At 45.5% G+C, this 274,477-nt stretch overlaps 6 protein-coding genes, 1 long non-coding RNA gene and 2 pseudogenes across 9 annotated transcripts; 5 read left to right on the top strand and 4 right to left on the bottom strand.

The window, feature by feature from the left end:
• Positions 1–29,441: 29,441 nt before the first annotated feature.
• On the top strand, positions 29,442–46,068 carry Themis2 (thymocyte selection associated family member 2). The gene is given in 7 exon segments (XM_052717729.1): positions 29,442–29,616; positions 33,391–33,531; positions 35,869–36,279; positions 38,643–39,730; positions 41,587–41,737; positions 42,120–42,225; positions 42,227–46,068. Coding segments are annotated over 7 exon segments (2,016 nt in total). The 5' UTR covers positions 29,442–29,522; the 3' UTR covers positions 42,252–46,068.
• Positions 46,069–47,703: 1,635 nt separating this feature from the next.
• On the bottom strand, positions 47,704–63,119 carry Rpa2 (replication protein A2). Its single transcript, XM_052717730.1, has 9 exons — positions 62,985–63,119; positions 62,675–62,781; positions 60,092–60,193; positions 57,055–57,168; positions 55,362–55,436; positions 53,043–53,159; positions 50,100–50,207; positions 49,677–49,771; positions 47,704–48,400 (listed from the first exon to the last, which is right to left on the bottom strand). Exons 1-9 carry the CDS (start codon positions 62,992–62,994, stop codon positions 48,316–48,318), a joined length of 813 nt encoding a protein of 270 aa, XP_052573690.1. The 5' UTR covers positions 62,995–63,119; the 3' UTR covers positions 47,704–48,315.
• An 8,825-nt stretch (positions 63,120–71,944) lies between these two features.
• Positions 71,945–95,802, top strand: Smpdl3b (sphingomyelin phosphodiesterase acid like 3B). Its single transcript, XM_052715619.1, has 8 exons — positions 71,945–72,165; positions 83,749–83,962; positions 84,724–84,821; positions 88,521–88,664; positions 89,581–89,753; positions 91,407–91,587; positions 91,667–91,800; positions 95,178–95,802. The coding sequence occupies exons 1-8, from the start codon at positions 72,105–72,107 to the stop codon at positions 95,541–95,543; spliced, it is 1,371 nt and encodes a 456-aa protein (XP_052571579.1). The 5' UTR covers positions 71,945–72,104; the 3' UTR covers positions 95,544–95,802.
• LOC128098013 (uncharacterized) lies at positions 94,090–94,182 on the bottom strand (annotated as a pseudogene).
• Positions 95,803–95,918: 116 nt separating the features above from the next.
• Xkr8 (XK related 8) lies at positions 95,919–105,708 on the top strand. Its single transcript, XM_052715620.1, has 3 exons — positions 95,919–96,514; positions 98,094–98,290; positions 100,636–105,708. The coding sequence occupies exons 1-3, from the start codon at positions 96,222–96,224 to the stop codon at positions 101,340–101,342; spliced, it is 1,197 nt and encodes a 398-aa protein (XP_052571580.1). The 5' UTR covers positions 95,919–96,221; the 3' UTR covers positions 101,343–105,708.
• A 134-nt stretch (positions 105,709–105,842) lies between these two features.
• Positions 105,843–197,637, bottom strand: Eya3 (EYA transcriptional coactivator and phosphatase 3). Of its 2 annotated transcripts, XM_052715616.1 has the most exons (18): positions 197,507–197,637; positions 174,316–174,411; positions 169,300–169,343; positions 163,580–163,659; positions 160,442–160,508; positions 157,337–157,473; positions 147,787–147,924; positions 138,458–138,543; positions 136,932–137,115; positions 134,581–134,717; positions 129,082–129,165; positions 127,538–127,627; positions 123,168–123,226; positions 119,879–120,039; positions 116,000–116,114; positions 113,422–113,543; positions 112,285–112,385; positions 105,843–109,447 (listed from the first exon to the last, which is right to left on the bottom strand). In XM_052715616.1, exons 2-18 carry the CDS (start codon positions 174,346–174,348, stop codon positions 109,367–109,369), a joined length of 1,719 nt encoding a protein of 572 aa, XP_052571576.1. In that variant the 5' UTR covers positions 174,349–174,411; positions 197,507–197,637; the 3' UTR covers positions 105,843–109,366. The 2 variants fall into 2 exon arrangements, with proteins under 2 accessions (XP_052571576.1, XP_052571577.1); XM_052715617.1 differs by lacking the exon at positions 147,787–147,924.
• A 25,845-nt stretch (positions 197,638–223,482) lies between these two features.
• Positions 223,483–224,449, top strand: LOC128097367 (uncharacterized). The gene is made up of 2 exons (XR_008213848.1): positions 223,483–223,996; positions 224,272–224,449. It is a non-coding gene; the product is annotated as an uncharacterized LOC128097367 (long non-coding RNA).
• Positions 224,450–236,478: 12,029 nt separating this feature from the next.
• LOC128096254 (glycosaminoglycan xylosylkinase-like) lies at positions 236,479–237,520 on the top strand (annotated as a pseudogene).
• Positions 237,521–245,085: 7,565 nt separating this feature from the next.
• On the bottom strand, positions 245,086–269,777 carry Ptafr (platelet activating factor receptor). 2 transcript variants are annotated; one of them, XM_052717839.1, is made up of 2 exons: positions 269,554–269,777; positions 245,086–248,767 (listed from the first exon to the last, which is right to left on the bottom strand). In XM_052717839.1, exon 2 carries the CDS (start codon positions 248,719–248,721, stop codon positions 247,696–247,698), a length of 1,026 nt encoding a protein of 341 aa, XP_052573799.1. In that variant the 5' UTR covers positions 248,722–248,767; positions 269,554–269,777; the 3' UTR covers positions 245,086–247,695. The 2 variants fall into 2 exon arrangements, with proteins under 2 accessions (XP_052573799.1, XP_052573800.1); XM_052717840.1 differs by lacking the exon at positions 269,554–269,777 and adding an exon at positions 260,857–260,948.
• Positions 269,778–274,477: the final 4,700 nt, after the last annotated feature.

Here is a 274,477-nt window from a genome sequence, read left to right on the forward strand (position 1 = left end):
TCGAGCAGTGAGATGCCGCAAGAGGCAGGCTTGAGCTACTCTATGGCGGGGTGGTAGCATGCGGGCTTGACTGGCAGCATGGTGGGAATGAGGTGTCTCCAAGCCACACATTATGCTGAGTGGTGGATTTAGCCTTCGCTAATACAGACAAAACAAACAAACAAACAAACAAACAAACAAACAAACAAACAAACAAAGGTTTCTGGGCTATATGCTGCTTTGATAGAAGCATAGACCCACTGCCTCCCAGAGTCACCAGATAGCATGTCGGTGAATTATCATCTCCACCTTGTTAAAAAAGCTGAGGTGGGCGGAGCCAGCAGCCAAAGCTGCCATTTCAGTCCTAGTCATGCTGCAGTTTAAAGCGATAGATTCACAGTAAGACAGATTCAGATGGAGTAAGACTTTAAATGGTTTACAGTGTGTGTGGAAATGTACATAGGCTTGGAAGAGAGAAGAAAATGAATATAGACAGTTATATAAAGAAATAGTTTTTAGAAAGAAAGTCTTAGCCGGGCGGTGGTGGCGCACGCCTTTAATCCCAGCACTCGGGAGGCAGAGCCAGGCGGATCTCTGTGAGTTCGAGGCCAGCCTGGGCTACCAAGTGAGTTCCAGGAAAGGCGCAAAGCTACACAGAGAAACCCTGTCTCGAAAAAGCAAAAAAAAAAAAAAAAAGAAAGAAATACAGATTAAGGGCTGGAGAGATGGCTCAAAGGTTAAGAGCACTGGCTGTTCTTCCAGAGGACCTGAGTTCAATTTCCAGCAACCACATGGTGGCTCATAGCCATCTATACTGAGATCTGGTGCCCTCTTCTATCATGCAGGTATACATGCAGGCAGAACATTGTGTACATAATAAATAAATAAATCTTTAAAAAAAAGAAATACAGATTAATAATTAGTCTTCTATGATAGTCAAACTTATAGTCATGTTAAGTTTTCTAGGTATACATAGATATAATTCAGCTAGGTAGGTAATCTTCAAACACTTCAAAGACTTATAGAATATAGCATTTAAAATGTTTTAAAAATTTAGACTGTCTCGACAGTGAGACACATCTGCTTCTGGCAGCACCAATTTACTTCAGAGAGAAAGATGGGCGTCGAAGACAGTCCATATGGAGTTTATCTTCTTCTTGGCAAAAATAGCCATTTGGGCAAGAAACTGTTCTTGCTTGGACTGATTGACAAAATGTTGTATAGAGTGGACATTTAGAACCCATAGGAAGATGACCACTGAACTTTGCAAGGTGAGATGGTCCTTTAGGTTGCTGCTTCACAGAGGAGACTGCCAGACATTCTACAGGGCACAGGAAGAAGCGACTGAGAGACTCTAGGCCTGTAGGATGCCAAACAGGAAGATGGATGCCCCAACGTTACAGAGAAACTTTGGGTGACTGTCTAGGCAACCAACTGTCTCTGTCATTCTAGATTTTTGGAAGTTGCTTACAATGCTCTTCCTGTTTACTTAGATAATATATCCTTCTGGGGTCTTTGATGTAGCTGAAGACTAGTTATAATTTTCCTTGGTTATGATAAGAGATAAGATAGATATGAAACCTTAGACTCACAAATATAGGATACATAGAATATTTTCTTTAATTTTGCCAAATATAAATAGACCAGATATTGTAACGGTAATTCTTGCTTGATAACTGTTTTGTTATATATAATTTTACTATGCTGAAGTTTAAAACCTTCATTTTAAATAGAAAGAAAATGGGAAATGATGCGAATATCGTTCTGTATGTTGAGAATGTATGTTGCGCTGATTTGGTTGATAAATAAAATGCTGATTGGCCAGTAGCCAGGCAAGAAGTATAGGCGGGATAAACAGAGAGGAGAATTCTGGGAAGAGGACAGCTGAGACACACCAGTCCACTGTCCAGGGAGCAGCATGTAATGGCACACAGGTAAAGCCACGGAACACGTGGCAACATATAGATGAACAGAAATGGGCTGAGTTTAAGTGTAAGAGCTAGTCAGTGGTAGGCCTGAGCTAATGGCTGAGCAGTTTTAATTAATATAAGCTTTTGGGTGATTATTTTATAAGCAGCTGCAGGGTCTGTGGGGCTGGGCAGGATCGGAGAAAACTTCAGCTACATCCCACAGCACAGGGCAGTTCCTGGCTGCTGCTACTGCCCTCCCTATTCCCCGGGACAGGAGACAGACTCAGAATTTTGTTCCCCTCCGGATTTTTAAAAAAGATTAGAGTTTTAATTACGAGTATAGTGAAGTGTTATGTGTACATGAGTGCAGTGCTTGCAGAGTCCAGAAGAGGGCAGCTGATTCCTTTGTGAGCTGACCTATGTGGACAGTGGGAACCACACATGTCCTTCAGAAGAGCAGGAGTGCTCTTAACTGCTGAACCATGTCTCTAGCCCCCTTTATAATTTTTTCTCTTACCCATTGCCTGCCCCTCTGTCTTCTTCTCTGGGCCTGTTGGTGGCAGGTGAAGCTTCAAGTGCTGAATCCACACTTAGACCAGGCACAGGTTTAGGATGTCCTCCACTGGGGAGAAGGTGACTGTCAGGAGGGCAGCTGAGGGGTGAGAAATGACCATCAGAAGAGGCTCTCCTGCTTCCTTTGCCACAAGCCCCCCTGCTGCAGCTCTGTGGAGCCTGTCTGCCCTTATCTGCTGTTGACATCTCACAGAGCTGATGTCATCCATGCTAGATCATTCACAGCAGCATTATTGTCCTTGGGAGCCTGGGAATGTAGTTGCCAAAGATATTGCTTAGTATGTATGAGGATCCATTCTCCAACACCACATAAACAGTGTGGTAGCATACACATTTAATGCTAGCATTTGGGGGCGGGCAGTGAGGGTAGGCGACTCAGGAATTCAAAGCCATCCTGGGCTATAAAGCATGTTCAAAGCCAGCCTAGGTTACTTGAAACCCTGTCTCAAAAAAAAAAAAAAAAAAAAAAAAAAATCGGGGCTGGGCGGTGGTAGCACATGCCTTAAATCCCAGCACTTGGGAGGCAGATCCCATGAGTTTGAGGCCAGCCTGATCTACATAGTGAGTTCCAGGACAGCCAGGACTACACAAAAACCCTGTCTCAAAAAAAAAAAAAAAAAATCAGGGGACATTGTTATTCTCACAATGTAAGAAACAAAAGCAAAAATGTCTTGACTATGACCTTAGCAGCTGCCTCAATTCTTGCCCATTCCTCTGTCCATTGTGCCCTCCAGGTCTTTCTCCATTCCCTGGGGAATCTGCTCTAGGTCCATTATGACCTCAGTTGGTCATGGTTGGGTCTCTGTTGAGAGTACTCTGAGGTCCTCTCATCTACCTCAGTGACAGCCAACCCGGTGGTCTCCAAGTCTCACGTGTCTCTTAGACCCTCTGTCACCTCCATACCCCCACTTTTGTTCACCCTCCTGTGGTGACCTGGATTCAGCTAGCCCTCCAGCGCTCAAAGCCAGGCTCCTTCCCGTGCCCTGTGGATAGAACTCTCTTCAATATGTCAAGGTGGCCTCCTGTCTCCAAGGGAAAAAGAGAGAAGCAGCCCCCATTTCCAGGAAGCAGCATGAGGTGTCTCCAGCTGAACAGAAACCATTTGACAGTGTAACAGGCCTCAGACCTTAGTAGGTCCCAGACCTTAACACAACCGACTCCATGATGGAAGTGCCATTCAGGCTGTAAAACAGCACGTAGACAGCACCATCATCTGCCAAAATGACAACAAAGCCCTAATCTATCAAAGTCCATCGTTCTGGGAAAGTCTCTAAATGTACTAACCTTGCTTTTTTGCTTCTCTAGTTCTGCTTCTAGCTAACTGTTTTTGTTAACTGACGTATGTCAACCCAGGACATGTTTTTTGTGCTTTAAAGCTTACCCTGAGAAAGGCTCAGAGTTATACTAGGATCCTGAATACCCAGCATAGTGGTGGCCAGATAATAAAGACTTTTTTTTTGAGACAAGGTTTCTGTGTAGCCCTGGCTGTCCTGGAACTCACTATGTACATCAGACTGGCCTCGAACTCATGGGGACCTGCCTGCCTCTGCCTCCCGAGGGCTGGGATTAAAAGCCTGCACCCTATACCCAGCCTAAAAGACACTTTTCTATTGGTTAAAGCCATTTCCGAGCATTCTTCATGTGAATACTCCACAACTAACCTGGGTGTGAAGACAGCTTCCTTGGAGAAAGACTGCCATTCATGGCTTGGGGGGTTTGTTGTCTTTTTGTTTGTACAGTTTTATATTTCCTAAGCTGGCTTCAAACCCTGGTTTCAAATGATCCTCTCTCCCCAGTCTCCTGAGTAAATGCCACTCCAGGCATGTCGCTGTGTCCAGCGAAGGCTGGGACTAGAAGGACAATTAGAGATTGTCCAGGCACGTGCCTTGAGCTGAAGGGACGGATTAGTGGAGTGCAAGCGTGAGTACCTGAGTTCAAATCCCCAGTGCCCATGCCCAAATCCAGAGGTGGTAATACACAGTCATGGTCCCAGCGCCTCGTGGTGTAGACAGGTAGATCCCTGTGCTCATTGGTTAGCTAGTCTACCTTAAACAGCCAGCCCTAGATCAGTGAGAAACTCTGTCTCAAAACTGAGGTAAAGAGGGTGGAGAGATGGTTCAGTGAAGAGCATGGACTGCTCAATCAGAAGACTGAATTTGATTTTCAGGATCCATATCAGGCAGCTCACAACTGCCTATAACTACAGCTTAAGGGGATCTGACGCTTCTGGCCTCTGCAGCCATACACACACACACACACACACACACACACACACACACACACACACACACACACCCTGAAAAGAAAAGCATGGAAGCCCTTCCAAGAGGCAAAAGAGGATGTTCTGGAAGAAAGCAAATGAGACTTTAGTCCTGCCATGGACCAGGCCCAGCTTCCATGAAGCCGTATTATCCAGGGGCCCAGAATTGAGCCCCAGGGCCATCGAGAGCCATAAGCAATTTGACAAATCCAGAACTGTATTTTAAGAAGTCATAATGGGTGGGAAACTGGAGGGGAGCGGATGGGCAGCGTGCTCCAATGCAAGTGGAAGGTGGCTCCTCCCAAGTACAGGGAGGAGGAGGATCCAGGATACCGGGTCCCGACACTGGCTACTCAGAGGTGTCCTTCACTCAAAGGAGAGTGCCTGGAGAGCAGGCTGTAGAGAAGATGCTGACTTTGAGGTGCTCTGTGCCGTAGGATGTAGGGGCAGAGGTGCACATACCTGGAGCCCGTAGTCAGGCTAGAGACACAGACTTGAAGATGGGCACAGAGAAGCTAAAACTGAGGGAGAGATGGATGCTGACTGGTATAAAGTGAAGCCACAGCCAGGGGGCTCAGGGTTCAGGGACAAGCAGAGTCATTGGCCCGCTCCCAATCACGTGCCTCACCACTGCACACAATTGCGTTGCTGATCTCCGGCTGTGTGGGTCGATGCTTGTCTCCTATAGCTCCCAGTCAAGTCAGTCCTGGGCCCAAGCTCGCTTGTCTCCAGGCATATCTCTGTCCCAGGCTTCTTTGGAGAGCCAAAAGTGGGTGGAGACCCAGAGCAGAAGGTGACCACTCTGGAAACCCAGGTCCTCTGGAGGATTCAGGCCCCATTACTCTGGAATAGCACAGAAATGGGATGCAATGAGCAGGCATCACAGGGAGTCCAAGGCACTGGTCACCATCACATGCCCACATCAGGGCTGTGGAGACCAAGGCACTGTGGATAGATAAAGCAGGCAGAGGTGCCTGTCACAACGGCCCCAAGCCTCCTGCCCTCAGACTGACCATGGCAAGCAGGAGCCTGGACAGGACAGTGGGCACCTAACTCAGACCCAAGGGCTTCCTCCCTGCTCTGCCTTCTGCCTCCCGAATGCCTCTCCCACCTGCCCCACACCCCAGGTTGGTCCTCTATGATGCCTCCTCCCCAGCCTCCACCCTGCCTCTATCTGCCTACCACAAGGACCAAAGCCTGTTTAAAATTCTATGTGCTTCCCACGGCTTCTCACTCAAGTCAAAATGAGGCTGTCCCCTCAAACTCTCTAAGCTAGAGACCAAATCTGCCGCCCCCTTGAAAGCAAGTTCTTTTGTCTCCTCACTGTTCTCTTGCCTTGCCTCTTGTTGGGCGCCCCTCACCCTCTGCTGCCCGGCACTTCCTCTGACCAGCTGTAGCAAAAAGGCCTTCAGTAACCTTTACACACTAAAACTGTCTTGTCTATTGTGACAACTGTTTCCCTGGGAACTACACTTTGGGAACTAAATAGGACCTGCCTTGGTGAGGGGGGAAATCCTTCTCCTTCCTCTTCTGTTGGACCCTGGGTCCTACGTCATCAGTGGGCAGCTGTGAGCTACCCTCCCTCCCAGTCAGAAAGAGCAGCCTAGAGTTCAGCTTGGTAGTGTGTCTAACAGTTTATACACCGACAACATGACCGCTCCATGAGGTATGAGGTATGCAGATATGAGAGAGAACAGTCAGAGCATCTGGAAGATTCCAGAGCAGAGAGAGAAAGAAACAGACTGAACAGGGCCAGCAGACTGGACATGGCCAGGGCTATCTGTGAGAGAGGGGAGAATAGCAGGGCATAGAGAGTAGAGAAAGCCTGGTGAGAGGAACTGGATCATAGAGACAGTGAACGTAGCGAGAATAGCAGGGTTATAAGGAGAATGAATAGCTGGGGGGAGGGAAGCCTGTGAGCTGGAAGACATTTAGGGTAGAGTGTTAATCCCAATGATGGAAGAAGAAAGACCACTGGCCAAATTAATTACAGCAAGCAATTAATTAAAGCAAGCTTTTTTATTCATGTACACAGGCTGCCTCCCCCTAAGTCAGGATTCAAGAAGTCAGCTTTCAACATGAAGAAGACCAGATTTTTATAGCTCAGGGGTATGGGGTTTCCAAATGGGAGGATTGGCCGGGAAAACAGGCAGGGTTATAAAGGGCAGAACATAAGCATAACATGTTAGCCATAACTGCTGGTTTTAAATAAAAAGCAGCGCTGGTTACCACGTGAAGAAAGGCCAGAGGCACGACAAAACCCAGTATCAGGGCTTTATTAGGAGGAAAGGGGGACAGAAGAGAGCGTGGCCAGGCCTGGAGCAGAGACATGTGCAGGAGAGAGAGAGGGGGAGGGGGAGGGAAGAGCAGAGGAGAGGGGAGGAGTCTGTGTCTGGCTTTTTAAGGATTCCCCTGCACATGTGCAGGTGGGCTTCTGGAGCTACACCATGCAGGCACTGATTGTGTGGCCGCATTGCATGCATTTGCACAATCGTACAGCGCACTGATGACATAAGATGTAAGACCCCTTGCTTAGCTACTGAACTGTGCATGTGTGGTCCTGCAGCTGGAGTGGGGGCAGACTCCTAACATTCCACACTTTTTACTCATTATAAAAAAGCAGGTGAACAGGAATAGGGGCATCATTTCTCCCAGAAAATCTGCTTCCAGCTGACTTGGTGGGCATTGGTTGATTTGGGGGGTTAGGGGGGGCGGGGGGGTTAGGGAATGGGGCTTCTGAGGTAGATAGGTGTCCTGGGGTGGTGGGCTGTTGTCTGCTGCCTTGGACCTGTCCATCATCCTTCTCGGCCTGAGACTCTGGCTGCTTGTGTCTGGGAGACTGAAGTAGATCCAACCTGTCCAGATGGATTGAAGCTGGTTTCTGGAACTTTGAAAAAGTTTTGATCCTATTGAGAAGCAGCCATGAGAAAATTAAAGTCTTGGGCTGGTGACCATTGTAGTGTTGAGTTCTCTGCTTATATTGGTTAGTAGAAGAGAAAGAGAGAGAGAGAGAGAGAGAGAGAGAGATTTAGAATATGTTTTTAATTTTTACCTGAGATAAGCTTTATCAGAGACAGATTATTTTCCTTTTTTTTTTTTTTTGGTTTTTCGAGACAGGGTTTCTCTGTGTAGCTTTGCGCCTTTCCTGGAACTTGCTTTGGAGACCAGGCTGGCCTCGAACTCACAGAGATCCGCCTGGCTCTGCCTCCCGAGTGCTGGGATTAAAGGCGTGCGCCACCACCGCCCGGCAACCAGAGACAGATTATTTTAAGGCACCTGTTTCCTTTATTAGTTTAGCATCCAGAAGACACAGGTGGTCAATTGTTCAGAGCATTTAACAGTAACAGATTGTTATATTAAAGTCTGTTTTTGCAAAGCCCAGACACTTTTGGGTCTGGGGGTGTTTCCTGACCACCTGGGTATATCTGATGGTCCTTGGACTCTGGCTCTATGGTGATCCTGTAACAATTAGCTGAGTAGTTAAATAGAAGAGAGAACCATGAAGAGAAAAGCTCGTGGGGTGAGTCCTCATTCTTCTGGAATTGGTGACAAGGCAGTGGATCCTGATGTCCTCTGGAACTTGAGAGAGAGCAGGGCCCTGTCTGTGTCACTGTGCATGAGGAGGAGAAGCACTGCTGACCCGTCTGGAGTGAGGCACATGGAGGGAGCAAATGAAACAAAAGCTCCTACCTTAGCTGGAAAATCTCTTCCCATTGGGCATCCCTGAAAGGACAATTAAGTGGTGGGGTCTGGTGAGGTGGGTAAGCCTGTCCCCCTACCCCAACAATAGGGAAGTGAGGAGAGGTGAGACTCCAAAACTCCCTCAGGACTGAGTAAGTGGCTCGATGTCCAACAGGAAGGAAATGGATCGCCCCATGCTGTATCCTGGGTTCCCTGTGAGCCGTGGCCAAGCCTAGGAGGTCTGCTAGAGGTCTTTGTCTGATGTCCCCATGCCACAAGGTTCACGGGGCAGTCAGCTGGCCAGTTATCTCTCTAGGTCACACTTTGAACAAGGCTCAGTTGATGGCCCAGCAGGGCACACACTAGCCTGAGTGGCCTTCTAACACAGGGATCTGGAAGCCCTTACACAGCAGTTGCTCTGATGCCATGTGCCTGCATTTGGCAGTTCTGTTCATGGGCTTTCTCATCTCTCCCATGGTACAACTTAAATGCCACAGCTGAAACTTCTGCCTGTGGGGTCAGGAGCCTTTGTTGTGGGATGTTCTGTATGTTAAATGTGTTGCTCTGATTGGTTAATAAATAAAACACTGATTGGCCAGTAGCCAGGCAGGAAGCATAGGCGGGACAAGGAAAGAAGAGAATTCTGGGAAGTGAAAGGCTGAGGCAGAGAGACACTGCCAGCCGCCACCATGACAAGTGAGATGTAAGGTACTGGTAAGCCATGAGCCACGTGGCAAAGTATAGACTAATAGGAATGGGTTAATTTAAGATAAAAGAACTAGATAACAAGAAGCCTGCCATGGCCATACAGTTTGTAAGCAATATAAGTCTCTGTGTGTTTACTTGGTTAGGTCTGAGCCGCTGTGGGACTGGCGGGTGAGAGAGATTTGTCCTGACCATGGGCCAGGCAGAACCAAAAAACTCTAGCTACAAGCCTTGCTCTCCAGATGCTTAAGTTTAGCCCTAATGTCAGGGAGCTCTGGGAGACAGACAGATTTTATTCCGTGTCTTGAATTTTTTTTTTTTTTTTTTTGATAATTTGTTGGTTTGAGGACAGCTTTAGGAAGACCCACCAGGAGGCAGGCTGTAAACTGATCTCTGGCTAGAGAGCCATCCAGATTATTTTGATCCCAATGTGGGTCCTGATCATAAACTTATTAACATGCATCCTAGCCTGCTTCCAGACCTGTTCGTGCTTAGCAGCCTGCCCGGTACCAGGGAACAGAGCGGAGGTCAGTAGGTGAAGGTTCTTCAGAGTCAGAGATTCCTCACTCGGGGATGCAAGTGGGCAGGAGAGAAAGACTCAGAAAGGGAGGGTTCAGAGCCTAGGTAGAAGCGTGGGGATAAGGTAACTCTTTTCATTTGCCTGTTCGCTGGCAGAAGTTAGATGATTCCCGTGAAATACCAGGGTCCAAGCAGCCGTATTGCGGCCAGATTTACTGGTATCTGGGGATATTTAAGGCATTTGTCAGAGAGGAGAGGGACCAAGGGGGTAAAGTCTTTATGTCCCATGACTGCAGCTGAGAGAAAAGTAAGTAAAAAATTAAAATAACAAATGGGATCTCAGACTCCCATCTTGAGCATCCCCGAGAGCAGGCAATCAGCGGGCCGGCACAAATTAACAGCACAAGTTACCCCACCCATCATCACGAGAGGGGCAAGGCCTGGGGGGTCGTACATACTGGAGGACCCCCCAGGAGTCCAGACACCACTGCCTGGCCTCTATGGCTAACTAATGGCTGGTGTAGCCCTCTGATCTTCAGGCAAGCTTTATTTGTTAGCATACACAAAGTATCACATGTCCCATTTTTGTCTACAATAAAAAAAGGTTATAACTAATAATAGAAAAACTATATACAAGGGAGTTGGAGAAATGGCTCAATGGTTAAGAGCACTGGCTGCTCCTCCAGAGGACCTGGATTTAATTCCCAGCACCCACAAGGCAGCTCACAGGCATCAGTAACTCCAGATCCAGGGGATTCATGGCACCAAGCATGCATGTGGATACCCATACACATAAATAAATAAATAAATAAATAAATAAATAAATAAATAAATAAAAAACACCCAAAAAACTGTATACAATAAGTACAATAACTATATTCAATATATACAGGCAATAATTGCATCAATAATGTCTAGTCCATTAACGTTGACAAATTCAGAGAAAATATTCCATTAGTCCTGTTTTGGTGAGTCCAAAGTGTTGTACCTAATTTACTTTCAGTACCAACTGAAAACTATCTTTTGATGTCTCTCAAACATATACTTTACACCTCTTTAGTGAGTTTCTGTTCTGAATTTTTAAAATTTATTTCATGTGCATTGGTGTGAAGGTGTCAGATCTCCTGGAACTAGAGTTACAGATAGTTGTGAGCTGCCATGTGGGTGCTGGGAATTGAACTCGGGTCCTCTGGAAGAGCAGCCAGTACTCTTAACCACTGAGCCATCTCTCTAGCCCCTCTTTTCTGAATTTGTAAACAAGGAAAACTGTAACAATCTAGTCTTCAACTCTATCAGAGACCTGAGAAAGAAATAATATTAACTGAGTAAGCAGCAAGTGCAAACAAGCGACTTCCAAAAAATGTGAGAAAAGACAGAAACAGCTGGACAGTCACCCAAGGTTCCTCTTCAACATTGGGGCGTCCATCTTCAGCCTACTTGCCTAGCATATCTGACAGACTTATCTGTGAAGCAGTATTTTCAGAAGGGCTGTCCTACATTGTCTTGGCAAAGTTTGGCAGTCCTTTCTTTTGTGTCCTACTTGTACATTTAGACAGCATACTGTCAGCAGTTGAGACAGGACATTTTTTTTGCCCAGTTGCTAACTTTTGCCACAAAGAAAGTAAACTCCATACGAAGTTTCTTTGATGCCCATCAGCTTCTCTGAAGTAGATTGGTGCTGCCAGGAGCAGACATGTTTCTTTGTCATTAAAAAAAAAAAAGAACTGTTATTAAAACACCTTAAATACTATGTTCTGTAGGTCTCTGAAGTGTTTGAAGATGACCTGTCTATCTAAAATATATGTTTGAACTGAAAAACATACCTAATATGACTACAAGTTTGATTGTAATAGGTGACTAATTACTAATTTGCATTTCTTTATATCCTAATTAGTTGGTAATAATAACTTTCAAGGACTAGAAATTTGCATTACATTGTTAAATGAGCTGTATAGGTACAATACCTTGAGCAAGAGTAGAAACATATGTACAGTATGTTCCAACAAAATAATCTCAAATTTGTATCAATATACAAAATTTGCATACAATACACAACAATCCAATGCAATCTGAAATATTTAAAACTAGTAGTTGCTTTTTAAAAGTAGATTTAATTATCTACCTTTTAAATTATCATATCCATATTCCCCTTTTTTTCTTTTCAGAGTAGATTCAATAATCTACCCTTTTTTTTTTTTTTTTTTTTTGAAACAGGGTTTCTCTATGTAGCTTTGTGCCTTTCCTGGAACTCACTTGGTAGCCCAGGCTGGCCTCGAACTCACAGAGATCCGCCTGGCTCTGCCTCCCGAGTGCTGGGATTAAAGGCGTGTACCACCACCGCCTGGCAATAATCTACCCTTTTATCCTATCATTTCTGATTTAATAATCTACCCTTTTTCCCTATCATATCTGTGTCCCCTTATTTTTTTTTCAAACAAGAACTCTGAATCTAATCTTCTTTGTTCAGCATTTTCCTGACCACTACCAATAACAACTTGTAACCAACCACCCTAAACAATGACAAATATCCATAACCCATTGAATGACCAAAAACCATCCACCCCACCTCTTGGGAATGTGGGCCTCATGTTCTTAAATTTATTTCCTGCTGTCTGGGGATGATGGCATCTTTAGGGGATCCTGAAAAGAAAAAATTGGGTTAACTATCAAGTCCTGGAAGAGGTAACTATACCATTTGTTGTCCAGTCTCTACATAACAGGAGAGTGTAGAGCTTGTCTTAAACCCTGGCTAGAGCAGTCTGTGAGGCTGGATCATCTCAGCTAACCACCTTGAAATTGTCCTGAGCAGTTTGTAGTTCAAATCCAATCTTGGGGTGGTATTTGTCAGCTTAGTGGCAGTATCATAGTCCTGGTGGAATCATCGTTGTGGGGCCCCAGCATTCTTTTAAAGAGTTCAAAGGTCACTGTTCTTTAATTGCTGTGGGAAAGTTTCCTCCACAATGACAGGAAATGACTGAACCGAATTTGATATGGGGGAGCCTGCAAGAGACCCCTCAGGGCGTTTCCAGATGGCAAGGGTTACCTTGTCTGTCCCTTGTTGATCTACATTCATTAGTCCAAACAAGCCTGCCTTTACCACACCTTCTGTATAATCCAGAAGGGAGGGGCATTCTGTTGGGATTATTCTTAACAAAAACATTGTTTCTAGGAATACCGTTTACAATCCCTTTTTAGGTGACCTTACTTACTGCAATTGAAACATTTGACATTTTGATTTTTCTTCAAACCTCTGGAAATCACCTCTCCTATCCAAGCATCATCACAGTCATGAGATTCAATATTGATTGTATCTAAGATCCATTCCTCCAAGAGTGCTGATCTTGCTTTTAATGGCCTAATTACCCTTTTGCAGTGCACTAGCATTTTCAAGAGCCAGAGATTCAATTATTATTTGTCTAATTTCTGAATTTGGTATCATTCTATTTACTGCTGAAGTCAATCTTTGTAAGAAATCAGTGAAGATTTCTTTTGGACCCTGTATAACTTTTGTAAATGACTCAGTTTTCTTTCCTGCTTCTTCAATTCTGTCCCAAGCATTCAAGGCTGCTGCTCAGCATAAAGCCAGGGTGTGGTCATCTTACAAAGACTGCCTTTCTATATTAGTATAATCTCCCTCTCCAAGAAGTTGGTTTTGGGAGATTTCCATACCTCTAGCCCTACTTTGCTGTTCAATGGTCTTAGTCTCAGTTTTCTACCAGGTCCTCTATTGTAATTAAGGACCAGGCTCCAAGACTGCTGTAACCAAATCTCTTCAGTCTTGAAAGATAATTCTGTTACAAGTTGACCATGAGTTTAACATCTGCTTCACAAAAGGTGAACGCATGCCATATGAGACTATCGCTTCCTTGAATCTCTTCAAATCTAACATTTGCACAGGAATCCATTCAGCTCTTACACAACCCTGAGGATATCTATCATTTGGCAGTTCCTGTAAAGTTACTGGATAAATTAAGGTTGGCTGTTTGAAAATCTTAGGCTGTTCCTTTCCAGCCTTATAATGCAATGCTGAGATTGGTTCTCCTTTAAATTCCTCTGACTGGGTCTGAATATCTCTATGATCTGTTTTAACAAGTTTTACTAAAACTTTTATCTTGGCACTCATATTAACCAACTTTTTTAATGACAAAACAAAAATGATCAAACAAATAATATTTATAATTGACATTATGTAAATCGCATCTAAATTAATTATCCTCTCATTTAATTTTGCTCCTTTTTCAAACCATCTAGCATATTATCAGAGACCTAACTCCCTCCATTGTAATAATGTTTCCCATTTTTTAATATGGGGAAAAACTCTCTCTGTCTTTTTTTTTTTCTAAATCCCCCTTTTAAGAAATCCCAAATTGACTCACCAAATCTGCTGACAATGACAGTTCAGATGACAGTGAAGTGAGGCAGCTACCTAGTGTGGCAGCAGCCCAAGGAGGGCTCCAGTGAAAGCCACACCCACCAGGGGAGGGAAGAAGCCAAAGAGCCAGCTGTCTGCGTGGGGGAATGTGCAAAAGCAGCTAACTCCTGTGGCTCTGGGGCTCCAAAAGCCTGTGGAGTCTGCTGCAGAGAGGCTACAACAGAAAAGAATCCCAGACTCCCTCAGAGGGCTTGGGGAAGAAAAGGAAAATCTAGCCAGCAGGGTAGTGACTCTGGCTATGTGTAGTTCTGGCCTGAGCCGCAGCCATAGGCAAACGGCTTTTTAATGAATTTGTGCCCCAAAAGTTGGACGCCAGATGTAGCATGAATCCTAATTGATATTAATAAAAACCTGGAGCCAGATATTGAGGTAAATGCTGAAAGATCAGAGAGACAAAAAACAAGCCACATCCACCTCTCACCTCACCAACTCCTCAGCCAAAAGGACTGAACTCCTGTTTCCTCCCACTTTATATTCCTTTTTCTGCCCAGCCTTATCACTTCTTGTCTCAACCTCCCTAGTGCTGGGATTAAAGGCATGTGTGCCTCCCAAGTACTGGGAGCAAAGGCATGAGATTCCAAGTGTTGGGATTAAAGATGTGTGCCACCATTGCCTGACCTCTATGGCTAACTAGTGTCTGGCTTTGACTTCTGATCTTCAGGCAAGCTTTATTTGTTAGAGCATACACAAAATATCAAGACACTCTGCCTTGCTCTTTTTTCCCTCACAAAGTCAGGTGGATCTCCTGACATAGGACAGAAACTTTCCAACTCCAGAGCCAGCCTTTCAACACAGCAGAACACCACAAAAAAATGTTTCAACAATACCCATACTCAAAAGGCACATGAATCCCTGCTAAGCTGAATTCTGTGACTAGAAAGAAATTTTGAGCCTTCGATATAGAAGTAGCCATAGCAAGCATCGGGGGCAGATTCGGGCCTGGGTAGGGGAGTATACAAAGCCTCCCAGTGTGGCATGCTGAGGAGGGGGGTGTCCACATTGCCCCAGCCTGGCAGAGTGGGAGTAGTGGCAGCTAGAGCTTGGTCAGGCTCGCAAGTCCACCCGTAACTAAAGAAGATTAATTGGGGTGCAGGAACACTTAAAAGGAATAAAGACAGAACCCGAAAGACAGAACATGGCACATAGCACATACAAGAGACTGAGACATTGAAAAGGAAACAATAAAACAACAAGGACAGTGACAACAACAATCGAGGGCATTCACAGGTTCACCAGTTTGACCAAAGAAGTTTGTTTAACAAATAGGAGCCTTTTCTCAGCTGCCTCCTTGCACAGCCCAGGTCCTCAGAGCCCACCAGAGCCTTCCTAAGTGTTGAGTGTCCCCAGTTCAGTTAGACTGGGCCTCTTGGATTTCAGCTCCAGGCAATGCCTAATGTTCTGTGCTGGGTCTATCCCTTGGCCCCCCCCATCACAAACCACCCCCATCCAGTCCTCATGGTTTTGTGGCCCTGTTGTACAGCCTAAGCATTGAAACTCTGCCAATGCATGCTCAGGGGCAGGGCTTCTCTGATTTCCCAGCCCCCAGTCTCACCAGGGCATCCCCAGGGTCAAAGGGTGGGTCAGAAAAGTACCAGTAGCTCTGACTGAATTCCCAAATATCAGAAATAACCTGATTGACCTCAAGACATCTTGTTTGTTACCCTGGATAGGGGAATGTTGGACCACCATCACCACATTCCCAAAATGGAATCCCACAGAATCAGACATCACAGCAAGAGTTTAAAAGTTTCTATGACTTACCAGAGGAACCCTCTATAAAAAGAGGAAAAAAGGCCGGGCAGTAGTGGCGCACGCCTTTAATCCCAGCATTCGGGAGGCAGAGGCAGGCGGATCTCTGTGAGTTCAAGGCCAGCCTGGTCTCCAAAGCGAGTTCCAGGAAAGGCACAAAGCTACACAAAGAAACCCTGTCTTGAAAAACCACAAAAAAAAAAAAAAAAAGAGGAAAAAAGATGCTTACTGTTCCCCTTCCACTAAACCAAAGGCATGCCTTAGGGTCTTAGAATGTCTCCAAAGTGTACACATAGCTCTTTAGTCCTGGAGGGCCCAGAGAGAAGGGTCCAGCTTCTGAATGTCTAAATTTGGGTTCTGGCCTTGATCTCGCTGGGGCCTCCAAATGGAAGGAGGTGAGAAGGGCTAGGATGCTAGCGTGGACTTTGAAATATGTAACAGGTACTTTTGCTACTGATACTGAGGGAGTCTGGAAGGCAGCATAGGCTTTGATATGCTAATAGGCTCCACAGGTAGCCATATGTCCTTTCTGCCATAGGTAAGGGAAATGACTCCTTTTGGTAGATGGGAACCAGTTTTACAAGTTTCTGATGAATGCTGGCTTTTATCTAACTGCCATAAATTATATAGTCCAGGTTGAGCTCACTGGACTGCCTTTTGGAGTTCAGGGAATTGGAATTTCCTTTGGAGATAACAGGAGGCTTTTCACCTGTGCCATCCACACAGTCTCAGTCATGATCCCAGTGACCCAGGATATGCTAGAGGGCATACAGACAAACTAAGGTTGGTTTTGACAAAACTCAAGCTGTTGGGGGAAGTAAGAGTAATCAGGAAATAGAGAAAGAGTTGTGGCAGGTATCCCCAGCCTGGAAAAGGGAACTTGACCAGGGGCTTTTGTACTCCAAGGCGCATCCAGAACCTGTGAATCCTGTGTGGCCTCTCCCAGGTTATGGGACTCTGGACTAATCCTATCCTGTCCAGGCAGGATTTCTAAGGAGCAAAATGAGCCACCAAGGGAAGAGTCAAATGTGTGTGACACTCAGGCCTAAGCTAATTGGGACAGACCCAGCTGTGGGGAACAGAAGACATCTGAGCTGATGTGCTACCCATGGAATGGAACCTGGTAGTGGGTGTTAGGTCTAAAATGCCCTCCCCAAACCCTCAAAATGGCAGTGCCACTGATAATGTCCTACGTGACAGTCTGGATATGCTCAGGATGGACTCTGGCAGGGTAAAGAGATGAACTACTGTGGATAGACAAATCGTACACTCAGTCGTTCTTGGAAGTCTGGCTATCAGAACCACCACTTCCCCCCTCTTCCCCTAACTTGGGCAAATGGGGAACATACCTATTAGTACTTACCTGTAATCCATCAAAGTTCCCACGCTAGCCTCCTGGTTCTTGTGGCCTGCGAGTCGCCCCCATTGCTACTCTAACCTTCAGGCTGTTCCTGTTTACAGGCTCCCTCTCATCTCAGCCTGTTTCCTTTCTCATTGGCAAGGTTTTCCCCACCTTTTTCGCTATTCTCTCTGCCCCTGAGAGGTGGCCCTGGCAGCTCCACACTTCCCCACACAAACCTTCCCACCTAAGGAGTGGCCTGCTTTGTGGTTTTGCTGTGCCTTCGCTTACCCTGGGAATTCCTAAAGGACAGAGGGAAAGAGACCTTTGATTTCCAGCTTCAGTCCTTTCTGTTTGCTGCTGGGGAAACTGAGGCTGAGAGGGAACAGTGGTCATTCCCGAACCTAAGCATTACATGGAGCCCGGTTTGGTCCCCTGGGAAGGGGTTGGGTGGGAGGCAGGACAGGTGTGTGGGATGGAGGAGTGAGGGAGACCTCACATACCAAAATCTGCTCTCCGCTGTTCAGAAAACACCCGACTCTGCAGGACTAAGAGTGAAGGAAAGAGTCCGGGCCTCAGGAGTGGCAGTGGGAAGAGAAGCCACAGATGTGCAGGCCGACTGAGGACCCTGGGAGAGGGCTGAAATAGGGACTGTGCTCTGTTTGGGGGCCCAGGGAGGTCAGGGTGTGATGCTTAAAATGAAACGGAAAGAATAAAAAAGGTGACCAGTCAGGGCTGCTGTGACCTCCAGCAGAGATAATGCATAAGCAAATGTCCTGTGGTGGGAAACAGGACACCTGGACCTCCCCAAGTTTGCCTTTTCAAGAGGGAGCTCAGAGAGCATTTCCATTTCCTTTTTTTTTTCTCCAAAATCACCCCCACCCCCTCCCACCCCACTCCACCCCCACCACCAAGTGAGAACAAGAAATAGGAACTTCATATTTTATCTTAGGAGACTTTCTGTCTTGTTATGTGGGTTTTTTTTTTTTTTTTCAGACATCTCACTGTGTTGCTCAGGCTGGCCTCAAGCTTCTAGGCTTGGGGCTGGGGCCATGACTCAATGTTAAGAGCCTATACTGTTTTTGCAGGGGACCTAAGTTTGGTTCCCAGCATCTAAATCAAGCAGCTTGCAATTACAGATGGGAAAAAAAAACCCAAAAAACAAAACAAAAAAAACCCCTTTTGGCTTCTGTGGGCACCTGCACTTACATGCACATATCCAAATACACACACACTAAAAATAAACAATTTTTGTTGTTGCTTTGGTTGGTTGTTCTGTTTTATTTTGAGATGGGGTCTCTCTACATAGCCCTGGCTGTCCTGGAACTTACTAGACCAGCCTGACTTTGAACTGGTGAAGAGATCCACATACTTCTGCCTCCTGAGTGCTGGGACTAAAGGTGTTTGCCACAATACTATGCTGATAAAATAAACTGAATAAAAAAATGGGTTCAAGGAATCTTTGCTTGGACCATAGGTACATACCTGGCAAGGAAGATATTTCTTTAAAAAGTTTTTTTTTTTTTTTCAAGGACTGGAGAGATGGTTCAATGGCTAAGAGCATTGGCTACTCTATCAGAGATCCTGGATTTGATTCAAAGCATCTGCAGGGTGGCTTACAACCCTCTGTAACTCCAATCCCATGGAATTTTCAGGACTCCTTGGGCACCAGGCATGCATGTGATACACAAATTACATGCAGGGAAAACACCCTTATACACAAACTTTTTGACATTTATTTATGGTGTGCACATGTGCACATGGGTGGTATAACCTCCATGTGGATAACATGCGGGACTCAGCTCTCTCTTTTTACTGGGTAGGACTCAGGGATCAAACTCAGGTTGTCAAACTTGACCCACTAAGCCGTCTTCACAGCCCAAGGAAGATATTTCTTTATACCTGATTTATTGCAGGGTGGGGCACATGCCACAGCACATATGTGGAAGTTAGGGGACAGCTTGCAAGAGTCAGTCTCATCTACCATGTGGATTCTGGGAATCCAACTCAGGTGATCTTGTTTTTTAAAATACTACTGGGTTCATTTTGTATTGACCATCTACTGCTGGCCATGGTTAATATACCCAGTGAGACTCCATTGGAGGAAACTAAGTTTTCCTTTGCAACCAGATGTCAATTGGAGATTGCTTCTTGGTTAGAGATAGGACCCCTTCTGGCATGAACCTGTGAGGCCCTTGTTAATAGCACAGATGGGAGAAGAAAGACCACCAATCCAAACCATCATGGCCAAATTAAAATTTTTAAAATTTGTGTACATGGGCTGTCTCTCCCTAAAGGTGGGGTTCAAGAAATCAGCATTGAACATGGATAAGATAAGGATTTCTATAGCTCAGGAGCAGGGGTGTTCCAAATGGGAGACGTGGCAGGGAAATAGGCAAGTGCTGCAGAAGCAGAACATAAGCATAGTAAGTTGGTCATGATAACCTCCTGAAACAAAGGCATGGTTGCAAGGTGGTCTTAACAAGGTGGTCTTAACAAGGTGGTCATAACCAGGTGGTCATAACAAGGTGGTCACAACAAGGTGGTCATAGAGCTGGGTGTGGTGGCGCATGCCTTTAATCCCAGCACTCAGGAGGCAGAGGCAGGTGGATCTCTGTGAGTTCGAGGCCAGCCTGGTCTACAAAGCGAGTTCCAGGACAGGCTCCAAAGCTACACAGAGAAACCCTGTCTCTCAAAAAAAAAAAAAAAAAAAAAAAAAAAAAAAAAAAAAAAAAAAAAGAGGAAAGAGTGATCCAGGGAGAGCCAGAGGGGAGGAACCAGAAGCCCAGTCATAGGAGGAGGCTTGTGGTTGAAATTTTTGTGGTCCCTGTCCCTAGGCTCCATCTCAAACCAGTTGGGGTTTGTTGGTGTGGAAGCAGAGTTGTTTGTGGAGAAGGACGCAGATCCCATACTGTAGCTGCCCAGGGGCTGATACTGATCTGAGAGTCCTGTGAGGTTCTTTGGAGAGCTGTTGAGACACAGAGGTTGTGTTGCCTAAAGGCCTCAGTAGTTTCAGTTCTAGTCCCCAAACAATGTCCAGAGTGGCAAGAAGCGTCGTGAGTGGGAGAGTCCAGTGGCCCGTTAGTCCCCCTTTGGCGGTCACCCGAACTGCTTTCAGGTGTTTAGTGGTGCTGGTCACTCAGTAACTGTTTCAAGGCTGACGGGAGGGAGGGGAGCATCAGTCACAGTGCCTCAGAAGACGGTCCCTCCAAGGGGCCATGAGAAAACTTAACAGTTGGCAAAGATCCAGAACGTAAGTCAGGAAGTAATAACCGTACAACTTGGTGGGGAATGTTAAGTGACAAAGTTACATGAAGAAATCTTTACATCAAGATTAACATTAGTCAATATAACACAAAGTTAAATATCAAGTTAACATAAGGTTAAATGTAATTGTGAGTCACCATATGCTAGGAACCAAACCTGGGGCCTCTGCAAAAAAACAAAAGTATTTATTTAACTGAAGGATCGTCTCTCCAATGCCCACCCCCATCTCCGCCCATTAAAAAAAATTAACACTGGGCAGGGTGGTGCACTTTAATCCCAGCACTCAGGAGGCAGAGGCAGGTGGATCTCTCTGAGTTCGAGAACAGCTTGTTCTATAGAGCGAGTTCCAGGAGAGCCAGAGCTATACAGAGAAACCCTGCCTCAAAAAGCAAGCAAACAAACAACTACATGTAACTCCTCTCCCAGGATCCAACGCCCTCTTCTGGCCTCCAAAGGCACTGCATGCACGTGAGGCACAAACAGCACACTGGTGAAAGACCCACACACAAAAAATAAAAACAAAGGTGGAAAAAAAAGTGTGTGTGTATGCACACGTGTTGGGTACCTACAGGGGCCTAAAGAGGGCATCAGATCCCCTGGAGCTGGAGTTCTGGTCAGTTGTGAACCACCCATTGTGAAAGCTGGGAACTGAACCTGAGTCCTCAGCAAGAGCAGCAAGTGCCTAACCACTGAGCCCCACAGGTCACTCTCTCTCTCTGAGGTTGTTTCACTATGTCACCCTAGCTGGCTGACCTGGAACCGGCTGTGTAGACAGGGTTGGCTTCCATTCTGTCTCCTGAGTGCTGAGACTAAAGATGTCATCACCACGTAAGGCTTTCCCCAGACTTTTATATAGTTTTATTAAAAGCTTTCAGGTTGCAAAAAATAAAAACATAAAGAAGTATGTTAAAATACACACGACAGCCGGGCGGTGGTGGCGCACGCCTTTAATCCCAGCACTCGGGAGGCAGAGCCAGGCGGATCTCTGTGAGTTCGAGGCCAGCCTGGTCTACAGCGCGAGATCCAGGACAGGCGCAAAGCTACACAGAGAAACCCTGTCTCGAAAAACCAAAAAAAAAAAAAAAAAAAAAAAAAAAAAAAAAAATACACACGACAACAAAAAAAGTTTTTTTTTTTCATGCTGAAGATTAAATCCAAGGCTTCAAAACATCCCAGCTAAGCTATTCCCTACAACAGGGAAGTGCAAAAAGTATTCACAGTGTTCTGCAACACGTCCAGAACTTTCGGGTCTTGCGCAACTGAAATTCTTCCCCACTGAGCAGCGCTCCACCCCATTCTCGCCTCAGCCTCTGCTTATCTTCACCCTGCCTTCTGTTTCTGTGGTTTTGACCAGTATAGCTTCTGCATGTGAGTGAAAACCGTGATAGTTATCTGTGGGCCCCAAGACTCATCCATGCTACAGCCTGTGTCTCCCTTTCAACAGATCTGATTTTTTTTCACACTATCTGTAAAGTCTACACTTTGTTATTGGCTCATCCACCATCATGTGACTGCTTCTCCTTTTGGCTACTGTGAACATGGTGTGCAAATGTCTCTTTCAGTTCTTTTGTTTTAGATTTATTTATTCTATTCTTTATGTGCATGACAGTTCTGCCTGTATGCTTGTATTGTACTGTATACATGTATTTACCATACATGTGCCTGGTCCAGAAGAGGGCATCAGATCTCCTAGAACAGGAGTTACAGATGGTTGGGAAACACCATGTGGGTGCTGGGATCTGAACCCAGGTCCTCTGTGAGAGGTCTAAACTTCCTCCATTTTACAAGCTGGGTCTAAGTTTCAGTTTCTTTTTTTTTCCCCGAGACAGGGTTTCTCTGTGTAGCTTTGCGCCTTTCCTGGAACTCACTTGGTAGCCCAGGCTGGCCTCGAACTCACAGAGATCCGCCTGGCTCTGCCTCCCGAGTGCTGGGATTAAAGGCTTGTGCCACCACCGCCCGGCGTAAGTTTCAGTTTCTTAAACAAGGACTATTAATCAACAGCACCCCAACACGGGTGTTGAGAGTGAGCGTATACAAGCCTGAGTCAACTCCACAGTATCTCAGAGCAATGACCAAAAAATGACAATTTCTGTAACCCCTGAAACGGGCCTGGACTCACCCAAGTCTGCCTAATGTGGAAAAACAAAAATAAAATGTGTTCATGTAATTGCTGCTTGTTTGATACAGCTGCCCCTGTTTCCCTGGCTATGATTAAGAGGGCCTGTGGGCCTTGGTCTCAGGCCGCCGTTTTGTATAAGTGGTGACCCCCCCATGCTGGAATAAACAGTCTTTGTCTTGGCCTACTATTTGAATCTGGGGTCTTCCTACAGCGATTCTCGGACCCTTCCACTCTGCAAGAGCAGCAAATGCTCTTAACCACTGAGCCACCTCGCCAGGCCTCTACTTTCAATTCTTTTGGGCGTCTACTCAGATGGAATTGTTGAGTCGTACCTTTGTTGTTGCTTTGGTGCTTCTTCTGAGACACGTTTCTCTCTGTAGCCCTAGTTGTCCCAGAACTCACTTTGTAGGCCAGGCTGGCCTCGAACTCAGAGATCTACCTGCCTGTGCCTCCTGAGTGCTGGGATTAAAGATGTGCGCCACTGCCGCCTCCCAGCTGTTGTTTTAAGGTAGGCTTTTACTATGCAGCCCAGACTGACCTTGAACATACACTGCTTCCCCAGCCTTCAGGATGCTGAGATAAAAGGAGTGTTGCCCCTGGCTCAAGAGGTATCCTTATACACAAACAGCAATGTCCAGTTATGATGACAGCATTGTGTAGGGCGTGGGCAAGGAAGGCACTGACTAGTACCGTGGAGGCATGGCTAGTACCGTGGAGGCTTGACCAGTACTGTGGAGGCTTGACCAGTACCGTGGAGGCTTGACCAGTACCGTGGAGGCTTGACCAGTACCGTGGAGGCTTGACCAGTACCGTGGAGGCTTGACCAGTACCGTGGAGGCTTGACTAGTACCGTGGAGGCTTGACTAGTACCGTGGAGGCTTGACTAGTACCGTGGTGTCGTGTGGAGGTCAGAGGACAACTTTGCAGAGGTCATTCTTGCCGCCCCCCTAATGTGGGTTCCAGGGGTGGACCCAGGCCGACAGGCTTGCCTAGCCCGTGCCTCTCTCACGTAGCCATCTCTTCACCACAAAAATTACTATTATTTTTATTTAATCTCTGCTAAGGGGACAAGAGCCACAGCTGCCCCCCTGACCTCAGAAATGACAGGAAGGTTTGGGGTGGTAGGGAAATGAAATCTGACCCCTTTCCCAGAATGAAGCTGGTACTGGCAGTCTGCAGGGGTGCAATCCCTTCCTGAGAGATGATGCATCTGGCATAGTGAGTAGGGGTATGGCTTTATCCTGTTCCAGTTAGGGGGTGACAGGTGCAAGGAGTCCCCTGGTCAGGGTGAGGGTGCCGTGCTCTGGATTCCATCTAGGCACCACCAAAACAGGGAAGGAAAAAAAAAAAAAACCCTCTGCACTCTTCCCCACTTTCTCAGGTCCAGAGTTGTGGGTTTCGCTTTGAGTTCCTGTTCTGCCCTTCCCCAAGGTCCCTGGTCCAGGCCCTGCCCCCAGTCCTGAGAAACAGCTGCTGGGCCCTCGCCATTCAAATACCTGGTGGGTATTTTACCATCATTACATTACGCTGGATTCACAAAAGCATATTTTGCAAAACAGCAGTTTATTAAGGTGTGAAGACAGAGAGAGTCACCTGGATCATGGTGGGAAAGGCGGTTGGTGGATCAGTATAAGTATATGTGCTCATGATTCATTATCTGTTCTCAAGGTCCCCTGAGACAAGCGCTCTTTATGCTTCTGAACTTGGTAGTTTCAAGACTGATTTATTTTTAAATTATACATATGTGTATGAGTCTCTGTGTGTGTGTGTGTGTGTGTGTGTGTGTGTGTGTGTGTGTGTGTGTGTGTGTATACATGCACTCACACATAAGTGCAGGTACCCTCATTGGCTAGAAGAGGGTGTCAGGTCCCCTGGAGCTAGAGTCATAGTATGGGTGCTGGAAACAGAAATCAGGTCCTCTGTCCAAGAACAGTATACACACTTAGCTGCTGAGCCATCTCTCCAGTCCCCAAACACGGTGGTTTTTAAAAATCAACTAAAAGCAAGTAGACTGGCTGGTGCGTTACCCGTGGTTTTTGTTGTTTCTTTTTGGAGTACTGGAGGGCAGACCCAAGATCTCATTCGTGCTAAGCGAGCATTCCACCCCTGAACCACATGCCACCTTTGCTTGCCACACATGAGGCTCTGGGTTTAATTCCAAGAACCTCAAAAAGAACTTGTTGGGGTTTCTTTTAGGAGACAGTGTCTCAGCCTGACAGTGGTGGCACATGACTTTAACCCCAGCACTCAGGAGGCAGATTTCTGAGTTTGAGGCCAGCCTGGTCTACAAAGTGAGTTCCAGGACAGGCTCCAAAGCTACACAGAGAAACCCTATCTCAAAAAAACCAAAACAAAACAATAAAGAAAAAAAGAAGAAAGGAAAAAAAGAAAAGAAAGAAAGAAAAGTGAGAGACAGTGTCTCACTGTGTAGCCCAGGCTGGCCTTGAATTCACTTTGTAGGCTTTCTGCACCTTGAACTCACTGTGAGGCTGAGAAGGACACTGGAATCCTTATCTCCTGCCTCCCTGCTTGCTGTCTACCGTGCTGGGGGTCGAACCCAGGGCTTCCTGCAAGCTGGGAAGGAAAGAATTCCACTAACTGAGCTACAGCCCCAGCCACAAGAAGTATTATTTAGTTATTTATTATTTTTGTTTTGTTTTGTTGAGGCAGGGTTTCTTTGTGTAGCCCTGGATGTCCTGGGACTCACTCAGTAGCCCAGGCTGGCCTGGAACTCACAGAGATCCACCTGCCTATGTCTCCCGAGTGCTGAGAGTAAATGTGTGCACCACCACTGCCCGGCAAGAAGTATTTTTAAAGTTTTGTTTGTTTTGAGACAGGGTCTCATTATGTAGCCTTGGCTGTCTTGGAACTCCATGAAGACCAGGGTGGCCTTGAACTCACAGAGATCTCTGCCTTCCTCTGTTCCCAAGTGCTGGAATTAAAGATTAAAGGTGTGGACCACCATGCCTGGCTTTTTAAAAATTTAAGATTTAAGTGGTGTTGTGTACGTACGTGTGTGTGTGTGCGTGTGCGTGTGTGCCCAGAGGCCAGAAGAGTGTCTTCTGGAGCTGGAGTTACAGAGAGTCACGAGCTGACCGACTTGGGTGCTGCAATCAAGCCCTCTGAAGAGCAGCCAGTGTTCCACTGGATCATCCCTCCAGCCCTAAGAATATTTTTTTTTTAAGTAGAATGGTTAAGACATGTCAGTGCCTTTTAAACTTTACTTATTTTTATTTTATGTGCATTGCTGTTTTGCCTGCATGTATGTGAAAGGGTGCTAGATCCCCTAGAACTGGAGTTACAGACAGTTGTGAACTGTGGGTGCTAGGAATTGAACCCCGGTCCTCTGGAAGAACAGTCAGTGCTCTTAACCCCTTGAGCCATCTCTCCAGCCCACTAAGAATAATTCTTTAACTTTGAAAATTTCTCGTTCTTTGGAGTTTCTCTCACTTCTTTTTTTTTTTTTTTCGAGACAGGGTTTCTCTGCATAGCTTTGCGCCTTTCCTGGAACTCACTTTGGAGACCAGGCTGGCCTCGAACTCACGGAGATCCGCCTGGCTCTGCCTCCCGAGTGCTGGGATTAAAGGCGTGCGCCGCCACCGCCCGGCTTCTCTCACTTCTTAATTTCCCCCTTTTCTGTGGTGATTACTACCAAAGACGGCTTCTGCTTTGCATAAACAGTGAGAGGGAGGGCTGGAGGGGTGGCTCAGAGGTTAAGAGCACTGGCTGTTCTTGCAGAGGACCCACGCTGGGTTCTTAGCGTCTCTATGGTGGCTCACAATTGCCTAGAACTCCAGTTCCAGGGGCTCTGACACCCTCTTCTGACCTCTGTGGGCACCAGACATGCACAGGGCACAAGGCTCACGTGCTGGTGAGACACATGAAACAAAATAAGTAAATCTAAAAAGAAGTTATTATTAATTTATCTTTTAACTACACTCATGATATTAATTACATTTGTGGTATTCACTGAAAAGAATTTATTTTTATTTCATGTGCGTTAGTGCATGTATGTCTGATTCCCTGGGACTGGAGTTACAGACAGTTGTGAACTGCCATGTGGGTGCTGGGAATTGAACCTGGGTCCTCTGGACCTCTGGGGCAGCTCTCTAGTCCCTGAATTTGTTTTTTAAGTAAAGCTGGAAGCTGAATGTGGTAGTCACATGACTGTAATCCTAGCACTTGGAAGACTAGGGCCAGAGAATCAAGAGTTTCAGACCAGCTTGAGCTACAAAATCCATCTCAAAAATAATAAAATAAAATACAAAATGATGAAAACAAGAAATAAAAAATAAAAGAATCTAAAATCAGGAGAGGCAGGATAAGCCTCCGGGAGTCCTGAGGTTCCCAGTTTCATGTCCATCAGCATCCCTGAGTCTGCAGGAGCATCCTTCCTCCCCGCTTTCTGTCTTTCCTTCCTCTCCGTCTCCTCTCCTCCCTCCTTCCCTCCTCTCCTCCTTCCTCTCCTCCCCTCCTCCCTCTCCTTCTCCCCTCCCTCTTCTCCTCTTCTCTCTTCTTCTCCCCTCCTCTCCTCCTCCCTCCTCTCCTCCCTCCCTTCCTCTTTTCCTGTCCTCTCCTCTCCTCCTGGACCCTTACATCCTCCATCCTGCACTAATGCTGTGAAGATGGAGTTTGTTTCTGAACACCCCCCACACCTCTGTGTCCCATGATCCTCATTGAGTGACTGTTCACAGAATCTGTTAATATGAAAATATTCAAGCCATTATGGAAAACTCCAGAAAACAGTTAAGAGACAGTAGCGAGCCTCTCTCCACCACAGTTGCCGGAAGCTGCGAGCACTTGTTTCTCCTTTTTCACATTTTTCAACCACAAGGAAGTCAGTTCCCGTCTCAACTTATTTCCTAAAACAGGAGGGTGTTAGGAGAAAGTCTGTCCTGTTTTGTTTTTGACATAGGGTCTCACGTGGTCTGTGCTGACTCTGAGCTTTGTAACCCAGGGATGACCTGAAGTCCTGATCCTCCCAAGGGCTGGGGTCACAGCCTGTGGCACCTGAGGAGGCGTTTTTACCTGCCTTGCTCAGAGGCTGTGGGTGTCATAGAGAGGTAGTCAGCTCTGTATCACTAGAGGAGTCCAGGCAGAGGTCCACGTGAATCTGGGGTGGGCAGGGCAATATATGCTTCTCAGACCCAGAGGGTGTGTATCTCCTAGGGGACCCCAAACTACACAAGGTGGCTGTGGCACCTGTCTGGACTTGGAGTTCTGGGGGGGGGGCAATCTGGGCACATCACAACTGGGGAGTGGAACAGTTTTTATCCATTCACCATCTCCCTGGCCTGAAGTAGTGTTACATGCCAGTTACCCCAGAAGCTGGGAGGAGGCAGCAAGAGGGTCAGGTGCTCAAGGAGCCATCCTTAGCTCCTCGGTGAGCACCAGGTCAGTCTGGACTACATGAAATCCTGCCTGAAAACCAAAACAGGGCAGAGGATGCAGCGCACTCGGTAGATCACTTGCCTCAAATGCATGAAGCCTGGGATTCCATCCTCAGTACCTAATAAAGTGAGTGTGGTGGCCACACATGGATGTGGAGGCAGGAAGATCAGAAGTTCAAGGTCATCCTCAGCTACATAGTAAGTTTGAGTACAATTTGTGCTACAGGAGACACTATCACACACACACACACACACACACACACACACACACACACACACACCATACACACACCACACCACACATATACCACACACGTATACACATACCACACACATACACATGTATACACCCTACCACACACACACCCCACACACACCCACATACCACACCATACTCACACCCACATACCACACCCCATACACACACCCCACACACTCACACCACACCAGACACACATTGCACAAACACACACCACACACACACACCAGAACACATCACACACACACATGCACACACCACACATATGCACATACCACACACACACCACACCATACCACATACATACACACACACCACATCACACACACCTATACCCACACCACACACACGTACCCCACACACTACATACATACACACACACTACACCACACACCTACATCTCCCACACACTACACACACACACGCACACACACACACACACATACACACACAGAGTCAATCTTCTGGGTATCAAATTATCAAGTCTTGAACTTAGATCTGCACCATGGGGCCAAAGTCAAGGAAGGTGTAGGAATTGTCCTGGGTGGTTTTTGTCACTTGACCCACGCTAGAGTTACCTAGAAACCTCCGTTGAGGAAAAGCCTCCATCGGATTGACCGTAGACAAGTTTGCCGTGCAGAATTTTGACTTATGGTTGACGTGGATGGGGCCAGGCCATGGGGTGGGGTAAGTGCGGACCCCCCATGGGGCACTGGGCAGGTGGTCCTGAGCTCTGTAAGAAAGCAAGCTAAGTCGGTGGTGGCGCACGCCTTTAATCCCAGCACTGGGGGTGGGGGGGGCAGAGGCAGGCGTATGTCTGTGAGTTCGAGGCCAGCCTGGTCTACAGAGTGAGATCCAAGACAGGCACCAAACCACACAGCAAAAGCCTGTCTCAAATTAAAAAAAAAAAAAAGAAAGAGAGAAAAAAAAAAAGCTGAGCGAGCCTTTAGGAGCAAGCCAGTAATCTGCGTTCCTTTATGGTTTGTATCAGTGCCAGCCTCCAGGTTCAGGTCTTGAGTTCCTGCTCTCACTTCCCTTGTGATGGATTGTGATCCCAGAGCTGTAGGTGAAATCAACCCTTTCCTCCCAAGTTGCATTTGGTCATGGCGTTTTATCACAACAGTAGAAACTTTAACTAAGAAAGGATTCAATTTTAGAGATGAGGAGACAGGTCAAGGGGATAAAGTCCTCACCCAAGAGTTGGGGAGTGTTAGCGAACCAACTGGGCTTCTACCAACAAGGCTCGAGGGGCGTGGTCACGGGGCGTGGCCTCTCGGGTGGGCGTGGCCCCGGGCTCTCCACTGCCAGCTGCAGACTCGTCTGAGCGCTCGCCTAGGACCATGGAGCCCGTGCCGCTGCAGGACTTCGTGAGCCTCCTGGACCCCGCCTCCCTTCCGCGCGTGCTGCGGGTCTGCTCCGGAGTCTACTTCGAGGGTAAGCGGGCCCTGGGGGAAGCAGCCAGGCATGGCGGATCATGCCTGTAATCCCAACACTGAGGTGCCCAGGCAGGAGGATTGGCACAAGTTCGAGGCTAGTCAGTCTAGTACAGAGTGAGACTCTGAGGGCGTTGGGGTTTGAATTCGGACGCTGCCTCTTGCCCGAGCTTTATGAGTTCGCACCAAACCCACCTCCCCGCACCTCGGCTTTCGTCCCGTGGGTGATGAGAAGTCAGTGAGGTAGCACCGGGTGGCAGCGAGGCAAGGACAACCTGAACAACCTAGGAAGTCCTGTCTCAAGTAACAAGAACGATTGTAACAGTAAGTGGATAAATAAGTAAACGGAGATCACTGGTCCTCTGTGTTAGGCGGGCATTAGGGTGCTTGCTACAGTTATTGTTGCCTTTTTTTTTTTTCCCTTACGTGAGAGGGGATCTTGTTTTGTAGCCCAGGCTGGCCTCAGACTTGCAGTGATCCTTTTGCCTCTGCCTGAAATTCCCATGCCTGGCTTGCTGTTGCTCCTTTTTCTGTCTCTCTCCTCCCTCCTGCCCCCCTTTTCTCAGCTCTCCCTTTCTGGAGGGATGCAACCCAGGGCCCTGAGCTCCAACCACTGAGATACACCCCAGTTTATTATTATTATTATTATTATTATTATTATTATTATTATTATTATTATTATTTGGCTTTTCGAGACAGGGTTTCTCTGTGTAGCTTTGCGCCTCTCCTGAATCTCGCTCTGTAGCCCAGGCTGGCCTCAAACTCACAGAGATCCGCCTGGCTCTGCCTCCTGAGTGCTGGGATTAAAGGCGTGTGCCACCCAGTTCATTATTTAAGCATCAGATCATCCCTCCGACTGGGCTCTATGCTTCTTGCCTTCTGTCTCCCTGGCCCTCTTGCTACGTGGTCAGATCATTTCTTCATTTCTCAGCCTGAATGGTCCTTCCTGCAGGAAGCCTTCCCGCTCTTTGCCTTGCACACCTGCTTCTTGCCCACAGCTTTTCTGGTTCATAGCAGAGAAGAGATGGGTATATCAGGGACACAGTCACCAGTTATGACTCAAAACAGCAAGTGTCCGGGGACTGACCACTTGGGTAGGGGGAGGAGGAGAAGGGGATGTAGTGGATGAGAGACCCACTTGGCTGCTCTGTGGAGGGAGGAACCACAGCCCTCACTGAAAAGAGGGAGGCAGAGGAGAGAGTGGAGGGAGATGCTGGGATGCAGGCTCCTTCCTCAGAGAAGAAGCCTGTCTGCGGTGGGTGCCTGCTTCATCCTGCTCTCCAGAGGGAGGGAGCCTGGCTCTGCCATCGCAGCTGCCGGCAAAGTGTCCCGATGGCCAAGTGGACGCTAGACTGAGGAGGGTCTCCACTTCCCAGGGGGTGTCTCGGGTCTACTGGAATCTGACGGCTCCCTGAAGCAGTCGTCTGAGGTCTGTCTGTCTGTCTTCAGCCCAGAACATCCTCCCAGCATCCCTTGCTCACCTCTGTCACAATACTTGAGTTTCCTCATTTGGTCTGACCTGGGGTGGTGGGAAGTGGCAGAAGTTGGGGTGTGGGTGCGCACAAAGGTTACATGGAAGGTAGATGAGCATGGGGCAGGGTTGGGCAGAGGGTGGTGGAGCAGCTGGCCATGTGGTTAGGAATTCCAGTTTGGGAGGTAAATACTTGACACACACACACACACACACACACACACACCCGTTCAGCCTCCCACTACCCTCTCCCCCTCCCCCTCCCACCTCCACATTCCTGCCATGCTGGAGATGGAACCCCGGGGCTTCGTAAATCCTAGACCAGCACTCTAGTACTGAGCTAGCATCCTTCATCCTTTTTTTGGTTTAAGACAAGTTCTTCCTGCGTAACGCAGAGTTCTTCCTCCTGCCTAAGTTTCCTGAAGGTGTGGTTACAGATGTGTTTCACCACAGCTGGCCTAATGAACATTTGTTCACATTTATTTGTCGGGGGAGTATGCGTGTACCACAGTGTGCATGTGGAGGTCAGAGGACAACATTTGGGAATCAATTTTCTTCCACCGTGTGGGACTTGGGGGATGAAAGAATCTTTACCTTGCTGACCCCTTTTTGGTATTTTTGAGACAGGGTTTCATGTAGCCCAGGCTGGCCTAGAACTCCCTATTTAGCCAAGGATGACCCTGAGTTCCTGGTCTTCCTTTGTACTGGTCATTTGGAGGCGCTGACAGCACTTCTCTGAGCTGTCATTTATAGGAAAGAGAAACTGCTGTCACTAATTATTTAGAAAGGGAAATTGTGGGCCCCTGTTCCCCAAAGGGCAGTCATGCATCTTCAGGGCAGTGAAGCATCAGCGGCAGTTAGCAATGCAGGGCCAGGTATATATAACTCTGTGGCTAACCCAGGCCCAGGAATACATAATCTCCTTTGCCGGAAGGTCCACACCCTGATGTTGTAGCAACTGTGTGCACTTTTCGGAGGGCTTAGAGTGAGGTTTACACCAGTTTCTCATGGCCATGTGCGCAGCCCTACTAGGGCTGTCCTGGGGGAGGGGCTCTCAGGTGGCCTCAAGGCACTGTCACCTGCAGTTTCCCATCCTCTGCCCGCTGGATGGGGACCCCGCGCACCCCGCGCACACTGCGCCGTGAGATCTTTACTGTGTGTCTTCCAATGTTCTCCATGGCTTTTAGTACTTTGTGTCAGGGCAAGTGAGCTGCAGAACTTGGTGGTGGGGCTGAGAACCTCAACCTCCTCTATTTCCTCTAAGAGGAGCTCACGGGGCTGGTGAGCTGGCTGGTGGACAGGGTGGTGGGGGTGGTCGCTGCCAACCCTGCCAACCTAAATTCAATCTGTGGGTCTCACACAGAGAGAACTGGCTCCCAAGAGTTGTCCTGACTTCTACACCCATACTGTGGAATGTACTCAAGATAAACATGATTAAACAACAACAGAAATTTAAAAGCAACTCATCCGTCTGGGGATGTGGGTCAATTGGTAGTGTGCTCACCTATCATGCGTGAGACCCTGGATTTGATTCCCAGTACTGCAGAGAACTTGGCATGGAGGCACACTTCCTGTCTGTCATTCTAGCACTCGGGAGATAGAGGCAGGAGGATCAGAAGTTCAAGGTCATCCTCGATATAGAGAGTTCCAGGCCAAACTGAACTACAGGAGAGCCTGTTTCAATGATAGATATATAGATAGATAGATAGATAGATAGATAGATAGATAGATAGATAGATAGATAGATAGATAGACAGACAAATAAATAAATAAATAAATAAATAAATAAATAAATAAATAAAGCAAGCAAGCGTACTAACCCTCTCATCTGAAGTAGAAAGCAGAGTATTAGAAGAACTAGGTACCCAGCTGACCCTCTGTATCTACATGGAGCCTACGTATTCCAAGCCTGTAAAGGGGAGTTGGGGTCCACTGGGCTATTTACTGCTTCATGGGTGGAACACACCCTCAGAGGCTGCAGTGATGTGGAAAATGGACCGGTACAGTCACTCTAGGAGGCACAAACTGGGAGAAAGGCAAGAATGGGCCCCACCAGGGCTGCCTCCCATGGTCTGAGGATGGCCGACTGAGCCAGCTCCCCTTTAGCAGGAAAAGACAAGGAGGAAAGCTGAGGCTGAGGCTTGGGACAGAGTACTTATGTGTACGCTTGGAACCCCGGGTTCAGTCCTCAGCATTTTGAAAGAGAGAAAGACACTCAAGGCAGCAGAGTTTGTAAGGAACAGGGCACAGGCCCCCAGGGCCCGGCCTTTGCCAAAAACAGAAACTGAGTCTGTGTTTCCACAGGTTCCATCTATGAGCTTTTTGGGAATGAGTGTTGCCTCTCCACAGGGGACCTGATCAAGGTCACCCATGTTCACCTCGAGAAGGTGGTCTGTGAAAACCCAGAGACGGGTCAGACCTTGGAGCTCAACCCCAACTTCTCAGGTAAGGTGTGCACCTCTGCCTCCCACCTGCCCTGGCATCCCGCAGGCATATCTTCAGCCACTCGTGGGTGGGGCTGCCACTGCCCGCATCACTCCCGTCCCTCTGGTTTTGCATATAAAGATGACATATCTACTGTTATGTAGCCAAAAGGCCAAGGACACACTTAGAGTGCATTCTTGAGGCTGCCCTGAGCCTGGCATGCCCCTAACCTCTTCTAATCGCATCTGCCTCCAGGTCTTGAGGTTTTGGTCTCTGTTTGCTCACACATTCATTCATCAAACATCTACTGATGCCCACGTGTGCCAGACCCTATGGGGAGCTGGGTGTGTGGACTCAGGATGAACTTCTGGAGTGGCAGTGAGAGACGGCCAGGGTCCATGAAGCAGGCACCAGCTCAGGGTGGGGTGGCCTGTCCTCTAGGGTCTTCAGATCCAGGAGCAAGAGGTGGTCCCCAGATAAGGGAGTGTGGCATGTGCCCATTCCGTGCCTAAGAAATCCCAAGGGAAAGAGGTGCGGTGGCACATGCCTGGATTCTAGCATGGGGAGGTAGAGGCTAGAGATCAGGACTTCAAGGCCAACCTTAGCTCCATATCTAGTCGGTCAAGGATGCATGAGACACCGTCTCAAAAAAGGTCAGGATCTGAAGATGAGGCTCAGTTGGCAGGATGCTTCCCTGTGTACACAAAGTCCTGCGTCCTATCCCAGCACCGCATAAACCAGCTGTGGCGTAGTGGCGCATGCCTGTAATCCCCGAATTTAGGCGGTAGGAGCAGGAAAAGCAGAAGTAGGTCTCATGCCTGGGAGACGATCAGCAGCAGATGCTTGCTGCCAAGCCTGATGATTCGAGTTCAATTCCTGGAACCTACGTGGTAGAAGGAGAGAGTGACTCCTACGAGTAGTCCTCATCTGACCTCCACACATGTGCTGTGGCGTGCACGCACATACATACATACATCCGACCTCCACACATGTGCTGTGGCGTGCACGCGCATACATACATCCGACCTCCACACATGTGCTGTGGCGTGCACACGCATACATACATCTGACCTCCACACATGTGCTGTGGCGTGCACGCGCATACATACATCTGACCTCCACACATGTGCTGTGGCGTGCACACGCATACATACATCTGACCTCCACACGTGCTGTGGCGTGCACGCGCATACATACATCCGACCTCCACACAATGCTGTAGCATAAGCATACAAACGTGTGAGCGGATGTACGTGTCTGTGTGTTCAGGATGCATCTGCTCTGTGCCAACCTCTCCTCCCCTCTCCATATACACACACTACTTCTTCAAATCTAACACCAAGTCCAGGGCCTCATAATAGAGGAGGAAGCTGAGGCCAGTGCATCATGTTTTCCACCCAGGCTGCCCCCAGCACAGACAACACACCTCCTGTTCTGTAGTAATGAACCCCTTGGGGGTTACTTTTTCTGCTTGCTTGGCTGACTTGCTTGTTTTTGAAACAGGGTCTCACAGATTTCAGGCTGGCCTTGAAGTCCAAAGAGATCTGGCTGCCTCTGCCTCCTGAGTACTGGGATTTAAGGCGTGCGCCACCACACTAGGCCATATGGACATTTTTTAAGAATCCAGATTAATAAATTTCTTTCGCACTGGAGGTCTAGCTCAGGGCCTCTCACATGCTAAGTGAGCACTCTATCACTGTACTATATCTAGTTCCGGACCAATATTTCTGTAAGATGTCCTTAAGTCTAGGCTTTGTGATATTTCCTTGATTAGATTTGGGTTGTGGGTTTGGGACAGAAAACCACTGTTTCCAGAAGTTGGGTGATGGACCAGCCTGGTGGTGGAACGTCTAGGGACCACAGATGTGGTAGGAGAGCAGTTGGGTTGTCCTGGCAGACCAGCTGAGGGGTGGGTGTCAAGGGCACCTGGGCCAGGAGCTCCTGGGGCTCTAATTTAGGAGGAAGAGACAATGGCGCTGTCTCAGAATAGAGAGGCAGACTTGGGATGTGGGGCTTGGAGCTGTAGGGGAGGTGTCTGGAGGAAAATGTGATGGGTTAGCCGAGTTGGAGACAGAGGTCAGCAAAGTGGGAAAGCACGGGAGGTGTGTGTGTGTGTGTGTGTGTGTGTGTGTGTGTGTGTGTGTGTGTGCCCTTACTCTGTGTCTCTGGCGACATCCCTGTGTCACCGTTCCTGTTCTTCACTATCCGTTCATACACTGTCACCCAGCCGCCACCACAGACCTTTGGTCTAGATGTCCAGATGCAGGCCCTAGCAGGGACTCTGGCTGGTGGTCTGCAGAGCTTGCCCCAGCAAAGGCCTGCCCTTCCCCTTCTTCCTCCCTCTGCTGACTCCCACAGGCCTCTTCAGCACACTCACCAGCCTGCAAAGCTACAGAACCCTGGACGAGCTCATCTCTGCCATGCCTCAGAACGCCACACAGTGGCCCATTTACTTCAAGTCAACTCAAAGAATTGTCACAGAGGCCAGGGTGGTGCCTGTGGACCAGCCTCTCAGGCTTGAGGCTGTGGAGATGCATCATGGGACCCGCTATGCACGCTGTGTCCAGGTCTCAAAGACCCAGGAGGTCATCCTCCATCTGCCCCTTTCCCAGAATGGACCCTTCTGGAGATGCAAGCCTGGTCCCCCACAAACCCTGCTCCAAATCCTGCAGGACCCAGCCATGACAGGCCTTATGCTCACCTGCCCCAGCCTACCCTGGCGCACCATGATCCTGAAGCCGCAGTATATGCTCCAAGCCGTGATGCACAGTGAGTTACCTTGGCAGGAGAGGAGTGGCTGGGAGTTGCACAGTTCAAAGATACCCTGTGCATGGTCTGGGGGCTCCAGCTTGCTTACCCAGTGTCGGCCACATAACAGGATACAGATGTCAATGTGATGGGAAATGTGGTATAAAAAGAGATAGGAAAATAGGATAAACACATTCAAAGTCCCACATGCTTTACAGAGTTGGCCAAGGTTAGGTTCCACATTAGCCAGGGCTACACAGATGCTGTCTCAAAACTGAAAAACAAAACAATTTGTTAATTAAAAGAGGGCACAGCAAGGCAGCTCAGTGCATAAAAGCATTTGCTGTGAAAATTGTCCTCTGACCTCCATGTTCACTTTGGCGTTTTTACACACACACACACACACACACACACACACACACACACACACACACACACACCAATAATAAAATTATATATACATGTGTTTTTAAAGCAGGAGTAGGAGAGTGAGACGGCTCAGACAGAAAGTAAAGGTGCTGCCACCATCAAGTGCGAGTTCCATCCCTGGGGCTCACATGTGGAAGGAGAGAACTGACTTCTGCACATTGTCCTTGGACCTCCACATTCATACCATGGCATGAACACATGCGTATACAGCTGGACAGACAGATAGACACACACACACAAATAAATGAATAAAAAACAAAAAGTTTTTTAAAATAGTAAAATCAATAAAGGGGAAAGGGGCCAGGCAGTGGCACACGCCTTTAATCCCAGCACTCAGGAGACAGAGGCAGAAGGATCTCTGAGTTTGAGGCCAGCCTGGTCTACAGAACAAGTTCCAGGACAGCCAGGGCTACCCAGAGAAATGCTGTCTCGGAAAACAAAACTAAGCAAGCAAACACACACAGAGGCGTTTGGGGTCTGGTCACTAGTGGGGTATTTCCTAGCACTTCATCTCTAGCACTGCCAAAAATAAATGAAACAAAAAGAAATTTTTTAAACGCATTTTTTTTTGAGACAGTCTCATGTAGCCCAGGCTAGTCTCTAATCCTCCTGCCTCTACCTCTCAAGTGCTTGAGTATATGAATGTGACCACACCTGGTCAAAAAAAAAAAAAAACCCAAGCTTTTCAAATTAGTTATCCCTGGGCTGGAGAGTTGGCTCAGTGGTTAAGAGCACTGGCTGCTCTTCCTGAGGTCCTGAGTTCATTTCCCAGCAACCACATGGTGGTTCACAACCATCTATAGTGGGATCTGATGCCCTCTTTGGCACAAAGTCATACATGTACATAGAACATGCATACACATGTAAATAAATCTTTTTTTTTTTTTTTTTTTTTTTTTTTTGGTTTTTCGAGACAGGGTTTCTCTGTGTAGCTTTGCGCCTTTCCTGGGACTCACTTGTTAGCCCAGGCTGGCCTCGAACTCACAGAGATCCGCCTGGCTCTGCCTCCCGAGTGCTGGGATTAAAGGCATGCGCCACCACCGCCCGGCTGTAAATAAATCTTTTAAAAAATGTGGTTATCCCTTTTTAGAGATGCATACCCATAGCATGGTAAAGTAGATTTGATTTTGTGTATGGAGAAGAAAAGGAGATGGAAATGCCCTCTGAGCTCCCTCTTGAAAAGGCAAACTTGGGGAGTCCAGGTGTGCTGTTTCCCTCCACAGGACATTTGCTTGTGCGTTGTCTCTGTAGGATTCACAGCAGCCCTGACTGGTCACCCTTTTCATCCTCACAGTTTCTATTTAAGCATCACACACTGACTTCCCTGACCCTCCAAACACAGCACACCCCTTGTGTTATCCTTGTGCAATGTCATGACCTCCTTAGTTGGCATTTTCTTTTGAGACAGCATATCATGCAGCCTGGCTAGTCTTGAACCCCTGGCCATCCTGTTTCCATCTCCCAAACTCTGGGACTGTAATGGTGCAGCGCCACACCTGGCTCATGTGCTTTATTTTTATTTTAATAAGGAGGTTTTTTTTTTTAATTATTTATGTGTATGAGAGTTTCGGCTGCATGCATGTCTGAGCAGCATTTGCATGCCTGGTGCCTGTGGAGGTCAGAAAAGTGCATCAGATCCACCTGGAACTGGAGTTACCCTGTCAGGCAGTTCCCAACCTCCTGTAACTACAGCCCCTGCAGGATCCTGCACTCACATGCACACACCTACACACAGTTAAAAGTAAAAAAAAAAAAAAAAAAAAAAAAAATGAAATTTTAAATTAAAAAATTAAAATTAAGAAATAAAAAGATGTTGAAAAGAGATTGGGCTAAAAAAACCTTGTATAGTAGGAAAATGATTGCGGGAAAGAAAAGATGAAACAGGAGTCGGAGCTGGGATGGGGGGGTACCACTGGGTGTTACACCGCACCCCTGAACTGCCCCTCTCCCCACAGTGCGCCGCACCATAGTCAAGATCCCATCCACCCTGGAGGTGGAGGTAGAAGATGTCACCGCCTCCTCCCAACATATCCACTTCATCAAACCGCTGCTGCTGAGTGAGGTCCTGGCCCAGGGAGGCCCCTTCCCAATGTCCACGGAGATCCTGGAGGTTCCTGAGGGCCCACCCATCTTCCTCAACCCGTGGGTGGCCTCCCTACGCAAAGGCCAAAGGCTCTGCATCTTCGGGCCAGCCTCACCACCCTGGCGGGTTGTGGCCTCAAGCAAGAGCCGAAGAGTTCCCAGATACTTTTTTCTGTCTGGGGCCTACCAGGGCAAGCTGAGGCGGAGGCCAAGGGAGTTCCCCACGGCCTATGACCTTTTGGGTGCTCTCCAGCCAGGCCGACCCCTCCGGGTGGTGGCCACAAAAGACTGTGATGGGAATGAAGAGGAGAATCCTGGATTTTCTTTCCTGGCTGTGGGTGATCGGCTGGAGGTGCTGAGGCAAGGCCAGGTCTGCGGGAGCCAGGGCCAGGACATAGATGTCTTGATATGTCAGCGTCTGATTGAGCAGGCTGGGAAGGAAGAGGAGGAGTTGGAGGAGGAAGAGGAGGAAGTGGAGAGCAAAGAACAGATTCTGCTACCCCTCTACCTCTCTGGTAGCTTTGTGGAGGAGGTGACTGATGGCCGGCGCTATAGCCTAACAGATCTCACTGCCCAGTTCTCCCTGCCCTGTGAGGTCAAGGTGGTGGCCAAGGATGCCCGGCACCCCACTGACCCTCTGGTCTCCTTCCCGGGCCTGCGGCTGGAGGAGAAGCTCACAGAACCCTTTTTGGTGGTAGGCCTGGACTCCCAACCAGAAATGTGCTTTGAAATCCCTCCCCGGTGGATGGACCTGACTGTAGCAGAGGTTGAGGGGCAGCCAGGTCAGGTGGCTGGGCCACTCTCTGTCACTAGGGTAGAGGAACTGTCAGAAGCCTTCTACTACAGTCTCCGGAAGCTGCCAGCCTCGGAGAGCCAAGCACCCCCACCCAGGCCCCCAAAGAGCAAGGGTGTCAGTGTGCAGAAGCAGATCATACAGAGCTGCAAAGAGGACAGTGTGAAGGTATGCATGGGATGGGACCTCACGGGCAGGGAGGGCGGTGTGAAGGTATGCACATGATCCCACGGGCAGGGAGGGGGTCACCTGGGCCCTTTCCTTGCTTTTTGCCTGCCGTGATTCTCTCTTCTAATTGTGTTGAACTTGCAGCTCATTAAGTTCTGTTCTTTGTACCAGTTGTTCCCACTCAGGCCTCATGATCCTGAAGTTGGTACAATTATCAGTATTTTATGATTGAGAAAATGAGGATTGAGACTCTGGCATGCCCCCGAAGTCGGAATTACTAAATGGAAGGCCTGGACTTGAGTGTGGACATCCTGACTCTAAGTTCCTGGTGCTTTTCCTGTCACCTGGCTGCCACTCCCAAGTGGAGCATCATCTGTTCTTCCAGTGGCTCTTAGGATGGCCTCCTGTCCAGTTTGTTTTCTGTGGCGGTGATAAAATGCCCTGAACCACAAGCAACTTAGAGGAGGAAGGTTTATTTTAGTTCACAATTCCAGGTTCCAGCCTGTCACTGCAGGGAAGTCACAGAGATGGGCTTGATACAGCTGGCCATGCCATGTCCAGTCAAGAGCAGAAAGCATCTAATGCATGCATGCCTGTGCCTGCTAGCCTTCTTGCCGACTTTCTTTCCTTCTATACAGTTCAGAGTCCGGCATAGGGAATGGTTGTCCAACACTAGTTGGCAGTCAAGACAATCCCCCATAGACATACCCATAGACCAACCTAATCTAGATCATTTCTCATCTAGACTCTCTGCCCAGGTAATTCTAGGTTGTAGCAGATTGGCAGTTAAAACTAACTAGCCTAGATCCCAAATCTCTCTGATTGCCTGCTGGACACAGTGTTGAAACCTCCAGGGGTTCCACATGGCATCCTTCATGAACTGATTCCAGTCTGGCATTCCTGGGCTACCTCCCACCACCACTTTGTATTCCCAACTCCAGCCACCGAAGAAAGGCTCTGGGGTGGCACGTGGGTCTAGTATGGGTCACAGAATTCAGGTGACCCATACTAGACCTATACTAGACCCGTGGCCATCATTATTCCTCCTTCAGGCTTGGGGAAAGCTGGCCCTGTTCTCTTTGTCATCTTACTGCTGTGTCCATAGCTTAGAGACATGTCATTTTCAGCTCACTGTATTGTAGTCTCTCTGCCTAAACAGAGTTAGGCAGGATAAGGGGGCAGAGAGCAGAAATTCCATGTCTCCAAGGCTGGTGGACACTGTTGAATGAGCTAAGTGGAATCAAAGATGGGAGAGTGGGAGGCAGGCTCAAGCTACTCCTCTGAGCATCTTTCTTAGTGGTAAACCCAAGAGGACTTCCCCCATAAGCCCTTGTGTTAGCCACTTCCTGTTTGTCTATAGCATGTTTACTTGGTGGCTATTCTCACAGTGCCCCTCTTCTGTGTACATGCGCGCGCGCACACACACCCACACACCCACACACACACACGCATAGGCACCAACATTCTCTTTACAGAGGAGATAACAGAGGCAAGTCACCAGAACTCATACAGCTAGGAGGATGGGAGGGCTGGGTTTGAACTCAGCCCTGACTGCACTGCCTATGTGCCTGAGTGACTTATACAAAGTATGCTTTGTGAACTCAACAAGCATACTGTTTTGAGATCTCAGGAGGCCTGAATTTATTATCGTGTAGCCATGTGGCAGTGAAAGTTAAAAAGATGAGTCCTAAGGAGTTTCAGTCTCATGAGAGACTCCTGTCCCTGAGAAGCCTGACCCAGAAAAGCAGACAGCAAGTGGCACTGTCAGGGAAACTGTCTCACGGGCTTGACAGCTGATCCTTGTACCTTTTCTGATTTCTGGTCTTTAGGATTTTTTGTTTTGTTTTCCTGCTCAGTCTCAAGTTATAGAACAGGAATCCTACCCACAGCCTGAACTCAAGGCGAAGAAGACCTTGGAAGACCTCCCCAAGGACAAATCAAATCTGTACAGCAAGATTCCTGTCCACAAGAAAGACCTTAAATCCAAAACCCAAACCCAGAATTCAGGTGAGTCCTTTGGCCCATCAAGTCCCTCTCCCACCTCTGCTAGCTCTGCCTGGGAGACCCTACGTGGTCCTAGTTTGAAAGAGATCCAAGCTTGTATGGAGTGGGTCAGGTGGAGAGGTCTTTCTCTTTCCTAGACCCCCACACCCTAGCAATGAAATGAGACCAGTCCCAGATACAATGTCCTCCTATGACAATCAGGACAGAAAAAATGGCTGCAGTGGTCAAGGAAAATGGATTGTGGCTTCTGGGCCATGGTTAGCCATGCCTTCCCTGTTCATGGGAGGAAACTGAAGAGGGGGAGGAACTTGCCTAAAGACAAGATTCTGAATAACCCGGACTTTCTTTTCTTCTTCTTCTTCTTCTTCTTCTTCTTCTTCTTCAGTGGTGAGCATGAAACCCAAATCCTCGAGCACGCTCGGCAAATATTCTATCATTGAGTCATATCCCCTGCCTGACTCAGATATAGATGACCACGACTATGAAGAGATTTGAGCCCTTCCAGAAAATCATCTAGGTGCTGGGGAGGCCACAGTTCCCAGCTGCTGCTGCACAGGGAGTTGGGATACCAGCTAACTCTTGAGAGACCTAGAGCAAAGTCTCCAGGGACTCAGACTCAGATGAGCATGGAACTGAAAATGGGACAGACACTTATTATCTGTCTGGATTATCCTACCTTGCTGTAGAATAATACTTCTCTGTACTGTGAGTATGTATTGCTCTCATTGGTTAATAAAACGCTGATTGGCCAGTGGCCAGGCAGGAAGCATGGGTGGGTGACCAAACTAAGGATGATGGGAAGGAGAAGGGCGGAGTCAGGAGTTGCCAGGCAGGTGCCAAGGGAGGAGATGAACGCGCCATGCTAATAAAGGTGTCTCTACATGGCAAAATGTAAATAAGGAAGATGGGTTAACTTAAAATATAAGCGCTAGTTAGTAATAAGCCTGAGCTATTGGCTGAGCATTTGTAATTCGTGTAAGCCTCTGTGTGTTTATTTGGGACTGAACAGTCGGGACAGGACAGGAAATGTCCAATTACACTACCTCCTTTGGGTTCTAGAGGGTTCCTACCTCTGCCTGGTCCCAGAAGTTTGCATGTGATGCTCTCAGCCTTGAGCTTTAGTGTCCAGAGAAGCCATTTAAGTTCTGTTCACTCCTGTGCTTATCAGTTGTCCCACAACTAGGCGCAAAGAAGAATCAAAGGCCGCCAGCTTCAGTACTGCCTGCCTCCTGGTGAAGGGAAGTCGGTCCTCCCTGCACCACCCAGTGCTCGCCACCTCCTTTGTACAACTAAATGTGAGAATTTGCCTCCAAGAACAAAACTTTAGGTAGGACTTTAGGTCTCAAAATCTATTAGTGGAACTAAGAGAGCTAATTCACAAAGATGGAGAGACTGGAGAGATGGCTCAGTGATTAAGAGCCCTTTGCTGCTCTTGCAGAGGACCCAAGTTCAGTTCCCAGCACCTACATCAGGTGGCTCACAACTGCTTGTAACTCCAGCTCCAGGGCATCTACCACCTTTTCTGGACTCTGTGGGCACTATACTCATCTGCACAACTCTACCCACCCCCACAAAAATAAGACACAATTAATAAAAATTAAAGCTGGGCTTGGTGATATACACCTTTAATCTCAGCACTCTGGTGGAGGAAGAGGCAGGTGGATATCTGTGAGTTCAAGGCCAGATTGATCTACATATTTATTAAGGAAAAAAAAAACAAAAAAACAAGAAACTAATGGAGACCCAAAGCTGTGGAAATCTGGCATGCTTTTTAAAATAATTTTTTTTTTATGTGCATTGGTATTTTGCCTGCATGTATGAGGATGCCAGATCCCCTAGAACTGGAGCTACAGTTGTGTGTTGCCATGTGGGTGCTGGGAACTGAACCCAGGGCCTCTGGAAAAACAGCCAGTGTGCTTAACCACTGAGCCATCTCTCCAGCCCCAAGGCATGCTTTGAGTGGTGCTGTGACATGGTTAAAGCTGCTAGGTGACTACCCAAGATCATTTCAGGCTAAAGCCCAGACTCAAAATGACACTCACTTCTGTATGAATAATTTATTAAGTCTTACCTGGGCACCAGACCCTTTAGAAACCATATCCAAACCTTGAGCTCTTGGAGAGAAACAGCAGCCTGATTTTAAAGATTAGGAAACAGGCTTAGCAACAGATAGTCTCAGGAGGTAGACCACCACAGTGGTTAAGGAGAGGGCTCCAAAAGGCCAATTAGGTTCCCAGCACACCATGTACCAAATGCCAATTTCAGCCACTTGTTTCACTTTAGGATTTAGTTTCAGGACATCTAAAGATTGTTTTAAGGATCAACTGATATATTTGCAAGGCATTTGGTACCTGTACTTGGCACTCACTGTATTGCTGGTAACCAAGCCAGACTAGCACAGTGCCACACAGCTGTGTCTGCCATCCTGGTTTCCATGCTGCAGTCTCATCATGTCCAGAGGTAGAGATAAAAGGACAAATACAAACCTTTGTCCATGTAACTTCCAAGGTTGGTTTAGGCATGTTGGGTGAGGCCATCTGTCATATCCAGGGACATGTGGGAACTGAAAGCTGGTGAAGTCACAGAATTTAGCCCCAGGCCACCAGAGAAGACAGCAGATAAACAGATGCTGAATTTACAGCTGATGTGAGACTGGGTCCAATTTCTGATTGGATCCCAGGCACTACTTGTGTGTGCTCCTGAGTCTGCTCCTCTCTGGGCTGCCTGGACCTGTCCTTGCAGGTCCTCTGACCTTTACACCCTTGAATGAGTTCTCCAGGTGATTCCTACAGACTGCTGGCCAGTCCCAACTATGGGTTTCTCATCTACCAATTTCTACCTGCCTCTCCCCTAGAAGCCAATGTTCCTTGTAGTGGAAAATCCAGGGACAGACAGTGGAGAGAAGCAGTAAGATCTTGACAGAAAGTTCCTTCCTGGCTCTGAACTACCAGAGGGTGGATCAACATACAAGGTGCCTCTAGTTTTCACTTCCACATACAAGTTCAATCTTGGCACAAAAGGAAGGCAGAAAAGAGGGCTACCAGTTCTTAGGAAATAGGATTTCCAGGGCTTGGAGAGACAGCTCAGTGGTTAAGAGGACTGGGTGTTCTTATAGAGGGCCCAGGTTTAGTTCCCTGCACCCACTCCACTGCTCACAACTGTCATCCAGTTCCTGGGATTCTGACCCTCTCTTCTGGCTTATGCGGGCTCTACATGAACATGGCGCATATACATGGAGGCAAAATACTTATACACATAAAAAGTAAAAAGATTTCTGAGTAATCAGATGCTTCAGTGTAGAGAAAGGCAGCAATTTCTTAGCTTGGAAACTATGCTTAAAGGAATTACAGGGACTGGGGAGGTGGCCTAGTGGGTAAGGTGTTTGCTATATTGAGGATGACGGCCTAAGTTTGGATCCATAGTACCTACATGGAAGCTAGGCCTAGTGGCATATATTTGTAACCCTAACATTGGGAGGTGGGAGCCAGAGACAGGCAGATCCCAGGGGCTCACTGGGCAGCTGCTCTTGCTGAAACATCAAGTTCTAAGGTCTCAGAAATACATGGTTGAAGGAGATGCCTGGTGTCAACCTCTAGCCGTACATGCCTCTATGGTTAGATGTCCTCAGCCAGTGTCGGACTGCGCCTCAACACAAGCTGATTTTTCAGAGTAATGGCAGTTGCTCGGGGAACCATCATAGGACTTGTTTTCTTTCCCTCAACAAGCTGGACAAGTGGGAAGGATATTACAATGGGGCTGGGGATGCCCCTTGAGCAATGGCCTTCCAAGTGATGACTATACACCAGTGAGTTCCCTTGGGAACAGAAAATAAGTATCAGCACTTTTTGTTTTGAGACAGGGTCTCACTGTGTAGCCTTGGTTGACTTGGAAATAGCTATGTTAGACCAGGTTGGCTCCAAATTCAAGAGATCCGCTTGCCTCTGCCCCCCGAGGGCTGGGATTAAAGGTGTTGGTCACTACACCTGGCTCATTTCTACTTCTGAATGCTTTATAATGATAGGTATATTAATAGGGTAAACTTATGTAAAAGCTGTTAAACAAAATAGGGTACATGTCCAAACATTTTATCAATATGAAGTTTCTCCCAGCTACATTATCTTTTTTCTTTTAGGCTTGTGAAATCAACTGTACTAAAACAAAATATAACCATTAATCCACACTAAATACTAATACTTACTCTGGCCTTTCTCTAAGTAAGCTTAGTAAATGTTATTTTTCATGATACCCCATTTCCCACTGCAGTCCTAAAAATTTCCCCGAGAGAAGGTTGAACACACGAGAGGTGACACTGGTAGTTTGTCCTTTTTTTTTTTTTTTTTTAAGATTTATATATTTATTATGTCTACAGTGTTCTGCCTACATGTATGCCTGTACGCCAGATCTCATTATAGATGGCTGTGAGCTACCATGTGGTTGCTGGGAATTGAACTCAGCCAGTGCTCTTAACCTCTGAGCTATCTCTCCAGCCCTGACACTGGTAATTTCTAAGAGCATGGATCATATTGGTGTTCCAATGTACTGAACACCTCATATTGGACACCTCATATTGGACTCCCAAACACAAGCTCTTCTACCTGTGCAGTACAGCAGTTCTAGGGGCTGGAATTTCATACCACTCTCCTGCCTATGCTCTGTTTCCAACTACCAGTGCTCAGCAATCATGTGATCACTGAGATCCATCAGGTGACCAGGAGTCACACCAGTCCACTGCAAACCTCCTGGTGCTTATCTCCTATTGCTAGTACCTAACTAACAGTTTGGGATGTAATAAAGACACTGAACAACTTGTGTGTGTGTGCAAGCAAATGCCAGGAGGCATTAGATCCCCAGAACCGGAATTACTTATAGTTGTGAGCTGCCTGACATGCGTGCTTAGAAATGAACTCAGACCCCCTTGGAAAAATAGCAGGTGCTCATAACCTGCTAGGTCTCCCTACCCCCAGCCCCTTTTTGTGAGACAAGATTTCACTATGTAGTCCTGGCTGCCTAGAACCTGGTACATAGATCAGGTTGGCTCAGAACTCAAGAGATCCACCTGTCTCCTGAAACAAGCCACTTAATTGCTAAGTTATCATTTGAATTCCATGGAAAGACCCACCTAGACTACCAAAGCTTTATTGACCTGGTAACTAGAGGAAATTGAAAATCTGTGAAAGTACCCTATCATACATCCCAGACTGGAACATGTTTTTTGTTTTTCGAGACAGGGTTTCTCTGTGTAGCTTTGGAGCCTATCTTGGAATTCACTTTGTAGAACAGGCTGGCCTTGAACTCACAGAGATCCTCCTGTCTCTGTCTCCCAAATGCTGGGATTAAATGTGTGTGCCACCACACCCAGTTATGTTTTGTTTTTTCTTGTTCTCAGCAATTCCCTTTGTCTAAGAATGGATCCATAACTAATAACATAACTGGTTAGCTGACCCTTACCTATGGTGTGGCTCAAACTACTCCGTCTAGCAAACCACCAGATGTTCACCATCAGCAATCAGGGTGAGAGCTCATTTAGAAGTGAGCAGTTATTTGCAGGTTCCACATTATGAACTCCATCCCCAAGTTAGTTTTCATCCAAGACATCATTTACCTTTGACTTCTGTGAACTCATTTCCTCTACCACAAGAATAGCCTCTGTGAAGTCTCTCAGCAGACAGCCACCTCAGTTACATGATCACATACTGTCAAGCACCAACACTAAAGGCCCCATTCGTCAGTACTGCCAGGGGCTGAATAACCCTAGCCCAAGGTCTATTCATAATCCTTCATGGCAATGCCACATGCGCTGCACATCGACAACAACCCCTGAGGAAATAAGCCTGATGATCTGAGTTGGATCCCTGCAATGCACAGCGGAAGATGGGGGACTCTGTACGCAGAGAGAGGGAAAATATACCCCGTAAGTTGTGCTCTGACTTCCACACAGTAAGTAAATGGGAAAAACCAGTACCATCTCAAAAGCTATCACACCAAACTGTTTTATTACACATATGGACATTTATCTTACAAACAATGCAGTAACATTTCTTCCCCTCTGCCCTGTGAGGCCCCACACCAGAACCTCATGCTCACTTAAACCACTTTCAGCCGTGGACAAGACAAGGGGAAGGAAAGTGCAATTTTGAAAGTAACACCACAGACCGGAGTGGGAAACAAAAACAGGCAGAAGGTATGGGTTCTTTTTGTGGCCCGTGGCCCTGTTATTATTCATCACCTCAACAGGAAGCCTTTCAGGAACACAAGCTCTCAAGCATGACACAGTTCTGCCCTGCTCTCTGGGTTGTGTTCCTCTTTCAATTCCGTCCATCCAGCCTGGAGTCCTGACTAGCTTATCTGGAATTTCTGTTAAGGAATCCCACCCTGGTTTACTTCCTTCTCAACTGTCTGTCTCCTTTTGAACCTCTAAACAACACACGACAAAACAGAACAGCAGTGAGTTTCAAGAGGACATAAGATGAGACCTCCTCAATGAAACTTCTGTCCTAGAAGCCACTGGCCAAAACCTACAGAGCTGGAGACAACAGATGACGGAAAAACAGGAAATAGTTCAGGTACCTAATGAGCTCTAGTTACTCTGCATCTGTAGATTTAAAGTGATCATCATCCACAGTAGAATAAATGTGCCCCTCGTTGCACAGAAAATCCACTGCTTGCCTAGAAGGAAAAAAAAAGGGTGGGGGGTCCCATATTAAAACCAGTGCCTTTTGAATATAGCTAAATAAGCAACCATCACTTGTTTTTCACTTCCTATCCAAACTAAGAATTACTCAGTGATTTTGTTCATAGAAACCTCTTGCAGAGAAAAGCCAATTAAACCTCAGGATTGAGATTATCCATGCAGACAAGGGCTACCAGGGCTGCCTCAAGATCTCGGCCTCAAATTTCAAAAGGAATAGGGCCCCACTTAAAATGCCAATGTGGCTGACACAAGGACCCGAAGTCATAGTCAGCTTGAACATGAAATCCCTACTGTACCCAGGGGTCTAAGTCTGCCTTCCCTGGATTCAGGCCCCAGAATCACACTGAAATGCTTTTTGCCCTGCCTGTGGGCAGCAGAGAAACAGGAAGGGAAAGGTCATTCAGAAAGAGTGACTCCTCCAGATCCTCAGGTCCTCAGTGACATGTTTAGTGACAGGGAGAATTTACCCAGTGATTCTTACCTCATCACCAGTGACTCCGAGATGGGCATTATCTATCACCACTTTACAGCACAGGAATAGGAAACTGATTTGGACATTTCCTTTCCATCTAGACCTACAATTTTTTCCCCAAGACAGGATTTCTCTGTGTAACAAACAGTCCTGGCTGTCCTGGCACTTGCTCTGTAGACCAGGCTGGCCTCAAACTCACAGAGATCCACCTTCCCATGCCGCCCAAGTGCTGAGATTAAAGGCATGCACCGGCTAGGCCTACAATTATTAAATGGGCTTTTGTTTTGTTTTGAGACAGGGTCTCTTTATATAGTCATGGCTGTCCTGGAACTTGCTATATAGACCAGGCTGGCCTCGAACTCAAGAACCATGAGCACCATCTACTTATATATAGTCCATCTCAGCTCACTGCAATGGAACCAGGAGCCTGCTGCCTAAAACAGAAATGAGATCAAAGCAGGACTGCCCAATGCCTTCAGATCCAGAATAAATCAGCAAGTGGTGCAGCAGTGCCACCTGCAAGTCCTTTTGAAAGTTGGTCATAGCTGGTCAATTTCCCTCAACAGGCTGCAGGTGACAGCTTTCCTTTCTTCCTTTGGTGCAGGTCTCATGCAGTCCAGGTTGGCTTTGAACTCCTGATTCTCTACCTTTCAAGTGCTGAGACCACAGGTGAGGACCACCAACCCCAGCTCCAGCTTTACCTTTTACACTCACTTCTCATTATCAGCAAATAGACCGGTACAATTCTGGACCTCTAGGTCATGGACAGCAACACTTACTTGATTGAGGGTACAGGCATGTGTTGGAGCTGGTTCCTGAGATCCTGAAAGTTCAATCCTTCTGGTCTTGGGCAAGCCTTGATCAAATTCAGCACCTGACAGTTCAAATAAAGACTTCAGCAACTACTCTGAATCAGTTTACTTAAGTAAACCTGAGTCCTTACATAAGCAAAAAGAAGGGCTGGAGAGAGGGCTCAGGAGGAGCACTTGCAGAGAACCTGGGTTTATAGCCTCTCTAGCCTCCACTGGTATCAGGCCATGTGGACACACGGACAAGAAAGGATGGACGGACACAAACACAGACACACACTAAAAGGGGGGGGGGGGTATTGGTGTGAAGCAGGCACCAAGATAATTTAGATCATTTAAGAAGTAACAAAACATAGGCCTGCCTATGCTTCACAGGGGAAATAGGCATCTTACCTGGTTTTGGATCACAGTGAGGCCATTTGCTGGCATAAAGTTATTCCCACTGAAGGTTCCTGGTTCACCCATTCCTGGGTTGCTGATAGATGGTTTCCCTGCTGAAAGCTGAATTAAAAACAAGTTCAGAACATTAGAAAAGCCACCAAGTCAAGCCTACTTCAAATAACTTGCTAATAAACAGCAAGACACAATTTAGTTTTCCTAGCAACTGTTTATACAGGAAAGCTATAACAAGAAAAAATTTCAGAGAGGAAAGTAAAATAACCTCCTGAAGCACATATTCCCTCTCCCCTGAAAAGGATACTTCTGGCTTTGCGATTTCATGTGCGAGTTATGATTTCATTGAGACCCATTCAAGCAAGCATTTATTACGAAACATCACTGGGAGACAAAAGAACTTAGGTTTGCCTATAGGTGCAATACGGCTGTGGGTTCAATTCGCAACCCTATGAAGAAAGGGGGGACAGTTGCTCCACTCTTTTTAGTAACTCCTTTCTCTGCCCACCACTATCAGGATTACCTCAAATACTCCTCTGAATCCAGTTCTACCAAAGTCATCCATGACTTCTCAATCAGCAGACACTGCTGACCAATGCCCCCCAGACTTCTTCACACCAAATTCTTGGCTTCCCACTTACTCAAACTGTACCTTCTCAGTACCATTCATTTGCCCCATCTCCAAAGGCTAACAAGTTCCCCTCAGGATCCCATCCCAGACCTCTTTCTTTCTAGGCCACAAATCTTCACTACTGGTAGCCACCTAGGAATCAGAGACTTATGAATTAAATTCTTTCTTTCTTCTCTAAGGCTGCTTGTCAATATACTTCACCTCAATCAGCAGACCCCTTAGCAGAACTAATCCATCTTTGAGTCTCCATTCTTTCACTTTTCACAATTATTAATTTCTACCATCTATTAATCAGATTGACCATCCTCACCCCAGTCTCCTGACTGACACTTCGGGCCCAACCTAACCTTCTGAACTCTAATCAATCCCCCCATTACTACAACTCCTAAGTTCCGGTCTTCATGTCCTCCTTACTTGAGAACTTATTAAGTAGCTCCCTCTGCTGTAAAAAGGATATAAAACACTCAGACCAAGAATGCATGACTTAAACTAGTCAAAAGCTGTACTTTTCCAGCCCAGGCTGACCTCTCTGAGATCCACCCGCATCAACTTCTCAGGTGCTAGGACTACAGGCTTGTGTTACAGGTGCCTTTCCACCAAGCCGAGCTCGTCTTGCTTCCGTCGTGGCTTTAGCCTGTGTATGCAGAGGCCAGAGGCCAACCCGGACTGTTATTCCTCAAGTGTCACCCATTTTGTCCCCTTCTTCCTTTTGGAGATAGGGCCTCTCACTGGCTAGAACTTGACAAGTACACTAGGCTGGTTGGCCAGGAAGCTCCCACTCTGTTTTTGCCTCTCGGCATTGGGATTACAAGCACATGCCACCACATCCTGCTTAAACAACAACAAAAAACCTTTAAAAAAAACATTTATGTGTGTGTTGTGTGGGGGGGACATATATACATGCATGCCATGGCACGTATGTGGAACACAGAGAACAGTTTTCTCCTCTGATCATATGGAGTGCAGGATCCAACTCAACATAGTTAGGATGGCCATTTGCCTTTACCCGACAAGCCATTTCATTAGTCCATGTTCTGCTTTCTCCCAAAGGTTCTGGGGTCAAATTCATGTCCTTAAGCACTGTATCAAATGAGCCAGCTAGCCAAGCATTTGGCTTCAGCTTTTGACCATCCCCAACTGTAACAGCAACTGCTATTTCCAATACATGTCCCTTCATCTTTGCAGTACATTCTCTAAGTGTTGTCTCTACTGCACTGAGTGACAGACAGCAAATCTATCCTGCAAGGTTAAAGCATCAGTACATTATCCAGTCAACAAACGTTCATTAAATGTCCATGGTTGAGATGCTTTTATGCCGGGCGGTGGTGGTGGTGGTGGCGGACGCCTTTAATCCCAGCACTCGGGAGGCAGAAGCAGGCAGATCTCTGTGAGTTCGAGGCCAGCCTGGGCTACAGAGTGAGATTCAGGAAAGGCGCAAAGCTACAGAGAAACCCTGTCTCGAAAAACTAAAAGAGAGATGCTTTTATAATGTACAGCCTAGAAGCAAAAGCTATCTAGTTTGAGAATTTTTGCTCAGCTTTCTTAGAAGTACTGGGTGAGCAAGAACACAAAACTCTAAGAAACAATGAGTCTCATTTAGACTTAAAAAAAAAAAAGGCAAAGTTTAGGGAGAAAATGTTCTGAGGACCTAAGTAATTTTTGGGGGGATGGGGTGGAGGTGGTGGTATGTGTTCAATATTCTAAACATAACGAAATAAAAGCCAGAATAGAATAGCCTCTATGGGGCTGGAGAGATGGCTCAACAGTTAGAGCCCTTTCAGCTCTTCCAGAGGACCCGAATTTGGTTCCCAGCATGTGTTAGGATACTGCCGCCCCTCCAGCTGCATGGCCACACATGTGCAAGGGGTCTAATGTCATCAGTGCGCGCTACATAGTCACACAATCTGCACATGCATGGCATAGCTCCGTAAGCCCACCTGCACCTTAAGAAGCCCAACACAGACTCCTCCTCTCTCCTCTCTCCCGACACCCCCCCTCCCACAAGCGCTTCTTCCCCAGGCCTGGTTCTTTTGTCCCCCCTCCACCCCAAATAAAGCTCTGATACTGGGTTTTGTCGTGGCTCGTGACCTTTCCGCACAGTAACCAGTACCGCTTATGATTTTTAAAACAGCAGCATGCACTCCAGGTGGCAAACACCTGCTTATAACCCTCCTTCCAGGGGATCCCATGCTTGCTTCTGGCCTCTGCAGGTACCCTCACACAATCACATACATTTACATAAACACATGTAAATAAATACAGATAGTAATGTTTGTTTTCCCAGCAAAGGGAAAAAGCTGACTGCAGCTCACCTGGTTGTTGGATCTGCTGAGCATCATGTGTGAATTGACCACCTCGAGAATATGTGCAGTGAACTCATTCATATCTTCCAGGGGAATGATCTTAAAGGCCACCAAGCTCTTCTTGTTCTATTCAAGAAGAAAATGCAAGCAAAAGACAAAAATATTCAAGTCATTTTCTGAACAAACCACTGTCTTTTCCCTTAGCTGTATTTTTTCAATTTTGGGAAAATGCCTGTTACATACTTTTAAAAACCGTGTATAGGGGGCTGGAGAGATGGCTCAGTGGTTAAGAACACTGACTGTTCTTCCAGAGGTCCTAAGTTCAATTCCCAGCAACCTCATGATGGTGGTTCACAACCATCTATAATGAGATCTGGTGCCCTCTTCTGGCCTGCAGACATATATGCAGACAGAACACTGTACACATAATAAATAAATCTTAAAAAAAAAAAAAAAGTGTATGTGAGGGAGTTTGGTCTTCACCTCCCACCTCAAGATAGAGGTGCTTTTTCCACTAATGACAGTCTATGTTAGAGAGGATGCGGAGCAAAGTGAACACTCCTCCACTGTTGGTGGGAGTGCAAACTTGTACAACCACTGTGGAAATCAGTATGGCGGTTTCTCAGAAAATTGGGAATCGAACTACCTCAAGACCCAGCCATACCACTCTTGGGCATATACTCAAGGAATGCTCAACTATGTTCATAGCAGCACTATTCACAAAAGCCAGGAAACAACCTGGAAACAACCTAGATGCCCGTCGACTGAAGAATGGATTAAGAAAATGTGGTACATATACACAATGGAGTACTACTCAGCAGAGAAAAACAATGACAGCATGAAATTTGCAGGCAAATGATGGAACTAGAAAATATCATCCCGAGTGAAGTAACCCAAACCCAGAAGGACAAACATGGTATGTACTCACTAGATATAAAGCAAAGAACAATCAGACTGCAACCCACAGAACCAGGGAGGCTACACAGCAGGGGGGACCCTAGGATGACTGTGGCTTATAATAAGTTTGGTCTTACACAATTACTGGGCAAGCCTCAGTGAAACATTTCATTATTAGGATAAGAATTTGTACTGTATCAAGATGATAATAGATTAAAAAAAAAGACAGAGGTGGTTTTTCTACTATATTCACCTGACTAGGTAGGCCCACAGCTTCTAGGGATTCTGTCTCTGTCTCCCAACTCCCCATGGGTACATTACAGAGGCTCCTGCTATGCACCTGGCTTTAACACAACTGCTCGTGATTTTAACTCAAGAACTCAGGTCCCTCACACTTGAAAAATTTATCTGCCTCTGCCTCCTGGGTACTGAGAATAATGGTATGTGCCACCACATGTGGCTCCAATGTCTGTTTAAAGATAAAAACTTAGCTACTTCCTCTCAATGAAGAGAACAAAATATCTTCCCATTTAATGTATTTTCCTAATGACATAAATTCAGAAATGCTTCATGTTAAAAAATAAATAAATAAATTTGTTTTGAGACAGGGTTTTTCTGTTTAACAGCCCTGGATATCCTGGAACTCACTCTGTAGACCAGGCTGGCCTCGAACTCAGAGATCTGACTGCCTCTGCCTCATGAGTGCTGGGATCAAAGACATGCATCACCACCACCTGGCAGGAAACTTTTTTGTTGTTTTTGAGGCCAGGTCTTACTATTAACACTGGAACTTGAGCCGGACAGTGGTGGCGCACACCTTTAACCGCAGCACTCGGTAAAGCAGAGCCAGGCAGATCTCTGTGAGTTTGAGGCCAGACTGGTCTACAAATCGAGTTCCAGGACAACTAGGACTGTTTGTTACACAGAAAAACTGCCTGGAAAAATCAAAAAAACAAAACAAAAACACTGGAACTCACTATCTAGGACCAGGCTGGCCTTGAACTCAGATCTGCTTGCCTCTACTTCCCAACTGCTGGGGTTAAAGGTCTGTGCCACAATGTCCTGCTTTGTGCAAATATCTTAATACAACCATCTTTTAAAATCTAAAGATGAGTATATTCGTGTACATAACTACAGGCATTTGCATGCCAATAGCTTACATGTGTAAATCAGAGGACAATCTTGAGTGTTGGTCTAGCCTTCTACCTTGAGACAGGTTCTCTTCTTGTTCACCAATGTGTATGTCAAGCCAGCCTGCCTGTGAGCTTTCCAGGACCTGTCTCCACCTCCTTTTTCTCCATGAGAGTGCTGAGGTTACAGGTGTGCATTTCCAAGTCTGGTGACTATGGTTTACTTTGGTTAGGAGGATACAAACTCAGGTCTTCATCTAAGCCATACCCAGTCTCTGGAGCTACCATTTATTTGACTTACCTGGAAAGACCTGAGGTGGCCGGCCACTTTCACATATGTTTCCGGAGGAACCACAGTGTTCTCTCCACTGACATCCTAACAGAGAAAATATAAACACATCACTATGTTTTCTATTTACTTTTAATTTTTTGATAAGGTCTCACGTAACACAAGTTCAACTTCAAACTTAATACATAGCCAAGGCTGACTGAACTTCTGATCTTCTTGCCTCGATCTCCCACGTACTAGAGCACAGGCCTGTGCTACCATATCCAGCTTATTTGGTACGGGAAACAGAACTCCCAGTTCTTTTGCTACTGTTTGTTTTAAGATTTGTGTGACTGGGTCCTCTAAATGTAGTCCAGGTATTCTGGAACTATTAACTCAGAATGGTCTAGAACTTACAGCAATCCTTCATATTTAGCTTACTTAATGGAGTATAACAGGCGTGAGCCACCACACCAGACTAGTCAACAGTCTTTAATTTTTTTTTTTTTTTAAAAACATGGATGCCAAGAATTGAATTCGGGTCCTCTGGAAGAGCAACCAATGCTCTTAACTGCTGAGTCATTTCTGCAGCCTGCCTGATCAACACCCTTGAACTAAATCTTAGTACACATCTTTGTCTCCTTAATGTAAATTCCTAGAAGTGGATTTGTAGGTCAACTTTTTTTTTTTTTTTTTTTTTTTTGGTGTTTCAAGACAGGTTTGTGTGTGTGTGTGTGTGTGTGTGTGTGTGTGTGTGTGTGTAGCCTTGCCAGTCCTGGAACTTGCTCTGTAAGATCAGCCTGGCCTCGAACTCAGAGATTCACCCGCCTCTGTCTCCCAAGTGCTGGAATTAAAGGCTTGCATCACCATGCCAAACAAGGTCAATTTTTTTAACTGAGGGGTTTCAGTACAGGGTGAGCTTTGGTCAAGTACACCAGTTTATACTCATACTGTCAAGGTTGTACAGTAGCCATTTCCTTATTTAAAAAAAAAAATAACACGACAAGTCAACAAATGGTTATTTTCTAGATGTCACAAACACTGGGCTAGGACAATTCTGACCCAAATTAGAACTCTGTCATTCATTTCCAATGCTTACTAAGTCTGACCTGTATCATTACTGCCATTTTTATCTGGCCCTTTATAAATGACCTGTGTATCTGTCTCTGCTCATTGTCTAAGGTGTAGTACTTCTTTTAACTTTACAGAGCTTTTTATTAAACTCTTTCAGTATGTCCCAGTATGCTTCCCATTCATTTAAGCAGTACTTATTCAAGGCCCACTGTGTGATAGGCACTATTCTAGGTGTTGGGGACAGTGATGACCAAAAGAAAATGCTTTTCTCAGAGAATTTACTTTTTACTGTCTTCTGTCACTTGCCTTTAAATCTTACACAGTATTTTAGGTGGTTTTAAATTTTTATGTGGTCATGCTGGGCGGTGGTGGCGCACGCCAGGCGGATCTCTGAGTTCGAGGCCAGCCTGATCTACAGCGCGAGATCCAGGAAAGGCGCAAAGCTACACAGAGAAACCCTGTCTCGAAAAACCAAAAAAAAAAAAAAAAAAATTTTTATGTGGTCAAATCTATTGCGTTCTCATTTTTGGGGTTCTTACCTTTGGTATTTTACTCATGTATTTTTACACTAAGAAAATGCTTCAAAAGGTTATATTGAAAAGCTGAACATCCAAAGTCCCAAAGTAGTTCCACCTTGATACAGGACACTTACATCTGTGTCAACCCACTGGCGAACATCCATGGGTGCAGCAGTCATATCATCTATTTTATAAACAATATTGGTCGGAGCCTTCTCTGCATGTCTGATTATTCCCACAATAGTGACCTGATTAGAAAAAGAAAACAAACGAAAAGGTCTGATTTACCTGAAAACCAAAGCAAAATGTACATATAAACATAATCAATTAGAAAAAAAAAATTTCTTGAGATAGTCTCTCTATGCAGCCCTGCCAGGCCTAAAGCTTGTTTCAAGGATCGGACTGGCCTCACATTTTGTGGTAATTCTCCTACCTGCCTCTACAGGTGTGAGGTACCATGCCCAGTCCAAAAATTTACCTGTTTTTATTTATTTATCTGAGTGAGCAAGGCTTGTTGTAGAATATTATTTTAAGATATATTACACTTGTTTATGCTGTGGAACATTTATTTAATGATGCAAAGATGTGATACATTTTTTTTATATTGCATTTGTTTAATTCTGTGAAGTTGTGTTACTCTGCCTGTCTAAAACACCTGACTGGTCTAATAAAGAGCTGAATCCAATAGCTAGGCAGGAGTGTTGTTTGAATCTCAGATGATCTTTTAATAAAAAACCCAGAGCCAAATATCAGGGTGAACCAGGCGGCAGCGGTGGCGGCGGCACACGCCTTTAATCCCAGCACTCGGGAAGCAGAGGCAGGCAGATCTCTGTGAGTTCGAGGCTAGCCTGGGTTACAGAGCGAGTTCCAGGACAGGCACCAAAGCTACAGCGAAAAACCAAAACCAAAAAACAACAACAACAACAACAAAACAAAAAACAAAAAACTCCACAAATATCAGGGTAAAAGCTGAAAGATCAGAGAAGCAGAGCAGCCAACCACTAGTTCTTACCTCTACAAAATCCTCAGCCTAAAGAGAATGAGTTCCTGATTCCTCATGCCTTATATACCTTTCTCTGCCCTGCCATTACTTCCTGGGATTAAAGGTGTGTGTGCTTCCCAAGCAAAGGCATGAGCTCTCAAGTGCTGGGATTAAAGGTGTGTGCCACCACTGCCTGGCTGTGTCTGATCTAGTGGCTGGTTCTGTCCTCTGATCCTCAGGCAAGTTTTATTATGGTACACAATATATTGCCACACAAGAGAAAGGATGGGCAGGGTGGAAGGCAGAGAGAATAAACAGGAGGAGAAATCTGGGAAGAAAAGATCAAGGAGAAAAGAAGGGGCCAGCCACCCAGCCAGATATGGAATAAAAAGGAAAGAAAAGATATACAGAAACAGGGAAAGGTAAAAACCCAGAGGCAAAAGATAGATGGGATAATTGAAGAAAAGTTGAGGGGGGAGGCATTGAGGGGAGGGAATGGAGGATGGGTACATGAGGATCAGGATGGCCGAGTTGGGGGGAGGTTCGGAGGAGAGCAGTGAAAACAATATTTTGATAGAGGGGGCCATTATAGGGTTAGGGAGAAACCTGGTGCCAGGAATTCACAAGGATGACCCCAGCTAAGATTCCTAGCAATAGTGGAGAGGGTGCCTGAACTGGCCATCTCCTGTAATCAGATTGGTGACTACCCTAATTGTCATCACAGAACCTTCATCCAGTAACTGATGGAGGCAGATACAGAGATCCACAGCCAAGCACTGGGCTGAGCTCTGGGAGTCATGTTGAAGAAAGAGAGGAGGGATTCTATGAGCAAGGGAGAGTCAAGATCACAAAGGGGAAACTCACAGAACCAGCTGACCCAAGCTCACAGACTCCAGACTGATGGCTAGGGAGCCTGCATGGGACCGACCTAAGCCCTCTGCATGTGAGTGATAGTTGTGTAGCTTGGTCTGTTTGTGGGGCCCCTAGCAGTGGGACCAAGATCTGTCCCTGGCACATGAGCTGGCTTTTTGGAACCTATTCCCTATGGTGGGATGCCTCGCTCAGCCTTGATGCAGAGGGAAGCTTGGTCCTGCCTCAACTTGGTATGGAACACTTTGCTGACTCTCATGGGAGGCCTTACCCTTTCTGAGGAATGAACGGTGTGTGAGCGTGTTCGTGGTGTAGAAAGGAGGTGGAGGGGAGGGAACAGGATGAGAGGATGGAGGGGAAACTGTGGTTGGTATGTAAAATATATTTAAAAAATTTTAAAAAAAAGAAAGGAAAGAAAAGCTGACTAGGTGCTTGAAGAGATGGCTCACTGGCTGCCCTTCCAGAGGTCCTGAGTTCAATTCCCAGCAACCACATGGTGGCTCACAACCATCTGTAATGAGATCTGGTGCCCTCTTCTGGCCTACATAATAAATACATAAACCTTAAAAAAGAAAAGCTGGCTAGAAACAAGCCAAGCTAAGGCCGGGAACAAGTTTCTGTGTGTAGTTATTTTGGGAGCTGGGTGGAGGGCCCCACAAAGAGCAAAGAGTCAACAGAGTAAAAAATAACCAACAACAAAAACAAAAAGCAAACAAACAAACAAAAAAGCCAAGCATGGTAGTTCACACCTTTAATTCCAGCACTGGGGAGGTAGACAGAGTTGGAAGCCAGCCTGGTCTACAAATTGAGTTCCAGGATAGCCAGGGCTGTTACACAGATGAAACCATGTCTCAAAAAACCAAAAAATAAAAAATACTTTTTAGAAAAATATAGTTATTACTATTGGGTTACATGTGTCATGATGCAGATGTCAGAGGATATGTTAGGACACTAGTCCTTTTTCCAATGTAGAACCTGGAGACTGAACTGAGAGCATCAGACTGTGCAAAAAGTCCAAGAACTTTTATCCAGAGCATGTTATTGGCTATATACTTTTAAACTTAGCAAGTCTTTTTTTCTTTCTTTCCCCCCCCCCCTTTTTTTGTGTGTGTATGTGTGTGAGTGAGTGTTTTTTTTTGGGGGGGGGGGAGTTCAAGACAGGATTCCTCTGTAACAGCTCTTGCTGTCCTGGAACTCACTCTGTAGACCAGGCTGGCCTTAAAGGATATTGGGATCTTATCTCTGGTCCTCATGCTTGGACAGCCATCTTTCCAACCCCTTATGTCTTATCACTAAGTGTTTCTTCCACATTTAAATACCTGTGAAATCTCAACATTCCCAATTTTGAACACTTCATCAGTCAGAGTAGCAGAAAGCAGCTGAGATATGGTACAGGGCACAATGTGCTGGGCTCGGACTCTCTGAAAAGGAAAAGTATGCAGAAAGTCAATCCTAGAGATAACACTGTTCACTTAATATTTGCTATGTGCCAAGCACTTTGAATGTTCAAAACCAAATTCTCCTTACTTCAGAGATAGAAAACAAGGTCAGAAAATTAACACATACTGCATTTGATTCCCCTGCCTCTGCCATCCAAAGTGCTAAGATTCAAAGTGTGTGCCACCACACATGGCAAATGCCACACTTTTAAATTCAAATCCATACTGATCTGATGCTAGAACTCCAGGTGAAGAGATGTTTGCATTATACTGTGGGTTCACAAAGAAAAGGTCAAACTAGAGCAAGACAACACAGGATAGCCCGCCTTCAGAACAAACCTTTAAGAGTTCAAGGTCAGCCTGGTCTATAGTGCAAGTTCCAGGCTATACAGAGAAAGCCTGTCTTGGGGTTGGGGACAGAAAGAACACATATCAGCTATAGCAAGAGCAAGCTGTTCAAGACACCACTGAGGTGTAAAGTTTTGTCTAAAGGACTGAGAAAGGACAAGCAAAAAAAGAACTTAGGAGATGCTCAGGTTTCCTGATAAAACAGATGGCAGTTTCTGTAGAAAAATGGGGTGAGTTTAGCCTCACAGGCCATCTTAAAAGAGCAGAGTAAGATAGAGTGGGCAAAAGAGCATTTAATGAAGACACACAAATCACCTCTCAGAACTGGGTTCTGTTTTTGGTTTTTTGAAACAGGGTTCCTGTGCAGACCAGGCTGGCCTCAAACTCAGAGATCCACCAGCCTCTGTCTCCCAAGTTCTGAGATTAAAGAAAGGTATGGACCATTCTTTCCACACAGCAATGTAACTTTTATTTTGCCTATCACTGGTGTGAGGTAGTCTGAGTGACACACAGATGAAAGAAGCCAGGTATCGCATGGCTACAGGTGCAATTACTTAGAAGGCTAATACAATGTATGGGTCTGTACACCATGTACACGTCTGGTGTCTGAGGAAGCTAAAAGAATGTCACATCCCCTGGGATTGTCGTTACAGATGGTTGGATGCCAGAATCAAACCCAGGTCCCCTGGAAGAGCAGCCCTCCAAAATAACAAACAAGCAAGCCAGTAAGTAAAAGGGGGAGGAAGGAAAGATGCAGCCCAGCGGTGTAGCACTTGCTTAATGAGTCCAGGCCTTAAATGCTTGTCTAGTACTGCCAGGAGAAGAACAGAAGGAAGGCAGGTACAGAAGGAGGGACGGCACTGGAGATGCGGCTGCGGCAGTAGAGTGCTTCAACATGCAGAAGCCCTGAGAGTCCACAGAACTACAATGGTGTATGTCTATAGTCTCAGCACTTGGGAAGAGGAGCAGATCATCAGCTACCTAGTGAGTTCAAAGCCAGCTTGAACTGCAGAACACAGAAATAAATATATAAGCAAATTTAAACAATAATAAAGAGTTGCTGAGCCAAGTGGCAGACACCTGTAATCCAGCACTCAGGAGTCAGGTAATAGGACCGATCGCCAAAAATTCATGGTCTACACAGAGTAAGTTCCAGGCTACCCACAGCTAGTGAAAGCTTGTCTCAAAATTAAAACAAACAAAACATCACAAAAGACAAGCTTTCAACTCAACATTATTTCTGACTTCGCAGAATCACTAATGTAAATAACAAAACCTCATCCTGCTACATTACAGAATGAAATGCCCTATGTGGGAATCTAAAACAAAAACATTTACCGGTAATTTCAACCTTCAGAAACATACAGACAGGATGGTTCCCAGCTACCTGGGAAATTGAGGCAGAAAGGCAGGAAGATCACTCCAGCCGTATAGGTTCAAAGCCAGCCTGGGTAACAGAGGTACACCGCACCTCAAAAAAATTAAAAAAGGGTAAAGAACAGGCAAAGGGCAAATATTCGGTCAGCCTCATCCAAGGACTACCTGCCGCTCCAGTCCCAGTTAGGATGAGCCTTTGCTCCCAGCACCAGAGTCAGAGGCAGGTGGATCCCCCAGTTCCAGGTCATCCAGGGCTATATTGTGAGCCTGTCTCAAAAACCAACCCCCCAAACTCTCAGTCTCATACAAGGGATATGTACAGGGCAGGGAAAGCAGAGCAGATTAAAGATGACAGTGTTCTTCCTGTTAGACATCAACAGGAAATAAAGTCTGTTCGGAACACAGTGGACTCTTGCCGTCCAAGGGTGTAGCAGTGCCAACTGTGGCCTGAGAGCTGACAACACAGCCATGTTAACTCTGCTAAAGCATACTTTCCAGTGCTAGGACCAGGAGAGGAGGCCGGGCCAACCCCAGCACACTTGCCACACAACGTTTTAGGGGGTAAAAAAAAAAAAAAAAGATTTTTCTTTTTTACACACTTCACCATCTATCTACAGGGCAGATAACGGACAGCTTTTGTACAAGTTCGAGTGCGCCATCCTCCCGCACGTCCTCTCACGGACGAGTCGGGAACTTCGGCAGGAAAACGGGTGAACACGGAGCCGTCCCGCTACGTACCGATTTCTTCTCGGCCTGCGACGGGGTGGGCGAGCCGAAGCCGCCGGGGGACTGCGTGTAGCCGCCCGCTCCGCCGTAGCTGGAGCCGCCGAAGCTTTCGAATCCGCCTGGGCGTGAACGACAGTTCTCAGCGTCCGCGCGGCGACCCGCGGGCTCCCTCGGTGTCCCCCGCCCCGGCCCTCACTCGTCGCCGCGGCCTCGGGGCCTCTCGCTGCGGCCCCGCCACCCTCCCCGCCCCGCGAGGCTCGCCCACCCCCGACCCCCGCGCGCCACCCTCCGCCTCCTCCCCCGCACGCCCGCCCGCCATTACTATTCCACATCCTGGTCTTTTCCTGAGAAGGAGGCCGAGGGAACTGCGGTCCCGAGGGCTCGGCGGACACTTCGGAACTCAGCACCGCTCCGGCGTGGCGGCGTTGTATCTACTTTACACTGGCGCCACAAACTCCTTCCCGCGAAGGGCGAACCAATCAGCGCCCAAGACACATCTCGTCTCAGCCAATCAGGACTCACGACTCTTCCGCTTTTTCCGGTATCAAGGCCATGCTCCCGAAAAACGTACTGCCCCAAGAAGGGATGGAAGCCTCAGCGGCCACCTTTACTGAGGGCAAAACCCTGATAGGACGGTATTTCAATAACTCAACCAATCAAAGCAATACTTCCGGGGCGTATAAAGTCAGCCTTGTCAAGAGCGCGACTGCTTACACCACTTCCGATGTTTGGTAGCCTATGCCGGCCAAACTGCCAGTTTCCAGGCAAAGCTGAGTTTTAGAGGCTGTGGTACAAGTCACGCTTTCGACGTTGGCGCTCCGTTGTGACACGCTATTTGCACACCTCACAGACTCACAGTACTAGCCTCACAGGACCTCGTGGGGTTATTTATTTTCTATGAGAGATGAAAATCACCAGGTGTGGCGATTTAATCTCAGTACTCGGGAGGCTGAGGCGGGAGGATCTCTGTGAGTTCGAGTCCAGCCTGGTCTGCATAGCGAATTCCAGGCCAGCCAGGACTACATAGTGAAACGCTGCCTCAAAAATTTAAATAAAATAATTTCCTGTAGAACGATGTGATCGTCTCTATTGAACCTGTAAGAAACCTTATGGAGTCTAGCAAGAAGGCTCAGCAAGCCAGACTATTTGAGGTCGATCCCTGAGACCTTCATGGTGGAAGGAGATGCTCAGCAGTTAATCCCACCAAATGAGAATAAAGAACATTACCCAAATTCTTTGGTCAAATTAAGCAAGCTTTATTTTCTGTCAGACAGGGCTATCTCCCTAAAGAGGGGTTTGAGAAAATAGCATCAAACACAGGAGAAAGTGAGATTTATATAGCCAAAAAAAACCCTGCAAGAATAGGGGTTTTTCAAGGGTTGGGGGATTTTCAGAGGAATTGTAATTATATAGAAACTTGGCTGCACGTTCCAAAATTATTTGGCAGAACATCTTATCAAGGTGGAGATCAGGGTGTGGAACACATCAAATTCCAGAAAATGGGTCAAGACCTGGTAAAATTTAAGTTTTACAGGAAACAGGAATAAACTTATTTTAACCTTGTAATAAGACACTTTCTAATCTTAAAATGGGGTCAGGCTGGTCCCTCACAACTCCCAAAAGTTACCCTCTACATGCACACACACACACACACACACACACACACACACTTGTAGCCAGGGGTATACACATACATGAGTGTTTTAAAAGAAAGAAACCTAAGCTGGGTGGTGGTGGCACAGGCCTTTGATCCTAGCACTCAGTAGGCAGAGGCAGGCTGATCTCTGAGTTCCAGGCCAGCCTGATCTACAGAATGAGTTTTTGAACAGTCAGGACTACACAGAGAAACCTTGTCTTGAAAAACCAAAAAAAAAAAAAAAAAAAAAAAAATTCATTGGACAGAGGAGATGTAAAGATCACGTGAGAGCAAGCCTGGCAACCTGAGCTCTAAACCCTGAATACACACAAAGCCAGATGCAATGGCACATCTCTAACCCCAGCACTCCTGTGGCGAGATAGGAGGCTGAAATAGAGGCTTTTGTGCCTGCTAGCCTGCAGCACACTGAACCATAGAAGCAGGAAGAGGCCTTGCCTCAAGGAGTACCAACTCCTGGACATTGTCTTGTCTTCCACATGCACACCATGTCACACACATTTGACAAATGAATGTAATTTTAAAACATTATATGTAGCTGGGCAGTAGTGGCACAAGTCTTTAATCCCAGCACTTGGGAGGCAGAGGCAGATGGATTTCTGAGCTCCAGGCCAGCTTGGGTCTTACCAAGCAAGTTCTCAGGACAGCCAGAGCTACACAGAGAAACCCTGTCTCTAAAATAAACAAAAAATTATATGTATATGTGTATGTATGTGTGTGTCCATGTATATGTGTGTGTATAAGTGTATGTTGCAGCTGTAGCTTAGTGGAAGAACATAAGCCTGGCATGGGCAAGGTCTTGGGCCACCTTCAGAATTTCTGAGGTTTCCTTCTCCTTTTCTCGTCTTTTTCTTTTTGTGACAGGCACCCTGTACTGCCCAGTCTGGCTCCTAACTTCCTTTTATTTATATTTTATCCATGTGTCCATATGGGTGTGTGCTTTCCGGAAGATGGTGGAGTCACAGGCAGGGGTGAACCACCCGACATGGGCATCGGGGACTGAACTTGGGTCCTGTGGAAGATCAAGTGTTCTTAAACAGCCATTCTCCAGCCCCTGCTTTCATCTTTGGTAGCTGAGATTACAAACCTGTACCACCACTGTGAGCACTCTAACCTCTCACACTGTGGAATCCTTAAAGCCATCTTAGAAAGCCCTGCTTAGAGGGCATGCACACATATCTTGGGTGGTGTAAGTTGAGCCTCCTAAATGTAACCATTGGACAGTTATTTTTAGTGGGGTGTGGTGGTGCAGACCTACAATGGCAGCACTTGCTGAGGCAGGAGGCTCATGAATTTGCGGTCAGCTTAGGGTATCCTGCAACAAAACGATTTGTTGTTTTTCCTTCAAGGATCATTTTATTATAATTTGAGAGAAAGGAATAGTAACAAGGCAAACAAGCTAAAAATCTCAATAGTTTCAGGGAGGAGGGAGATGGGTAAGAGGAAGACAGACAGCCGTCCCTTTTGAGGTAGGTTTTAAGAAAGGTTCAGCAAGGAAGGTTGGTGAACAGCTGGATGGGGCAAGGTCTTCAGAGAAAGAATGGGAATGTCCAAAGTCTCAGGGCAAGGATTCTTAGGGTCTGGCCAATAGCCAAAGAAGATATAAAAAAGAGAAAAGGAAAAATACACACACACACACACACACACACACACACACACACACACACACAAACACTTTAGAAGACAGGCTTTCAGTATGTAGTTCTGGCTGGGTTGGAAACCCCCATTTAGACCAGGTTGGCCCCAAGCTCACAAGATGTGCCTGCCTCTGCTCCCCAACTGCTGAGATTAAAGCATGCAGCACTATGCCCTCCTAAATGTTACACTTTTTGACATACAAATCAAAAAAATAGGCTGACAGCAGAGAAGATCAGTAAGCCACTGCGGAAAAAATATATTTATTCTTTAAGAACAACCAAACCTATTTTAAGTCAAGCATAGTGGCGCACACCTTTAATCTCAGTGTTTGGAGGCAGAGGCAGGTGGGTCTCTGTGAGCTCAGTTTCAGGACCGTCAGGCTTATGTAGAGAGACCCGGTCTCAAATAAAAAAATCTTGGCCGGGCGGTGGTGGCGCACGCCTTTAATCCCAGCACTCGGGAGGCAGAGCCAGGCGGATCTCTGTGAGTTCGAGGCCAGCCTGGTCTACCAAGTGAGTTCCAGGAGAGGCGCAAAGCTACACAGAGAAACCCTGTCTCGAAAAACCAAAGGAAAAAAAAAATCTTATTTTATGTGTGTGGGTGTTTTGCCGCATCTGTGCCTGGTGCCCATGGAGGCCAGAAGAAGGCATCAGATTCCTGGGTTTGGGGTTACAGACAGTTGTAAACTATCCTGTGGGTATGGGAATTGAAGCCAAGTCCTATGGAAGAGCAGCTAATGCTCTCAACTGTGGGGCCATCTCTGCAGTATCCCTAACAATTATTTTATGACCCTTTCACTTCTGTGCTCTAAGACCTTTAGTGTCCCCTCCCTATGACCTAGAGGAAGAAATTCATGATCCCGAGAGGCATCCCAGTTAGGAACTGTATATGCAGCTGTGTGAACCTGTCCAAAGCCTGCTCCTGTCCCTACACTAACAGCTGTCCCAGTTAGGAACTGTATATGCAGCTGTGTGAACCTGTCCAAAGCCTGCTCCTGTCCCTACACTAACAGCTGTCCCAGTTAGGAACTGTATATGCAGCCGTGTGGACCTGTCCAAAGCCTACTCCTGTCCCTCCACTAGCAGTTGTTCCTTGCTGTTTCCCTGCACCTGCAGGCAGTGTGTCAGGCACGCAGAGGCGGTTGACCGAATATTTGATAATGAGCAAATGAAGGAGGAGCTTCAGGAATGAGTGCAGAAGGGCGTTTGAGAGCCGGGGCCAGATAACAGCTCTTGTAGATTGACTCCTGATGGCATCATTCCTCACCTTCTTGGACTAAGCTCTCAGTGGACTTGAACCCCAGATCTGCCACAATTGCAGGCTGCTCTCCCACAGGCTCAGAGGCCACATGTGGTCAAAGGTCACTGGCACCAGAGGGCTGCCTTGTACCCACTCCCACAAGGACGTTGCCGCCAGGTGTTTGCCTTCGGTGTGTAGTTAAGGTTCTGGGCCTGAAGACCTAAAGACGAAGATGGGAAATGACCCTGGAGAGCACTTGACTCTTAGTGGCTGCTGCTCTCTTTTTTGAGACAGGCTCACACTGTAGCGCAGGTCAGTCTGGAACTCAACATTTTAGCCTAGGCTATCTGTAAACTCATGGCCATCCTCTTGCTGGAGACTCCCGATGCTGGGATTATGGGCATGAGCCGCCATATCTGACTCTTCTGTCAGTTTACCCCAATACGATTTTTCCCCTATAGAGTGATGGGGATTGTGGAAATTACAGTTGCTAAGAGTCATGCACATACTTGGGGGTCATTTGAAGAAGGGATGCTAAAAAGGGGGGTAAGATAGCGGCAAGAACTTGGTCCTCAAAGGAAAGCTGACACAGAGTCCGCTTCAGGGTGAACTTTATTGATGAAAGGGCCTTAAGGTCGTGATGCTGTGAGGTCAGAGGAAGCACTAGACAGAAACAATACAACTTCTGGAGATCTAAGCATGGTGGGGCCTTACGGAAGGACAGGCTTCCCTCTAAAGCCTGGAGAGGGGCATTGTTATAAGTGAGAATGAATGTGTATGGGGGGGGGGTGGCAGCGGTAGTGGCGGTGGTGGCCCACACACCCTTGATCCCAGCACTCAGGAGGCAGAAGCAGGCAGATCTCTGTGAGTTCGAGGCTAGCCTGGTCTACAGAGTGAGATCCAGGACAGCCAGGACTACACAGAGAAACCAAATCTCAAAATAAAAAAGAAAGAAAAAATGAGTGAATGAATGAATGAAAGAGAGAGGGGGCACTATGAGAGAGATGCGGGGGCAGAGGCAGTTCTTTAGAGGGAACACTCATCTTTAGACCAAAACCTGAAAAGTCTCAGACTGATCCTAGAACAAAAGAAAGGACTGATTTTTAAAAACCTTGTCGGGATGTTTTACATCATATTTAGCTCAGGATAGCTGATGTGACAGGGAGCATGGAGGAGAGCTATGAAGTCACAGCATAGACTGCTTCCTAACTCTCTGTCCCAAAGAGAGCTGACTCGGGCTTTGGGACCAGGCCTAAAGGTCCAGGCCTGTGTTCTAATGGAAGGCTGAACAAAGTCCAAACCACTCCGATTTTTTATCCACTTATCTTTCCAGTCAACCTAGCATAGAGATAGCCAGCTGGGTCCAGCCCAGGAAAAACCATTACCACTGAGGTAACAGGCTCTGTCCAAGGACTGAGTTGGGGCAGAAACCCTGCTCCCCTAGATTCACTCTGAGCCCCACCTGTGTCTGTTTGGGGCAGAGACATTTCTGCTGGGCAGCTCACAACCCGTGTAACTCCAGCTCTGTCTGTCTTACACCTTAGCTTCTCAGAGCACTCTTTTTGTTTGTTTGTTTGAGACAGGGTTTCTTTGTTGTCCTGGATCTCGCTCTGTAGACCAGGCTGGCCTCGAACTCACAGAGCTCCGCCTGCCTCTGCCTCCCGAGTGCTGGGATTAAAGGCGTGCGCCACCGCCGCCGCCGCCCAGTTTAAGAGCACTCTTAAATAAAAAGAGCCTCTTCTATGTGCATATGATGTCTTATGGGTTAACAGTGGTGCTTGAAGTATTTGAAGAGAAGGTCTGGCACCTGGACAGAAGATGGGGGCAGGGGAGGCTGCTAGAGGTTTAGGAGGAGCCCTCCCTACCCCTAATGCTCATTCCAACTCCAAGTTAGTGGTTGCTAACTCCCTGTTCATCCCTGGGGGTGGTAGCAGCCCTTGGCTCCTTGGTCCCTGGTCCCATGAGTCACCTTCTGAGCTGACCTCAGCATGGCTTAGACACCTTCTATCACTTCTGATTCAAGGGACAGTCACCCTGCTTTAATGTGAGCAAGTCAACAGCACTCAGTCTCTGTGCTCCATTCTTGCTCACCCAGACAGAAAATTCAGACTTGGTGGTTATTTTGATACCAGCTTCCTCGGGGTGACTCAGGGGTCTGAATGGGGACAGAACTTAACCCTGCTGGTCCTCCGCACACAGGACAAGTTGTAGCATTCCGAGGGACAAAGGGTGTTCTTCTCTCCCCGCCTCTTTTCTTTATTGCATGTGCAGTGCCAAGGATGGTACTCAGGGCCTTGTGCAAGCTGGGCAGGCAATCTGAGCTACAGTCTGAGCTACAGTCCTTGCCTTGTTTTCTTTTCACGGGATCTCCTGTAGCCCAGGCTGGCTTCAAACTCTCTCTGATGAAGAAACTAGCCTTGAACTCCCTGGAGGTTGTTGGTTCAAAAAATATGTATATATCATTATAAATATAATATATAATACCCATATTATATTGTAAGTATATAATAGCTATAATATTATATATAATCAATAAATATATTACATATAATATATATGGTTTTTGTTTTGTTTTGGGTTTTGTGGTTTTTTGAGACAGGGTTTCTTTTTGTAGCCCTGGCTGTCCTGGAACTTCCACTATAGACCAGGCTGGCCCGAACTCACAGGGGTCCACTTACCTCTGCCTCCCAAGTGCTTGGATCAAAGGCGTGCGCCAGCACCATCCAGCAGAACTCATTCTTATGATAAAAGTCTCAGGTACTTTGCTATAACAGCTATTTTCTAAGGGAATTTTGATGTAGCCATCCCTGAAGCTTTGTTAAGAGAATTGTCACGTGGACACTGTCACCCCGGAGTCTTACTCCATTTAAATGTGTAAGAAAATTAAACCACAGGATCAGACTCTAGTTTGGATCCAGTCCGACTGACCAAGTCCACTGTACCGAGTTTTCATTTTCACCTCTTCACAGTTCGTTTCCTCGCAGGCCAGCAGGCTGGGATGCCTGCAGGGACCCCACAACACAGGACCACCTTGACTTTAGGCTTTCTAGCTTCTAGGAATGTGAGCCAATGCATTTCTGTTCTTTACAAGTTCCCCATCACAGATCTGGTATAGCAACAGGAAATGGGCTAAGACAGCATTTCTGCCTCAGACTCTTTGCTGGTCTCATCCCGTATTCATCTTTCTGAGATGCAGACTGGACTGTCTTTTTTTCTTCTTTTTATCTATTTTATGTGTCTTGAGTGTTTTTCCTTCTTGTATGTGTGTGCACTATGTGTGTGTTTGGTACCTTCAGAGGGCACCGGATCCTCCAGAGCTGGAGTTACAGCTAGCTGTGAGTGTCCATGTGGTTGATGGGAACCAAACCTGAGTCTTCTGCAAAAGCAGCCAGGGCTCCTAACTACTGAGCTACATCTCCAGCCCCAGTTTTGCCTCTGCCTCTCTTCCTGGCTCCCCAAAACTCTCAGCTCAAACATCTGAGCACAGCCTGGCCCTGCCGGCTCTCCCAGCCTCAGGCCCTAGTCTGTTATACCCCAGTCATCGGGGCTCCCTTGCCACAGTCCCTTCTCCACTGCTGCTCCTCCTGCCTCACTAACCCCCGCTTTCTCCCCACCCTCCAATACAACCTGTTTTCTCCTTTGTTCATTAAGTTCAAGGGGCTTCAGTGTGGAGGTGTGGCTGGGAGGCTGTGGGGCTTGCGTTTGTCTTGCTTGAGTGAAGATCTGGGTTTCATCCTGGCGCAAACCACAACAGGAACAGAACAAAAAGAATGATAAATAAACCACAGAAAGACAAAACCCAAACCACCCCTAATAACAAGAAAAAAAAAATCAAAACAAAAACCCAAAGAGGGTTAAGCCGATGCGTCTCCTCCCAGAAACCTCCCGTCATCTTCCCCAGACTGAGTCACATCCTTCCTCAGGCCTCTCAGGTCACCTAACTCAGGTGACCCCGCCCTTGGTCTCCTAAGGGGAGACACTATTTCCTGTTGCCTAATTTCTGGTAGTTCCCAGTTCCTGGTATGATCAATGAAGAACTCTAAGTGTCGTTGGTTTGTAATAAAGTCAGACTGGCCTCAGAGTCATCAGGTAGCCAAAGATGGCCTTGAGCTGCTAATCCTCCTGCCTCCACATCAAGAGTGCTGGGATCATAGGTGAACACTACCACATCTGGTTTAATTTTAGGGTCTTTTTTGTTTGTTTGTCTTATTTTTCGAGACAAGATTTTTCTGTGTAACAGTCCTGGTTGTCCTGGAACTCAACTTTGTAGACCAGGCAGGCCTCGAACTCACAGAGATCCACCTGCCTCTGCCTCTGGAGTGCTGGGATTAAAGGCATACACCACCACCGCCCGGCTTAAGTTTAGATTCTTGTATTCACATATCTCCAACTAGCATTTAAGGTCCTTTGGTGGCCAAAGCCGGTCAATGAATTCATTCATTCATGTTGCTGTTCTGCAAGGAGAAGATAATGTGTCAGAGAGCGGAGGGTGCTTGCCGTGTGCTTTCTGGCGATTAAGGAGGCTGGCTGAACTGAAATGCCTTCAATTCTACGAGATAATTTTAGAGCAAACTGCAAATATCGCATCATTTTGCTCCCAGTACTTCTGTATTTCTCTCGAAAAGTCAGGGACTCGAAGGCAGCCAGCATCTTGCAACATAGATGCGGTTTCCACAGAGACGTGCAAGCCCTCCCTCCAGTGCTGAGTGGTACATCTCTCCTCCAATCAAGCTCACGCCCTGCTGGACAAAAGAGGAAAAGCAAGAGCAACCAGCCGCCGGGGATAAGTTGGAACTCAGGTAACAGCCAGACGGGAAGTTCTGCTCAGACACGTGGCTGGCCACAGGTTGGAGGGAGCCCGCGAACACGCCTGGAGGGGCTGCGGCCGCAGTGGGGTGATCGATCCTGAGGATGGCGCTGCTGCGGTGGCTGCTGCTCCTGGCCCCCTGGGGAGTGGCAGGGGCTGAACTAGGTAGGGCAGCCGGGGAAACCTGCTCGGTCTTTGTTTCCTTCTGGGAACTGGGGGTGGGGTCTGGGCTGCTGGGAATGGCTCCTAGAACAAGGCCCCAAATGGTAAAGGAGCCGAGAGGTTCAAGTGGAGAGACTTAGACAACCAATCAAGGCCATTGTGTGGTGTAGCTCAGTTGGCAGACAGAGGTCAAGGGCGACTTAAGATACATGAAACACTGTTTCAAAAAGAGAAAGAAAATAAATAAATAAATAAAAAGCCTCCTTGAGTCAGAGGACTTTAAACGGGAGCCGCAGCCTGTCAGGGGCAGGACACCGACTTTGCCAGTGGAGCGCACTGATTTGGCTTAGGGTCTAGTTACGTGAGCCAGCTATGAGAGGTGGCTGGAGAGATCTGTGAACTCAATCAGGACACGTCTGGTTGAAGGTCAGGTGTAGCTCTATGACACAGTGATTGTCTGAATGCACAAGGCAGTGTGTTCCATCCCTGAGACTCAAACAAGAAACAAACAAAATATTGGCTAAGGGCTGGCGAGATGGCTCAGCGGGCAAAGGTGTTTGCCACCAAGACTGACAAACGGAGTTCAGTTCCCCAAACCCACACGGGCGGAGGAGAGAACCTATTCCCAAAAGTTGTCTTCTGACCTCCACACGAGCGTGGTGGTGTATGCCCGCCCCATAGATAAACGTAAATAAAAACAGAACATAAAAACATTAGTGGAAAGCCGGTCTCTGAACCCTGGGTGGATGTAGGAACCAGGAAGAAGGCAGGAAAGAAAATTCAGGTCTTCCAGGAATAAACATCCCCTTAGCTGGGAAGAAACAACAGCCAAGGAGAAAACCCAGCATGAGCAAGAAAAATGCCCATAGCCTGGTGGTGGTGGTGGCGCACGCCTTTAATCCCAGCACTTGGGAGGCAGAGGCAGGCGGATCTCTGTGAGTTCGAGGCCAGCCTGGTCTCCAAAGTGAGTTCCAGGAAAGGCGCAAAGCTACACAGAGAAACCCTGTCTCGAAAAACCAAAAGAAAAAAAAAAAAGAAAGAAAAGAAAAGAAAAATGCCCATGCACAGTATTCCAGGCTGACCTTGAAGGTGGCTTATTTATTTATTTAATTACACTCATGATATTCATTAATTACACTCATGATATTAATTACATTTGTGATATTCATTGATTACATTCACAGTAGTCATTCAATAACTATATTTATGATATTCATTAATTACATTAATTAAATTGATTTATTACATTCATGATATTATGTCCTGATACTACTGTCCATTTGTGGGACTTTTCCATCACACAAAACAGAGATTCTGTACTTAGGAAATCACTGCTCTATATTCCTTTCTTTGCCATCTTGAGATAACGTCTACTCTTTCTGTCTCTATGAATTTGTATATTCTATATATTTCATGTAATACAATTCTATAGTATTTGTCCCTTTTTTGAATGTAAAAACATTTTATGTACAACTGCAAGAGAAATAATACACAGATAGCTTAAACATAAAAACAGGTTATAATTCAAAAGTCCAGGGTTATTTGAAACTGGAAAATATTTTCTCTGAAGAAAATAGTAAAAATGATAACATTTCCCAATAAGCCCTTTTAAGCCAAATATTAGCTGAATTATACATATAAATATTGATTAGATTCTGGGATACAGAAGAAGCCTATCTTCATCTGTTCAAAGAGCTATGTTTTACTTCAGTTGTGTAAGTGAGATTCCTATTCATCTTCCCCTTCACTGTTTGATTTACGGCAGACATTTTTCTATAGGCTAATCCATAATCTAAAAAGATTTTAGCCTCCCGTCCTGAAAGTACGGCCAGCATTTTCTTTCATCAGCTTGATACAGTACAAATTCTTATCCTAACAGTGAAATGTTTCACTAAAGCATGCCCAGTGATTGGGCAAAGCCAAAACTTATTATAAGCCACAGTCATCCTAGGGTCCCCCCTGCTAGGTAGCCTCCCTGGTTCTGTGGGTTGCAGTCTGATTGTCCTTTGCTTTATATCTAGTATCCACTTATGAGTGAGTACATATCATGTTTGTCCTTCTGAGTCTGGGTTACCTCACTCAAGATGACATTTTCTAGTTCCATCCATTTGCCTGCAAATTTCACAATGTCATTGTTTTTCTCTGCTGAGTAGTACTCCATTGTGTACATGGTCTTACTGTGTATCCCTGGCTGGCCTGAAACTTGCTAGGTAGAACAGCCTGGCTTTGTACTCACAGAGATCCACCTGCCTCTGTCTCTTAAGTGTTGGGATTAAAGCATGCGCCACCACACCAGCTAAAAGTTACACTTTGGAGTTACAACTCAGAAAAGGCCTCGTAGGGAGGATCTGCAAGCACTGCTGAAGAAATATTGTTTTACGAGCATGGCTGTTTTGCTTGCATGCATGCCTATGTACCACATATGTGCCTGGTACCCAGAAGAGGGCATCAGATGACCTGATACTGGAGTTAAAGACAGTTGTGAGCTACCTTGTCAGTGCTGGGAATTGAACCAGGGTCCTCTATGACAGCAGCCATTGCTCTTAACCACTGAGCCATCTCTCCAGCCCCTGCATACATGATGTGTGTGTGTGTGTGTGTGTGTGTGTGTGTAGTACCTTCACAACAAGCTCTAGCTCATTTTCAGTGGTATTAGGTTCTTGGAAAACTGGCCCTTTAAGACTTAGTTGAAAGGGCTGGAGAGATGGCTCAGAGGTTAAGAGCACTGATAGCTCTTCCAGAGGTCCTGAGTTCAATTTCCAGCACCCACATGGTGGCTCACAACCATCTGTAATGAGATCTGGCGCCCTCTTCTGTATACATAACAAATAAATAAATCTTAAAAAAAAAAAAAGATTTAGTTGAAAATAAAAGAATCAAAGTCTTGGCCAGTCAGTGGTGGCACATGCCTTTAATCCCAGCACTTCCCAGCACTCGGGAGGCAGAGCCAGGCAGATCTCTGAGTTCGAGGCCAGCCTGGTCTACAGAGTGAAAGCCGGGACAGGCACCAAAACCACACAGAGAAACCCTGTCTCGAAAAACCAGGAAAAAATAAATAAATTAAAAAAAGAATTTAGGAACTGGAGAGATGGCTCAGCAGTTAAGAGTATGGGCTGCTCTTTGCAGAGGATCTGTTCCCAGCACCCATGTGGGAGGCTCACAACTGCCTGTAACTCCAGCTTCAGGGGATCCCATACCTCTGGGCTCCACAGGCACCTGTAGTGGTAGTTTCTCCAGTCCTGCAGCCCCGTGATGGGGACAAATCTCTCCCACCCACGTCCTGCAGCCGCTTGGTCCCAAGTAAACACACAGAGGCTTATATTAATTACAAACTGTATGGCCAACGGCTTAAGTTTCTTGTTAGCTAGTGCTATCATCTTAAATTAACCCATTTCTATCCATCTATGTTTTGCCACATGGTTGTCTGCTGGCATGTTGCTCCTTGGGCTGTGGGCTGGCGTCTCCTCCAATTCTGCCTTTCTTTTTTTGTTGTTGTTGTTTTATTTTTGTTTTTTTCGAGACAGGGTTTCTCTGTGTAACTTTGCGTCTTTCCTGGAACTTGCTTTGGAGACCAGGCAGCCCTCGAACTCACAGAGATCCGCCTGGCTCTGCCTCCCGAGTGCTGGGATTAAAGGCGTGCGCCACCACCGCCTGTCTCCACCTCTGCCTTTCTTCTTCCTGTCCCTCTCTTGGATTTCCTGCCTGGCTATAACCTGACTCGCCATAGGCCAGAGCAGCTTCTTTATTAACCAATCATAGCAACACATTTTCACAGCATACAGAAAGACATCCCACAGCAGGCACCTGAACTTACAACTGTGCACACACTCTCACGTACCCAGAATTAAAAATAACAAAAAGAAAAAAAGAAAGAGCCGGACAGTGGTAGCGCATGCATTTAATCCCAGCACTAGGGAGGCAGAGGCAGGCGGATCTCTGTGAGTTCGAGGCCAGCTTGGTCTACAGAGGGAGTTCCAGGACAGCCAGGGCTACATAGAAAAACACTGTGTTGGGGGGAAAAAAAGAATCCTGTGGCACCTTCGAGTGTTTTCAGGGCCTTCCTGATGTGCAGAGTGACAAGTCACCTATCAGACAGCAGCCTGTCTCCACTTTGCATGGAGCTGTGGGTTTTACAATTCTTGTTTTTTTGTTTTTTTTTTTTTTTTTTTTTTTTTTTTTTTTTGGTTTTTCGAGACAGGGTTTCTCTGTGTAGCTTTGCGCCTCTCCTGGAACTCACTTGGTAGCCCAGGCTGGCCTCGAACTCACAGAGATCCGCCTGGCTCTGCCTCCCGAGTGCTGGGATTAAAGGCGTGCGCCACCACCGCCCGGCTCTGGGTTTTACAATTCTTAGCCAAGAGCTGGGGTGCTATCTGTCAGGATACCAGCATGCAGAGCCTTTTCCTCCCATGAAGCTGTGCAATACTCCACTCATTCCCCTGCATCAGACGGCATAGAGAAGGGCAAGTCTCCCCAGTGTGAGCAAGTCAGGGGGACGTCCTTGAACGCTGCATCAAGGCTGAGGGAGAAGGACTGGTTAGGACTGGCCAGGGAGCATGGCAGCTTTCTCACCTGTAAGACAGGATGGGTATGCCTAACTGGGGAGCTGTTTGGAGGAGTGGTTGTGGAGTTAGAACAAGAACAGGAAATGTTAGTTTTAGCAGAGGACCCTTAAGTCTTAGTTTATAGAGAAGGAATTACAATTGGAGTACTTAAGCACGCCTTTAATCACAGTACTCCAGAGGCAGAGGCAGGCGGATCTCTTGTAAGTTCGAGGCCAGCCTGGTCTACAAAATGAGTTCCAGGACAAGTGGAGAGCTACATAGTAAGAACCTGTCTCTGAAAAAAAAAAAAAAAATTAGATTTATTTTGTGTGTGTGTGTGTGTGTGTGTGTGTGCGCGCGCACGTGCGTGTGTGTATGCACGCGCGCACACACACACAGTTGAGCTTGTGTAAGGGTGCACGTGTGGAGGTCAGAGGACAACTTGAAAAAATCAGCACTCAGGAGGCAGAGCCAGGCAGATCTCTGTGAGTTTGAGGCCAGCCTGGGCTACCAAGTGAGTTCCAGGAAAGGCGCAAAGCTACACAGAGAAACCCTGTCTCAAAAAACCAAAAAAAAAAAGAAAAAAGGAAAAAGTCAGTTCTCTCCCTCCACCATGTGCAGTCCCCAGGATTGAACTCAGGTTTTCAGGGTTGGCAGCAAGTGTCTACCTGCTGGGCCATCTTGTCAACCCGTGAAGCACTTTAGATTATTGCTGAGTGTCCGTAGTAAAGGACTGACGTGTGGCCGAGGGTACTTTGTGGTGTGGGTTCCACGTGATGACAGATGACAGCCCATGGAATCAGAGGAGCTAGGGTTGCAGAGGTCTCTCAGAGAACTGGTCAGCGCTATCATCTTACACTGCAGGAAACAGGCCTGAGAAGAGGGAGCAGGAGGGGAGGGAGGCGAGGGGAAGGGCCACCTCCACAGGCAGTGTGGCTCTGGGAATGGGTCCTAAGGCTGGTGTCTTAACCCCCACTCCTCCCCCTACTCCTGGCCGGGCTTCACAGGACAGAACTTTGATCTGCACCCCTTTTCTCTGGGCATTTTCATTCTTGCTTTACCAGTGAGGAAACTGAGGCTCAGCTGGGCAAGTTCCTGGTCCAAGTCACCGTTGCCTGTGTGGGGAAGCCTGGCTTCATAAATGAGGTTTTGTCTGACTCCACATGGCATCCATCCCTTTTCAAAATCAGCCCTCTGCTTCAAGACGGGAAACCTGGGTCCTGAGTCACTGGTCTTGCCTTTGAAAACCTGTGTGACCACAAATCTCTTTCATGACCTAAAAGTGGGGTGATGGTAGAGGGGAGGTTAAATGTGACAGTTACGGGAGGCCATGCTTGTGCATGGTAAGGTGCTAGGAAAGCTTAGGGAGAGTCAGCAGGATGGCTCAGAGCGTAAATGCGCTTAGTGTCAAGATGGCTCAGAGCGTAAATGTGCTTACTGTCAAGCCTGATGACCCAAGGTGAGTCTGGCCCTCACATGGTAAAGAGATCTGACTTCTGCAGCTTGTCTGTGGCCTCTCCATACTCTATCATGTGCATACACACATACACATACACGCATACACTCAAGTAAATAAGTGCAGATGACTCCCCAGGTTAAAAGGCACTTGCCTCTGAACCTAAGGACCAGAGTTCAATCCCTGGGACCCACATGGTGGAAGGAGGAGGCTCTTGAAAGTTGTCTTTGACCTCCACCCATACACTGTGGCATGTGCACACAGGCACACACACACACACACACACACACACACACACACACACACACATACACACACACACACACACACTTACACACAGTTCATATACAAAATAAATACATAATGCAATTAAAATAATTTTATAAAAGAATTAAGAGATTAAGCTGGGCTTGTTATTGCACCTTGTGTAATACCAATATGTGGGTGCCCAGGTAGGGGGATCGAGATGGTGGTGATAGCTGGGTGTGGTGGTGCACACTTTTAGTCCCAGCACGGGGGAGGCAGAGGCAGGCAGATCTCTGTGGGTTCAAAGTCAGCCTGGTCTACATAGTGAGTTCCAGCATAGTCAGGGCTACACAGTGAGACCCTGTCTACAAACAAACAAACATATTTCACATTGTTTATGGCTTCGATGAATTTATAAAATTTTAATTTTGATGGAATAGTTTCTTTTTTTTTAGATTATAGATATTTTACTAGGCTCTGGGCTCTGGGTCTGTGATTGGCAATGGACTAGGGGGCCTAGGTACTCTAGGTCAAAGAAGCGGAGGGCCAGAAGATTCATTAGCTAAGACAAATTTTCTTATTCTTTTTTTTTTTTTGTTAAAGATTTATTTATTATGTATACAGTGTTCTGCCTGTATGCCAGAAGAGGGTGTCAGATCTCATTACAGATGGTTATGAGCCACCATGTGGTTGCTGGGAATTGAACTCAGGACCTCTGGAAGAGCAGCCAGTGCTCTTAACCTCTGAGCCATCTCTCCAGCCCCCTTCTTCTTCTTTTTTTTTTTTTTTTCCCTGAGACAGGGTTTCCCAGTATAGCCTTGGCTGGCTTGGAACTCTCTCTGTAGACCAGGCTGGCCTCAAACTCAGAGATCCACCTGCTTCTGCCTCCTGAGTGCTGGGATTAAAGGTGTGTACCACCACCGCCGGGCTCTTTTTCTGTTTTTTAAAAAGATTTATTTTATTTTTCTTTCTTTAGAAATTACATTTATTTACTTATTTGTGTGTGTGTGTGTGTGTGTGTGTGTGTGTGTGTGTGTGTGTGTGTGTGCGCGTGTGTGCCATCACAGGTATGTGAAGGTCAGAAGACCATTTTTGGGAACTGGTTCTTTCCTTCCACCGTGTGGGTCCTGGGGACCAAGCTATGGGGTTCAGGTTTGGTGGTAAGTGATCCCTCAACCTGTGATCTTGTTCATTCTAAACTCTGAAAACGAACATTAGATGGCCTGTTGGGTCCACAGGCCCGACCAGTATTAAGACAAGGTCAGTCTTGACTTTGTCCTTCAAATATCCTGCCTGGCCCCGCATGGTTACCTGCAGAGGACAGTCCTAAGGAGACAAGGAGGGTGGTTAGGACAAGATGTGGCCATTCCTCCCTTCCTCCCATCTCCTTTCTGCAGTGAGAGGAAGACTTTCAGACGCCCTCAAAGACCAGAGACCAAATATGGAGTAACTGACGCTTCCACCTGCTGCATGCTGAGGCTCTGTTAGCCCACCTCCCCACACGCCATCTTCACATACCTGTGAGCTGCTGGACTGAGACAGGCCAGGGTAAAGATGCCCTTGTCTATGCAGCTAGAATTCCTACTGAGGTTCATGCCCTCAACTGCTCACTAACCCTGACACCAAGTTTACTCATATCCATAATAATAAACTAATAACATTAATGAGAAATAATGACTCACAAAGAGTAGCCAAGCTTGGGTTACTTTTTGTTTTTTGGTTTTTTTTTTTCTAGACAGGGTTTCTCTGTGTGGTTTTGGTGCCTGTCCTGGATCCTGCTCTGTAGACCAGGCTGGCCTCGAACTCACAGAGATCCGCCTGGCTCTGCCTCCCGAGTGCTGGGAAGTGCTGGGAAGTGCTGGGATTAAAGGCAGGTGCCACCACCACCCGGCCTTGGTTTACTTTTTGTTGGCTTGTTTGAGACAGTAGCCCTGGCTAGCCTGGAACCCAGGATGTAGATTAGGCTGACCTCAAAGTTGTGTGTGATCTCCCTTAGTCCCTGAGTGCTAGGATTCCAGATATTTGCCTCTGGGTCACATACTGGCTTTCCTTTTTCTTTTTTTTTTTTTTTTTTTGTTTGTTTTTGAGACAGGGTTTCTCTATGTAGTTTTATGCCTTTCCTGGAACTCACTTGGTAGCCCAGGCTGGCCTTGAACTCACGGAGATTCACCTGGCTCTGCCTCCCGAGTGCTGGGATTAAAGGCGTGCGCCACCACTGCCCGGCCTGGCTTACCTTCTTAACAGCTCAAGTGAATAGCTCCTTACTGTCTTACAGTATATGTCTGTATAAAGTATCTGAATTCTATCAAGATCCTTGGACTGAAGCCTCTACTCTTTTTTTTTAAGATTTATTTACTATGTATACACTGTTCTGCCTGCATGTGTGCCTGCACACTAGAAGAGGGCACCAGATCTCACTACAGATGGTTGTGAGCCACCATGTGGTTGCTGGGAACTGAACTCAGGACCTCTGGAGGAGCAGCCAGTGTTCTTAACCTCTGAGCCATCTCTCCAGTCCAAGCCTCTGCTCTTATTGTTTTAAGATTTAACTAACTAATATGTGTGTGCCTGTGTGAGTGTATGTGAGAGTGGGTGGAGACCCAAAGAAAGCGTTTGGTGTCTTCCTCTAGCTATTCCTTTGAGGCAGGGTCTCTCCCTGAAGCTGGGGCTTGTGTTTTCTCAGCTGAGCTGGAAGCCAGCCAGCTCCTGCAATCCTCCTGCCTCCACCCTTGTCAGAGCTGGGGTTACAGTAGTGGGATGTTCACCTTGTTATGTAGGCACTAGGATCCAAACTCAGGACCTCATACAAAGCAAGTGCTCTTAACCATTGAGTTATCTCTCTAGCTGCAGGCTGGCTTTGAACTCCTGATCTTCCTGTCTTCACCTCCCAATTCTGGGATTAGAGATAGGCATAACTATACTTGCTCCCCTCTCCCATTTTTTTATGGCTGACATAACAGCTAACTTCCTGGGATTAAGATTAACTGCCACAAGAACACTATATCCCAGCTTCCAAGTCAGGTTGACTTTGAACTTGTGTTTCTTCATCTATCAAGTAAACATAAGAATCCTTACTTCATCTGGGCGGGCGATGGTGGTGCACGCCATTAATCCTAGTGCTTGGGAAGCAGAGGCAGGCAGAGTGAGTTCGAGGCCAGCCTGGTCTACAGAGTGAGTTCTGGAATAGCCAGGGCTACCCCAAGAGACCCTGTCTGGATACCCCTCCCCCTAAAAAGAGAATCCTTACTTGAACCACTTTGTGGTGACACATACCTGTTGTATCAGCTACTTGGAATGCTGAATGGGAGGCTCACCTGAACTCAAAGAGTTTGAGGTCATTTTGAGAACCATAATAGAGCCTTCTCAAAACAAGGAGAAGGCTAGGGGTATGGCTCAGCAGTAGAGCACCTGCCTAGCATGCAGAAGGCCCTGAGTTTGATTCAGAGTGACACACACATACCACACCCTACTCAGAAACGCTAGGGAGGCAGTTGGGCTCAGTTTCAGTTTTACTAGAAACTGATAACTGGCCTAGCCTTCCACACCAGCCAGAACCTTCTGGAGTGAAGAAATACCCACTGTGGCTGACATCAGAGAAACCAAGTGGCTGGTGCTTGTGGTTAATTGAGAAAGCTCCTCCTTGAGGCAGAACAGTAGCCTCTGCCGGGGTCTCCCAAGGACACCAGACAGAAGTTCAACTTGCTGCATTAGGCTGGGGAGCTTTGCCTAAAACGTGACCACATGCAGGAGCTAGCAGATGCAGGGTGCTTGGAAAGCCCACTGCTTGGAAAGCTCGTCCACCATTGGTTAGAGTGGGGCGTTTAATTCCTTTATTCTGGCTTTGAGTTTTGTTTCTGTAGGAATAACTTCAAATATATTAGGGGTTGAAATCTGTGTGGAAAGGTTAAATCCCCTCTCCCATGATAAACAAAGACTTCATATGGGTAAAACCATCAAAATGCAGGCACATACTGTCAATCAAGATGCCCATCTAAAACAGGTACTGGGTTCATCAGACAGCAATCACATCTCCCTAGAGAGTCTGAGCCATGGGACCCCTGCCATTGTCCACATAGTCTCAGGCCTGTTGACCTCTGGACCTTTGCTTTCTTATCAGAAAAGTGGAGATAGTAGTCCAAACTTTCCAGGGCTGTGGGCAGGGCAGCTGTAAAGTACCTGGGAGGAGGCAATGATTTGCTTAACCAGTCATTTATATCTTAGTGTAAGCAAGTTTCGGGTCCCTTCCCCAAATCAGGCATAGGTCAAGATCTCAAGAGCACCTGGGAGGAAATGTTTAGGAATGAGAGTCAGGGCCTGTTTTGGTGCCACACTCATGTCCCGGACCCGCCCCAGGCACAGCATCTGGTGGGGAAGGATGCTCTGAGTTAGAGGAAGTGGAAGGAAGAAATGACAGCAGGTGGGGGGTGAGGTAATCCTGGGCTTCTCTTTTATCTCTGCCGGAAACAGGATTGAAGGCAGAGGCTAGAGGGACTTTCAGGACGCTGTCATTGAGAGCTGGGTGTGGCAGTGCACACCTGTCGTCCTAGCACTTGGGATGCTGACACGGGATGACCTTGGGTTCAAAGCCAGTCCTGTCTTCAAAAAACCAGAAGCTGGTCACAGCAGCTCCGTGTTCCATCTCACCTGCTTCTGCTATTTCCTTTCTCTGTATTACACCAGCTTCCCTTGGTTTGGAGGAAAATCCAGGCAACCACTTCCACAAACACACTACCCCATAGCGACACTACCCCATAGCGTGTACCGATGCCCCAAATCCACACTGGTGAGCATGCCCATGTGTGGAGCTCCGTCCGGCCTGAGACTGACCCGTTCCTCCTCTGCTCTGATCCTCTCTCATTTCCACACTTACTCCCTAGGGTTTGCATGCTCTCCCAACTCATTTGTGGGTAAGCCTTCTCCCCCAGGGCAGATTTTTTTCGCTCATATCTCGGGGTATGCCAGGGTCTGGATCCAGTGATAGGCTTGCTGAGTGACTCAGCTTGCCCAAGGCCACACAGCTCCTCGGTGGATCCAGAGCCTGAGTTATTTAACGTGTTCACTCTTCTCTCTTTGCTTGCAAACCAGGACCCGCTCAGCACCGTGAGGGTCATATGGCCCCATCCCCCATGCGGCTGCTGTGGGTACTGGGAGAGGCAATGGTAAGAACCTCACCAAAAGGTCACAGGCTGGGTACAGAGCGAGCCTGTTCTCTGCTCTGGGTAGAGTGGGGCTCTGGAACTCTTTCCTGAAACCTGGTGTCCAGAGGAGCCTGTGTTTACCTCAGGGCTCCTTCCTCATCCAGCCTGAGGGACCAGCATTGAGGGAGGTTCTCTTTTCCCACAGGGAGGTTCTGGCACATCTCTGACTTGCATCTGGACCCCAACTACACCGTATCCGAAGACCCCCTCCAGGTGTGCCCATCAGCCGGCTCCCAGCCTGTGCTAAATGCCGGCCCCTGGGGTGACTACCTCTGTGATTCTCCTTGGGCCCTTGTCAACTCTTCCATCTACGCCATGAAGGAGATTGAGCCAAAGCCAGACTTCATTCTCTGGACAGGGTAAGGGTAGTCAAATGTCACATGTGAGCCGGGCCCTTTACCTCCTCTGTCCCTGTTAATCCTCATCTCAGCTGAATATCCAGGATTTAGAGAACTTGGTAAATCAGCCTGTCATGTGTTCAGTCCTGGGGTAGGCACAGGGGATCTGAGATGGCAGAGCCAGGGACTGGCCTTCAAAGGGCTTTCAGGCTCGCAGAGGATACAGCCAGGAGAGAGGGCCACCTGCAGGGGTGTGGGAACTGCACCAGGCACCTGACCTACATGACGGAAAAGGACTTCCTACAGGAAGTGGTGACCCGGGAGGCTGCTGAGCACGGCTCCGGGTGCTCCTGCCAGTTTCAGTGGACACTTCTCCAAGTAGAATGAAATCCATAATGTTCTTGACTGTCCCTCACTATGATGTGGGGTGACCACCCGATGGACCCTGTGCAGGGGGAGAGGAAAGGCTACACCCTTAAGGAATGTGGCAGTGTCTCAGGAGGGCTTGGACAGTCCTCCATTTCTTGGGCCCGGGAGTCTTGCTTCGGGGGAAGGGCTCTGATACCTCTGAGGAGTGTTCCTTAAAAACTATAACACTGTTACAGTAAGGGTGACTAATCCCAGCACTCCGGAGGCAGAGGCAGGTGGATCTCTGTGAGTTCAAGGCCAGCCTGGTCTACAGAGCAAGATCCAGAGATCCAGGACAGCCAGGGCTATACAGAGAAACCTTGTCTCAAGCCTTGTCTCAAGCCTGTCCCAACTGTCCCTCTGGTGTTTTACAGGGATGACACACCGCACGTCCCCAATGAGAGGCTAGGGGAGGCAGCTGTGTTGGCCATTGTGGAACGTCTGACCAGCCTCATCAGGGAGGTCTTCCCAGGTAGGACTCACTGTCCGGTCGTCAGTGTTCCCTGATCCCCAAGTGGGTCAGGCACGGGGCACAGCAGCAGGAGGAGAGCTGGAGTTCAGACCTTCATTGACCACAGCGGCTGCTCTCCAGGTTTCAGGTGCTTGACGACAACCATCTCTCACCTTTGCACGATCTTCTCAAGTCACTGGCCTGTGGAAACACAGGTGGCCACTAAACTAATTGCCGGCCATTCCTCCACCTTACCCTCTTCACTGTCTGATGCCAGACTCACACCTGCCAGGCTCTACAGTTCCATACAGGCATCCCTGGGCAAGCTCACTCAGGCTCTCACGTGGCCTTTGTATCCTGCCCTGACGCTGGCGTTGGCATCTGCTGCCTGCAGACCGTCTGGCTGTCAGGCCTCTGGGAGATGCTGCTTGCCAGCTGAAGTGCTGTTGCTCAGAGCTTCCTAAGCCTTTCGAACAGGCAGAACGGGCAGGGAGTGGGAGTGAGTGAGCCACCTGGAGGGACATGGTAGGAGGAGAGGGGCTGTGTGCCCCACCTATTGGCTCTTGAAGATGATCTTAAGTGGGCCGTGCAAAACAGGCCCTGGGTGCCGAATCAGACCCACAGGCTGCCAGCTGGGAACCTGAGGAAGCTGCCTGCCAGTGTCTACCCCGTCTACTTCTAAAGGTCATATTCATGGGCCCCCTGAATCCACATTCGGAATCATGATAAAATAAACAACAGTTGTGTATATATATATATATATATATATATATATATATATATATATATATATATATATATCAAGTGCTAAGTACCAAGAACTGTTCTGAGAATTTGGCAGGTTTTAGTGCATTCGCTGTCATGACAACCACAGATAGGAGCTGTTACCAGCTTAGTTTTCCTAACGGGGAACGTGAGTCTTGGCGTCAAGTCAGCTGGTCAAGGTCACGTGGCAAGTGTGGGGCTCTGTGCTCCTATCTGAGCAGCTCTTGTTCCCGTGGTCTCCTCCCTTGATACAAACCAGCGTTTGCAGAGACACCGGGATCTGCCCGCTTCTCTAACTTAGCCCTGCGTGTTCCATGGAGATAGACTTGTTCATCTTTCAGCAGAGGTTGCTACTTAGGGTCCAAATGGGCTATTTGCCCCACCCCCAGCTCTATTATTATTACCCCCATGCAGTTAGGGACTGATACCTCGGAAGTCACTTTCTAGTGAGGGATCCAGACTCATATCCAATCCTGAGCCTCTTTCCTCTGGTCCACACAGAACTTCTCGAATAAAAGTGAAATAATGAGTAAGGAAGCTGGGTGGTGAAACACTGGTCACCAGACATGAAGACCCAAGTCTGGTCAGATCCCTGCAGCACACATCTGTAAACCCAGCACTGGGGGGACAGATACGGACAGATCTTGCGGGCTGGCTGGCCAGCCACTCTAGCCAAGATGACAGTGAGAAAGTTCAAAAATAAGGTAGAGAAGTGACTGGGAAGACATCCCACTGTCAACCTCAGGCCTCCATCTACACCCACAGGGGTGAGTGCACCCCCCCACACATGTACACACAAACACCACACACACAAAACCAGGAAACACTTCATTGACCACGATTTAAGACGTGTAAAAATGACAGATTTTGTAGTCTGTGTCACATTTATTAATGTTGAAGGTGTCACTGGCTGTAAGGTGAATCATTTTATATATGGCCATGTGAAAAAAAAAGTGCTGCCTGATAATGAATGACCGGGTGCGTTCTCAGAGCCACGGTAGGAAGACACGCCTCGTTTTGAGAGGGGCTAAAATGAGACCATGCTGGATGAAGTGAGAGAGAATTTAAACGCGGACCAAGCAGAGCAGGCCTCATTCTGGAGATGTGAGCTGCATCACAGAGAGTTCAAAGGATTCATTCAAAAAGGGCAAGGGGCCAGGAATGTGGCTTAGTGGTAGAGTGCCTGCCCGCCATGCACAGGCCTCGGGTTGGACCCTCAGCCTGCAAAAGGAAACAGAAGGGGTGGGGAGAACCAAGGCCTGACCTGGGGAGTTTTGCTTCTGTAGTTTTATTCCATTTGTTTCCTACCTCCACTTGGCACACTGGCCTTGCCTCTATGTAGTAGAGAGGCTGAGAGCTTAGGTGTACAAGGCGAGACCAGGAGAACGGCAACAAAGCAGGCCCCCAGCTTTACTCTCCCATCAGCTGGGTGATCTCATCCAGCGTCTGTTTTCTTCCTGTGAAAAGGGGGAAATTATGATGCCTGTCCCGCCGGTTTGTCTGCGGGTGACATAAGGTAGTCTAGTCATTCATACAGTCAATTAGCAGACATTTATGGGAACGTTCAATCATAAAACAATAGGTGCTTTTTCATCAGCACTTGGGATGCCAGGGATTCATATTTTCTCTCAGATGGGTCCACCTCCTTCTTCTGAGGCACTGGGACTGAACCCCCAGCCTCTCGCTTGCTAGTCCAGATAGGTGTTCTCCCGGGGACTATAGCCCTAGCCCATTTTGAGACCAGGTCTCACTAAGTTCAACAGGTCGGCCTTGAACTCATCTGTGGCCCAGCAGGACTTGAATTTGCAGTTCTCTCACTTTGGCCTCCTGAGTAGCCGGAATTATAAGTTTCTGCCACCAGGCTCAGTTTAAATGGGGCCTTCTTTGAGACAGGGTCTCACCACGTAACTCTGACTGTCCTGCAACATCATTGTCTGGAACTCACTTAACCTAGACCAGGCTGGCCTCAAACTCAGAGAGCTGCCTGCTTCTGCCTCCCGAGTGCTGGGATTAAAGGTGTATGTCACCATGCCTGGCTTTTTCCAAGAATTTTTTGTTGTTGTTGTTCATTGTTAAATATTTATTAAGCACCTACTGCATGCCAGACACAGAGACTAACAGAAGGCAGAAATGAGCTTGAGGTACTGGAGCACTGAGGTGGAGGCAGGAGGATCCAGAGTTCAAGGTTAGCCTGGGCTTCACAATGAGACCGTGTCTCAGGGAAAAACAAAACAAGCAAAACCTACCATTACTACCACAACTGACAACATAAAAAAAACGTGCAGGAGGCTGTCTATGAGGAGGCAGGCAGCCTGCTGGGCTCCCCTGAATGTCTTAGTCTCATTCACAGCCCACCCGAAGGAGGGATTTCCCCGCCCACTCCTAGCCTTTGCCACCCCTCTCACAGCAGGCAGCCCTCATGTGATCTGATTATTCGCTCTTCACTGCACTGGGATGCTTCTGGGTCTGAGCCCGGTTCCAGCTCCATGCTGGCATATGGCAGTGTGCAGTAGAATATTTGTTGACTTACGTGAATGAGGGAAAATTCCAAGATCTCCCGAGGTGAGCCAGACCTCCTCCCAGAAGCAAGATAATCTGTAATTGACAGGAACACAAGTGGCTGGTCATCATAAGGAATTGCTTCTCTCCATTACCCGCTGAGGGGCCTCCTTTCTGGTCGGGGTATTCCCTGCTAGGATAGAGTTAGGAAATGGGTCTGGTCAGGGTATTCCCTGCTAGGGTAGAGTAAGGAAATGGGACCGGGCAGCTCACAACTCTTCCCTCCCGGTCCTCAGTGGAGCTCGGCCAGATGCTATCTCATGCGGTTTTCTGCCTATCTTTGGATCCTCCTCATCTGTGTTATCTCTCGTCCCCTTTGGCTTGGAGGGCCAGTGGCTGCTGAGGAGGGCTAGGTGCCCTTGCATATTTTCTTAATATTTCTTCTTTTTCTCTCAGATACTAAAGTCTATGCTGCTCTAGGAAATCATGACTTTCACCCCAAAAACCAGTTCCCAGCTGAGAGCAACAGCATCTACAATCAGGTGGCGGAACTGTGGAGACCCTGGCTTAGCAATGAATCCTTCGCTCTCTTCAAAGAGGGTATGAATGGCGCTTGTTACCGTATGGACACAAACTGTATGTCAGACAGGGTCTGATCTGATTTCATATTCACAGCAAGCCCTGAAATAGGTACAGGTTTTATCCCCGTTTTACAAAGGAGACTGACAGGTCACATAGCTTGGCAAGGGAGCTGAGACCAGGATCCAAAGCCCAAAGCCAAGAATCAGAGCAGCAAAGATGATCATAAACCAGTAAGTGCCAGGCACTATCCTCAGCACCCTGCTGGAGTCTCCTAGCGACCCTAGGATAGCTCCAGGAGCTTTAGCTCAAGCTGATTTGAACCTGGGCAACTACAGGCCTTGTGGGCTGCCTGGTTTCTTCTCTGGCAGGACTGTTCTGTCCCTACAATAGTAGAGTGTTTAGCAGTGTTTCTGGTCACTGTCTACTAGATGCCATCTCCAGTGTGACCACCAAATGTGTCTCTGAGCATCTTGACAGATATTCCCTTGGAGGCCACATCACTCAATTGAGAAATGTCTGGTGTAGACACACAGCCAGCTCAAATGTCCCTGACCCTACTTCCTTCTCTTACCTGGGTCTCCATTTGCTGGGACTCCTCACTGGTCAAACCATAGCCCAGTGGGCACAGAAGCCCACTGATGTAGTCTAAATAGGTCAGCTCCTGGGGCAGACAGCTGAGTGGAAGACGGTCAGCAGTGCATGTGGATAGACTAAGCATCATTGTTAGCCCATTATCCAGATGAGGAACACTGAGAGCAGAGAGAGATGAAGGAACTGACTTGCCCAAGTCGCACAGCTCAGCTCCAGAACCTGTGCTCTTGCCCCTAGATGCCTCTCCTATGGGAAGAGAGGGCTCAAGGGAAAGATGTCAGAAAGTGAGGTGCAGGGTGGCGGAGGTCCCCACCTCAGGCTATCCCTGGCTGTGACATCCTAGGTGCCTTCTATTCTGAGAAGTTGCCGGGTCCCAGCAGGGCAGGGCGAGTTGTGGTCCTCAACACCAATCTGTACTACAGCAGCAACGAACAGACAGCCAGCATGGCCGACCCCGGCCAGCAATTCCAGTGGCTGGGAGATGTGCTGAGCAATGCATCCCGGGACGGAGAGATGGTAAGCGCTCCTGCTTCTTCCTGTGCCCCTGGGCTACTTCCTGAAATTAGTCTCCCACCAGGCATCCTAGAGGGTCCTGTGTCAGCCTATCCCAGAGGAGGCTTCCGCCAACCACAGCAGCCCTGTAAGTTGAGGACCTGAAACCCACTGCATGTGAAGACACTTAGGGCCTCAAGGAGCCGTGATGGGCTCATCACACAGTAAGCAGTGGAGCCAAGTCTCGAACCTCAGTCTCCTCGCTCCAAGTTCAGATGTCTTTCCATCGCTGCTGCACCCACGGCAGTAGGGCGTGCACACTGTGTACCCAAGGAGGTGCCCGGATGTTAGGTGTGTCCACTTCGTCTGCTGAGCTAGCAGCTACTCAGGACCGGCACAGTGGCTCATGTCTGGGTCAGTGCATCACCCAGCCCATCCCAGGAGGATTTCAGGGCTGCTGCGGATGAGAGCTCTTCATGTCATGCCAGCAGCGGCACACGGCTCTGCATTTTAGATGGACCCCTCATTTAATTTCATAGCAACTCCATGTCTTAGGGTTTCTGTTGCTGCAACGGAACACCATGATGAAAAAGCAAGTTGGGGAAGAAAGGGTTTATGTGGCTTACACTTCTACACTGTAGTCCATCACTGAAGGAAGTCGGGACAGGAACTCACACAGGACAGGATCCTGGAGGCAGGAGCTGATGCAGAGACCATGGAGGGGAGCCGCTTACTGGCTTGCTTCTCCTGGCTTACTCACCCTGCTTCCTTTTTTCTTTTCTTTTTTTTTTTTTTCTGTTTGTTTGTTTTGTTTTGTTCTGTTTTCGAGACAGGGTTTCTCTGTGTAGCTTTGTGCCTTTCTTTCCTGGAACTCAGTTGGTAGCCCAGGCTGGCCTTGAACTCACAGAGATTCGCCTGCCTCTGCCTCCTGAGTGCTGGGATTAAAGGCGTGCACCACCACCGCCTGGCTCACCCTGCTTTCTTATAGAACCCAGGACCATCAGCCCAGGGACGGAACCACACACCATGAGTTGGGCCCTCCCCCATTGATCACTAAATGAGAAAATGCCTTACAGATCTCATGGAGGCCTTTCCTCAGCTGAGGCTCCTTCCTCTCTGATGACTATAGCGTGTGTCAGGTTGACACACACAATCAGCCAGTCCACTCCCCCAGGTGAATAGTCTTCCAAATGAGAAACTTGAAGCTCAGAGAGATGATAGGCGACTGGTGACTAGCTGCAGTTTGACCCCAAGGCTCATTCACACTCTATCATTATCAAGGCTGGCCTTGAACTCCCAGAGATCCTCCTGCCTCTGCCTCCCAAGTACTGGGATTAAAGGTGTGCGCCACCATCCTTGGCTAAGCACATGCTCCTAATTCTGCCTTCATTCTACATTTTTGTGATGGTGACCAAGTGCCTGGGTGACCTGAGGAACATAAAACACAAATGCACATGACAGCGTAGTGTCCTCACACAGCCATGGAGGATCAGTCCCAGCTCTGAGAAGAGCACCCTTTGAAGGGTCAGGAAGGGTTTGTGGAAGAGGTGCTTTGGGGTTACGTTCAGAGGAGATGCACTTGCTGGTCCGCCTGCCCTTGAGGACCTGGGCGGGTTTGGGAAGGTGGAAGTGGGGGCTGGAGAGAGCATCTCTGACCCCAGTACCTCTTTCTTGCAGGTGTACATTATTGGCCACGTGCCCCCAGGGTTCTTTGAGAAGACACAGGACAGGGCCTGGTTCCGAGAGAGCTTCAATGAGGAGTACCTGAAGGTGGTCCAGAAGCACCATCGCGTCATAGCGGGGCAGTTCTTTGGGCACCACCATACCGACAGCTTCCGGATGTTCTATGACAGTGCAGGTACTCCATTGAGGGAGCTGGCCACTGCCCGTTCCCTCTTCCCATAGTCCCTTTCAGCCTGTTGTCTTTTTCCCTAAAGGTGCCCCCATAAGCGTCATGTTCCTCACACCTGGGGTCACCCCATGGAAGACCACCTTACCTGGAGTGGTCAATGGAGCCAACAACCCAGGCATCCGTGTTTTTGAGTATGATCGAATCACACTGAACCTGCAGGTTAGGAGTGTGGGTCTCCTGGGGCTGGGGGTGGGAATCTAAATGTATCACTACCTTGCCTAATCTGCTTGCTACTTACTCACCACTGAGTCTTGGAAGGGAATGTTGGTTCGAACTTTGGAGCCACCTCATCAGGTCAGTTCTTCCCCCAAGTCTTTCTTTGTCCTGGATCACTGTCACTGCCCCCTACCTGCCGCCACACCCAGGAGGAATTAATCTTCCTAAAATACTGACTTCATATTGCCTCTCCGCAGCTTACGAACCTTAAGATAAAATTGCCTCTTCTTAGGCTGGGATGGAAGACTCCCCACAGTCTGAGCTCAAGTCCATTGCCCCTTTCCATACACCAACTAGGACCCAGCCCCTAACACCATGAGGACATCTTCACCTCCTAAGATGTTCTGAGATTGTTGAAATGACAAAGAAATGCTACTTCCTTCATTCAGTAGAATGTACTACTCACCTGCCACATGCCAGACCCTGTTCAAAGCTGGGGACACAACACAAACAGCAGAGTAACTGCTCTCCTTCACCAGAATCCGTGCAGGAGGACGACAGTAAACAAATCCATACAATTAAACACGGGAGAGAGGAAAGGCAGGGTGGTGGCCAGGGCTGCTGGCACAGGACTGTAATCCCAGGCCCTTGAGAGGCTGAGGCACAGGACTGAAATGTAAAGCCAGCCTGAATGAACTACATCGTGAGTTCAAGATCAGACAATAACATAGTGAGAAGACCCTGCCTCCAAGTGGGGGTGAGGTACGGGGGCTGTGGCTGCAGCTCAGCGGCCAAGTGCTGCCTTAACATGAAGAGACACGAGGTTTGACTTTCCAACGCTGAAGAAAGAGGGAGGGAGGGAGGGAGAGAATGATGGTGGGGGATGGGAGGGAAGGTAAAGGGGCTGATGAGTTGGAATGTGTGGGCTGTGTTACGTGGATGGGACAAGGGAAGTGTCATAAGTAAGGTGGCATTTGAGTTCTGTGTAAACTGAGTGAGCCAGCTGGGTTTGTAGAAAAGGTAGAGGGAACAGCAAGACAGATGCCCTGAGGTGGGAAGGGGCTTGGTGTTTTAGGGGAAGAGCACGGAGAGTGGGTGACCCCAGAGAGCACAGGGCCAGACCAAGGTCATGGGAAGAACTCTGGATTTAGAGAGCTGGGGACAGAAGTGTGAACTGTTCTGACGGTGTCTGCTGTGACCAGGGCACAGGCACAGCTGCCAGCGGGTGGTGGCTCGGAGTGCTGGCAAGTATCTGATCCTACAGGCATTTCAGAGGCTGCGGAGCAGGGATTTGTCACCATATACATGATGTGACCTTTCTTTCTTCTTTTTATAATGACCATTTATTTTATGCGCATTGCTGTTTCCCCTGCGTGTACGTCTGTGTGAGGCTGTCGGATCCCCTGGAGCTGGAGTTACAAACAGTTGTGAGCTGCCATGTGGGTGCTGGGAATTGAACCTGGGTCCTCTGGAAGAGCAAACAATGCTTTTAACTGTTGAGCCATCTCTCCAGCCCTGATTCAACCTTTCTGCCTCAGGCTCCCGAGTGCTGGGATTACAGCTGTGAGCCTCCATACCCTGTTCGGTCTGAGTGTGTGCACGCGGGAGTGCGCACTAGGATATATCCCTTTCCTCATAGTTGTGCAGAAAGTGGCCTTGGGAGTGAGGGGTGGCTCAGTGGTTAACAGTATGTACTGCTCTCTCTTGCACAGCACTCACTTGGTTCCCAGCACCCATATCAGGCAGCTCACAACCGCCTATAGCTCCAGTTTCAGAGAATCTGACACCTTCCCCTGGCCTCTGTGGGTACCTGCATGTATGTTGCGTATACTCTACCTCACAAAATTAAAACTAAAACTACTCTCTTTTTTTTTTTTTGGTTTTTCGAGACAGGGTTTCTCTGTGTAGCTTTGCGCCTTTCCTGGAACTCACTTGGTAGCCCAGGCTGGCCTCAAACTCACAGAGATCCGCCTGGCTCTGCCTCCCGAGTGCTGGGATTAAAGGCGTGCGCCACCACTGCCCGGCTTGATTTTTTTTTAAACTAAAACTACTCTTAAACACTAAACCATCTCCCCTGCTCAGATCTAAGGATTGAAAAAATATATAGTGCAAAAAAATTATATGTGTGTGTATGACTTGCCAAAGTTAGTTCTTGCTTTTCTCCATGTGGATTCTGGGGATACATTTTGCTAGCCCCAGGCCTGAGGACTTTTTTTTGATAAATCATATTTATATATATAAATATAATCCCATTTATAAATATATAAAGTAATCAAAGCCTATAAACCACACAAAAATATGGAATGCTTCGCGAATTTGCGTGTCATCCTGCTAACCTTCTCTGCATCATTCCAATTTTAGTATATGTGCTGCCGAAGTGAGCACCCTGAGGACTTTGAAGAGTATATCCTGTTGTGTGCAAGGCCACTCCATTGCTTCCTCTGTTCAGTGGCAGGCAGAGAGGACTTAGCAATAATGCCCTGTGCCCGGCACACTCAGTTCCCACCGGCTCACTGAAGCGCCACTTACCCGTCTGTAATAACCAGATACTTCACGGGAAAGTGTTTCCTGGTCTGAAGGCACCGCTGAGTCCTAGCGAGCCCTATGACTCTATATGAATGTGAACCCCAACAGCCACAGTTCTGTAACCTCTGCCAGCCAGCCACACACACCCCCACCCCCCACCCCCCCCACTTCCCCCCACTCCCCCGCTGCTGCCAATGATTACTCCCTGTCATTCTGTAAAGATTTACTGAGCATCAGAGCTTCTGTGGGGAGCCTGTCCTGCCAGTTTAGCAGGACAGGAAACAGACATAGTGAGTTAAGCAATGTGGGTTCTAATCCCACCCCTGCCACTGAATACTTATACACGCTGGGAAGGTAAAGTTCCTTTTGCAGTACTGTGACCACAATGCCAACATCATGGTTTCAGAGTGTTTTACTCCATCCTGGTGGGGAAGGCTTGTGGCTTATGTCAGGGATGCCTCATTGCCATTGAGCAGGAAGCAGAGATGGATTCAGCACCAGCTTCAAAGGTCTTCTTCTGCCAGCTAGAATCCACTTCCTAAAAATTCTACAGCCACCCAAAATAGTGCTACCAGTTGGGGAACAATATTCAAAACGAGCCTGTGGGGTACGCTTCCGATTCAAACTCCAACAACCTCTTTAGGCCTCCGTGTCCTCATCAGGAGAATGAGGGTATAGGTGCAGGTACCTCGTCAGAACCAAGCACAGGGTGTCTGCCCCTAGGTATACCTGGCTGAGTGCTCAGTAACAAACAGCAGCTGTTATATTTGCTCTAGAGAGCCTGGGGACAGGCTGGGTTGTGGGTAGAACTAAACAACTGTTCATTACTGGCATACTCCGTGTCTCTAATGCAGGACATGGTGACCTACTTCTTGAACCTGACTCAGGCGAATGCGCAAGAGACTCCACACTGGGAGCTGGAATACCGCCTGACAGATGCCTACCAGGTGCAGGATGCAGGCATCAGCTCCATGCATATGGCCCTGACCCGCATCGCCAGTGACCAGCACATGCTGCAACGTTATTACATCTATAACTCAGTCAGCTATGACTATTCGACCTGTGGGGACATCTGCCGCAATGAGCATGTGTGTGCTATGCAACAGGTGGCATTCAACACCTATGCTACCTGCTTGCATGGCCTTGGCTCTAAGCTGGTGCCTGGTCTCCTGCTCGTGCTGACTCTGCTGCCAAGCCTGCATGTATTGGTGGTCCTATGACTGTAGGCACTACCACGCTGCCCTCTTACTGGGTTGCCTTTCTCCCGGTAAAATTGGGCAGTGTCACCCCATGGAGAGATGACCGTTGCCATCAGTCTCCCGTGTCTGCAGAGAATAAACTAGGATGGGACATTTGGATTCACCAGAGAGGTCCCGAAGAAGCATATTTCTTCCAAGTTTCACGTTTTATCCACAAAACATGCTCGTGGTACATGTCTTTGTGCATTATTCCCTTTAATACATATGTTTCAAACTACTATGCACTTGATTGCCGTAGTCAAATGAGCCACCAGGAAGATGGGCCCCCGGATTGCAAAACCCCTAGGTACTTTTTAAAAAGTCTTCTTGATTGGTTTTGTAACAGTGCAGCCGTGAGGGATCACAGCTGTGGCCTGGACTCTAGGCTCTTGCCTTGTGGCCCTTCCCGCCTGCTTGAGCCTTAAACGCAAAATCTAAACCTGCAGTAGCAGCCGCTCTGGACCGGGTGGGCTGGGGGCGGGGTCTGGGCGGTGGGACGGCTGGGGGGGCGTGGTCGCAGCCTCGCTCCTCCCCGGACAGGGCGAGAGGGGGAAGTTCCGCCCAGCAGCCCCGCCCCCCGAGGACTGCCCCGCCCCCTTCCTGCCCGACGACCCGGGCTGGAGGGCAGGCCCGCGGTTGAGAGGCTGGCTGGAGCGGGCCATGCCTTTGTCTCTACGCTCTTCTGTGTTCTTGAACCTGGTCGTGGGCGTGGTGGGCACCCTGTCTTTCCTGCTGGACGTGGTCGCCGACCTGTGGGCCGTCGTCCAGTATGTACTCGGTGGCCGTTACGTGTGGGCCGCGCTGGTGCTGGCGCTGCTGGGCCTCTCCTCGGTGCAGATGCAGCTCTTCAGCTGGGTTTGGTTGACCTCCGACCCGGCGGACCTGCATGGGTCGAAGCACTCGCGTCGTTTCCTGGCGCTGCTGCATCTGTTGCAGCTTGGCTATCTGTACAGGTGAGTGCCCGTCCGGCCCGTCGAGGAAAGAAGAACGCGAGCGAGTTGACACAGCCTTCAGAGCCAAGCCCAGTCTTCCCCCGGTCGCAGATGAAGACCCAGGTTCAGGAAAGCGAGGAAGGGGGCTTGGGGACCTTGGAGTTAAGAGATTCCCCAGAAACCAAGTTTGGCACCGCCATCTGTGAATTCTGTGCTGGTTTTGGTGTACTAAGTGGCAGTCATGTGAAGAAGGCAGGCTGGTAGACAAGTGAGGACAGTGAGAAACCCTGGTATAATAGGGCCCGAGGCCGGTTTTTAAATTATTATTTTAATTTTAAATGTATTACTATTATTATTATTATTGAGACAGGGTTTCTCTGCATAGCCCTGGAACTCGCTCTGAGACCAGGCTGGCTTCAAACTCAGATCCACCTGTCTCTTAACGGCATGCACCACCACTGCCTGGCTTATTGTTTTTATCGTAATAGGACTCGTAATAGGTGAGTCGCTGACCTCTCTGGGTCTCAGTTTACTCAGTGTTCTAGCATGGATGGCAATAGTTGCAACTGGTGTTCTGAGCAGATTAAAAAGGCACATGTCCGTCCATACATTGTCCTGGCACAACTAGCTTCATGCTTCCTTGGGCAGCAGCCCCGACTTCCAGGACAGCGCCCCCTCTCTTTCTCATTCCTGTCCTTTTCTGTGAACATCTGCTTCCCCATCAGGGAATGAAGACGGGCAGAGATGGGTCCTGCCTGAATCACCTGTGTCCCTGGAGTGAGCCAGGGCTGGACACAGACTGGTTCTTTGAAAATGTGTGTGGATTGTGTGCGTTTTCTGAACTGGGCAGACCCCATGTTCAGCCAGTGACAGAGGTGGGTAGTGAGAAAGTCCCTGGCACAGTGCTGGCCTGGTGACTTTTTTTTTTTTTAAAGTCGTGAATAAGCCCTTAGGTGAGATGGGAGAAAGTGAAACCAAGGGGTCAGGATCATGTGATGAAGGCAGGGCTTCATGGTGTGGTATGGGTTGGGATGGGGTAGCTGGATGCAGAATCTGTTGTGGAATTCTCAGATCTTGGCAAAGCTGCATACAGCTTCCAGCAGGGGCGGGGGCTTGAATGCTGTCATTTTGCCTGAGGGATTGTATGAACATGAGTACAGCTCAGACAAGTGTGAAGGGCGGCTATATTACAGACAGGCCAGAGAAGGTGTCGGGCGGATCCCCTGGAGCTGGAGTTAGAGGTGAGCCACCTCATATGATGTTGGGAACTAAACTCTGGTCCTCTGTAAGAGCAGTGAATGCAATTAGCTGCTAAACCATCTCTCAGGCCTCTTATTTGCGTCTTAGTTCCATTTCTCATCTCTAAAATGGGGCTTTTGATAAACTTGGGACCATGCCTGACCAGCAAGAGGAGACGTTGTATGTCCCCACTTTATGGATGAGGAAACAGGTTCTTTGAGGTGAGGTGGCTTGACTAAGGTTCCACAGCAATTAATCTACAAGCTAAGATTGAAGCTACCTCTGTGCACTCAGTGGTAGGAAATGGTGGAAAGTAGAGAACGCTGACCTGGCCTGCCGGGCGTCTGTGTGTTCTGCCTAGGTGCCTGCAAGGGCTGCAGCAGGTGCTGTTCATATGGCAGCAGGAGCTGCCATCTGAGAGTGACATAGCCTATGCAGACTTCCTCACCCTGGACATCAGCATGCTGCGGCTCTTTGAGAATTTCTTGGAGTCCACCCCGCAGCTCACACTGGTGCTGACTATCGTGTTGCAGAGTGGCAATGCTGAATATTACCAATGTGAGTGCTGGGCCAGTGGCTGTCCCCTCCGGTGCCCTTCCGATGTCAGCAGTGCTCTCACCCCTGGGGGGACAAAAAGGAAACAGGGAGGCTGAGCACTAGGTAGTGGATCTGGGTTCAAATCTAGTCATTTTCAAGCTACATGAAGTTAGAAAAGGGACTCAGACTACCAGTTTGTTCTCATCTGAACAGTGGGCATGATAAATGAACCTTTCTTGTGGAGGTGGTGAGAAGATTAAATGTGGGGGATGCATATAAAGCCCAGGGCCTGGTACATGATGTATCTGTGTATGTGTGTGAATATATGTTGGTGTGTATTTGCAGGTGTATGTGTGTATTACAGAAACCAGAGGTCAGCATCAGGTGTATTTCTCAATTGCTCTCCATCTTTTATTTTATTTTTTTTTTTTATTTATTTTTTTTTTTTAAGATTTATTTATTATGTATACAGTGTTCTGCCTGCATGTATGTCTGCAGGTCAGAAGAGGGCGCCAGATCTCATTATAGATGGTTGTGAGCCACCATGTGGTTGCTGGGAGTTGAACTCAGGACCTCTGGAAGAGCAGTCAGTGCTCTTAACCTCTGAGCCATCTCTGCAGCCCGTCCATCTTTTATTTTTGAGACAGGTTCTCCCTATGTAGATCAGGCTAGACTGGTATTTATTACGTAGACCAGGCTGGCCTCAAACTCACAGAATTCCCCTGCTTCTGCCTCCCCAGTGCTGTACTTTTTATTATTTTGATGACAATAAATAAACTATATAGGTTACTGACACTGGAGTCTTTGGCATGGCCATGCTCATGTCAGTAACACACATCCACTCAGGACCTCACCTGCTCCCCACAGAGAACCTTTAGATACTCATATTTTCTCTTTGTTTTCACTGTGGTGGGGACACAATGGTGAGCCAGATACACAGAGCCTCCACCCAGCCTGTAAAACAAATAGTTACACTAGGTGTACTGAGTGACCAGAAGAGACAGGTGGCAGAGACCATAGGGCCCCATAAACCCTCAGAGAAATCTGTACAGTGAAAAGCCTTGGGAGGGAGGGACTTCCTCGAGACCAAGGGCCCAGCCTGGGACTAAGCAAGGCTCTACCTCACACCGAATTGAGAGCCCAGGGCTCCCTTTTTCTTCCCCATCCCTTCATACCTCAAGGTCCTCTGCAGCAGTTCCCCAAGGAACCTACTTTGTCATCACTCACAGTGGGACCTGAGAGAACCCCTCACTTCACTTAAGAGAGGTGCAGAAAGGTGACCTGCTCATTTTCAGCACTCACTAGGTACATGGCATTTCCTTGAGATCAGAACCAGGTGGAGATGATCTACACTGTTGGTTAGCATGGGGAGACAGGTTTTTCTCAACTTTTGATTGAGCAAACAGATATTATCAGGAGCTCATAAATAGAAAACAGGCCGGGCTGTGGTGGCACATGCCTTTAATGCCAGCACTCAGGAGGCAGAGGCAGGCGGATCTTTGAATTCAAGGCCATCCTGGTCTACAGAGAGAGAGTTCTAGGACAGCTAGGACTACATAGAGCAAGCCTGTCTCGAAATAAATAAACAAAACAGGTAATTGCTATGTTAATTGGGTGGGTGGTTTGTTACAGGGACCTCTGGCTGCAGAGTCGGGTGGGTCTAAAAGGGCAACCCCAGAAGTTATTCAAGCTGGGGTTTGCAGAGTGAGGATGAATAAGAGAAGGGGATAGCTACAGATTCAGTACCAGGCCACAGGTGGGTTCTGGGCACACAGCAGGCCCTCAGCAAACTTCTTTTGAGTGAATGAATTAGAAGAGGTGAGGGAAGACACGTTATAGGGCATTCTCAAGCCACTCCATCCTCCTTGGAGGCGCTGGCGCTCCCAGTCAAGGGTAGGCAGTTCAGAGGTGGGATAGGACCCCTATCATTGGATCTTGGAAAGTCAGCATAACGGGCCAAGCTGGACATGGAGAAGAGGAAGGGCGGGTGGGGAAGCAGGCCATTGCTCCCAGTCCTGAGGACAGCTGCAGGAAGTCTATTGCTACTCCATGAGATCTTCTGTCTACTTTCTGACATGGAGAAAGGGGACTGGAGCTGTTAATTCTGTTCCCAGGGTCTGGGACTGGAAGAGTTCCAGGACCTAGAAGAGGCTTAGGGCTAAGGCACAGGGAGACATAAGGTCTCCCATCCTTAAGAATGCTACCAGAGCACTCTCTTTGGCTGGAACTTAACTGGATGTTCTCCCTCTCCAACCATCTCTTGAACAACTTGGGGCTTCTAGAACCCTGCGAGGGTTCCTGTGAGCTCTGGGGGGTGCCAGGCAGGCTGTAGTCAAGGCTGACTTGTTTCTTCTTGCTCTTGGTAGGGTTTGGCATCAGCTCATCCTTCCTGGGCATCTCGTGGGCACTACTGGACTACCACCGGGCCTTGCGTACTTGTCTTCCCTCTAAGCCCCGCCTGGGCTGGAGCTCCTCTGTCGTCTACTTCCTGTGGAACCTGCTGCTGTTGGGGCCCCGAATCTTTGCCGTTGCCCTCTTCTCAGCTCTCTTCCCCTACTACGTGGCCCTGCATTTCCTCAGCCTGTGGCTGGTACTGTTGTTCTGGGTCTGGCTTCAAGGCACAAAATTTATGCCAAACTCCAGATCTGAGTGGCTGTACCGGGTGACAGTGGCAATCATCCTTTATTTCTCCTGGTTCAATGTGGCTGGGGGCCGCACCCGAGGCCGGTCTATCATCCACCTGGTCTTCATCCTCAGTGACAGTGTGCTGCTGGCCAGCACCTGGGTGACATGCGGCACCTGGCTGCCCAGTGGGACCTTGCAGGTGTGGTTGATTATGGGAGGAGTCTGCTTCCTCCTGGGACTGACTTTGCGTGTGATCTACTACCTCTGGTTGCACCCTCACTGCCACTGGGAACCCGACCAAGTGGATGGGGTCGGAAGTCTCCTTCCTTCAAAACGGCCTAAGCCGCTTTATAACAGGCGCGCCACTCAGTTAGCACGCAACTTCTTCCCCAAGGTCAAAGCAGAGGTTTCTCTGCCAGGGATTGGAGATGGGGAAGAAGTCCTTTGAGGCAGGTTCTGATTCAGCCAGTGAGGAAGATGTGGGGAGCTGGGCCTTGGAAGGGCCAAAGGCCAATCACACACAAGCCATTCTCTTCCTGTCCAACCAACAGAGCTGCCATCACCAAAGCCTCTTGTTGCTATTCTCACTTCTCAGGTAACTGGTGGAGGTGGCCCGTCTCCTGGGTTCTCTGGCCTGCTCTAGAAGGCCCTGGGGTGCTGGGAGATGTTCTCCATGTCTTCCCTACCCCACCCTATCCATTCGCTTCAATCAACAAATCCTGAGAGCGCTTGAAGTTCTGGGAGCATCATTCTAACTGTTGAATTGGCGGCAGCCCAAGCTCCTCTCGATAACCCACTGGACAAATCTGATTTCAAAGACCAGAGGCCAGTGGTGACCCTCAGCCCCTCCAGGGTCGAGATGCAGCTGTCTCTACTGTGGGTCTTAGGCCACCTTAAAACCAAGTGCCTTATGGACCTGTGGTCTAGGCCATGTACTATCCATTGAGTATTTTTCATTCTAGCTAGTATACATACCTCCTACCTCAATCTGTGAAAGGAAGAAAACATGTGTGCATGTGTTTAACAGTATTATTAAAACCACATGAAATTCTCCAAACCAGTATGTACCATTAAGTATAGTCCATCACCCTTTCTATTATAGACAGGTGGCAGGGACCTGGAACCTGTAAAACTGGTTCAGACCCCTGGAATAGAGATGTGGGCGGACTTAGGTATGACTTTGTAATGAATATCTAAATTGTTCCAGTATAATAAAAACTCAGCAATCAGAAATTAAGATAAAGACCTAGTAAATCCAAGGACATTGGAGAATCAATTGGCTGACCTTTTCTCCATGTTTTTCCCAAATTACCTGCCCAGAAATCCTCTCTTCTTTCTTCCTGTCCTCTCTAACAGACCTCATGAGTCCTTCAAGAACTCTATGGCTAATCCCGAACAGCCAAGTACTGACTTCATCCTTTGAATCAAGGTGGCTTTATTGACACAGTGCAATGGCTATACCAACAATTCTCCTGCAACATTTCCCCTTTCAGTTGGTAGAGCATGTGACTCTTAATCCCACGGTCATGGGTTCGAGCCCCATGTTGGGCAGCAAATGTAGCTAGCCTTTCTCTGTCCCACCAGCTAGCCACAAAATAACGACAGAGACTTACTAATTGTGAAAGCTTGGGTTTGTCCCACTAGCTCTTATAATTTAAATTAACCCATTTATATTAATCTATGTTTTGCCTTGTGGCTTTTTACTTTTCTTTCATTCTGTATGTCTGACTCACTCTGTGTCTTGTTGGCGTCTCAGGCGCCTAGACTCATCTATTTCCTCTCTCTCTGCCCAGAAGTCCCACCTAAACTCCTGCCTAGCTGTTGGCCATTCAGCTCTTTATTAAACCAATCACAGCAATATATCATCACACAGTGTACAAAATATCCCATTTTGCTTTCCAAGATGCATTAGCTGGTGAGCCAGAGTGCGTTGCTCATTTGGCAGGCAGCAGAACTCACATCTGGGCAGACTCTAGTGTATTGTCTTAGCAGCTCTGCCTCTGGGCCTGCAGAGTAGCATCTTTAGGACTAGAAGGTGAGCTTGAGAGGCTGGGTGGAAGGTAAAGTACTGGGAGTCCTCCATAGGTAAGAGGTGATTCCTGGGATATGGATGTGAGTGATGGTTCTGGGGAGAGGGAGCGTTCTGCTCTGGGAAGTCTGTGGTCTGGTGAAACAGGAAACAGGAAAAAGGTGCCAGAGGTGCTACTTTTTAAAGTAGAAGAAAAGGTTCTAGTTCCCAGTGCTGGGACCTAAGATAGTTCTACCAGTCACTTATTGGTGTAGAGGTAAAATAAACAGTGTGACCAAAATATGTAGTGTCATAGTGCTGAAAGAACCAGGCAAGAGAGGTGAGAGGGTGTGTGTTGTGGGCAAGTTATAGCTTTACACACAACTGTTAGAGAAGGCCTCTCTGGGAAACTGAGGCACTGGAGGTGCGGAAAGAGCTACTTTGGCAGTGTCTGCAGCCTGAAGCCCCCCGAGAAGCAGAGTCTAGAGTCATGTGGTATGTTGGTGGAGAGGAATCTCTGCAAGTGCTGGTCCTGTGGGACAGTCCCACCAGGAGAGGACTGTGGAGTGCTGTTGGCCCACAGCTAACCAGGCTATAGAGATGCAGGCGGGGGTCGAGCAAGAGGCTCTGGGAGAAGGTGGCGCTTCTCATACTGAAAATGGACAGAAAAGACCTAATTCTCCAGACTTGAATTTCATAGACCAGTAATTGTTGTTAAAAGAGCATGCAAAGCAATCTCCACCATCTCATGAAGACTAGATGTGATTACATCAGAAGGGGCCATTTTATAAAGGCACGCTTCTAGGGGTACACACCTGAAATCACTGTTATCCTCATTTACACAACGGGTAAGATCTGTAGAGGGCTGGGCCAGTGTGGAGCACCTACCATTCTGAGCAAGACTATCACGAGTTCAAACTCCTCCTCAGTGACAGAGGCCGGCTTGGACTACATGAGACTCTGTGTCTCAAACAAAGCAAAACCAGATGTGTTTAGAATTTTAATTTTGGCTGAGTTTTCACCTGTATTCCAGATGAAGTTGTCAAATGATTATGTGTATTAAATCCAAACGGTGTGTTATACTACCTAAAATACATAATCATGTGCTATATAAAGTTACATGTTCTACCTAATATACAGTGATGTACACTTAGTGTTTTTGAAACAGGGCTTAGAGAGCTAAGCTACCTTGGAACACATCATACAGCCAAGGTTGGACTCCTGATCCTCCTGCCTCCATCTATCAAGTACTTGAACTAAACACACGTCAGGGCTGGGGCTGGAGATACGGCTCAGCAGTTAAGAGCTCTCCCAGCTCTTCTGGAGGATTGGTTCCCAGAACTCACTCTGGGTAGTTCACAACTGCCTGTAACTCTGGCTCCAGGGGATCCAGCATTCTCCTTTGGCCTTTGCACATGCATATACAGGCACAAAAACAATTTTTTTTTTTTTTTTGGTTTTTTGAGATAGGGTTTCTCTGTGTAGTTTTGGTGCCTGTCCTGGATCACTCTGTAGACCAGGCTGGCCTCGAACTCACAGAGATGCACCTGGCTTTGCCTCCCGAGTGCTGGGATTAAAGGTGTGCACCACCACCACCCGGCTTTTAAAAAATTTTAAAAAGAAATACATGTTACTACAATTAGCCTTGTTTTTAACAGTCTGTCTATCCTATTCGAGATAATCTTGAACACATTATCTTCCTGCTTCAACTTCCCAGTTACTGGTGTGTACTACCATACAAAGTTGTTTTCCAAGTTTAGAGATTAGTGATATTACCTGTAATTAGAAAATGTCCTTGAAGATTCCCATTGACATATATATCAATATATCTATATTTTGTTTTGTTTTTGGTCATTTGAGACAAGGTTCCACATGTAGCTTAGGCTTGCCAAAGTCTTGACAATCTTGCCTCAGCTTCTGAGGTTTAAAGACAGGAACATCATACCTGACCAATAACTTAAAAAAAAAATTATTTTTATCTCATGTGCATTAGTATTTTGCCCGCACATGTCTGTGGGACAGATACCCTGTGTCAGATCCCCTGAAAATGGAGTTACAGGCAGTTCTGAGCTGCCATGTGGGTGCTTGGAATTAAACCTGGGTCCTCTGGAAGAGTAGCCAGTGCTCTTAACTGCTGGCCCATCTCTCCAGCTCCTGACCAAGAACTTTTAAACATGAAGAAACTTGTTTTAGAAAAACAAACCACTTTAAGATTTACATGTCCTAGGACAACCAGGGCTACACAAAGAAACTTTGTCTTGAAAAAAAAAAAAAAGAAAAAGAAAAATGAAAAAGACATGTTAGGGAAGGGTTTGTAGGAGAAATCTTTTGTTAAGAGGAGATGGAGATGCTTGCTCTTGGGATTTGGAAGGCAGTCAACACTTGGAACTTGTGCTTGTAACAAGCAGGATGCAGACAACAGCTAACAGTCGGCTTCAGCAGTACTGTGGCTTGAAAGACTACTAACCAGGGTATGAGATGACTTCACACTTCCTGGAGGAAATTAGTCTGACATTTCTGACCCTCAGAAACAAACAAATTCTAATTTCCTTCACTGGTTGTTCTTCAGGTCAGTAAAAGCCACTCAGACCAATGTGAAGGAATGGAGAAAAACTGGCTTGTGTGACATGAAATCTAAAGGTTCATGTTAGTTTTATTGGTTTGCAGCTTATGCTTAGCACAGACTGACTTGTCTTTAGCACAGTTCAGTACATTTGACAGTTCATGAAATCTACTCCATTTCTACACCTTAATAAGCAGTGCATTCTAAAAACAATTTAAATAAAAACAATTCCTTGTTTTCCAACTTTTTGTATGTGTGAAATTAATGACCCAGTTATTGAAAGGGTGACATCTTTCTTAATGAAGCCCTGATTAGGACCCTGCACGGCTTAGCAACTGGACTAACCCTATTTAGAAAAGACAAATGAGAATACTGTATAGAAAATAAAAATTTTATTTTTTTCAAGTTTATAAGATAGTTCCCATTACGTATAACATTATGGTCAAGGACTCTATAGCCACAAATGCCCGCAGTCACATAAATACATCCAACCCAACTGATGCCTTTTCCTGCTAAAGAGGGCATCTGAAGTCCAGAGGGAGAGTGGTGATCCAAGTAGAAATGGTCCTTAGTGGATAGCTCCGCTCAGTGTGCTAGGAGGCATCCAGGGAGCCTTGCCTGCTAGAGCTGACTCGGGGGAGAGGGGGGACGGGTGGCCTGCGGACAGGGCTGGGACACAAGCAGATTTTTGCCTCTTGTAGTTAAGGTATCTGAGCTCAGAATTCCAACTTGGCATCTACAATGAATCTGTCTGGATAGTTGTAGCTTCTTTAAGATGGAGACCAGGTTAGCAGCAAGGAACATAAGCTTACTCAAGAAGGGTCTCAGCTGCACCCTGGGGAGGAATAAGGAAGGAGAGCCCAAGCTTGCCTCTGAGGGGCTAGCCTGTACTCTCCAGGAGGACAGCACCATGCTTTGCCTGGTGCTCTTGTCAATGTGTGACTCCCATTCAAAGTAGTGTCTAGAAGTGCCACATGCTTGCAAGCTGCAGTATGCCAGTTAGAGTCTACTTGGAGCTGTAAGGGTTGAGTTTGTGTGAACCGCAGACAAGCTGTGCCAAGTCTCTTGGGATACTAGCTCTGACACCCAACTTGTAGAGAAGGCAGACCACCCCCAAATCAACAGCCCAAACAGGCACCTAAGTTCTGGAGCAGGTATCCACTCTCCTGGACATCACCAGCTGCCCCAAGGGCACTGGACATGGTGATGCTAAGGCACAGTCAGTTTTACATTCGAAAGTCACCTCTTATCCCGGAACATTCCTGCAACTCCACAGACACTCCTAGAATTAGCCCACACCATGAGATGTCCAGACTAACCCTTGAAAACACTGGATCCATCAGGGAAAGGATTTACCAGCTAATCACTTCAGGGTGCTCTTTCCAGTAAAGACTGCCTCTTTTGATGAAAGGACCCAGTTTCTTTCAGGTCCAATTCCAACAGCTTTTAATTTCTTAAAGACATTTTATTTTAGGTTATGAGTTTTTTTCTTGCGTGTATATAAGTGCTTGGTGCCTGAAGAGGCCAGAAGAGGGGATCAGATCCTCTGGAACCATAGTTACAGATGGTTGTGAGCAGCCCTGTGGGTGCTCACACCCTGGAACTCTGCATCAACAGCCGATGCTAGTAACCAAGGAGCCATCTTTCTCGTACTGCTGCCAGTTCATTTTCCTTCCCAGGCCTTTGTGGGACAAAGGGCAGCAGTCCCTGGATGCTCCTTTTGGTGGACACACCAACACACTCTTGCTTCCTGTCTGCCCTCTGACAGGGTGGCTTCTGCCAGAGCAGAGGCTCTTCAGCTCAGAATATCTCCTTGCCTCTCTTAGCCAAGTCCAAAATCCTGTTGTAAAGAGCTAAATTGGGCAGGCAGGGCAAGAGGAAAAGGATTCCAGGTTACATTCTAAGAATAAAGAGTCTTCCCCTGAAGTGTTTGTGGTGTTACCTGTGTGCAGAGAGGTGTGTGCTACCACTTGGCAGTCTTAAAAGCCTGAAGACCAATAGGTGGCCCCTGTTGTGTGAACCGCAGACAAGCTGGCCAAGTCTCTTGGGATACTAGCTCTGACACCTAAGTTCTGGAGCAGGCAGTAGGACAGGAAACTACACTGGCAATGAGGGAAAGGTTTGAGGTTTGAAAGTAAAAACTTACCCTTTAGTTTTCTGGGACAGACCATGAAACAAGGCTGGGTAGTGTTGGGATAGTGTGAATGTAGCCTAGGGAAGACTGGCTTAGACTCCAACTTTGTTCCCACCTCCTATCTCAAAACAAGCCAAATGAGTGGCCAAGATGGAGCACCAACCCCACCTCCTGTCTGAGCCCCTTCCTCAACTGCTGGTCTCAGGAGCATTGCTAACAGTTCTGAAGATGGTATGCCGGCTCTTCTGTTGCTGTCCAGTAGCCTGGCATTAAGAGGAGCCTGGCTCTGTGCTACAGCATCTCTGGGGACAGTGACTGTAGCCAGGGGTTGGTCAAGGACCTCTTGAGGACCAAGGCTGTACATTTCCTCAACTCTAGGAAAGTTTACCCCAATTAAGCAGGTACCCACATTGGTCCTCAAGGGATAGTGCCTTTAAGCAAAACAAAACAAAAATACAAAAACCAGCTGGGCTTGAAGGCTGGGACTAGGCCCAGGTTCCCATCCAAGCCATCTAGGGGGCAGGCTGAGAGGTGCTCTTGCACCTAGCTCAGGATTATATTTTCAGGCATTTAAGTCAAGAGAGTCGTTCTGGCCTGGTTTCCCACTTCAGCTGGGAAATTGGGTTTTGATTATAGCTATCTGCTTTCCACTCCCAGGCATAGATCTGGGTAAATACAAGTTGAGATATAACTGCATGTAAGTGCAGGCAAAGGAAGCAGACTTTTTAGCTTTTAGGACTTTCTGACTTGAATTGAGTGGGCAGGGGCTGGCCAGAGCTGCACAGAGAGAGGTGGATTTGAGAAACAGAGGGCAGGGAGTGTGAAGCCAGCACCCGATGACTGAGCTGGCCACGGAGCAGAGCGAGCATCTGCTGAGAACAGGTGCTGCTCTGGAGGAGCACTAGGTAGAATCTTACCTCAGGAGCCAAGGATAAAATTCCTAAGAAGCCCGAGTCCCTTCTCTCCAACTTGGAGGCTGAGCCTCCTGGGACAGAGCCTCTAAATTATAAGCTAAAGGCTTAGATGTATTGTCTGTGGGAAGAAGGTTCCAGGGTTGTGACTTCTGGTTACAGAGGAAGAAGGACTGGCAAGGAGACTGAGGCTTACAAGATGGGAGACGCCTAAGTTAGTAAGTGACCAGGGCCCTGAAACAGCAAGGGGCCTCCTGGGAGAGCAGAGTGCTGGGGCCACTAAAGAGGTGCTGCTGTCACAGAGAGGTATTTCAGATATTTCCATTACTACTGTCACAGAAACTTTACACACCGCTTTCTTCATAAAAAAGGAGGGGTGCTTCAGAGACCAGACCCTCACCTACAAAAATAACATACCCATTCACTGGGAGAGAGTTCTACAGCTAAGATTACAGGAGATGTTCTCATGGGACAAACGCATTTTCCGTCAGCATGAGCAGCTCCCGGTCTGTCCATGCACCAAGAGTGCAACTGTGCCCCACGCGTTGCCTCTTCTCGATCTTCCTTTTTGAAAGGAAGAATTCAAGCACGGTAGCGGGGGAAGTCTGCTGTTCTTTCCAGCCGCCTCCTGCTGTACTATGGACGGGGCTTCGCTCACTCTTAGCAAAAACTGATTGTGTTCTCGCCAGCATTCCACGGAGAGAGAGAAAGAGCACAGGAGAAGGGGAGGGGGCGCTGAGACACAGAGAGACAGACAGACAGACATACAGAGAAGGGTCTCAGAGGGTTCTGGCCTCTGACTCCTGTCGGAGGTAAAAAGAAGCTCACAAGGAAGGAAAGCTCCACGTTCCAGTTCTTAGAGGAAGTCAAGCTCTAAAGCTTGGTGCAGGGACACCAGGTCTCCATGGTTTGTGATCCTCCAGAAGGGCATGTTGTGCTGGAAGAGAAGAAGGAAGGCTAGTTAGCCCAGCTTCTGGGACCTAACTCGCACCCTCTCCTCCACAGGTGTCTCGAGGCTCTTGGTAACCATCTGTCCATGTGTCAGAACTTTGTACAGTACGAGACATAGATTGTATGTGAGGAATTTTTATGAGATTTCAATGCTACCAAATACCTGTCTCAGCTTTTAAGGTTTTCAGGATCAAATAAAATGGCGATAAGAAATTAGTATTTCTGAATGTAGTGGTGAATGCCTGTGATCCCAGCACTTGGGAGGCTGAGGCAGGAGGATTACAAGATGAAGGCCAGTCTGAGCAACACAGGAAGTCCTGTTACAACTGACAGGTGGGAAGGAAGCTCGTACTAAGGTAAGTTTTCCTGCCTTGTGGATGGTCAGTTTCCTGTAAGTCTTCACTCAAATACTATGTCCACGATGCAGTGTACAGATGTCACATCACCAGAGCTGCACCAAGAAGACCATGTGCTAGTCTGGAAGCCATGTTGTGTGAAGTGGATGCGATCTCTTTCACTGACCGGGTGATTCAGAATGCTGAGATTCTACAACAGTTCTGGCCCACAGTCAGCTACCTTTGTTGGGCTCAACTGTAAAGTTGTTAGCAGACAGCAGAGGAAGAGGACAGCAGTGCCAGATCATGGCATTTTTTTTTTTTTTTTTTGGTTTTTCGAGACAGGGTTTCTCTGTGTAGCTTTGCGCCTTTCCTGGAACTCACTTGGTAGTCCAGGCTGGCCTCGAACTCACAGAGATCCGCCTGGCTCTGCCTCCCGAGTGCTGGGATTAAAGGCGTGCGCCACCACCGCCCGGCCTCAGATCATGGCATTTTGTCATGGAAGGAAGGACACTGACAGCTTGGATGGCCCATGGGTAGGCTGTTGGGAATCAGTTCCCTCATCCTCTGGGCACATTCATGCAAGGACTAGTTTTCTTCCAGAAAGGCTGGCAGAAAGATGCCTGACAGAAAGTAGGTAAGGTGCATAAAGCATGTAGATGTTTTTAATGAGTGTTTTTCTCATGCTGATGACTGGCTACTACACATGACTTACACACGCCCTGGACCCCTGGAGACTATACTTCCTAGTAGACTGCAGACCTTAGCTTAGGGGTGAACTCTGAGAGTGCTCAGCTCTTCTCTCTCTTCCCTACCCCTTCACCAGACTGAGAAGGCACTGATGTCTTCTCCAAAGGGAGACTGAGCAGAACTGGAGAATCAAAAGCTTCGATGATTAACACGGAAAAGCTCTATCAAGCTCTATGAATTGCTCTATCAAGTGGCAGATGAAAACATGAAGTAATGATGCCAATTGATTGTCAATCATATAGTTCACTAGTAGCTGCTGTGGTTTGTATGAACTGGATGAAGAAAACCAGGGCAGCCCTAGTTGTAAGCCATGGCTCTAGATCCCAAAACAAAAGAGCCAGGCCAAGGAGAGCACTTTCATATACCCACACAGCAGACAAACAGATTCCGAGAGGGTAAACACACTGCCGCCCAGCTAATAGTGCACTTCACTCGACTTTGAGAGACGGCCTTTTTATGTAGGTGAAGCTGACCCTAACTCCTGGGCTCAATCCATCTCTCCTCTCCACCCAAGTAGCCAGCACTGTGGGTGCACACAACCACACTTGGCTTAATCTACCTGACTTTAGGTTCCATAGCCCAAACTCATCTACTGTTTCCTGTATGAAGGAAGGATGGCCCAGGGCTGGGGCCTACACAGTGACAGGGAACTATGCAAACCAACCTGCAGGGCTTTCAAAACCACAAAGCCTTTCTCTACAATACAACCCCCGACTGAGTGTACTTGGTTGGTTCCTCCTTACTTTTATTTATTTATTTTTTTTTTTTGGTTTTTCGAGACAGGGTTTCTCTGTGTAGCTTTGCGCCTTTCCTGGAACTCACTTGGTAGCCCAGGCTGGCCTCGAACTCACAGAGATCCGCCTGACTCTGCCTCCCGAGTGCTGGGATTAAAGGCGTGCGCCACCACCGCCCGGCCCTCCTTACTTTTAAAGACAGCCCCAAAGACTGGGAAGTTCAGAACAGTTTGCCTTTTGCAATCAGTCTGATGTCCTCAGAATCTCAGATGAAGATGAGGCCCACTGCAGGGTTAATAAGGGGCACCCTGAACTTGCCATGTAGCATAGGGATGACCTTGAGCTTCTGATCCCTCTGCCCCCACTTCCTGAGTACTGGAATCACAGATGTGTACCATTATATCTAGTTTTATGTGGTGCTGGGGACTGAACCCAGGGCTTCCTAGTGCATGTAAGCAAGCATATCCCACTGAACTACATCCCCAGGCCTGGTTCTAAGACTGCTGAGTGGCAGGGAAGAAAGGACAGAGGAGGATCTAACACATTTTCCACCTGGGGAAAACAATGATCTTTTCTTAAAGAAGAGTGAGGAAGGGAGATACACACCACAAACACCCAACAGTTGTAAAGTCTTTTCACTTGGACCACTTTTCTCCCCAGGCCCTTTTCTGACAGTCTCATGCATCCTGTGACCTCACTATGTAGCCAAGGGTGTCCTTTCACCCTCCTGCCTGTACTTCCCAAGTGCAGGCAGGCTCTATCCTGGTTATACAGTGCTGAGGATTGAACCTGGGTTTCATGTGGCCAGACAGCACCCTGCCAAGTTAGGTACATCCTCAGCCTTCATCCCTCCTTTACCCCACCCCACGGAGTCCATTATCCTCTTCCAGCCTCCGGATGTAGAGATTACAGATGTGTCCACTGTACAGGCTCTACTGTACAGTCTTTCTAATTGCTTCGTGCACAACCACAGAACTGACTTTTTTTTTCCTTTCTACAGTTACCTGCTTGGCTGCAATTTCTTCATCTCGTCCATCTCCAATCACTACATACGTGACTTTCTTTCCAAACCTTGACACAATTCTCTCAAAGCAGCTCTCCTTACCTATAAAGAAAACCACACTTCCTATTAGAACAGTCTTCTCTACCCTTTTCAATACCAAAGATAAGGACTGCTGCTCCGTTCATCTGCCTCCCTGGCAGCCTGTGCAGACTACTCGGTTAGGAGTTAGGAGCAGAGCCCTGTTTCCCAAAGAACGAGAAAGCATGCCATTACTAAACAACTCACTTTAGCCTTCACATTAAAGGGCAGGCTCCCAAAACCTTAGCACAAAGGAGTGTGTCAAGAGAGAGGACCCCGAGCTTGGGCAGAACAGCTGTGACCACCTCCACCACTCTGTTCTTGTGTTTCCCACACTTCAGAGCTCTTTCATGTAACTCTCCTTCCTCACTTCACAGATGATGGACCATCATAGGGTTAGTGACTCACCTAGGTCAAACAGGCCAGCAGGTTTATTCATTTTATGTGTATTTTGCCTGCATGCATGTGTACCATGTGTGTACCTGCTGCCCTCAGAGACCAGAACAGGGCATCAGATCCCCTAGAACAGGAGTTATGAGTGGTTGTGAGCCACCATGTGGGTTCCGGAAACTGAACTCAGGCCCTTTGTAAGCACAAGTGCTCTTAACTGCTGAGCCATCTCTCCAGCTAACATGTTTTTATTATTTATTATCTCGTGTGGATGTGTACATCTATGTTCCATGGTACGAGGGTGGAGATCACAGGACAACCTGTGCAGCTGATTCTCTCCTTCTACCATCTGGTCCTGAGGATGGAGCCCAGGCCATCAGACTTGATGGCATATTGTAACCTAGCCAGGCAGCTGGTCTCAGTAACAGATTTTTCTGCCAGAATAAGTGAGTGAATGAATGAATGAATGAATGAATGAATATTGCAGGAGAAAGGAGCTTACTAGTTCTGACTTCTTGAGCAAACCCGGTAACTGCTAAGCCTCAACGGTCTTAGCAGGAGATTGCACGCACATACACTGGATGGTGAACACACTGAACTGTGCAGCAGAGCAGGCAGTGACACAAGCCGTGGGGACAGTGTCCCCAGAGGCCCGGGGAGAACAACGTACCGATTTTGGTAGCACTGTAGATGTTCTCAATAGGAAATATTTCTCCTAGTCCGTATAGGAGAACTTTGGCCAGGGCCGGAACCAGCTGTGTGGTAGTGATCAGAACATTCACACAATTCTTTCTAGAAGGAGTAAGAAGAAGAAAGTGGTGAAACTGAGACAACCTAGGCATAAGAATTCAAATGGGTCAGCTCCTCAGGATCTGACCCGAAACCTCACAGCTGGACGCGCCTGACCAATGTCAACGGTAGAGCACTCCTCTTTCAGTGTCAACGGTAGAGCACTCCTCTTTCAGTGTCAGTGGTAGAGCACTCCTCTTTCAGTGTCAGCGGTGGAGCACTCCTCTTTCAGTGTCAGCGGTAGAGCACTCCTCTTTCAGTGTCAGCGGTGGAGCACTCCTCCTCTTTCAGTGTCAACGGTAGAGCACTCCTCTTTCAGTGTCAGCGGTGGAGCACTCCTCTTTCAGTGTCAGCGGTAGAGCACTCCTCTTTCAGTGTCAGCGGTGGAGCACTCCTCTTTCAGTGTCAGCGGTAGAGCACTCCTCTTTCAGTGTCAGCGGTAGAGCACTCCTCTTTCAGTGTCAGCGGTAGAGCACTCCTCTTTCAGTGTCAACGGTAGAGCACTCCTCTTTCAGTGTCAGCGGTGGAGCACTCCTCTTTCAGTGTCAACGGTAGAGCACTCCTCTTTCAGTGTCAACGGTAGAGCACTCCTCTTTCAGTGTCAGCGGTGGAGCACTCCTCTTTCAGTGTCAGCGGTAGAGCACTCCTCTTTCAGTGTCAGCGGTGGAGCACTCCTCTTTCAGTGTCAGCGGTAGAGTACTCCTCTTTCAGTGTCAGCGGTGGAGCACTCCTCTTTCAGTGTCAGCGGTGGAGCACTCCTCCTCTTTCAGTGTCAACGGTAGAGCACTCCTCTTTCAGTGTCAACGGTAGAGCACTCCTCCTCTTTCAGTGTCAACGGTAGAGCACTCCTCCTCTTTCAGTGTCAACGGTAGAGCACTCCTCTTTCAGTGTCAGCGGTGGAGCACTCCTCTTTCAGTGTCAGCGGTGGAGCACTCCTCTTTCAGTGTCAGCGGTAGAGCACTCCTCTTTCTTCTTCTTTCTTTCTGGCTGGCCTGAACTCAGAGGTCTGCCTGCCTCTGCCCCCTGCCTGCTGCGCCACCACGCCCAGCTCAATTATTACTCTGATTCGGATTTTATTTTCTATACTAAAGGGCCAAGGGACCAGTGAGATGGCTATTCATACACATGTGGGTGCTGGGAATTGAACCTGGGTCCTCTCCTGGAGCAGTGAGTGCTCTCAACCACTGAGACTCCATTCTCAACTCCCCAGCCCTGGCCACTGTTTCTCACTGCAACTTGTTAGCTATTCTCACTAAGTCTTCCTGTTATGGGTACCACATTTTAGAAGACAAATGCACAGTGAGAGCTTTTATTTGTCATTCTATTTAATGGAAATGCCACTCTCGTGAGACATGATTTAAATTCTCTTTGCTCATCACACAACAGCCCCTCGGATTCCAGATATCACAAAAATTCACTAGGTCCCTTACCTCCACTGGTTTCTATCCTCAGTTTGAGGTGGTTTTTGTTGTTGTTCCACATGTTATAGACATGAGGGAGAGAGAGCAGCAGGGTGATGGTACATGCTACAGCTGCACTCTAGCCTTCAAGGCAAAATTCCCTGAATCATCTTCATCTTTTTTTTTTTTTTTTTTTTCCGGTTTTTCGAGACAGGGTTTCTCTGTAGGTTTTGGTGCCTGAATCTCGCTCTGCAGACCAGGCCAGCCTTGAACTCAGAGAGATCCGCCTGGCTCTGCCTCCCCAGTGCTGGGATCAAAGGTGTGCGCCACCACCGCCCGGCTCATCTTCATCTTTTTAAAGTGACATTTATTGTGTATACAGAACTAACACCGTTAGGCTTGGTAGCAAGCACATACTGACCTCTTTCTGGCTCTCTTAGTCTTTTTTGGTTTTTTTCTTTTTTTCAAGACAGGGTTTCTCTGTGTAGCCCTGGCTATTGTGGAACTCATTCTGTAGACCAGGCTGGCCTTGAACTCAAATATTCACCTGCCTCTGCCTGGAGTGCTGGAATTACAGGTGTGTGCTGCCACAACCATCACCCAGCTCCCTTCATCTTAACACAGTCATTGTTTCTCCCCTTTTCCTTTTTGGAGACAGTCTCATGAAGCCCAGACTGCCCTCAAACTATATAGCTAAGGATGGCCCTGAACTGCTGATCCTCCTCCCTACATCTCTCAAGACCTGGGACCAAGGTGTGTATCACTATGCTTGTCTAGAGATCCTTTACATTTAAATCCTGCTTTTTTTCCCCCCCTTTTCCAAGACAGGGTTTCTCTGTGTTGCCTACCCTGGAACTCACTCTTATAGACCAGACTGGCCCCGAACTCAGAGCCTCTGCCTCCTACATGCTGGGATTAAAGGAGTGCACCACCATTGCCAGCGCATTTGAGCCTTCTAATTCCTGGTTCCTAAACTCCATTTAAGGATGGCCTATCTTGGACTAGGGCTAGGAAGCAGTGTCTTGGCGAGGATGAGCCATAGAGGAAACACCTCCTTACCGAGACTGGATGAGGAGCAGGGACTTGAGTGCAGTTCCTAACCAGGAGTCCGTGAGCACCTCGATCTCGGCTCGCAGTCTCTGCAGGGCTTCCTTCCTCTGGGGGCTGAGGAGGCCTTGGGAGAAAAGCAGACACACTGTAATCTGACAACAGAAACTTGCCATGAGGGGCAATTTGATAGACAGCATGATGGGGTTTGGAATCACCGTGGAAACCAATCTCTGGTCAGGTCTGTGAGGGAGCATCAAATCAGGTTACTGAGGTGGGCTGGGGTCCTGGACTGAATACAAAGGAGAAAGCAGCTGAGCACAAGTCCTCTTGGCTGTTTCCTGGCTGTGGACTCGATGTGACCAGCTGCCCTCTCCTCCTGCCACTGGAACTTCTGGAACTGTGACACCAACCCTTCCTTCTAAGCTGTTTGTCAGGTGCTGTGCTGGAGAAGAGTAGCCAGTAGACTTGCTATTCATAGAAGCAGCAACTCCCATGAGCCCAAGATTATACGTTCTCATGTTTTAAAAACTTTAAGAATGGTGCTACTCAAATGTGACTCCTCACCAAAATCTTTTCTCTCCTATGGGCACACCACAACAAGGTCAGCTGACATAAACATCACAGTGAGGTTCTGGTACAAGCTCTGCTTCCACCGCACAGGAACCTGCCAGTCAGGATTCCAGGGGAAGGACCAATCCCTGCACCTTTTCCTTCTGAAACCACTCCAGCCGACAGCATACTATATACTGCTCTCGGAGACTAGATTAACTGGGCATAAAACGTAGCAGGTCTCATACAGAAGCCCACTGTCAGACACTCTGAATTACAATATTCAAAGAACAAGGGTGACTTGGAATTATAAAAAGTTCTGCATTACAGGGAGGTGTTACTTTTTTTTTTTTTTAAAGGCAGTCTTAGTGTATGTAACCCTGGCTGTCCTGGAACTTACTATGTAGACCAGGCAGGTGGGCCTTGAACTCAGAGATCCACCTGCCTCAGCCTCCCTAGTGCTGGCATTAAATGTATGTGCCACATGTCTGGCTGGTAGCACTTTTTATATGTTCTCCCAATTAGGCTCAGGAGACCCATGGTGTGCTGTATCATTTTCTCCAGGAAATGAGGTCTAGTCAGTAGGCAGGAAAGGATTAGAGATTCAGGCTTAGGGGAGGGTGTGGTAGAATATTGTTTTAAGGTATGTTACTTTGTTTATGTTACATTTGTTTAACTCTGTGAAGCTGTCTAACACACCTGATGGTCCAATAAAGAGATGAACAGCCAATAGGGAGGCAGGAGAAAGGATAGGCGGGGCTGGGAGGCAGAGAGGATAAGTAAGAGAAATCTGGGAGGCGTAGCACAGCCAGAAGGAGGAAGACATCAGGGGCTGTCCACCCAGCCAGCTACAGAATAATAGTGAAAGTAAGATTACAGAAGAAAAGGAAAAAGCCCAGAGGCAAAAGGTAACCGGGGTAATTTAAGAAAAGCTGGCTAGAAACAAGCCAAGCTAAGGCCAGGCATTTATAATTAAGAATAAGCCTCTGTGTGTGATTTATTTGGATGGCAGGCCCCCCAAAAGAATAAAAAATAACAACAGGAGGGGGAGGTTCTGAAAAAAGAAATTTGATTTCTGAGATCTAGAAGCCCAAGATTTTATTTACTATCAGGGCTGTCACAAGACAACCCAACTGAACTTCAAAGTCCTGTCTCTGCTTTCAGTCACAGACTGGGTGACATGGCAGAGCCCCTTCCTGGGTAATCTACTCAAGGACTAAACTTCATGCAGCACTGTGTGCAGTCTTTTTTGAGAGTGATGGCTCATAGTTGTAAATAATTTTCTTATAAGCGCACATCACTAGTAAAGGAACTACAAGATTGGAAAATGCACTGACCTAAAGTCAGGGAATAGGGCCAGCCTACTACCTTGCCATGTGACTGTGTTATGCTATGCTAGACCCTATGATGGGTGTTTCTCAACTGCCAAATGAGGTATTTAGAGTAGATTTCGAATGTCTCTTCTATTTTGAACAATCCATGACTAATTAGTTCTGAATAACAGAATTTTAGGCACACTACCACCTACAACATTTCTGGGCAGGTAAAATTTCCAAGGCCTTTCACATGACAGTGCCCGGACACTGCCTCTATAATCCCAGGCCTATGTCCCAGCCAGTGCAGTAACTGTTTGACTTGCCATGATGGGTACAGATATCTGCTATTCAAACTATGGCAGTCTATTAATTAGTACCAATTAACTAGTCAATTAATTAGTATTTGTAACTCAAAAATAAAAAACACTGCTTCAAATGTAATATATTGAGGTGGTATGGTGAGGGCATGTCTAGCATCCCAGTACTAGGGAGCAAGTTCAAGGATAGGCTGGGCTAGATAACAAGACCGTCTCAACACCCTACCAACCAACCAACCAGTCAACCAACCAATAATCTGTGGAACATATTACAGTTTAGATTTTACCTATTCCCCAAAAGCTAGTGTAATGAAGGCTTGTCCTCACTACAAGTGCTTTTTGTTTGTTTGTTTTCAAGACAGGGTTTCTCCCTGTAGTTTTGGTGCCTGTCCTGGATCTCGACTAGGCTGGCCTCGCACTCACAGAGATCCGCCTGGCTCTGCCTCCCCAGTGCTGGGATTAAAGGTGTGCACCACCACCGCCCGGCCCCACTGCAGGTGCTTTAATGGGATATTAGGAACCAAGCTACCTTCTCCCCTCTTCTCTCTTTCCCCTTCCCCTCTCTCTGTTGCAGTGAGGTGGCCAGCCTCTCCCTGCCACGATGTTCTGATTTGCCACAAGCCCAAGATAACAGGGCCAAATGACCAATAAAACAAATAAATCCTAACTCCTTCCTGCTCTTAAACTCATCATTTCAGGTGTTCTGTCACAGCAATGATGTTGACTAGCAGCACATTTTCTTTACAAACAGATACTTGTCTAAAGAAAATAGCATAGGGGCTGGAGAGATGGCTCAGAGGTTAAGAGCACTGGCTGTTCTTCCAGAGGTCCTGAGTTCAATTCCCAGCACCCACATGGTGGCTCACAACCATCTACAATGAGATCTGGTGCCCTCTTCTGGCCTGAAGGGATACATGCAAGCAGAACAATGTATACATAATAAATAAATAAAATCTTTAAAAAAAAATAGCCTAATGGTCCAACATCACGTTAGGAGGAATTAGGAATGCAGTGCTTCTACTGAAATCCCCATCCTAATAGCCATCAATGGTACAGAGCCTCAACTATCAGTTCCCATTCTTTAAATTTTAATTTTTGTTTGTTTGTTTGTTTGGTTTTTATGAGACAGGGTTTCTCTGTGTAGCTTTGAGCCTTTCCTGGAACTCACTTGGTAGCCCAGGCTGGCCTCGAACTCACAGAGATCCGCCTGGCTCTGCCTCCCGAGTGCTGGGATTAAAGGCATGCACCACCACTGCCCGGCTTAAATTTTAATTTTTAAATTGATTTTTATTTTATTTGTATGCTTTGTTTGCATGTATCTATATGTATAGCATGCACACCTGGTGCCCGAAGAGGTCAGAAGAGGGCATCAATCCATTGGAACTGGAGTTACAGATAGTTGAGAGCCACTGTGTGGGTGCTGGGGACTGAACCTGGGCTCTCTGCAGAAGTAGCCAGCACTCTCAACTGCTGAGTCTTTTTCTGACCTTTCATGCCTTTCACCATCATCTTCCATTCTAATGGCCACCAGTGGTGTAGATTCTCCAAAGGGTTTCAATTATATCTGTTTGTTTGTTTTGCTTTTTTTAATACAGAATTAACACGGCATAAATTCCTAAGAAGTTGCAAGGGGGATTTAAGGCACTCTTGGAAAGGAATGCAGGAAAGCATTGAGAAAAAGGTTCAGACTGGCTGTCCACACTTACCACCCACATTGCTTTTATGCTTGTCATAGATTTCTCTCACTTTTCGATAGCGGAAGGCCAGCTTCCTCATCCAGTCCACACCTCCCTGAACGCCCACCGATGAACCGTGGCCACCACTGCCTCCTGAACCACTGAAACCATCTGTTGAGAAACTATAGTTGCTGCAAAGACAGAGGACAATGAAAAATTAAAATTCATACCTACAGGCTTGAGATTCTGTGGTCTGTTCTTTGTGTCTAATAAACAAAGCTAATGCTGTAACAGTCTTCTCACAGATATTTGTTGTTTTTGTTTTGAGAAAAAGCTTTATGTAGCCTAGGCTGGTTTCAACTTCACTAGGTAGATGAGGCTGGACTTGCACTCCCCATCCTCCTTTCTCTACCTCCCAAGGGCTGGAACAGCAGGTGTGAACCACCATGCATGTCTGGCCTCTCTTTACCTTCTCAGGACAGAATGATGGTGACCACTGAGAGGAAGACAACCTAAGCACCAGCACTCCCTAGAGGCCGACCTGAGATACAACACTGTTTTCACTAGTGACCAAATACTATAGAGTGAAAAAAAAGAATATACAACTATGTAAATATAAAGACAGCTTTGTAAAAAGGAGAAATAGAACTAGCCATGGTGGCTCACATCTGTAATCCCAGCATTTGGGAGACTCCGTTTAGAGGATCATAAATGTAAGGTCAGATGGGCTACATAACAAGTTCCAGAGCAGTGTAGGCTAGACTTTTTTTTTCAAAAACCCAAACATGTCAAAATAGGGTTCAATACATTAAGTGTAAGATTCTATACTAAAAAAGCTGCCAAGAAGCCAGGATGTGGTGGTATATTGTACCAGGCTTTTTCTTTTTGGTCAACCAGCTCCCAAATCATGACACAGGGACTTCTTATTAACAGTTCTGAATGTCTGGCTAGTACAGCTGGTTGAGCATGAGACTCGTAATATTGGTTGTTGGTTCAAGCCCCACATTGGGTGCCAAAATGTATCAGGTTTTTTCATTCTGGTCACCAACCAGCTCCCAAATCATGACACAGACTTCATTAGTTTTGAATGCTTGGCCTAGCTTAGGCATGTTTCTGTGGTCAGCTCTTTTAACTTAACCTGTTTCTCTTTATCTACCTTTTGCCTTGGGCTTATTACCTTCCTTACTTCTGTGTATCTTACTTTCACTGCTTCTCTATGTCTGTCTGTCTGGCCTGGGGTGTCTCCTTTGTTCTCTTCCTCCTCCTCGTTCTTTCTCCTGAGCCTAAATTTCTCCTCTATTTATTCTCTCTGTCTGCCAGTCTATCCTTTTCCTGCCTCTACTGGCCATTCTGCTTTTTATTAGACCAATCAGGTACCTTAGGCAGGCAAGGTGAAACAAATGCAGCACATCTTTACATAACTAAACAAATGTAGCAAAAACAAAAGTAACACACCTTTACACAGTTGAATTAATATTCTGCAGCATAAACAAATGTAACACACCTTTGCCTAGTTAAAATAATATTCTACAACAGCACATGCCTTTAATCCCAGCAAGAGGCAGGTGGATCTGAGTTCAAGGACACCCAGGGCTACATAGAGAAACCCTGTCTCAAAAAAAGTAAAACAAATAAAGCTGCTAAGACATAAAATGGGAAATCTGATCATTCACACATATAAGAGAAAACAAACAAACAAATAAATGTATAAGCAAACAGGCCATAAATAGCTCGAGAGGAGGCTTTCCTAAAGAGACAAATGGAGCCTCAGCCGTTAAAGCACAACACACAAGCGTGACTGCTGCTCTGCAGGGAGGGCTTCCTTCTTAGTGCTGCATGGACAGGTGTCTCTAGCTCTGCTATGCCGTTAAGAATTACAGATGAGCTGCGTGTGGTGTTACACGCCTTTAATCCCAGAACTTGGAAGGCAGAGGCAGGTGAATCTGTGAGTTCGAGGCCAGCCTGGTCTACAGAGCGAGATTCAGGACAGGTTCCAAAACTACACAGAGAAACCTTGTCTCAAAAAAACGAAACTACAAGCCATAGATGAAATGCTTAATTTTAGGGAAGAACATTTTACCTATGAAAAAGGATAAAACATTAAAACAAATTAACATGAAAAGATAGGGCTGGAGAGATGGCTCAGCAGTTAAGAGCACTGACTGCTCTACCAGAGGACCTAGGTTCAACTCCCAGCACCCACATGGCAGCTGACAACTGTCTGTAACTCTAGTTTCAGGGGAAACTTCCCATGGCAAAACACTAATGCACGTAAAATAAAAAAATAAAGTGATTTAAAAAAGGAGGGGGGGCCTGGAGAGGTGGCTCAGAGGTTAAGAGCACTGATTGCTCTTCCAGAGGTCCTGAGTTCAATTCTGAGCAACCACATGGTGACTCACAACCATCCTATAATGATGTCTGGTGCCCTCTTCTGGCCTGCAACACTGTATACTTAAAAAGTAAAACTTAAAAAAAGAAGAAAAGAAAAGATAGGATAGTTTTTTCTTCTAAAGTCTTTAAATGTTTGGGAACTTGCACTGGGCCAGGGCCATTGAAATGGCTCAGCAAGTAAACGTGCTTTCCACCCATGCTTGGTGACCCGAATGAATCATCACATACTAAGTAAAGGTAGAAGGAGAGAACTGAGTCCACAAAGTTGTTCTCTGACCTCCACAAGCATGCATGCACGCACGCATGCATGCACACATGCATCTATATATGCAACGGTAAGCAATACTATCTATTTTTAAAAGACCAGAAGAAAGAGTTGCTAACAGAGGAATGAGGAGACTGAGCTGCCAACGGGACTGCCCTGGCTTGGTTCTCACTGCAATAAGACAGCTAAGACTACTGTTCACAGGGTTATTCCTGACACCCCCAAACTTCCACAATTACTGAGCAAAAGGCCTGAGGCTTATATGCAATTAGGACTGCCCAGTCTAGAAGCATGCTTTCCCCTGACAGAAAATCTAGGTAAAGGGAAACCAGCAGCAGCAAGCAGTATACTCTTCACTCTGAGATGCTGGTTCATCATCTAGTATCCCTCCCTGATATTTCTTGAGGTCTTGGTCAAACGCTACACGACTGAGGCTCTCTAACGGTGGTGACCTGCTCCCTATACAGATCATTACCACTTCTCTTCCTTCTCTGCTTCCCATCACTTTTATATCACTGCCTCATAATGTCATGGTTAATTACACTGGTTTCTGACTCTTCTAACAATAGACAGTGAGCGTTTTTATCTTTCTCTTCCTCTGAACTCCGTATTTTGCACATACTGGACGTACTGATGTTCAAGGCATCACTGTGTTTACCACACCTCAAATCCTGGCCATTGTCATCAGAAGCCACATCTTCCACATGCACCTGGTCACACTCCTGTTAGAAGACAAAATACACTATTTCACTCCAGGGAACAGAAGTGTATTATTACTCCATGACACACTATAAAGGACCACACATAATGGCAGGATGATGCAATACTTCATAGTCTGTCTAGCATGTGGACCTCCCCATTGTTGAAGGACTTGAAGACCTGATATACAGCAGATCGTCTTTAAGAAACCTCCCTTAACAGTTCCATCACTCAGTTCTGCTCTTCCCACAACAGTTCATGTCCCCAGGTGAAGGGACCACCACAGCCCCTCTTCACACTGCCCAGTGCCTCTATGTTCTCTATTACACTGTAAATTCTACTATAACATAGGCTGCAGGACTTATACCTCCTCTGCATCATTTAAGATTTATTTTATTTTATTTTTTCGAGACAAGGTTTCTCTGTGTAGCCCTTGCTGTCCTGGAATTCATTCTGTAGACTAGGCTAGCCTCGAACTCAGAGATCTGCCTCGGCCTCCAAGTGTTAGGATTACAGACGTGCCCCACCACAGCCCGGCTGATTTATTTATTTTTTTATGTGTATGTGTGTGTCTGTAGATGTACATGTGCAAACTACAAACAGAAGCAAGAAGGAGGTCAGATCTCCTGGGTCTAGAGTTACAGGCAGTTGTGAGCTACTTGGCCTAGGCGCTGGGAACTGAACCCAGGTCCTCAGAAGAGCAGTGAGTGTTCTTAATCACTGAGCCCTGTCTCCAGCCCTCAATGTACCATCTTCATCTAATCCAATGTCTTTATGTAGCATGGACCCAATTAATTGGTTTTTGTTTTGTTTTGTTTTGTTTTTTTGATTTTTTTTTTTTTTAAGGACAGGGTTTCTCTTTGTAGTCTGGTCTGTCCTGGAATTCACTCTGTAAACCAAGCTGACCTCAATCTCAGAGATGTCTGCCTCAATCTCCCAAGTGCTGAGATTAAAGGCTTACACACCACTGTCCTGATTGTATACAATTAATTTTTGTAGATGAAACAGATGCTGGTAAAGTATGGTATCAGAAGAGAACCAGCTGCTCTTCCAGAGGTCCTGAGTTCAATTGCTGGCAACCACGTGGTGTCTTACAACCATCTATAATAGATCTGATGCCGTCTTCTGGCATGCAGGTGTACATGCAGATAGAGCATTCAATACACAAATCTTAAAAACAAAACAAAAACAGAAGAGCTGGAACAGAAATGCCTACCTACACTATAAGCCTAAGCACAGGCCATCCAAGTCAACGCTTAGATCTAGAACTTGTATTCTAAAGGGGGGAACACGGTTTTCTCAGGGTCCTACACTGGTGAGTGGTAGAATGAGACTAGAAGGAGCGTAACTGGCTGCTGTTTCCCCTGACACCAGAGGGCACCTATACCAGAGTCCTCTGGGGAAGGGGTTAAGAATGCATTTTCTCAGGTCCATGACAGACTTACTGGGACTTCTGGAACTGAAGTCTTAAAATCTCCAATTTTAGGACACTCCCCAGGGATTCTTATGCCCCCTAAAGTTGAGAACTACTGATCTGGGGGGCAGGAACACATTCAGGTCAAATTCTTCCAGTACTTTCAGTCCTGAGTGCAGACTATGTCTAGAAAATCATTACAAATACAATTTGGGAATAATTATTGCCACACAGTCGGTTTTCAACTAATGTTTTCAACTGATGAAAAACTACGCTGTCCCAACATGTCAACACGTGAAGCTGAGGGAAGATGGAAGCATTGTAGAGCTTAGGTCAGAGCACTGGAGTTAGAGCCAGAATAATCTGATGAAAAACTACGCTGTCCCAACATGTCAACATGTGAAGCTGAGGGAAGATGGAAGCATTGTAGAGCTTAGGTCAGAGCACTGGAGTTAGAGCCAGAATAATCTGATTTGCTGGAGAACAGTCTGTATTTAAAAAGAACAGGCTTACTTTGTGTTTGTAAGATGTTCTTTTACTTGAGAATTACTGTTTTTAAAAGTGAGGTAATATATGCAGCACACAGTGTGGCGTGTAAAGGCATGAAGTAAAAACACCGGCTCCCTGTCCTCTTCTGTCCTGTTTCCCGGTACCCACTCCTCTGGCCGGAACAACTATCACCAGTCTCTTCAACAGGGATGATGGCTCAAGCCCGGGATGGGACATGACTTTCCCAGCCCAAGACTCCCACTCCGCACTTCTCCCACTCTGGATCCTGTCATCTGTTGAACCATGTTCACTTCTCAGGGAAACTCGAAAAGCCAAGCCGAGAGTTTTCACCACGTAGTCTCCGCTTGTTCTACTCTCCTAGCCCCCATCATAAAACAGTGAGTACACAGAGCTTCACTTACACACACATGGGTAATACACATGTAGAGAGCTACAGTCAGAGCCAGGTGTGGGAGTGTATGCCTGTAATGGCAGCACTCAGGTAGCTGAGGCAAAAGGATTTTAAGTTTAAAGCCATCCTGGGTTCTACAGACTTAGGCCTTGTCTCAAAAACCTCCAAGCCAAAAACAAGCAAACAAAACAAAACAAAACAAAAAATTCAAAACCAAACAAAAAATATTAAAAGTTTCTATAAGAAAACACAGAAGAATATCTTTGCCAGTTGAAAGTAGGCAAATATACTTTAAACAAGAGCCAGAAACATTTTAATATAAGAAAAATGTAATAGTAAATGATACTTCATTAAAACTAAGAAATTATGGATTTCCAAAAGGCATGCAAATTATTTAAAGAAAATATTTATACTGCATATATGATACTGCATAAATGATCTGTGTCATATAATGACCTTTGACAAATTACATTGAAAAGAAAAAATAGTCAATTAAAGTGGACCAAAAAACATCTAATAGCAACAAGTTACAGTAATCATCTATCAATGAGAGACGAAGGAACCAAAAGGGTAATTTTTTTTTTTTTTTTTTTTTTTTTAAAAAAAAGGTAAAATTAGGCCGGGCGGTGGTGGCACACGCCTTTAATCCCAGCACTCGGGAGGCAGAGCCAGGCGGATCTCTGTGAGTTTGAGGCCAGCCTGGGCTACCAGTGAGTTCCAGGAAAGGCGCAAAGCTACACAGAGAAACCCTGTCTCGAAAAACCAAAAAAAAAAAAAAGGTAAAATTAAATAGTCAAGATATAATCAAGAAGCTGGGCATAGGGACTGGACACGGCTCAGAGACCAAGCTGCTCTTCCAGAGGGGCTGGTTTGTTTCCCACAACCCATAGGGCAGTTGTAATGCCAGTCCCAGGGGAGCTGATGCCTCTTCTGGCCTCCGTTTTATGCTTGGACACAAACATGAATAGAAAACACCCATACACACTTTAAAAAAAAAAAAAGAGAAAAAAGGAAGGAATTTTTTTTTTTTTTTTTTTTTTTTTAAAGCAGCAGAAGCAGTAGCAGGCTATGCTGGCGCACGCCTTTAATCCCAGCACTCAGGAGGCAGAGGCAAGTGGAGCTCTTGTTAGTTCAAGGCCAGCCTGGGCTACAGTTTCAGGCCTGCTAGAGCTCCATAGTGAGTCGGCTCATACAAAACAAAACAAACAAAACCAATTATGAGTAGAAATGATGAGACCCTTTATATATTATTTAAATTTAACATATTAGATCACTGACTTTTATATTAGTGTTCCTGTACTTTACTCCCGAATAAAGTAACCAAGACAAATATAAATTTTTATTTTATTTTTTGGAGACAGGTCTTGAACCCATGATCTTCCTTCCTCAGCCTCCTAATTGCTGGGGTGATAGGTGTGTGTCACCAGACCTGCCTCGGGGGACAGGTTCTGAGAAACCTTTCTTATACTTTCTTTCCTAGTGCCATTCTTTGTATTAACTCCTGTGCTTAAAAATCTACGTTTAAAAGTATCTTTTAAACTCTTCCAACAAACTCTAACTTGGCCTAGCTCAGCTGGTAGAATGGTTGCCTAACACACACAAACCCCTCTCTCTGTTCTTCCCCCAACACTGCATAAACCCCCTGCATGGTGGCACACCTGTAATTCTAGCACAGGAGGTAGAGGCAAGAGAATCACAAGTTCAAGGTCATCTTCAACAGTGAGTTTGAGGCCTGTGTGATCTACATGGGACCCCCGTCTCAAAACAAAATGAGACAAAACATCACGTCTCCAACTCTCCTAAAAAAACGAAACAAAATCAACTAAGTCTAAAGTAGCTCTACTGAGATCTGGTGATAACCATGACACTGTTCTTCCCAAGACAGAGGCCCGTGGTGTTCTGTTAGCATAACCTTCCCACCGTCTTATCTAATCTCCCACCTACTAAATCAAGCCCAGGCACGAACAATTACAGAACAAAACACCTCACAGAAGCAGAAAAACAATTTAAACCACTTACCTCTAAGTCATTGAAAAACAGATGTGTATCAGCCACTTCAAAAATCATTTCTTCCATTGTTAACCCTGAGCCAATTACTACTGTTGGGTCCTGGAACAAAAAAAGGAGTAAGAAGAGTGCTCGATGCAGTACTCACAGCACTGGTTCTGACTTTTAGACATTTCAAAACTATTCTGAGCCTAGTCTAACACAATACCAGTCACACAGTACTTAAATCTTACTGATGCAACTTCACTCACATTTATAAGAACCTGGGATTACAGAATACAGAGGCTATGGACAGTTATTAATAAAAATGTCAAGATTTCAGCCGGGCGGTGGTGGCGCACGCCTTTAATCCCAGCACTCGGGAGGCAGAGCCAGGCGGATCTCTGTGAGTTCGAGGCCAGCCTGGGCTACCAAGTGAGTTCCAGGAAAAGGCGCAAAGCTACACAGAGAAACCCTGTCTCGAAAAAACCAAAAAAAAAAAAAAAAAAAAAAAAAAAAAGTCAAGATTTCAATTTTAGAAACCAGTATTTTCATAAAAGGGAAATTATAACAATGATTAAAATACTGCTACTGTAATGTGCACAATCCCTTTTCTGCTCCTACAACACGTGGAACACTAGACACCTAACAATCCTACCAGCCAGGAAGTAAAGAAGGCCAGAGTCAAAGTATGTGCAGGGCAACCAATGAGGTTGCTTTAAAATGAAGCATCAGAGCCGGGCGGTGGTGGCGCACGCCTTTCATCCCAGCACTCGGGAGGCAGAGCCAGGCGGATCTCTGTGAGTTCGAGGCCAGCCTGGTCTCCAGAGCAAGTTCCAGGAAAGGCGCAAAGCTACACAGAGAAACCCTGTCTTGAAAAACAAAACAAAAACAAAAAAAAAAAAAAAAAAAAAAAAAGTAGCATCAGTCTTCACTTAGAGCGTATTTTCCTAAGGGATTTAGGGATGTAGTTTTGGAGCTTCTGTCCACTGGCCAGGCTCTGAAAAGTACTCAAAGAAGAGATTCCTGGCAACCCAAGATAACTGGGAGTAGCCAGACAACAAAGTTATTTTTATAATTTATAATTTATTTCTAGAAAGGAAGAAACATGATCCTGGAGATGATGTGTAGAGAAACACAGTTCTACACTCAGGAGGCTGAGGCAGGAGGACTGAGTTCCAGGACAGCCAAGGCTACACAGTGAGATTTTGTCTTAAGAGAAAAAAGAAATACACAGAGCTAACCTTCTTACAACTCATTCTTCTGCTAAAGTAATGTTTACATTGCAGATTAAACATACTGAATTTTGTTTGGTACAATTCATTTTGTAAAAAGCACATCTGCTTTATTTCTAGGGGTCGTGGCTCACACCTGTAATCTCAGCACTTAGGAGGCTTACAGGCAGTAGTATAATTGACATTTCGAGACCAGTCTGTGCTACAAGACCAAGGCACCTGATTGAGCTAGTAAAAAGCTGAATGGCCAATAGCTAGGATTTTCTACCTTAACAGTCGGGAGAGTTAGGTCAGCTGCTCATCTCGCCAGAGGAGGGAATTACAACAAAAGACTTGAATTACCTTTCCATACTTCTGAGCATAGGATCCAGTAAGAAGGGAATGAAATATGATGATGGTTTCATCCAAGTCCCAGAGAAATACCCGCTGGGGGGAGGGAGGGAGAGACAAAAATATGAGTTATCTGTCAACCACAGTGGAATAAAATGAAGAAAATAAAAAATCCACAAATATGTAGGAGTTTAGTAACACAATTTTAGATAATCAATGGTCCAAAAAAGAAATCTAAATAAAGTTAGAGATGAATGGTAGTAATTAATATAGTGTAAATAAATGCAACATAGTAACACTTACGAGACACAGTGAGCAATGCTGAAAGGGAAATTTTAAATGTAAATGCATACATTAAAAAAGAAGGAAGCAGCTGGCACGGGAGCACGCCTTTAATTCCAGCACTTGGGAAGCAGAGGCAGGGGGATCTCTGTGAGTTTGAAGCCATCTGGATTTACACAGAGAATTCCAGGCTAGCCAGGGATACCCATAGAGACCCTATTTAAAAAAAAAAACAAAAACAAAAAAAAAGCAGCTGGCACGGGAGCATGCCTGCAATCCCTGAACTGAGTGGAGACAGGGACTGTTAACTGCTGTGGCCCACCAACGCTACATATAAAGAATCCATAACAAAGGGAAGGAGGCAAAGGAAGCAGAAACCTCAAGAGCTCAGGGAAGAGCTCGTGTTTTACAGGGCTAAGGCTCTGGGTTCAATCCCCAGTCCCAGAAGAAGAAAGCTCTCAAATTACAGCCACACCCCAGTATCCATCCAAGGCCTAGAGAAGAAGGGCACACTGAAGCCAGTTACAAAGGGAGGCAATAGTGATGTAGAAAGTAGAGAGAACCAAGAGAGAACAGGGCAACAGAGAAAAGCCAACGAAAGCAACGATGGGGTCTCTGAAAACATCAACAGAGCTGACATTCACCAAGACTGACAGAGGAAAAACATCTCAAATTACTAGGACCACAAATGCAAGCGCAGACCATGCTGTGACTTCCGAGAAACCAGGACCCAGACTATGAATTCTCAACAGCTGTGTGCCAACAAGTTGGGTAACCAGGTAAAATAGTTTAATTCCTAAGAAACACACAATACAACCTAAACTGGCTTGAGAAAAAGCAGAAAATTTGGTAAAATCTACCACTGGTAAGGAGATGACGTCAATAATTTAAAACATCCCCTCACCCCCCCCCCCCCAAAAGCCTGAGATTCAGTGGCCTCACTGGTGAATTACAGCAGACATTTAAGTAAGAATTAGCATTATTCTTTCTAAATTTTCCCACAGACACACTGAAAAGGAAGGAACACTCTCTAATTCATACAGTGAAGCCAGTGTTACTCTAAGACCAGACAAGACCAGAGCATCATGGAAAGCCCCCATGAAAAACGGTGCACATATCTCAACCAAACAGTAGCAAGTGAAACTCCCCAACATATAAAAATAACTATATATCATGACTGAGTGGGATCAGTTCTTAGAATGTAAGGACGGTTCATTCAGTCCATAAAATTAATCAATGCAACGTACTAAAAGAGGAAAAACACATGATAATCTCAATTGATGCAAAAAATGCATCTGACAAAAATTCAGTGCCTTTTCATTTATAAAATATATACATATCTCAATAGGCTTGGAGTATAATGTCTTCAATACATTAAAAAAACGAAACCTGATGTTTTAATGCGATGGGTGATTTTAAAAAAAGATTAAAAATCAATCCCGCCGGGCGGTGGTGGCGCACACCTTTAATCCCAGCACTCGGGAGGCAGAGCCAGGCGGATCTCTGTGAGTTCGAGGCCAGTCTGGACTACCAAGTGAGTTCCAGGAGAGGCGCAAAGCTACACAGAGAAACCCTGTCTCGAAAAACCAAAAAACAAAAAAAAAATATCAATCCCATCGAAAATAACACTCAGGAGTAATTATTTAACCAACGAAATAAAAGATTTGCACAATACACTGAAAACCCTAAAATACTGCCGAGAATGGAAAAACATAAATATAAATATTCACAGAGGGGAAGACGATATTGCTAAAATGGCAACACCCAAGTCTATCTACAGCCTGAATCACATCCAAATCTCCTGTGTTGTTTATTTAAAATTCTTTCCTTCGGTTTATTTTTATTTTATGTGTATGGCTGTTTTGCCTGAATGTACATCTGAACACCATATGCATGCCTGGTATTCTTGGAGGTTGGAAGAAGGCATCGGGTCTCCTGGGACTAGAGTTATGGACGGCTGTGAGCCACCATGTGGGTGCTGGGAACCAAACCTTGGTTCTTAACAAGTACCCTTGACCCTAACCCACCTCTCCAGCCCCTCCACAGTGTGTGTTAAAGTTAAACTCAAGTTAAAACAGTGTTTATGTGAAACTGAACTTAATTATTATCAATTTAAAATAAACTGAGGTTTAAAAAAAGAAAAGAAACTTGAAAAATTCATAGGGAATCTGATGGGATCTCCAAATAGCCAAAATCACCCTGGAGAAAGAACAAAGGTGGAGAGTCACGCATTTTAATTTCAAAACACTACAAAGCTTTAGGACTCCAGGTCATGGAAAGATGTTTAATATCATTAGTCGTTAGGGAAATGCAAATAAGAACTACAGTGAGATGTCACTTTACACCCAACAGGGGAGCTTTCATTTTAAAAGGGGAGGGGCTGGGTGTATCACTGTGAGTTCCAGGCTTGCCTAATTTACATAGTAAGTTCCAAGACAGCCTGAGCAATGAGGAGAGACCCTGTCTCAACACCACCACCACCACCTCCACCACCTCCACCACCACCTCCACCACCAACCACCACCACCAACCACCACCTCCACCACCACCACCAACCACCACCACCACCACCACCACCACCACCACCACCACCACCACCACCACCACCACCACCACCACCACCTACACCACCTCCACCACCACCACCCCACCTCCACCACCACCACCACCACCACCACCACCACCACCACCACCACCACCTACACCACCACCACCACCTCCACCACCACCACCACCACCACCACCACCACCACCACCACCACCACCTCCACCACCACCCCACCACCTCCACCACCACCCCACCACCACCCCACCACCACCTCCACCACCTCCACCACCACCACCACCTCCACCCCACCTCCACCACTACCACCACCCCACCTCCACCACCACCACCACCACCTCCACCACCACCTCCACCACCACCACCACCACCACCACCACCACCACCACCACCACCACCACCTCCACCACCACCACCACCACCACCACCACCACCACCACCACCACCACCACCACCTAAAATACAATTTAAAAAGGGGAGAGGAGAAATATCAAACATTGATGAGAATCTGGCTAATGGCAGGAATGTAAAAGTGTAAAAGATCTGGAGACTCCTCAAAAAGCTGAACACAGAATAAGATCTAGCAATTTCCACTCCTCTGGATAAAGAACTCAAGAAGTATAGTATGAAGTACTCAAAGCCTCATTATTCACATTGGTCTAAAAGTGAAGTGTCCTTCAACAGATACAAGATAAGCAAGATGCAATACGCCATTGAAAGAATGAAATTATGATCCATGCTGCAACAGATGAATCCCCAAAGCATTCCACTAGTGAAATGAGCCTGACAAATGGAAACAGACTGTCCGTTCACAGTGAGATGTATCCAGACAGGCAAATTCACAGTAGCAGAGGCAGAACAGTTGCTGTCATGAGCTGGGAAAGAGTATGAGGAGCTACCGTTTAAAAGGTACCCAGGCTGTTTAGGACTACGAAAAGGTTCTGAACACAGGGCAGAGGGGCTCATGCCTGTCACCTCAGCACTTAGGAGTATGGGGCAGGATTGCCCAGGAGTTCAAGGCAAGAGCAAGACTGCCTCAAACAAAGAAAAACGAACACGAAAATGTTCCAGAAATGGTGGCTAATAAATTTAATAACACTGGATTATGCTCTTAAAATGGTAACGTTGGGGCTGCTGGTGTAGAGGTTTTGACTCCTAGCACCCATGTGGGCTCACAACTGTCTCTAATTCCAGTCTCAGGGGACCAGACAACCTCTTCTGCCCTCTGTAGACACCAGGTATGCTCATGGTATACAGACATACATGCAGGCAAAACACCCACACATAAAAAAAGAAAAAAAAATCACTCATACACATAAAAATTTTCAAATTGTAACAAACAGTAAAGTCCTTTAAAAAGCTTTCTTTAGGTGGAGTCTCAGGCAACTCATGCAGCCAAAGGTGACCTTGATCTCCTGATGCTGCCTTCCGAATTCATGGGACTACAGGTGTGTACTATATCCAGCAAAAACGGTATAGTTTTGCATCATATACTCTTTGATACAAATTTTAAAAAAGAGAGTTGTCCATTTTTCCTAAGAATGATATCAGAATGTTAGTTTCCTGCTGTGGGATGTTCTGTATGGCAAATGTTTTGCTCTGATTGGTTAGTAAATAAAACACTGATTGGCCAGTAGTCAGACAGGAGGAAGTATAGGCAGGACAAGGACGAGAAGAATTCTGGGAAGTGGAAGGCTGAGTGAGAGAGACAGTGCCAGCCGCCACGATGACAAGCAGCATGTGAAGATGCCAGTAAGCCACGAGCCACGTGGCAAGGTGTAGATTAATGGAGATGGATTAATTTAAGCTGTAAGAACAGTTAGCAAGAAGCCTGCCACGGCCATACAGTTTGTAAGCAATATAAGTCTCTGTGTTTACTTGATCAGGTCTGAGAGGCTGTGGGACTGGCAGGTGAGAGAGATTTGTCTTGACTGTGGGCCAGGCAGGAAAACTCTAGCTACAGTTTCCCTATTTCTTACTGGGTTTGCACCCCAGAAATGAAGAGGAAGACAGATTCTATAGAGCAGTTTCAATTTACTTGTGTCAAAGAACACATTTAAATTTATCTCTTTACTTTAAATAACCACATCAAAGAAAAACTAAAACCACAAAAAAAGTAATGTAACAATCTTAACATTAGAATTTTGTATGTTTTTCTATTCTTTCTAACCATAACTGAAATCTATGACCACAGGAAGTGCCCATAGTGCCCACAGCACAGCACGGGTCCCTGCACTCTCATCAAGCAGTCTCCAGATCTGTGTGTCTCACAGATCACTCACTCTATTCCTCCCACTTCCTTTGTGATTTCAATGGAAACAGGATGACATCATTCATAGCTCCCTTGGCTTCCTCCTAAGATGCAGTGTATTCTTTCTGTCCTCCATGTGGAGAAGAATTTGTCTTTCTGTTAAAATTACCCTGAATCAGAAAGGTTTTTCAGTGCTTTGGTGAAAACAGTTGGAAGGGATATATAAGTTAAGTTGTGCACATGGAAGGATTTTCTTTTACTTACTTTTTTTTTTCCTTTTGGTCAATTAAGGCCCCACCCCAGGAATTCAAGTGGATACAACATACAATAACATTATCTCTGCAAATTCCAGACATGCACTTGACAAGAAGTGAGGAAAACGGAACATGGAACTCCAGTGAGTTTCTTCACATACTTCTAATTCGCTGTCCTGGGAGGAACCGGCATCAGCTTTCCTCTTGCCCCGGTTCTTGACAGTCATATTCTTCCTGGACTGATCATCGGCATCTTTATTTGGTGTAGTCTGGGACAAAGATGGGCTTGTAGATGAGTCTGTTGAAAGGAAAAGCGTCAGCAGTCACAGGCTATGAGAATCACAGTAAGGGGAGGGGTCGGCATGAGGAGCAATAAAAAAAACAGGGTTTAAAATAAAGGAACCTGGGAAGAGAGAGAAGCCCCATACACCACAATCTGGCAGGGAGACTGAAGTAACCAGAACTGCCTACAGAGACAACATCTGCCTACATCAGTAGTTCTCAACCTTCCCATTGCTGTGATCCTTTAATACAGTTCCTCATGCTGTGGTGACCCCCAACCAAAAAATTATTTTCATTGCTACTTTATAACTGTAATTTTGCTACTGTTGTGAATTGTAATGTAAATAACTGTTTTCTGATGGTCTTAGGCAGCCCCTGTGAAAGGGTCACTGGACAACCCCAAGGGGCTATGACAGACATGTTGAGAACCACTGGCCTACAGAGACAGTATCTGCCTTCCTAAAGACATCCCCAAAGGGCAGCAAACAACAAATTATGTCTATTTAGGGCCAGAATGTATGACCTCAAGTTTAATTGTACTAGTACCCCCTCTCTTGTTCCTAAAGCTAAACAATACACCTCATGAAAAAAATCACCTTACAATTTCATTTATGAAGAAAATGGCCTTGACTAAGAGATGGCTTAGTGGATAAAAGCACTTGGTGCTTTTGAGGAGACTTGGGTTTAGTTCCCAGCACCCACATGGAAACTCAGAGCCACCTGTAACTCCAGTTCTAGGGGACCCAAAGCCTTCTTCTGACCTTCAAGGGCAGCAGAAAAGCACACAGGCACACAAAACACATACAGACATAAAACAAATCTAAAAAAAATTTTTTTAAGAGAAATAAATAAATCAGCTTTATATTTAAAAAATTATTGTTATTTTATATGAATGAGGGTTTTGCCTGAAGAGAATATCAGATCCCCTGGAACTACTAGAGTTCCAGACAGTTGTGAGCTTCCATGTGGATGCCTGGAATTGAACCCAGGTCCTCTAGAAGAACAGTCAGTGTGCTTAACTATGGAGTCATCTCTAGTCCAAAATGGAAGAACTAATCTGTAACCTTTGGGTTTATTTGTTTGTTTGTTTGTTTGTTTGTTTGTTGGAGATATGGTCTCACTCTATAGCCCAGGCTGGCCTAGAACTCACAGATATCCAACCGCCTCAGGCTCCTAAGTGTCAAAGGTGTTCGACACCACATCCACATCCAGCCTTTTTACTTAACATTTAAACATTAAATTTTAAGTTCTGTTTATTCTTTAAATTTTGTTGTAAATTGCATTTTTTGAGCAATGTAACTTAGACACAAAATCCTATCTGCAGCCATTGTAAAGTACAACTCTCTTGAGCCACAGCTTCAAGGGCTGTGTGGTCTTTCCCAAGCATTCTAGTTCCCATACTTATACTTGTAAAGCATGTACTTTCTCTCATCTACTCACTAACTTGGTTCATTCTGGCTCATTCTAGAATTCTGTAGTATAGTCAAGGATTGTTTTTTTTGCTTGTTTGTTTTGTTTTTTTAAGATTTATTTATTACATATACAGTATTGTGCCTGCAGGTCAGAAGAGGGCGCCAGATCTCATTACAGGTGGTTATTAGTCACCATGTGGTTGCTGGGAATTGAACTCAGGACCTCTGAGAGAACAGTCAGTGCTCTTAACCTCTGAGCCATCTCTCCAGCCCCAGGGATTGGGTTTTACACAAGTGAGAAGTCCCTAAGTGGAAGGGTACTCCTCGGGCTGTTGGTGGCAGTGCAGGCAGAGCCACGAGCCCCAGTGCCACTCACAGGCAGTGTCTAGACTTGCCAGTCAAATGTCAGGACTGTTGGGAAAGGACTGTAGCTGTTCTTGGACTCTTAAAGACACTTAAGAGACAGAATCTCCTGCTGAGTTCCTAGCAGCAGTCTAAGACATGCCTGGATTAAAACTGGAGCCCTGCAACCTTGAACAATACGCCCTTAGTCTAAAGAGCCCTGTCCAGTGTGTCACACTTACTGGGAGGGCAGAGTATGCACAGAAACACATCTTCTCACTGTTACCACTTTTCTGCTCTCAGCAGCTACGGATTTTTTTTTTGCTACTTTCTCATCACAGTCTGTTTGCAAAGTTTAAACTGGAAAGGGAAACCAATGGCACAGTGAAAGCAACTTAGCCCAGAACAAAACCATTTTTACCATTACTTGGAAACCTGTTGGACGAAGTGTCCTTAGTCTGGCTTTCTGTACTCACCAGAGGGAAGTCTCTGTGTGGCTGGTGCAGGTAGCACAGCACTAGGCTTCTCGGTCTGGTATGTGGTAGCTGCTAATACGGTATTCTCAGCATCACTGTTAGTCTGGCCTGTGACTCCAAAGCTGGAGCTGGGGTAGCAGGACTGGTACTGATTCTGTCCAAGAATAGTATAGGTGGGATAGTCCTGTGGGCCAAAGGGAGGAGAACAAGACTATTACAAGAGGTAGTAACACAAGAGGCTTTCTCTTCCCTATTAGTCCTAATTATTTTCCTAAAACACTGTATTCTTATTTATCTACCTACCTAGCAGTCCCAAGAAAGCAATGATTTTCAAACTGCAGAAACCTGAGTAGTACAGATGCATCATCTAAGTTGACAATGTGAGTTTGGTCCAACACTCTTCAGAAGTAAGTTATAATGTGAAAACCTAAGGACACTGTCCTCAGAAGACCACCAAGAGGAAAGCTATGAAAGAAAGGAGCCTGCACAGGGCTGCATGGAGGACAGGGAGGAATTCAATAGATACACCGGGCCACTGTGGTGGCATGTGACCTCAGCACAGGAGACAGACAGGAGGGTCAATGTAAGTTTGAGGCCAGCCTGGACTATGGCGCATCCCAGGACAGCGAAGGGTACATAGTGAGGCCCTACTTCAAAAAAACAACCCACCCACCCAAAACAAAACAGCGCCCCCTCAACCCCAAGGTAACTGTGCACTTAAGAAAGAACAAAGGCAGCAAGAGTGGGACAGTGAGACACAGAAAGTCGATCAGAGTAGGTGAACTGTAGCCAAAACAGCTGGTGGAAACAGCAGTGGTCATAGCAGTTGCTGCCGAGAAAAGTCTGAGCATGTTCAAAACAAAACAAACTCTGAAGATGCTACAGTGAGCATTTAAGCACACACGTAATGTAACAGTGATCAAGACCAAATCACGGCTGGGCATGGTGGTACACGCCTTTAATCCCAGCACTCAGGAGGCAGAAGCAGGTGGATCTCTGTGAGTTCGAGGCCAGCCTGGTCTACAAAGTGATTTCTAGGACAGCCAGGGCTACACAGGGAACTCCTGTCTTGAACAACCAAAAACCAGAAAGAAAAGAACAAAAGACTAATTGCAAACAATTAACAAGGGAATGAGTGGAGGTAGTATTTATTCACCCACAATGCTTATGAGTGCCTTTTAAGTGAGTGCCAGGGGTTTGTCTAGGCTCTGGGAACATAAAAGTCAACAAAAATAGAAAAATAAATCCCTGCCCTTTATGGAGGGCACATTCTAGTGGGGGCAGGATTAGGCTTGGGGTAAACACAGTAGGTAATGCTATAGACAGAACCATATTCCTGGGAGGATTAGCACGGAACAAGAGAAACGAGACAGCATCCAGAGAGTTCTGAGGGTGTTCAGCCAGGACTCAACAGTCTACACTATTCCTGGTTGTTTCTTCAATGGGCAAGTTGACCATGGAAAGAAGAGACAAAGTGCAAGCCAGGTGAATCACATCAAGGAGGATGCACAGATGGGGCACGGTACCTGGTTTGAGATGCTGGCCACAGCTGCTGCTGGAATATTGGCAATTGCGGATGACGAGGATATCAGGCTGGCATTTGTGCTTGAAGCTACAGGATTGAGAGTATTAGGAGACATTAACGATCACAGGTAAATGGCTTAAAGACAGGGAAAGTAATCTGTTTTAACTGAACATATCTTCGAGGAGACAAAGAATACTGGCTGAAGAGGCAAATGCTGGATGCTGGAGAGATGACTCAACAGTTAAGAGTATGGCTGCTCTTCCAAAAGACCGGGGTTCAAGCCCCAGCACCTATATGATGACTCACAATCATAAGCAACTACAGGCCTTCTTTCTGGCTTCTGCGGCACCAGGCACACATATGCTGCACAGACATAAGACAAATCGTGCACATAAAATCCACTAATAATTTTTAAAGCAAACACTTGTTTTGTTTTTGCATGCCATAGCTCAGTGAGACAGGATTAGAATCCAAACACTTGGAATGTTTGCTTCAACTCGAGTCCTCCGCTCTTTCTGGGACCAAAGTCCCAGAATGATGAATACACAATTCACAGCTCACACTGACACACCAGTGAAGTCAGAACTAAGCCAGTCTTTTCTAGAAGCTGAAGAATGATTTCCCTGCAAGTGACCTGAGAGTCAGGAGAACGCTGGTAAATCCTTTGCTCTGGTATTGTTTATGGCCATTTGTCCCATATTATGTCTTTCCGGAGTGACATATTTACTTTGAGAAATAGTTCTCCAAATTCTAAAATGCTTAGAACTGCTATATCCAAATGAAGGGTTATTAATGTGGATCAGAAAGCACTGTGAGGGCCAGCAAGATGACTCAGCAGGTAATGAATGCTGCCTGCTGCCGAGACTGAGGACCTGAGTTCGAGTCCTGGGACCCACATGGTAGAAGGAGAAATCTGGTTCCCACAAGTTGTCCTCTGATGCTTACATGTGCATTGGGGCATTCATACATGTATGTACACACACACGCACACAAAGAAATTTTAAATACCACTACGATTTGTTATTTAGACTTTATCAGTAAACCTGCAAAAACTCAGAAAATATTAAATCTAAATCTCATCTTGTCAGGTAAAAATAGACTCTATCAGAGTTACCTGGACTCTGTCTTAAGGAATGTGGACTAAGTTTTACGTCCTTTTGTAACAGACCCCATGAGGTTCTAACTAACCCAGGCTTCAGTGGCTAGCCAATAGCACAGGGCTTTCCCAGGCAGACAGGGCCATCAGGATTATGAATAAGGCACCAGTTCTGACCTCTTCTCATCATAAACACAGAGACATATTTCCTACTGCTGTCACCTTCACCAAATGTGCCACCACCAGAGAATCAAACTGACCAGCAACCAAGTCCTCCAGGGAAGCCAGTAAGAAAACCTCCACTAGGGATGGAGTGGGAGAAAGTTCAGGGGGATGAACTCAGGCCAGACCAGAACCAGGTTCCTCCCCTTCCAAAGGGCACTGTGCTGAAAGCCTGTCTAGACAAAAACAGTCACTGCTCCTGCCACAAGCTCAGCTTGCCGAAGAGCTCGGCCAGAGAACAGTTCAGATGATGTGTTCAGTGGGGTTGATAATCACCTGGAATTCCCAACTCCTCTCTCTCCGGCTGCTCTTTCCTCAGAGTCACTGACAAGCTACAGCACTCTGCCCCAGGGCGATTACAGGGCTTTTAAGGACTTCTTTTCCTAAACACAACTAAACAAAATGCATTTAATAATAATAGATGGTGTTTGCTTCTGATCAATAGTCACTTTCTTCTCTGCTATGGCTTACTCCATTTTCCTAAGAGGAAGCATCAACCAGTAATACACAGGATAGATGACTCCTAAACTATTTTAGTCATTTTGGGGGAAAAGACTTTCTGGTAGTTTCCAGGTTCTGTAAGCAATATATTGTTGTGGAATATTACTTTAATTATGTAAAGAAGTATTACATTCAGGCTGGGTGGTGGTGGTGCACACCTTTAATTCCAGCACTCAAGAGGCAGAGGCAGGTGGATCTCTATGAGTTCGAGGCCAGCCTGGTCTACAAAGTGAGTTCCAGGACAGCCAGGACTGTTACACAGAGAAACCCTGTCTCAAATCCCTCCTCCAAAAATGTGTTACATTTGTGTATGCTGTGGAATATTACTTTAACTGTGTAAAGGTATGTGACAATTGTTTCACTTTGCCTGCCTAAGACACCTGATTGGTCTAATAAAGAGTTGAATGGTCAATAGCTGGACAGAGAGAGGGCTAGGCAGGAAGACTGAGAGGAGAAGAGAATGAGGAAAGAGGGACATGTCAGGGTCAGAAGCCAGGCATCTGCCAGCCAGACACGGAGAAGGGGTAAAAGTAAGATATACAGAAGAAAAGAAAGGTAAAAAAGCACCAAGGCAGCGGGCGGTGGTGGCGCACGCCTGTAATCCCAGCACTCAGGAGGCAGAGGCAGGTGGATCTCTGTGAGTTCGAGGCCAGCCTGGTCTACAGAGCTAGTCCAAGACAGGCTCCAAAGCTACAGAGAAACCCTGTCTCGAAAAACCAAAACCAAACCAAACCAAAACAAAAAAACCCCACCAAGGCAAAAGGTAGACAAAGAGAAACAGGTTAATTTAAGTTAAAAGAGCTGGCCAGAAACAAGCCTAAGCTAGGCTGAGCATTCACAACTAATAGTATGTCTCCATGTCATGATTTGGGAGATGGTTGGTGGTCCAAAAAGAAAAAAGCCTAGTACAATATATTCTCCTAGGCAGGCCTGAAGCAGAAGATACTAAACACAAGTGACTTCAGTGGGAGGGGAGAGAGCTCACTCACCTCTCCCTGTAGTCACTTCCAGATCAACTCCCCTTCCTCGGAGTGTAGTTCATTCTCCTCCTTCCCTCTCCTGCCCAGCACTCTCTTACTCAATTATACCTGTCACTAGCACATGGGAGGAATGTACTCTGGCAAAGTAGTTTCAGAAATGTAATAATCAATCAAGCATGGTACACTTGGGAGGTGGAGGAAGGAGGATCAATTCAAGGCCAGCCTCATATCCATAGTGAATTTAATTCATATTCACCAGTGTGGGCCACATGAGATCCAAGCCCCAAAAAACAATAAAAGAAATGTAGTAGTCTTCAATCTTAAAAACTAAGTGGCATATTTTAGGTTCTTATAACTATCACTGAACCCAAGTTAATTTACCTAAAAATGTACATAACCACTACATGCTTTACCCTATATACAACTATGGCTAAGAAGTTAGGAATAAAAAAAAGAGCACTAACCATCCTACACACATATATGATGGTCTCAATAAACAATATTACAGTAATAAAGAACAATGAAACATGAAACAGAAAGCACAAACTTAGAGAACCAAATAAAACTCAAATAACACCTCCTATTTAAGCATGGAAATGCTGTCAGATCTCTAAAATGGCCTGCTGTTTTCACATGCTCCTCACCTGTTCTAAGAACCAAGTTCTATTAGGTCAGCAAGCAGAGCTGCCATGAGAAAAGCATGGCTCAAATAAAGGGCTACGGCCTCAAGGGCTAATGGCACACAGAAGCGTGAGCAGGGCCAGCGATTCGATTAGTACAAGCCTGGTGACCTCAATTTGATCTCTGAAAGCCACAATGGAAGGAAGGAGAGAACCAACTCCTGAAAGCTGTTCTCTTTCTTTGTATGCATATTCCTCTGTCGCTGTCTCTCTTTCATTTTAAAAAAGCTTGTGCAAGGTCAGGAATGGTGGTTCACTCCTATAGTTTTAGCCCGCATCCCAGCATGCTCTGGAGGAAGAGACAGGAGGATTTTAAATACAAGTTCAAGGTCAGCCTAAACTATATACAAAGGATTTGGGTTTTACTCACTTTTCTAATTTTTTCTTTTTCTTTTTTTTTTTTTTTTTTGTTTTTGTTTTTCGAGACAGGGTTTCTCTGTGTAGCTTTGCGCCTTTCCTGGAACTTGCTTTGGAGACCAGGCTGGCCTCGAACTCACAGAGATCCACCTGGCTCTGCCTCCCGAGCGCTGGGATTAAAGGCGTGCGCCACCACCGCCCGGCCTCACTTTTCTAATTTTAAAGCACGTCATCTTACCTTGTTTGCTCACAATAGCTCTATGTACGTTACTCAAACAAGACAAATTCTTAAAGGTCTAAGGCCAATAAAGGTACCCCAACCAGGACTGTCGCCCCCAGTCCTCTCCCTCCCAGCACAATGACTTCTCAACATGTCTAAGGAAGACCCTTAGAGATGCTCTCTCTCTCTGTGTTAAAATGAGTCCCTTCCTGTCATGGTAATGGACCTTTTCTTCCTTCAGAGCCCTTACAAAACTCTTACTGTTTGTGACTTCTATTTCCTCCCCTAAAATGTAAGCTCCACCAAGACGTATTTTGCTATCTTATTATCTTCAGCATCTAGCCAAGTACCCAACATATAAAAATTGAGGCTCAGCCAGGCGGTGGTGGCACACGCCTTTAATCTCAGCACTCGGGAGACAGAGGCAAGAGGATCGCTGAATCTGAGGCCAGTCTGGGCTACAGCTCAAATTCCAGGAAAGCCTGGGCTACAAAGAGAAATCCTGTCTCAAAAAACAAAACAAAACAAAACAAACAAACCAAAGATGACACTCAACAAATATGAGACTCAGTCTTGCTTGCACTAGGTATGAAGGGACAAAATCTTTTTCTCTGTTAGAGGCTGACAGTCCAGTGACACTCTCTTGAGAGTTATATTCTCTCAGTACCTAACAAAATACCTAACAAAAACTCAAACCAATTCCAAGCTTTTGGGAGCTAGCAGAAACTGCATATTTGGTTAAAACTGACTGCTTAAGTAGGTCATTCATTCATTTGTCAAACACTATCTACTAAATGTAAGTACTATTCCCTGTGCTTGGACTGTATCAATATACTTAAAAAAAAAAAAAATAAGAGAAAAAGAAACCTGCACTCAAGAAGCTAGGTTAGGTGGGCGGTGGTGGCGCACGCCTTTAATCCCAGCACTCAGGAGGTAGAGCCAGGCGGATCTCTGTGAGTTCGAGGTCAGCCTGGGCTACAGAGCAAAATCCAGGACAGACACCAAAGGTACACAGAGAAATCCTGTCTCGAAAGAACCAAAAAAAAAAAAAGAAGCTAGGTTAATAAATCAAAGTACTATCTCCTGAACAAGGACTGGGGAGATGGCCCAGTGGGTAAGGGCATCTGCTACCAAATCTAAGGACCTGACTTCAACCCCAGAACCTCCATGGTGGAAGGGGAGAACCGATACCCAAAGCTGTCCCCCGACCTCCAAATGCATGCTGGGCACATGCTCATACACGCTTGTGTGCACAAACACACACACACAATAAATGGTGGAGTACAGATTTACATCAGCAATGAACAGAGTCTGTAATGATCTATGTGATAATGGATTAGAGCTAGAGAAATCAGTAAGGATTCATGTTTAACTTTCAAATATTCACATATGTGTACTGACACAGGTTCGAGCACATATTTTTGCTTTTTTTTTTTTTTTTTTTTTTTTTTTTTTTTTTTTTTTTTTGGTTTTTCTAGACAGGGTTTCTCTGTGTAGCTTTGGATCCTGTCCTGGAACTCGCTCTGTAGCCCAGGCTGGCCTCGAACTCACAGAGATCCACCTGCCTCTGCCTCCCAAGTGATGGTATTACAGGCGTGCGCCGCCGCCGCCGCCGCCACCACCACCCGGCTCGGCCTATTTCTTGCTCTTTTAACAGAGTATCTAAAAAAATAGACACCTGATACCTATATAGTAGCAATGTGCCCACATCTTTGTTTATTTAAATTAAGAAAAAAAATTTTATTCATTTTATATACCAATCAAAGATCCCCCTCTTCATCTTGGTTTAAGAAACGTTTCATTACTATTATTAACAATAATTTATTGCATGTGTATGTTGCAATGGTCTGAGTGAGAATGGACCCCACAGGCTCATTTGTGCATGTTAGTGCATGTGTGCCATGGTGTGAGTAAGAAGACAACTTATAGGAGGGAGCTGGCTCTTCCCTTCCACTGGGGGTTCTGGGGGTTGAACTCAGGTTGTATAGCTTCCAAGACAAGTGATTTTACCCCCTGGGTCATCCTGAGCGCTCCATTTCTTTTTTAAAAATTACATTTATATCTGGGCAATGGTGGTGCATGCCGTTAATCCTAGCACTTGGGAGGCAGAGGCAGGTGGATCTACAGCCTGGTCTAAGGAGCAAGATCTAGGACAGCCATGGCTACACAGAGAAAACCCTGTCTCGAAAAACAAAAGCAAAACAAATTACATTATATTACATTATCTATTCATTTGTGATTTCATACATATATTTTCCTTTTTAAAAATTACATTCATTTGTGTGTGTGTGTGTGTGTGTGTGTGTGTGTGTGTGTGTGTGTGTGTGTGTGTGTTCATATGGAGGTCAGAGGCCAACTCCGCACTCTCCTACCAAGTGTATCCTGGGAATCAAGCCTCTTTACCAACTGATCACCTTGATAACCCCAGATCTTGGTTTCTAATACCGTTCTTTCCACAAGAAAAGTATACTAAAAAAAAAGTCTGTTGGGGATGGAGAGATGGCTCAGCAGTTAAGAGCACATATCCCCCTGCCCCAGAGGACCTTCCTTAGGTTCCCAGCACCTATGCTAGGAAGCTCCTAACTGACTATAACTCCAGTTCCAAGGAATCCAACGCCCTTTCCTGGCGTCCAAGGACATCTGCACTCATATGCACACACCCACACACAGCTACACAAGTTTTAAAAAGGGGCCAGAAAGAGCACTTGCTGTTCTTGCAGAGGACCTGGGTTCTATTCCCAACACCCACATCATGACTCACAAAAATCTGTTAACACCAGTTTTAGGGGACCCAACATCCTCTTCACTAGCACTAGGCATGCATGTGAAGCACACACAGACATGTAGGCAAAACACTCATATACGTAAACAAATAAATCTTTTTTTAAAAAAAGTCTACTAATGAAAGGAAAACTCCTGGTCAAAGACTATTGGGTATTAGAATGAAATGAGAGTCCAAAGAACAGTGTGTCCTGAGGGAAGAGAAAGCAGGGGAGAGGCACTAACTATGAAATGCCATGAACATCAACCCACTAATAACGCTTATACAGCATCTTAGCCAATGCTTTCCTATAAACTTTTTCTTCAGATTAAATAGTAGAAATGAACAACTTGATGCCTTTAAAATTTCTACCTTGTGTCAGAGTGCTAATAATAAATGGAGGAAAAATAAAGTTAGATATTTGTTAGTACAGTTCCTCAAATAGGGAGAGCTCATACTGACACCATGATTTCAATCCTGAGAGAAATATTCCATTCACACTCTAGAGTTAGAGTTGCACCTCCATCCTGACTTGATTACTTACTTGGTGACTATGAACAGTTACTTAGATTCTCTGTGCCTCAGGCTTCCCATCTGAAAATGGGGTTATAGTACTTACAGGGTTGTGTGAAGATGACATGAGGAACACCTAGCCATGGCTGAGAACACAGAAGTGTTCACTGAAGGAAACCAGTCAGCAGAGTCACAGGAAACACACACCTAGCACACGACAGGTTAGGACAGTGGTGAAAGAATTCCAACAGATGCTTTCATGACCCACCACAGCAATGACTTCCAGCTTACCCCCAAGATGACTCCACTTATTTTCCAAGGGAAGAGAAGTGAGCATTAAACAACTACAGAAGAATGGAGATTTTTACACCCCAGTAGGAAGAGAACCCTTACTCCTCCTTCTCTTCCTTCATGACCTATGTGTATCCCTAAGGGGACCTAATTACCTCACTGTTGATCTCAAAAGTCTATTAATTTAGGAAAACACTAAAGATAAAATCAAAATTAGACGTGATGGTGTGTGTTACTTCCAGATGGCCTCAAAAGACTGGGTTAGGAGGTTCTTTTATTAGGCCCAAAGGTTCAAGGTGAGCCTGGGTAATGTCCTTAAGCTTTGTTCCTCCTGGTTGGCAGAAAGAAAAGAAAAGAAAAGAAAAGAAAAGAAAAGAAAAGAAAAGAAAAGAAAAGAAAAGAAAAGAAAAGAAAAGAAAAGAAAAGAAAAGAAAAGAAAAGAAAAGAAAAGAAAGGAAGAAAACAGGGAGGCGGGGGCAAAAAAAGGATGAACTGTAAGAGAGGAGACTCTGAAACCTGGAGGTAAGGGTAGCTTAGACCTAGGTCTTAAGAACAAAGTTGAGGGCAGAAGTGATGGCTCAGTGGTTAAGAGCACTCACTGTTTTCCGGGACCTGAGCTCTGTTCCTAGCACCCATGTTGGACAGCTCACAACAGGCTCCAACTCTAGCTCCAAGTTATCTTCTGGTCTCTGTAGACACCATCTATGGGTACCTTCATGCACATGCATATATACACACAAATAAAATTAAAACCTAAAATAAAAACCCAAAACAAAGAATAAAGTGGCCTCTCTGTTCCAAGAATCAAACAATTCCCAAATCAATGAACAAAAAAGAGTTAAAAGTCTTTTCCATCAGCAAGGCTCCTATCTACAGAGGCTTTTGGTGTCTGCACTCATCCCTCTGGAGTTTATTTTAAAAACAATGAAAAGTAAAAGGCTGTAAAACAAGAAAACAAAAACAGAGGCATGGAGACAGATGAGAAGCCAGGTACATGGACACTGCTTTCCACCCTGGATCAATGGATTTGGCAGAGTAGGCAATTAAATATGCCCTTTTGCCTACCCATCTTGATTATAAAATTCTAACCTTTTCAAAGAACTCAGGAAAGTAAAGTTGCTTAAAATGTAGGTTTCGCCCTGAATAAGAACGAAAATCAACTTTTTTCTTCAGTGCTGGAATGCGACTCAGGGCCTCACACATGCTAGGCAAGCACTCCACCACGAACCTGCACCCTCAGCCTCATAATCACCTTTTTGAGCAAAAGAAATACTCTCACCAAGAAGTAGTAAGTGGGGTAGGGGTGGGGTGTCACAAAAGCCACCAGCAGAAAAGCAGTCTGCATTGCACATTCCACCGACAATTCACATAGAAGCCAGCCAAATCCTGACTTGAGGAGTCGCCAACTTACATGTGAAGATGCCACTGAGACCAGACCGGAACCAAATCCAGAGAAGCTTTCTGGATATCAGCATGCAAAAGAGAAGGCTTCACTCTATTAAGCAGCTCACATTCAAAGCCTAAGCAACTCACAAACCACACTTTTGGCTCGGATTTGCCTGACATAAAAAGCATGCACAAATGCATGCCATTCCTTTTTCTTTAGCTGACAGTGCTCCTGTATCATCCAGTTTGTCTGGATATACGGGCAGATTAAAAATAAAAAACCATAAAAATTAAATAACACGCACACAACCATGCCTATTTACCTTGAATGGGGTAAGAATAATGTGCTGGGCTTGGCTGGCTTGTGGTTAACCCTGTAGTGCAGGTAAGAACACTGTGTTGACTTGGAGATGGAGTCTGAATTAAACCACTTTCAGGTTTCATACCTGGCCACAGTGCACCTGAATCAGATAAAGTGGACCAGTTACACACAACACATGGGCTGAGGAGCACAGCTATGCTTGCAATACCAGCTGCTATGTTTAAAGTTGAAATCTTAAAACAAATTCGCTTGTAGGAAGAAATTACTGATTCTCCTACTTACACCACAAGCAAATATATTCTCAGAATTCAAAGATGGGGTCACGGGAACAAAAACTTTGCTAAAACCCCAATAGAAGTATCTCAACAGTTGGAGCAATTGACCAGGATTCAGAAGAGTTAACAACCAGAGTACCTGTCCTACAGAAAGACTGATGTCAATGTACAATGAGAAATTCACATTGTCAAAGTGGGAGATAGTCTATATAAGTTAAAATTCACTTACCCATGAGATAAGCAAGTTTTTTGTTGTTGTTGTTGATGTTGTTTTGTTTTTTTGGTTTTTTTTTAATTTTTTTTTTATTATGTATACAGTGTTCTGCCTGCATGTATGCCTGCAGGCCAGAAGAGGGCACCAGATCTCATTACAGATGGTTGTGAGCCACCATGTGGTTGCTGGGAATTGAACTCAGGACCTTTCGAAGAACAAGCAGTGCTCTTAACCTCTGAGCCATCTCTCCAGCCCGGGTTTTTTGTTTTGTTTTGTTTTGTTTTGTTTTTCAAGACAGGGTTTCTCTGTGTATCATTGGTGCCTGTCCTGGATCTCACTCTGTAGACCAGGCTGGTCTCAAAACCAGAGATCCACCTGGCTCTGTCTCCCAAGTGCTGGGATTAAAGGCGTGCGCCACCACCGCCCGGCAGCAAGTTTTTAAAAAATACTTTAAATACATCTTTCTCTTAAACTGATTTATAAACTTTGTTTCCTAGATTAGGAAAGACATGTCTGCTTTCAAAAAAAAAATTAACACTATTACATAGGCCCCAGTGGTGGTTCAGTTGGTAAAGTGCTTAACATATGTAAAAGTCCTGGCTTCAATTCTATCACACAAAGTGGGCATGGTGGTGCATGTCTATAACCCCAGCACGCAGGAAGAAAAGGCAGGAGGATCAGAAGCTCAATGTCACTCCTGGCTACAGAGTAACTTTAAGGCTATCCTCAGCTACATGAGACCCTGTCTCAAAAAACAAAACAAAACAAAAAAACCGAAAGATATAACTTAGCTGAGTGGTGGTGCTCAGCAGGTTGATACAGGTAGATTGTGAGATCAAGGCCAGCATACTTTATGGCAACACATGGTCTCAAAAAACCCAAATTAAAAACATCTTGAAATATGTAACTTAGAAAAAAAAAGTTATGTATATTTCTATCATCCAAACTTAACTACACTAATGGACTGCCGAAGAATTACCCACATCTCTCACGGTGTTCTATCTCTCTGCCTTTCTCTTTGAAACAGGGTCTCTCTCTGAACCTAGAGCTAGGCTGACAGCTAGCAAGCACTAGTGATCCTCCTGCCTCTGTCCCCACCCCTAGTGCTTGGGTTATAGGCACACACACTGCCACACTTCGCTTTTACATGGGTGCTTGGGATCTGAGCTCAGATCCCCATGCTTGAGAAGCAAGCACTCTTTCCCACTGAACATCTCCCTGGGCCACTATTTTATTTATTTTTAAAATTTTACATGTAAAAGATAAGACTCAGTGCTATGATTCTTGGTGGTTTGGCATTATATACTTACTCTTGTTAAGCAAAGTATCATTTACATGTAACAATAACTTCCATATTTATTGTAAGCAATGTGGTTGTATTTCCCAAGTAGGTTTAGACCCTAAAGAATTGGATTTGTGAAAATGTTTATTAACACACAGTATTAAAGCAATTTCTCATCTACAGCAATACATCGAGTAAGAATGTCTTGTTAGCCTTGTTACTTAGTATTTTACTTTCTGAGGCCAAGATCTGCCATGTGGACCAGTCCTGAGTATGGAGATTACAGGTGTGTGCTATCATGCCAGGCCAGAAACTCAAATAAACAACTTTTTTTTTTTTTTAAGGAAAGGAGGAATAAAAGACAACATGAAAACTGCCTGTAGTATCACTGTAGCTCCTGTCCTTTACGCATGTAAATATATTCCAGAATTCCTTATATTAAGTAGTCTGACCAAACAGTTGAATTCTATAGGACTATTGCACAGAGCAAATGAGGAAACCAAAAATTGTTTTATGGGGTGTGTGTGTGTGTGTGTGTGTGTGTGTGTGTGCGCGCGCGCGCAGTCAGAGGACAGCTTCTCTTCTACCATGTAGGATCCAGGAATCAAACTCAGGTCACCACCTTGTCAGCAGGCACCTTTACCTGCTCAGCCACCTCCCCAGCATTCCTTCATTCCTTCACTTATTTATGTATTTTTTTGAGCCAGGGTCCTACTGTTTTCAGCCAGGCTGGTCGTGAACTTATGTCCTTCTGCCTCTGACTCCCAAGGACTAGGACTACACCTGTGCACTATCACACTTCGTTTAAAACCTCAAATATATTTGTATGTGTGCATGTGCAGGCTTTTAAAATTAACTTTTTAGTTAGCATACAAAGTAATGGGTTCCATTATGGTTTTTTCAGGTACGTGTCATAATTCACGCTGATGCATCACCCTCCCAAGGTCCACTTCCTTGCCCACAACCCTGGCATCTCTCAGCAGCTGCTTCCTTCTGCTTCCTTCTCAAATATACTCCATCACCTTCTCTTTTTCCCTTCCCTTAAAATCTCTTCCTCCCCTTTCAAGACTTTCTAGTTACAAGATCCCTCCCTGCGAATATACAACTTAAACCTAGTTTCCACATACCAAGAAAACATTTGGTGATTGTCTGAGTTTGGCTTGTTTTACTTAACATAATGATTTCCAACTTCGGGCATTTTTCTGTAAATGTCATGATTTCATTTTTCTGGGTTATCAGTTTGATTTGTTGTTTTAGACCTTGAATTTCTAATCTTCCTGCCTCTATTTCAGTGTGTCCCATACCTGGTTGCAATCCTGTTGATTGTTAAGGCTGATTCCATTTTCTGAATATTGGGAATAGTGAAGTAATAAACATGGATATTCAAGTATCCCTGTGATAGATGACTTAAATGTCCTTCAGACACAAACCCAATGTATTACAGCTCAGCCATATGTGTGGGAACCCGTTTTCAGGTTCCTCGTGGCTTTACCCAGCAGGTCCACATAGAGGATGATTAGGACTACGGGCCTGAGTGCAGGTGTCTGGGATGGTCTGCACTTGGCTGTGCTGGGGGAGGAGGTCTTTTGCTCCACCCCTTGGCGTCTCTATAAATACCCTGGGGCAGAGCCAGTCAAGGCTTGTTGGAATAAGTTCCAGGCCCTCTCGAGGATATCCTTTATTTTCTATCTGTTTATCTCCACAATCTAAATCCTTCTATCTAATATTTCCTGCTGCTCGAACTCAAGAAAACTTGGAGGAGCTGTGGGGTTGGTGGGTAAACGCCCACACATATGTGAATTTTATTTTTACTTTTTTGAAAAAGTTCCACAATGGCTATACCAATAGCCATAGATATTTTAAGCCTATAAATTATGGGGGCTGGAGAGCTAGCTCAAAGGTAAAGAAAATGCATTATTCTTGCAGAGGACCTGGGCTTGGTTTTGAGTGTCCAGGTTGGGCAGCTCACAGCTGCCTGTAATTCTAGTTCCAGGGCATATGATACCTCTGGCCTCTACAGACAGTATACTTAGGGGTACACACAGACTTCCACCTCCCCTACACATAACTAAAAAGCAAAAGGTAAGTATTAAAAGACTATTAAATTGGGGCTGGAGAGATGGCCTAGCAGTTAAGAGCACTTGCTGTTCTTGCAGAGGACCCGGGTTCAGTTCTCAGCACCTACATGGCCGCTCACAACCACCTGTGACTCCACTGGGGATTTGATACCATCTCCTGACCTCCCACAGGCACCACGGATGCATGTGGCACATTTACATATATGCAGGCAAAATAATTACAAAAATAAAATAACTAAATAAACATTAAAAAAAGACCATACATTATAATGGCTACTGAGTTTTCCATCCTATGGACATACTGCAATTTAACATATGCTTTTCCAATGCACATGTATATGTTTCTAAGTTTTTTGTTTTTGTTTCTTCTTCTGAGACAGGGTTTCTCTGTGTAGCTCTGGCTGTCCTGGAACTCACTTCGTAGACCAGGCTGGACTTGAACTCAGAGACACGCCTGCCTCTGCCTCCCGAGTGCTGGGATTAAAGGTGTGCGCCCTCACCACCTCCTGGCCTGTTCTTACTACTATATATAAATAATGCTGCAATGAGTATCTCTGTAAACAAATTTTTGTATCTCTAATTAGTTCCACTTGATAAAACTTTCTAGAACTGAATCTGATTCGAGAAATGGAATAAACTCTTAATACACCTCACATCGAAGATCTTTCAAAATAACCACATCAGTACCAGCTCCGAGCACACTGTGTAAGCCTCTGAAAGAAAAGGAACAGCATCCTTTCCTCATTCCTCAGTTCACCAGACAAGAGGCTTCCAACCCCTTTCCATCACATCACCCAACTTTCTACAGCTCTGGAAAGATTACGAGTAAAGACTACCCCTAGCAACTTTTCTACATTTCTTCTAGTTTTTTTCCCAAATTTTTTAAAAAGGACATTTTGATTTCAAGCTGAACTCTGAGACCATCTTTTTGATACAGGACCAAAATTTAGGAGAATTTATCAGACTGAGGCTTAAATCTAATCTTCAGCATTTACTAATTTTATGACTTTAGTTGCTCAAAGGGGGCAATGTTACTACATATCACTAAGATCTGCTTTAAGGATTAAATGAGACAATAATACAAAATGTGAAGTCCTAATCTAACATATTGCTTGATACAGTGAACACCCCCCCCCCATCAATACAGGGTTTTTCTGTGTAGTCCTGAAGGTCCTAGAACTCATTCTATAGACTAGGCTGGCTTGAGTGTGGGGATCAAAGGTGTGTGCCACCACTGCCCAGCTACAGTAAACATTTAAAAATATAATTATAATGAAAGTTTATTTATTTAGTTAGTGTTTTTGTGTGTATGTGGGTTTGTTTGTTTTTTTGAGTCATGGTTTCATGTAGCCCCGGCTGACCAATCTCATGGCAATCTTCCTGCCTCCGTTTCCTGAGTACTATAATTATAGAGGTGAGCCACTGTGGCTGGCTATAATTATAATGACATTTTCAAAAGTCTACTTATTCCTGAAATATATTAATAGACTAGTTAACCTGAAGACAGCACTAGGGTAACACACCTACTAAAATTCTGACTTCAAAAGACACATTTTCCCAAAAAAAGGGTGGTGGCGGCGTTGGTGAAATTCCTTTTTTTTTTTTTTTTTTTTTGGTTTTTCGAGACAGGGTTTCTCTGTGTAGCTTTGTGCCTTTCCTGGAACTCACTTTGTAGACCAGGCTAGTCTCAAACTCACAGAGATCCGCCTGCCTTTGCCTCCCAAGTGCTGGGATTAAAGGCGTGCGCCACCACTGCCCGGCGTTGGCGAACTTCTTTAATCCCAGCACTTGGGAGGCAGAAGCAGGTGGATCTCTGATTTTGAGGCTAGCCTGGTCTAAAGAGTGAGTTCCAGGACAGTCGGAGCTACACAGCAAAATTGTCTCAAAAACAAAAATAATTTTTTAAAAAAAGGAAGCATTTTTTACATCTAAATAAATATAATACCAAAGACAGCCATGTATTAAATTCCAAGAAAATAGTCTTTATTTAAATTAGTGTTGCACTCATGTGTATACACCCTCACATACACATTTGTGGGTACCACAGTGCAATTTTGTGGAATTGGTTCTCTCCTTTCACCTATGTACGAGTTCTAGGGATCAAATTTAGGTTGTCAGACTTGTACTTCAAGAGCCTCTATCTGCTGAGTTACCCTGATGGTCCCAAGAAAATGATATTTAAAGACTTGGTGACTAGGCTGGGCATGGTGGCACAGGCCTGCTATCCCAGCATCTGGGAGGTGGAGGCAGGAGGATTAGGAGTTAAAGGCCAGATTTAAATACACACAGAATTAAAAGCCAGCCTGAGCCAAGTGAGACCGTTTCAAAAAGACAAATGGAAGGCCTGTGATAGCTCAGAAGGTGGAGGCACTTACATACAGGCCTGACAACGTGTGTGATTTCCCCAGATCCCACCAGGTGGCAGCAGAGAACTGACTCTCGCTTGTGTATGCACTCAGTCACATACATGCACACAAAATTCACAAAATTCAAACAGAAAAGACACCGTAACTTTAAAAAGTATTATAAATGGGGTTAGGAGTGTTGTGCTAGTCAATCATGAGGATCTGAGTTTGCATCCCAGCACCCACATTTAAGCATGGCTTCAGTATGTGCCTGGTCTCAGGTGGGCAAGGATAGGAAGATCACTGGGGATTGCTGACTGCCAGCCTACCCCAAAACGCAGGATCCAGGTTCAGGAGAGACTGGGCCACAAAGGGATGAGACAGAGTGACAGAGAAGGATACTCAATGACCTCCTCTGGCCTGAGTGGACTTACAGGCGCATGCACCTGCACACACACACACACGTTGCACACCATACATACATGCACACAAATATATTGCAAATATCTCATATACTTCCCTGGAAAAATGGAAGAAAACACATCTATCATATACATTGCCCCAACCTAGTCTTTTATCAGTAAGTATCATATATTACCTAAAGTCAAATCAAGTCAACATAATCAATTATTTTTTTCTCCCATTTACTGACAGGATAATCTATGTAAGTTTCTCTTGCCTCCAACTACAATAAATAAAGATATTCATCCTTACCAATTAGTCTTTGTAATATAAAAAAAGTTCTCCGAAGAGTTTTATTTAAAGAATTTCCTTTTCTAGTATGAGAGAGATACAATGACTATAAAAGACACGAGCACCTTGTGAGGTGTTTTCTTCATTTCTTCATTTACTTATTTTTTTATTTATTGGTTTTTTTGAGACAGGGTTGCTCTGTGTAGCCCTGGCTTTCCTAGAACTCATTCTGTAAACTAGGTTGGCCTCGAACTCACAGAGATCTGCCTGCCTCTGCCTCCCGAGTGCTGGGATTAAAGGCATGTGTCATGACCACCTGGCTGTGAGGTGTTTTATTAACTGAGTTTAGGGTAAAAGAAACTGTTATTCAACAACAGATGGGATCAACTATTCAGTGTGTTGTGGAGCTTGGGCTTGCTAATCATAAACTGCAATGACAATGAGGGGGAGATATACAAAAATAATTACTGGACAGCTCATAGCCTATCAGGAGCCATCCGAGGAAAATTTAGCTTAATAGATGCAATAATAAATGACCACAGGGCTGGAGAGATGGCTCGGCAGTTAAGAGCGCTGACTGGCTCTTCCAGAGGTCCTGAGTTCAGTTCCCAGCACCTACGGGTGGGCTCACAACCATCTGTAACTGTAGTCCATGGAATCTGACGCCCTCTTCTTGTGGGAAGCCTTACACGCAGACAAAACACCCACAGACATAAATACATACATAAATAGATCTTTTAAAAATTAACTTTTTTAAAAAAGGAAAGAAATAATCCCCACACATCAAGGTATGGTGGTGCATGCCAGGATTCCCCAGCACTTGGAAATCTGCAGCAAGAGGATCACGGAGCTTATGGCAACATAGAGAAATCCTGTTATGAATTATTACCACCTAGGAGCCATAAACGGTGGTGCATACCTATAATTCCAGCACTTGGGAAACTGAGGCAGGAGGATTTAGAATTAGAGGTCAACCTGGCTATAAAACACTCTCAGAAAAGAGAGAGAGAGAGAAGAAAACAGTCTGCAGAAGGAGGTAGAGTGCTTGTGTAGTGTTCAGAAGGCTATGTGACAGATCTCCAGCACAGCAGAACAAGAAAGCACACAAACACCCTCAATTCTTTTTGGCATTGACCAAGGAGCCAGAGGATGCTAAGAAGCCTAAAAGTTAGACAGCTGCCAGTAACCCAAGACACTGGTCAAGAGAGCCACAGGCGTAGGAGTGGACAAGCTACACGCACGCACACTCAAGTCCCCAGCATCTGTGGGGTAACTTCTCTACAAGATTTAAAATACAACACCTTAGCTGGTTTCAATGAAGTCTCAAAGACATAACTTTTTTTTTTTTACTAATTTTTTTAGATTTATTTATATGTATGAGTCTTTTGCCTGCATGTATATCTACAGCGTGCCTGGTACCCAAGTAGGTTAGAAGAGGACAGCTGAGTCCTCTAAAACTGGAGTCATAGAAAGTTGTGAACAGTCAGTACTAGCAACTGAACCTGGGTCTTCTGCAAGAGCAATAAGCCCCCTAAAACCTAACTTTTAACATATTAAGTTCGATTAATATTAAAATAATTTTAGCCGGGCGGTGGTGGCGCATGCCTTTAATTCCAGCACTCGGGAGGCAGAGGCAGGCGGATCTCTGTGAGTTCGAGGCTAGCCTGAGCTACAGAATGAGTTCCAGGAAAGGTGCAAAGCTACACAGAGAAACCCTGTCTCGAAAAACAAAAACAAAAAAATTTAAAACTAGGCTAGAGCAGAGGAGCATTAAGGCATACTGTACATAACTGTCATTTTATACATGGGCAAAAAATTTGCCACAGATACTAAATGGTCAACCTCAAACTAACTCCCAGTAAATTATTTTGATTTACAGTTCATATCCAAGATACATAAAACTAATGAAAACAACTCCCTATGCACATGGCTTTGGATGTCTTCCACTCTAAAAGCACTTTTGGTTCATGAGAACAACATTTGATCAATTTGGGGAAGGAGTGGTACGGGAGGAGAGAGAAATGAGCCAAACAAAAACCCAGAAAACAGCAATGATAAACAATACAAAACAAAAACCTACCGTGAGACATAGTCTATCAATATTTAGATTACATGGTTTTAGCAGAAATCAGTCACCTCAAAATATATTGACTACGTTTCCCTTAGCATGGCACTATATTCTAATAAAGTAAGTAAAGTTGACAGTGATCCCCGGGTCTTCTGATGAGTCCAAGCCTCTAGCTGGGGTGTCAGGGCACACACCTGTAAACCCAGTATTCAGAAAGCTGAGGCAGGAGGATTGAAACTTCCAAGCTAGCATTTACTATACAGCAAGTTCAAGACCAGCCTAAACGAATGTAGCAAGATTTAATAAAGTTTGGGGAGCACAGCTTAGTGTCAGAGAGCCTAGCATGGCAGGAGGAGGGCCTGAGCACAAACCTCAGCATTTGGTGGGGGACCCAAGTTTCAGAGTAAAGACCTTGTAATAGTCAAGTTTTGGTGAGTAACCAAATAATTATGGAAAGCTGTAAACACAACTTCTACCACACACTTAATGAGTAAACACCCTATAAAGGATAATGTTTCCTTGCTTTCTGAGGAGGGACACAAGTTTCTGACTGATGGAAACGTTCTTAAGAACTGCTCATAAAAAGGACAGCTTACCAAAAGGAGGTAGTCCGTAGGTTTGGGTTGCCTGAGGATAGACAGCGTAGGGTTGAGACTGCTGCAGTGTCTGGTACTGACTCTGCCCAGGGTAAGCGGTTTCCGAAACAGGAACTGAGAGGATATGTGCATAAGGTCTAGGAAAATGAAGAAAATGAAAACTTCCATATGTGGCTCATTTTAATTAATGAAAATGGACAAAACAGTTAATATCACTAAAACAAAGAATCCAGGAATGAGGAGATTAACTTTCCATTGCAAAATAACTCTTATTATGGTCAGAAAACACAAGTTTGTCCATTACTCTTTCCAAGGAATAATTTTATGAAAAAGTAAATAGTTTCAAACATCTTCCCAAGTTCTTACTATTACCCTACAAAGAACTATGTTACATGCAAGACCCTAAACGAGATACTTATTTAATCCCCTAAAAGAGGATCACTTATTTATACCCTATGTTGGGTAATGACTAAAATCTGGGCTGGGGACATAGTCAGTTGGTAGAGCACTTGCCTAGTTGGTAGAGCATTTGATTGTTAGCACCACATGAACTGAGTTTTGTGGGGCAAGTCTGTAAACCCAGGACTTGTGGGGTGGAGGCAGAAGGATCAGGAGTTCAATGTCATCTTTTACTACAGAGTGAATTCAGTCACCCTTGACTCTGTAGTGAGTTTGAGGCCAGCCTGGGTCTCTTAAGACCCTTTCTCAGAAAACAAAACAAAAGCAACACTTTAGAACAATTCAAGAATGGACAGAACAGAATTAGCAGCCAGCGTCTCTTCATCCAAGCACTGAGCCAACTGCAGTTCTCAGACACGGAAGGCGAGGCTGATGGAGCAAGGAAAAGCAACCACATCAAAACTAGGGAGTGGCCAGGCATGGTGGCGCACGCCTTTAATTCCAGCACTCGGGAGGCAGAGGCAGGTGGGTCTCTGTGAGTTCGAGGCCAGCCTGGTCTACAGAGCAAGTTCCAGGACAGCCAGGACTCTGTTACACAGAGAAATCCTATCTCAAAAAAGCAAACAAATAAACAAACAAAAAACCCCAGGTGGAGTGGAGGTGTGCTCCAGTGTCCTGTGTTTCCTGTGAAACAGGAGCCAGCTTGGCTGATAGACCTCAGAAGTCACTTTAAACTTCAGCACACTGCCACTAGTCGGTGCCAGTCACACCAGTGACAGCCAGGGAACCAAATTCACCAGTGAAATCCCTGCAACTTCACCCTGGCTTTCTGACTTGGTAGTTTACCCATTCTACTATACCCTATATATAAATTCTATTTATTTTATTTGGCATATTATGATGTAAGAAGAAGTGCTATTATATACCATAAAAGCTTAATAAATATGGGGTAGGAGGATGTCTTATGGGAAAAGATACCCCCGCCCCCAAAAAAACCCACCTTTGGGAGAAGCAGATAATAAAGAAGAATAGAAGGAAGAAGCATGTGAGCCGAGCAGGTAAACTGTACACAACTGAGAGACGGTATTCCAGGACAGAGCAAAGCGCTGCAAAGGCGCAAGAAAGGAGAGCCAGGGTCTCCTATCTGAGAGGAAGCCTTCTACTATCCTAAGGGAGGTACATCAGAAAGGGAAGGAACATGCAAAAGTAGAAAGACAGACACACGGCCTGAGTGCCAGGCGAGAGTCGGACAAACCTCCACAACAGGAAGGCCCTGGCTCACCGAAGGAAGGTCGGCAAGAGCAGAGCTGTTCTTTAATAAAGATTAATGGCCCACTGCTTTCTGAAATGGACATAACAGTGGGGCGGAGGCCAGTTAAACAGGGATTTTAATGCAGTGCTCCAGTACGTGGTGAGGAGGCGGAAATGAAGGGAGGGGGCACACCCGAATAAAGAATCCCAAAGCAGCAGCTATGCACGTTGGGGATGAATCTGTGTACGCAATAGACTCGTATTTCAACAGTCTCATTAGCCAGATCTAAGCCTGGAAAATAGTTTAGACAACAATTGCTACTCACGTCACATGAGAATATTCTGAAATAATACTGTCTCAGGACTGTTAATTTCCAGATATTGTAAAGACCATAGTCTCTTTTCCCATATGTCTTTACAGATATCACCAGGATAGTCAGAATATTTCAAAAATGAAAGGAAAAGATGCATTATCTCACTTGTTAGTCTTTCAAACTAATTAACAGTACAACTTGGATACCAGAAAGCTTGCAGAGTTGACATGTGTTTCACATTTAGTATCTAATCTAGGTGTGCTCGATCTGTGGCCTATAGGCTGAATTCACCCCAGGACAGCTATGACCGAGACCTAGTACATTTGTAGATGACATGTCAAAAGAGTGGAGCATCCTATGACATGTAAAATCTCCCCAGAATGCTTCCAGAAGACAGTGTTAACACTCCACAGAAGAAAACCGCATGAGAATGGCTGGCCCAAGAAGACATTCCTGTTAACACCAGAATGTGGGAAATGTTAGTTAGCTTGTTTCTTTAACTAAAGGTATAAGCAAATGGGTACAACAAAGAAAAATGCCAGTTTCCTTTTCCGAGCAGCCTCACAGGGCTCTCTCACCTCTGTTACCAATTTCTTCATGACTCTTGCATTTGCTCATTAAACTAGCAAGAGCACACTGGTTTAGTGGGTGCAGCTGTTTATGTCTGTTTGAATAGGTCCATTCTTCATTAATACATAACCGCAACCTGGTACAAACATTGTTCTGCACCCGGCCCACCTTAAAGATGATTAACCTGGGTCTTAAGCACTGACCGTATGCTATGAAGGCCTAAAATGTACCTCTTTGTAACTCTCACCCACCACCCCTGTCTCAGAGTTGTCAATCTGGAGCCATCCTGAGCTGCTTTTACTGCTCCGTATGTCAACATAGAGAAAGGAAATGATCCTATCACTAACTGCTTTTTGATCAGTAGTCTACATTTTGAGTGCCTACTCAATTAGAGTGGGTTCCACGCAATAGTAATCTATTCCAGCAACCATGTGATTTTTAAAAGGATGATAGATTTTATTAAGATGTGACGAAAACTGGAGTAAGGACAGAACAAGGGAGGTGAAAATAGTTAAATATTAAATTTTGCAATGAGCCTAGAGAAAAGTTTGGAAATAATTATTCAACTTACTTTGCAGAATACATTTGTGAGGTATAATCATTGGATGAGCGAGGGATGTAATCGGTGCATGTCATAACTGAAAGAAAGATATTATCAGGTAAAAAAAAGTTAGAACATTAAAAAATCAAATGGGAAAACACATCTTACTATATAGTCCTTCAAAGTAAATAACACACCGACTGGATGCCAAAAAGTTCCAAAGACTGTGTAGCAGAAAACACCTCATTTCTCTGTTTACAAACCTGCCTGTAGAATTTAAGAGGCAGTAAAAGAAGCAAGATAGGATGGAGAGGGATAGATGGACACAGAAAAGATCTGAAGATAAACCAACTAATTCCCACTTTCTCATCACTAAGCTATCTCTGAAGGAAAACGCCCTAGGCTCTCAGCCATGCTCACTGACAAACTTAGAAAGCCAAACCCATATCTAAGAAATTGAATGATGCTTCTTCTTCATCTAGACTCGGGGTACTTACTCTACTCTTAGTGAGAAGCCCTAGGAACGACCTGTGAGACAGATTTGGTAAAGGTGCCTGGTCTCATTTGGAAACCATTGCTATCGCTATGCAGACTCAACAGCAGTGCAGACGAGAGCAGTTTCTGTGTTGTTACCTTCCACTTTATAATAGAGGCTTGTTAAAGTCTGGCCAAGCAGATGCTCTGAGACCCAGGGAGTGCAGGACTTTTCCCTCCGATGCCCTCCTGCCCTCCTGACTTTGTCTGGAAAAAGTGGCTATGAAAGCTTGACTCTCATGCTCACAACCGGGATAAAGCTTGAGCCACATACTAGCACCCCTTCAGTTCATCACCCACAGAGCTGCACCGTAACTGCTCCGCCAGCCTCCTCCTCAACTGTTCAGACTTCCCTCAGCAGCACCAAAGGAGCTGCTCTGGTGCAAAGACGGACTGAAGCTGAAGCACTGGCTTTTACCTAACAAGGTTCCCAGAGTGACTCACACAGAAAGGAAGGTCAAGAGAGGAGGGGCCAATTCACACCCAAGAGTAAGACAAACTTACAAGTGTGAAGTTAGTGTAAAAGATTTTGTCCAATGACACTGTTTGAGGCCTTTAAAAGATTATTAAAAACTTGAAGATCACTTTCATCTATATTCAGATAGACAGAAATGAAGGTAATATCAATTAGGTGTGAACATCTTATCCATCATAGAACATAAGGTAGGGTCATTCAAATTCTGCAAGATGGTTTTCTCTCCGTTGACAGGTACTCAAGCCCTATCTACCTCTCCTCCAATGACAGACTTGTTTGGAGTGGATTACAAAGCTGGGGCATAATCTGTCATTATACAGTAGGGGATTGAAACAGTAGTTTTTGTCTTAGACTACAGTAACAACAGTGAGGATGGGCCGAGTGCAGGTGTCACTAACACTAACACATCACTCTAATCAGCTCCGAGATATGGAATAAGGAAGACAGGGAGGAGGAGGAGGAGGAGGAGGAGGAGGAGGAGGAGGAGGACTTCCAGGTTTGTCAGTTGAACAGATGGTGGGACAGTAATACAGCTTCCTACAATGGGTATGTTTGGGAGAGGAGGAGACAATCTGATTGGTTCAAAGAGACAAAAGCTTCTTATATATTACTTATGACTTTGTTTTCAGACCATAATTAGCAATTTCAAGTAGGCAATTGGATACACAAATGAAATCAGAGAAATCAGACTGAAAATAAAAATGTGGGATTTGGCTGGGCATGGTGGTCCATGCTTTTAATCCCAAAACTCAAGAGGCAGAGGCAAGAGGATCTCTGTGAGTTCAAGACCAGCCTGGTCTACCTAATGAGTTCCAGGCCATCCAGGACTACATAGAGAAACCCTGCTTTAAATTATTAACTTGGAATTTGTTAACAATATATGACATTTAAGTAAAGGATGGGAGGCTCCCTGAGGAGGCAGGTAGCCTAGAACCCAAACCTGGGGCCTCCTAACATTAAATACAGTACAGCTGGAAGAAGGGCCATCAGGGGATAAGGGTCATGAGAGGAGACGTGCTGAGAGAGGGGGAGTCTGAGGACAGACCAATGTCTGCTGCAGTCGGCAAATATGACAGGAACTGAGAACCTTGCCCAGCAGTTTCATGGGAAGAGAGACAACAGAAGCTAAGTCAACCAGCTGAAGAGTGAACAGGCGGAGGGGAGCAAGCGAAGGCAACCCTTTCCGAGGTTCCGATGTGTCGTGAAACACAGAAAATCTGCAAATCACAAAAGATGCAAAGAGCTTTTGCTGCCTTCTGAAGATGGCAGCTAGCAGAGCACACCTCTTTATGGCAAGAAGAGTTAAGAAGAGGAATGTGATGATGCAGGAGGGAGGCGAGAAGACCATCACACCAAGTCTTCCAAGAGGAAGGCCAGAGGGTTTAGAATGCAGATAAAAGGATTTAGATTTGACAAGACAGGGATACTCTTCTGTTCTAACAAGGAGGAAGTGAGGCAGTATCACAAACACAGGGGGAGGACTGGAGACGGGGAGTGAGCACAGCAACTCCTCCTCACGGGGCTTTTACTGGAGAAGACAGCAGCTAAGCAGGAGGAAAGCTGAGAGTGAGTCTTGATGTTCTGAGAGAAGCGGTGGTATAAATTAAAAGGGAAAGCTCCGCAGAGAAATGAAGGCTTCCCAACAGACGGAGTACTCACCTGAGGTCTGTGCTTATGACGAGCAGTAATTACTCAGTTAAGTATGTAATTCCATCCAATAATGCTTAGTTATTTGTACACATTTACAGAGAAGAGGGAGAGTTGAGTTAAATTAGGGTTGGGGTTTAGGATGAACATTTGATTGATAGGTAGGATTACTTGGTTTTATTTCAAGTTTTTGTTTTAATCCTCTTTTAGTAACAGTCAGACATTAGCCCACAAGCTTTTTAAATTTTAATAAAATGCTACTATTTTAGAAATTCAACATCCAAACAAAAATAAAGGCACTGAGTATGACTCCTTGGATGAGCAGATTCCTTGAGACTTGTCCTCAGCTAGTATGTCAATGACGCTTATCAGAGTACAGGTATGAACATTGGGAGAAGAGCCTTCTAGATATTCTGGATAACCCAGACACTCAGTGAAACCCCATTATACAAGAATAACATCCCTTGGTTATAGTAATACCACATCCACCGTGCATAAAACATAGTACTTACTTTCCTCTGACATGCTAAGATTTGACGCAAGGCTGGATGTCTCAGGCTTCTGATCACTGACATCCGGGTTGTTTACTTGGCTAGGAGAACCAAAACAAACATATTAGCCCCTGAATGAGTTGCTATAATGCTGAAAAGGATAAGCTCAAACCCATCTCCCCTTAGGCTGTTCCAGTAAGAAGTAAATCTAGATGATCTCCTAATTCTTGGCTTTTAGCAACTCAGATGAAAGGAGGAGGCCCAAGGCAGCACTTTCGACATCCGACTGCTCTTTGTCATATCCTGAGACCCTTGAAATTTCGTATCACTTGGAAGCCCCAGCTACGTCATGAACAAGTCAAACATTTTTCTCTAAGATCATACATTAAAATAACTCTGAATATCGAATACAGTACTGTCACTTCAATATATATATATATATATATATATATATATATATATATATATAGTATACGGATGGATCACAATGTAATGTGTTGGTATTTATACTCTGAAATGCAAACCAAGCTAGTTAACAAACACCACCTCACATGCTTATTCTTTGTGGTAAAAACATCTGAAATCTATTCTTTTGGTAATTTGAAAGACATGGTACTTTATTCCCACACCATTCTGTGTATCTGTTACTTTGGTTAAAAATATAACAAAGTAGGGAGATGTCTAATTAGAAAGTGGGTCATCATCAGCTACAAATCTTAATTTGAAGAATTTTTTAAAAATTAAATAGTTTGTTCCCAAGGAGGAGTTCTGAGCCTTAAAACCATTCTCTATTATTAAAAAAATGAAGTTTGGTGTGGTGTTATATACCTATAATTCTAGCACTAGGGAGATGTAAGGCAGAAAGATCAGGAGTTCAAGGCCATCTTCTAATACATGAGCCTGAGGCCAGCCGAGGCCACAAGAGTCCCAGAGACAAAGTTGATACCAACAAAACTAATACCCAGGACACCAGCTCACTGTGGCTGTCTGTCTGCTAACCTGTCTATCTGTAGTGTCAGCGACTTAACCCAGGTCCTCGTGTGGAAAGCAAGCACTATAGCTTTTTTTTAAATTAAGCCTAAGAAAGTTAAGAGAAGTTCTAATAGGTAAGTCATATAAATAAGGAGGATTAAGTCATTACATTAGAAACTACAATGTTGCGAGTATGCCACTAAAATTCTGAACTAGCAATGACTCCAAGCTGAGTCCTTTCTAATGTTTTCCTCCTTTTCTTTCCCTGTAAGCCCATTGTTCCATCACTTCCTCCCACGATCGCATAGTGGTTAGAGTACACCTTCTATTTGCATGTGGTGACTCACTCCTAATTCCAGGACTTAGGATGCTGAGGCAGGCGGGTTCATCATAAGTTTGAGGCCAGCATGGGTTACAAAATTAGTTTAAGGCAAGTCTGCACAAAAGAGTGAGACATTATCTATCACAAAAAACTAGCTAACTTTATTATCAAATGTAAGCTCTAGAGCTGGAGTGCCAAGTTCATAAACCACTTTTCCAATAACTAGCTGTAGAGTTTGGACAACTGATACAATTGTCCAAGCTTCAGTTTATTTGTCAGTGAGTTTGATAAAACAGAACGTGCCTCATTGGGTTATAAAGATAATGAATGACAATACATACAAAGTAGCTAAGTCCAGATATAACAAGCACACAGTAACCACAGCTGTTCTGTTTCTTGGTTCCAGCCCATGTACACTTCCCACATTTACACCCTGTTACTCTTTCTTCCCAGGGAGAGGTAAGGGCTACTGTGCCAGAGGCTGTACATCTGAGCATAAAAATGCCTAATCGGAGGTAAAAGTAGTTTCTACATAGCAACATTTAAAGCTCTCATGACCTCTCAAGCTAACCTCTAATATCAAAGTATTAATAAAGAATTTTCTTCTGGTATATTTTGAATGTTAAATCGAATTTCCTCAGCTTCATTCATTCATTCATTCATTCATTCATTCATTCAGAGGCAGGATTTCATTATGTACCCCTGACTGGCCTGAAATTTGATATAATGACCAGACTGGACTCAAACTCAGACATCAACCTGCCTCTGCCTCCTAAGTGCTGGGATTAGGGGCATGCACCATCATACCTACCACATTTAATTGAAAAAACAAACAAACAAAAAAAAGACCACTTTTTTTTTTAATGTATATGAGAGTTTTGCTGACATGCATGTAATATGGACTTGTGTGTGCCTGGTACTATGGAGCCAGAAGAGGGCTTCAGATCCCCTAGAACTGGAGTTATAAACAGTTGTAAGGCACCATATGGGTGCCGAGGACAAATCTTGTTCCTCTGCAAGAGCAGTAAGTGCTTTTAATGGCTTAGCCATCATAGCCTGGAAATTTAATTTTTAAAGCAAAATTTTCAAACAAAGTTCAATTTTATCTTTGCTCAAATGATTACACTTTTGGAATAACAATGTACTACCCAAGTTATAACCATGGAAATTAAAGGGGACAGGAAAGAAATGGCATGAACTAGTTATACTGATCCACACCAACATGCTAAATCATAGTGCCCTGAATTTTACGTAAAAGTTAAGGACTTCTGAGTCCCACCTCATACCTACTTAAATAGAATTCACACAAGGAAGAACTTGAAACTGGGCCAGAGTTCCACATTTCCAACTGCAACGAGTTTCTTTTCTGTGTACTTGGGTAACTCTGAGTTAGTTATAGTCACTGCTGAAGACTATTTTTAGATCCTGAATCTTTTTTTTGTTGTTGTTGTTTTTGTTTTTCCGAGACAGGGTTTCTCTGTAGCTTTGGAACCTGTCCTGGACTAGCTCTGTAGACAGAGAGCCACCTGCCTCTGCCTCCTGAGTACTGGGATTACAGGCGTGCGCCACCACCACCCGGCGCTAGATCCTGAATCTTAAAAGTGATATGTCCTCGGACACACTGGGCATACCAATTCTAAAAAGTCTTTGATTCTAGTATGATTTAGAATTTTATTATAGCAAAATCCCCTACACATTCAACTAAACATGAACAGATTAGAAACACACTACCAAAATAGTGAATTAACTCTAGCACTTTGTTCAATGTTTAAAACTGTCCCCAGAGAAATTGTATATTGCCTGAAAATAATTGCTTTCAGAACATATAAATGTAAAATTTTGCTTAACAACAAAGTTGCTTAAAAAATAAAAATGTATTAGCCGGGCGGTGGTGGCTCACGCCTTTAATCCCAGCACTCGGGAGGCAGAGGCAGGCGGATCTCTGTGAGTTCGAGGCCAGCCTGGTCTACAGCGCGAGATCCAGGAAAGGCGCAAAGCTACACAGAGAAACCCTGTCTCGAAAAACCAAAAAAAAAAAAAACAAAAAACAAAAAAATAAAAATGATTGCCAGGCAGTGGTGCACGCCTTTAATCCCAGCACTCTGGAGACAGAAATAGGCAGATCTCTGTGAGTTTGAGGCCAGCCTGGGCTACAGAGTGAGTTCCAGGAAAGGCTCCAAAGCTACACAGAGAAACCCTGTCTCGAAAAACCAAAAAATAAAAGAAAAAGAAAAACACTCAAACTTCATAAACTGAACAGCCTAAGTATCTTTTCATTCAACAGAACTCTTATCAATTATCAATGACTGATAGAAATAAAGAAAAAGTAGAAGTATTATTCATCTTTAAAAAGATACATGCTATAGAGAGACACACCTGAAGACATTACTAAATTACAAAAGGCTATATATGTACGTCATTTTTACTATATACATAATCGTATAGTCCTTTACATGAAGTTTTTAGAACAGTCAATCCCACAGACTAATCTCACAAACACGGAAAGATGTAGAATGGAAGATGCTAGGGACAAGCAGAGAGGGGTAAAGGGAAGCTCTGTTTAACAGGTATGAAGTCTCAACATGGGAAGACAATAAAAGTTACAGAGATGGATAGTGTCAGTGGTCCCACAAGTTCACGTACACACTGATAATGAATTACACTTTTAAAAGTGTTTTAAGGGCTGTGGGATGTAGCTCAGAGATAGAGCTCTTCCTAGGATCCTCAAGGCCCTACATTCAATCCCTAGTGTGGTGGATGGAGGGGAAGGTTTAAGGCTGGGCATGGTGGCTTAAGTCTTTAAACCTCAGCACTCAGGAAGCTAAGGTCACAAGTGAAAAGCCAGCATGGCCTACACAGTATGACTGTCAAAGGAAGAGGGTAAATGGTAAATTTAAGGATACTTAGCCATAGATTTAAAGCTTACCAAAGGAAGAAAAGAACTGCAGGAAAAGACAGAGTTGGCAGGTTCTGTAGCGCAGCAGGAGAACTGACTTCCCAGGAAAAGGAAACAGAAAGTATCCACAACCAATCTGCTGGAAGCAAGATGCTTCTTTTTTAATGTCTCTAATTTCTCTTTGAATTAGGTAGCAAGTTCCCTCGCTGAGTGAATAAAAATGTGGGAAGTAAAGAGAAAGGGAGAAGACAGGAGGCAAAGATGAAAGGAAGACAGACTTAAGATGATTTTAGACACCGGGAAATCAGACACACAGAGAAGGATATCTATGTGCCTATTTGAGACGTAACCATGAATGGAAACTAAGATGAGTCAGTATAGTTTGGTGCTGTTCTATTACAGTGCTATGGTGACAGGGAGTAAGTGAATAATCTGGGTTTAAGCAAAGTTGTGGTTTTATTGGCAAGCAGATCAGGAATATGCATGGAATAGGTGGACAGTTGGGTTTAAGCAAGGATGTACTTTTGCTGGTAAGCATAACACAGGAAGAGTGGAGAAAGCTAACATGTTCAAGGGACAGACTATAGTAGTAGATCTTTTTTTCTTCCCCCTGGCTTTTTTCTAGACAGGGTTTCTCTGTGTACCCCTGGCTGTCCTGGAACTTGCTCTGTAGACCAGGCTGGCCTTGAACTCAGAGATCCACCTGCTTCTGCCTCCCAAGTGCTGAGATCAAAGGTATGGGCCACCACCACCCCACAGTAATAGATCTTATAACTTAACTAGCATAAGAAAGAAACTGAAGTCCATTTTGAGAGAAAAGCCAGTGGGTAATAAAGAAAATATGCTAGAAATTTAAAATGGAAGCATGAGCTACATGGCCAGAGTGTCAGTTGCAGGGTAAACAATCTGGAATTATCTATGTGGTAGTAAAAATAGCATCTTGAAAAACGTGTTGGAAATGATGCAGTTCCTGGCTCGGTGGTCAGTGGCTAACCGGCAGGAGGTACAACTGGAAAAAATGACCATCATGAAGGCACTGGAGACAGACCATGAGGTGCTACAGACACCTCCTTTCTACAGGAGTGGAACCAGCGTTTGGAGTACCACACGCTCAATTGACAATTAATGCCAAACTCTTCCTATTTCCCTTATTTTGGTCTCTCCTTCCTTTGTACTGTACATTTGACTGAAGAATATATCATTTTTCATTTATGAGTTTCTCCACAAATGCCCGATATATATAAAATGAACTCAGTAATACTGTTTAATAAGTAATGAAGGCATAACAACATCAACAAAAGATCTGCCTAAGTATCAGAGGGAAAGCTATTTTGGAAAAGTAGATTTTTGCTTGGTTTTGGGGGGCAGGGTCTTGCTGTGCTGCCCAAACTAGTCTCATCAATCCTATTTTGAAGAGGAATTTTAATCTGAAACTAAATCATTTCAAAATGCAAAGGTAACAGTGAAAACCTAAAAGGCAGCAGTCACCACAAAGCATGCCCCTATACTAATCAGCACAATCATTTAAATGAAGTCCAATTTTATAAATACCTTAAAGTTTGTTCTCCTGGTTCCTGCATCTTGGCTTTCTTCACCTGCAAACATCAGTACACATCGAAATCAGTGCAGTAATCTCATTCTGAAACCCTAGCTGCAAACACAGTTGTTTCTCCGTATCACAGGGCTGGCTCCAGGAATCCTCACTAATACCAAAATCTGTAGATGTTCAAGTCCTTTATATTACCATGCATAGTTCTCATGTACTTTAGACCACCTCTAAATTACTTACAATATCTAATACACTATAAATACTATGTGAATAGTTGTTATACTATATTATTTAGGAAATGAGACTGTTTATACAATATGTGCACTAAAAAATATTTTTTGTCCATTATATTTACCCTTAGTTGGTTTAATTCACAGATACTGACACTTGGTAGAGAAATTTTACTATATATTAACCAATATGTATTTCATTTTGTTTTTATTAGACCTAGAATAAATGTTATTACACAAAAATGTGAAACTTTTACATGACAGTAGTTCCTTACAATAAGCCAACCAAGGGGTTGAAGAACCCCAGGATGACATGCAGACTCTGACAAAGAATCTAACCCTATAATAAAAGTGGGGGGAAAGAGATGTAGCCCAAGGAATAAGGAAAACTGGTTTAAATAGAAACTGAATTGAAAACAAGAAAAGTTCAACTACAGTTTACTGCCTGTCATCATTTTACAATTAACATTTTCAGCTCTTACTAACCCACCTTTAAATAGTATTCTATGATTTGGGGGCTAGAATGATGGCTCAGTAGTTAAAGAGTACTTTTTGCTCTTGCAGAGGACCCAAGTTCAATCCCCAGCACGTACATACCATTATGTCAGTTCCAAGGGACCTGAGCCCCTCTTCTGACCTCCTCACATACATACATACATACATACAAACAAACAAAACACATACAGAAATAGTATTCTATGATTTAATTCAACTGAGAATGCCAGTGTGGTGGCGCATACCTTTAATCTTAGCACTATGGGGGGACAGAGGCAGGTGGATCTCTGTGAGTTCAAAGCCAGCTTGGACTACATAGTGAGTTTCAGGCCAGCCAGAGCTTAAAGAGCCTGTCTAAAATAAACAAATAAATAAATAAATAAAAAGTTATTAGTTGAGGTTGGGGATTTGGCTCAGCGGTAGAGCACTTGCCTAGCAAGCGCAAGGTCCTAGGTTTGGTCCTCAGCTGGGGGGGTGGGGGGAGTTATTAGTCTAAGCTGAAACCTGATAAATTGAATTTAGTAGGTAAAGAGGAACTTGTATCTGGGGTGGAGTGGGGGCACAGGCCAGTATGTACAGAAAGTCATAAAAAGGGCTCAACTAGAATAAAGAACATGAAATCAATGTACTAAAGCCTCACTGCACCTCGGAGTAGTGCGTGTGAAAGAAGAGACGACGGCACAGGGCAGCATCAGTACACAGTAGATCAGGGAGCGGGGCCTACCTTGAGGATAACAGGGAGCCTCTGAGGCCTTGCAAGATAACAGACCAGTCTGATAAGACAGAGACAGACGACGGACAGGAGGGAAACAACGTTAAGTGTAAAAACAAAGAGGCTACTGGATCAGCACAGATGGGAGGGGATGCCCTAAAAACAAATCTCAGAGTAAACTAAAGGCCACAGCTGGACTGTGCTGGTTTAGAACACACTCCCCTATACTGTCCACTTCACTATAGTAATTTTTAAGCTGTGTGCTAATTTCAGGCATTAGACGGGGATGAGTTGCTAAACCCAATTGTATTAGACACAAAAACACATACATATATACACACTATACATTTATTCTTTTCTACCCACCAAAAATCTGGTAATAAATGAAGGAGACTCATCTCATCTATTTACTGCATTTTTTGTCCCCTAAACACATGGGAACATAAAGTCAGCATTAGTCATAGTATAATATGGCAAACACAGGAAATAAAATGGTAGACCTTCTTTTATTTTTTGGAAAAATAGGCACATCTAGAAAATAATACTACCAGGCCACACTGAGCTAAGAGTGAGGGGAAATCATCAATTACAAATAGCTTTGTAAGGTTACCATACCAACCTTACAAAATACAGCACTCCTACCTCCAGATGGAGGGCCCTTCCCTCTGATGGTGTAAGCCTCTACTTGAAAAGGAGAAAACCAAGAGTAACTAAACAATAGGAAATGCCTGAAGGCTAGCTCGGAGGTAAAGCACTTGCTCAGTGGGAGCAGGGCCCTCCTTCAACCTTTAGTACTGGAGACAAAGAAAAACAAAAAGAAACAAGGACGAGACAACAACCACCACCCCAAAAAAGGAAAGAAAGAAGATGGGGAGAGGGCTCACTGCAATTTACAGAGTGAGCATCGCTGAAGAAATCATGTTACTATTCTCTGGTACTTTGAAGAATTCTTCTCAGTTTCCTAGTATCCTATAGCCAGTCACTTCTAAAACTTGGACCTGTCAATATTACTACCCAAACAGCACAGTTTTTTCTAAGGTCCGCTCACTCCGTTTTAGGATGCTGTTAACGAGTCGACATTAAAGCAGCGCAGGGATGCAGTTTCTGGTACTACTCCTTCATTCCTCCCTGCCATCACTGCTGAATAAAACAGTAATGACATGTAAGCAGCGTGCTTCTTTGCAGCTGTTTCAAACGCATCTCTCATTCGCTGGCTTTTGTTTAGTTTAGTTTTTTTTTTCCCCAGAGATAATGAACACTGGTCTGACAACTGTGTTTCTAAGTCTCAGGTCCACTGGACTGCTGACTATGGTGCTATGTGACTGTACTCCCAGCACTCAGAGTTGTCTGTACTTCAAGGCCAGCCTGGATCACAAACAGATTTTGTCTCAAAGAAACAAAGTGGGCTTATGAGGTAAAATTTCTAAATCTGGGAGATCAGAACTTATTTAAAATACCATGATCTGGGTATGGTGGTGCATTCCTGCGATCTCAGGACCTGGGAGGATTGAGGCAGGGGGCTCATGAGTTTCAGGCCAGTCTGGGCTTCTTAGAGAAACACTGCCTCCAAAACAAAAAGAAAACCCCATTCAGGGAGGCTGTCTTTTCTAGCCTCCAGATTACTCCCTTCGTGGAAAAGGAAGTGAAATTCAGAGCTGAGGCAGCCGTCTGTCTTAGCAGCTGGCGAGCAGCGCGGCCACTTGTTCTACCATAGGGATCTCTACCACAGCCTGCAAACAGCTCTTCTCTTGAAAATCAAACACTTACTCAGGTTCCTAAGTGTTTTCCAACAGGAAGTACTCCATGTTTTCTCAGGTTCTGTGCTTGTCCACTAGGCATCTACTAATTACAGGAGCAAGCTGGAAGACAAAGCTGTTTGTATCACCTCTAGAGTCCAGAGATTATAGTCAGAAACACTTCCTCTACCAATTCAAATACTCTTTTTAGTTATTGCTTTGAGACAGGGTCTCATGTAGCCCATGCTGACTTAGAACATGTTATACAGCAGAGGATGAGCTTGAACTCCTAATGCTCCTGCCTCCATTCCCCAAATGTCTTCATTAGGGTTTATTGCTGTGATAAACACTGACTAAAAGCAACTGGGAGCAAAGGTTTATTTCATCTTATACTCTCAGGTAATAAATAATCTTTCACTGAGGGAAGTCAGCAGGAACTAAAACAGAAACCATGAGGGGTGTTGCTCCAGGCAATATAGATGGGGGCCATTTTCTCAATCAAGGTTCCTCTTCCTAGACGACCCTAGTTTCTGTTAACAAAAAAACTAATCATTCTAAGTGCTGGGATTCCAGGTCTGAGCCACTTCGGCTGGGGACTACCTCCTACATCCCTATTTCCCCCATCCTAAACCAACCAAAACAGCCTGCTAGAATTATTTTAATGAGTCATACCATTGCTGTCTGCCTTGTCTTTATGTAGAGAGTCTAGTGAAGCCTGTGGTCATGTCTTCCCTTGGATGCCTTCTGACGCCTTACCAACACTGGTACTTCACCCTGTGATGTCAGGTATACTGTGCCCTTTCCAACAGCACTGACATGTCCATGTGGTCACACAGTCACCTGGACAGATTTATACTGGGAGCACGAGCCAGTAAGAAAATGCCTTTCCAGACAGGTGTTGGTGATCTCTGTGAGTTCCAGGCCAGCCTGGTCTACAGAGTGAGTTCCCAGATAGCCAGAGCTATACAGAGAAACCTTGTCTGGAAAAACCAAGAAAAAAAAAGTGACTTTCTCTAACAATAACCGCACGACAGAAGTTCCGGCTTTCGAGTGCTTCGGTCTCTTCCTTTCCTCTAACAGTAGTCAGGCTCTGCATACAGTGTCACAGAAACCGAACCGAAAGAGATGGGAGGAAGCAGTCCAAGAGATGAGCCGCTAGCTGGTTAGTCTCCCACTTCGTTAATTAGGTAGGAGTAATGAACGATTCTCATTTCAACAGTCTGTCGACATTTACATAAGTCTTTCTGAATTCATGCGTAGACTCTTGTCTCACTACATAAACACTCAATGATGTCCCTTTCCTTGGTACATTTAGTGTCTATAGGTCAGCTGTTTGTTTCAACAGTGCACACCCTATATATACTGTTCAAGATGATTTTATTAGTTCCAGAGGTATTTTATTAGTTACTCATGTCTCCCTAACTTTTACAGTTACCTAACGGAGAAGGCTAAAGAATGGCAAAGTAATCACGAGAACGCAACTCTCAGCACACAGGGAAAAGGGCAATACTCACCTGGTAATGCGGAGTGCAGTAAGTTAGCCAAGTTTGAGTTTAAAAACATGCAACATACCAGGCAAGGCAGTGCACATCTGTGATCCCAATCAGGGAGGTTGAGGTAAGAGGACCACACGTGAGGCCACCCGAGACTGCATATAGCAAGACTCCATCTCAAAACCCAAACAAAAGAACATACAACACTGCTTTCTTAGAGGGAAATTACTAAGGATCCTGTTCTTTATTCTCATTTCTAATTTGGATTCTGTAAGTATAACTGAATTATACTTGAAAAGTCTCTTCAGATTAGCTTTTCTACAATCACCTTGAACTTGAAGGAAATACTCACCGGTTGCTCTGGTAGGTCTTGCTCTTCTTCCATGAGGACCACTATCTCTTTACACACTTATGTGACTGGATTGCAGGTCTCTGCAGTCTTCACACACTGTTTGTAACAAGAGAGGAATTCAAAGATTTATATACTCATAAAGTATTATCATCGAGGTCATCAGAGAATAACTTTTTAATATTTTGCTACTCAAGCTTTCTACGTTAGTTCCAATCTCAAAATCTCAAACTTGCACGTGGCTTTTCAAAACTGACATGCTGTTCCAAGTCACGAGAGCTGTACGCAATGCCTTCTGGAAAGCTCTGTAAAAGCCAACACGTGGAGCCGCTTCTACTGGTTACTATAGTGCCTAATGCATTAAACACTTTACAATGACAGCCATGTGCAGATAATAAAACAATTTTTTTAAGGATTAGGGTTACGTTTAAAATGATAGAGACTGGCCTAGCAGGTCAGTAAGTTATGATAACATCTAACCTGCTTTAATGTGGAACATTTACATAACTGTTAACACAGACACACAGAATCGCTTTAAATAGGACAAACTGGAAAATCAATTAAATACATCACAATCAACTACTTGTCTATATGTAATCAATTTAAATGAAAATGTAATTCTTCTGGATCTTGATAAGACAAATAAACAAGTAAAGTGAAACCTTAAATACGAGAATTAAGGAAAAAATAATTATGTAAAGCTAGGATCCAATTTAATCTGAAATAATGAGCTTCCCCTAATATACTAGGTAATTATTTAAATAAATCTTTACTGTTCAAACCCTGTTCCTCTGGTACTAATTTTTAGTTCTTAAGCCTTTCTTTGACCTGCTAACAGGAGATACATTATAAGAATGAAATACTCCCTTCCTGTCTAACTGGGGCTGGCTCTTTTCTGATGGATACTCCTGAAGTCTCACCTGCGTGACTTTGACCAACCACCGAACCCACCTTACTACACAGTTAAAGTGCAGACTCCACTGCCGAGATAATGAAATGAACAAGGGAAACAGGGAACCACAGCCTTCATTTCTGCTGGTACCCACCAAACTTGTATAATATACTTTTTAGAGTCACACATAAGAACATGAAAAAGACAGAAAACAAGTTCAAGCAATACAAACAGATGAAAAGCCTTAACAATTAGGTGATAATAGCTTTACTCTTTCCTCTGCTCTTAAATGTCAAAGGAAAACAAAGTTTGAAGGTCAGAAGTACATGTGCTCAATGCACATGTGACTCTTACAGAACCTCAAAACTGCTCCAACTGTATGACGCAGACAACCTGCACTGCAGAACTACAGGATGCACAAATGACAGCTCATGGCTACAACCCTCCCAGGCTCGTTTTGCTCCACACAGAGGAGCATAATCCACGTGACCAGGAAACTGATTTGTAACTGTAAAAAATAAACCCCTTTGTTTTACCAATTTATAACTACCTTAAATTACAGTCTCTTTATGTGATTACTGTATTATGTAAACATACATTTGTAAATATGATTTCAACCCATAAGAGCAAACAAAATAGGATGAAATTATTCGAGAAACAGAATGCCTTCACTATTCATTTGTGGAAACTGTGAGTCTTTCCTACACAGAAAGTTATTAACACTCCATGTTTTCTCAATCAAGGGATATGGATGTAAAAACTGCACTGTGAGTGTGCTCTCAGCAAAGAGGGAGAGGAATCTCTTCCCTGGGGCAAGGTTAAAATCCGCACCGGGATAGAGGGAGGTGAAGACAATTACTAAAAATGGTGTCAATAACATGTTCTTTAATTTTGCTTTTAAATCCAAAAGTCATTTATTTTTAAAAATCTGAACATTAAGCCGGGCGGTGGTGGCGCACGCCTTTAATCCCAGCACTCGGGAGGCAGAGGCAGGTGGATCTCTGTGAGTTCGAGGCCAGCCTGGGCTACCAAGTGAGTCCCAGGTAAAGGCGCAAAGCTACACAGAGAAACCCTGTCTCGAAAAACAAAAAAAAAAAAAATCTGAACATTAAAAGAGAATACAATTTTTTTTTTACAGACCAAAAGGCAGTAATGAGTTCTAAAAGTAAGAAATCAAATGTTCAAACTATCCAAAACCATATTAAAATCCTGAGCTACTCAGTGTGAACTCTGTAGTAAGTTACAAGGCGACTTTATGAAAAACATTTAGAAAATAATTCTATTTGTTTCTTCCTTGAAAATAAACATTCTTGTTAACATCTTTAAAACTACCAATATCCTTCCTCTCAGCTTTTCAACTGAAGGGAATAAAAAGACAGTTTCCATATTTCAGAGAAAGGAACTTTGAAAACTCAGGCTTGATATTTTTAAGTAACTGGTCAGTTATCACCAGTCATTTCCATCATTTTAAAACAAAAACTGGGTGTGGTGGCACACACCTATAATTTCAGCACTCAAGAGGCCATGGCAGGGGGATTATTGCAACTCTGAGGCCAGCCTCGTTACACAGGTAAACACAGTCTCAAAAAAGAAAGAAAAAGAAAAAAGAAAGAAAGAAACAAAACAATACCAGCAAAGTCAAGTCAAATCCAAGTAGCCTACAAAACTCAACGATTTGTTAGAGGACCTCCTCAGATCCTAGCAACTGTGGTAGGTGAGACACTTTCAAATACACATCCTAGCACATCTGTGAAAAAAATGTATTAATGACAATACGTATTTCCATCACACTATGCACCTAAGTACTATTGCTGTCAATATAGTATTCTTCCTTCCCAAAATTTGTAGGTTGAAATATAAGAATATGTTAAATGGAAGGATGCAAGCATTCTTCACATTTTCAGTATTTATCAATGTGCTAAAACTTGAATTATTTTCTTTTTGTGTGTGATTCTAAAGAGGAAACCCAGAGTCTCATATATCTAAGTATACTATAGTCTACTTTTGTTTTGTTTTGTTTCTTCTTTTCGAGACAGGGTTTCTCTGTGTAACCTAGGCTGTCCTGGAACTTGCTCTGTAGACCAGGCTGGCCTCGAACTCACAGAGATCCGCCTGCCTCTGCCTCTGTGTCCCAAGTGCTGGGATTAAAGGCATGTGCTGCCAACACCCGGCTGATAAAACTTTTAGTATTTATGCCACCCCAACTTTTTTCTAATTGACATAGGCTATATAACAGAAAGTCCACTCACTAGCGATCTAGGAAGCTGAATAACAAAAACACTATTCTTGGTTCCAGTTTGGGTAATATAAGCAATGCAGAGTTGTTGCAAAAAAAATCTTAGAATTCTCATTTCCATGGAATAGTTCCAGTTTGTATGTATTTTCACCATTAGTGAAACCTAACATTTTTCTGTTGCAAATGAAGACTTAAAAACACCAAGTAATAATAGCTATGACTCAGGTGTGTGTGCCACCATTTTCTGGCCTCTATGTTTATCTAGTGGCTGTTCTGTTCTCTGACCCCAGATAAGTTTATTAGAGTGCACAATATTTTAGGGAAAACAATAAATATCACCACAAAAAAGAGGTCAAAAATTTGAAAGAGAGCAGAGAGGGGTATATGGAAAGGTTTAGGAAAGGGAAAAATGTTACAGTTAAATTACAACCTCAAAAAAATTCAAGGAAAATATAAAATTCAGAAGAAAAATAGTATTTCCTAAGAAATTTCTCTAAGTGTCAATGAAAAAGTTAAAAACTGGTTTGATTCAAAAAGGTTGTTCTGTTCTTTTGTGAGGTTTTCTTTTGTGGAGAGGTCCTCACAATGTTGTCTATGCTGGCCTAGAAATCATGCACTCAAGTGACACCCCTGCCCCCGAGGTAGCTTTAACTTTCTCTGAGTCACCACTTCCATGCCAACATTAGTTTTTTCACTTGTTTATTTTTGGGGATAAGGGGCATGTGCAGGGCACACGTGGAGCTCAGAGGACAACCTGTAGGGGACTGTTCTCTCCTTCCACCATGAAGGTTCTGGGAATTCAACTCAGATCATCAGGCTGAGCCATCGGACCCCAAAACACCCAATTTTTAAAATACTATTGCAGATTTACATGTTCAGAAACAGAGCCAAATCTTTTTATAATATCACAACTTAACTTTTATTTTCATGGCTAAGAAGTTAGAAAATAAATAATTAGTAGTGAATACTTTACTTCAAAATTCTAGATTCCTACCTCATAATATTTCTTTTGTAGCTGGATCTACACATTATTTGGTTTGTAATCATAATGACCATAAGCATAACTTACATCTATTTCAACGTGCTATTACAGCTCTTAGGCAGATAGAGAAACTGAGTATATATTTGTGTTATGGAATAATCTTTTTGTTCACTGTGCAGATGTGTCACTCTGATTGGTTTAATAAAAGGCTGAACAGCCAATAGCTAGTCAGGATTTCTGGGCATAGAGGATACTGGGAAGAAGAAGGCAGAGACGCCAGAAAACTTAGCAAAAGCAGGACAGACATTTCGGACATGCGGTAATGAAGCCACGAGGTAAAAAAAGTAAATTAACATAAATGGGTTAATTTGAGTTATCAAAGCTAGTTAGAAACAAGCCTAAACTAAGGCCGAGCTTTCATAGTTAATATAAGTCTCCGTGTCCTTTTTTGTGAGCTGGTTGCCCAAAGAAAAGTCTGACTCCATATTTATATATATTGTGCTGACGTAAAAGTATGTATCACTCTTAATTACAACTTCAAGAAAAGTATAGACATAATGCAAAATATCTGATTATCAGTACAACAAAGAAACTTACATGCAGTTAAGTATGCACAGAAACATTCAAGGATTAACACAGTCCCTTTTCTTAACTACATTTTTATTCATTTGTATTTTTTATTATTTATACTTATTCATTTATATATTTTTGTGCATGTGTGCATGTGTGTGGAGGTACCATAGCCCAACTGTGAAGGTCACAGGACAACTTCCGGTAATCTTGTTCTCGACTTCCACCAACTGGATCCTGGAAATCAAACTGGGATCCTCAGGCTTGGCAGCTGGTGTCTTTACTGGCTGAACCATCTTACCAGTCCCTGGACATCTTTAATACAGTGTTGGGGCTGGAGAGATGGCTCAGCAGTTAAGAGCAGTGGAGGCCTTTCCACAGGACCCATGTGGCAGCTCACAACTGTCTGTTAACAATAGCTTCAGGGAATTCAACACCTTACAGGCAAAACACCAATGCACATAAAATAAAAACAATGAATCATTTAAAAAAATAGTGTTGTAGAAAAAAACAGAATGTCCATATACTTTATACTGCTTACAATGTATCTGAGTTTATCTGCTACTCTTTCCACATACTTAGATGTATTTTTAGGACACACCAAAGAAAATGCTACAGAGACTTCCTCAAGGAAAATGTAATGCCCTAAAGGCTGGAAAGATGGCTTCGTGGTACAGATACCTGCCACCAAGACGGAGTTTCTGAATTTGATCCCCAGAACCCACATGGTGAAAAGAGAGAACTCCCACAGTTATCCAATGACTCCACACACATAGCATACACATAAGCACATGCACACACAGTAACAGATGTAAAATTTCCTTCTAAAAATAAAAACAACATAGAAGCTGGGGGTGGAGGTGGAGTTCTCTAATCCTAACACCTGGGAGATGGAAGGAAACTATGAGTTTCTTGCATTAGGTAGCAAAACTTTCCCTCAACAAATAAAATAAAAATAACATACCAATAATAGTCATAAACAATAACCTGAATTTGTGATCACCAAAACTTTAACGTTTTGTTTTATTTTTGTTTGAAACTCATTAAACTACTCAGGCTGGGCTCAAAAATCCTCAATTCAAGCAATCCTCCTGCCTAAGTGTCCCAAAGAGCTGAAACTACAACACTACACCCAGGAAACTCCAGGCCCACAACACTATACCCTGCTAAACTATTTATTAATGAGTGAAATAATTTAAGACTTTAATGGTAGTTAGTAAATAACTACTATGGTGATCTTTTAAAAATATTTTTAAAAATTTTTTAATATAATAGTTTTGTAAATTTTTTACTTATTTTCATTTTTTAATGTGCATTGGTGTTTTGCCTGCATGTACGTCTGTCTGTGTGAGTGTTGAGCCTCCTAGAACTGACATTATAGACAGCAGTGAACTGCCATGTGGATGCTGGAAATTGAAGCCAGGTCCTCTGGAAGAGCAGTCAGTGCTCTTAACTGCTGAGCCATCTCTCCAGCCCCTTTAAAAAAATTTTATTTATGTACATGTGAGTGTCTTGTGTGCCTGGGGAGACCAAGAGAAGACATTTGATCTCTTGGAACTGGAGCTCCAGGCAGTTGTGAGTCACCCGCTGGGTGCTAGGAACCGAACTCAGGTCTTCTAGGAAGCGGCAAGCACTCCTAACTGCTGAGTCATCCTTCCCCAGCTACCCTGGTATTTTAAATATACTTTATATATACCTTAAAGCATGAAAACAAAAACCAAGTGCCCTCTTCTAGTGACTTTCAGGATGACTGTCACTGGGAATAGTGGCTCACACCATAATCCCAGCACTTAGGAGGCCAAGCCCCAAGCTACACAGCAAGCTTGAGGCTGGCCATGTCTCAAAAAAAGAAAAATTAAATTAAAAAGATGGTTGTTTCAAATATGATTCAACAATTACTAATTTGTCCTAAGGGGGATGCAAACTCATAAACAAGTGCCTGACCCCGAAGTCTAAAGAAGCAGGTCAAAGTCAATTCTAACTCATAAACTAGGAAGTCTTAAAGAGCTACAGCACAGACGACGTGAAGAGAGCAGAAGCTGTTTCTATGGTGTCCTGTTAATTGTGCCTCTTACCAGTGCCTGTCAGTGGTGATGAAAAGTGGGCATCTGGGTTTTATACATTAGCTTTCAAATAAGTAAGTGAAGGCATGTTCCAATACTTATATATTTCTTACTGAAAATTAGACAAAATGGCATTAATAAATATTTGTGAGGAACACAAGAACAGAGGCAATAAAAACTGAAAGTCTTAGCACCAAGTAGAGAAAGAAGCCAGGAGGGAGGACTGCCGGAGCACGTGATGCCTGCACCAAATGCTCCCCTTCACTTGCTCAGCCTCACCTCCCAGCTCGCCTAAGACACAGGGCCATCTTGGGGTCACATGATTTAAACAATGTGTAAAGATCAACAGAAACAATGTTACTGTAGGTTAGAGCGGAAACCCATTATAAAGAGACCAGAGGATAGTGATAATGGTTGTGCATTGTGAATTCCCCTAATGTCACCAAATTCTACTTGAAAATGGTTAAAATACTTGATGTGTCGATTTTCTCACAAAAACACAGACAAACAAAACACCAAACTAGAAAGGCAAACTTCAGCTCAAACCTACAAAGTGTTTAAATATGAACTCCACAGCTGGGTGTAGTGGTGTACAGCTTTAATCCTGCACTGGTGGGACAGTGGCAGGAGCAGCTCTGAGTCTAGCCTGGTTTACATCGTGAGTTCCCAGCCAGCCAGAGCTACAGAGACAAACTGGTATGTAAAACAAGCAGAAAAGTTGAGTATCAACATGCAGAGAACATTCACATCATATACTATCATTAATTACAAATCTATGAAGAACTAGGCCTTCAAAATATTGAGAGGAAAAATAGATAGAGTACCACAGTCTCCCATCTATGGAAATGAGGCAAATTTATGGGTGAAGAAAAGAGAAGGATAGATTAACAGATCCTGTTATGTGAAATAAACTGTCAAACAATAAAACCAATGTAAGAAAAAGGCAATCCTCACAGTTAGGAAGGTAAAGTTCAACACCTGGTTGGGGATTTAGCTCAGTGGTAGAGCAAAGCAAGGCAAGGCCCTGGGTTCAGTCCTTAGCTGGGGAAGGGGGGTGTAAAAAAAAAAAAGTTCAACACCTACAATACAAACCAAACCCTATCTACATCTGCTGCTCACTGACGATTATGGGGCAAATGAAGACTCAGACCGAAGCCTGTCAAAGGGTACAAACAGGCAGTTTAAGAAACTGAAGATCCAGGCGAGGCAGTGGTGGCGCACACCTTTGATCCCAGCACTTGGGAGGCAGAGGCAGGAGGCTCTCTGTGAGTTCCAGGATAGCCAGAGAAACCCTGTCTCAAAAAAAAGCAAGAAGATAGAAAGAAAGACTAAAGATCACATTCACTACTAACTGATGAAATACAAATTAGGTTCTACTTCACACACACCAAAGTACCAAAAATAAGTCTAAATAAAACCTAAAGTTGGGGCTGGAGAGATAGCTCTGCAGTTAAGATCCTGGCTGCTCTTCCAGAGGATCTGAGTTCAATTCCCAGCAACCACATGGCAGCGCACAACTGTCTGTAACTTCAGTTCTAGGGGATCCGACACCCTCACATAGACATACATGCAGGCAAAATACCAATGCGTATACAATAAAAACAAATAAATTATTAGCTGGGTGCTGGCGGCGTATGCCTCAGCACTAGGGAGGCAGAAGTAGACAGATCTCTCTACAGAGGGAGTTCCAGGACAGCCAGGACTGTTATACAGAGAAACCCTGTCGCGGGGAGAAAAAAAAAAAAAACTAAACTAAAGTTATCTGGGCTAAGAAGAGAAATCACATTCAGATTTGGCTACAAAGCTATATGTATCTTCAAACTGTTCTCAGGATATAGCACAAAAGAAGGCATAAAACAGGCCAAGATCACAACAGGGAAAAATGCTAACTACATTTATGAAATAAAACTAAAAGCCAGAAATAGGACCCTAACTTTGAAAATCTCAGTTATAAGTGAAAGAGTTGCCTGCTTCATCAATGGTTAGTAGTTAAAAGCTCTCCAAAACCCTCCCTCTGAGCCCTGCTAGTGGTTGTAAATCTGACAGCTAACAATTCTGGCTGGGCATGGGGCATGGACTTGTAAACCTAGCACTTGAGTAGAGACAGGAAGATCAGAGCTCAAAGTCATCTTTAACTCCCAGCTATACAGTTTAAGACCTGTCTGGGCTACGGGAGTTCCTGCCTCAAAAAACAGTAACAAAAAGTTTTGTTTAAATTATCCATTTTTTCTTGGTCCTTTGAGGTCTGTGACCAACATCAGTTTTAATATTCTTAGCTTCAGGTAGCACACAGCAAGTAATCAATAATCAAATGCACAGAGGAAAAGGCATGTGAAGAGGAGGGACAGACTGGAGTGATAAAGGCGGAGGAAAGCAAGCAATTCCCACTAGAAACCTGCCTGAGGAATTCTCCCACGGCCTCTGGAGGAGGCTGCTAATACTTGGTTCCTGACTGACCACCAGCCCTGTGAGCAAACATATGTTTCTACTGACTTAAAACTCCAGGGCAGTTGGTGGCGCACGCCTTTAATCCCAGCATTTAGAAGGCAGAGGCAGGCAGATCTCTGAGTTCAAGGCCACCCTGGTCTACATAGTGAGTTCCAAGACAGCTAAAGACACACAGAGAAACTCTCTGGGGGGGTGGAGGGGTGGATAGGGAGAAAAGACTCCAAATTGGGTAATTTGTCACAGCAGACACAGAAAACAAATAGTTAAAAATTTTGGTTTTTGGCTGTTTTCTTATTTTCTTTTTTTTTTTTTAAATATTTATTTATTATGTATATAGTATTCTGCCTGCATGTGTCCTTGCAGACCAGAAGAGGGCACCAGATTTCATTACGGGTGGTTGTATGCCACCATGTGGTTGCTGGGAATTGAACTCAGGACCTCTGGAGGACCTCTGGAAGAACAGTCAGTGCTCTTAACCACTGAGCCATCTCTCCAGCCCCTTGTTTTCTTATTTTCTTATTTAACTCCCTGGGCTTCCTGGCTTTCTCCTGGCTACTGAATGGAATACACAAGCTTAAAAAAAAAAAAAAAAAGGTGTGTGTGTGTGTGTGTGTGTGTGTGTGAAAATAACAAAGTAGCTATATATCCAACCGGTCAGATACTTCTAAACAAACAAAGCAGGAAGCTGGGTGTGGTGGCACATATCTGTAATCCCAGGACCTAGGAGGCAGAAGAATGAGAAATTCAGGGTCACCTTCAGCGACATAGCAAGTTGGAGGGCAGTTGCAATATACTCTAAAGTGGTAAAATGCCATGGGCTTGTCCTTCTGTCCCAGACTCCACTGTGTTTATTTCAAGTATTCTCCAAAACACCTTCTCCTAGGGCAGAATGGACTCTGTACCAGGGAGGAGGGAGACAGCCAGCAGCTAAGGGTATTAAAATTACCTTGAGAACAGCTAGGAGGTAACAAACAGATACTACTATTGCTTATCCCACGCACAAAAAATGTCTACAGTGGGAATAAGAAGCCCGTTCAGCCACGGGAAGCCCATCCACGGAGAGAAAGCTCTCAGCAGGAGGTCCAGCTGACTGCCTCATCTTCCCCAGATGGTTTCTGCTGGGTACTTTAAACCCTGACCTGATGTTACCTTTGTCTGGTACAGCCAGAGGTCTCTAAGTAGATGTTGTATCCAATCTGATGGTGTTTTGCTATCTGCTCTTTACTATTTGTTCTTTTACTTTTGCTTGCTATGTATGTAAATAAACTCGCTCACTTGAACCTGAAACATGGTTATTATGAACCATTCTCTGAACATACAGGAACAGCAGCCTAGGCTACATAAGATCTTATTTAGGAAACAAAAATAATTTTGAAAAAAAAGGGGGGGGGGAAGGGTACCATAAAACACTCAAAAATGTTCCAAATAACTGGTAAATCTGGCATATAACTCCAAAGTTAGCATCCTGCTTTTATGCTGAGTCCAATTCTAAATTTAAATTGAAGAAATAAATACTCAGTAAATAGTAACACTGACAGTTTCAGGTACTCTGCTGTCTTGATAAGTCTTACAGATCTTTCCAGTGCCTTAAGAATGAATTCAAGGGGGCCAGGGCACGTCTTTAGTCCCAGCACTCGGGAGGCAGAGGCAGGCAGATCACTGAGTTCGAGGCCAGCCTGGTCTACAGAGTGAGTTCCAGGACAGTTGGGGCTACACAGTGAAACCCTGTCTCTGAAAACCAAAGAAAAAAGGATGAACTCAAGCACCAGTGTTTGTAAAACAGCCCTTTAAATTGGCCATCTAGACAGGCATGGTTGTGCACACCTTTAATCGACAGGTAGGCAGATGTCTATGAGTTTGAGGCCAACCTGGTCTACATAGAGAATTCTAGACCAGCCAAGGTCTCAAAAACAATCAATCAAACAAGAGACTGTCCATCTGCAAAACAAACTTGATCTGGGGAAAAAAATATTTACTGTATTTACTGCTAGATTTATACCTGGAAGATGTAAAAGTTCCTTATTGATCTTTACCATTTACCAACTTTAGGCAACTTTTTGACTAAAAACTGAAGACCATGTTTTTTATGTTAATTGAAATTCATATTTTTCTTTTTGAGCTTTGAGAGATTTACTTGACTCTCTTGGAGGCATTTTGTGGCATTTCCAGAAAAGTATGCTTTTCTATAAAAGCACTTACTAAACATGTAACTGTTTAAAAAAATTTTTTTTTAGCTGGGCGGTGATTGTTTAAAAAAAAAAAAAATCCGAAATCAGGAGGCAGAGACAGGCGATCTCTGTGAGTTCGAGGCCAGCCTGGTCTATAACTTGAGTTCCAGGACAGGCTCCAAAGCTACAGAGAAATGCTGTCTCGAAAAAAAAGAAAAAAAAAATTAAGAGTCTCAAATAGCTAAGGGTGGCCTTGAACTCCTGATCCTCTTGCCTCAGCCTCCCAAGTGCAGGGATTACATCTGACTTAGTTGTTTAATTTTCTTTTCTTTTTCTCTCTTTCTTTCTTTCTTTTTTTTTTTTTTCCAGAGCTGAGGACCGAACCCAGGGCCTTGCGCTTGCTAGGCAAGCACTCTACTACTGAGCTAAATCCCCAACACCCTTTTTTTGGTTTTTCGAGACAGGATTTCTTTCTCTGTGTAGTTTTGGTGCCTGTCCTGGAGCTCGCTCTGTAGACCAGGCTGGCCTTGAACCCACAGAGATCCACCTGGCTCTGCCTCCCAAGTGCTGGGATTAAAGGCTTGCAACGCCACCACCTGGCCTAATTGTTTAATTTTTTAACACTGGAACTAGGGGCTATAAACTTCAAAGGCCACTTCTAGTTAAGCCCCACCCCTAACGTTTTCCAGCCTCCCAAAACAGTGCCACCAGATAGAGAACAAGTCATGGCTGCCTCTTTCACAATATTAATTTCCAAAGATGACTGATAAATCTAGGTTCTAAGTCTAACCAGTTTTCCTCGGAGTAGAGGAAGTAGATGAGGTATACAGGTTCTAGTTATTTACCTCTACTGACTACAAGATGAACACCACATGCCCCTAATCTCAGCACCAAGGCAGCAAAGGCAGGAGGATTACAAATTCCAGTTAGATGAGGACTCCACAGTAGGACCCTACCATCAAGAAAAGGAGGAAAGAAAATACGAAGAAAGTGGGAGGGAGGAGAGGGCAGTTAGGCAATGTTTGAAGGCAAGTTTGCTTTCTGGATATGAATTTCTTTTCTAAACATCACAAAAATCATGTGGGATTTAGCTGGTCTCCTATTCCAGGACTAGTGCTAGCAAGTTAATGACTGGTAATACTGGTACGGCTTCTGGGAAAGCGACAAGGGTCAAGCAAGAGAATGGCACGATTTCATCTTTACTCACGAAAGGCTATACAGTAACTAGACTGCAGGGAAAGAGATGCCTGCCTGCCATGGGCAGAGCCTTTCATGTCTTTTAAGAATGTTGGTGTAGGGAGACGGGGACTGGGCCTGCCTTAGCTGAGTCTGCCAGGCTGGGCTGACTCCCCAGGGGAGATCTTGCCTTGGAGGAGGTGGGAGGTGGGGTGGGTTGGGGGGAAGGAATGGGGGTGGGAGGAGGGAGGACGAGGGAATAATCCATGGCTGATATGTGAAATTAAGTTAATTATAAAATAATATAAAAAAAAGAATGTTCTTTTAAGAATGCTACACAGAGAAACCTTGTTTCAAAACAAAGCAAAGCAAAACAAAACAAAAGCTGTCTCTAGGGGCTGAAGAGATGGCTCAGTGGTTAAAAACACTGGCTGCTCGTCCAGAGGACCTGGGTTCAATTCCCAGCACCCACATAGCAGCTCACAATTGTCTATTAACTCCAGTTCCAGGGGACTGATACCCTCACACACACAAACATACAGGCAAAACACCAAAATCATTAAAAAAAAAAACCACAAACACATGCACACACATACACACATACAAGCATACTACACATATACATGAGGAGAAAACACAAGTTTAGTAACAACTAAACCCAACAACTCCATTCCTTCTAACACGCCTTAAGACCTCTCCTGAGTTTTCAGCTTGTCAATCAGTTTTAGAATTTCTCTGATTTTCAAGACTCCAAGAACCCCAAACTCCTTTATCCTTTAAACTGCAACCTTAACAGTTCTCAGAAAGTTACATTTTGTCAGTAGGAGTTGCAATTGGACACATAATATTACGCTCTGGCATGAATATTCTAAAAATGCATTGCTTCTAGTTATATAAGAAAAATACATTTCATTTCACACATTTTCTAACATTCTATGTGTCTATTTATCTGATCTACATGTCAGCCAGGGCTCCGGTATTTGAACAGCATTAACCATCTACTATATGATCAAAACTAAGTTTTTCAAAAGTATGTACTCTAACTGCTGAAAGAACTGAGAAACCTACATCCGGGTTTATTAATTTTTATTCTCCAAATGCATTACTACGTCAACGATCTACAAACAAAACCCATCACTCTGACTGACGTACTGTCACTTCAGCTTACAGAGTGAGAGCACTGAAGGGGTCTTCACTTTGTGTACCTCTCAACAAAGCTGACCTCTGTACGAGGCAGGGCTGGCAAGCATAAGATTTGGGGGCGTACACTTTGGGACCGGCTACAGAAGTCCAATTTAGCAGCTCTGACACTAACCATGAAACCTTAGATAAGGCCTGCTAGATCTCAGTTACTTCATGTGCATGACATGAGTAACAGTTCCTTTGAAGGACTACAGAAGCAATTTAGAGCTCATACTGCTCTTTCAGAGGACCTGAGTTCAATTTCCAGCTCCCATGAGATGGCTCACAGCTGCTTGTAAACCAATTCCAAGGGGTCCGACGCCCTCTTCTGGTCTCCTCAGGCAATGGTACCCACATGCACATACCCATACACATACACATTCATTACAAAATTTAAGTTAAAAATAAAATCTTTGAACTAAGACTTTAGCCTTAGAAGTAAGGTCCAAAGAGTAAGAAATTACTATGACAGATTAGATAAGCTGGGCCTGCAGATCTGCTTATCTTTGTCACATGGCTTTGATTCTAAAACTCCACACAAGACCTTTCTACACAAATCTTCAAGAAAGGATGTTTTCAAACTTCTGGACAATTTAACATCATTACATGCCAATCACAATGTTTTTATTCAGCATATATACAAAACTCACCACAGTCACAAATATTCCCAGGAGATCCAAATATGAGCTCACTGTACTAATAGCTAACATTTATGGAATGCTTTTTATGGATCGTGCAGTGTTCCAAGTACCTTTATACACTATTTTCATTTTTCCATTATGCCTGTAACACAAGAGCCATTTTCAATCATCATCACCATTCTACAGAGAAAACTAAAGACACAGCAGATAACCTGCTCGAGGTTATATACCTAAGTCACCAACTGGAATTCAAGTTCAGGCAGGTTTATCTTCAAAGTCAGAGCTCTCAATACATTGCCTGTGTCTCCAGACAATACTAAAGATTGTAAAAGCTGAGTGATGTAAAAATGTATGCTATACATGCCAGTCACGAGGGGCCGGAACTGAAAAGGCAGATAGTGAGAGGACGCTGAGAAGAAGGCGAGTTTCCTTCTGCATCCCTTCCAGCTCTCATTCTCCCAGTTCTCACTACTCATGTGTGCGGATCCCACGGAAGTGCACTGACTGAAGTGCAATAGTGAGTACCTGACTCACAGCAAATGCTCAAGGTAAGTGGTAATAACTGGCTAGGTGTGGTGCCTCAAGCCTGGATTCATAGCACGAAACCTTCAGCAAACTGAGGCAGAGACTGCTGTGAATTTGAGGCCACCTATGTGTAGCAAAATGACATTCAAAAAAACCTAAACAAGGCTGGAGAGATGGCTCAGAGGTTAAGAGCACTGCTTGCTCTTCCAAAGGTCCTGAGTTCAATTCCCAGCAACCACATGGTGGCTCACAACCATCTGTAATGAGATCTGGCGCCCTCTTCTGGCCTGCAGGGATATGTGCAGACAGAACACTGTATACATAATAAATAAATAAATCTTAAAAAAAAAACCTAAACAAATAAGAGATAAAAACTGATGAAAAGCACAAAGTTGACTGTCTGCTGACCTCACCTCACTAATGGCTTGGATGGGACAGAAATGCTGCAATCTACCCTTCCTTTCCACTCTAAGATTTCAAAACATGAAGAGGGACAATGGATGGGATCCACACCACTGCAAACCCTAACGTGACCACATACATCTGAGCAAACCGCTTTGTTTCCTCAGTCCTCTGCTCTTGGCTCTGAGGTCTGGAGTGGGATAAAGAAAAGGGAGAATGCAGCAGCTTCGTCACATACTGACTAAATGCCAGGAACAAAAATGGCGTCTCTGAAAGTTACCTTGATTATTTAAAGATTTTAGCCAAACAATTATGTAAAACAATTGAGAGGGAACCCTACTGGACCATTATTTTAGCTTCAGTAAACCATCGGTGCACACAGTCACAGCTCTTGGGAGATAGTGGCAGGAAAAACAAGAGTTAAAATAGTCATTCTCAACTACAAATGATGTTCAAGGCCAGTCTGGGCTACATGAAACCCTGTCTCAAAAACCAGAAACAATGAGAGGGTGAGCATGATCAAAATGCTTTATATACATGCATAAAAGTGTCATAGTTAAAGCCATTCCTGTGTATAACTTATATTTATTACTTCTCTCTCTCTCTCTCTCTCTCTCTATCTATCTATCTATCTATCTATCTATCTATCTATCTATCTATCTGCATGAGGTTTTTGTGTACTACATGTGTGCAAGTGCCCTGAGAGGACAAAGGCTGTCAGATCCCCTGGAACTGGAATTACAGGCAGTTAGCTGCTGCTTGGTATGGGTGCTGGGAACAGAACCCAAGTCCTGGGAGCAGTACACTGTCTTAACTGCTAAGCATCTCTCCAGCCTTGTGTATAATTAAAATATGCTAATAAAAATACTTCAGAAACAAAATACAAATTAGGCCCCCCAGCTGCAGGAATTCCAGCTGCAGGAACCCTGAGTCATGAGGCTGTGGAAGTGCTTGGTTTACAGTGACCCAGCATAAGGATCCTTAGTTCATGTGACAGTCAGAGTTTAGGCCTGGTGGGTGCTTTTCACAGACGCCATTTTTGTTCCTGGCATTTAGTCAGGGGCTGTAGAGATGACTCAACAGTTAAGAGTGTGCATTGGACCGGGCGGTGGTGGCACACGCCTTTAATCCCAGCACTTGGGAGGCAGAGCCAGGCGGATCTCTGTGAGTTTGAGGCCAGCCTGGTCTACAGAGTGAGTTCCAGGAAAGGCGCAAAGCTACACAGGAAACCCTGTCTCGAAAAACCAAAAAAAAAAAAAAAAAAAATAGAGTGTGCATTGGTTCAGTTCCCATCACCCAAATCCAACAGCTCACAACCGCCTGTAAGTCCAGCTCCAGCAGGAATCTAATGCCTCTAGCCTCTGAGGGCACCTGCAATATTGTGCATATACCCACACGAAGACACACAACTCACATAATTAAAAATAAATCTTCCGGCTGGGCAGTGGTGGTGGTGCATGCCTTTAATCCCAGCACTGGGAGGCAGAGCCAGGTGGATCTCTGTGAGTTCAAGACCAGCCTGGTCTACAGAGTGAGATCCAGGACAGGCACCAAAACTACACAGAGAAACCCTGGCTTGGGAAAAAAAAAACAAAAAACAAAACAAACAAACGAACGAACGAACGAAAATAATGTATGAACCATTTAGAATGGACTACTGCCTGACTAAGTGCCATGCAGTTTTGTTTGTGTAAGACAAGGTCTTGCTGTGGAGCCCAGGCTCAGCTGGAACTCACAATCCCCATCCCGGCTGTGGCCGGAGTCCTGTGACTGCAGGTACCAGGCACCACACCGACCTGAATTCACCTTTTCTTTCCTCCTCCTCCTCCTCCTCCTTTACTTTTTATTTTGTTTTGTTTGCTATTTTACTACAGACTTTTGTAGTTCAGTTGTAAAAGAAATCACCAAATGAAAACTACTTACAAAGAATGAAATCTTTCTATTAAGCTGTGTTAGAGACTCAAGCAATAAACTCCAAATGGTTTACAAGCAGTAGGAAATCACACATCTAGTTTTAAAAAGCATATGCCATTTTCACAGGTAAAAGACATGTTCTTAGGTCTAAAAATTAACTCTTCATTTTCTGGGAGTTTAGTTTCTATTTTTAGTTTGGGTTGATTTTTTTGAAATAGAATCTCACTCAAACTCACCAAAATTCCTACTTCCTCCCAAGTACCAGGCTTACAAATGTGCACAATGTCCCTCTTAAATTAGTTTAATTCTAATTATATTAAGTATTGAACCCAGAAATTTATAAACAAGATGAGATTCAGAGTTTAATATAATTGCTGGTCCTATACAAGATCACCTGATTCATGTAAGCAATCTAAATATGTAATATTATAATGGACACGGTAGGCATCCAATTTATATTTATTGGAAGACCTGTACTACAAAGATTACTGCTCACTATTTTACTGGAAGAAAAAAAAAATCAAGCTGGTACAAATATTACCAAACTAATAAGTTAAAGTGCATCTACCACAATCTGTAGTAGGATCTTTAAGATATTAAACACTATCTGTACTGGACTGATCTGTTAACTTATTTAAAATAAACCATTAGGATACACATGGTGGCACAGGCCCATAATCCCAGCATTTGAGACACGGAGGTTAAGAGGTCAAGAGGTCAAGATCATCCTCATCTACATAGGGAGTTGGAGGCCAGTCTGGAATATGTGAGCTCCATCTCAAAAAAAAAGTCAGACCTTTTTTTTTATGTTTTTAAGTCTTTTTTTTTTTTTCCAGAGCTGTGGACCGAACCCAGGGCCTTGCGCTTGCTAGACAAGCACTCTACCACTGAGCTAAATCCCCAACCCAAAAAAATCAGACTTAAACTATGATTTCTTGTGATTTAAAATGATTTTGTATAATCAAAAAAAAATTAAAAACAAATATTATGAGGCCCATGCTTTAAATTCTGGTTATATTGGGGGGTGTTGCTTTTTCAAGAAAGGGTTTCTCTGTGTAGCCCTGGCTGTCCTAGAACTAGCTCTGTAGAACAAGATGGCCTAGAACTCAGAGCTGCCTGCCTCTGTCCCCCAAGTGCTGGGATTAAAGGTACGTGCCTTCACCACCCAGCTTAAATGTCTAATTTTTAAATGTACTGTAAATAAAATACTTCTACATTCTACTAGCTACCTTTGACTTGGGTTGATGGCTCTAAGAGGGTGTGTTCCATCATGTGCCATGTTCCCTAATGTAAAGCAGTTAATGTGTCTTAGAGCTAAGACACGTACTCAGAACAGGAACGTGCACTTACATTTTAAGTTAATCAGAATATAAAGTCCAGGGCTGGAGAGATGGCTCAGCAGTTAAAATCACTGGCTGTTCTTACAGAGGTCATAAGTTCAATTCCCAGCAACCACATGGTGGCTCCCAACCATCTGAAATGAGAACTGGTGTCCTCTCCTGGCATGCAAGCAGAACATTGTATACATAATAAATCTTTTTAAAAAGAAAAAAAACAAATATATATATATACATATATATATGTATATATATATGTGTATATATATATGTGTATATATATATATATATATATATATATATATATATATATATATATATATAGTCCAACTCTTTTTCTTAGTACTTTACTGTAAGTACAACTCAACCTTTTGTTATAAACCATTTAGGAGACTTTATGGAAAAATAACCCAGTCCTTATACTGTATATTTCTATTTGAACTAGTCTTCCTCCATTTATTTTTTAATAATCTATTTATTCTTACTTTATGCGCACTGGTGTTTTGCCCACATGCATGTCTATGTGAGGGTGTCAGATCTTGGAGTTACAAGACAGTTGTGAGCTGCCATGTAGGACCTGGGAATTGAACCTGGGTCCTCTAGAAGAGCGTGTCAGTGCTCTTAACCGATGAGCCATCTCTCCAGTCCTTCCATTTAAATGATACACAAACTACAGTAACATGTAGTCACCTGTAATACACAAAAATCTTTTAGACAAGTAACTACTAGAAAGTAAGCTTCATGAGAGCCTTTTATTTGTGGGGAAAGAGGATGAAGTCATGAAGTAGCACAGGCGATCACAAATCCAAGGATAATAGGAAGGACAGGCTGGAGACAGATTTTGCTTCTCAAATATTTAAAATTGCATCATCCTTTAAATATCATAGTATACAAGGGAAAAAAATTAAAGCATTTGTGACAAAGTACAGTAACAAGTTAACAAAAACAACAACCAAAAATAATCAAGTCCAAACCAGAAAACATGTAGATATAAAACATGCAGAAATGCTTTCTAAATTGAGCTCTAGGGCTTAAAAACTAAAACCAACCTCAGGTAGAACTTGCTATGGAAAACCAACAATGAAGCTGGGCGGTGGTGGTGGTGGTGGTGGTGGTGGCGGCGGCGGCGGCGGCGGCGGCGGCGGCGGCGGCGGCGGCGGCGGCGGCAGCCCACGCCTCTGATCCCAGGGCCCGGGAGGCAGAGGGAGAGGAGTCTCTGAGTTGGAGGCCAGCCTGGGCTACAGCTCAAGTTCCAGGACAGCCAGCGCTACACAGAGCAACTGTCTCAATTTAAAAAAAAAAAAAAAAAAAGGAAAAGAAACCCGACAGTGATTCCTCTTCAGAGCTTTTAAACCATACTGTCTCGAGTGACTAGAGAGTTGGCCGCTGTGGTGGTGTGAATGAAAACGGCCCCCACAGGCTCACATGTTTAAATGCTTGGTCCGTGGGAGATGTCTTGCTGGAATAGGTGTGGCCTCGTTGGAGGAGGTATGTCACTGGGGGTGGGCTTTGAGGTTTCTAAAGGCAAGGACCAGGCTCAGTCTCAAGGTCTGCTCGTTCTCTCCTGTCTGCTTCCTGCCATGATGATCATGGATTAGCCCTCTATAAAACTGTAAGCAAGTCCCCAACGTAATGCTTGCTTTTGTAAGAGTGGACTTGGTCATGGTGTCTCTTCACAGCAACAGAACAGTTAACTAAGGCAGCAGCTAAGTAAGAAAGGCAGGTTCTTCAGTACCTCCAAAGTCTATTAGTGTCCTGTCCCAAGTCCAGGGGCATGACCATGGCTGCTCCAGTGAGAGCAGAGACTCTCATTTCACTTAGGGGCTTCTATGTAGAATTTAGATCACAACATGACAGTGTCACTTTAAAAAACTAACTTCTACTTCTGCATCAACAGTTTGTTTCTCTAGTCCCTTTTTTTGTTTGTTTGTTTTGTTTTTCGAGACAGGGTTTCTCTGTGTAGCTTTGCGCCTTTCCTGGAACTCACTCTGTAGCCCAGGCTGGCCTCGAACTCACAGAGATCTGCCTGCCTCTGCCTCCCCAGTGCTGGGATTAAAGGCGAGCACCACCACCGCCCGGCGGGATTGATTTTTAATCTTCTAGTCCCTTTTCAAAGGCAAATCCACATTACAGAATTAGTTTTGTTTTTTATTTTGGAGACACAGCTGGCTTGGAACACACAGACATCTACCTGCCTTTGCCTCCCAAGTGCTGAGATTAAATTAAAAAGGCATGTGCCACCATGCCTGGTCATGGCATAGATTTCTGATCCTAAATAGTTTCATTCCAATATCCTAAATCCATCAATACGGCCCACCAAATACTATATTGTGCTCACTAGTCTACAGCTTTCAAAGAAATAAAACTTATCATTCTGAATGTAAGTGCAGGACTTCTTTAAAAAAAAAAAATATCTTGGTAGGCTGGAGAGATGATTCAGTGGTTAAGGACACTGGCTGCTCTTTCAGAGGACCAAGGCTTGAGTCACAGCACCCATGTGGCAGCTCACAACCATCTGTAACTACAGTTCCAGGGAATCTGACTCCCTCTCCTGGCCTCTTCTGGCCTCCTCTGGCACCAGGCACTGATACACAGTCAAACTTAAAAAAAAAAAAAAAAAAGACTTTGGAAAAATCATCATTAATTCTTAAAGCTGGGTATCAATGAAGGGAGTACATTTGAACTCTCAATTCCCTTTGGCCATAGACTACAAAAATCTCACTAGCTTTGGACTGAAAATATGTTTAGGAAACAGTCAAGCATGATGGCACAGGCCTGTAATCCCCGAGTTTAGAGGGTGAAGGCAGGAGGGTCAGGAGTTCAGGGCCATTCTCAGCTACATAGCAAGTTTCAGGCCAGCCTGGGGTCAACACACACCACAAAAAAAGAGAGGAAGGAGGGAAAGAAGTAAAGGAGGGGAGGAAAGAAATATAAAGTTCAAAAATGAGAAAAGTTGAAAGCAGTACACCAATTATAAATATAAAAAGGAAGTATTCTTCAAACGTAGAGGCAAAGGAACCACTGGAGTCAGCCACGGTCACTGGGGTTGTTTTCAAGGAGGGCAATGAGGGGTCAGGCCCAACAGAGGCTCCCTTCCCAGTGCTGGTGCAGGAGGGCAGATAAACTTTCATGGGGGCACCCCTCACCACTTCAATCCTGACAACCAACCTGGAGGGTCTTTCTCTGGGGCACCTAGGACTAACACGGCCAAGCTCCCAAGTTCTTTGCTAAAAATGGGTGAAGAGAGCAGCCAATTATGGACTAAGCCAGTCTATGGTACACTCTCACACGTGTGTATGAGGGAGGACAGCCGAGAGAAACCAATAGTAAACGCTGTATTTGTTCTGTTCATATTTAATTTTTTTTTTTTTTTTTTTTTTTGGTTTTCCGAGACAGGGTTTCTCTGTGTAGCTTTGCGCCTTTCCTGGAACTCACTTGGTAGCCCAGGCTGGCCTCGAACTCACAGAGATCCGCCCGGCTCTGCCTCCCGAGTACTGGGATTAAAGGCGTGCGCCACCACCGCCCGGCTCATATTTAATTATTAATTCTGATCACACACAAAAGAAAATGATAGTTGCAATGAAATGCCACAAACACCAAAAAAAAACAGATGGGGGGGTGATTACCAAACCTGTACCCCTAGATCACAAAATCTAAGAACCAGGACACTAACCATTATTAAGTCTAATCCTTTCACATTATAGATGATGAAAAACCTCCAGAGAATGTAAGATGTCTTTAATCTCAAAATAAGAAAATGATGGTTTCTAAACTACGGTGGCAACACTAAAAACAAGTTAAAAGGATAAGAATATTCTAAGAAGTAATGTCTGGCTCATAAGGAAAATTATTTTGAGTTACAGTAGTGAATTCTAGCAGAAAACAGTAACGAAACGTTTTAAAAAGTAAGTTTATAAATCTCCCAACAAACTCGGTCCTCTGTCATAACAACTGTCCTCTAACTTAAAAGCCATGCAGAGTGCGGAGCATCCGCATTTCTGCCTCAGCTGTGCACATCCATTCTCGTGGGACAGAGGACACAAAACGGACAGGACGTACTCAAGACCTGTCAATTAACAAGATCACACAAGCCCGACAGCGAGCCCGCCACCTGTTCGCTGCTCTTCTGAGAGCCCGGAAAACTAAGAGCAGAGCGGAGAACTGGGAACGCCTTTGTTGTTCTCAAACTGGGGAAGCGATCAAGGGTTCAGTGCAACCTCGCGCCTCAAGGCAAAACTCGCCCCAGGCAGGAGAAGTCGGCCCTGATCGCGGCTTTCAAGAAGCCCTCGTCTCGCTCCGCAAAGGCAGGCGAAACACTCTTGTCATCCACTAGTCCCTGGAGGGGGGAAGGGTCACAGGTGAGGAGAGCTGGGGGACGGAGCTGAACCCCAACGCTCCGGGTGGAAGAACAGCGGGTTCTTAACGCACGGGTCCGGAAGAGGTGCTCAGAGAAGAGGCGGCGGAGGTGGGGCTGAGGCGCTGAGGGGAGAAGGGGCAAGGCCAGCGTGAGGGAAAAGGCTCGAGGGGCGACCGGCAGGGACAAGGGACCGGAGACGGGACCCCCACCCAGGAGGACCGGGGCAGACCTCTTTGGCCGCCGCCCGGCAGGCTGCACCCGAGCCGCCGCGCTCACACCCTGGCAGCGGCGGGAGACTCACCCGAAGGCTGCAGATGCCCCACAGCACAACATGGGACCGCTACGGACCCACTCTGGAACCAACAGAGTGGCGGAAACCGCGGTGTTAGCGTGCCCCGGATGTGCATCCCTAGGAACCGGAAGTAGGCTTACGGGGGGGGGGGGTCGCTTCACAATCAACACCTCGTTCCGCCCGAACCCTGAGTACGCGTCCCGCCTCTTGGGGCGGGGAAAGGCCTGGGCCCCGCCCACTTCGCCGGCGGAGATGGTTGATTGATTGCCCGGGTCCTACGCCTTGTTGTCTCCTGAGTGCTTCCCAGGATGCTGGTGCTGCTCAGCTGCCGCAGCTTTGGTGAAAAGTACTTGCCCTTCCCCCACCAAGACAAAGTCTCATTACGTGGCTCAGGCTGGTCTCGAACTCGCGATCTTCTTCCTTAACCCGAGGATTGGTATTACAGGCTTGTGCCTCCACGCCCAGCCGTAGCTTTTTGTTTTGGTTTGGTTTGTTTGTTTTTGTTTTTTCGAGACAGGGTTTCTCTGTGAATTTTTGGTGCCTGTCCTGGATTCGCTCTGTAGACCAGGCTGGCCTTGAACTCACAGAGATCCACCTGGCTCTGCCTCCCGAGTGCTGGTATTAAAGGTGTGTGTTACCACCGCCCCGGCCTCAGGAACAATTTTTAATGCTTCATTAATTTTAAAATACAACTCAAGTGAGGGCAAGGAATGGGATTGAAAACAGGTTTTGTGGAGTCTTCAGTGTATTCAGTCTGAGACCCTCAAGAAAAAAAGACCCAAAATTACAAATACAATATTAATAACAAAGATTATTTTTTAAGCTATCTTTTAAATACAAATAAAAAGAAAAGACCTTGGGGCTGTAGAGATGGCTCAGAAGTTAAGAGTACTGGCTGCTCTTCCAGAGGTCCTGAGTTCAGTTCCCAGCAACCACATGGTGGCTCACAGCCATCTATAATGAGATCTGGTGCCCTCTTCTGGCATGCAGGCATACATGCAGGCAGAACACTGTATACATAATAAATAAATAAATATTTTGAAAAAAAAGAAAAGACCTTTATTAACTGCTTCTATTTCAACAATTTTCTAAGCAACTACTTTGGTAAGATTCTTAACCCTTCTTTCTCACACACCACATCTAATTAGCTCAGTCAGTAGACACTGTCTTCCAAGTCTTCGCAGAATCTGACTGTTTACCACCTGTGTTGGTATAAGCACATCAGTCTGTGATTCTGAGTGTCCTATTTCTGCGCTCCCCCCTATCCCAGAAGTAAGAGTTTCCTGTTAAAGCCTTAATCAGATCACATGCTTTTCCAATAACTGTCTATCGCAGAGTGAAAACCTTTTTATATTGCCTACAGGACCCATAAGACCTAACTCTGTCAAGTAGACCTCTAATCTCTTCTTGGACTGCCTCTCCTCATCCATCCACTTAAGATGCCCTGGCCCTAAGTGGTGGTAGTGCATCCTTATTTTTCGGTTTTGCTCTTTTGGGGGGCCCACCACCCAGCTCCCAGATAAATCACACACGGAGGCTTATTCTTAATTATGAGTGCCCAGCCTTATCTAGCCAGCTTTCCTTAACTTAACTCATCCCATCTGCCTTTTGACTCTGAGCTTTTCCTGTTCTCTAACTTCTGTAAATCTTATTCTTACTCTGTGGCTTGCCTGTAGCTGGGTACCTGGCCCCTGGAATCTTCCTCCTTCTCTGGCTCCTTCTTTTCTCCTTTCTCCCAGAGTTTTCCTTCTATTTATCCTCTCTGCCTGCCAGCTCCACCTATCCTTTCTCCTGCCTTGCTATTGGCTGTTCAGGTTTTTATTAGACCATCAGGTGTTTTAGACAGGCACAGTAACACAGCTTCACAGAGTTAAACAAATGCAACATAAATAAGAGTAACACACCTTAAAACAATGTTCTGCAAAAGTGTATACCTTTAACCACAGCTTTGGGAGGCAGAGGCAGGTGGATCTCTGTGAGTTTGAGGCCAGCCTGGTCTACAGAGTGAGTTCCAGGACAGCCAGGGTTACACAGAGAAAACATCTTGGAAAAAAAACTAAAAACAAACCAAAACAAACAAACAAACAAAAACTACACTGATGTTCTCCCAGCCTGCAGGTAGGCTGAGGCACTGTCTGCTTTCCACACTCCCTCTGCCTGGAATGCTTTTCCCTCGTACGCCTGTGTCACTCACCTTATCTCCTTTACATCTCCTTCAAATGTGCCTGCTCACTGAGACCGTCTCTGACACTGTACTTTACATGGTGTGGTGGTTTGAATAGGTATAGCCCCTATAGATTCCTGTGTTTGAATGCTTAGCCCATAGAGAGTGGCACTATTAGGAAGTGTGGCCTTATTGATGGAAGTGTGTCCCTGTGGGGACCGGCTTTAAGGTCTCATATATGCTCAAGCTTCACCCAATGCAGCACACAGTCTCCTTCTGTTCCCTGCAGATCAACACGTAGAACTCTCACTTCCTTCTCCAGCACCATGTCTACCTGCACGATGCCATGCTCCTTGCCATGCTGATAATGAACTAAACCTTGGAAACTGTAAGCCAGCTCCAATTAAATGTTTTCTTTTATAAGAGTTGCCATGGTCATGGTGTCTCTTCACAGTGATAAAAATCCTGAGACAAATGGGAACACTATTATCTTCCTTGTACTTTCTTACCCCTAATAATTTATCTCATGACATTTGTCCAACAAGTGGCTTGTGGATTTGGCTTACTGTCTCCCTCCCCACCAGGATATAAGCTCCATGAGGGCTTGGATTTTGGTTTGGAGGGGCGTATTTTTTTCAAGATGGCCCAGGCTAACCTCCAACTAGATTTGTGGTCAAGAATGGACTTTGACTTGTGATTCTCCTGCCTCCTTCTCCAAGATACTAGAATCACAGGTGTGCACCATCATGTCCAACTTGAATGTTAATTTTTTGTGGGTGTATTTTAGCACTAGAACACAATATGTCACATAATAAACACCCAATAAATGTATGTTGAATCAAAGGATAAATTAATTGCTTGTTGTATTTTGCTTTTACAGATAATGAAACCATGTAAGTTTAACCACTGCTCCACCAGAGGAAGCCCACAAACAACGAGATATCCTCAGATATTATTCCCAGAGTACATACTGTACATACACATCAGTCCTGTGCCTTATTTGTGAGTAAAAAACAATGTTCTATACACAGATAAATAGACAAATGTAAAAAAATTAAAACAAACACACCAGTGACTTTGCAGTATATATACATACACATACAAATACACACACACACACACACACACACACACACACACACACACACACACACACACGTTTCACTGTGTAGCCCTGGCTGTCCTGGAACTCTATGTAGACTAGACTGGCCTCAAACTCACAGAGATCTGCCTGACTCTGTCTCTGTAATGCTAGGATTAAAGACATTTCGCCAACACACCCAGCCTTTGGCATCTTTTGAGAATAAAAAACTTTCTTCTTACTGTCAGCTACAAGGTCCTAGTTGGCCAGGCCTTCCCAGCTCTCAGATTGCGTGCCTAGCCTCCACTCATGTACTGACCTCTAGCCAGAGTGGTCCTTCGTATTTATTTGTTCATTTTGAGGTTGTGGTGGCACAAGCCTGAAATTCGAGGACTGGGGAGACAGAGACAGGAGGACTGTTCCAAGTTGGAGGCCAGCCCTGTCTCAATGCTGAAACCTTGTCTCAAAAACAAAACAAAACAAAATAATGAAACAAAACTATAGGCCTTGACTTTGAATCTTACAAGTGCACACAGAAAATCAAAAAAAGGAAAAAAGAAAGAAAAGAAAAAAAAATCACAATTGAGTTCACTCTATAGATGAGGTCATTGTGTCAGGGAAAAGTTAAACAACTTGCTTGAGGTCACATGACTAGCAAGAAACAAACAAAGCTGGGCATAGTGAAGCATACCTGTATTCCCAGCACTCAGGAGGCTGGGGCAGCAGGATGGTGAGTTCAAAGACAACCTGGCTACACAGCCAGGCCCTACTTCAGAAAACCAAAGAACACCAGTCACCTCTGGAGCCTCTGCCATTCAGGCTGCCCAAAGTGTAACTTTCCCTCTTTCCTTCTTTTTCTTTCTTTCAGATACTTGCCAAAGCCTGGGCATGTTTTCCCCGGTGTTCTGAGCTTCCTCACTTTTCCCCAAAGCACCGTCCCAGCTCCAACTTCCGCCATTGCAGATCTCTGCATCTAACTCAAAAGGCATCTCACTCTCTCTCTGTCTCTCTGTCTCTCTCTCCTTCCCTCTCTCTCCTCCTGGCAGCTGCCAAGACTTACAGCTGGCCTGCCCTATTGTTTTTCTCTTGAGCTCTAGAAAGTTATTCTTGAACTTAGTAATAATAATAATAATAATAATAATAATAATAATAATAATAATGGAACAAAACAAAGCATCAGAGAAGGACCTAAACTAGGTCAGGATGACTTCAGAGCCCAGGAACTTAACTACTGGAGCATGCTTCTCTCTTGCTTCAGGAAAAGCAACAGGTAGCCATGGATGAAGGTTTCTCAGGGATGTCATACCTCTTTCCTCTTTGTCCTCCCTGTCCTCCTCCTCTCCCTCCTTCTCCCCGACCCCCACCCGGCTCTGTTTTTTTGAGACAGGGTTTGCTATCTCTCTCTCTCTGCTCTAGAACTCCTCTCCACCTTTGCTTCCCAGTGTGGGGATTCCAGGCATTCACTGAGTATGGTTTTCCCCTTCCTTAGTAAAGTATTACAAAGGACAAACCTAAATAAATATACCAAAAACGCTGTTATGATTTCTTTAAGCTCAGTAGCAAACAATCACACATCTATATAATTTCCTATTCTTTTTCTGTAGATTTGGACTCTTTCACTCAAAACTTAACACAAAAGAAAGGCTATTGCTATACTATTATAGACAGATATTACTGAACAAAAGAGAAGGTGCAAATCAAAACACAAAACTAATTACCCTAAAATAAGACTGACTCTAAGGTCTTGAATTGAATTATTTCCAGTTTAGTTTTTTTTTATTTTTTGTTTTATTTTACTTTATTTTAAAGATTTATTTATTATGTGCTATGGGCCGCATGTAGTAAATATTCCATTATTATTATTATTATTATTATTATTAAGTTCAAGAATAACTTTCGGGGTTGGGGAATTAGCTCAGTGGTAGAGCGCTTGCCTAGCAAGCGCAAGGTCCTGGGTTCAGTCCTCAGCTCTGGGGTGGGGGGAAAATAACTTTCTAGAGCTCAAGAGAGAATCAATAGGGCAGGCGAGCTGTAAGAACTCAGCTGGTTATGGCAAAGCCACTACCAGAAGGGATCAAGGAATTCCTTCAGAGGAAGCCAAATTCCAAGGAGCTTTTGATGTTATTTGGATTGTTATATATCAGCTGTCTTCTGTTATGAAAATCATGTGTACCTTCATAGCTTTCCCAATTGATTTTTTCCTAAGAATTGCTAACAGTGTGGACGGATCACTATTTGGACATATACGTTCCAGGTATTTGGAGAAAGACCTCAGGAAAGACTTCCTTCCCTCAGGCCCATCTGTTTCTTCTCCTTTTAACGCTGGAATCAGATATCTCCCTTAGCCACATTCAAGGACTAACAGAAATAACAGTCCAGACCAGCACATAATAAGTCTCCTGAATTAAGGTAAATTCTACACGAAGACACCACCTAGGTCAGGTGGACCTTAAGCAATAGCTTCACACAATTTAGCTCGGCTTCTCCTTTTCTTACAGCTTTACTAACTTTATAGACCTCTAATTTCTTACGTAATCACTTCTAGGAATAGTTAGACAACCTTCTGCGCTGACAGCTATGCACACCCAGAACCCCAGCTCAAGCGTCCCTATAATTAGTATCATTGGCAGCATCTAGCCAGATCCATCCACAGACAGAGGAAAGTACCTTATCAGAGATACTTCTGTACTCTCTAAGAACAGCCTTAAGCATCCAGACTACCTGTTTGAGAAGGCCTGGCAGATGTACTAATTAAACTTAACTTCCTCCTTTCCCAAATCTTACCTCTAGTTCCAGATCTCCCTTTAACCATCACCAGAGGCATCTAGCTGTACACAGGTTGCCTAGCGACTGAGCACACCTCCCCCTACCCTTTAGAATAAAGGCAGATAGCTTGGACAGATAGAAGCCACAGGAAAAAAGAAGGCAGTTTTATTTTCACCCATTGACCTAGTGACTTATAGATTCTTAACATTTTCTTCCAATCTTGTTTAAGATTATAGCTGAGCACATAAGATCACTCTTCTTAGATATTACCCGAATTTACCCTTAGTTAATTCATTTCCCCATTAGTCACTTCCCTTTTGGGTGACAAATGATAATTAACAATTACTGCCCCTCTATGTGATTCTTATCACCCCTCCGTTTGACCCTGGAAGCCTGGCTTTGCACTGCCAAGGGATTACTGCCTGTAAGTGCATATATACCAGGACTCCCAGGGCATGGGAAGACGAAAAAGAGGACTTGGAAGAATAAATGATTGGACTAAGAGCTCGGTGTATTTAGATTCTTTTCCCAAAAATACTCATAGAAATCTGTTGCAGAATATTTGTTTACACTGTGTGAAGATGTGTCTCTGTGATTGGTTTAATAAAAAGTTAAATGGCCAATAGCCGGGCAGGAGAGAATAGGCAGGACTCCTGGGGAGAGGAACTCTGGATAAATCTAGGCACATGGGAGATGCCAGCAAGACACAGAGGGAGTCAGACATACGGAATGGAGGAGAGATAAAAAGCCCACGTGGCAGAATGTAGAGTAACAGAAACAGGCTAATTTAAGTTATAAGAGCTCGTTGGGAACAAGCCTAAGCTAAAGGCCAGGCTTTCATAATTAATAATAAGTCTCTGTATCATTGTTTGGGGGCTGGTGGTCCCAAAGAAAGTTCGACAAGAAAGTCCCACTACAGAAAGCCACCTGCCTTTGCCTCGTGAGTCCTGGGACTAAAGGCATGCGCTACCACACCCAACTATTTCCAGTTCAAAGACTGTGTATGACCCATGTTTATAACAGTCATCATGTAAACCCTCATGCTTGACATGTCTGGAGAATAGTGACCTGGGTTTATATCTGTCAGTGTTTTCTATTGTCTTTTGTATGTGTATGTATGTGTGGTGTATGTTCATATGTGTGGGTACATGTGTAAGCCTGAAGCAGATGTTGGGAGTCTTCCTCACTCATTCTCCACTTTATATCTTGAGACTGGGACTCTCACTGAACCTGGGCCTCAGCTTCTCAGCCAGCCAGCTTGCTCCAGAGTGTCCTTGTTCCCACCTCCCTGTCACTGGGATTACAGGAGGGCCACCACACCCACCCGGCCCTGACAGGGGTTCTGGGAATCCAAACTTTGGTTCTCAAGTTTACTTGACATGGGCTTTGCCTGTGGAACTGTCTTCCTGGCCCATCCCTTGTTCTTGGTACGTTGTTAACTTGGGTTTGGGGAACTGGGCCTCACATGTGTTTAGCTCCTGCTCTACCACTGAGTTATACCTCTAGCCTCAAGATAATTTCTATATAGTGTTTAGTTTATTTAGTTTAGTTTGGTATAGGGTCTCATGTAGCCCAGTCTGGCCTCAGATTTTCGATGAAACCCAGGTTGACCTTGAACTCCTGATTCCTCCTGCCCCCCACCTCCCAAATGCTGCGATTACATGTGTGCACATCATACTTGCTCTTTTTTTGAGATAAAGTCCTCCTATAAACCCTGGATAACCTGGTACTCACTATGTAGCCCAGACTAGCCTTGAACTTCTGGCAGTCTCCCTGCCTGAGCCTCCTGAGTACTGGAAATACAAGTGTATACCCACTCTGATTTTTTGGGTTTTTGCTTGTTTTTGTCTTTTGTCGTTTTGATCATTTCTTATGACAGGGAAACCTCTAAAAGTGGCTGATAGTTGGTGGGATTATAAAATGGTGCAAACACTACAGAAAACAGTACAATGTTTCTAAAAATTTACGGCTGGGCGGTGGTGGCACACGCTTTTAATCCCAGCTCTCAGGAGGCAGAGTCAGGCAGATCTCTGTGAATTCAAGGCCAGTCTGGTCTACATAGTGAGTTCCAGACCAGCCAGAGCTACCTCAGGGATGGCACCACCCATAATGGGCCAGGCCCTCCCCCACCAATCATTAATTAAGAAATGCTGCCAGGCGGTGGTGGTGCACGCCTTTAATCCCAGCACTGGGGAGGCAAAGGCAGGTGGATCTCTGTGAGTTTGAGGCCAGCCTAGTCTGCAAAGTTACACAGAGAAACCCTGTCTCGAAAAACCAAAAAAAAAAAAAAAAAAGAAATGCTCTATGGGCCTGCCTACAGTCTGGTCTTATAGAAGCATTTCCTCAACTGGGGTTCCTTCTACTCAAATGATTCTAGCCTGTGTCAAGTTGACATAAAATTAGCCAGCACACACATATACACACAGTTAAAATTAATTAAAAAAATTTTTATAGCCAGGTGGTGGTGGTACATGCCTTTAATCGCAGCAGAGGCAGGGAGATCTCTGAGTTCTAGGCTAGCCTGGTCTACAGAGTGAGTTCCAGGACAGCCAGGGCTACACAAAGAAACACTGTCTCAAAAAATAAACAACGAATTTTTTTAAATTTTATATGTATGTGTTTGGACTATGTGTATATGCAGCACATATGTGTAGTGCCAGCAGAGTCCAGACGAAGGTCCTTTGGAACTGGAGTAACAGACAACTGTGGGTCCTTTGCAAGAGCAGTGTGTACCTTCAACTGCCGAATCATATCTCCAGTCACCCTGGCCCTCCACTGTACTTAACTGGAACTTGAATGTTAAGTGAACCAACAAAGGATGGAGAGATAGGGAGAGGCTCCAACCTGGCCTTCCTTACATCTGAGCCTGATTTAGTGTTCATGGGCAGCAAGGCATAGACACAGTACTACCCACTTCAGGACCTTAGTTTCCTCAGCCACACAATGGAGCACTCCCTATAACTTGCAGGGATGTGATAAGGATCCTGAGGGTCACGGAAAATGCAGGTACCTGGCACAGAGCAGACATGGATGAGGTCAGTATCCTTCCCACCAGTCACCCATCATTGTCTCAAAGAACCCCCAACAGCATCCTAAAAGAGGCCTCCAGCCTAGGAGGAAACAGTGAGGCTCTCTCCTTCCTGTTGCTCCCTCGACTTTCCCACAATCACACCCTCCTTCGTTTCTCTGAACTTCAGCCACTTTGTAGTTGGGGGTGGGAAATGGGAAGACGCGAGGTAGAAAGGCTTGTCCCCAGGGACTCAGCTCAATCCAAAGTGGCCATGCTCAGATGCTATTTGGTCATGAGCCAGAGTTGCTATTTAGAAAAACACATCCGTTCTGGGCTACCTCAGGGAAACTCAGTAGAGCTTCAAACGTGACAGTAAAATGAGTCATGACTGGACTTCTGAGGAAAATTACAGGAGCCAGACTAGTTGGGTTAAGGAAGAAAAGGCCAGAGGGAACAATGGGGCTTCCAAGAATTCATTCACACTCAACTGTAGGGCTGGATGCATATCTGGGTCCCAGCACTCATGAGGCTGAAGCAGGAGAATTGCTACTAGTTCGAGGGGAGGTTGGCATATTTAACAAAACCCTGTTTCAGAAAAAGAAAAACAAAAACAAAAAAAGCCTCTCAGACTGGAGAGATGGCTCAGCAGTTAAGAGCACTGACTGCTCTTCCAGAGGTCCTGAATTCAATTCCCAGCAACCACATGGTGGCTCACAACCATCTGTAATGAGATCTGACACCCTCTTCTGGCCTGCAGGCATACATGCAGGCAGAACACTGTATACATAATAAATTAATAAATCTTAAAAAAAAAAAAAACAGCCAGGCGGTGGTGGCGCACGCCTTTAATCCCAGCACTCGGGAGGCAGAGCCAGGCGGATCTCTGTGAGTTCGAGGCCAGCTTGGGCTACCAAGTGAGTTCCAGGAAAGGCCCAAGGCTACACAGAGAAACCCTGTCTCGAAAAACCAAAAAAAAAAAAAAAAAAAAAAAACAGAAAACAAAAGAACTCATAGAGTTGAGGGTGTGGCTCAGTGGTAGAGCATCTGCTTACTATGCACCATGCCCCGGTTCTGTCTTCAGCACAGCACACTTGTGCTCATGTACACACACACACACACACACACACACACACACACTGAGGTGCTGCAGAAGACATGCTACGTCTATGCTGCAGATTTGGAGAAATGAACGGCAGGAAATTAAAAAGATCTTGGCACATCCTTGAGGCAGGGGCAGGTCTGAAATAGGAGGCCCTTCCCTGCATGTATAGATGAGTACCATCTGCATGCTGTACTCAGGGAGGCTACAAAGGAGTCAATCCCTGGAACTGAAGTTACAGATCAAGAAGCTAAAAGGAATGTCAACAGCCAAGACAGAGAAAAGGGCAAGATCCAGACAAGAATTCAACTCACAGAAACTTCTCGTTTCCCTGGGGCAGTTTTTAGTGTATAAGAGGATCATGTGAGGTGTTAAAATAGACTTCTGGGGCCCAGTCCCATAATTCCCCAGTCAGTACAAAGGGATAGCACCAAGTGTAGCATATTTCTAGCAGGTTCCCAGATGGTGGCAGTGTGGTGTTGCTGGTCCAAGATCTATATTATGAAAAGGTCTGCCCTGGAGGAGAACCATCATACAACTCAGTTCCTCACGCCTCCCACCTGCAAGTGTCTCTACTCACGGCTCTAAAGTTCGGAGAAATTCTAGCTGACCCAGGACTGTTTAACTCCTGAGACTGGAGAGATGGAATCCTGTGATTGGCAGCCTTGTGGATACCAAATGGCTGGGGGAAGGGAAGTTCTCCAAAAGAAGGAGTGCTGGGCACACAAAATGAGATGTCCTCAAATCGGGAACTGAACATCTGGAGCAAGATCTTCTCCAGCACTTTCTCTCAGGGTCAAAAGTTCTAAAAGAGCGTACGTCGTGGTGGTGGTGGTGGTGGTGGTGGTGGTGGTGGTGGTGGTGGTGGTGGAGGTGGTGGTGGTGGAGGTGGTGGTGGAGGTGGTGGTGGTGGAGGTGGTGGTGGGATATAAACTCCTACAGACCCGTATCACTATTCAAACTGCATCCAGTTTCCTGATCAAGAGAGGGGATTCCACTGTGGCTGCTTTGGTGAATACAGAAGCATAAAGGATGCCAGAGATTGTGCTGGGTCCCCTTCTGACCAGCGAGGCCTCGAAACAGGACAGTGTGTCCTGAATCTTACCCTAAGATAGGCTGCCGCACAGAGTTGCTATTTTCCTTCTGCATCACCCCGACAGTATAGCTGTTGTTTCCCTTACCTCACTCTGACATAACACCAGACAGGAACCACCTGAAGAAGGACAGGTCTATTGTGGCTCATGGTTCAGGAGGGCTAGGTCTATGGTTGCTTGTCTTCCTGTGCTTGGTGGCAGGAGCAAGGACTGGAAGAGGTTCTTCACCTCACAGCAGACAGGAAACAGTAAAAAGCCTGAAGAACCTTCAAAGCCAGGTCCCCTGAGGCCTCCTTCCTCTAGCCAGACTCCACCGGCTTCATTTTCCTCCAAACTCCCAAAATGCCAGCACCATCTGAGGACCAGGCCTGAAGCAGGTGAGACATTTCACATTCACAGCACAGGACTGATTGTTTCTTAACAGCTCAAGTATCTCATTAGTGCACAAGATTGTGTACACTCCTGTAGGAAAGGAAAGCCTTCTGTCTCCCTTCCTGGGTCCTATGGCTAGCCCAAGAGTTAAACTAAGTTAAAGAACAGGAATTAAATTAAATGAATTTAAATTGAAGAAAAAGGAGAGCTGGGCATGGAGGCACATACCTGTAATTCCAATACTTTGGAGAGGGAGACAGGAGGATCAGGAGTTCAAGGCTAGGCTGAGCTACATGAGACCTTGTCTCAAGCAAAAAGGGGGAAAAAAGCATTCAAATTTATTTACACATACATGGGAGAGTCATTAGGCCCAAAAGCTAATATATTTGATTGATTGATTGAATTGATTGGTTGATCAATTATTTTTAAGAGACAGGATCTCATTTATCCCAGACTAGCCTCAAACTCCCTATAAGTAGCTAGGAATGACTTTGAACTTCGGATCCTTCTATCTCCATTTCCTGAATACTAGGATTACGGTGTGCACCATCATACCAACTTTTATTTGGTGCTGGGGATTGAATCCAGGGCTTTGTGTGTGCTAGACAAGCACTCTCTGCTAACTGAACTGCATTTTCAGCCCTCATTCATTCAACTCACTTTCTTTTTTTTTTTTTCTTCTTCTTTTGTTTTTTTGTTTTTTGTTTTTTCGAGACAGGGTTGCTCTGTGTAGCTTTGCACCTTTCCTGGATCTCGCTCTGTAGACCAGGCTGGCCTCGAACTCACAGAGATCCGCCTGGCTCTGCCTCCCGAGTGCTGGGATTAAAGGCGTGCGCCACCACCTCCCAGCTTCTCTAGTCCCTTTTTAAAGGCAAATCCACATTACAGATTTTGTTTTGTTTTTTATTTTGGAGACACAGCTGACTTGGAACAAGGTCTCTCTAAGTAGCCTATGCTGGCCTCACATTCACAATCTTGCTGCCTCAGTCTCCCAAGTACTGAGATCATAGGTAAGTTCTTCCCAGTCCTTTATGTACATTTTAGTACAACCAATAATAAGCTCTAGGACTGTGACCAGACAAAGGGGCTGCACTAGGAACATTACATTGTGGGGTAATGATTAGCACACAATTATCTCTATAGGGAGAGACGAATGGAACACAAGGTTGATCTGCTTAGGTCTCTTGGTGTCAGCTATCCATGTCTAGAAATAAGCCTGTCCTCTTCCTGGTACAAGGACGACTTTTGCGCAGAAAGGGGGAACCCGGCTTTTCCTGAGTTTACTGTGTCTCATGTGCCTTCAGTTTTTCAAATAATTAATTAGCTAAAATGACATGTTTTGGGGCTTGAGAGACAGCTTAGCTGTTCATCACTTGACAAGGACCTGGGTTCCATTCCCAGCATCCACATCAGGTGGTTCACAACCATCTGTAACTCCAGCTCCAAGGAATCCAATGCCCTCTTCTGGCTTCCAAAGGCATACACACACATGTGGCATACATTCACACAAACACACATATGTACAAATAACTTTAAAAGTAAAGTAAGTTTTGAAGTAGCCGGGTGGTGGTGGCACATGTCTTTAATCCCAGCACTCCAGAGGCAGAGGCCTCAAATTTACAGAGATCCACCTGTCTCTGCCTCCCAAGTGCTGGTATTAAAGGCATATGCCACCACCGCCTGGTTTATTTTATTTTATTTTTCTCTGCTCCTCTCTGGCTTTATTTTTTAACCTTGTAACAAATACCATGGTGGGCTTCCCAGTCTCATCCCTAGACCAATCTCTGGGGCCTATGAATGCTGGTCTAGGTTGACCTGTCTCAGGTGCTCCGTCCACTGATGGAATTTGGGGTCAAAAGCACAGAGGTTGAATGTGGGGAAGGCTTTCCCAGAAGAACACACACGTAAGAACTGCAGCTGACTGCAAAGCAAGGGTCCGTGGTCCCAGCCTGATGTCGTCCTCGGAAAGGACAGGAGGAAAGTGGGAAGGAGGTGTGCATTCCTGGAGAGGCTGCTCTGTGCCTCCCAAAGGTTGCAGAGGGGGAGGGTGGCAGAGCCTAGACAAATCTGTCCATTTTTCTGGTTCCAAAGTCCATGTGGTCAGCACTGAGGGGGCTGATCTAGGTCAGAGAGACCATGATAGAGCGACCCTGTACAATTCTGACAATGAAGGGTGTCTGGAGGCACCCTGGAGGGGGACCTAGCTCAGTCTGGGAGGATAAATCAAGGAAGGCCTTCTGGAGGAGGAAGTGTTTTGGCTGAGGCCAAAAGCACTGTAGAGATTGTCAATGCAATGAAGGAGAGACTGGTTACATAAGCAGGGAAAGCCAGGGTTTCAGCTTTGATCTGTCACTGTTTCCATGCTGGGGACTTTCTCGCCCTCCCCACCTCCTTCCCCTTCCCAGCTCTGCCATGCCATAGTCATCAGTTTTATTCACAGTGGGAGTTTCCAGAAACATTGTCACACTGGTTGGTACAGTGGGCTACAGCCACACTCTCTCTATAACTTTCCCTCTTGGGAGGAAGAATTATCTTTTTGTTTTTTCCATGTTCTGTACGTGGGTGCAGGTATGTGTTATACATGCGGAGGCCTGGGGCTGATGTCCTGATATCTGCATTCTTCCATCTTATTCACGGAGGCAGGGTCTCTCAATCAATCCCAGAGTTCCCTGATGTGGTTAGTCTTGCTAGCTAGCTTGCTCTGAGGATCCTGTCTCTGCCTCCTGAGGCTGGAAGAACAGCCTCACCTCCTGGCATTTTTATGGGTTTCTGGGGATCTGAACTCCACTCCTAACGATTACATGACAAACACTTTAATGGCTGAGGCATCTCCCAGCCCTGAGTTATTTATAAAAATCAAGTGAACAAACTGATGACAGTGATGGTTGTTCATCTCTGTGACTATTCTGGGATACATTGAATTGTATGCTTTAAATGTGTCAATTATGTAGTATGCAAACTCTATCAATAAAACTATCCTTTAAAAAGAGAGTAGATGGACTGGGGTAGAACACTTGCTTAACATGTAGGAGGCCTGGACTGGACCCCTAGGATTGGGAAAAAGTTATAGTGGGCTAAGTGATGAAAGAAGTGTGGTCTAATGGCCACAGGGCTGTTGCAATCAGGCTTTGCTATTTTGCAGCCACAGGACACATTTCTTTATCTTTCTAGATGTAGTTTTCCTCATTGTAAGAGGAGAATTCAATTTTTTATTACATTTATTCCTTTGGTATGGTTCTGTGTGTTCCCACATATGTCAGCACGTGTGAAGTCAGAGGGCAGCTTGCTGGAGTTGTCTCTCTCTACCCTGTGGATCCAGGATCGGACGCAGTTTGACAGGCGTGGCAGCGGCTTTACTGTAGAGCCATCCTCCCAGCTGTAAGAGAGGACCAAAGAAGCAGGCGGCGGTGGCTGGCACGCCTTTAACTCCAGCACTCGGGAGGTACAGGCAGGTGGATCTCAGAGTTCAAGGACGGCCTGGACTATAGAGCGAGATCCAGGACAACCAGGGCTGCACAGAAACACCCTGTCTCAGAAAAATCAAAAACTGAAAAAAAAAATTAAAAGAGAGGACTAATGAACTGGTTTCAGTCCAAGGCCAGATTTTTTTTTTTTAAAGATTTATTTATTATGTATACAACATTCTGCCTCCATGTATGCCTGCAGGCCAGAAGAGGGTGCCAGATCTCATTATAGATGGCTGTGAGCCACCATGTGGTTGCTGGGAATTGAACTCAGGACCCCTGGAAGTGCTCTTAACCTCTGAGCCATCTCTCCAGCCCCAGAATTTTTCTTTCTTTCTGTTATTGTTGTTTTGTATTGCCAAGACAGAGTCTCGTGTAGCCTAGATAAACCTGAACTCCATATGTAGACTGTGGGGGCCCATCGGGGCTCCCTAGTTAGACCTTACTCAAGGTCACAGAATCTGAGCTCGCTTTACCCAGCAGGGCTGCATAATGGGATGATTTGGCCACAGGCATGGTTACCAGGTGTTTTGAAGGGTCTACACCTGGCTGTACTTTGATCTTGAAATGGGGAGGCCTTTTGCCTTGCCCCTTGGCAGTGTATAAAAAGCCCTTTGGAATAAACCTCGAGGCGACTGGGTATTGACCCAAGACCCTCCTGAAGCTATCCTGTGTCTCTGTCTTTCTTGTTGTCTCCGTCTATATTTCTATCTAATACTTCCTCATTCCTCTCTCCTCCCCGCAAGATCCCTTCGACAGATTGGAGCTGGACTCCAGCAGATTCCCACAGTATCCACTGATGATGAACTTCGGATTCTCCTGCCTCTATCTTCTGAGTGCTGGACCCACACCTGGCCTATGAGGTTCTAGGGATCAAACCCAGGGTTTCATGTGTGCTAGGCACGCGCTCTACCAACTAAGCTACAGTCCCCAGCCTGAGGCTGGAATTCCTGTTAGCATCCTGCCTCTATCATTAGTTATCACACCACTTTCTCATCTGTAAAATGGGGTAAAAAAGAAATACATCGTTGGATCATTGGGACTTTAAGATTGAGTTGGTACTTAGAAAATTTAAGAAGTATGCCTGACACATAGTTCAATAAATAGTAATTAATTTTTATTTGTTTTATACCCTGGATACTGTTTGAGCTCTCCTGCTCAAGATGTAACTGTCCACTGAAACCTAGTACTGAACCCCACTGCCCAGGACCAAGCCCTGCCCTCAAGGTGGTACACAGTTGGAGGCAGCCTGACAACCCATGCTCTCTTTCCAACAGAGGTGCACTCTAGAAGTCTCCATCCATAGCTAAATGGACCAGACTAGATCCTCAACCAAGTCAGGCCAGCCAATTTCTCCTTCCCAGGAACCTAGAATTTGTTTTCTGGGATTGTCAACAGGTCCAGGGGAGCTGGGAGGTGACACACTTCGGGCTGGAGCAGCCTTTTGTACCACATGACTATGAAGTCTCCAGAAGGCAGAGAGAGGGTCATCAGTCACAGACAGCAACAAGGAAGCCTAGGGCCTTGGAGGAAGACAGGCAGAGATTTTGCCTTGGATCTTGGTCTTGTCCACTTTCTGTTGTGATCACAAAATCTGAGTGCAGGCTGGAGAGATGGCTTTGGGGTTAAGAGCACTAGCTGCGATTGCTGAGGACCTGAGATCAGTTCCCTGTACCCAGGTCAAGTGACTGACAAGAGCCTGTAACTCCAGATTTACAGGATCCAGTGCCTCTTCTAGCCTCTGTGGGCATCTACACACATATGCACATGCACACACACACACACACACACACACACACACACACACACACACACACACACACACAAGTGAAAATAAAATCAATCTTTTGGAAGGAATTCCTGAGGATAAGTATTTATAAAGACAGATTATTTCGCTCATAGGTGGGAAGACCAGAAGTCTAAGATCAGATGTCCTAACCTACAGTAAAGGTCCCCGTGAATGGGTCACTTCATAATGAGAGTGAGAGAGAGAGGTCCCATGATGAGACTAGGTCGTTTACACAATCCCCTTATCCCCATACATTTTCATTTTTTAATTTTAGAGACAAGATCATATGTAGCTCAGGCTGGCCTCAAACTCATTTTATAACCTTGGATTTGGATCCTCCTGTCTTTACCACTATAGTTCTGAGATTGCAGGCATTTACTTCCATATCTGGTATATAGGATACTAGGGATCAAACCCAGGGCTCCAGGCATGCTGCCAACTGAGCCACATCCCCAGCCCTGGTTCATAAACACCAAAGATAATCATTATTCAATAATGTACACAACTAATTTTACTAATTCTTTTACCTATTTTATTATTATTATTATTATTATTATTATTATTATTATTGTTATTATTTTGAGACAAGGTTTCTCTGTGTAGCCCTGGCTTCCTGGAACTCACTCTGTAGAACAGGCTGGCCTTGAACTCACAGAGATCTGCCTGCCTCTGCTTCCCGAGTCTGGGCCCAAAAGTGTGTGTCACCACCTCCCAGCTAGGGACTGGGCTTGCTTTTTGGTAACAATTCATTCTCTTAAGAACCAACAAGAGGGGCTGGAGAGATGGCTCAGATGTTAAGAGCACTTGGTGCTCTTGCAGAGCACCCAGGTCCAATTTCCAGCACCCACATGGTGGCTCCCAACCATCTCTAACTCCAGTTCCAGGGAATCCAATGCCCTCTTCTGACCTCCATGGGCACCAAGCATTCACATGGTACCCATACATACATGCAGACAAAGCACTACACATAAAATAAAATGAATAAATCTAATTTAAAAAATTAATCATTTAAAAAAGAACCAACAAGAATCCCATTAAAAACTACATTAATCCCCTCCCAGGGCCATGTCCCCAGGGAACCAAATAGATCTCACTAGACCTTGCCTCTTAAATGCTCCCTGGCTCTTACTCTCACCACAGGCCTGCAGCCCCTAAGCTTTGAGGAGACAATACACAGCAGATCCTGGAGCACTTGCCATTCAGTCAATAAATGTATTGAGTATGCTCTCATGGGCATGATCAAGATACGGCCACGCACAAAAGACGCGACTTCCTGTCCTCTTGAGACCCACAATATAGCGAGGGAAAGGGTACTAAAGAGGAAAATAGAAGTCACAATCACAAGACAGGCGTGGGGGTGCACGTCTGTAATACCAGGACTTGGGGGGCTAAGGCAGGAGGATAATCATGAGTTGAAGGCCAGTCTGGGCTATACAGCATGACCCTGTCTTGTAAAACTGACACCACTTCTACAACTACAAATTATTATTATTATTATTATTATTATTATTATTATTATTTCAAGAAATAAGGACTGCATAAGTGTTTTAAAAACAGAGTGAGCAGACAGAGATAGTTGAAAGAGCAATACTTTCTTTGTTAGAAGGAGGGAGCTTATTTATCTAATTCACTACACGGTGATGAGGTGAGCCGGCATGGCATTAGGAAGAATGCCCGGTCTGCCTTTTGTTTTCTGGAAGGGGAGGGATTAAGGTGTGGGTTTCCTGAGGAGTTAAGAGCATCCCTGGGGCAAAGATTATGGTCAAGTCCCTGAGGTGGAAGGAGGTTCTATATTCACAAACCAGCAAGAAAGGAGCCTCAACCTTTGGGTGGGAAAGGGAGGGAGTACAGGAGCGGGGAAAAGTTAGGCAACAAGCAAATCCCCGTGAGGTTTGGTGAGGAATCTGGAAAGATCCGGGGTCCCCTGAGAGGTTTTGTGCAGGGACATAGCACAGTCTTAAAATATTTTTAAATCACTCTGAGCAAGGTGTGCTGGCTCAAACCTGTAATGCTCGAACCTGGGGGGCTGAGTCAGGAAGAGAGCTGTGGATCTGAGGCCAGCCTGGGCTATGTGGTAAGTTCCAGGCCAGACCAGGCAACAAAGATAAGAGCCTGCCTCGAAAACCAAAAAGTGATCCATTCAAATAAAAGATCACTCTGACTACTGTGTGGGTGCTGGGCCTAGGTAAGGGGAGAAGGCAGGAGGATGTCACACAGGCCCAGGCAAGCTGTATCAGCATCCAGGGCCAGGCTGCTGATGGAGGGAACGGTGAGGAAGAGTGGGAGTTTGGATCTATTTTGGCAGTTTCAGTTCCTGGTTCTGGTTCCTCTTAAAGTCAGTCTTCTTTGTCTTGTCCCCGAGTTCATCCAAATTCCTCTGTATCTACTTCCTACCCTCACCCCCATCCCATTTTATTTCTGCTTAAGTAAGCTAATGTGTTGCTGTTTGTCTTTGCTCTTTTGGGGGACCTGCCACCCAGCTCCTCAATAAATCACACATGGAGGCTTATTCTTACTTATAAATGCTCGGCCTTAGCTTGGCTTGTTTCTTGCCAGCTTTCCTTAACTTATCCAGTCTACCTTTTGCCTCTGGGCTTTTCCTGTTCTCTTACTTCTGTAAATCTTACACTTACTCATGGCTTGCTGTGTAGCTGGGTGGCTGGCCCATGGAGTCCTCCTCCTTCTCTGGCTACTTCTTCTCCCCCCCAGATTTCTCCTTCTATTTATCCTCTCTGCCTGCCAGCCCTGCCTCACTATTGGCCCTTCAGCTCTTTATGAGACCATCAGGTATTTTAGAGAGGCAAAGTAACACAGCTTCACAGAGTTAAACAAATGCAGCATGAACAAAAATAGCACACTTTAAAATAATATTCTACAGCACTAACGTGTAAGAAGGGGTCTGGTTATTTGCACCTATGCCACCCTGACAATGAGACATGCCCGCTCACTAGGCTGCTCTATTTCACCACTCCCCAGTTTCATCTGCCTGGGGAGTTTTATCTTGTGAGTAATACACACGGGAATGGCAATCTCCTGAGGGAAACCTTCTTCCAGGAAACTCCTGAAGGAAGCAGTCCAAAATGGTTTACTTTATAGTGTGGGAAGAATGTTAATGATGTGCCCAGAGATGTCTACCACACCGGGTAAGACACGCAGGTAACACAGGCACTGACATGTGCAGCTTCTGTGCCAGGCTTGGCCCTAAAGGGTTTGCACAGACTAGCTCATTTAAGCCTCAGGGAAATCCTAAGACGAGGCTGTCACTGTTCCTATTTTTACAGACAAGAATCACAAGATCAGGGTTGGGGCTTAGCTCTGCAATAGAATGCTAGTCTAGAATGTATGAGGCCCTGGGTTTGACACACACACCCCAACAGCACACACAAGAATAAAACTCACAAAATGAGTGTGAGATGTGCAGGGGAGCCCAGCCTTTCTGGCTTCACACTCTCAGCTAGTTTGTTTCTGGAGACCCTGTTGAGAGCAGGCTATGCTGGACTCTGAGTTACTCCATCTTGTGTAAAATAGTGGTTATGCCTTGTCCTAGGAGTCTCCATTTTACAAGTAGTTTTTGACTCTGCTTCAAGGGAAAAGGATGATATAGCTGGGTGGACCCGGAACCATCTGTCAGGCACCACCCCTCGAACACAGACTGGTAAACTACTTATTCCTAAGAACAGATAGAGTGAACTGACACCATGGGACACACGGGTGGATTAAAACCATATTAGGAGGGAGCTGGAACGATGAGCTGGTGGTTAAGTATTTGTACTTTTCTTGGAATTCAGTTCCCAACACCCACATCAGGAAGCTCACAGTCATCTGTTACCCCAGCTCTAGGGGGACTCAATGCCTCTGTCCTCTGCAGACACCTGTGCTCATGTGCACACATCCCCATATAGACACACACACACACACACAATTAAAAATAAAATAGCATACCTTTAATCCTAGCACTCAGGCGGCAGAGGCAGGCAGATCTCTGTGAGTTCAAGGCCAGCCTGGTCTACAGAGCAAATTCTAGGACAGCCAGGGCTACACAAATAAACTCTGTCTTAAAAATAAATAAATAACAGAGAAACCCTGTCTCGAAAAACCTAAATAAATAAATAAACAAACAAATAAAAATAAAATAACTCTTAAAACACATAAGGGAACCAAGCCCAAGAACTTAGTGGATACATCAATCCAAGGAAAGGGTGGACCTCCCTCACTTGGACTCCTAATGTGACAGACCTAACACTGGTGTGACCCACCTCACACCGCAATCGAAATGGCACGGACCCGCACCAGCCCTTCAGCTGATACTTGGCATGTGCATCAAGAACCAACAGGCAGCCAGGCAGTGGTGGCTCACACCTTTAATCCCAGCACTTGGGAGGCAGAGGGAGGCAGATCTCTGTGAGTTCGAGGCCAGCCTGGTCTACAGAGCGAGATCCAGGACAGGCACCAAAACTACACAGAGAAACCCTGTCTCAAAAAACAAAAACAAACAAACAAACAAACGAAAGAACCAACAGGCAGAGGACTCCCCAACTGTCTCTGGAGCTTCAGCTCTGCTCTTGACCCACCCCACTCAGCTGCCTGCCCATCCACCTGTTTCCCTATCTGGCCCTGGACCTGAACCCGCTCTTCCTGCTCTCAGACCCCAGTTCAGTATTTCTCCTCCCATCTGAACTCTGCAGCTTAGCTCTCCAATTCCGACTCCCGCAGCTCCAGAAGCAGCGCCCTCCAGGCACTGGTCTGGTTCCCATCTTATCATTACAGACGCCTCCGTCCACCTTGGAGCCCCTTGAGCTCTGCTGCCTCTTTAACTTGTTTCCATTCTGTGACCCATATGGATGCACATAGGCATATAGCTGTATTCAATGCATGCTGTGTGACGTGTGCTATGAAAGTTAATATTAGAAATTAAGATGGGCATAAAAGACCTCGCCGCATTCTTCTTGTCCAATTCCCATAATAGGTGGGATAACAGGACAAATTTCTGTCATTGAAACTGCTAAACTTGTCCGGCAGTGGTGGCTCACACCTTTAAGCCCAGCACTTGAGAGGCAGAGGCAGACAAGTCTCATGAGTTTGAGGCCAGCCTGGTCTACAGAGCGAGTTCCAGGACAGCCAGGGCTACACAGAGATACATCGAACAAAATAAATAAAATAAAATAAGTAAGAAAAGAAAGTGCTGAACTTTGTGAACTTGTTATTTAACAAATTCTAACACCGTGGAAAGACACTGATGTGTTTGTCCATGTTTCTGGAATAATGCACTCATGACACAGTATCTCATGTAGCCCAGGCTGGCCTTGAACTTGCTAGGTAGCTGAGGACGACCTTGAACTCCTGATCCTCTTGCCTCTACCTCCCAAGTGCAGGCATTACAGGCAGCTTGTGCCACCAAGCCCGGGTAATGTGGTGGTAGGGATCAGACCCAGCTCTGTGCATGCTAAACAAGCATCCTACCAACTGAGCTACATGCTCAGCCCAGGCCAGTGTTTGTTGGCAGGGTACACTAATAGCACTTTGTTGAGCAGAACTTACTCACTGTGGCAGCTAGCACCCCCAGCCTCAAATGCCTTCACAGCCCTGAGGTAGACAATATCACCTACTGTTATGTCCTTTTTACAGAAGAGGACAGCAGACGCAGGAAGGTGGCATAGTGTGACCCGGCATGCCACGCAAGGAGGAGGAGCATCAGCTTTGGAACCCAAAGCTCCTCCCTATGCTGATAACATGCTACCACCCTACCTCACTCGGGTGAAGAAAACAGATGAATGAGGGAAAATCCCTTGAAGTAGAGTCCAGCAGATGCTCAGGAGCTCCATGGAACCACTCTAGGCTGGAAAGGCAGAGACTGGCAGGAACCAGTAAACCTTCCCTTATAGGACAAGGCCTTCCCTTACAGGACAGGGCCTTCCCTTATAGGACAAGGCCTTCCCTTATAGGACAAGGCCTTCCCTTATAGTACAAGGTCTTCCCTTATAGGACAAGGCCTTCCCTTACAGGACAGGGCCTTCCCTTATAGGACAAGGCCTTCCCTTACAGGACAGGGCCTTCCCTTATAGGACAAGGCCTTCCCTTATAGGACAAGGCCTTCCCTTATAGGACAAAGCCTTCCCTTATAGTACAAGGCCTTCCTTTATAGTACAGGGATGGCTAGCAGAAAGAGAAGGGCGTTTCAGTCCATCTTGTGTTGCTATTAAAACCCAGAGCCAGGAATGTAGCTTAGGGGTACACACTTACCTAGCTTGTGTGAGGCCCGACGTTAAATTCCCAACACAGCAAGAATAAAAATACCAGAGATGAGAGCCTGACATGGTAGTATATGTCTGTAAACCCAGTCCTCATGAGGCAGAAGCAGGAGGATTGCCACAAGTTCAAGGCCAGCATGGTGTACATAGTGAGTTCTAGGCCAGTCCACGCTGGGAGACCCTGTCCCAAAAATAAAAATCCAAGTCTGGATACTTTCTACAGAGAGGTTTGTTTAGCTCTTGATTCTACTGATGGGATGCTCAATCATTGTGCTGTTAAAACCTCTCACTTCCCAGCTACATCGTAAGAAGGTGGGGGAAGTGGGGAGGAAAATCTGTTACATGGACAAGTGACTGTGTGTGCAGAAGGGACCATGCTCTAGTGGTGACTTCATTTGATAAAAGCCAGGTCTCTCGAGAACTAACCAATTCACCAGGAGAATGAACCTACTCCCACAAGCCAAAATTAATCTGTGATCGTGGAGTACCCACGGCTGAGGCTGTACCTTCAGGGTTCTACAGACTCAATACCAACCATCCTGAGGTTGGTTTTGAGCTTTCAGAACATAAATCTTTGGAGAACAAACTCTATCCAAACCTTAGCCAGGAAGCAGAGGCTACAGATAGGATACAGTTTGTTTGGATGGGGGAACATTCTTGAGGCCCACCCCTAGCTAAGGAGCTATTTGATGGTAACTGATGACTTTGGAGGGGGAAGCCATTTTTCTTCAAGGGTATGACCACTGGTAGGTTGTCTATTTCCATGTAGGCAGCACTAACTGGACTAAATGGGTTATAGAAGAAGAAGAAGAAAAGGAAGAGAAGAAGGAGGAGGAGAAGAACAGAGGTGCTTGTATCGAGGAGACTGGGAAGGGGGGTTCGGGTGGATATAATCAAGATACACTGTATGTATGTATGAAGTTTCCAAAGAATAAAGAAAAATATTAATAATAATTTTCATAAAGCCAGAGATGAGCCAATCAAAGGAATGTCCAGAATGCTGGGCTTCTGGTCGTTGTCTTAACTTCCTTTTTTCCCCCTTAGCTTTTTTTCTGCCCTTCTCCTGCAGCTGTTCCTGAGTAAAGACATAAATCTTGAAGTGTCCTAGAGCATCCTTTGCCCGTGACTCTGCTGCTGTACTGATAGCCACGCTAACATGACTCACGGAACAGAGCTAACTGGCACCATTTCGGGGAGAATCACTGGCAAGTGATGCCAAGAGTCAAATCCACAGGACACTGTGGTACAAGTCTGGAATCCTAGCACTCAGGGGGCAGAAGCAGGAAGAACAGGAATGCTCACATAGCAGTTAGAAGCCAGCCTGGACACGTGAAACCTTGTCTCAAGAAAAGTATTTTAAAAATTTAAAACTTCTAGGGGCTGGAGTAAAAAGCACAGACTGCTCTGGAGGATCCCAGTTTAGTTCCCAGAATCCACTCCAGGTAGCTCATCACTACCTGTAACTCTACTCCAGGGGATCTGGCGCCCTCTTCTGGACTCGAAAGGCGTTTGCATTCACCCATGCACATACCCATGCACATGCACACAATTTAAAAATTAAAATTTAAGCTGGGCAGTGTAGTGGATATCTGTTCTATCTATGACCTTGAAGCACCACCTCTAGAGATGTAGCAGGTAACTGTCCTATCTACCTATGACCTTGAAGTACCCACCCCTGAGGCATGGCCCTGGGGCTACCCGTTAGACCTGAGATACACACAGCCATTCTCTTTACTCCTTCGTGGGCTTAGATGCTGGGATGGACTCAGGAAGAACACAGAGTGGAGCTGTACCTCAGCCTTCCAGGATCCTACAATAAATCTCCTGTACTGTAGTGAGTCTTCCTTCCTGGTAAAATCCTTTACCCTTTAAGCAGACTGTGGATTTCTCGAATTAGGGTGGTGGTGCCACACGCCTTTAATTCCAGTACTCAGGAGGCAGAGGCAGGCAGATCTCAGTAAGTTCCAGGACAGCCAGGGCTACACAGATGAAACCCTGTCTTGAAAAACAAACAAACAAACAAAAACTTTAAAAACAAATAAACAAAAACTTAAAAAGAATCAGGTTGTCCAATGTAACCCATGCTAAAAGTTATTCATTTAAAATCAAATTCCAGAGGAGTGTAAATATTGATGGCTATGCTAACTGATAATGTACCTTTCAGCCACCCATACACCACAGACTACTGAGTCCAAACAAAACAAAAAACAACCAAAAAAGAAAAGCAGAAGGGCCATGCCTGGAATATCACCTCGCTTAGCTCAGTCTCCTCTCTTCCATGACACTTCAGCTGTGCGGAGCCCCAGCCCTGACTCCTAATCCTGCTATTTTCTGCCCCATTCGGGGCCTTTGAACTTGGGGAAGACTTTTGCTCGGACTGTCACCCATCAGTCACAGTTCCTCTTTCTCCTGCCCACTTCAGCAGGAACATCCTGTACAAGTTCAGGTCAGTGTATGCCTTGGTCAGCAATTGCTTGTTTGTGAGCTAAATTCATTCAGACTAGCAGAAAGACAGACTCAAAGACCAAGAGTGACCCAGAACTTCAGGTAATAATCACAGTCACGTGACAGGATGTGGACAGGAGACCTTTGCCAGCCTCTGTCTCTAGGGAGATACCAACGTGTGCATATTGTTTGCAAAGTGAATGTGACCCCTCCTGGTATGCAGAAGAGACAAAGGGAAATGAACACCCAGTCTGGGAGTCTGGATGTGGAAAGGAGAGAGGTTACTATGAAGAGACAACTGAGGAGAGCTGTAATCTCTTTCCATTTGCTGGACTGGCCAGGGTGAGGCAAAGGAGTGTAGTGAATGAATGAGATCAGAGTACACAAATGTAGCACTGATCATATTCAGAGGTGACTGAGAAATGGGAGTTGCAGGAGGGAATTTCTGCCTGCCCATATTCCACCCAAAGCCAAGGCACTGATTTCCCATGTGAAACAGATGCGGGAAACACTTACCACTGGAAATGCGGAGCTGCTGCCAAGATAAATCTGCTCTGACCAACCCTAGGAAAGAAACCGTATCTTCCACTAGTCCTTCCTCTCACTTCCCCACAGTTAACTTCCAGACTCACTTTTCCCTCAGTCTTTTTTGTATTCACAGCTCATGACTCCTATTACCATGGTATCACCCCCTCCCCCACTCCCATCATCGCCTGAGGCAGGTGGGAGAGCCCTGCAGCTCACATGGACAGCACAGTAGGGCCAACCCCATTGACAGATGGAGCCAGCCCTGGAATTGTGAGGATGAGAGAGCTGTCCTCGTTACTCATCTGTCCTGTGGCAGCATGGGTGGGGAGAGACCCCCCTTCTCCTGCACCCATCATCACCTGAGGCAGGCAGGAGAGCTGGCCCTGAGGTCATAAGAGCTGGAGAACTGTTCCTGGCCCTCATCAACTGCAGCACTCGGGTGAGTGGTCCCTTGCCATGCCTGGGCTACACAGTAGAGCTGGCCTGAAGGTGTAGGTATGGGAGATCCGACCCTGAGGATGAAAGCAGCAGAACTGACCCTGGTCCTGGCTCATTTCTGCAAGGGGGGAACTAGCCAGGGCAATGAAGGAGAGCTCACCCTGGTAGTGAGGACAGAGGACAGCCGGCAGGCTGACCAACCCTGCGACTACAGACCCAGAACCAGGGTTGTGTGTTGGCCCACCCAACATCCGCCTCATCTGTGATCTGCTACAGCATGTGAAGGGACGGGTCCTGTAGACCCAAAGCTGCAGGATTTCCAGGACACAGAGCAACAGCAGGATAACCAAGAGGAGTTCCAGTGAGGGCCCAGCATCGGCAGTGGAGCAGAAACCAGAGGCCTGGAACAGACTCTTTGCAATGAACACTTGCAAGTAAAGATATATGGATAAAAGGGTTTACTGCGTGACTTACTGTGTCACACTGCAGCTTCCATGACGAGATTAATTTTTTCCTTCTTTTTTCTTTTTCTCTTAAATTTTATTTTATTTTATTTTGGGTGGGGGAGATTGCAAGGACAGAGGGTGGATACCAAGGGATGGGGAAATGAATAGGATGGGGATGCATGATGTGAAACACACAATGATAAATAAAAAGAAAGCCGGGCAGTGGTGGCACATGCCTTTAATCCCAGCACTCGGGAGGCAGAGCCAGGCGGATCTCCATGAGTTCAAGGCCAGCCTGGGCTACCAAGTGAGTTCCAGGAAAGGCACAAAGCTACACAGGGAAACCCTGTCTCGAAAAAACAAAAAAAAAACAAAAAAAAAACAAACAAACAAAAAAAAAACACAAAGAAAGGAAAAAGAAAAAGAATAAATAAAAAGAAAGTTAAAAAAAGTAAAATGGGGCGGGAGGGGGGAGAACAAAGGAATCATGGCTGATATATAGAACTGAATTGTATTGTAAAATAAAATAAAATAAATTAAAAAAAAGTAAAATGGTATAAACCAGACATAATAGCACATTCATCTAATACAGCACTTGGGAGTCTCAGGCAGGAAGACTGCAAGTTCAAGACTAGCCTGGGCTACATAGCATGATTTGACCTCGAGGAAACAAAATAAGATCCATGGGCTAGAGGTGGCACATGCTTATCATCCTGGACCTCAGGAGGCAGAGGCGGGAAGATCAGGAGTTCAAGATCACCCTTGATTTTATAGTAAATTAAGACTGGTTTAGAGCTGGGCAGTGGTGGCGCATACCTTTAATCCCAGAACTCGTGAGGCAGAGGCAGGTGGATTTCTGTGAGTTCGAAGCCAGCCTGGTCTACAGAGTGAGATCCAGGACAGGTACCAAAACTACACAGAGAAACTCTGTCTCAAAAAACCAAAATAATAATAACAATAATAATAATAATAGCCTGGACTGCATGAGACATTGTGTGTTTTAAAGAGTCAATCAATGGCAGGCGAAGGTGGTGGACACCTTTAATCCCAGCACTCAGGAGGCAGAGGCAGCCAGCCAGGGCTACACAGAGAAACCCTGTTTTGGAAAAAAAAAAAAAAAAGAGTCAACCAAAAGAAAGAAAAGAGTCAGTAATTCTTGGGAAGTTAAAGTTGGCTTGAACTCCGTGTCCTAGAGGGTCCCTCCCAACATCTAAGGACAGGCTGGGGTGGAGGACAGTGACCTCTGACTCCTGTTCTGTTCTAACTTACTTTCCTTCTCTTGAATTCCTGGTCATCCACTAATCCACTAAATCCCACAGAGAAACAAGCGGTTCACTGAGAATCACGCACCAAAGCCCACCCACTGACGGTCATGCTTTTCTCCTCGGTCCCCTACCCCATCCTTCCCATCCATCCCTCCTGGGGTTGATGGCCCGCTGAATGCTCTCTCAGCTGCCCACAACCTCTGATCTGGAGCTGTCATGAGAGAGTCCAGGCTTTTCCACTTACCGGCCAGGTAATCTGGGGCAGACAACTTAACTCTCTTTATAGGTCCAGTTTGTATGTCTGTACCTTGGGTTGTTAACAATCAGAGGACTCAGAAGTTTCGAAGAAATACTGAGAAGAAGGCCAGGCCCATCATTAAATGCCAGCAGGCATTCCGGAGCACCTTTCCATGCAAACACTGTGGTAGATGCTCATGCACTATGACTCTGTCCTCAGAAGAGCATGCGAGGTGACAGAAATGGCACGTTAACCCCACTGCAGATGGGACACAGAGGCTGAGAGGTCAAGTGCCCTCTTGCTCACATTTCCACCAAGGAAGTGTTAAGTCTCAAACCCTGGACAAATGGCTGAGGTGCCTATTTAACATATCAAATCAGACCGGCCTCTAGGATCTCCCAGCATACCCCACCCCCTATCCTGAACCCTCCAGCCCAGGAGCTGGGCTACCCTTCCCCTAGAGGCTCTTCTCTTATAATCCAGCCATTTCGGCTGCACCTGGTCCTCCTCGCTCCCCTCTCCTTTTCCCCCCCCCTCTTCCCACACGGCCCTGAAAGGACCAGACAGACACCATAACAGGCTGCTCAGTCTTCTCTCAGAGATCAGACCCCAATTTCAGTTTCCTGAGACTTGAGCAAGCAGTCTCTGGAAGGGCCATGAACAAAAGACATAGTCCTTGCAGTAGCTCCCTTTCTGCACGTAACCTGACCACTCAAGATTCTGCCAATTGTTTACTGTCTAGGACCCCTCACCAACTTAGAGTTATGTGCATGGGTCAGTGTGACAGCCTGGGCCACTGAGTCAGCCCCCACAGTCAGTCCGTGCTAGGCCAGCCAGCCTCCATGGCAGCTCAAGGACAAAGCCTGTAATGGATATCCAAAATATCCAAAAAAATGAATAATTGTAACCCCCAACTAACCCTAGTCAATTAAAAGTTACATGATTGCCACTCACATAAACCAATCCTGAGCCTGTTCCTATGTAGTCTGTAGACCTCAAGCCCCCCTTACTTTAAAAACCCTGCCCCATTACTACTTGGGGGTCTCTCCTGCTCTGCTGCTGCATCAGACAGACAGAGGATTCCGAGTTAACTCTAACAATACAAAGACTCTTTGCTTTTGCATTGAATTTGGTCTCTTGGTGGTCTTTGGGGGGCTCTGGGTACAACAGCCCAGCTCAGTCTACTCATGTCCACTCTGGACTGTCCCAGATGTCCCTGCCTCTACCTACGCTCTCCCATTTATCTACAATAAACTTTCTTCTCCACCATACCGAGAAGCAGTCACATACCTCCTTTTTATTTCTTTTTTTCATTCAGGAAGCAGCTGAGCTAGGAGTTAAACCTAAGAAGATGAAGGCACACACTGTCCTGTCTTACTTCCACGGTCTGCTGCCTCCATCCACAAGAAATTCTGTGTTTCTTCTCTCAGTTCTCCTCAGTCTTGGCTTTTCCCAAGACAAGGAAATTTGACAAGAAAATCCCACCAGGTTTTCACAGGCTCAAATGCAGGATTTTTAAAAGACTGTCTCATCTGATTGCTCTTCTCCCCATTTTACAGAGAGAGAAATTGAGTCTTACCTACCTTCAAGAATCTTCCTCCTTCCTTCAAACTCCTCCTCCCTCCCTCCCTCCCTCTCCCTCCCTCCCTCCCTCCTTCCCTCCTTCCTTCCCTCCCTCCCTCCCTCCCTCCCTCCCTCCCTTCCTTCCTTCCTTTCCTCCTTGTGATACTGGAAATGAAGTCCCGAGTATTTCCACACGCCAGACAGACACTCTACCACTGAGCTATATATCCCCAGCCCCTTGGAAGTTTTGTTTTGTTTTTGTTTTTAAGATTTTATTTATTAACTTGTGAGACAGACAGACAGAGAGAGAGTTTATGTATGTGTGAGCTGATGTGCACCACATTCAGGCTGGAGCCCTCAGAAGTCAGAAGTGGGTGTCAGGTTACCTGGCATTAGAGCTATGGATGGTTGTGGACCACCGTGTGGGTGCTGGGCACGGAACCAGGGTCCTCCACAAGAGCAGCAAGTGCTCTTAACTGCTGAGTCATCTCCACAGCTCCTTGTTTTGATCACCCACCCCCGAGACAAGGTTTCTCTGTGTTGTTTAGTGCCTGTCCCCGGAACTGGCTCTGTAGACCAGGCTGGCCTTGAACTCACGAAGATCCACCACCGCTGCCCAGCCACCTTGTTTTGGCTTTTGAGACAGGATCTCACATTGTAGCCCAGACTAGTCTGGAACTTTACTACATAGCCCAGACTGATGTTGAACTCACAACAATCCTCCTGCCTCAGCCCCCATTTTTCTTGTTTTGCTTTTTTTCCAAGATCCTCTTGCCTCTACTCCACAGCATGGGATTACAGGCATTGCCACCACACCTGGCACCAACAAATTCCTAGAATGATGCAATTTTCTCCTCTGACTTATACAGTGATGATATAATTTATGTTCAAGGAGACTTCGAAATTGATCTGAGGCTTCATCTAAGGTGACAAATTGCCATCATTTGGGAGCACTTGCACATTCTCCCAGAATGGCAAAGCTTGGGGAACTGAATGAGACATTTAGAAATAAATGTCTCTGAAAAGAGAAGTCCTGGTGTTGAGAGGAAGAGTGACATCCTCAATTTTCAAAGTAGTCACAAAGTGTGAGTATGTTTTTTCTAAGTTCCCTCTTCAAAGAAATTACCCCTCCCCGGCTCGAAGAACTTGGTACCACACCCTACCCACCTTTGCTGTTAAAGGAACAAAAATTAAGTCACCTAGGAAGCATTTTAAACATGAATAAAAACAAAAGAGATAATTGTGCAGGGTATGGTGTTGCGTGCCTGTAATCCCAGCACTTACAAGTAGAGACAGAAGAGTCAAGACTTCCAGGCCAGTTGCAGGCCAGCCTGGGCTACATCACAAAGCCCTGTTTCAAAAGTAATTTAATTTTTTTTTCTTTTGGTTTTTTGAGACAGGGTTTCTCTGTGTAGCTTTGTGCCTTTCCTGGAACTCACTTGGTAGCCCAGGCTGGCCTCGAACTCACAGAGATCCGCCTGCCTCTGCCTTCCGAGTACTGGGATTAAAGGCGTGCGCCACCACCACCCGGCAAATTTTTTTTTTTAATTATGAAAAAGAAATAAGCCAAGCATAGTGGTGCCTGCCTGTAATCTTGTGATCTCAGGAGGCAAAGGCAGAGGATAACTGCTAATTTAAGGTCAGTCTCATCCACACACCAAATTTCAGGTCAGCCAGGGCTACATAGCAAGATCCTAACAAAAACAAAAGCAAAGAAACAAAATAGTATAACTGTAAGTACCGACAAATATTTGACATGATGGGTACACAAACAGTTTGCTGATAACGTAACTGGCTCAACACTCCGAATGTAACAGACCCCAGACCTTAGCACAACTGACTCCATGGTGAAAGCACCATTCAGGCCATAAAATCAGCATTATGCAGCACCACCCGCCAAAATGAAAACAAAGACCTAATCCATCAAATCCTTAGTTTTGGGAAAGTCTCCAAATGTACTAACCTTGCCTTTTGGCTTCTGTAGTTCTGCTTCTGGCTAACTGTCCTTGTTAACTGAAATACATCAACCCAGAACACAGTCTTTGTGCTTAAAAGCTCAACCAGAGAAGGGGAGGGGGGAGGTGTCGGGGAGGGGGGGGAGGTGTCGGGGAGGGGCGGGAGGTGTCGAGGGGCGGGGGCTGTGGCGCACACCTTTAATCCCAGCACTCAGGAGGCAGAGCCAGGTGGATCTCTGTGAGTTCGAGGCCAGCCTGGGATACAGAGTGAGACCCAGGACAGGCACCAAAACAATACAGAGAAACCCTGTCTCAAAAAAAAAAAAAAAAGCTCACTCTGAGAAAGGCTCGGGGCTACACTGGGATCCAAACAGCCAGTGTAGCAGTGTAGTCGATGGCCAGCTAGTAAAGAGTTTCTGTTGACTTGAACCTGTGTCTGAGTAGTCTTCTCTGGTGGATACCCCCACAACACTAAAAGCAGTTTGGAGTTCAGAGTGGTTGGCCCACATCTGCTATCTCATAATCCAGAAGGCTGAGGCAGGAGGATTTCTGTGAGTTCAGGGCCAACTTGAACTACATAATGACTTCCAAGCCAGCCAGGGATACAGAGTTAGTGAGACTGCCTCAAATAAAGGAAAAATAGCCAGGCAGTGGTGGCGCACGCCTTTGATCCCAGCACTCAGGAGGCAGAGCCAGGCGGATCTTTGTGAGTTCGAGGCCAGCCTGGACTACCAAGTGAGTTCCAGGAAAGGCGCAAAGCTACACAGAGAAACCCTGTCTCGAAAAGCCAAAAAAGAAAAAAAAAATAAAGGAAAAATAAAAAGTAAAAATTTTAGTTTGTTTGCAGGATGTATAGATAAGAGTGCTTACCTAGTATGTGTGAGGTTCTGGGTTCAATTCCCAGCACCACAAAGTTAAATAATTAGTTAATTAAAGGAAAATTGTTTTTTGTTTTTGTTTTTGTTTTTCGAGACAGGGTTTCTCTGTGTAGCTTTGCGCCTTTCCTGGATCTCGCTCTGTAGACCAGGCTGGCCTCGAACTCACAAAGATCCGCCTGCCTCTGCCTCCCGAGTGCTGGGATTAAAGGCGTGCGCCACCACTGCCCGGCTAAAGGAAAATTGTTAAGGTACTTTAGAAGGCAGTAATTCCTGTTGTGGAGCTTTATCCTAATTCAATTATATGAGAGAAGAAACATGGGTTTGGACTCCGCGTTGGAGCGCATGCATAGGGTATAGAGTGCCCTCACTTCAGCTCTTGGCACCGGGAAACAGAAAAGAAAAGAGGTCAGTCAGGCCTGAGGCTGTAGCTCAGGGAGTTGAGGGGTTTGGGTTTTTGGGGTTTTTTTGTTTTTTTAATCTAGCATGTACAAGGCCCTGGGTTCAATTCCCCAGCACTACATAAACTGGGATTGGTTGACATGTCTGTAATCGTAGCTTTTGGAAAATTCAGAAATTCAAGTTCATCCTCAGCTAAGTAGTGAGTTGAAGGTCAGCCTGGGGTACATGAGACTTTGAGTCAAAAAAAAAAAAAGGAAATTATACATGTAACAGAGGTGGAGGTTTTTGTTTCTCTCTCTCTCTCTCTCTCTCTCTCTCTCTCTCTCTCTCTCTCTCTCTCTCTTAAGTGTATAGGTATGTTGCCTGCAAGTGTGTCTTTGCACCACAGCACACAGTTGTTACCCATGGAGGGGGTGCTGGGGACCTTCCTCTGGAAGAGCAGCAAGTGCCTTAACCACTGAGACATCTCTCCATCCCTCCAGGGTGTTTTAAGTGCTTCTCTGTCTCAGAACCCTAGTCTCAAACTCAGTGCAGTCCTCGGCCGCCTTCTAGAAGCACACACATGGCTTCCCTCTTCATATACCAAAGTGGGAGACTGAGGACCAGACCATCATATACTTGGCCAGTAGTTTGACAGTTCTTGGAACCTGAACCCAAGCAGTCAACTCCAGAGTTACATGCTCCATGGCTGATGTGCCCCTGATTGACAGCTGACATCACTGGCAGTTGATAACCTGTTCCTTTTCTCTACAGTGGTGTTTGGAGAAGCCATTTCTCGAGTTGGTGGCAGGCTCAGTACCACAGACGGGTCTGTTAAGACATTGTGAAAAGGGAAGTGGTCAGCGCAAAGTCACATAAGCAATCCATCTCAGAATTCGAACCCAGAAGCTCTGGTTCTAGGCCACACTCCCTTCTTTTGACAGACTCAGAGCCCAGTAGCTGAAGCTCACTCAGATGTGGAGAATGTTGGACTGGTGGAAGCAGGGACACAGTGACGCTGACCCAGCTGCAGAAGCCCCTCTTGGGCAAGATGTCGGACGGTCCCAGGCTAGGATCCGAGGAGTAGAGAACTTGGTGTGGCTGGGGCAGGTGTTTACTGATGCAGCTTGGAGGCGGGCTTGCAAAGCCCGAGGCTGTGTTTGGATGCAATTGGAGAGCTGAGCAGAGAAGTGGGCAGAATCCCAGGGGAGCCAACATGGAGAAAGGAACAAACTGTAGGACCTTGACTTACGGGACTCCTAGGGTGCCTCTCGACACTACTAGACCTTGTCTCTGTCCACAGTCGCTGTCCCAAAAAGGAGAGAATGGGACTATCAAGGATAATAGCAATGTTGATTTATTTCTGGGGGTCATGCCCTTGATGGCCAGCACAATGGATACAGGAAACGACACTGGTTCTGGAGGATTGGGAGTAGGACTCAGAGATAGAGTGCTTGGCTAGCACGCATAAGGCCCTGAGTTTGATCCTAAAATAAAACTGTTTCTGATGCCACCCATGCCACTTAACTGTGCCACCTGCCCTCGCTAGGCAAGGTGAGTTTAAACAGTATGTGACAATTTAGCAATGTGACATACACTACATACACTACGCTCTCATCAGCTTGCATCTCATTGGCCACATCTTCATCCCCAGTTAGTTTCCTAAAACAGGAGTTCTTTGATCTAGTCAGAGGAGAGAATGGGTATTAAGCAACTAGCCTTGCTAGAGTTAATCAATTACATTGAATGTTAAGTGAGTGTAATGCTCCTTAGCAGACTGCAAAATCATTTCCTCTCCAATACCTCCCTGGAACCTTCTAATCCATCCATCAGAATCCTTGTCTTCATTTTTACAATTGGAGGAACTGAGGGTCAGAGATCCCATCGGTGATCTAAAGCCAAATAATCAGCACTAGCAGGCCTGGGAGGCAGATCCAGAACTAACTCCTTGTCCCACGTCCCTCCCATCCTCCTCCTGCCTTCTAAGTTTCGGCTGCTGCTATTAGCTAGAAGTCATTTGTTGTAAACGGTCCTCATGTTAGCAGTCATTACCAGGCCAGAGAATCAAGTGTAAGCCATGGAACCAGGGGCTGTGGGGAGCACCAGTCACATCCTTCCTTGGCCCTCTTCTGTAAATGTATGTGAAGTTACTTCTGGGATGATGTCGTGGGTCAACACTCTGCCTGGGGGCAGTACTGGTGCCATTGGGGGGTGGAGGGGGCTATCAACAGTTACCAAAAGACTCATGAGCTTCAGTCTCCAGCAATGCCCCCCACAACACGCACACTCACCACACCCACCCACCCCACACACCACACACACACACACACACACAAACACACATACAACACACACACACCACACACAAACAACACACATACAACACACACACACACACACACACACACACACACACACCCCAATAACCAATGAGTCAGGCATGGTGATGCATGCTTGTAATAACAGCACTTTCAAGGTTGAGGCAGGAGAGGCAGCAGTTCAAGGCCAGCCCAGTCAGTTTAGTAAGTTGAAGACCAGTTTGCACTTACATGGGACCCTGTCTCAAAGCATAAATAAACAATAATTAATAAAATAACCCACACCCCATCCCAAGTATCAAATTATGCCTCTCCCAGGAGAGGAAAGAGAACGGAATTGACTCTTTATATTTGTTTGGTTTGGTTTTTGGTTTTTTGAGACAGAATTTCTCTGTGTAGCCCTGGCTGTCCTGGAACTCACTCTGTAGACCAGGCTGGGCCTGAACTCACAGATATCCGCCTGCCTCTGTCTCCCAAGTACTGGGATTAAGGGTGTGTGCCACCACCGCCCAGCTAGGGATTGGCTCTTACTATGCCTAGTCTACAGGTCAACCGAAGTTTAGGATGTGAAGTGATTTCCGGGATGACACAGCCAGTCAGTGGCAGGTGACATTCAGACTCAGCATCCCTCATCTGTAGCACCTGCTTGTTCTTGCTGTGGGAATACTTTCAACACGGTAGATTCCAAACTGCTAACATGACATCCCTGAGCACACAGCTGGGGAGAGATACGCCCAACGGACTCCCACAAGCCCTGTGAGCACTGAATATTGAATATAACGCTCTGTCGTGTTTGGGCTCTGTTTTTAAACAATTCTGCCATTGTCACTTGATGGCAGTGGACTTCTTTCTAACTTGTCCCTACAGTATGTGGCTAGACCATTGAGCCCTTGTGGAATTAAAAGACAAATCATTTCCATTTCCCTGCGTCACTGTCCCTCAGACAGCCACATGGCCGGGCCTTACTGACCACACGCTTTCACACACAGTGACTCACGTGACTGTGTGTGAAAGCGACAGGAAACACCACCTTGAACATGGGAACCTGCTATGAGGAAGTCTTCCATGGGAGTCTGCATTTGCCTGCTCCTCCCCGGCTCGGCCTTCTTTGCCGCTCTTTATAACTCTGTCGTCTTTGTTACTTTTCCTGTGATGACATGCCCTGGCAGAAGCGACTTCAGGGAGAAAGGGTTTACCACAGTTCAAGGGTACGCCCATCACGGTGTGGGGACAGGGCAGCTGGAGCATGAGGCACAATCAGGAAGAAAATGAACGCAGGGTGCTCCCTGTCTCCTGTGAGAACACTGGTTCTCAACCTGTGGGCCATGACCCCTTCGGAGGTCAAATGACCCTTATTATGATCAATCCACATGAATCTATTTAATGGGTAATAGGGATTTATTAAGATATAAATTGGCCGGGCGGTGGTGGCGCACGCCTTTAATCCCAGCACTCGGGAGGCAGAGCCAGGCGGATCTCTGTGAGTTCGAGGCCAGCCTGGGCTACCAAGTGAGTTCCAGGAAAGGTGCAAAGCTACACAGAGAAACCCTGTCTCGAAAAACCAAAAAAAAAAAAAAAAAAGATATAAATTGAGGAAATACACTCACAAATACAGAACAGAGTAGACAGCTGAAGTCATCCTCTGATCTGACTGGGAGCGAATCCACCTTGCAGGCAGCAGGGAGAAAGGGCATGTGACCCTTCTCCATTTCCTTTTAAGAGACCACCTACAGCTGGACCGTGGTGGCGCACGCATTTAATTCCAGCACTCGGGAGGCAGAGGCAGGTGGATCTCTGTGAGTTCGAGGCCAGCCTGGGCTACAGCGTGAGTTCCAGGACAGGCTCCAAAGTTATACAGAGAAACCCTAGGGGGCGGAGGGAGGTCACCTACAAGGGCAGGAAGCACCGCCTCCTCCAGGCTCTATAGACCAAGGTCATGGGCAGAGCAAATACCACTATGAGAGAGCAAGACAAACTCCATTTTAAAGAAAACTTCATTTCTAGCAATGCTAAGATAAAAGCTGGCCGGGCGGTGGTGGCCCACGCCTTTAATCCCAGCACTCGGGAGGCAGAGGCAGGCGGATCTCTGTGAGTTCAAGGCTAGACTAGTCTGCAAAGCTAGTTCCAGGAAAGGCGCAAAGCTACACAGAGAAACCCTGTCTCAACCCCCCCCCCCCCAAAAAAAAAAGAAGATAAAAGCTGAACTATGTTCCAGAGACATAAACACCAGCTAAGACTCCAGTCAAGGCAACCCTCGCCTCCAGGGTGGGTAGGCTGCTGGCCAAGAAATAGTTATGAAGCTGAAACAAAGGCTTAATCCATCAAAGTCTCCAACAGTACTGGGAGAGTCTCCAACTGTACTTTGTCCTCTGTAGTTCTTCTCTTGGCCAAATGTTTCTGTTGACTGAAGTAGGACCCCGAAATGCAAAGGCTTGTATTCCCTAGCTTGTGGTTTTTCCCTTTAAAAACCCTTCACTCTGAGAGCTCAGGGCCATCCTCCTTCACCTGGCCAGTGTTAGATTCGAAACAAGCCCGGCTTGCTTTAATAAACCCCTTTGTACTTACATCAGATATTGGTTCTGTGGTGTTCTTGTTTGGGGGTCTCGCAATACAGGCACAACTACATTTCCCTTTTTTGTCTAAATAAGAAGGTTCTAAACTTAATGCAAACTATATATAATAAGAATGATTATCAGGCAGGGCGGCAGTGGCACATGCCTTTAATCCCAGCACTCGGGAGGCAGAACCAGGAGGATCTCTGTGAGTTCGAGGCCAGCCTGATCTACAGAGCGAGATCCAGGACACGCACCAAAGCTACACAGAGAAACCCTGTCTCGAAAAAAGCAAAAAAAAAATGAGTATTAAGTATTGTCCAGGAAAAACAAAGGGTAATAACATAAACAAAAATGGAACTACAACCAACAAGAGTAACATCAAACAAGAAACACATGCTAAATGTCCAGAACATAGGTAAATGGCAAATTACCGAGATTACTTCAATAGCTGTCCTATCTTGAAGATTCTAATTCTAGTACTAATATGTTCTACCTAAGATACAAGAAGATTCTAACTGTAACTATCTAGTCTTCAACTCCATCAAAGACCTGAGAAGGAACATACTAATACCTGAGAAAACAGAAAATGCAAGCAATTTCTGAAATTCTTTAGAGAATAGACAGAGACAGCTGGCAGCCTGGACAGTCACCTAAAGTTTCTCAGCATCACTGGGGCATCCAATTTGGCTACAGGCCTAGAATATCTGACAGACCATGTTCAGAAGCAGGAATTTTGAAAGGCCACCTTACCCTGTCTTGACAGAGTTCAGTAGTCACTTTTCCTTGTGTCCTGCTCATCTGGAAAGGACAGTGTTCATACTGTCAGCAGTTGGGGCAAGGGCAGTTCTTTGTCCAGTAGGCCATTTTGTGCCAAGAAGAAGATAAGCATGCATGCCATAGCCACTAAGAAAATCATTAAAGCTGATGTGGGCTATAAAGGGGCACAGCTAAAAGCTTTACTGATCCTTGAAAGAGGACAGAATGTAATTCAAACCTAAGCGGTAGAAGGGGAGCCATATGCTGGTTACGACAGACACAATGCAGAGGTGGCAGCCTTTCATCTGGACAGGATTCTGGGCTTCCACCGAGCTCCCTTGGTGGTTGGCAGATATGTTAGTCTGAGGACAGAGATCAAGCCTCAGAGCAGCTGCGGAGCACCTTCCTAACTGTAGAGAACAATATGTGTTTCTAGGGAAAGTGCTATTACTGCCAAGAAACAGGGCCAGCATGTGCTGGTGGAGACATGTTGGAGGGATCCATCCCACTTTGGCTTCCAGATGTGTGGCCTCTGCAGAAACATTGACACCCCTGGGGCAGGACTTACCAAGAAGGCAAATTGGCCAGGTGGGAATATGATGAGAGCTACTGCGATGCTGTGAAGAAAACGTCCCCCTGTGACTCAGGCCCACGCCTCTTGGACATCATTGACACTGCTGTCTTTGATTAATTGATTGGCAATGCCGCCCGCCACCACTATGAAAGCTTTCAAGACGATGAAGGCGCTAGCATGCGTGTCCTTCTTGATAATGCCAAAAGCTTTGGGAACCCCTCGCTGGATGAGAGAAGCATTCTTGCCCCTCTCTATCAATGTTGCATCATTCTGGTTTCAACCTGGAATAGACTGAACTACGTCTAAAGTCTGCCTTAAAATCTGACATGGCCCATGACCCCATCTCCCCCGAGCTCTCTGATCCACACTTGGACACTGTGGACCAGCGGCTTCTGAGTGTCCTTGCCACTGTCGATCAGTGTACTGACCAGTTTGGGGTGGATACTGTGCTGAAGGAAGACAGGATGCCGCTCTCCCACTTGCAACTCTCAACAGGAAACAAGTGGGACGGATTTTTTTATGAAGATAGAGAAACAGCACAATCAATTCCGAATGGCATATGGCGGCCGGAAGTGGCCAGCAGCAGGTTCTGGTGGTAGAAGACAGGGTGGCCCCGGGAGTGCCTGGTGTTTTCTATAGTGTCAGCGTGGGAGCTTGTCTGTGGAATCACCTGGCGACCTCCACAGTTGCCCATTCAAGAGGCAAGAACCAGCTCTGGGCAGTCTTGTCCCCACACCAAGGGACAAAGAGGTGTGGCACTGGCTAAGGAAATGGTTCCAGAGTGCGTGTCTGCGGTGAACCTTGCCATCCTTTCTCCACACCCACAGATTCTGAAGATTCGCTTTGCAGTCCTTGTGTGTGTCTTTAAAAACAAAAGCAAAAACAAAAAAAGGCAGACCTAGTCAGATTGAAAATGTCCTGATCCTCGAGAGTGCCTTCAGACATAAGAGCACGGGGCTGGGGGAGACCCATTTCTGAGATGGAGGAAGGGAAGGAAGGAGGGTGTTGGGCTCTTAGCTATTGAGTGTGGTGGATTTGACATCTGGGGAAGAGAAGAGGAAGGGACTCACACTGGAGAACTAGGAAGACGACTTCATGGAAATGAGCTTCCCCTCCATTTAGGTTCTTAATGTGTCCAAAGCAAACACTCATCCCCAGTTCTGTTCAAATTAACCAAAATGGTCTCTAGAGGAAATATGATTACAACCCAAGCATGATCCCCTATGGACACTAATTTACCCCTGTGGTGATATATTGTGTACCCCAATAAAGATTGCCTGGGAATCAGAGGACAAAGCCAGCCACTATATTAAACATAGAGGTCAGGCAGTGGTAGTTCACACCTTTAATCCTAGCATTTGGGAGGCAGAGATCCATCCAGATCTCTATGAGTTCAAGGCCACACTGAGAACAGAGCCAGGTGTGGTGGCACACACCTTTAATCCCAGCACTAGGAAGGAAGGAAAATGGCACGGCACAGAAAGGTATATAAGGCGTGAGTAAACAGAAAGTCTCTCCCTTGTTGAGGCTGAGGATTTCATAGAAGTAAGCTAGTGGCTGTGGCTTGCTCTGCTTCTCTGATCTTTCAGCTCTCACCCCAATATCTAGCCCTGGGTTTTTTATTAATAAGACTGTTTTGCAATTCATATTATACACCCCCATGCCTACCTTTTGCCCAAAGTAGCAAAACAGACATTGTTTATTTTGAGGTAAACTATCAACTCTCACTCTAGCCCATGCTGGTCTGGAATTTAATATGTAACCCAGGCAGGCTTTGAACTGGCAGCAATCTCCTGCCTCAGCCTTCCAAATGCTAGGGTTATAAGTATGAGCAACCAGGCCTGGCTAGCTCAGTCAGTAGAGCATGAGACTCTTAATCTCAGGGTTGTGGGTTCATGCCCTACATTGGGCACTGCTTATTATGATCAATCCACGTGAGTCTATTTAATGTGTAATAGGTACTTATTAAGATATAAATTGAGGAAATACACTCACGAATACAGAACGGAGTAGACAGCTAAAGTCATCCTCTGATCTGACTGGGAATGAATCCACCTTGCAGGCAGCAGGGAGAAAGGGCATGTGACCTGTAGCAGAAATCTTAGATGGTCTTATTAATAAAAAACAAACCTGAGCCAGTTATTGGGGTGAACTGGAAGATCGGAGAACCAGAACAAGCCACAGCTACCTCACCTCACTAGATCCTCAGCTGGTCTTGTTTCCTCAGACTGGAGGCCTTTGAGTCCTCATCCAGAATGGGTCTCAGCTGAACTGCTGCTAGAAGCCTAAAATCTTAACCAGCCAAATGCTTAACCAGGCCAAATGCTTCTAGTTTCTGGTCCTCACGCCTTATATACCTTTCTGCTTTCTACCATCACTCCCTGGGATTAAAGGCTGGCTTTCTGGGATTAAAGGCGTGAGTCACCATGCTTGGCTGTATCCTTGAACAGATGGATTTCTGCCTCTGGAATGTTAGGATTAAAGGTGTGAGTGCCACCATTTTCTGGTTTTTGTATCTAGTGGCTGTTCTGTCTCTGACCCCAGATAAGTTTATTAGGGTGCACAATGTTTTGGGGAACACAATACCACCACAGTGACCCTTCTCCATTTCCTTTTAAGAGGTCACTTATAATGGCAGGAAGCACCGCCTCCTTCGGACCCTATATCCCAAGGTTACGGGCAGAGCAAATACCACTGCAGACCCTTTCACAGGGTTGCCTAAGACCATCAGAAAACACAGATATTTACATTTTATGGTTGGGGATCACTACAACATGAGGAATTGTATTAAAAAGTCACAGTATTAGGAAGGTTGAGAACCACTGTGTTTGACAAATCGTTATCTCAGCCAGGGAATGGTGACACCCAGAGTGGGCAGGTATTCCCACCTCAATTAACACAATCAAAATAATCTCTCAAAAGCGTTCCCAGAAGCCCATCTTCCAGGGGATTCTAGATTCTATCAAGCTAACAACTGACACCATCACATATTTATCATTTTATGGGGCTGGAGAGATGATGACTCAGTGTTTAAGAATACTTGCTGTTTTTGCAGAGGACACAGGTTCAGTCCCAGAACACAAATGGTGGCTCACAACCACTTGTAACTGCAGTTACAGAGGACCCAACACCCTCTTCTGACCTCTAGAGGCACCAGGCACGTAAGTGGGATCACACATTTGTCCTTTGGTGCCTAACTTTTATCACTTAGCATAACATATTCAAGATTCATCCTTGTTTTTGTTTGTTTGGTTTTTGGGTTTTCGTTTGTTTGTTTGTTTGTTTTGAGACAGGTTTTCTCTCTGTGTAATCCTGGCTGTCCTAGAACTCACTTTGTAGACCAGGCTGGCCTCTTCTGCCTGCCTCTGCCTCTTGAGTATTGAGATTAAAAGTATGCGCCCCCACCACCCTGCTCATCCATTGTGGAATATTACATTAACTAGGCAAAGATGTGTTACATTTGTTTATGCTGCAGATATTACTTTAACTGTGTAAAGGTGTGCTACATTTGTTTCTGCTGCATTTGTTTACTTAGTTAAAGATGTGTTACATTTGTTTATGCTGCAGATATTACTTTAACTGTGTAAAGGTGTGCTACATTTGTTTCTGCTGCATTTGTTTACTTAGTTAAAGATGTGTTACATTTGTTTCACCTTGCCTGCCTAAAGGCCCTGATTGGTCTAATAAAAAATTGAACAGTCAATAGCCAGGCAGGAGAGGGATAGGTGGTATTGGCAGGCCGAAAGAATAAATAGGAGAAATTTAGGCAAAAAAGAAGAAGAAAGAAAAGAATGAGGGAGAAAAAGAAGGATACACCCAGGGCCATAAACCAGGCAGCTGTCAGCCAGCCAGACACAAGAAGCAGTGAAGTATGACATTCAGAAGGAAGAAAGGTAAACAAAGGCCAAGGCAAAAGGTAGATAAAGAGAAACAAGTTAGTTTAAGTTAAACGAGCTAGCCAGAAATGAGCCTTAGCTAGGCTGAGCATTCACAACTAATACGGTCTCGGTGTCATGATTTGGGAACTGGTTGGTGGTCTAAAAGAAAGCCTGGTACACTCATTCATGATTTTACCGTATGTCAAATGCCCTTCATTTTTAAGATATGTCTATACCACATTTTATCACCTATCCTTCAGTGGACAATTGTGTGGTTTGTATCTTGGGAGGTTGTGAATAATGTTGCTCTGAGTATTTGTGTACAAACACCTACTTGGTTCCTTGGTCACAGTTACTTTAGGTATACATCTAGGAGTGGAATTACTAGATAATGTGATGGTTTCTCTCTGGTACCCCACAGTACTAAGAATTGAGCTTAAGGCCTCACAGACATACCAAGCAAGTGCTCTACTACTGAGCTATATCCCAGGCCTATTTGTTTGTTTATTTGTTTATTTGTTTGTTTGTTTGAGACAAGATCTCACTCTATGGTCCAGGCTGGCCTCGAACTGTTCCTTCTTCAGTTTCCCAATTTTGGGATTATAATCTGGGGTCACCAGTCCCAGAAGCCATGTTCAATTGTTTGAGACACAGTCACGGCATTTTTTACAGCAGCTGCATAATTTTATGTCCCCGAGTGAAGACACAAGAATTCCAATTTGTTGGGCTAAGAACGTGATTCAGTCGGTAGAGTGCTTACCTAGCATGCTTAAGCCAAGATTTAGGTCTCTGGCACTGCATAAATCAGAACTTTTGGTGCCCACCTATAATCAAAGCCAGAGAAGCAGGAATTCAAAGTCATCCTCACCTACATAGTGAATTCAAGGTCCATCCCAGCTTCATGAAACCCAGACTGAAAAAAAAAAAAGTCCGGTTTCTCCACATCCACACCACTGCTTACTATTTTTTAGTTTGCTCTCATTGTAGTTTGGTTTCCCTTAATGATCAGAGATGCCAAACATGTTTTCAAGTCCTTATCGGACAGTTTGCTTCAGAAAAGTTTATATTCGAGTCATTTGTCTATTTTTTCAGTCAAGTTTTGTTTCCTGTTATTGAGTTTTAGGGTATTTTTGCATATCGTCAACCCTTTATGACACACACAGTTTGCAAGTATTTCCCCCATTTCAAGCACAGCCTTTTCACTCTGTTGAGGGTATTCTCTGATGTTCTATCTCCATTTAAAGGAACTAACTCACTTGGATGGTGGTGGCACATGCCTTTAATTCCAGCACTCAGGAGGCAGAGGCAGGTGGATCTCTGTGAGTTTGAGGCCAGCCTGGACTACAGAATTAGTTCCAAGAAACCCAAGGCTACACAGAGAAACCCCATTTAAAAAAAAAAAAAAAAGGGAACTAACTCCTCATGACCATCCAAAGACTGAAATCCCCTGATTCATGTGTGTGATGGCTTCGATGAACTGTAGAATACCCTAGAAGTAAAAGCAAAGGAAAACCTGGCTGGTCACACCCAGTTCCTCTCTGCACTTGCCCGTTTGTAAGGAAAATACCAGGTTACACAACGAGAGCCTGGTCATAAGGGGAAGAGGGCTAGTGTTATGCGATCTTGTAAACAGGGGCTCTATGGAGTAGAGACGATCTGTTAGGACAGGGGCAACATTTGTGACATTTATTCTGTGCCAGGGACTGTCCTAAGCAACTCTAAACCACAAAATGGTCTATTACATCAACAACAGATATATTTGTTTGTTTGTTTGTTTTGTTTTGTTTGAAATAGGATTTCTCTGTGTAACAGCCCTGGCTGTCCTGGAACTCACTCTGTAGACCAGGCTGGCCCCGAACTCACAGAGATCAGCCTGCCTCTGCGTCCTAAGTACCGAGATTAAAGGAATGCGCCACCACCGCCCAGCTATATGTATTCTTTAAAAGAAATATTTTTAGAGCTAGGTGGTGGTGGTTCATATCCTTAATCCAGGCCCTTAGGAGGCAGAGGCAGGTAGATCTCTGTGAATTCGAGGGCCAGCCTGATCTACAGAGCTAGTTCCAGGACAGCCAGGCATAGAGAGACCCTGTCTCAAAATATCAAAACAAATCTTTCAAAAAATTAGACAAAATTTTACTGTGCAACCTTAGTTGGCCTGATACATACTGACATAGCCCAGAGTGGTCTTGGAGTTGTAGCGATTCTCCTGCCTCAGCCTCTCAAGTGCTAGAATTACACCTGGCCAGTATTTCCACTTACCAGAAATAGGCCCAGAGAGGCTCCACAGTGTGTCTGAAATCACAGACTAGAAGGCACAGAAAGGGGAACTGGTCCCAGGTCCCAGCAGCCTCTTTATTGACCACTCTGTGACACGGTACAAGCCTTGGTGTCTGGATGACTTGAATCTGAACACAAATGAGTAATAAGTACCTGAAAATAGTCCCTTCGTAATCTGAGGGACTCAAACTAAAAACAAGATTTGACTGCACATTCTGTGGCATCAGAGTTGGACAATACTGGCACAAGGTGGCTTCGGGGAAACAGAACCCAATGTGGAGTGGCCTCCTGGGACCCCAGTCCTCCCTGAGGATTTGCATGCAGTTAACTGTCCATGGGAGAGGAACAGACATCTTCAATGGTGAAGGACAGGTAAGGCGTCTATGCTCCAGTAAACAACGCGAATGAAACTCTGGGTCACACAGCAGAAAGAGACTCAAAAGTGGAAGTGGAGCCAGTTAAGAAGAGGAAGGAGGCTAGAGAGGGGTCAGCAGGAGCTGGGGGAGGGCAAGTGGGAGTAAAAGGGGTGGGGGGAATGTGGGAGCCCACAACTGACTCAATTTTCCAGTTCTAATCTGAAGTCTATTCTGAGTCAGTAGAGTTCAAGCTTGCTTGCTCCAGGACTGTGAGAAAGTCCTGATTAGTCCAAGGGAAGGAACATATTATCTAGCTAGATGCAGGCTGCTGATGCCAACCGGAAGTACATCAAGATAGAAAATGGAACTGCCTGCTCCTTGACGCAAGGCAGGATAGATAGTGGTTGAATGCCTGTGCTGTGCATTGTTCTACCTCTGTCCTTCAAAACTGTATATAAGGTGACTGTGAAATAAACTTGGGGCTGTCCGGCATTGACTGGCAATCCTCTCAACCCTGTTCTGTCTTCATTGTCCCCACAATCCACACGCCTCCACCCAGAGAGATGCCCAGTCGACTGGTCAGGAGGCTCCGACAGGGGAATATGTTCCAAGTACATTACACGTGTAAGAAAATGTCAATAGTGAGCATGTTATTGTTTAATATAGGCTAATAAGAAAGTATTAGGTAGGAGTGGAGTGGTGCACACCTTAAATCCTCCAGGACAGCCAAGGTGAGACCATGCATCCAAACAAAACAAGCAACAAAATCCTTCATAGAGCTATGTATGGGTGAGTGTACGGACTGTTGCAGCCACTTCAGAAGCGAGTTGGCAGCTCTTCGTCAAACTAGATATGGGATGACTCTGTAACACTGCTTCTGGGTATACAGCCCAGAGAGATTCTTACGGTGTTTCCAAGAGGTTCTAAAGTTCTTCAAGCTGACAAGTGAACCCATTCTCACGACTAGCCTGTCTCTCTCTCTCTCTCTCTCTCTCTCTCTCTCTCTCTCTTTCTTTTTTGAGACAGGGTTTCTCTGTGTAGCTTTGGAACCTGCCTCAGAACTTGCTCTGGAGATCAGGCTGGCCTTGAACTCATAGAAGTCCACCTGCCTCTGCCTCCCGAGTGCTAGGATTAAAGGCATGGGATTGAATGTTGCTCTGGCTCCTGGGGTTCCTAGAAGCATATGTCTGTGTCTATCTCCCCATATCCAAAGTGCCTGACTATAGGTACCTAAGTCTGGGAAGAGTCCCCATGGGGTTTTAGGCCGTATAAACTGCACAAAAGACCTCCAACACCAGGGTGGAGACCTGTACCAGCTCCTGCCCCAGCACCCACAAGATGCCTAGAAGAGGTAGCTTGGGGTACAGTGACATGGCGGAGGAGGGATGAGAGGAAGCCTGTGCTTATTGAGACTTCTAGCTTTGAATATTAATGACTCTGCCACTTACTTGCTCTCATACAGTGACTGAACTCCTCTGAGCCTCTTTTTTCCTGCGGTCGTGGTGCATACCTTTGATCCCAGCGCTCCGGAGGCAGAGGCAGGCAGATTTTCGAGGCCAGCCTGGGCTACAGAGTGAGTTCCAGGCCAGGCTCCAAAGCTACACAGAGAAACCCTGTCTCGAAAAACCGAAAAGAAAAAAAAAAAAGACCCAATTTAAAAACAAAAATGTTTATTAAGTAAACATGGATACATGGTACATTGGATATTGCAAAACAATGACGAGGAGGATATGCAGATGAATGGAATTCAGAATATGCTGTATTGGCACAGAAACACAGAAGAGGTTGTTTGCTGAAGATACCAGACACCCATCTGAATGAGCTTAAAGGAAGAAAGGGAATCCTGCCCCCAAAAACCTCCCAGGACTCAAGGGCAAGCATGCAGGAGTGTCCTCTGGCCCTGGAGGCTGCGTATTCTATCTCTCCAGGCTCCAGTGCAGTGCTTCTCAACCTGTGGGTCCAGAGCACTTTGGCAAACTTCTTTCTCCAAAAATATTTACATTACATTATGATGCATAAACGTAGCAAAATTACAGTTATAAAGTAGCAACGAAAATAACTTTATGGTTGAGGGTCACCACAGCATGAGGTTCGTACTCAGGGGCTGCGGCATTAGGAAGGCTGAGACCCAGTGCTCGTGGTTTCTCTCTGGCCTCTGCTTTGCCTAACACATCTGCTTTCTTTGGAAACCCATCCGTCTACCCAGGTGGCTGCCCAATCCACTCACTTTACACAGACACGGTCACAGCTCCCGAGTTTCAATGACTTCAGTAAGTGGCTTGCAAAGCCCCCAACAGCACCCCGAATCCAGATGTCCAACTCCACCCCTTCTTTTCCTATCATAGGAATGCGGGGAGGATCAGGGATGAGTAAACAAGAGTCAGCTGAGCACGCGCTTGCTCCTAACAGGCCGGCGAGGTAGGTTGTACCTCCCAGCTAATAACACTGAGAGGTAGAAAACTGAATTCCCACTTCCTAGACAGCACCTAGCACAGGTGAGACTTGAACCTGAGTTTGTAAGAGGCCAAAGTTCAAGTGTGCCACTTTAGTTACCTAGTTACTGTCAGCTCGGGACAGCCCATAGCCATCACCCCAAACCCAGTCAGGTTACCGGCCGATGCTTGTCTGGCAGACAGGAATCAACTGGTCCAACGTCAAGGGGACACTAGCTGGAAGAAAGAACATTTTCTTTTTTAAGGTGCACAAGGCTCGGGAAACCAAGGAAAGTTCCCCAGAGTTCTGAGTCTGAGGTTTCTAGCCACTGCTCAGAGGGCAGGATTGGACCTCGATTGAATGTAATAGCTTGTGTATCTTGAATATAAGATACCCTGCATCTCCATGGGGTCATGTTTGTCTTGCTTTGTTGTATTGATTTTGTACATTTATTTATGGGGGGGAGAGGCGGGACATGTGTGTGCCACAACATGCGTGAAGAGGTCAAAGGACAACTTGCAGGAGTCTGTTCTCTTTCCACCACGTGGGTTCTGGGATCGAACTCTGATCATCCGTGTTAGCAGCAACTGCCTTTACCTGATCTCGATGGCTCAGGACTGTGTTCTGTATGCTTATTCTCACTAACAGTGTTGCTTTGGGAGACTGTGGAACCTTTAGGAGGTAGGAACTGGCTATAGAAGTAGGTGGCTGGGGGCTGGCTTCTGACAGTTGTACTCCATCCCCTGTTTAAAGTGCAGTCTTGTGCCGGGCGGTGGTGGCGCACGCCTTTAATCCCAGCACTCGGGAGGCAGAGCCAGGTGGATCTCTGTGAGTTCAAGGCCAGCCTGGTCTCCAAAAAGAGTTCCAGGAAAGGCACAAAGCTACACAGAGAAACCCTGTCTTGAAAAAAAAAAAAAAAAAGTGCAGTCTTGTTTCCGGGCTCACTGGCACATGAACACCTCAGCCTCCTCCTGTTCCTGCCTCCATAGTCCGAGCTGCCCCACCATGCCTTCGTTACCATGATGGACAGAAGTCTTCAGAAACTGTGAGCCAAATAAATCTCTCCTTCTTTGAATTGTTTCTGACAGGGAGGCTGGGCACAGTGAGTGAAATGTGATTAACACACTGGTCAAAAAATCACCAGCAGGTATCCAGAGGTCACCAAAAGAAGTTGCTGCCTGCCGGAAGTTGAAACTGTGGTGTCCTGAGGGAACCATCTCTTCCAGTCTCTCAGGTCTGAGCAGAAACTTAGCTGCCTCAGGAAATAAGCTCTCATCCTAGCTTCCAGTCAGCTTTTGTATTATCTCCTCTGGTTACATTTAAAACAAGTTACTGGGTCAGTCAGAGGCTTCCACCAAACCACTTCCTCTAAGAACTGTCACAAAGACCTTGTATCTGTGGGTGGAGAAGGGAGGGTACCATCCTAAACCCAACGGTTCCCTGCAAACATCTTCCATAGGACGGGTGAAGAGTCCTATCTCCACAACCCCTTCCTCTGCCTGTAGCCCCCAGAAGTCACTGCCCAATCTTAAGGCTGCAGCCCCAGTTAGATGAACTAGGTGCCTCAGAGTCTACCCCCAAGGTTTGGCCCTAGCTGGAGTGTGACCATCAGCCACAGTTGCTAGTATTAACCCAGAGATGGATGAAAAGAAACATTCAAGTTCGGTGTTTTCCAACAAGCGGCCAGTCCCGCCACCCCGTCTCAGTGAGAAAGTAACTCCCACACTTTACAGTCCACCAGGGTCCCAGGAGGGGTTGGCCACAAACACAAACCTCTCCCAGCTCAGTCTGTGAGGTCCACAGAAGAGGAGACTCTGGGTCTGACAGAGATTACTTTTTCAGTAACGTGATAGGAGTCTGATCAGCCGGCACCATCACCTCAGTTCCGGTGTCAGTAGTGGCCCTGGAGCACTTCCGGCTACCGCGCATGCTGTAAAACTTTTCGCTGAGATGCTTCCGGAACTTCTTGGTAAGAAAGCAATAGATGACGGGGTCTAAGACACAGTTGGTGCTGAGGAGGCAGAGGGTGATCTGATGGGCATCATTAATAGCCTGGTGGAAGCTGGTCTGATAGCCCAACTCGGCTAGGGTCCAGGGCAGCTGGACCATGTGATGGGGCACAAAGCAGATGATAAATACCGCCAAGACCGTGCAGACCATCCACAGCGCCCGGCGCTTCACTTCGGCTTTGCGCTGTTGCCGCACTGGCTGCGTGAGCAGCGTGTGGATGATGACCAGGTTGCAGTAGAAGATAAGAAGGAAGACGAGGAAGAAACAGAATGCGATGAAGACGTGAACAACAAGGATCGGCACACTGTGCGGCTCATAATGCTCAAAGCAACGGGTGACATTGCCTGAGCCATCCTTTTTGCGTACTATGTTGGTGGAGTCTGTGGCCAGGAAGTAGGACGCAGTAGCCACGATGGATATCCAGATGACCAGGGACAAAGAGATGCCACGCTTGCGGGTAGTGGCCTGAGCAGTCTTGATGGGATAGGCCACTGCCTGGTAGCGGTTATAAGTGATGACACCCAGGAAGGCCACACTACAATAGGTATTGATGAAGAAGAGGCAGCCAGCCAGGTTGCACAGGAATTTGGGTAGGATCCAGTTGCCCTCGTTGTAATAGTAGACAATCCACAGTGGGAGGGTGATCAAGAAGAGCAGGTCCGCGATGGTGAGGTTCACCATGAAGATCTTTATCTCATTCAGTTTCTTGGAAGGGTACAGGCGGGCAAAGACCCATAGCACATAGCTATTGGCAACCACCCCCAGTATAAAGATGATGCTGTAAACAGTCGGAAAGAGGGTGTATCGAAACTCAGAATCCACGCGAGAGGATTCATTTTGCTCCATTGCTCTGGGCTGGAAGGGTCACCTGATCCTAGGGTGCTGTATGTGCCTAGAAGAACACGCAAAGATTCTGGTTAATAAAGAACCAGTGAGGGACTCCCTTACCACGTCAATTCCAAGGCTCCTTGCTACAGTTTGAATGTTGGAGTCCTCTCTAGAATTCATGTTGAAATTTAATCCCTGGGATTAAGAGCGAGGCAGAGCCGGGCGGTGGTGGCGCACGCCTTTAATCCCAGCACTCGGGAGGCAGAGGCAGGTGGATCTCTGTGAGTTCGAGGCCAGCCTGGTCTACCAAGTGAGTTCCAGGAAAGGCGCAAAGCTACACAGAGAAACCCTGTCTTGAAAAAAAAGAAAAAAAAAAAAAAAAAAAAGAGCGAGGCAGAGCCTGCATAGATAAGGTTAGCAGCCTGGGAGATGATTCAGTGGATACAGGCACCTGACGCCAAATCTGGTGGCCTGATTGGATGCCCGGGACCTACGTGGAAGAAGCAGAGAACTGAGTTGTACTAGTCACCTGACCTCTCTGTGTGTGCCTCTGCGTGTGTGGTGTATGTATGTGCTGTAACTCCAGTTCCAGGGGATCGGATGCCCTCTTTGGACCTGTGCCAGGCACACACGTGGTGCACAGACATGCAGACAAGCACTCACATGCATAAAATAAATAAAATAAAAAAGATTTTTAAAAAGTTCATATTGCAAAAACTTTTAGGACAGGCATTGTGGTACACACCTGTAATGGAAGTCACTTGGCAGGGAGAGGCAGGAAGATTACTGTGGTTTTAAAGTCATTCTGGTCTATGAAAGGAGTTCTAGGACACCTTAAGCTATATAATGAGAATCTGTCTCAAAATTTTTTTTAGCCATTCAACAAATGCAGGCCTATAGCACAGTGGTCCCTTGCTTGGCCTGCATGTGACCAAGGGTTGGACCTCCAGCCTACCCTCCTACTCCATTCAAAACCCAACAAATCAAAACTATAAACATCCTTCAAAATGACTGGCCAGTGCCTATTCAAAGTGTGAATGTCACAAAAGACAAGGAAAGACTGAGGAACTGTCAGAGATTATAGGAGACTAAACATTCATATAGCCAGGCATGGTAACTCACATATGTCATCCCAGCACTTGGGAGGCTGAGGCAAGAGGATTAAGTGAATATCAGGCCAGCCTGGGCTACATAGTGAGTTTAGCGAGTTGAAGACTAGCCTGGGCTACAGCATGAATCTCTCTCTCTCTCTCTCTCTCTCTCTCTCTCTCTCTCTCTCTCTCTCACACACACACACACACACACACACACACACACACACACACACACACACACACACACGCAGAGAGAGAGACAGAGAGAGAGAAACTAAATGCAACGTAGAATCCTGGATTGTATCTTGGAACAGAGTAAATGTTTACTAGAGGAAACAAGTCTGATAAATTTCAAATAACACCCATAATTTAGTTACTAATGTTGCCTCAACATGAACTTCCTGGGGCTGGGAGTGGAGCTCTGTGAGGGAACGCTTGCTCTGATATGTTAGAACTCAGTTCCACCTCTAGAACTGGGGCAAAAAAAATCGGTTCTCTGTTTTGACAACTGTATTCGAGGTCTGTTATATTAGGGAAGGCTTGGGGAAAGCATGGACTTTATTCATACTATTTTACAACTTCACTAAAGAAAAGTCCTGAAGTTAGCGAGGTGGCTGTAAGTGGCACAGTATGTAATTCTAGCATTTGGGAGGCTGAGGCAGGAGGATCAGGAGTTTGAGGTCATCCTCAGCTACACAGTGAATTTGAGGTCAGCCTGGGCTGCATTAGATCCTGTCTCAACACTGCTCCCTCCAAAAAGTATCCTGAAGTTATTTCAAAACAAAAATCTAGGTACCTTAAAGACGAAAGCTAAAGCCAAGCACAGTGGCACACGCCTTAACTCTTAGCACTGGGGAGGCAGATCTCTGAAATGAAGGCCAGCCAGGGCTACACAGCGAGATTCTGCCTCCAAAAAGAAAAAAATTAAAACTATTCATCATCCCACTCCTCAAATTCTACTCAGTAGTTTCCCCCAGTATCCACTCTCCTTGGAGACCTTGCCTCTCCCTTTATCTAATAAAACAGGAGTACAGAGTGGATATGACTTAGCCAAGGTCACACCTCTATTACAAGATGGAGTTGGGGGTACCGCTTCTGCAGATGACTTGAATTCGGTTCCCAACACCCATGCTGGGTGACCCACAAGTGCCTGTAACTCAGTCCAAGGGTAATGCACTCATATGCAGATAAACATATACACATACACTAAATATTTATAGAAAAAACGTGTGGTCAGGATCTCAAATCCATTTGTTTTCCCATCCATCCATCCATCAACAAATATCTCTGAGCACAGACTCACATCAGGCATACTGAAGAGCACAGCCAAGTAGCCTTGCCTTCAAGGAGCTTATGGTCTCCTGAGGGAGAACAGCTAAAGGAATTAGACAGACTGGCTGCCACACAACGAACAAAAGGAGCGCTTCTAGGGAGAACAAAAAGGGATCTGGGGAAACAGGTGGCACTTTGTGAGAGCCTGGAGGATGAAGGAGGGTGATACAAACATTCCAAGCAGAGGATGTGCACGGTGCCAGGACTGAAGGAAGCCACCACATGTCCCTTGCCTTGACTTCCAGTTCTCCAGAGGCCACTCTGCTTGCACCCTGGGCCACCTTCCCACCAGTCTCCAGCTAGAGTGACTTCTCTGGAAGGACTTCAGACCTATCTAGACCTCACAGTTCCAAAATACTCAACCTGCTGCCTTGAACTCTCTCTCTCTCCCTCTCTCTCTCTCTCTCTCTCTCTCTCTCTGTCTCTCCATCCTCCTTCTGAATGCTGGTGGAACCCACGGCCTAGGCAAGGGTTCTACCATGAAGCTACATATTCTGGTTAGTCCCTCCTCCCCCAACTTGACACAATCTAGAGTCATCTGAGAGGAGATCTTTCATTCAGAAATTACCTAGATCAGATTGGCCTGTGGAGTATGTCCATGGGAGATTGTCTCAATTGTTCATTGATGTAGAAAGGCCCAGCACACTGTGAGCGATACCATCCCCTAGGCAGACGATCCTGAACCCTATAAAAAGCCAGCAAGTCGCATCCTCTGTGGTTCCTGCTGTCCTTCTTTGGCTGTGAAGTGAGTTCCTTGGTTGGAGGTAACACTGTGTGGTACAGCTAACTGCTCTCTGCCTTCAGTTCCCTGCCGTGACTTTCTCCAATGACAGACTAAGTAAGCCAAGCAAATCCACTCTTCTTCCACATTGTTTTTGGTCAGAATTTTTGTTTGGTTGGTTGGTTTGGTTTGGTTTTTTTCCAGACAGGGTTTCTCTGTGTAGCCCTGACTCTCCTGGAACTCACTCTGTAGACCAGGCTGATCTCAGACTCAGAGATCCTCCTGCCTCTACCTTCCCAGTGCTGGGATAAAAGGTGTGCGCCACCACAGCCTGGCTTGGTGGGAATGTTTACCAAAGCATCAGAAAGGAAACAAGAACAACCCCATCCCCCATTCCTTTCACTTGGCCAGTTTCAACTCACAATTCAGACCTCATGTGAATTTCAGTTCTTCATGGAGGCTGAGCCACCTGTGAGAACGAAAAGCTGTCTCTTCAACATTTATTCCCAGGAACAAAAACTACCGCATAGGAATGGGTGAGAAACTTTGTTAATGACATCATCCCTTCAGGGGCCTTCCAAAGGGAAAACACTTGAAAGAGACTAAATACATTTAAAGAAACTATAGGATGTCATTGAAATTTTGTTGAGAACATTTTTTGTCCTTGCTCCATTTAGCGTGATAGTAATTTATATGTCATATATGTGGGTCTCAGAATTCCTGATAAATCACAACAATTTCTCTAACATTTTAAAAAAAATCATCCTGAGTCACACTATAAATTATTCTGCTAATGTGAGAATATTTTTGTTGATTTTGTTTTGTTTTGTTTTTCAAGTCAGGTTTTGTTTTTCAAAGTCAAGTTTTCTTTGTGTAGCCTTAGCTATCCATGGAACAGGGGCCTTGAACTCATAGAGATCTACCTGCCTCTGACTCCTGGGATTAAAGGCATGTGCCACCATGCCCAAGCTGGCCTTGAACAGGGTCAAGTGAGTCTCTTGCCTCAGTTTCCAGAACAGATGGGACTGCAGACACAAGTCATCCTATCTGGCAGAGGACATATTTTATGCTGCTTCCCCAGAAACAAATTTGCCAGCTTCTGCTCTCCAGGGGTGTTTCCCATTCCTAAAAGCAGTCACACCATAGCAATTCACTAAGGGTGGACTGTGGGAACAAGGAGTCAAGGATGAGATCATGTAGCCAGGATTTTTATATTAACACTAAAACATCGCTTTTCTTTTTGTTGTTCTTATTGCTATTGTTTTGAGAGATGTCTCACACCATAGCTCTTGCTAGGCTCAAATTCACTAAATAGCCCAAGCTGGCTGGGCAATGGTGGCACATGCCTTTAACCCCAGCACTCAGGAGGCAAAGGCAGGTGGATCTCTGTAAGTCTGAGGCCAGCCTGGTCTATAGAGTGAGTTTCAGGACAACTAAAGCTACACTGAGAAACCCTGTCTTGAAAAAAAAAAATAGTCAGACTGGCCTTGAACTCATGACATTCTGTGGAATATTCCTTTATACTGTGTGAATATATATCACTGTGATTGGCTTAATAAAGAAGCTGACTGGCCAATAGCTGGACAGGTAGAGGTTAAGCTGAACTGACAGACAAAAAGAGATCTTGAAAAAAAGGAGGAGGAGTCTCAGGAGTCTTGAGGAGATGCAGAGGAAGCTGGAGATGAATTTGCCATAGTGAAAAAAGGTACCAAGCCACATGGCAGAGCAAATATAAGAAATATGGGTTAATTTAAAATGTAAGAATTAGCTAGTAACAAGCCTGAGCTATTGGTGAAGCATTTATAATTAATAATAAGTCTCTGTGTGGTTATTTGGAACTGGCTGGTGGGACAGATAAGTCTGCCTACAACACTCTTCATGCCTCAGCCTCTCAGGTGATGAGACTACATGTGTGAGTCATCACACCCAGCTACCATTTTCCTTTTTCACTATATCCCATCTGCACTGACAGTGCAAAAGCAATGGTGAGCAGCTGTCAGTCTCCTAAGCACAGATTCAGTGAAATCAAATTAAAAGGGAAACACTGACTTCTTCACAACCAAGGACTTGAAGAGTAAAAACAGATAAACAAATATTCAGCCTGTTTTTGTGGTGCATACCTTTAACCCCAGCATTCAGGGGGGCAGAGGCAGGAGGACCTCTGTGAGTTCAAGGCCAGCCTGATCTACAGAGCCAACTCTAGGACAACCAGGGCTACACAGAGAAACCCTGTCTCAGAGGGGGAAAAAAAGGCTGAGGCAAGAGGATCAAAAGTTCAAGGCCAGTCTCAGTTACATAAGGAGTTTGAAACCAATCTAGGCTACTTGGGCTCTGCTTCAAACAAACATACACACAAAAACCATAATACTAAAAAAAAAATGCATGCAAATATAAATAGAATTCTTAAATGTCTTTGATAAATCAAGAAAGTTATCTTTTAAAATGTTTTTTACATTTATTTATTAAAAGTATGTGTGCCTGTGCACACAAGTGCCATGGTGCCCATGAGGAGGTCAGAAAACAACTTTTGTAAGTTGGTTTTTTCCTTCTACCACATAGGACCCAAGAATCATACTCAGGTCATCTGGCTTGTGAACAGGCACTCTTACACCTACCAAGCCGTCTGGTCAACCTGGAAGTTATCATTTTTACTAAATCTTAAGCATTAAGCATACATCTTGTTAATACTTTTATGTGAAATGGATAACATCTACAAAAGTCTTCTGCAGCAAACAGAACTATAATATGGCCTTCCAGAGAAAAACATCTATGCAATAATTTGATCTGTGAGCTGAGCTTGCCTCTGAATCACTCTGGCAGAGGAAAGAAATATATAACTATATATCTGACAATCCAGGCATGATGGTTCATGCCTTTATGCTCTGAGATATCCTGTATGCTGTAAATGTATGTTGCTATGATTGATTGATAAATAAAATGCTGATTGGCCAGTAGCCAGGCAGGAAGTATAGGATAGGCAGGACAAGGAGGAGGAGAATTCTGGGAGGTGGAAGGCTGAGGCAGAGAGATACTGCCAACCACCACTCATGGGGAGCAGGATGTAAAGTGCCAGTAAGCCACAAGCCACGTGGCAAGGTATAAATTTATAGAAATGGGTTAATTTAAGATATAAGAACAGCTAGCAAGAAGCCTGAGTCATTAGGCCATACAGTTTATAAATAATATAAGTCTCTGTATGTTTGCTTGGGTCTGAGGGCCATGGGAGCTGGGCAGGAACAGGATAACTTCAGCTACAAATGGTACCCAACAGGTTGGCAAGAGTTTCCACCTAAAATCTGAGAAAGAAGATTCTAAAACGGAGCTAAAACAGCTTCCTAGTTGTCTCTTTCAAGTCAGTCGCAGCCTGTATGCTTGAGCTACTATATGGCGGGTTTGTGGTGTGAGCACTTGACCTGTAGTATGGCAGTAATGAGGTGTCTCCAAGCCACACATTATGCTGCTGCTGTGTGGTGGATTTAGCCTTTGCTGATACATTAAAGAAAAAAAAAAAAGAGAGGTTTCTGGGATACACGCTGTTTGGATAGAAGCATAGATCCACTATGGCTCCCAGTGCTGGTGATGAATTATCTCCACAATGTTGAAAAGCTAAATTGGGCGGAGCTAACAGCCAAGACTTCTGCTTCAGTACTAACTGCTGCAGTTTAAAGCAATAGTTACACAATAAGGCAGATTCAGATGGAACAAGACTTTAAATGGTTTACATTATGTGTAAAAATGTATGTAGGATTGGAAGAGAGAAGAATGAATATAGACAGTAATATAAACAAATAGTTTTAAAAAAATAAAGTTTTTAAAAAGACAGTAAAGGTAGTTTAAAAAATAAGCCATGTAATGATGGATATCACACAGAGAATCTGGATTGTGTTGTCTTTGGGATTTTTAGCTGCAGAGAGACATTTGATTTTAAAGGCAGATGTGTTAAACCATATGTATATTTTAAAGGTACCTTGACTTCAAAATTTGGATCTAAAGATATGTTGCTTTGGAAAGGAGGCTCTGTTTTTGTTTCCACAGAAAGCAGGAGGCTATGGATTTGTTCCAGTTTAAGATACATCAGGTTTAACCAGCCAAGACCCCCTGAAACTTCTCTGAAGACACCATGGCCCAGATGATCCAACATCCAGAACGGTTTCAAGGCAACTGGCTCAGACAATACACCCTCATGGACTACTCCATAATCCTAAAATTTTCCTTGTGTCCCCATAAGATACAGCACCCCCCTCCAGCAGGAAGTAGTAAGAGAAGCTGTGCCCAAATTCCCAAATATACCAAGCTGGCTTTGGAGATGGAATTGGCTCACTCCTTCTCTAAACCCAAGCATATTGCTAAAAGAAAAGGTTGAGAGATTCTTGTGTCCCATATCAGAAGAGCCCTCTGCTGTGGGACAGAGAAAAACCAATATTTTTATTTAAAGCAGGGTGATTATAAAAGCAATCTCTTTCTAAAGATGAAAAGGGGATAGTGTAGGTGTGGTAGGATGAAAGGGTAGATTAATGAACCTCCTTTTAAAGAGCAATTTGTTTAAAATGTTTTACATTGCTATAGATTTTAGTTTATTGATACAAGTGTAAACTTAATTTTGTTATACTGTATATATATATATATATATATATATATATATATATATTTCTACTCTTGTTTGAGGTATTATGTTTACTTAACTCATTTAGATTGTAATGGATAATTAAAAATACAGATTAATAATTAGTCTTCTATGATAGTCAAATTTATAGTCATGTTAAGTTTTCTAGGAATACATAGATATAATTCAATTAGGCAGGTAATCTTCAAACACTTCAAAGACCTACAGAATATGGCATTTAAAATGTTTTAAAAATTTAGACTTTCTGGACAGTGAGACATGTCTGCACCTGGCAGCACCAATTTACTTCAGAGAGGAGGATGGGCATCGAAGACACTCCATATGGAGTTTATCTTCTTCTTGGCAAAAATAGCCATTTTGGCAGGAAACTGTTCTTGCCTGGACTGCTTGATCAAGTGGACATGCAGGACCCAGAGGAAGGTGACCACTGAACTTTGCTTGGCAAAATGGTCCTTCAGGTTCCTGCTTCGCAGTGGAAACTGCCAGACATTCTACAGGACCCAGAGAGAAGTGACTGCCTGTGGGATGAAGACAGATGTCCCAACTTTACAGAGGAACTTTGGATGACTGTCCAGGCTGCCAGCTGTCTCTGTCTACTCTCGCAAGACTCCCGAAAGTTGCTTGTGTCCTTCTCCTGTTTCTCGGGTAACATTATATGCTTCTGAGACCTTTGATGTAGCTGGAGACTAGATAGTTATAATTTCCTTAGTTATGATAAAAGATAAGTTAGATATAAAACCTTAGACTCACAAATATAAGATACATAGGATATCTTCTTTAATTCTGCCAAATACAAATAGACTAGATATTATAGACTAGATATTGTAACTGTAATTCTTGCTTGATAATTGTTTTGTTATATGTAATTTTGCTATGTTAAAGTTAAAATCTTCCTTTTAAAAAAAAACAGAAAAGAGGAAGTGCTGTGGGATGTCCTGTATGCTGTAAATGTATGTTGCTATGATTGATTGATAAATAAAATGCTGATTGGCCAGCAGCCAGGCAGGAAGGATAGTGTAGGCAGGACAAGGAGGAGGAGAATTCTGGGAGGTGGAAGGTTGAGGCAGGGAGATGCTGCCAGCCGCTGCCATGAAGAGCACGATGTAAAGTACCGGTAAGCCATGAGCCACGTGGCAAGGTATAGATTAAGGTACCACAAAGCAAGTTCAATGCCAGACTGGGCTACATGTGACCCTTTCTCAAAGAGAAAAATTAAGAAACCACTATCTATGATTTTTGACACATTGTTGAAGATGAGCTAGTTGGAGTAGTGGCGCATACCTAAACTGCTCCAAGTTCAAGGCCAGTCAGGACTACACAGTGGGACCCTGACCAAAACAAAAACAAAGGAGCTGTTAAGAGTGGCTAAGAGTGCTTGCTGCTGAAGCATGAGAATGTAAGTTTGGATTCTAGCACCCATGAAAAGACTTGGTATGGTCCTTCTGTGCAAGCCTGTAATACCAACAGTGAGAGTTGGAGACAGGGGGATTGCTGGGCTTGCTGGTTGCCAGAAGAGCTGAAAACAACAGGAAAAAAAGTGTCTCCAGGTTTTGCAAGAAAGGGTAGAAGACTCCAATATTCAGCTCTGAATACACACAGGTGAGTACACCTGCACACATGTGCACAATACTATTTACACACACACACACACACACACACACACACACACACACACACACATACACACAGGAGCATGCTCGAAGTATAAAAAACAAGCCAAGGTCACCCATGCTCCTATAAATAAATAAATCCTCACCCTTGCATGTTCCTGTGAGCAACCCTAATGAAAGTCACTGGCTTATCAAAGAAACAAAACAAACAGAAAACAGACGCATATTTTCGGGGAGACTAATTGGAATGGAGAGCAGATTAATGGGAGGAAGACGGTAATGGGGTGAATATGGTCAAAATGCATTATAAACATGCACAAAATGCTGTAATAAACCCCATTATTCAGTATAATTAATGCATACTAATCTTTTTTTTTTTTTCTGAGACAAAGTTTCTCTGTGTAGCCTTGGCTGTCCTAGAACTCACTCTGTAGACCAGGCTGGTCTCAAATTCATAGAGATCTGCCAGCCTCTGCCTCTGCCTCTAGAGTGCTGGGATTAAAGGTGTACACTACCACATACATGACTTAATAAAAAATATTTTTTTTTTTTTTTGGTTTTTCGAGACAGGGTTTCTCTGTGTAGCTTTGCGCCTTTCCTGGAACTCACTTGGTAGCCCAGAACTCACAGAGATCCGCCTGGCTCTGCCTCCCGAGTGCTGGGATTAAAGGCGTGCGCCACCACCGCCCGGCAATAAAAAATATTTTTAAAGTCAAAGAAAAATAATCTTTCAGTTATCTGAAAGATCCCTCTGAGCTCAGGGGTAGAGAGAGCAGCTACCCTGTGTGTCCAAGGCCCTGAGTTCCATGGCTAGCACAAGAAAGGGGAAAAAACCTCCTTTTACCAGCACACATCTGTGTACCAACTGTTTCCTTCTAGCAAAGCCGCTTGTCACCACACTGTGAATGTGGAAGTGGTTATGAAACCCCAGCCATCTCTTATTTAATCCAACATTAAAGAGCTTTGTAAACAATGCCACTCTTTCCCCCTAAACTGTCTGTTTCAGGAAATCCAGTTTTCTGTAAAAATGCATTATTTATGTTAAGATATAATAGTTTGGGTTTGGTTTGGTTTTTTGAGTTGTTTTAGAAAGTCATAGCTGTAATTTTTCCCCCAGTACTGGAGCTCAAACCTGGGGTTTTATACATGCTAGGCAAGATCTCTAATGATAAGCAGTGTCCCAGCCCGTGTACTAAACAATGGTAGGTATAACCTATTGCTCTGCAATCAATAAAGACATACCAGAGACCAGAAAATGTGCATAGCCCTGGTTCATGGTCTCAGCCCCTCTCCTTTAGGGTCAAGGTGGCCCCTTGTCTGAGCCTTTCCTCTGTCCTGCTGGACCCCCTGACTGTGTGGCTCCTGAGGAAAACACTTTTGGTCTAGCTCTATGTGGAAAGGGCAGGGAACGGGGACACTCCACAGCTGGGCAGCTCTTGGCATTTTGCATCTGTGGGGAAGTCTTTCCCTGCCCATCACCCACACAGGAAGTACCTTCATTCTTTGGGGTCCGGGCTCCAGTTAGTGGAACAATGGTGACTGTCTCCAGAAAAGTCTCCAGTCAGAGGGCTAGCTCAGGACCTTGTGAGCCCTGCCCTGTGTACAGACCTAAATAATACTTCAGTGCGATTGTTTGTCCGTAGTTGGGGTGAAATCCAGGACCTTGCGAGTGCTAACCAAGCACTCTACCTCTGAGCTGTACCCCAAGTTCTCTTTAGCTCTCTTGGTCCCACTAAGTTGTCCAGGCAGGCATTGAACTTGGGATTCTGACTTGCTGGGACCACAGGCCTACAATACCATGCCCCACTCACCATATGCTTTAGATATTGATTTCGTGTTTGTTTTTTCTTTTTTAAGATTTATTTATTTATTATGTACACAGAAGAGGGAGCCAGATCTCATTACAGATGGTTGTGAGTCACCATGTGGGTGCTGGGAATTGAACTCAGGACCTCTGGAAGAACAGTCGGTGCTCTTAACCTCTGAGCCATTTCTCCAGCCCTTGGTTTTGTTTTAAGACAGGGTTTCTCTATGTAGCTCTGGCTGCCCTAGAACTACTCGCTCTGTAGACCAAGCTGGCCTTGAACTCAGAGATCCTCCTGCCTCTGCCTCCCGAGACTGGGGTTAATAAAGATGTGTGCCACCATGTCTACTTCAGATATTGATTTCTATGATGTTTCCTCACTGAGAGCAGAGACGGAACCATTTTCATTTCTTTACTCAAAGTGTCTGCAGCCAGGAAACGAATAAAGGAACCACTAAGCCACTGACAACAATTTCAAGGTAAATGTCAAAGAAAAAAGTGTCTGGTTTTCTGGGGAGGCAACTGGTGGTAAAATGAAGTGGGAAGGAGGGGGTTTCTCCAGCCACAAAGACACTACTTTGCGTCTGGTTCATCATTGCTTTTTTCTTTCTTTCTTTCTTTTTCTGTTTTGGTTTTTCAAGACAGGGTTTCTCTGTGTAGCTTTAGTGACTGTCCTGGAACTCACTCTGTAGCCCAGGCTGGCCTCAAACTCACAGAGATCCGACTGCCTCTGCCTCCCGCCTGCTGGGATTAAAGGCGTGCGCCACCACTGCCTGGCAGTTCATCATTTCTTTACTTGCTAAATGGCTTTAGAAAAGTGATGTGACTCTCAGAGCCTCTGTCCCTTCACATGAAAAAAATCTCACAGTGGGAACTCGGGCTCAGTCGGTGGTGTGCTGCGGATTTGATATGGGAAACCTTAGATTTGATCTCCAGCACCACATCAACGTAGGCATGGTGATGCATACCTGTAATCCCCACACTTGGGAGGTAGAGGAGAATCAGAGAAGCTCAGGGTCATCCTTAGGTACATAGTGAGTTAGAGACCATCCTGGGCTAGGAAACCTGTCTTTAAAAAAAAAAAAAAAAAACTCACTGGGAATGGTGCACACGCCTTTAATCCCAGCACTAGAGAGGCAGAGGCAGGTGGTTCTCTGTGAGTTTGAGGCTAGCCCGTTCTACATAGTGAGTTCTAGGACAGCCAGGGCTATTTAGAGAAAGACCCTGCTTCAAAACAACAAACAATAAATAAATCTCATGCTTCTAACAAGTCTCACAGATGATAGTACAAACTGACTAAAACCAGGCCTGAGCCCAGTTGGTCAGGCCATCCTTCCTCTCCCAGATGCCTCATCTGTTTGGAGCCAGAGGAACAAACTGCAGGGATCCAGAGACCCAGGGACTCTGGTCCACATGCCAGCTCTTCCCAGCTCCAAGCAGTCTCTAGTTCCTGCCAGCACAGCTTTCAATGGTTCAGGGAGACATCTCAACCCTTAGTCTGTAGACGGGGCTCCTGGCAGTACCCAGTCTGCTGCCTCTGGCAGTATGGTAAATAAACCTTTCAGTTAAATTTTTTTTTAATTTAATTTGAAAATACAAGCTGAGAGAGAGCACAGATACTTAGAAGGAGAAGGAGGCTTGACCCACTCAGTTTAACCTTGGCACAGTTCCCTGAAGGGTCAAAGCTGAGCAACTGCCCAGGCCCAGTGCTTAGATGGGGGTAGGGTAAATCATAAATGTTCTTGAAAACAGAAGAATCTTTCCATTTGTATCTTTACCCCGTACCCACTGGAAACACTGGCAGCCCTCAGGGAACCTGAGAAAAGGGTTCCCTACCAGGACAGTGAGAGGGGAGGCACCGCCAGGAACTGGCCAGAAGAAAGAATGTGCCAGTTAATGCCCCAGCATAGACACTGGGCTGTAAAACTGAGTTCACTGTCAGGCCAGCTTGTTGTTTTGTGAAGTCAGTTGAGGGCAAGAGCAGAAATGTCTAAATATTTATAAAGTGTAAATCAGACATGCTCAACTTCACTCACAAATCTTGCAGCTCCTTGCAAACCCTCAGGCATGAAGGTGCATTCACCAACAGGGCGTGGACTAGAGGTTGCATAGAGAGGAAAACCACAGACCTTCTATACAGGCACCACCACTTGGAATCAATTACCCCTTGCTTGGTTGAAAGTTGTTGGAGCAGACCCTGAGCCTGCCCACCTCAACCCAGGACACCAGACACCCTTCACTAGGGATATCTGAGGCATTAGTTTTTAGTTGGGATCATATATCTTATGCAAATCAGCTTTGTAAAATAGGTTTATACTCATTATACTAATTTTTTTTTCTAGATGAGATGCTTATTATTCCAGGAGAGAATATGGGATTAGGAAAGAAAATAGATCAGTCTATTTTCACAAAGCTGGGAAGTGACAGGCTGGGACTCTCCTAAGCCACGATGTGGCCCCTGCTGGGAGCCAATTGCTCTTTGACTAACTCCTCACACACTCACAGATCTACCCTAAGGCCTGGGAAGTATTCAAATACCCATTAAGAATCAGGCAGGACAGAGAAAAGCCTCCATTTACAAATGGCACCCAACATGGGCCACGAACCCATGACCTTGAGATTAAGAGTCTCATGCTCTACTGAGTGAGCTAGCTGAGGCTTTTCTGTCCTGTCCTGTCCCGCAGCCATTTGTAAATTATCATTCAGAGGCTTAATATTAATTATAAATGCTTGGCCTATTGCTCAGGCTTATTACTAACTAGCACTTACAACTTAAATTAACCCATTTCTATTAATCCATATTTTGCCACGTGGTTGTGGCATTACTGGTCTGTTAGCATCTTGCTCCTTGGGTGGCTAGATGACAACCTGACTCCATCCTTCTTCTCCCTGTATCTCTGATTGGATTTCCCACCTGGCTCTTATCCTGCCTTGCCATAAGCCAAAGCAGCTTTATTTATTAACCAATGAAAACAATACAAATTCACAGTGTACAGAAAAACATCCCACAGCATTTCCCCTTTTCTATCTAATCAAAAAAGAAGGTTTTAGGCCGGGCGGTGGTGGCGCACGCCTTTAATCCCAGCACTCGGGAGGCAGAGGCAGGCGGATCTCTGTGAGTTCGAGGCCAGCCTGGGCTACCAAGTGAGTTCCAGGAAAGGCGCAAAGCTACACAGAGAAACCCTGTCTCGAAAAACCAAAAAAAAAAAAAAAAAAAAAAAGAAGGTTTTAACTTTAACATAGTAAAATTACATATAAGAAAACAGTTATCAAGCAAGAATTATAGTTACAATATTTAGTCTATTTATATTTGGCAAAATTAAAGAAAATACTCTGTCATCTATCCTATCTCTGTGAGTCTAAAGTTTCATATCTAATTTATCTTTTATCATAACTAAGAAAAACTATAATTATAACTAACTAGTCTTCAACTCCATCAAAGACCGCAGAAGGATATAATATTATCTGAGTAAACAGGAAGTACATTGTAAGCAACTTCCAAAATTCTAGAAATGACAGAGACATCTGGCTGTCTGAACAGTCACCCAAAGTTCCTCTGCAACACTGGGGCATCCATCTTCAGCCTGTAGGCCTAGAGTATCTGGCAGACTTTTCTGTGAAGCAGGAATCCTGAAGGATCATCCCACCTTGTTTTGGCAAAGCTCAGCAGTCACTTTCCTGTGGGTCCTGCATGGCCAGATTATACAACATACAGTCAAGCAGTCAAGGCAAAAGTAGTTTCTTGCCCAAATGGCTAATCTTGCCATAATGAAAGCAAACTCCTATGTAGTTTTGTTGATGCCCATCATCTTTTTATGAAGTAAATTGGTGCTGCCAGGAGCAGATGTGTCTCATTGTCATGAACAGTCCAAATTATTAAGACATTTTAAATGCCATATTCTGTAGATCTTTGAAGTGTTTGAAGATTACCTATCTATCTGAATTATATCTATATATACCTAGAAAACCTAACTAACATGACTATAAGTTTGACTATTATAGATAACTATTAAACTGTATTTCTTAACTATACATCACATTTTTAAATGAGTTACATAAACATAATATCTTAAACACAAGTAGAAATATACATACAATACAACAAAATTGACTTGAAATTTGTATCAATAAACCAAAATGCATACTAATGTAAAAAATGTAAGATTAACAGTTGTTTTGGGGATTAAGGTAGATTCAATAATCTACCCTTTTAACTGATCATTTCTATATCATATATTTCTATATCATATCCCCCTTTCTTCTTTTAGAAAGAGATTGACTATGACCAATAACAATTTGTTGCCAACCCCCTAAACAAAGACAAACATCCATAATCTATTTTTGGGAATGTGGGATTAGTTTTCTAGGCTACTTCCTGCTAATTGGAGGTGCTGGTAATCTTTGGGGGACCCTGAGAAAATTTAGGATTATAGTCAAGTCCTGACTGGAGTAGTCTGTGAGGCTGGATCATCTCAGCTAGTAGCCTTGAAGCTGTTCTTGATGTTGGATCATATGGGCCATTTTTGTTGGTGTCTGGTCCCCTTGTTCTGAAAATATACAAATTTTTAAAGGTAACATACATATCTGTATTAATACAAATATAAACTGTGCATTGTACACAAGCCAGTTAAAGATTTTTTTTTTTTTTTTTGGTTTTTTCGAGACAGGGTTTCTCTGTGTAGCTTTGCGCCTTTCCTGGAACTCGCTTTGGAGACCAGGCTGGCCTCGAACTCACAGAGATCCGCCTCGCTCTGCCTCCCGAGTGCTGGGATTAAAGGCGTGCGCCACCACCACCCGGCAAGATTTTTTTTTAATATCTGAGCAGGTAAAATATATGTCATGTATCTTGCAGTTACTTTAGGTTTATTTATCCATGTCTGTAGTCAGGATTTCAGGGGGTCTTCCTCAGTCAAATCTGACAAAGATCTTTCTTAAGGACAGAGTCCCAGGGCTAGGGCTAGAATTAGCCAATTCTCCTGTTTGCTGGGGACCCTACCTTGTTTCAGGTATGACTGTGCATGTGTATATGAAAGTGTGGGAACTGGGGGGCTGGAGAGATGGTTCAGAGGTTAAGAGCACTGGCTGCTCTTCCAGAGGTCCTGAATTCAATTCCCAGCACCCACATGGTGGCTCACAACCATCTGTAAAGAGATCTGGTGCCCTCTTCTGACCTGCAGGCATACATGCAGGCAGAACATTGTATACATAATAAATAAATAAATCTTTTTTTTTTTAAGTGTGTGTGTGTGTGTGTGTATGTGTGTGTGTGTGTGTGTGTGTGTGTGTGTGTGTGTGTGTGTGTGTGAGAGAGAGAGAGAGAGAGAGAGAGAGAGAGAGAGAGAGAGAGAGAGAGAGAGGTCAGCTGCTCTGGGTGTTGTTCCTCAGGTTCAGTCTGACTTGTCTTTTGAGACAGGGTCTCTCACTGACTAGGCTAGGCCAACTCACCAGCGAGCCTCAAAATCAGTTGTGGCTCTCTCCAGCACTGGGATTATAAGCATGTGCCCCATGACTGGCTTTTCTACATGAAGACCATGCACCAGGTTCTCATGCATGCAAGATAAACCTTTGGCTCAGCTGAGCTCTCACCCCCAACTTCCCTTTTGCTTTTCTTTCCTCTTTTTTTTTTTTCCTGTTTGTTTGTTTATGTATTCACCGTGATAGGGTCTCCCTCTATATCTCAGGCTGGCCTCAAACTCACAGCAATCCTCCTGCCTCAGCCTCCAAAGTGGTGAGATTTCAGATGTGGCCTACCATGCCTGGCTAAATTTCTTTTCTTCATATGCCACATGATGTGAATTAAAACGTGTCTATGAGGCGGGCGGTGGTGGCGCACACCTATAACCCCAGCACTTTGAATGGAGGCAGGAAGATCAAGAGTTCAAGTCCCAGCCTGATCTACATAGCAAGTCGGAGGCCAGCCTAGATTGCACAAGACCTTGTCTCAAAGTAAATAAATAAATAAATAAATAAATAAAGTATAAACACAAATAAACTAAATCAAAATCTTCCTATAGGGTGTTGTTACCAAACTGACAGACTCTTTTCCTCCACACAATACCATTCACAAATTACTAGATTGTTCTAGGAGCAGAAAGGAATTTGTATGCAATGGTCAGTGGGGAAGGGACATTCACACTCTAAAGGGACTGTCTCTCCCAGCAGACTTGGAGCCTGAGTGTTCACTGGATGGGTGGGCATCTGCAGCCTTCAAAACCTTCCAGGAAGGAGATTTCCAGGAACCCTGGAATCCCTTCTTCTCTGTTTTGGACATGGCCCCGCTCTGTCATGGCAACTGGTAGGGATTTCTTTTTTTTTCTTTTTTTTTTTTTTTTGGTTTTTCGAGACAGGGTGGGATTTCTTTATCATCACAAAGATCCCAAGGTTGTCTGGAGTGCCAACATGGCGTCCAGACTAACTGTCTGGAGCCCCCTGCTTCCGTGTCTGAGGGCCTGTGGTAATCTCATGGTCAACAGCTGGGAGCATGTGGTCGGCAGGCTTTGGCCTTTTTGCAAGCAAGCCATGTCAGATTGGCCGGGAAAGACGCTGTCAGTATTTTCAAGGTTCAGACTGGGGATGGCAGTTTTAATGGCCAAGGTGCTGCTCCCCTCACTGTCCCCGTGGGGCTCTCCCTAGTAACAAGCAGTAACAGGGCCCCCCACCAGTCAAGAAGCCTCCACAGTGGCCAGAGGGAAAGTCGTTGCAGTCAAGGAAGCAGGACTCTGGGCTCAGTGGTGCTACCCACTACCACCCTGAGAGAATCGCTCCCCCATTTGGAGTCTCGGGATTTTTTATCTGTAAACTGGGGTGTCCTGCCAGCCTCAAAGCAGGATTGTAAAGGGGGAATGAGGTCACAGGAGGTGGAAGGCGAGATGTTTGGAAGACAGTTAACACACTTGGTAAATGGAAACGGGCTTTATGAGCTGGAAAGGGCTTCGCACAAATTACTGACATATTTCCTAGATCAGCCAGCTGAAGTCTTCTCCAAAACTGATGAAAGATCCCACCATAGAGCTGAACACCCACCCACAAATACACACACTAGCTCAGTGGTCTCAGCCTTCCTAATGCTGTGACCCTGTAATACAGTCCCTCCTGATGTGGTAACTGGCCCCCCAACCATAAAATTATTTTCATTGCTACTTCATAACTGCAAATTTTCTACTGTTATGAATTGAAATGTAAATACCTGTGTTTTCCGATGGTCTTAGGTGACCCCTGTGAAAGGGTCATTCAACCCTCCAAAGGGGGTCATTAGAGGCTTCTCCCACCCTCGTCATTCAAAAAAGTGGTTGCTCAGAGCAGCTGTGCTGGGGACCTAACACCTGCTTTTAGGAGCTGGTTCAGCTCCTGTCTGCAGAGCCCACCCAGCAGGGCTCCCAGACTCTAGCGTAGCTTTCCTCCCATCCTGGGCCCAAGCTCTATCCACCGAGGGGCCCCATATAGAAAAGGATGGGGTTAATGGCCTTCAACAAGACCTTGTCTGCAGGCCAGGAGAGGGGAGGTCTTTAATTCCCATAAAAAGATAAAAATATGGGGAGGAACTGGGAGGAGTAGAGGGAGGGGAAATTGTCAAAGATAAATAAAAATTAATTAAAAAAAATAAAATAAAACAGATGCCATGCCAGGGGTTCGTCACATCTCAATAATCAGGAGGGGAAACTCATCCATGAGCCACATTTGGTCATCACTGCCGGGGACTGTGAATCCTTTTCCCAAGCCATGCCTGATCAGATGGAGTGACCCAAGGTGACTGATGTAAGGGCACAGCTGGCCTGTGGCTCACTGTCCATCCCAAACAAGCACAGTTTTGATGGTACTATTTTTTCATCTACTTAGTACATGTGATTTTGGGAGGGGAGGTGTTGGGAGTCTCATGTAGCCCAGGCTGGCCTTCAACTTGCTATGTAGCTAAGGCTAGCCTTGAACTCCTGATCCTACTGCCTCTGCCTCCGGAGTGCTGGTATCAGAGATGTGCTCACCATACCCAGCTCAGTGCTTTCCCTGAGCACAGGTTATGCCAAACCCTAAGGGTGAGAAGACACATGAACAAACACATCGCTCCTCTTGAGGCATTCGCGGTACTATCTCTGGTATCAGCACTGGCGGTGACACCGTGTTCATACTGCCCTATGGTCGGTAAAGCACGTCCACCTGCCTTCTTTGTCCACCTCTTTACAAACCTACAAGGTCAGAATTTTAAATCACTAAGGAGAAAAGTGAAGCCACTCAATTGCCCAAAAAAAAGCCCCAGTGTATAAGCAAAACTTAAGCCCCAGAAAGGCCAGGCCAGTCACCTCCTTTCTCTGCCTGGGTACCCAGAGGAAGGGATTCCCTCTTCTCTGGCAGACACTCCTCCAACACCCCCAGCATACTCTTTGGGACTTGGCTATCTAGAGCAGAGCTCCGGGTCCTTTATCCCTCATTAGTGAACAAGACCCACCCAGCAGCTCTGGTCTGTCAACCTCACCCCGACACTTCCTGCCCGTGAGGGATGGCCAGTACCACACTGGGCTCTGTCCCCAACACCTGAGACTTAACATGGCCACTGTTTGCGGGTCTAGTCCTTTGTACCAGTGACCCAGTTCTCTTCCTCATCCTCTGGGGAAATGTAGCAGTGAGTGAGGTCCCCAAGTACTCAACCTTGTCCCAGACCCTTTTGCTCACCCTCCCCTGGAAAGACCGCCGGGAGGATGGCACAGAGAGGGTGAACAACTTCGCCCAGGTCACACAGGGAGTTAAACAAATGACATTCTGCTCAGGGAGCTCTAAGTAGCTGCACCCCATCCCTGCCATTACCTCCCGGTGAATAAGGACACACTGGCTCCAGCTTAGTCTCAGAAAAGACAAGGTCCCAAGAAATTCTTCCTACGTCAGACCTGATGACAGGCCAGACATGCCAACAGCTCAGAAGGCTGCAAAAGGGTTGAAAGCCAAAGCTTGGGACTGGAGAGATGGCTCAGGGGTTAGAGCACTGACTGCCCTTGGAGAAGACCCAGGTTCTGTTACCAGCACCTGCACGGTGGCTCACAACCAACTCTAACTCCAGTTCTGATCCCCTTCTTCTGAACTCCAAGGCACCAGGCACACACATGGTGAGCACACACACGTGCAGGCTAAATGCTCATACACATAAAATAAATCTTTAAAAAGGGAAAAGAAAATCCAAGACTTGCCTGCCCGTGCTACACAGTGAGTCCAAGGCCAGCCTCAGCCGTTTGCAAGACCATGATGTAGAAAGTAGACGTTGATGAGATAACTCGGTGTAAAGGCACCTGCTGCTAAGCCTGAAGACTAAAGTCAATCTCCAGGACATAGATGGGGGAAGAAGAGAACTGACTGCCACAAGCTGTCCTCTGACCGACACACACTGTGCACTGTGACACACACACAAACACAATAAGCAAATAAACAGTAATAAAAATAAAAGAGGGCTAACAACAGAGCTCAGTGGTAGAGCACTGCCCAAGCATGTAAGGTCCTGGGTCTGACCTGTTGCACAGCAGAAAAGCTCTTTTTAAACATGAAGCTTGGCCTGAGAAAGATGCCAGAATGGGTCTTTAAAAATCCAGCCACCCGCCCGCTTCAGTATGGCCTGTGACTTTGGCCTCCTGAGGACATCTGTGTAGGGTTCTCCCTGGCCTAGCCAGGACTGGGACCTTCCTTACCTGTACTATTCACCCGTAGACTCCGCGTGTCCCTCCGGGTCTGAGCCCCAGCGCTAGCCTCTGTTGTAGCCTGGCAATTGCAGAAGTGAGGAAACAGAGAGCCTGTCGCTGCCAAGTCACCCCCGGGAGGAAACAGAGTGACCCGGGGCCCCTCCAACGGATGCCACAGGAACCTCCAAGCTGAGCCAGCCAGACCAGAGTACTGAAGAGACTTCCTGCAGAGCGAGCAAGGGGCAGAGTGGGTGTACGCAGTAGCCACTGGGCCAGAGTGTGGGGAGGGGAGGGAGGGAGGGAAGGGGAGAGGGGGGGAGGGAGAGAGAGAGAGAGAGAGAGAGAGAGAGAGGTGACAAAAATAACCAGTTAGCACAAGGAGGAGGGTGAGAGTGAGTCCGGAGGGAACGGAGAGGGCAGGAGGGAGAGATATAGGGAGGAAGAATAACTGATGTCAACAGAAATGCATGAGAGGAATGAGATGGGACAGAGACGAGACCAAGGGATGACGAGAGAAAAGGATGAGCTATAGACAGAGTGTGTACCGAGTGTGCGTGGATGAAGGTACGAGTGTGTGTACCTCTGTAGAGAAGAGAGAAAGGGCGAGGCTGCTAGACTAGGAAAAGGATGACGACAGAGCTGGAAGTACAGCCCTGCTCATTAAGACTGGGCAGGGCATCCCGGTAACCAAGAAGCATTGGGCCCAAGAAACCCGTGGGAACATGGACAGAGCCACAGGGCTGGAGGAAGGGGGAAACTTCTCAAGCCCCTGAGCCAGAGGCTAGCTGCAAGTGAGTTCAAGGGAGTGAGGGGGAAGAGGTGTGGGCAGCTGGGGTCGAACACCAGTGAGTCTGTGTGAGATTGTGAGTTGGGTGAGGGCTTCCAAGTACACAAACGAGCGAGATGCTGGAGCACCTCGCTTTGGCTTCCCTCTGCTTACCATTCATTAATTCAGCCAGCTAACCCGCATACACTGAGCAGTTGGCACTAGGTCCTGTGACAGACACTAAGGACACAAGCCCCTCAGGTACCAGGGGATCCAACACCTTCCTGTACACTGTGAGAAACTGAATCCCAGAAAGGACCAGGGTCTGTCTTACAGTGACACATGGCAAAACAGAGCCAAGAGGGCAGGGCTTCTCCACACACTGCCCAACCCCAGTTCCAGAGTAGCTGGGCTAGCCCCTGGCTGCTGTTCAGATCTCAGGGATATTCCTCATCAATGCTAAAATGACTCCTTACAGGCCAAGGCCTTGTTAACATGTGCTTCAGCCCCAAAGCACTAACACAATTGGGTATGTGGCTCACATGTATAATCCCAGCACTTGAAAGGTGGAGACAGGACGATCAGGGGTTCAGAGTCTTTCTTGGCTACATACTGAGTTCAAAACTATTTACCCAGCTGTATGACTTTAATCCCAGCACTCGGGAGGCAGAGCCAGGCAGATCTCTGTGAGTTCGAGGCCAACCTGGTTTACAAAGAGAGTTCCAGGACAGCCAGGACGGCACAGAGAAAACCTGTCTTGAAATAAAATAAAAATAAGTTGGAGCTGGGCGGTGGTGGCCCACGCCTTTAATTCCAGCACTCGGGAGGCAGAGGCAGGCGGATCTCTGTGAGTTCGAGGCCAGCCTGGGCTACCAAGTGAGTTCCAGGAAAAGGCACAAAGCTACACAGAGAAACCCTGCCTCGAAAAACCAAAAAATAAAAAATAAAAAAATAAGTTGGAGAGTGATAGAGGAAGACACTTAACATCCTTCTTTGGCTTCTGTATGTGTGTGCATGGGTTTGCACACGAGCACACACATGTACATGAGTGGTGTGTCTGTGTGTGTGCGTGCATGCACATTCATATCCCAAGAGAATTTTCCAAGGAACTTCACAAGCTGACTGTTTAAATCCCAAATGAAAAAGCAAAGATCCAAGAATAGCCAGCGACTTCCTCAAGAATGAACATACACAAGCCAGGAGGTATGGTAAGTTTCTCCCTAAGGTATCAAATCTTAATACAAAGCATTCAGATGTGTGTTTCATCCGGCAAATAATCAGCAGAGATATTGTGCCAGTTGATGACAATTTGTGTGTTGTATCTAGTGAGTGGTTATGAGATCTATCTGTGCATGGTGAGGGTGTGTTGTGTGTATGTGGGGATGTAGGGGGATGTTATGTTTTTTTAAGTTTTTGGTTTTTTGTGTGGGGGTTGTTGTTGTTGTTTCGAGACAGGGTTTCTCTGTGTAGGTAGCTCTGGCTGTCCTGGAATTAGTTCTCTAGACCAGGCTAGCCTCAAACTCACAGAGATCAGCACACCTCTGCCTCCTAAGTGCTGAGATTAAAAGCGTGCATTATCACTGCCTGGCTATTTTTAAATTCTATTTATTTTAAGTGATATGTTTTGTGTGTGTATACTCTGTGTGTGTGTGTGTGTGTGTGTGTGTGTGTGTGTGTGTGTGTGTGTGTGTGTGTAGGGGTATCAGATCCCCTGCAGTTATAAGTGTTTGTGAGTCACCTGACATGGGTGCTGGAAATTGAACTCAGGTCCTCTGCAGGAACAGCACATGCTCTTAAGGCTGAGCCATCTCTCCAGCGCAGGGTTTTAATTTACTTTTTATTTATTTATTTTTGGTTTTTCAAGACAGAGTTTCTCTGTGTAGCCCTGGCTGTCCTGAACTCTCTCTATAGATCAGGCTGGGCTTGAACTCAGAGAGATCCACCTGCCTCTGCCTCTGAGTGCTGAGATTAAAGGTGTGTACCACCACTGCCTAGCTAAGATTTTATTTATTTATTTTTTTCTGGAGCTGAGGACCAAACCCAGGGCCTTGCACTTGCTAGGCAAGCGCTCTACCACTGAGCTAAACCCCCAATCCCTAGATTTTATTTTTTAATTGTGTATATACATGTGTCTGTGTGTGTGCACAGGTGCCTTCAAAGGCTAGAAGAGAGCATCAGATCCCCTTGGAGCTGGAGTTGCCAGCCATCTGACATGGGGGCTGGGAACTGAACTCAGGTCTTCTTCAAGAGCAGTATTTGCTCCTAACCACTGAACCACCCATCTCTCCGGCCCTGATTTTTTTTTTTTAAAATAGGGTCTCATGTAGCTCAGTGACCTCATAACTGCTACAGAGCTGGGGATGACCTTGAGCTCCTGATCCTCCTGCCTCTATCAACTACAGACTGGGGCCCACACACAGCTGAGGCTGCATTTTGTATGATGTGTATGAAAGAAAGTTGTCTGTTTGCTGTGGGATGGTCTGTATGTCAAATGTGTTGCTGATTGGTCAATGAATAAATCACTGATTGGTCCGTGGCCAGGCAGGAAGTATAGGTGGGACAAGGAGGAGAATTGAGAGAACAGGAAGCTGGGTGAGAGAGACACTGCCAGCCGCCATGATGAGAAACAACATGTAAAGATGCTGGTAAGCCATGAGCCATGTGGCAAGGTATAGATTAATAAAAATGGGTTAATTTAAGCTGTAAGAACAGTTAGGAAGAAGCCTGCCACGGCCATACAGTTTGTAAGCAATATAAGTCTCTGTGTTTACTTGGTCGGGTTTGAGTGGCTGTGAGACTGGCAGGTGTCAGAAATTTGTACTGACTGTGGGCCAGTCAGGAAAACTCAAGCAACATCTGTTCATTGCTAAAGATCTGAGGACTGAGAGGATGTGGGGTGTGTGTGTGTGTGTGTGTGTGTGTGTGTGTGTGTGTGTGTGTCCATCAGGGGGGCTAGTGAGGGTAAATTAGACATAACCTAGCTCTGAAGACCCATCCAAAGCCCAAGTGGGTCTTTGGGCCAGACACACAGACACACCTGAATCTCATTCAGACCATTTGCTTCTTACCTGAGCCGTGGTGAGGATGCTGGCCCAAGAGGTGACAGAGCTGCGGTTAGGGAGGCCGCTGAGAGCCCATTTCCTTGAGAGCATGTTTCTTGAGGATTCCTCAGAGCTCAGGAAGCAGGGTAGAGAATGAGGGAGGAGTAAGCCCAAGTCAGGCCCAGACCCAAATGGGTGACTCACTTCGTTCTGCCCTCCAATCCCCGTTGTTCAGGGATGTCAGTAGGACAAGAATTCGGGGAAGCTTGCCTGCCGGCTCTGTTCTCTGTTGAACAGGCGGGGCACCTGAGGCCAGGAAGCTACCTCCGTGGGTGGAGCCCAACCCCAAGGTCAACAGAAATACTCACACCCAAGCGGACTCAGTTCAGCCAACACTGGGCCCTCCTGAAGCTGAGCCCCTCAGGAAGAGCCAGGCCTGGGAAAGCAGAAAATTAAAGAATTCTACTCCTTGTCGGAGGACAAGGGCCCAAACTATGGAAGATTCCAGCATTGTCCTCAGGAGCCCAAACTTCAACAAGATGGACTCAAATCCATTGACCCCCCATGATAGAAAAGCCCCAAAGCTGATTACAGAAGACACTTGTCTGAGGGGACACACCAAGGATCACAGATACCATAGCCATTCTTAGCAAGGAAGATTGATAATCTTACCTTTGGGGATGCCTAGCCCGTTAGAAGACATGCCTGTAGTTTTTTGTTTTGTTTTGTTTTACTCTTACTCCTTGGGGACCCACCACCTGGCTCCCAAATAAATACACAGAGGCTTATTCTTACTTATGAATGCCTGGCCTTAGCTTGGCTTGTTTCTAGCCAGCTTTTCTAACTTAAATTATCTACCTTATGCCTCTGAGCTTTTACCTTTCTTTATTCTATATCTCTTTCTTTCCTTCTCACTCCATGGCTGGCTGTGTGGCTGGCCCCTGGTGTCCTCCTCTCCTCCTTTTCTCACGCCTCTCTCTTCTCTTTCTCTCTTATCCTCTCCTGCCTAGCTATTGGCCGTTCAGCTCTTTATTAGACCAATCACATGTTTTAGGCAGGCAAAGAAGCACAGCTTCACAGAGTTAAACAAATGCAACACAGCCACGCGGTGGTGGCGCACGCCTTT

Source organism: Peromyscus californicus, unplaced genomic scaffold (assembly GCF_007827085.1).
Source record: "Peromyscus californicus insignis strain IS unplaced genomic scaffold, ASM782708v3 Scaffold_5__1_contigs__length_169319896, whole genome shotgun sequence".
Classification (NCBI taxonomy): domain Eukaryota; kingdom Metazoa; phylum Chordata; class Mammalia; order Rodentia; family Cricetidae; genus Peromyscus; species Peromyscus californicus.

Bases quoted from the DNA above. Each gene is read 5' to 3' on its own strand.
- Ptafr (XM_052717839.1), bottom strand. From the start codon at position 248,721: ATGGAGCAAAATGAATCCTCTCGCGTGGATTCTGAGTTTCGATACACC.
- Eya3 (XM_052715616.1), bottom strand. From the start codon at position 174,348: ATGGAAGAAGAGCAAGACCTACCAGAGCAACCG. The intron at 147,925-157,336 runs GTAAGCTGTCCT...TATCTGATTCAG, and splicing joins CTACGGACTACCTCCTTTTG to GTGCACTGTGGCCAGGTATG. The intron at 134,718-136,931 runs GTGAGTACAGAA...TCCTTTCAACAG, and splicing joins CACACAGAGACTTCCCTCTG to ACTCATCTACAAGCCCATCT.
- Smpdl3b (XM_052715619.1), top strand. From the start codon at position 72,105: ATGGCGCTGCTGCGGTGGCTGCTGCTCCTGGCCCCCTGGGGAGTGGCA. The intron at 88,665-89,580 runs GTATGAATGGCG...GTGACATCCTAG, and splicing joins CTTCGCTCTCTTCAAAGAGG to GTGCCTTCTATTCTGAGAAG. The intron at 91,801-95,177 runs GTTAGGAGTGTG...TCTCTAATGCAG, and splicing joins GAATCACACTGAACCTGCAG to GACATGGTGACCTACTTCTT.
- Xkr8 (XM_052715620.1), top strand. From the start codon at position 96,222: ATGCCTTTGTCTCTACGCTCTTCTGTGTTCTTGAACCTGGTCGTGGGC. The intron at 96,515-98,093 runs GTGAGTGCCCGT...TGTTCTGCCTAG, and splicing joins CAGCTTGGCTATCTGTACAG to GTGCCTGCAAGGGCTGCAGC. The intron at 98,291-100,635 runs GTGAGTGCTGGG...TGCTCTTGGTAG, and splicing joins CAATGCTGAATATTACCAAT to GGTTTGGCATCAGCTCATCC.
- Rpa2 (XM_052717730.1), bottom strand. The intron at 53,160-55,361 runs GTAAGTCAAATA...CTTCTTGAATAG, and splicing joins GCCACCTCAGGTCTTTCCAG to AACAAGAAGAGCTTGGTGGC. The intron at 48,401-49,676 runs GTAAGTGTTGCT...TTTTCCTTCTAG, and splicing joins ATGCCTGTACCCTCAATCAA to GCAAGCAGTGGATTTTCTGT.